Source organism: Podarcis raffonei, chromosome Z, assembly GCF_027172205.1.
Source record: "Podarcis raffonei isolate rPodRaf1 chromosome Z, rPodRaf1.pri, whole genome shotgun sequence".
Taxonomy (NCBI): domain Eukaryota; kingdom Metazoa; phylum Chordata; class Lepidosauria; order Squamata; family Lacertidae; genus Podarcis; species Podarcis raffonei.
In genome coordinates, this window is record NC_070621.1 from 31309905 (window position 1) to 31598262 (window position 288358).

Sequence of the window (288358 nt, forward strand, 5' to 3'; positions counted from 1 at the left end):
GTGCCTCTTTGGTGGAACTGATCAGGAGTGTGACCCTGAGGTGACAGGAGTGGTGGGGCATTTGATTTAAACCCATAAAAGCAAGAGCATAAATCTCTGTTTTGCTGATAAATATCCTGGCTGTAGCTTCAGTCGCCTGATATCCAGAGTACTGAGGTTAAATTTTTCATTTCCATAGGAGAATTGTAAATTACAAACACACACACACACCCTTTACGGTCTGCTGATTTTTTTCATTTGACTTCAAATGTATGAGTTCCTACTTTAATATTGTATTAAATTAATAAATTAATAGTGGCCCAGATGTTTGAGCTGCTGGCTGAGATAGCACTTTGTGGGACCTGGGAGTACAAGCTGTGCAGTCAGCACAGGCAGTGCAAAATGGGCTTTCTTTCCCTCCATGATCTGCTGAATAGTTGTAACATACCAAAAAAACACACACCAAAAAAACCCAGCCACCCAATGCATAGTGGTGAGATGGGCTTAGCATAGCCTTTACCTCTTAGATTCCAGAGTGTGAGCCACTAATGAGTTTTTAGTTGAGGGTAGCAATAGTAAAGAGAGACTTATGACAAGAGAAACAGGGCAGGAAACTCCATAGGAAATCCATTTCCCGCTCTTGCACTGATTGGATGTACAATCCAACACTGGGTGAGAGCCATCCCACTGCAGCATCAGCAACAGGATAATTAACTGGAGGTGCCCCCTGCCATCTGCCAATGTAATGTGTAATAAAGAATACAGACAACTTTGCTGTCATGAACTATTTTATGTCATCTTTTAAATTTCAGCAGCACAAACCATAAGCATTTGGAAGAACTGTTACAGGCTCTTTCCAGCCAATTCAGGGATTCAAAACACACCAATTTTACATTCAATGCTTTTTGAAAAAGTGTAAAGGCTAATAAGTAAGTACACTGTTTTCTTTTAAATCAAGGCTTAAATACTGCAGGCACTGCATTTTAACCTCAACATCCAGAATCAAGTCACCTCCTACAAGGCAGGGAACGACCAATGTGGAGTAGGTGCAGAAGCAGAACTGGAGCTATCCACTCTTTGGCATCTTTTCACTTTGGCAAGTACCAAGAGCCATACAATGCAAGCTTCAGATAATTAAAACAAGTTTTTAAAAAGAAACATCCTTGTTTCTGAGAATACCTAAATTGTCTCTGGCATTTTTTTTAAAAAAAATACTTCCTTGCATGTAAGTCCAGTGTGCAAGTACACAACCTCCTTCAAAAGGCAGCTCAACCAAGGAAGCCACTTCACATTACTGTTGGAAATATAAAAGATGGATCTGAAGCACAACATTAGGAGATGGTGGTGGTGGTGGTGATGAAGTCAATAGAGAAGGACATGGGCATAAAAAATGTGAGGGATATCTCACAAAGCTAGTGAGATCTGGGCTGCTGCTGATCCCTTCCAGAACAAGCACCACGGAGGTCAAACTCAGGCAACAAAACCATGATGAGATTAAAAAACAAAACAAAAACCGCACACACAAGATGCCGAGCATCTCAGTAGAGGCTGGTCTTCTTCATGATTCGTAAGAACTCTTGCTCATTGACTTCTCCATCTCCATCCCGATCAGCTTCATCAATCATTTCCTGAAACATGACAAAGAATCAAAGGGCAAACCCAGTGAGTTAAATGATGGTTGTGGAAGTGAAGGAAGAGGCATCTTCTTCTTGCAATAGGTTTCCAAAGGGGACTGAAAATACACTTTTGCCTTTGGTACTCATTCTGCCTCAAAATACATCAGTTTGTACACCAGCAGCTTTTCATCTAATTTTATTTATATATATATATTTATTTATTTATTTACGGCTATTAGCCCATAAAGCTTTTCATCTAACATACTGTTACCTAAGCATCCTAGTCATTCAGTTTGGGGAGATCCCTTTAGAACACTTGACAGTTTGCCTGGGAGTGTAGCATCCTGAATAAATTGTTAGACAAACTTCACTACATTAATCATAATCAACTTCGGTTCATTTACAAATAAGCTGAACTTCACCAATACCAGTAGCTGAAGAACACTATAGTTTCTTTCTCTTAAAAGCAAAAACACCCATTTATTCCTGTTGATAATAATAATAACAGATAGTTTCTCCTGATGTGGTGATAGCGGGAAAATATTCATCAGTTATTTTCAGCGTGTCAGTATTGGGTCAGTACAAAAAGTGACATCCTTATCAGATTTTTATGCCAACCTTCTTTCAAGGACATATCCCACACACCCCTCAAAAAATCTTCATATGCTTTAGTTTTCAAGACAATGACTGGATGAAAATCACACTGTAAGCTTTGTGAATGAGTGGGTTTCCCCAGTCAAAGTCCAACACTAACTAACTGCTATACCACAAAGGCTCTCAATAAAAAGGACATGTCCTTTTTCCTTTTAGGTAGACAAGGTGTTGAATACTCTACTTAGGTGAATCAGTCATGCCAGGGGAATTCCTCAGACTGCTTGTTGCAGGTAACTGTAACAATTCTCTTGAAAAAAAGGAAACAAAATCAATGGAGTCCCCAAAGTATTGCAAGAGCTGATGGGGAAAGCAGCACCCCACCTCTTTCAAATATTAAGAACATAAGAAGAGCACTCCTGGATCAGAACAAGGTCCATCCAGTTCAATTTCCCCAAAGCAGCAAATCAGGTGTTCCCATGAAACCTACAAAAAGGACATGAACGTGATAGCCCTTCCCCTACTGTTGCCTGCCTGCAAGTTTTAAGAATCGTACTACCATTGAAAGTGAAGGTTCCATTTAGCTCCAACTTAAGTACAAATTTGTGATGCTTGACAGGCTACAGAATTTGAATGCAGGTGATTCAAAGCACTATTAGTAAATGCAAGCTTGCTAAATCACTACATTGAGTGGCTTAAGCATGCATGCAAACAGACACACAGTCCAAACCTGTAGCTCCTCGTCTGTAAGATTCTCCCCCAGTTCTTTGGCCACACGTTTGAGGTTTTTGAAAGAGATTTTGCCAGTTTCGTCATCATCAAACAGCTTGAAGGCTTTCAGAATCTCTTCTTTTGAATCTTTTTCAGCCTTATTTTTTTGATAAAGATAAGTAAAATAGTAACATTTCAGACATTTGGTTGTTACACATGAAAACAACCAGCTATTGAAATAGCAAACTACGGTAACGTTCCTACCCGTGTAAGAAATGTAAATATAACAAAAAGTATATTAAAGAACTGCCACCAAAATTCTGGCTATAATTATATAGCCACATTACTGCAGATGCAAAGTTTAACAAACAAAAGGAAGAGTACTACATCCTTTTAGGGCACGCTCTATCCTAATTTGGTTGTGGTGAATGAATAGACCTCTGTAGGAGGACTTTTATTTATTTCAAAGAATCCACCCACTGCTACCCAATCAATAAAGGCCAGAGACTGACATCTATGTGGCTTTCCCAATCACCTTAAAAGCAATTGATGTAAGCAAATGTGGATCTCCCACATACCCCATAATTGGTGCCTTACAACAGGACAGAGTCCCACTTCTATCACATCTTTAGCACACACAGATGCAAATATCATAACAAGGTCCCTTTAGCCCTCCCTCACAGACTTCAGAAAAAGGCCAGATTTTGTGGCAGGTGTTTAGATCAACCTACCATTTTCTGGGTCATCACTCCTAAGAAGTCATGGTAAGTAATCTTTCCAGTTCCTTCCTTGTCAATGTCTAAGATCATTTTCTTGATCTCATCTTTCTTAGGTTCAAACCCGAGTGCTCTCATGGCAACCTGCAAACAATGAAAACAGACTGGCATCTCAGCAGGAAAAGGAATAGTAAATACCTCAACTGTACACTATAGAAGCAGAACTTCTGCATCTGAGACAAAGACTATATATTTGCATTCTTGTCAGCAGATGTACTGGTGTCAAGACTATGGGTAGGAAAGGAAAGTACATTTGTCTTAATGGTGTAACTTTGACAGAGCTCCCTTGCTGTTAACATACTTAGTGGTCAATTCTGAGAATATCCACTGCTACATAAGGTAGGAATGGAACTGGGAATGGAGCATACTGGGTCATCTGAACTGGCATTATAACAATGTACTCCTCCAAAAGTCTGGAGAGAAGGCAAATCAGATCATGCAACTCTTCATCAGATAAGCAAACAACCCAATACCACTCAAAAACTAGAACAAAATTATTTGCTGTTTTTTACCTCCAGATGAGATAATCTTTCTCAATGGCAACAACACTAACAATTCAAATAGATTCCAGGCCAGGAAACCCAAAGCCTCACACAAAGAATCTTCATTTTCCAAGATAACAATCAAGTCTAGAAAATCTAGAAACCTGTGTTCTTTTTTAACATCTCTGCTTTGTTAAAAGCTGAAATCCTCCTATGAGAAATGAGATTATGAATGGTAGTGATGGCCAAGGAGCCCTGTGCTTGCCCCAGAAACCTGATTCTCTCTGCTTCCTGATATTCCATCCCAGTCTCTCAAGGGGAAAATAACCTCATATTGGAGACAGGGATGAGGTCACACAAAGTGGAAGTGGAAGTCTCAATAATAGGAGAGACTCCTGGATTGAGTAAAGACAATGCCAGCACAGTGACACTAGCAGTATCTTCTGCCATCAGGAATCACAGATATTACAATACTTCCATGTATTCTATTTTGTACTGCTGAAAGGTTGAAGATGGAAGTATTCTCCTGTAGCTCCTAACAAGAAGTAACCCTTTCTATACCCATGGTATAAAGATAGAATGAAAACTTTGTAAAGGCACATGGCTGTAACAAAGAGACTTGACTCCATTAAATGAAATCTGAACAACAAGACTGTTCTAAGATAAATCTGGATGCCACTGAGTTTTTCAGACTGTATTTACTTTAGCTGCTGAATTTGTCATTCAGGGGGAAAGGTTAACCTTATACTCTTTATCTCCTGTTTATTCTAGTCCTTTTAGATTCCCTCACTGAAATATCAGTGAGGAGGAAAAATGTTAACCACATGTAACAACAAAAGCATGATTTGCACAGCTGAGTCTGCATCAATCACAAAGCCCTCTCAGAGAACTGTCATCAACATATGATCATATAAATATGCAACGTGTGTGAAAACAACCAAAACAAGACTATCTGATGAGGGAGGGAGGGATGAACAGGAACAGCCCCAAGACCTATACATTGATCATTAAAGAAGTGGGATGGGGGTGGAGGATAATTGCCCCAAAGGAGAAATGCTTATGTTTTCAGGTATGCCTGTAACCACCCTTTATGTCCTTGTTGCCTCCTCTATTCTATTCCAAGCAATAGATGCAAGATAACCTTCAATACCTCTTGGGTATTTTCCCAATACAAATAAAGCCACAGACAAAAGTAGGATAGAGTAGACAAAAGTAGTATAATGAAGAACAATGGAGTAGAATGACACTACCCTTCTCCAGTAGCCACCCTATCACTTTAGTTCAGACTTCAACAACCTGGTACCTTCCAGATGTTTTGGACTACAGCTCTCATTGGCCAAAGTCAGCTCCACAAAGTATAATCCTCTATATGTTTACTTAGAAGTAACCCCGCTGGCTCAATGGGCCATATGATTACAATCTTAAGACACATTTCAGTCATGTTTTTCTGCTTGCCTTCAACTCTTTCACATCAATGTTCCCAGTGCCATCAGTATCAAACAGATCAAAAGCCTCCCGGATCTCCTGTTTCTGCTCTTCAGTGAGCTCAGTCTTGGGAGCTGCCTTCTTCCTCTGAGGTGGAGCCCCCACTGGTGTTTTCTTGTAGCTGGAGGCCTTAAACATATATCAAAGACCAAAAAAAGATAACATTAAAACACAAGTACATGGTTTTAATCTTCCTGAACATTTAGGAGACATTAGTCAACCAAATGAATGAATGAATATTTCAGAATTCCAAACAAATGATCACATTTGTGTACTGTCTTCCCTTGAAAGGAGCTCAAAGCATGGAATTCTTGTTCTACCCCGTTTGAGGTAAGGTGAGTTTGAGGTAGTCAAATGCCAAGTAGTGTCTCTCATTCCTCAACAGGAAATTAAAGATGGATTTCCTACATTTAAGGACAACGCTTTAAAACCTGGCTATTTACAGCACAGAAGAATTACAAAGATTATGATTTCCAAGAGTACATGAATGACTAAGGGTGAACTAGAAACTCCTGGTCAAATCTTGGTTCTTCCATAAACAGCCTAAGTAAACTGTTATGTTTGGTTGTTGTAAGGATCATCAAGGTGAGTGTTGCTTCTCCTGAACATTATAAATCACTATTTACTTATTAAGTGTCAGGAATGCAAAATTGTTCAGGAGAAGCCATAACGGTTAAATAGGTTTTCACAGTACAATTCCATGCAAGCTTGCTCAAAATTAAGTCTCACTGGACTCAAAGTGTATTTAGGACAGCAGTCCAAAGGGGCAGTGTTTATTTAAAGTATTTTAACCTGCCTTTCAAGGCACCTGGCCTTCACAAGGCAGCTTACATGACTCTAAAACACATTAAAATATACTTCGCCCATCCATCCACGCAAAAAGAGAGAGAAACCAGAAGAACCTGAAGATTTATACAAGCACAGCAGAATTCAGTTAAATGCAGGCTTTAAAAGAACAACAGCTCTGAAGACCATTTACTTAAGACCAGCAAAGAGGGGGCTGCCAAAGAAAACATCAGGGCCTTTCCGGTTGAATACCCTACCCCATTTATTTTAAAATTGTAAACAGCCCTGGGTGCCTTGGCAGAAATGCAACAAACACACTTTGATGCCATACATATTTCCCTGGACAGGTAGTTCCAAAGTGTGGGGCTACCACTGAAAAAAACTGTATCCTTAGCACCCATCAGCCTGCCAGCTTTTGCTGGCAGGCCAGAGGGCAGAACCTCTGGTGCTGATAATAAAGCTTGGACAGCCTCACACAAGTTTAGGTGACCCTTCAGATAACATGGATGCAGTCCTATGCTGACTGTGGGTAGTTTGGCTGTCATCCACAGGCTGGGGGATTACCCACCACCCAGTACATCAATCCTGTTTCTAACTGAAATGGTCAAACTGTTTCAACTGTCCTGCTACCAAGTGCCTATACTGGATTATAGGGGTGTAGAAGCCTTTGGCCCTCCAGCTGTTGCTGAGCTACAACTCCCACCCACCCACCCCCCGACCGTTGAGCATGCTTGCTGGGGCTGATGGCAGTTGTAGCTCAGCATTATCTGCCCCCAAGGCTTCTCACATCTGGATTACAGAGACAAATGCTGTTTCATGCCAAAACTAAAGCAAACCCCCCCCCCCCGACCGCCATCAACACCTCACTCCACTTAGGAAGTTTGCTTATGAGAGAGCAGGTAGGCTTCTCCCTTACATCATACATTTCTATGCACAGGGATTTAAATTTTATTTATAGACAGAAAACCATTATAATCATGAATTTGAAGGCCAGCAGGAGCTGTCCCTACTGGAGCAGCGGCCCAGACGGATTTACCACCTTTGGGAGAGGCTGACCCTCAGCACAGCCCCCGAAAAAACAAGCACCTCGAGATGTCCCCCCCCCCTACATCAACAAACAAAAAAGGAGGGGACAACCCTCGAGTCCATCACAAGGACCTAGACCAGACATCTTTGGACTATAACTCTCAGCATCCCTAGCGAGAAGGGACAATGGTCAGGGATTGGGAGTTGTAGTCCAGCTACTCCTGGGGATTCCAAAGTTGAGAAAAGCTGACATAAACTATGACGCCAACCTGGGCTTTCACTTGCATAAATTAACATAGGAATAAACAAATCTGCATGACGGTTGCCTTCCCTGCGAGGGAGGCGGGGTTTAACGGCCCTTCTCCACTAAGCCGCGCCGGCCTCTCCCTTCACGTCCTCCTCCCCACCCGCTTAAGTCATAACCCCACTGACCATCCCAAGCCGGGACCGTCGGAAGCCGAGCCGGTCCTGAGGCGGCAGGAGGCGTGGGAAGAACAACCAAAAAAAAAAAAAACCGCGGCGAGCTCAACTGTCACCACAACAGCGGTCCCTCTCAATATCGCGGCTCCCTATTGGCTCCTCTCCTCACGCGGTGGTGTGGGAGCAACCGCTCTCGCGATTGGCCGGCGAGCCGGGCGCGCGCGGGGGCTGTTATCCAACCCCACTTGGCTGAACTGCAAGCCGAAGAGCCCTGCAAGGCGGGGCTTCGGTTGGCAGAGCCCGATTGGGTCGAAATGGGAGAGACGCAGAGCCAATGGGAGAACGGTCCAGCTCTCGGCCGATTATCGGCTTAGGGGCGGGGAGCGTGGTGCCGCGCGGGAAGGAGGAGCTAAACGAGAGAGCGAGTAGTGATTGGAGGGATGCAGAGGTGGGCGTGGTCCAGCAGCAGCAACAACAACAGCGTAAGTGGGAGTAAGCACTGCATCTTCGTGACGTGAGGCAGGTTCGGTCTGTTGGGGGGCGCCTGCAGGTAAGAGCAAGCTGTTGTCCCCGTGGGAAGTGGAAGCTGCGTGGCCTGAAAGCCTAGGTTTTAAATTGTGTTTGCATTTGTTAAGCTGATTTTTATTAGTTCTTGTTTTTTTTTTAATATCGCGTGCGTTTAATGCTTGCATTTTTATTTTTATTTTGCTTTGTGATCTGGGGAGTTCCTCTTATTAAATCAATATAATAATGAATATATAAGCAAGCGGGCAGTGTTGCTTTCTAATAGTGGAGGCTACCTTTCAACTTCATTGTTCTATTTAGCCATCTTGTGGCAGTGAGTTGCAAAAGCTGTGTTGTGTAAAGGAGTACACTCTTGCAAAATCATCTTATGGTGGGACTAACTGGTGGGACTTTGCTGTCCTAAATGTGGCGGTTGTGGCTAATTTAGATGGCTTTTAAAAATAGACTTATGACAGATTTGGACAGCCAAGTGGGTTGTATTGATGTTGACTAGTCAAATAATAATAATAATAATAATAATAATAATAATAATTTTTTATTTATACCCTGCCCTCCCCAGCCAAGGCCGGGCTCAGAGCGGCTTACAAGCAATAATAAAAACAAGAAGAATGATTACAACTTAAAAACAAAAATAAAATACAACATTAAAATAATGGAACATTAAAATATTAAAATGTAGCCTCATTGCAGGAGGAGAAGGAAAAGAAAAAAGAGAGGGAGGGAGGGAGGGAATCAAATTGGCTCCAAGCCAAAGGCCAGGTGGAACAACTCTGTCTTACAGGCCCTGCGGAAAGAAATCAGATCCTTCAGGGCCCTGGTCTCATGAGGCAGAGCGTTCCACCAGGCCGGAGCCAGAGTTGAAAAGGCCCTGGCTCTGGTTGAAGCCAATCTAACTTCCTTAGGGCCTGGGACCACTAGGGTGTTGTTATTTATGGACCTTGAGGCTCTCCGTGGGGCATACCGGGAGAGGCGGTCCCGTAGGTACGAGGGTCCTAGGCCGTGAAGGGCTTTAAAGGTCAAAACCAGCACCTTAAATCTGACCCTGTACTCCACCGGAAGCCAGTGCAGCTTGAAAAGCACTGGGTGAATATGCTCCCATGGCAAAGACCCCGTGAGGAGCCTCGCTGCAGCATTCTGTACCCGCTGGAGTTTCTGGGACAGCTTCAAGGGCAGCCCCGCGTAGAGCGAATTACAGTAGTCAAGCCTTGAGATGACCGTCGCATGGATCACTGTGGCCAGGTCGGGGCGGGAAAGGTAAGGGACCAACTGCTTGATGCGGCAAAGGTGGAAAAATGTCGCCTTGGCTGTTGCTGTAACTTGCGCCTCCGTGGAAAGGGAGGCGTCAAGGATTACATTTCCCTCCCTAGTGCCACCCTCTGTCCCTGACCAGAGATAAAAGAGCACAACCAGTTACGGGCTATGCCCTGTATCCCCACGTCTGCGAGGCGGTGGTCCAGAAGATCATGATCGACCATGTCAAAGGCTGCTGACAAATCTAAAAGGATCAGCAGTCCTGACCCGCCTCGATCCAGTTGTCTACAGATATCATCTGTTAGGGCAACCAGAGCCGTCTCCGTCCCAAAACCAGGACGGAAACCGGACTGAAATGGATCTAATGCCGATGTTTCCTCCAGAAACCTACCAAGCTGTTCAGCAACCGCTCTCTCAATTACCTTACCCAGGTATGGAAGATTTGAAACTGGGCAGTAATTGGATAGGTCTAAGTGATCTAATGAAGTTTTCTTTAAGAGTGGACACACCACTGCTTCCTTCAGTTCCCCTGGGAATGTCCCCGTGTCAAGGGACAAATTGATAATTTCAACCAGGGGGGTCCGCGCAACATCTGGACACTCCCTAATCAGCCAAGACGGGCACGGATCAAGGAGGCAGGTGGTGGGCCTACCAACTTGGAGGAATCTATCCACATCAGTAGGGAGTATCCGATCAAAATGGTCCAACACTGGACCTGAAGTCAGTCGAGGGGCCTCCAGTTCAGTCACTGTATCTAAATTGGCAGGGAGGTCACGGCGGAGCAACAGGACTTTCTCCGCAAAAAAGCTCACGAATGCCTCACAGCTGTCTGAGATCCCGCTTCATTTTCCGGAGCTCCTCAGTAAACCAAGGGGCCCGGTTTCGACGGGGTCGCAAAGGGCGCTTAGGCGCGATCTCATCAATGGCTGCCATGAGCCGGTTATTCCAGTCCTCAACAAGGTCATCTAACGAGTCGCCAGGAGGAGCAGGGTTCCGCAAGGCTTGTCGGAATCTATCAGGATCCATCAGTTTTCGCGGACGAGCCCAAATAGGTTCGCCACCCGAGCTGGGGAGGAGCGGGAAGTCAATCTTGGCTTTCAAAGCGTAGTGATCAGACCATGGCACTTCCACAGCGGGGAGCATGATCACATCTATGCCAGCCCCAAAGATCAGATCCAGCGTGTGGCCTGCTTGATGAGTGGGGCCCAAAACAAACTGGGAGAGCCCTAGTGTCGCCATGGAAGTCACTAGGTCCAGAGCCTGTGAGGAGGGAGCGGCATCGGCACGGACGTTGAAGTCTCCCAAAACCAGTAGGTTTGGGAACTCCAAGGCCCAGCCCGCCACCACCTCCAGCAGGTCTGACAGGGTGGCTGTAGGTGTGCTGGGTGGTCGGTACACCAGCCAGACAGCCAAGCTCTCCTTGGTGCCCCACACGAGACCAACACATTCAATGCCGGAGATCGCCGGTGATGGCAGAGCTCTGAAAGAGCAATGCTCCCGGAATAACAACGCTACTCCTCCCCCCCCCCGACCCACAGTCCACGATTGGTGGAGGACAGAGAAACCTGGGGGTGTTATCTCATGTAGGGAGACTACTTCGCCTTCCCGTACCCAGGTCTCCGTCACGCAAGCCAGGTCAATACCCTGCGAGACAAAAAAGTCACGCATGGTGGCGGTTGTGTGATACATGCTGACAAAACCTTACTTCTGTTAAAGAGAGTAGAGCAGGCTTGGATTTTTTATCTTAGTCAGTTGGCAATCCTACTTATGTGAACTGAAAATGGTATGCCTCTTGTTTGATTCACATATGTATTTCAACAGGAAAGAATGTTTTGAAGTCGCCGTGTTCATTGGGTGCTCCTTTAGAGTTTGCTACAAAGTCATCCATAGCTCCCAAATATGGCTACTCGACTAAGACAGGTAAGCTGGTTTGTGTTCTTTTTTATTGATAACTTGATTTTTCAAGGGAAAGTATTCTCACAAAATAGCTTACAATATAGCTACTGTAAATGCATTTCTTTTTCTTTTTTCAAAAAGCATCTCTTAAGATGTTTCACCATATTTGTTTTCTATGCATCTTCTGTAAAGTAGCGCTCTTTTTCATTGCTTGGTTTTCTCATTGCTTGTGGCTGTTGTTCAGTAAATTATTTCATGATGCTCTTTGCTCATTCCCAAGAACCATGCATGCAAACTCACATGTATTCAGCAATGCAGTGGTCTCTGCTGATGTGCCCTACCCTTTGTTTCTCTTTACAGTCCAGAAGGAAATGCACTGTGATTGGTGGCTCAGGGTTCCTGGGTCAGCACATGGTACAAAGTCTGCTAGAGAAAGGCTACACAGTTAATGTGTTCGATGTCCGTGAGGGCTTTAAGAACAGCAAGGTGCAGTTCTTCCTAGGTGATCTCTGCAACAAAAAGGTATGAGCCAAAACTACAGCTGTGCACACAGAAGCAAAGAGATGTCGGCACGCTGCTGCATCTTGTTCATGCTACAGATTTGGAGTTCTTTGGTCTGCTTGGCACTGCTTAAGGTGACCAGTGTTCTTTTTGGAAGCCATATACATAAGGATGCAAGTGTGTTTAAAACTGGTGGGATGAAGAAGTATGATTCACCCTATTAATGCCTGTTACTGACCAATTACTGCACCTGTGTGATTGAGCTATTGGATAGCTCAAGCCCATAGCCAAATGATAAAACTACCCTTGGAGTTCTGTTTGACCATTTTTTGAAATGCATGCAAGTGGGAACAATTTGAAGGGAAGTGCACACACATTTCCACCACTCTGGGTGATCCCAAAGATCAGGCATAGGCAAACTCGCCCTCCAGATGTTTTTGAGACTACAATTCCCATCATCCCTGACTACTGGTCCTGTTAGCTAGGGATGATGGGAGTTGTAGTCCCAAAACATCTGGAGGGCCAAGTTTCCCTATGCCTGCCAAAGATTATTCTGTCCCTAATCTAGTGAAGACAGCTAGCCCCTGCCTGCCTGCTTTCTTACAACCAGACATGAGGGTGACCTGGCTGCCAGCTTCTTCAGTTTCAGTGTTGCCATTGTAGAGCTCAGCATGGAGAAGAAGGATGTAAGCAAACCTAGAAATAGTAGGCTCTACCTATCATTGGTTCTGGCTCCACCTATTGTTAGCCTCCTGCCCGATGGGTCCCAATGGGCAGCAGAGCAGACCACTGCCCTAATCTGTGAGGTGTCATGGTATTTGAGTCTCTGCACTAAAGCTTCCTTTTTTAAACTCTCCTCATGGAGCTGTGATTGAAAGTCTGCCCTTAGACTATGGATGTGGAACACTCCTCCCAATGTTATAGGTCTGTAGCTCCCATTATTCCTGACCACTGGCCAGGTTGGTGTAGGTTGAAACCCAACAACATCTCTGCCTTAGACCCAGTTGTGGCTGTTGTGATTCTCCAGGTAGATTGATTCTAACCTCCTCTTCTGTGCCTCCAGGATCTGCTTCCAGCTTTACAGGGGGTGACTGTCGTGTTTCACTGTGCCTCACCGTCACCTTCCAGCCACAACAGAGATCTTTTCTACAAAGTCAATTATTTGGGGACCAAAGCAGTCATCGAGGCTTGTAAGGAAGCTGGTGTCGAAGTAAGTGCAGAGCTGGAACTTAAAGCAACTTGAATGAACCTGGTCAGGTTTTGTGGCTGTGTGCACATATAACACTAAATCCTTCAGCATTATTGCCCTTCAGCAAAAGTTAGTGTTAGTGGTTAGCTCACAGTTGAGCAAGCAATCTATGGTTTGTTTCTCCAAAGTTTTCTTTTTGCAGTTCTTGTTTTGTGCCTTTGTACCTTGGTGAGCACCTGGGATTGGGATGCCCCAACAAACCATGGTTAAACAGGGCTGTTGGTTTGGACATAATGAGCTATGGTTAAAACAAGCCATGGTTCACAAGCCAGCAACAAACCCTGGCTTCATGTTGTGGTTTGCTAAGCAGAAAAGACAGCACGGTTAGTATGCTGTGCTGGTCTGGGCTCACACATTCAAGCAAATCATTGGTAGGCTAAACAAACCATGATGCAGTGTTATGTGTGTACCATGGTTGTGAGTACCGTTACTGAAAATGTGCAGGCAGACAGTAATCAGGGTTGGTTTTGATCAGTGATGTGGACTTTCTGGAAAATGTTTGAACTGGAATTTTGCCATCCAGAGCCTACTTACTTACAGTATCTATTTAGCACCCAACAACAGCTAGACACTTGTATCAAAGAGGGCAATAAAGTATAAGAGTAAGATAAAGCTCGGTTGTAGCATTCAAAATAGAGCTAAACCAACAGAACAAATATTTCAAAACGGTACAAATTATTTTCTGCCAATCAAAAATAGTTGAACTGAAATAATTTGATGGGGTGGGGAATAAATTTCTGCTAGTGTGATTTAAAGAGCTAAATCAAAGTGTTACTTAATATCACAAGACATGATAACTTATTAGCATTTTTCTTACATTATTTAGATTTTAAAGGGGTGGGGAGACAGCTCTAAAAATAATCATTCTGCCTCAAGAGCTGCATGCAAATATATGTGGGATAGTCTCCTGAAGAAATGAATTGCTACTTTGATTATAAATGTGAGGGATATTATAAACATTTTTTAATCTGCCCAATTCATTTTGTGTGTGGTAAGGGAGGAATTTACCAACGCTGATCTCAGTGGGCTATAGTGCATATAGGAGGTATTTTGTTCTCCCTTGGGTGGTTTCTTTCAAGTTGCAGGGGATGTCAACAAATCCTTGTGCATCCTGGTAGCCAGCCAGAGGAAGAGAACAGGGTCCCTTTGACATTACCCTGATCTCAAGACCCGGCAGAACAGAGAGGGAGGGATGAGCCCTGGCTTTCCTCTGTAACTGAGGAAAGTGATGGGAGCTTGTTCCCGTTGTGATAAGCAAACACTTGGAAAGGCCAGGAAGTCTTTACACCTCACTCTAATGTTTCCAAATCTCAGTGCAGCTTCTAAGAGAGTCCCATATCTCTGAAGTCAGCCTGGCAGCACAGAAACTCCTTGTGGTTCCATGTCAGGATTCTCCTTGATTCTGTACTCTCCACAGAGGAAAAATGCACTTGCCAGTGGCAAGCTGGTGGGTGCATTTGTGGCTCCTTGCTTTCTCAGTGTGTCCATGAAACCCATGGCAGAAAAGGGCTGTTTTCTTCATGGCTCACTGCTATGCTCCCTGGAAGCCCCTGATTGGCCACTGTGGGAAACGAAATGCTGGACAAGATGGGCATTTGGCCAGATCCAGTAGGAGTATTACATTTTTGCAGTTCTTGCCAAAGCATTCTGTGTATAACGCCATGTATTGTGCTCCCCCCCTTTCTGTTGCAGAAACTGGTGTTGACTAGCAGTGCCAGTGTGGTCTTCGAGGGCACAGATATTAAGCATGGAACTGAAGATCTCCCCTACGCAAAGAAACCCATTGACTACTATACAGAAACCAAGATTCTGCAGGAGAAGGTCTGGATGTCCTCTGTTTCGCTGCTGCTACTAGGCTAACAGATCCTATATGTGCTAAACAACATAGGGAGCCGTATCCAATGTAGGCTCTATCCAAGTGACTCAATGGTATACATGTTCCATTGGTGAACTGTTTTGTGCTGGTGGGATGTTGCTACACAAGAGAATGTGCAAGCAGGTCGCTGCTAACTTCCTTGCACTATAGACTGCACAATCTGGTGTGCAACGAGTTTCTGCTAATGCAACTGTCGTGTTGGATTCCTGTGCAATGTTACAATTCACCCATCTGCTAGTGCAAGAGCCCTTGTACTAGCAGAAAGAGAATGTTGGCTACAGCCAACAATCTCCTGTCTATTTTAAAAGAAAAACAGAACGACCACGAAGTATGAAATTGTTCTGTTTGGAGTTCCAGGCATTCCATTCCTCCTCCCACCATGTTGTCATTCTTTTACCTCTCTGTCCATCTTTGTGGGGCTGTTTTTACCATATCTGCAAAACTTAAGGATACCTCAAGTCTATTGAAACCTCCCTCTTGGGTAAGGTGACACTGACTACCCCATTTTAGATGTCCAGTGTATTTAGAAGGCTCTGTGTGGGGCAGGGGTGAAGCATTGTTACACCGGGAGCATTGATAGATAGCGCAGGCTTTTCTCTTGTAGGAGGTGCTGAGCGCCAACGACCCAGAGAGGAATTTCTTCACCACTGCTATTCGTCCCCATGGCATCTTTGGCCCACAAGACCCTCACCTGGTTCCTGTCATTATCCAAGCAGCCAAGAGTGGCAAGATGAAGTTCATGATTGGGTAAGGAAAGTTCAGCCCCTTGAAAGTTTTAACTGCTCTGAATTTTGCATCCTGCTTTTATGACTGGTCCAGCTGAAACATGTAAGTAGCCTGCATCACCGTCATCTGTTTGAATGCTGCCTTCTTATTTATTTCTTTTCAGCAGCTTTTTACCTCTTTTTGGGCGGCTCTCACAAAGATTGTTGCAACAAGCGTAGATTTTTTTTTTAAAAAAAATTAATTTATTTTTTTAAAAAGTTACAATAAAATGAACTTAGAAAAAATGTGGTTATTTCATCCTATCCCCACCCCTGGGGACAAGATGGTCCTTCACACGCCCTTGTGATGGCAGCTGAGAGACGGAGCATAGTTAAAGCCATATATGTGTGTGTGTGTTTGTGTAAATTTTATTCATAGTTTACACGTTTCCCACATTCACCAAATCACAGACACAAACATTACATTTGGCATCAACTTCCCTCCCCCGCCCACCTCCATGGTTCGTTTTAGTTATCCTTTGCTGCTGCTTATTCAAATTATTCCGTATTCGTTCTTTTTCAATTTTAGCTCAGCTTACTTTATACTGCTGAATTTACTCAAATCCTGCAAATGTTTTAATACGTTTACAGTGATTTTTCAAATATTCTACAAATCTTTTCCAGTCTTCCTTCAGGACTCTTTCTTCCTAATCTTTCTTATTCTACTAGTTAAGCTAGCTATTTCTGCACACTTAACCCACACTTAAGCCAGCCTGCAGCATCAAAAGATTTACATAATTACAAAAATGTAAGTAATCATGAACCGTAAATGTAAGCTTGTCAATGAGTATAGAATAGCGTCAAACAATCCCCACATAATTCATAATGTCTAATGATAAAGATGTAAAAACATAAAGCCAATAACAGCAGAAATGAAGCATCTCAAAAATTAAATCTTGACCCCAACATAAACTCCTGAAAAGGACTCCGCCGCGGCATCCTGAGCAGCAAGGTCTTGCAGGGCTCACAGGTAAGATGGTCTCTGGCCTCTTCAGCAGTAAGAGCAGCTTTCATTGCTGGAGTCAGTCATTGCCCTGCCCTCCCAGACCAGGGGGAAATAGGTCAGCAAAGCAGGGAGCAGGTCTTGCAGGAATCAAAGTAAAGGCGACTGAGCTTCTGGACCCAGTTAGACGTGATGCTGTGTTGAGCTTTATTGGATGTGAAATGCCTATGAAAGGAACCGTCCTGCTACTATACAGTGGTACCTTGGGTTACATACGCTTCAGGTTACATACGCTTCAGGTTACAGACTCCACTAGTACCTCGGGTTAAGAACTTTGCTTCAGGATGAGAACAGAAATCGTGCTCCGGCGGCGCAGCAGCAGCAGGAGGCCCCATTTGCTAAAGTGGTGCTTCAGGTTAAGAAGAGTTTCAGGTTAAGAACGGACCTCCAGAACGAATTAAGTACTTAACCCGAGGTACCACTGTACTTTATTTAAGCTGATTTTGAAGATTTAGACAATAATTTTCAGTGTGACGTTTCCCAACGCGGGTTATGTCCAAGTCAGTAATACACAAAATCCCACAAATTGGACATTATGTGGGTGTGCACATAACCCAGCAGTTCTTTAGCTGGTGGATGGAGGCCAGTAGATTCTTCCCTTCAGCTCTGCAGTCCCAGCACAACCATCATTTGGAGCCAAGTGATGTTTCTCACATGGAAGAGAAAGGGATGCTCCCTTCAGCTCCTCCTCCTCTGGCTGGTGGGTGGTGCCAAGCTGGCCTTTCCCTTGACATGATGCTGTTCCTGGACTGCAGTAAACCCTATAGTAAACAGGGGGTTAAGTGGGGACTGCAGTATTTTTGACAGGACCACATCAGGGGAGGTTAGACTCTCCACACTCAAGTTGCTGCTTGGTCTCACTGCAACTCCAATGTACTTCCGAAGCAAAACAAAACAAACTTGCATGTTAATTGCATCCTAACAGCTAGTACCCCATCTAGGTTGGCTCTCTGTTTCCAAGAGTTTTTTCCTTGCATGTTGGTGTTAACCTTCAACTTCTTCCTTTTCTCTGCGCAGAGATGGACAGAACTTGGTGGATTTTACCTTTGTGGAAAATGTGGTCCATGGGCACATGCTGGCTGCAGAGCAACTTGAGAGAGACTCTCCCCTGTGTGGAAAGGTGGGTCCTCCTTTTTCTCTGTGAAGGAATGCGACTGCTACACCATTTTATGTTCTGTCGTTTCTTGTAAAATGGTTTTCTTTCCTGACCTGGATGTTCTGAAGTTCACAGCAGAGTCAAAAGTTAAGCCCAGGTACCTAATATAGTTAAGAGGAAATGAAACCTAAAAAGCTAAGACGGAAAAGAAAAGCTCAACAGGTATTCATAATGGAGGGTTAAATGGGACTCTGCTAGCCTTTGGATTGGCTAATAGTTTGGAAAGGGAAATAGAACTTTTGTGGCTAAGAGAAGCTGGTAAACAGAGATAAGTTGGGTGATCTGAAATGTAACATTAGGAGCTGGAACACTGGAGTGTTTTACAAGATAGTTGGAGCTCTATAGAGAAAGAAGCCAGGAGAATGCTGCAAATAAGCTGATCTGAAGGACAGAAATTGGTAAGTATTGGCTTGGCAAGCAATCTCGTCTAGGATCAGCAGGATGTGATTTCCTGGTTTTTATTTTCTTGGATAACTGTCCATTAAAGGCTCTTTTTTGTAACTGTTGTTTTTTTTTACAAAGAGAAACCTTAACTATGAACCAAATTTGTTTTGGTTTTGGCCCATATTAGTCATGCCTCACCTTGCTACCTTGCCACTATTTGAAGTTGGCTAGGCCAGTTAGCTTCAAAAGGTTAAAGCACCATTGAATGGAGACAGCCAGGACTAGAAAATACCTACTTTGTGGCAGCACTAAGGCAGACAAGAAGGTGGAGCTAGTATTGTTTGTTTGTTTGCTTGCTTGTTTGTTTGTATACTGCCCTATACCTGTAGATGTCAGGGTGGTTCACAACATAAAATAACAATCTGAAAAACAGAAAATGCATAATAAGAACCAAAACAGCGACAACCCCATAATCCCCCTGATTGGCTTGCCTCCCTTCTCTTTCACGTCACTGGCTACATAGCCTGATATTTCACACTTAAGGGATGAGAGAGGCAGCTTTCTCATAATGCTGGTTGTTGTTTTTTTGCACTAGTCTTATTTGAAATTCCCCAACTGTGATATGCACAGAAGCCGCCCAGAGTGACTGGGACAACCCAGTCAGATGGGCGGGGTACAAATAATAAAATTATTATTACTATGCCCTCACTTGCCAATGTTTTTCCAGAAGCAAACTGATCAGTTCATGATCTCTTACTTTTAGAGCATTGTCTCTCCACTCCTTTAGCTCAGGTGTGGAGAACTTTAAGCCTCCCAAGCGTTGCTGAGCTACAGCTCCCATCAGCCCCAGAAAGCATCGCCAATGGTAGGAGATGATAGGTGCTCCTGAACACCTGTAGAGCAAAAGGTTCCCCATACCTGCTTTAGCTGGAAAGGATCCCAAGGATAGTGTACAAAAACCAGAAGTAGCACAACTGCCGACTTCAGGATTGCAGCTTTAAAGGGGTGACAGGGAAAGGATGATTCTTTACTCTTTGTTTCTTATCTGTTTCTGTTAACTCGCAGGCATTTAACATCACGAACGACGAACCAATCCTCTTTTGGGAGTTTATGTCGCGCATCCTGATGGGCCTGGACTACGAGGCTCCCAAATACCACATTCCCTATTGGCTGGCCTATTACTTGGCCTTCCTCCTGTCACTGGTGGTTACGCTGCTGAGCCCCTTCGTCACCGTCCATCCCACCTTCACCCCCATGCGGGTGGCGCTTGCTGGAACGTTCCACTATTACAGCTGTGAGCGGGCCAAAAAGCACATGGGCTACAAGCCACTGGTTAGCCTGGATGAAGCCATGGCAAAGACTCTCAAGAGCTTCCCTCACCTCCACCGTGCTGCGTAGCTGCCTGGGGCCCATGATAACACCTCCACAATCTCTACAGACTCTGCTTTGGCTGCTCCTGTCTCTCAGTCTGGTTTCCCTAGAACACTTCTTGCAGGAACCCCAGTCTGAATTGATTCTGTTGCCTCAGCTGAGTTTCTGTGACCCAACATCTCTGAAGTGGTGGCTGCACAGGGTGAAACAAAACCTGATCAGTTCGTTAATTCTGCTTGATCAGGCACAGTTTCCCAAGCCTTTACTCGCCTTAACCTTATTCAGAGGGAAGTAAACTGTGAAATACAAGGCTGGGGAGCTTGTGGACTTTCACAGTGGACTCCCCAACTCCTATCAGACCTAGCCAGCATGACCCAATGGTCAGGGATGATGGGAGTTGTAGTCCAGGTGAGCCATAATTTTCCGTACTCTTTTTTCAGGACAGTCACTTTTATGTGTTGGGGAGATCTGTGTGCAAATTCCAGAGCTGGGTAACCCATCTGTATATCTTTAGGTGATAGGAGAAAGCATTTCTTTTTAACCAGGCCTTTGGCTGCTTAACATTCCATGGCCTTTTAAATGTCCTTGTGGGAGGGTGTGTGTGATGGGTTTGTTCTTGTTTTATTATGTATTTCATGTTCTCATTTTGAATTTTTATGCTGTGAGCAGCCCTGTGATCTTTGGGTGAAGGGCGGTATACAAATTTAATAAATAATAACAATAATATATCGGTCATTGTTAAGGTAAAGGTGGGAAATCTTGAGCTGATATTGCATTACAACTCACATCAGCACCAGCCGGGGGCTCGTAGTCCCAATAACATCAGGACAACATCAGCATAACCACCCCATGCTGTAACAAGATTATGTGGGAAATCTGTAAAGATGAGGCATTTGCACTTGCGTACTTAAACTGTGGCCCAAACTTTCTGCAATGTGACTGCACAGGTTCTTTTTCTTAAGACAGCCACTGTACATTTGTCCAGCAGATGGGAAGAGTTTGCTTACATACTAAAAGGTAAAATGTATTTCAGTGCAATTTCCAATAAAGTACACTGGGATATTCTGTTCTGGAAGTATCTAAATCTTGAGACAGTTTCTGCCTTCCTGAAATATGTAAAATGCATGTTGGGGTGTGTGAATCTATGTTCATTGATCAATTGAAAAAGGGTATATGTAATGTGAGTGAGCATTGTGGCCAGTTTCTGTCCTGCCTTCACGTTCCACAGTGAGAATCGCTTATAATCTTCCCATTAGAAAATGATTTCGGTAATGAGAACCTTTGGATGCAACATCAACTTCTGCCTGTAGGTGGTGCACGCTTGCCATAATTGCTCTGCAGGTTCCATTGATAAAACTCAGTACGATACAGTAGATTCTGATTGTTTCTGAAGTAAAGGCCTCTTGCCAAGTCACATACAATACTGCAGTTAAGCAGGACATTCCTACATTTTATTAATAGGGGTTGCAGTCACAGGTTTATCTAGTTTGCTGGCACATTAATGGAGGTGTGAAATCCCACTACTTTATGCTGTCTTCACAGGGCAAGCCTGTACACCCCTTTGCAAATCAATGTAGTCCTAAGTTCTTAGATGAAAAAGTATCCCTTCAGATGCTTGCGGACCACAGCTGCTCTTATCCTGATCCTGCCCATTAACTATGCTGACTGTGGCTGATGAGAACTGGAATCTCACATAGGTGCATTCCTGGCCTTTAGCGCATGGAGTGTAGGAATGAGCAAGGTGTGGCTCTCCAGATGTTGCTGGACTCCACCTCCCATCACCTCCCAACCTTCGGCATCATTGGCTGGTGCTCATGGGAGTTGGAGTCCCATATCAGCTGCAGGGCCAATGGTGGTTGTTGTTGTTTAGTTGTTTAGTCGTGTCCGACTCTTCGTGACCCCATGGACCAGAGCACGCCAGGCACTCCTGTCTTCCACTGCCTCCCGCAGTTTGGTCAAACTCATGCTGGTAGCTTCGAGAACATTATCCAACCATCTCATCCTCTGTCGTCCCCTTCTCCTTGTGCCCTCCATCTTTCCCAACATCAGGGTCTTTTCCAGGGAGTCTTCTCTTCTCATGAGGTGGTCAAAGTATTGGAGCCTCAGCTTCAGGATCTGTCCTTCCAGTGAACACTCAGGGCTGATTTTCTTCAGAATGGATCGGTTTAATCTTCTTGCAGTCCATGGGACTCTCAAGAGTTTCCTCCATGTTACCCATTCCTATTGCAGGGAATGGTGAACCTGGCTTGGTACCGAAGCATCAGTGATAAGATACGTTTCCTTATTAGAGCAGCCTCAATCTATTTCACCCAAAGCCTTTTGGCTTTAAGCCAGAATAAGCTCTTGTATCCAGAGTGCCCTCTTGTAGCCATAAGTGTATCTGAAGCACTCCTTTCTTTTTAACCAGGTTCGTACCCTGAAGTCACACTTGCTGCAGCATACATTTCAAAGCACGTTGCTTCTCCTGAATAATCTAGGGGACTGCATTTTGTTAAAGTTTTGTAGGGACTGTAAATAAACAGTTTTTTAAAAAAAGAATTTGAGTGTTTAGGTTCAGAGAAGGGAGGGGGGGAATTTGAATTCAGTTTGCATTTAAAAGACAAACCTACCACATTCTCCAAAGCAGTACGTGAACTGAAACACAGCAATCCTTTCAAAGTTCACCATATAGTTTCCCAGGCCAAGTAACGTGTACAAAACCACATAAACTGGTGAAAATAACATTTTAAAAAGCATTCTATTAGGGGAAATGGTTTTGGGGGAAAAAAGTGTATATTAGGCAAACTTGTGTATACAATACCTATTTGGAGAAACTTGCACTAAAACAGTGTTGAATTTGCATGAGGACTTAAAAAAGAATTCAAACTAATGTGGAGAATTGAACTTCAGGTTGGAAAAATGAGAAATGAAAAGAATCTGAAACTGATAGATCTGCTCATCCTTAATTATAGCACGCCCGAGCAAGGAACTACAGAAGGGAGTAACTTCCCATTAGGGAAGCCAGAAAGGAGCATAAGAAGTCCCCTTTGTACACTGATCCAGTTCTCTGGGGTCTAACAACACAGAAGACAAAATATTTGCCAACCTTATTTAGCCCTATAACAACAATTTAGCCTTGTGTTTCATCGAAGTTATGGGCGATACCTGCTCTGCTTAGGAGTTTGCCAGCCTTTGCCTGTGAAGGATTCATGCCACCAGGAAGCTTCTGCCGTGTCATAGGTATAGTTGTGAGGTGTGTGGAGAGCCCAGAAGCAAGAAAAGCACCAGTTATGCCTATGGGGGGGGGGGTGGGACAGAATAAGCATTCTTGTAATGCAGATCTCAGAGATCAATGATGGTGTGTCACATTTGGAAGTGGTTGTGCTAACACTGCAGTGGGAGTGCCTAAAATTGTTGCAACGCATCAGCAGTTATTGTTTTTTAAGGTGCTTTCCTGGGTAAAGGAATGGAAGAAGCATCTGGATTGCCAAAAACAAATGAGTGTGTGGATGGTGTCAATGCATAAGGAAAAAAAGATAATGTGGAGGTTGCAGTTCCTGTGAACACTTGTCCCCAAGTACTCTCAAAGGGCAAAGTAGCTAATCACAGTAAACCTTGAGGTTTTGTGCTTGGGTGATACTGAAGAATGAGAGAAGGGGGATTGCAGGACTTTATATTTAAGGAATTCCATTCAGTCTTTCCCCATGAGTCAGAGTTACAGCAAAGCTCTGATGTGGCCACACCTGGGTGCAGAAAGGGCAGAGATGGGGCTTGGCCTTTGTTGTGGAAGAATGTGTTGTATCTTTCTCTGCAGGTGGAAATTGGCACAAAACCAACATAATTGCTGCATCCTCCACGCCTTGACCTGTTGAGTCCTAGATCAGCACAGCAGTTGCTTGTTTCAGTGTGTTTGTGTTGCCACCCAATACCCATTGTTTTATTTATTTGTTTATTTCATAAAATCTATATACCTCTTGATTGTTAGAAAACAAAAACAAATACCTCAACTGTTTACAAAAAGAATAAAGCAACAAAGTATTGGTAAAAACAATTAAAATGTTCAGAACAATTAAAACCAGCAATAAACTAAAAACACATCATCATTCCAAATATCTGGGTAGGCTTGCCTTTAAAAAAGAAAGAAAAAAGTTTTAGCAGCATCAAAAGAGTGCAATGAAGGCACCTGCCTGATATCAATAGGCAAGGAGTTCCACAGTGTAGGTGCTACCACACTAAAATATCACTTTCTTACTAGTGTGGAATGGGTATTGTGATAGCTATGTTACCTTCAGTGTTACTGGGAATCACAGGTGGGGACAGTGCTGTTGAGTTCATGTCCTGCTTGTGAGCTTCACAAAGGTAATCTGGTTAGAGGGATGTGGATGGCACTGTGGTCTAGACCACTGAGCCTCTTGGGCTTGCCAATCAGAAGGATGGTGGTTTGAATCCCCGCGACAGGGTGAGCTCCCGTTGCTCGGTCCCAGCTCCTGCCAACCTAGCAGTTTGAAAGTACGCCAGTGCAAGTAGATGGCATTTTTCCATCTCCGTCGTATCAAGCAGTTGGTCCCTTACCTTTCTCGCCCTGATCTGGCCACAGTGATCCATGAGACAGTCACCTCCAGGCTTGATTGTAACTCGCTCCATGCAGGGCTGCCCTTGGAGCTGACCCAGAAACTCCATCGGGTGCAGAATGCCGCGGCTAGGCTCCTTACTGGGTCCTTGCCGCAGGATCACATTCATCCAGTGCTTTACCAGCTGCATTGGCTCCTGGTGGAGTACAGGTTTAAGGTGCTGGTTTTGACCTTTAAAGCCCTACAAGGCCTAGGACCCTCGTACCTATGGGACCGCCTCTCCTGGTATGCCCTGCGGAGGACCTTAAGGTCCACAAATGACAACACTTTGGAGGTCCCAAGTCGCAAGGTGGTTAGATTGGTCTCAAGTAGGGCCAGGGCCTTTTCAGTACTGGTCCTGACTTGGCTGAACGCTCTGTCACAAGAGACTAGGGCCCTGCGGGACTTGACATCTTTCCACAGGGCCTGCAAGACAGAGCTGTTCCGCCTGGCCTTTGGTTTGGACTCAGTCTGACCCTTATGTTTCCCTACCCTTATGGTTTTATTTATGGGCTACTATTAAAATGAGGCTGCATTTTAAATTGTATTTTAACCTGTATTTTAATAAACTGATTTTTGGGGGGGTTTTTTGTTTGTCGCCCCCTCCCCCCGCCATATTTTTTATTGTAATTTTATTGGTGTTAGCCGCCCTGAGCCTGGCTCTGGCTGGGGAGGGTGGGGTATAAATAAAAAAAATATTATTATTATATTATTATTAGATAAATAGGTACCACTGTGGTGGGAAGGTAAATGCCGTTTCCGTGTGCTCTGGCACTTGTCAGGGTGTCCTATTGCGCCAGAAGTGGTTTAGTCATGCTGGCCACATGATCCAGAAAGCTGTCTGTGGACAAATGCCAGCTCCCTTGGCCTGAAAGAGTGATGAACACTGCAAGCCCATAGTCACCTTTGACTGGACTTAACCGTCCAGAAGTCATTTTTTTAATCTGGTTGGACACTGAGAGCAAGATAATTGGGTCATTGGCCTGATTCAGCAGGGCTCTTATGTTCTCTGGGCAGCTTAAAAGTACATTTAAAAACAATATATGGTATCAAGGGAGTGGGAAGCAGCATAAAAATGATTCCGTCTAGTATAAGAAGAAAAACCATTAATAGATCTACAACTCACCAATGGAAGTAGTAGGGGATAGAGTAATAGATGGCAAACCCACACAAAACGTTTAAAAATAGTGTTTGTCCACACAATGCACTTCAGCACATCCACAAATAGGTGACATGCAATTTTATGTTTGATTCCCCCCCTCCTTCTGCATTTTTGCCGATTGGAAAAAAATCCAATTTAAATGGGGCGGATGAACACATGGTGCCATTTTGTTGACGACGTCCTGTGGTTGACGGACCTTTCCGATTTATGAGCATCACTGCTATTATTACCAGCAGGTTCCAGGGTGGGTTGCAACAATTCAAAACTCAGTATTAAAAACCATTAAAATGAATAGCAGTCACAGGAATAAATTGGATCATGAAAACACAAATCTTAGGTGTTGGGCCAGTACTTTTGTGAAATCTGGGGCAATGCTAATAAATAGCAGACATTTCCTGTGCTTTCTTTGGATCGATGGATATGTTGGTTTTGCTTTGCTTTGCCCATTGGCCATAACAACATCAAAATAACCGCTTACAATACTGCTGAAGACTATTTGCAGAATTAAAAGCATGCAACTTTTCAAGCAGTAACAAGTTTAATATACAATCCAAATGAGACATTTAAACTATTTGCACAATCCTAACCATTTGCACAATCCTAACAAGGCACATGCTAAAGCTGTCAAAGAGATTATTGCACAACGGTGTTAGAAGGCAGATGAAAGTTGAAGATTCAAGATAGTGAAATGGACCTGGGTCATTTTAATGGCTTTGTAGCTTGCAGGACATTTGTTGAACCAACCTTTGTAGCTGCTGGAGTCAAGAAGCTTGTTCTAGAACAACTGCATTTGTGTCAAAAAGAAACCATTCTGTTGTGTCCCATTTCTGGATATTTCATGGTGGCGTTAGAAGCTCCAGAATGCTATCTCCAAATTAGTTGGCTGTGCAATGGAATGGCAGGTGGAATTCAGTTACGATGTACAAAGTGACACACAACCCCAAGGCTTTGTAGGAATGGTGAAAGCCGCTCCAGTTTCCCACAAGCATCTCTACAGTAAAGAGTAAATAGACACAAATTTGACATCAGAAATTGCACCTGTGTGTGTGTGAGAGAGAGCGTGAGCGTGAACATGTGTCAGTGTCATGTCTGTGGGGGGCATTTTAACTTCCCAGGAGACTAACTCTTCTTACAAGTGGCCACTCTGGAACCAAAGCGATTTCAGATGAAGACTGTAACATCAACCCAGACAAAGGATTGTTTATCACACTTACAAGCATTATTTGGCTTAATGATGCCAGGTTGTCTGTATTATTAACATTTTTGTGAAGTGCCACTGTTGATAATAGTGTAATTCTCGTCACCTGTCCTTTTTTGTATCTCACTTCCTTCTGACTTCACTGTTTAAAATCACCCCTATACTAGGATAATGCTTTGTGCATTTGATGCATGGAACTGTAGCTGACAAACGTGTATGCCAAAATACATGTTAGTCTTTAAGGTTCCACGAGACTCTTCTTGATTTTGCTAAAATTGAATGCATTTTGGATTGATTGTCAGCCTTAGGAAGAGGGCTGCCTGCTACCTGCCACTCACACTTAAGGAGGATAGAAGCTCTGTGCAGCAAGACTCGTGAAAAACCTGTTTGATTTCCTTTCATCAAATGGGTGGTTTGACTTCCACACCCTTCTTCTTGACTTTCAGCATCGTTCACCCTGTTTGGGGAAAGAGGAGGGAGAAGGAAAGCAGCCTCTTCCCTTCTGCCTGGTGGGAGATTGACGGTTACTGAAAACAGCGGGGAATCCAATTAAGTTCTGAGGCTCTTAAATATAGAGCTGTTGGAAAGAGATTAGGCTTTTGCCTGATGTTATACTTAGCCTCTGAAATTTGCCACCATAGTGGTTCACTGAGAGGTCAAATAATCATAATTGTGCTCATCAGTCTCATTTAGAGAGCTTGAAGATTTATAACCAAAGCACAAGTGTTAGCAAATCAAAACACAAGAATGAACTCCCCCCCCCCCGAACACACACACTTGAACATGCAGAGCAAACTGCACAAATCAGGAAAGGATATGGATCTCTACATTTTGCAAATCATGTCTACAAAACTTTTGGCTCCTTAGGTCACATGGGGCCCAGTACCCATGTCATTGCCAATGGCCAGATGATGGACAGCTCACCTGCTTTGTCCAGTTCCAGGAAGGCAGCCAAATGAAAAGTGGATTGTCTCTAGTAGGCTTCTATGCATGTCTAATGAACTAGGCTTTACTTGGCATGCCATAAACTGGCACTTGGATTTGTGGAGGGGGGAGTCAAGAGGTTGCTTTGGTTTTTCTTGTTATACGTGAGCTTCAAGCTTTCTCAAACCTTTAATGACATCATGCTTTATTTATGAAAGTGTTTATATCCCGCCCTCTCACAAAACATCAGGGCAGGGTATAGCAACCTAAATATAAAAACCTTGAAAAGCAGTACAGAAGGATCTATTGGCATAAAAAGTCTTCGAGATACGCCTGAAAATTAAAAGTGAGGATGACTGCCCAATCATTGCTGGAAGAGTGTTTGAGCATGGGACCAGCAACACTTTTAGTAGTAGCAGTTGGTGCAGCTGTTGCTGTAGTTGTTACTTGATTTATGAACTGTTTCCAATGATCTCAAAAAAATTTAAAATACAATTAAAACATGTATAAAATAATTACATAGATAGGAACAAAACAGCTGCAGGTATATATTTTTAAAAATGCAGGTACATGGAAAACCATTTAAAAATGGCAGCAATTGCACATTTTAAATCAACTTTCTGGATCTTCCTTGTGAACAGAAAAATGAAGCAGGGAGACAAAATGAACATTAAGAATCAGCTGTTAATGTTTTCCTTAGTTTCCCATTTTTACATTCTTTGGAAAACCACATTTTTTTCGCACCTCTTTGTGGACTTTTAAAATCCAACATAAAAATCCATACTTACACTTTGTGTGCGCACTTTATCCTAATAAATGCTTTTCTTTTCTTTTCTTTTCTTTTCTTTTCTTGTGTGCACATTTTGGTTTGGAGAACAGCATCACAAAATTTGTAGAAGTGCAAATTTCAAAGGCTAGCCATGTTTCAGTTTGCATATTGGTCCGGGAAGTGCGAATTAGGTTTGCATTAAAATCTGTAGCTCAGTGGTTAAGCACCTGTTTTGCATGCAGAAGGTTCCAAGTTCTAATCCTGGCATCTCTAGGTAGGACTGAGAGAGAACCCTGCCTGAAATCCTGAGGAGCTGCTACCAGTCAGTGTGGACAATATTGAGCTAAATGGGCTAATGGTCTGAGTTGGTATAAGACAGCTTTCTATGTTCATATGTCTTTCATATGTCTTTCATAGCTCAGTGGCAGAGCATCTACTTTGCTGGCAGAAGGTCTTAAGTTCAATCTCCTGTATCTTTACGGGAGGAGAGAGATCCTGCCTGAAACCCTGGAGAGTTGTTGCCAGTCTGTGTAGACAATAATGGGCTAGATGTACCAAATGGTCCGAACTCAGCAGGAGGTAGCTTCCTATGTTCCCAAGTTCCTACAGAAATAAGTTCCCAGAAGTATTCAAATGCAGCAAAAAAATAGCAAAATAAGACAGCTAATTTCTCAATAGCCCTGTCTATGAAGGTTTTATTAACTTTTTGGTATGGAGATTCTCGTGAGAGCTATGTGTCCGTCCCTTGATGGGCACTTTAGGTTTGTAGGCCTTTGTTAACAGCAGCTGAATAATTGTACAAAACAGGAAGGGGGAATTGATTCTCAAGATGGCTGTTTGTGAACCCTCCTTGAGCGCCAAGCCTTACTCCCCATACAGAATTTGGCAAAAGCAAAAAAAAACCTGCTACCCGTGACTTGGTTTCCAATTCTCCTTGTCAGCCTTGGGTGTCTCTAGCGACAGAGGGCAGAGAATGTAAGGAATGTACTAGGGAGAGGCACCTCTTTGCTGAAGTGCAGGGGGGAGAGAGAGAGAGAGAGAGAGAGAGAGAAGGAGGGGGAGACTTTCTGCTGTGGAAAGAGAAACCTGTTTGATCCCCTGAAGGGCAAAAAAAAAACACACCCACATTGTCATCTCCCTCCCATAACAAGGTTGGGCCTCTTTTTTTGGCAAGGGCAGCCTTAGCTGTCTGGGACGCATTCTGGCTTGCCCACACCTCCGCAGCTGAGCGCATAAGGACTAGCAGGGAGAGCACTGCTCCAGCCACAGCTGTGAGGGCAGGAGTCCTGTTAAATGCTCGAGGACACCTTTGGAGAAGGGACCCACTGCCGCTGAGGTTACGAGTAAGTACCACCTTTTTGGTTTCAAAGATGAGAGGGTTTCCTCTCTTGCCCTTCTTCCTCTGCTCTTTCCCTCCCTTCCCTTGATTATCCTTTCTCTGAGGTGGGAGGACAGTTTGCCACCACAGATCAACAGCTTGTGGAAAGCGACTTCCCCAACGCGCCACCTGTTGGGCTCAATGACCCTCGTGGTCCCTTCCAAATTTACGATTCTGTGAGCTGGCCTGGCTTTGAACAGTTATTTGGGCTGGCATACTACATATTTAAAGCACATCATTTTCCTTCAAAGAACCCAGGGAACTGTAGTTTGTTAAGGGTCCGGTGAATTGTAGCCATGAGAAGGGTAAACCATAGTTGCCAGGATTCTTTGGGGAGAAACAATGTGCCAGCCCACAGCTGAAAAAGGTTGCTGACCCCTGCTCTAACCACTATGCCACACTATGCTATCTATAGATCCAGCTTGGCAGCTGCTAGCATAGTCCATTGCTTTGTGTTAACAATCACCACTTCCTCCCCTTCCACCACCCCAGCAGATTTCCTGAAATGTTAGCTTTATATTTTCCTCCAGTATGCAGATGCAATGATGTGAAATGTTGCTGTGGTTCTTATTTCTTATGCAAATCTCTTCCTTGGTGCTCACTGCTATTTCTACTAATCTTTACAACAGCCCTGTAAGGTAGGCAAGTCCTGGAGAGGAGGTGGCATTTGAGCCAAAAACACTGCAGCACTTTCTCTTAATTACAAGACTTGCTGTGTTATATATACAGTACTGTGAACGTCTGTCTGTCATACAGCTGTTAGCATCATTGGTACAAAAGGTTGCTTAACTGGGGAAGTGGGAGAAGGATTTGGCATCATTTTGCTGAGTGGTCCTCTGCCCTCCACCTTGCTGGAAGCACACAACAGGGTCAAAAAAAGATAGAATTATGGAGCTGGAAGTAGGAGTGTCTGCTTGGCCCCCAACTGTGGGTGCCCAGGGCTGTGAGCGCCATGCAGCTTGCATGACCCTGGCGCCAGAATTTGTGGGTGCCCAGCCCCTCATAGGAAATTTTGTGGGTGCTAGGGCACCCAGGGCCCCAGGGAGTTGGCGCCTATGGCTCCAAGGCACCTTGGCAGATGCTCTATGAATATATTTGGGTGGGGGCGCTCCCAAATAGACACTGGACATTATCATCAGTAACCCCATGAAGAGAATGCCGATTTTAAGAGATCTGCAATAATGTAGATGTCAGGTGTTTTCTGCTTTTTAGAGACATCCCTCAATTGGTAATGTCCAACATTCATTTTTCATTATTTCTTTGCAGGCCTCCAGTGCCTTTTAAGAGATGCAAAGCAGGCAGAAATTCAACTGGTGAAGTTCACTCAACATTTATCTGTGATATTTTTTAACCCTGCTGCAAGGTGCTTAGGGTAGCGTACGTGGTTCTCTCAAACCTATTCTATGTTCACAACATTCCTGTGTGGTTGGAGAAACACAGTGTGACTACTCCATGGTAATTCAGTGAGCTTTATGGCGGAGTAGCGATTTGCGTCTGCAACTCCCATTATGCAATACTGCCTTCTCAGTATGTGGGTGAGGTGATGAGGAACTTCCTCTGTGGGATTTCTGTCTGCTGTGCCACCGTTAAATCCTTGCCAGAAAAAAAATATGGTGACAAGCCTGGTTCTCCAGCTCGGAGTTTTCACTTGTGTATTTAAACATCTTTTAAGTTGCTTTTCAAGGTAAATATCTTTCTATGGCAGCTTACAATGCACAATTCTAATAATACAATTCATAACTTACAATGTTGTAGAAATCAGGTGAACAGGCACCAGTGGGCTGCAGTTTAAGAAGTGCATCTGCCTTCCTGGTGGTGGTTCTTCCATCTAATTTTTGTTGAGAATCTGTCACAATAAGAAAGAAGGAAATGTCTGAGTAAGGGAGGAGATGATAGAATGGGCAGTGCTGAAGAGTCCCTCCCTCAGCCTCAATTTTCCACCTGATCACAAATCCTGTTATCTTCCCGTCCTCACACCCAGGCCTCTAACTGTCATAATGGCAAACAGCACAGATGCTGTTGTGATAGCATCATAACAGGCCTTGTCCACATCCACGATTACCTTGCGTTTGCAGCTGTTTGTGTTCCCAATTTAATTTGCAGCATCCGCATTACCTTCCAACAATACCAATCTCAGTGTTTTCCTTTTGTATCCTACTTGGTTCACAGATTATTTGTTTCAATGCTTTTGGGTTGGTGAGCAATAAATGTCCACTTTCTGCTACTGCCTTTTCCATTCCCACTACTTCCTCAATAATTCCATTTCCTTACCAGCTGTACTCAAGGAATCTCCACCCCCTTTCGATCCCTCAGATAATAATAATAATAATAATAATAATAATAATAATAATAATAATAATAATAATTTATTTATACCCTGCCCTCCCCAGCCAAGACCGGGCTCAGGGCGGCTAACAACTAATAATAAAAACAAGCTGATTAAAATACAATTTAAAAGATTAAGATATAACATTAAAACATTAGGATGCAGCCTCTTCACAGGAGGAGAAAGGAAAAAGAAAGAGGGGGAGGGAATCAAACTGATTCTAAGCCAAAGGCCAGATTGAACAACTCTGTCTTACAGGCCCTGCGGAAAGAAATCAGATCCTGCAGGGCCCTGGTCTCATGAGGCAGAGCGTTCCACCAGGCCGGAGCCAGAGTTGAAAAGGCCCTGGCTCTGGCTGAGGCTAATCTAACTTCCTTAGGGCCCGGACCCTCTAGGATGTTGCTATTTACGGACCTTAAGGTCCTCCGTGATGCATACCGGGAGAGGCAGTCCCGTAGGTACGAGGGTACTAGGCATATGCATGATATGCATGAAACTGGAAAAATTGCATGCACAAGCAATATTACAATTGCATATCTGTGTGCTTTGGACACTTCTCATGCAGGAATTGTTTTAAAAAAAAATATGCACAACTATCGGCACACATGCCCTGTTGATGCTTAATTGACATCATGAAATCAACAAATAAGAATGTTGGGAACAAACACAAAAGGGAATGCCTGCTCATATAAACAGGAATGACTGAAGTGGCTCCTTATATACAAATTCAAATGCACACAGGTGTGGACTACTCCAGTCTACTTCGCATGGGAAAAAGTGGGCTAATAGCTAAATAATAATCAAATGTAGACAAACCCATAGTTGCACCAAGGAGTGAGGAAGTGGCTTCTTTTATAGCACCCTCTGCATTCCATCAGAAAACCCCCACTTTTCTCGCTCCAAAAATTAAAAAGCCACAGATTCCCTAGCCCTGATCTACTCCACTATCATTTGTGCTCCCTAAAGTAAAACTTGCTTATATAGATGGTGTCCCCAAGCCAGGGCTCTCTATGTTCTCTGTCTGACTGCCTCATTTGGTACTGAATACCAAATTCAATATAATTAAGAATCCATCAGCTTCCTCTATCATCTATCTATCTATCTATATCTATCTATCTATCTATCATCTATCTATCTATCATCTCTATCTATTATCTCACCACCTTTCTTCCATCATAGTAAACATAGCTGTGGTCTGAACCACAGAGCATCAGGCTTGCCAATAAGAAGGTCTGCGGTTTGAATCCGTGTGACGGGGTGAGCTCCCATTGTTCGGTCCCAGCTCCTGCCCACCTAGCAGCTCAAAAGCACGTCAAGTGCAAGTAGATAAATAGGTACCGCTCTGGCGGGAAGGTAAACGGCGTTTCCGTGCACAGCTCTGCTTCACCAGAAGCGGCTTAGTCATGCTGGCCACATGACCCGGAAGCTGTCTGTGGACAAACGCCAGCTCCTTCGGCCTATAGAGCGAGATGAGCACCGCAACCCCAGAGTCGTCCGCGACTGGACCTAACGGTCAGGGGTACCTTTACCTTTAAACACAGAGTAAACATATAAGTAAACATAGAGGCAGTAAACATAGAGGTGCCCAAGTAGCTTCTCCTCCACACACCAACCAAGTCCAGACATGCTTAGCTTCAATGAGGGCATTGTGTCATGTGTCCAAATGTAGGGCAATCTTGGAAGTGTGTGAGTGTGTGTACCTTGGCATTTCTGAAATCAGGGTCAGGGAGGAGCAGAATATGATTTCCAGTCATTTGCAAGTAGACTCTCGGTGCCTTGTGCCACCCTCCTTAGCTCTTTCTCCTAATTGTAGGTGGAGAATAATCTCATGCACAAGAAACAGAAATATGCAAAGATAGTTAATCTGTACAATATATGCAGGTTAAAGAAGTGGGTTACCTTATCAAAATTAATGAATTGATAAGTGTATGGCAGGAGCTGGAGCAGCTCTGGCAAATAAAACTTTCAGATCTGTGATGCTGCTTTATGCTTCATCATACCCAATGCTCCATTTTAGTCCAAGGGCTCATCAGCCCCAGTTAGCATAGATAATGGCCAGGGATGGTGGTGGGAACTGGAGTCCAACATCTGGAGATCCACAGGTTCTCAACCTCTTATGTAGATCAATATCAGACATGCTCTGAATGCTGTTGATTCTGTAGAGGCTCAGGCAGAGGGAAGTCTTTCCCAGTTCTCTGCTGAGATGCTTTTCATCCCTGGGGACTGAACCTTCTGCATGCAAAGTTGTGTGATATATTCCACCACTCAGCTATAATTTTCCCCATTTGCTGCAACCCACTCTCTCATGGGCTTGTATGAAACAGTCTTATATTATGAAACAGTCTTATATTAAGACTTATTATATGAAACAGTCTTATAGTAACTCTGGCTCTGGGAACTCTGGTACCTCTTTTGACACTGTCTGTAGGGTGTGTGTGACTTTCTCAGCCATGGGACATCCTTTTCTGGAGATGCCAAGGATGGCACATGGGGCTCCTCCAGCATGCAAAGTTACACAATGCCACAAAAGAGGATAATACTGATTTGCAACACTCCCCTCCAAAATGTCCTAATGTATACATATGGATACAGATTTAGAAATACAGTAACTTCTTTAATATGAGTAGAACTAAAATGCATCTCATCATAGTGGGAGACATGAATGTGACTATATGAACTTCTGAGAACATAAGGAAAGTCCTGCTGGATCAGGCCAGTGGTCCATCTATTGCAGCAACTTGTTCCTGCAGTGGCCAACCAGAGGCCTGTGGGAAACCTGCAAGAACTCTCTGGTAACTGGTATTCAAAGATATTAGCCTAGAACATAGGAAGTGGTCATATATGGAGCCAGATCATTGGTCCATCTCACTCAGTATTGTCTGTACTCTCTTTGGTTTCAAATGCTGGTCTCTAGCAGTCCTACCTGGAGATGCCAGAGATTAAATTTAGGACCTTCTGTAGGCAAAGCATGTGCTCTCCCCTTGAGCTGTGGCACTTTCCTTGTGGCCTTTGTGTGCCTTCTTAGTCTGCTCTTTGGCTACCAACTATGGATGGGCAACTACAAGGCCTCTGCAGGTTTTCCTTCTTGCAGCTCTTGGACTGCAGAGCCCTTAGTTAGAGGATGCTTTCAAACCAAGGACTATCATCTGCGCAGCAGGACACTTGGCTGCCTTAATGCAAAGCAGATGCTCAACCACTGAGTTAATGGGCCCTCGTCTAGTTGTGCATGGGGGGGGGGAGGGATTGCTTTTCATTGAGCAGTGACTTCTCTGAAGTGAATGTAATAAGCTGCCTTCTGCTCTGTTTATTACAAAACAAAAACAAAAACTGATTGGCAGCAGAACTCCAGGATTTCAGGCATGAGACTTCCCCTGGAGATGCTGGGGACTGGACCTAATCTCCATTGCTCTATGCAAGCTCTTTTCCAGTGACACAGACACACACACACCTCCCAACGCTTCTTCTATTTCTGTAATTGGGATGGAAGGCTGAGTCTAGCGTGGGTAGCACTCCTCTTCTAATTGCTGTTCCTGCTAATGCTGAACAGAGTTTATGCCTTATTGATTTGATCAGATATGTGCATAAAATTGTAGGGTATGAATCATTTGTTTTGCTACCAGAAAACTTTGATTTATTAATCAGTTGGCTTATTATTATTCCACTTTCCTTATGGCCCAAACCCATCAACTGTCAGGGCAAGGCTGCATGCACATTGCTGCTTACACTAGCTCCAGCGCACGCCCACCACTGGTGATTGAAGCGGAGTACACATGACAATAGCCACATTCATAAGTATCCTGTAGCTTTCCTTCAAACCATCTTCCGTCTGATTTGAGAACAGAAGCCATGGTGCATAAGTTTCAGGCAGCTGTTGTGCATAGAAAAACAATTCAGATAATGCACATTAGATGAAGACATCCCTGCTGCCTCTCTGATCTGCACAGCAGTGTAAGAATATGAACCACAATGCAAGGGATTTGTGTGTGTTGACCTTACTGTGGTTCAAGCCACTGATGTGTGCATAACCCACGCTTGCCGTTCTGTCATATACGAAGACACGACTACCATTGGCCCAGATGGCTTTTAATGAGGAGATTATTAGACACATTTGTTTTGTTTGGACCTGTACTGTATATTACCTGCTTTTCTGGAATGTAGTCTACAACAACAGCAGGGGTGACTGACCTGTGGAAGTAACCTGCCTGGCAAACATCTCAAATACTCACACACTTGCATGAGACCCATCTGGGATACCACTTAAGGGAGGCAGACTTACTCCCTAGCCCATCAATATTACAGACCAGGGGTGAGGATCTTTGTTCAGAGTGAGGGCCGCATTCCTTTATGGGCAGCCTTCTGGGGGCCACAGGCCATTGTTGGGTGGGACCACAGGCAAACCTGGGCCAAGCAACACACATAAATTTTACTGTTGTACAGTAGGCTACTTTTGAGAAACGCCCCTCCATATTCTCCAACCAGACAAGTGAAAGTTAAGATCAGAGTTCAAGGAACATTCCAGCCAGGCAAATGCACTCAGGATGTGAAGCAAGGCCAGCGAGGGGTGTCGCCTTAGGAGAGTTTTAAGGGCCAGAAAGGTTGGCCTCAAGGGCCCCCCCTGCAGACCACCTGTGACTATTCCTATGGAGTAACATTCCAAGACCAGTTCATTGAGATTTTCCCTATTGATCTCCTGCAATGATTTTGCAAAGTTTTTTGCAGATAAAGTCGCTCAGATTCGGGAAGAGGTAGACGCCACCGTGGGAGCAGGGCCGAGGCGAGAGAGTGCCAGAGTCCTGTCTAGTCAAATTGCGTGGGATCAGTTCCAATCTGTTACCTCCGAGGATGTGGACAGGCTGCTTGGACGAGTGAAACCAACCACCTGTCTCCTTGATCCTTGCCCATCCTGGCTCATAAAAGCTAGCTGGGAAGGGCTGGGCGATGGGCTTCGTGGAGTGGTGAATGCTTCCCTCCGTGAGGGAGCCTTCCCAGACCCGCTGAAAGAGGCGGTTATTAAACCGCTTCTTAAAAATACATCTTTAGACCCAGCCAATATGGCCAACTATCGCCCAGTCTCAAATCTTCCATTCTTGGGCAAGGTGATTGAGCGAGTGGTTGCTGAACAACTCCAGGCACGCCTGGAAGAAGCGGACCATTTGGATCCCTTCCAGTCAGGATTCAGGCCTCATCATGGGACTGAAACTGCCTTGGTCGCACTGGTTGATGATCTCCTGTGGGCTAGGGACAAAGGTGAGAGCTGTTTCCTAGTTCTGCTGGATCTCTCAGCGGCATTTGATACCATCGACCATAACATCCTTCTGGACCGTCTTGAGGGGCTGGGAGCTGAGGGCACTGTCATACAGTGGTTCCGCTCCTTTCTCCTGAGCCGTGTTCAGAAAGTGGTGGTGGGGGATGAGTGTTCAGACCCCTGGGCTCTCACTTGTTCTGTCCTCTCCCCCATGCTTTTCAACATCTATATGCAGCCGCTGGGAGAGATCATCAGGGGGGTTGGGCTGGGTGTTCATCAGTATGCGGATGATACCCAGCTCTACCTCTCTTTCAAATCAGAACCAGTGAAGGCGGTGAAGGTCCTGTGTGAGTGCCTGGAGGCGGTTGGAGGTTGGATGGCGGCTAACAGATTTAGGTTGAATCCTGACAAGACAGAAGTACTGTTCTTGGGGGACAGGAGGCGGGCAGGTGTGGAGGATTCCCTAGTCCTGAATGGGGTAACTGTGCCCCTGAAGGACCAGGTGCGCAGCCTGGGAGTCATTTTGGACTCGCAGCTGTCCATGGAGGCACAGGTTAAATCTGTGTCCAGGGCAGCTGTTTACCAGCTCCATCTGGTACGCAGGCTGAGACCCTATCTGCCTGCGGACTGTCTTGCCAGAGTGGTGCATGCTCTGGTTATCTCCCGCTTGGACTACTGCAATGCGCTCTACGTGGGGCTACCTTTGAAGGTGACCCGGAAACTACAACTAATCCAGAACGCGGCAGCTAGACTGGTGACTGGGAGCGGCCGCCGAGACCACATAACACCGGTCTTAAAAAACCTACATTGGCTCCCAGTACGTTTCCGAGCACAATTCAAAGTGTTGGTGCTGACCTTTAAAGCCCTAAATGGCCTCGGCCCAGAATACCTAAAGGAGCGTCTCCACCCCCATCGTTCTGCCCGGACACTGAGATCCAGCGCTGAGGGCCTTCTGGCGGTTCCCTCACTGCGAGAAGCCAAGTTACAGGGAACCAGGCAGAGGGCCTTCTCGGTAGTGGCGCCCTCCCTGTGGAACGCCCTCCCACCAGATGTCAAAGAGAACAACAACTATCAGACTTTTAGAAGACATCTGAAGGCAGCCCTATTTAGGGAAGCTTTTAATGTTTGATGTATTAGAGGATTTTAATATTTTTTGGAAGCCGCCCGGAGTGGCTGGGGAAGCCCAGCCAGATGGGCGGGGTACAAATAATAAATTATTATTATTATCATTGTCTTCCAAGCTCTCTTTTCTGCTTCCTAACGTAACTTCATAGGGACGCGGGTGGCACTGTGGGTTAAACCACAGAGCCTAGGGCTTGCCGATCAGAAGGTTCGCCAGAAGCGGCTTAATAATGCTGGCCACATGACCTGGAAGCTGTATGCCAGCGAGATGAGCGCTGCAACCCCAGAGTCATCCGCAACTGGACCTAATGGTCAGGGGTCCCTTTACCTTTAAAGTAATTTCAAAGCTTCCAGAACTGCTAGTCTTCCCACTAGAATCTCCCTTGGATGTTATCCTGGAGTGTATATTTTGAATACTTTGAATGATATTTATATATATAATTGGCAGGTGGAGAATCTGATGCCCTTCTAATTCCTTTTTCTTATCTCTCCTTTTATTTTCATTTTCTGTGACTTCTAATTTTTGCTTTCTTCTGCTAACTCTATCTGTATTTATGTTGTTTTGATGTTTCCTACTTTGTGTTAATGAAGATACACACAGGAAGGTGATGGATGGAAGATGAAGGGACTGGGTAGGGAGGAACTCCCAGGGTAGGAAGGTGGGGGAAGAGGGGGGGGAAGCTCCCAGGTGAGAGCTGGGAGGGCTCAACTTCCTTTGTGTGGAATAAAGGTTAAGAATACAGCCTTGATAGAGGGCTTTTTATTATTTCCTTCCTTCCCTTCTTCTTTTTCTCTATCTTTTCTCTCTATTTTATTTTTATTTAGATTTGTTTGGCTTTTATTGTGTTCTGTGTTGAAAACTTTCAACTGATTATAAAAAGGATTCTAGATGGAAAGGGGCACCTCTGTATACTTGTAATATCCCTATTTAAAATGCTGGTGGTATTGACCTTTAAAGATTATTTTAAGGACTCCTTAAGCTATACAAAGTTGCCCAGGTCCTGAGGTCTGCTTCAGACACTCTGTCTGCGAGCCTACATGTAAGATCAATCAGATTGGTGAGCATAAAAGATAGGGCCTTCTTGGTAGGGGCTCCATGGTTACAGGACACCACCCCAAGTGGTATGTGTGTGTGGCTCCATTAGCAGAATAAACATGTATTCAATAGGCACTAAGATCCCAAAAGGGTCAGTACCTGTCTGATAACCACAGGAAAGGAGTTCCAAAACACTGGGGCCATTGTACGAAAAGCTCTGCTTGGGTTCCCATGGAGCAGGACCCCTGAGGCATGAGTCATTACAAGAGTATGACCTGGTGACCTCAGTGATTGCACTTGTATACCTTTCCCAAAGGTAAAGGTAAAGGGACCCCTGACCATTAGGTCCATTCGTGACCGACTCTGGGGTTGCGGCGCTCATCTCGCTTTACTGGCTGAGGGGGCCGGCGTACAGCTTCCGGGTCATATGGCCAGCATGACTAAGCCACTTCTGGCGAGCCAGAGCAGTGCACGGAAATGCTGTTTACCTTCCCGCCGGAGCGGTACCTGTTTATCTACTTGTACTTTGACGTGCTTTTGAACTGCTAGGTTGGCAGGAGCAGGGACCAAGCAACAGGAGCTCACCCCATCATGGGGATCCGAACCGCTAACCTTTTGATCGGCAAGTCCTAGGCTCTGTGGTTTAACCCACAGTGCCACCTGCGTCCCTTTTCCAAAGCTATTCAGGGCTTTTTAGGCTGAAAGAATTTAACCTGGCCCAGTAGTAAGGATTTACATTTAAAGGTGAGCCTACCTAATTCTCACTTTCCGAAACTGTACATGAACCAGAACGGAGCTGTCTGTCAAAATTTGCACTTTGCTGAATTTTGCAACGCAGCTCTCCAACCAAGTAATGTGTACAAAAATGCAAATGGCAGAGTATAGTGTGCATTAAAATAAAATGTGTAAAAAAAATGTATTGCAAAAATCAGGAGGAATTTGCCCTAAAATGCTGATGAATTTGTTATGACTTTAAAATTATTATGCGCTGGTGTGGAAATGTGGAGGATTGAATTTAAGACTGGGAAAATGAAAAACTGGGAGGAACTGAAGTTGACAGATTCATTCATCCATAGGGTAGCTTATTGGCAGCCAATGCAGATCCCTCTGCATGGATGTTACATAATAGTGATACAGGTCTCTCCATTCTCTGCATTCTGCACCAGCTGCAGCTTGTGGACCAAGCTTAAGGCAACTCCATGTTCGGTGCATTACAGTAATAAAGCATCGAAGTTACTAATGCATGAACTGAACCCTAGAACACCAGGAATGTTTCAGCTGTTTTACTAGCCAAAGCTGGTTGAAGTTATTCCTATGTATTGAATGGAACACGGGTGGCGCTGTGGTTTAAACCACAGAGCCTAGGACTTGCCGATCAGAAGGTCGGCGGTTTGAATACCCGCGACAGAGTGAGCTCCTATTGTTCGGTCCCTGCTCCTGCCAACCTAGCAGTTCGAAAGCACATCAAAGTGCAAGTAGATAAATAGGTACTGCTCCGGCGGGAAGGTAAATGGTGTTTCCGTGCGCTGCTCTGGTTCGCCAGAAGCAGCTTAGTCATGCTGGCCACATGACCCGGAAGCTGTATGCCGGCTCCCTCGGCCAATAAAGCGAGATGAGCGCCGCAACCCCAGAGTCGGCCACGACTGGACCTAAAGGTCAGGGGTCCCTTTACTTTTACCTTATGTATTGAGTATACCTGAGCCTCCATCAACAAGGCTGGAATTTCCCTAGACTACAGAGTAAATGCAACACTGTCAGGAGCTGGTAACTGGCCTGTTTTCTGGACATGGGAACTGCTAATCCAGGGGCAAAACTAGGCTTTATTTCACCTGGATCAAAGACCCAGTTTGGCACCCCACCAGCCCATGACTGTGTCCAGACACACATCCAATGCTTGCACAGCCTTTCCTAACTAAATTGTTATGGGGGGGGGGTTCTGTTAATGGTTGTTTTGCTGGTCTCTGTATTGTTTTCAGCTTCTCCTTAAAGCTATTTAAATGATATATGAGCTTGCTTCTTGCGGTTGTTTTTACAGTAGGTGAGCCAACTTGTGTGGGCTTTTCCTTAAAAGGCAGCGTAAAAAGAAAAGATTTGCACACCAAACACCGCAACTAGGGATGCACAAAGCTGCCAGTTTCAGTTTATCTCTATTTCATTTTTTTATTTCAGTTCTCCAAATTTCCACATCAATTTTCAAAATTTATTTTAAAAGGTACTAATTAAAATTCCTCCGCATTTTAGCATAAAATTTCTCCTAATGTACACGTTTTTCTATGCAATTTTGTCTAATACACACATTTTTGGATATATAATGCATTTTGATATGCTATTTTTACTAATATATGCATTTTTAAATGCACACTTTACCTTAGTCTACACATTTTTGTAGACACTACTTGGCTGGAGAGCTACATTGCAATATTCAGAGAAGTGTGAATTTTGAAGGATGGCCATGTTTCAGATTGCATATTGTTGTGAATTAGGCAGGATCACCTTTAAAGGCAAACTGTATTTTCTCCATGATCCTTAAATTTACAACAGAGCAAGCTGCCTTCACCCAGGACAGATGGCCTGTCCATCTAGCTTCGTAAGCGGTGGCAGTAGCTCGCCAAAGTCTCAACTTGGAGGTCTTTCACATCACCTGCTATCAGATCCTTAAAAAAGAAGGATGCCAGGGATTGAACCTGAGACCTCTAGTGTTCAAAGAATGTGCCCTAACTACTGAACTACACACACACACGCGCGCGCGCGCGCGCACACACACACACAGAGACAGAGAGACAGAGACACACACAGAGAGAAATCACAAACAAGGAAAGCCCCTCCCCCCCCCCCAGTTAAGAGCAATTGAAGTTTTTAAAATCCCAGAACAGACTATTTGTCTGGCTAGCCCAACACTACTATTTGGACCAAAAGGGATGCGGGGGGTGCTGTGGTCTAAACCACTGAGCTTTTTGGGCTTGCTGATCAGAAGGTCGGTGGTTCGAATCCCTGCGACAGGGTGAGCTCCTGTTGCTCTGTCCTAGCTCCTGCTAACCTAGCAGTTCGAAAGCACACCAGTTCAAGTAGATAAATAGGCACCACTGAGGCAGGAAGGTAAATGGTATTTCTGTGCACTCTGGTTTCCATTGCAGTGTTCTGTTGCGCCAGAAGCAGTTTAGTCATGCTGGCCACATGACCCGGAAAGCTGTCTGTGGACAAACACTGGCTCCCTTGGCCTGAAAGCGAGACGAGCGTCGCAACCTCCTAGTCGCCTTTGACTGGACTTAACCATCCGGGGTCCTTTACTCTTTACCTTTTACTATTTGGACCTTCAGCGTAGGTAGGGGTTGCTAGCATGGCACCCATGGGTACACCCATACTCCCACAAAGACCCTCCCTCACACTGTTACAGTAGCCTCAAACTCTTTTCCCAAATGGGTAATTTTAGACTCTAGAGTTAATGGGCTTCCAGGCAGTAATGTGTATGACTTCCACTTGTTTCAAATTGCATTATAGCCTGCCTGTTTAGAAGGCAGATGTGTATTATTTCAAAAAGCTTCAAAATGTGGCAAAGCATATTTTTCAAGTGTTGTGAGGGGGCTCTTGTACAGTGGGGCCCTAGACTTCTGCCCCAAAGCCCTACCCTGTTGTACCCAGAAAACAGGGTCAGTGATTTACCATTGGAGCACATGGGTGGTGGCTGTTGTTATTATTGCTGTTACATTTCACTTCCATAGTACAGGCATATGAAAATAGATCTATGCAGTATGCAGAATCGCAATTAGAACCAAAAAGGCACCTTCCATGAAACCAAGCATTATGTAATTTAATTATCACATCAGAGGCTAGGAAGCTGAAATCAAAGCAGAAATCCAAGTGCACCTCCTTAGGACAATTTCTAGAGTGTTGCTGATGCTCCAATGTTGGGGGAGCTTCCTGAAACTGGCTGTGCAGGCTTGTAGCAGCCACAGGGCCTCCATCCTCTTTAGGTAGATGAATCTGTTGAATAATCATTAGGAATTAATTATAGGTAACAACAATAATTACTGACAGCTGAAGTGGGGCGAGGCACTTCAGAAATGCCAATAACTGGAATTTCTGCCTGTCAGAAAGCTGTTAGAGGCAACAAATCTCTATCAGGTATTGGTGGTAGCAGTCAAGAGTGGGAGGCAATAGCAGTCCCACATTTAGAGTCCTCCCTTTATCCTGTCTTTCAGAACTGCAGAAATCTAACTCCACCTCCTTTTTAAATACTTCATTCAAATGATGATATTGTAACCATGTTGTTAACACCTCTGATAAATACTTAAATTCTTTTAATTTAAATTTTCCACCTTCTTCTCTTAATAAATTTCTATAAGTTGCCCAATTTTCCATCATATTTTTCTTCTTTACTGCTATGGCTTCCAAAGGTGAAAGCCATAGTGGTGCTTTGGTCTCCAACAAGTTTTTATACTTATCCCTTACTCTATACAATTTTTTCCTGATTGTATGGTTTGTAAAACCTTTATGTACTTTCGCCTTTTCATACCACAAGTAAGTATGCCAACCAAAAATATTATCATGACCTTCCAAATCTAAAATATGTGTATTCTTCAATCCTTCAAACAGCACTGAGAAGATGCTTTATAATATAATCTCATATCCAACAGGGAAAAACCTCCTCTCTCTTTCATATCTATCAGTATTTTATATTTTATTCTTGGTTTTTCCAAAGCCTTAAACATAAAGTCCCAGAAGTCATTGTCAAATGCTTTCTCAGCATTTAAAAACATTAAAGCTGCTTGTTTTTTATTTCTTATTTCTAAATATTATATTACATCAATTATGTTTCTAATATTATCTTTCATTTGTCTTTCTGACAAAATCTGGCCTGATCTTCATGGATTACCTCTTTTAATACAGTTTTCAACCTATTAGCTAATATGTCTCCAAACAGTTAATAATTTATAACAGTTTATAATTGTTATTCAACAACAAAATAGGTTGATAGAGATACAGATAGAGATACTATCTTGCTTATGAAATAAAGTTATGTATGCACTCTTCCAAGAATCTGGTAACTCTCCTGTATTCAAAGTTATATTCCTAATATATTTTAAAGGTTGTATTAGGTATTCTTGTAATTTACTTTGTAATATATTGCTGTCCTTCAGGTCCCGGTGTCTTCCCTAATTTTGCTGTAAAATTGCTTGCTGTAATTCCATCATTGTGACAGGTACATTCAGAAATGTCATTTTATTTTTTGGTATCATAGGTAGTTTGTTGTCTTGTAAATATTTACCCATTTCATCTAAATTACTTGGTTTGGCTCAATATTGTTCTGTATAAAAACTCACAAACTGATCTCTTATTTCTTTTCGGATTTTCCACAACTCTACCTGCTACATTTAGTCTATTAATACAGTTTTGTTTTTTCTTCTTCTTTATTTGCCAAGCTAATAGTTTCCCTGGCTTGTTAGCTTGTTCAAATTGTTTCCGTTTTAAATATCTAAAGGTATTTTGATTAAATTAATATAATTAAGTTGTGCTTGATAAGCAAAATGTGTGTAAAATTGCACAGAAATAATTAAAAATATTAAATGATTGCTAAGTACTTGCAGTTATATCATCGTCGTCATCATTTGGCATTACCTGTCATTTTCAGAAGGTAACATTTAAATTATTTGCTTTTCTGAAAACAGGCTTACGAACCTAAATGTTGCCCAGCCATAAAAATAATAGCAGATTTGAATTCCTCACATCCAAAAACATATTTTCAAGACCTCCCACTGAATAAATTTGCAAAAATCAAGTTTCACCCCTATAATGACACACCCTAACATCCATTACGGTCTGTCCTGGCTCCCTAAAGTGGAAAGGCACACCCTGAGATTAAAATCTATAATTAGAGAGGCTGACATCTCTATCACTTGGGTTTGTAGGTTTTTTTTTAATACGCCCATATAAATTGATTAGGCAGTCACTATATATCTAGATGCCTACATTTTACTGACAGCAGACTACCCCGCTGCACTCACTGAGAGATCTGATGTGGTCTAGTGGTTAGTGTGTCAGACTAAGTCCTGGGAGGTAGGTAAGGTAAAGGGACCCCTGACCATTAGGTCCAGTCGTGACTGACTCTGGCATTGCAGCGCTCATCTCGCTTTATTGGCCGAGGGAGCCAGCGTACAGCTTCCAGGTCATATGGCCAGCATGATTATGCCGCTTCTGGTGAACCAGAGCAGCGCACGGAAACGCCGTCTACCTTCCCGCCGGAGCCATACCTATTAATCTACTTGCACTTTTGACGTGCTTTCGAACTGCTAGGTTGGCAGGAGCAGGGACCGAGCAACGGGAGCTCACCCCGTTGTGGGGATTCGAACTGCCGATCTTCTGAGTCCTTGGCTCTATGGTTTAACCCACACCGCCACCCGCGTCCCTTAAGTCCTGGGAGACTAGGGTTCAAATCCCCACTCAGCCCTGAAGCTGGGTGACCTTGAGCCAGACAATTACTCTCAACCAAACCTACCTTGCAAAGGATAGAATGAGGGAAGAGGAAGAATGTATGCCACCTTGATCTCCTTAGAAGAAAGGTGGAATAGGAATCTCATAAATAAATAAAGTAATAAAATAAATTTATGAGTGTGTGGCCCTACAAGCATCTCTGTCTGGCCCCAGGCTGCAGCCCCTCAACAGCTCTGCTTTGTAGCCCAAATATATTTGCTTGGATAATGCCACTGAGTTCAGATAATGCCAGGAGGATCGGGATATGTGCATGTAAGTAAGTAAAAACTAGCCTACTCTGCTGAGCACTCACTATTCCCTCCACTGGCAAATGGCACTTGGAAGATTGCTCAGAAGTGAATGTGGCTCTCAGACTGAAAAAGATTTCCCAGCCGTGATATATAAGATGATATATAAGATTGTTCCATGGGCTAGCAGAATAGGTTTATGCAGTGCTTTTTTTCTAAAGAAAAAATATGTTTAGGGGTACTCTCATTTTCCTACTCATATTGAAATACTGTCCCTCAACGAGGCCAAACTTAGAGTCAAAAAATATTTAGGGGTATGCATCCCCCTGCGTCCCCCTAGATAAAACGCACTGGGTTTATGGTCTTTGTCCAAGGGGAAGCTATGCCACCCTCTTGGTCTTACTATACCTGATCCAACCACCCCTATTTCATACTCTCCAAGTGTCCTGATTTTCCAAGGACAGTCCTGGAATTACAGAAGCCATCCCAGTTTCTGATTTGATCCTGGAGTGTTGCGGATTTCCTTTTTCCTCCTCTCCTCGTCTTGATTAAAAGTGGTGGAAAGATCAGACCCCCCCCCCCCGCTCCTGTTCTTTTTGGAAATAGGAGCTGTTGTTCTCTCTCTCTTTCTCTCTGTTTGTGTGTGTTTGTGTATAGGTGCAAAAACAGAGTCCTGTTTATACTGAAAATACCTGCATCAAATGAAGAAAACAATGAAGCTGGCATGCAAAGCCCTTCCTATAATTTTGAAGGAAAATGTAGCCATTCCACGTTCAATTCTTTAATTGCAAGGCTCCAGTCATTTTTAAGGAAACATACATGCATTCTGTAGGCGTGCTAGTGGTACCAACAAGCCACAACTTAGGGACGATGCTTGGTGGAGGTGAAATTCTTCAGAAGCCAGTTTCTGAAGATGCAGATTCATATTGTTATATTGCCATTTATTGTAAATGGAGCCTTATACTGTCTGCTCAGAAGCTAAGTCTCACTATATTCAGTGGAGCTTATTCCCAGGTAACTGGGCAAAGACTGTGCAGTGTTAACATCGCGATCCTAAGGATTTTTACTCAGAACTAAGTCCCACTGAGTTTAATAGGATTTACTCTTTGGTATGGATGCAGGTGGTGCAGTGGGTTAAACCACAGAGCCTAGGAATTGCCGATCAAGGCTCCCTCGGCCTATAGAGCGAGATGAGCACCGCAACCCCAGAGTCGGCCACGACTAGACCTAATGGTCAGGGGTCCCTTTACCTTTTTACTTTCTGGTACATCCCTCCTCCTCCTCCTCCTCCTCCTCCTCCTCCTCCTCCTCCTTCTTCCCTGAGAGGGACTCAAGGCAGCATGTAGCTAAAATTTTATTTCATTCCATTTATCCATGGAACGTGTTCTATACAATCCCTTCCCTCTCACATTTTTTCTTGACAACAATCCCGTGAGACAGGTGAGGCAGAGAGGTTGTAATTGGCTCAAGGTGACAGATATATATAGGTATATGACATCTACATGTGCGGTGAGATCGAATGTGGGAGAAGCTTCCTGATGTAGAATAGATTGTTCCTATTTTCATCTGAGAGATGTTGGAGGCTCAGTCCACAACATCTCTAGGTAGCACAGGGAAAGACCCCTGCCTGAGTCCCTGGAGAGTCAGTGTAGAGGCTATACTGAACTGCCAGTCAGCTAATGGATTAATTCAGCATAAGGCAGCTTCTGACTCCACGTGAGATGAGCGCCGCACCCCATAGTCGCCTTTGACTGGACTTAACCATCCAGGGGTCCTTTACTTTTTTACCTTTGGTAAACTACTCAGGGTTGTATCCAGCTTAGCTCACTGAAATTAATGCACCTCAGCTAGTTATTCCTATTGATTTCAATGGGGCTACTTTGAGTACGAGCAACATTGAAAACAACCTTCTGTCTTTATTTTTGGGTTTCAGGGATGCCTTGTTAAAATTTTATTTGTGTGAGTAGCTAGCATCGTTGCCTTGGTTCAGCTTCTTCCTCAGCATATCCAGAAGTTACATTTTTATTTGTTGTGTTTATAAGTATCTATAAACTGCTTAATAATAGTAATACAATTCCAAGGTGATGCACGTAAAAACAATATACAACAAATATCAATGATATACAAATAAAGCCAGCAAGGTTATATGTCAACTTATGTCTGAAGGTGGATTGGCTACTTGGGATTGATGAGTTTTTGGAGGAGAGAACATTGGAGATTTATGACATTTCTATGATGCTTGAGTTCACTTACAAATATTCAAGTTCAGCAAAGGTTGAAGAAGACAGCTTGACACTCTTACGAAGAACAGATCCACTCATTGCCCCCTGTGTCAGAACTCCAGAGATAACCTCCTACCCTTAGAAACTTTGAGCTTCACAGAGCTCAAAGCCCACTCTCTAGCAGGGTGCTGCAAAATGAGAAGGCCAGAGCTGACACTGGACTTCAAAAATGGAATGCTGATGGGGATCAAGGGGGGAACCTGAAAATTAGGTGGAGCATCTGGAATCCTCAATGGGGAACAATCCATGCTGCAACAATTTGTTGTAGGTCACACTTATAAGAATAACGTCACACGCAACCCTGAACTCTGATTCCAGGGATTCCAGGCCCAGTGTTTGGTTTACTTAGAATGCGGGACTGCGGAGACTATGGTGTGCTAGGATATATGATTTATTTACCCATATATACAACCTGAACATACAATGGAGGGGCTCACAGCATTAACCCATCGGAAATTCTTGCTTCTTCCATAGCCACCCATTATTATTTTTTAAAAGGTTTTTATAAAAGGTTTTTCTTGGGTTACAAAAGTACACACATCATCTCTGTTTTCAGATCATAAAGCCCTTTCTACAGGTCAGTTATATTTGATGTGAGACATTAATGTTGTATACAGTATAAAATTGGGGGAGAAGAGAGGAGGGGAGAGAGGGGGTAGTAAACTTTCTTTCTTTTATAATACAGTGGTACCTTGGTTTACGAACATAATCTGTTCCGGAAGTCCGTACTTAAACCAAAGCGTTCTTAAACCAAGGCATGATTTCCCATAGAAACCAAGGACTCACTTTACAAATGGAACACACTCAATATATCCTGCTTCCAAGGCAAAGTTCACAAACCAAAACACCTACTTCCGGGTTTGCAGCGTTCTTAATCCAAGTTGTTTACCAACTACCAGTAAGCTGTTCTTAAACCAAGGTACCACTGTAGTGTATGTGCAAGGTTTTTGTATCAGCCTCATGTGGGTAGGTTCTCTTTCTATTCAATTATTAGTTTTGATTGGCATTGAGAGAGCTTGGGGGGCCCAGGGCATGGATGATTGTCTTCAGCTGACAGCAGTGAGTTGCAGAAATCAACCATGGCGCTCACTCTGTGGCTTCTGCCTGCCCAGTTCACACACACTAACTCCAGCTATTGTCTTTTTCACTGCCAGCCCACTCATTTGCCCTATGGCACAGAGCAGCTGTCTTTGTTATGCTAACGCTACTTAGGTGGTAATGATAGTCCTTGCCTGGCTAATTCAATCCATTAGATTTTAACCCCATGCAGACTAAGCCCCCATACTCACAACAATACTAACTGCAGGTCTTCAGGGGTGTCTCTTGCTCCAGATGACTCACCAGCACTGGGAACTGGGTGTACACATTGCTAAAAAGCAGGAAGCACATAGCCAAAAAAGAGAGTGGGTAAGAATTGCATATGTTAATTTATTACTATAGATGCACAATTATAAATGGGAGAGATTCAATATCATGCTCTTCTGATCGTTCTGTCAGTATAAACATTTCTGCCTCTTTCTCCCCCTGCACACTGTTCTGGGTGTTCTCCTGACCCCCTCCAGAGCCAATTTGTGGGCGGATTGGGGGCACAGAGTGGAAAAGAGGAAACCCCATTATGCTAGTGGGAGCCCTTGCACACTGGTTTACTTGAATCTGGCCCATTGAGCTGTATCCAATGTTAGTCATAGAGTAGACCCCTTGAAATTAAAGGACATGACTTAATTCCAATAATTTCACTGAGTGCATTCTGAGTAAAAAGTTAGTTGGATACAATCCTGTTATTGTAATTTAAAGAACAGTACAATGCAGTTCACTTGAACAGGAAAGCCTGTGACCAGGCCACTGTTGATGGGGCATATTCAAGAAAACTGTTCTCCCTTCTTATGGGTATTGTTAAACTAGGCTTAAACTGCACAGCCTTTCAGAAATAGGACTCCTTCAACTAGAATTGGGATGGGGAACCTGTAGCCTTCCAGATGTTGGACTCCAACTTCCATTGGCCATAGCCAGCACAACCAGTGGTAAGGGATGATGGGGGGAGTTCTAGTTTATGGAAGACAATCTTACTTGGCTACGAGTGATCACCAAAGAAGAAGAAGGAGGAGCAGAAGTATGATAAAACTTCAGTGGATGGGGGAAATCCTAAAGGGGCAACAGCTAAACAAATCCCAATGTACCATACCTATGTTCAGTGGACATAGAATGCTAAGTGTCTCTGGGGTGGAACAGGAAAGATTCCTGTAAAGAGTGCTTGTACCTGTAACATGCTGGGAGGAAACTGTCAAGAAAGGGCAGGGCTTGCTACTATTTCATGATTCATGGTTTGGGGAGGGGAATGAGCACCGGCAAGGGCTGTTTGTTGTTCCCCAAAGCCATACCTGGCAAGTGCTTCCAACCTGCCTAGTTCTGCATGAATCTGCAAAGCCAGAAATTCCAGTGCAACCTGAGTGTCTGGGATGAGCTATTCCAAGTTTAATTGAGAAAAAGAGGCAGTCTAGACCTGTTGATGAGAGAGCCTTGGCGTAGCTAGTACATACATTGTCAAGTCTCTGAAAAATTAGACGGCTGCTTTAGTGTGGGTCTGTCTGAGAGACAGGACAGGATGAAAGTTGTGTGGCCTCTTAGTGGTTTTATAACATAGCAGCTCAGGTAGGATGCCCCGCTTTGCAGAGGACAGCCTTCCAGTTTAGGGGTAGGGAGCCTGTGGACACCAGCATTGCGCTTTCCATTTTTAAGTTCAGAATAGAGTAGTTGCTTTGGAAGACGATCATCAGGCATCCACACAACTTGACCAGTCCAATGAAGTTGATGTTGAGGAATCATTGCTTCAACACTGGTGATCTTTGCTTCTTCCAGTACACCGATATTAGTTTGCCTGTCTTCCCAAGTGATGTGTAAATTTTTTCGGAGACACCATTGATGGAATCTTTCAAGGAGTTGGAGATGGCATTTATAAGTGGTCCATGTTTCATGCAAACCTTACAGATCTCTTTGTAGATTGACACTCCCCCCTTCCTGCTTTGTCACTGCATTTTAAAATTTTTTAAATGTTATTGATTTGTTAACCAAAAAAAAAATGTGCAGGTATAAAGAAAGAAAACAAAGGATCAAAAAATGTAGACCATAAAGCATCACAGCCTGGGGGGGGGGGGACAAGAGTATATAAATATATAATAAAGCATTAGCTCATACAAATATTCCCTTTACAAATAACAAAATATATGTAAAAATAAAAGTTTTCGCCACCTGTGGGTTCCATCATTACTGAGGTTCTATAAAGTCAAGATGAGCCAGATATTTGCATAGGTAAAGGTAAAGGGACCACTGATCGTTAGGTCCAGTCGCAGACAACTCTGGGGTTGCAGTGCTCATCTCGCTTTACTGGCTGAGGGAGCCGGCGTTTGTCCACAGACAGCTTCTGGGTCATGTGGCCACCATGACTAAACTGCTTCTGGTGAAACAGAGCAGCACACGGAAACACTATTTACCTTCCCACCAGAGCAGTACCTATTTATCTACTTGCACTTTGACGTGCTTTCGAACTGCTAGGTTGGCAGGAGCAGGGACCGAGCAACGGGAGCTCACCCCGTCGCGGGGATTCGAACCTCCGACCTTCTGATCGGCAAGCCCTAGGCTGTGTGGTTTAACCCACAGCGCCACCCGCGTCCCTGATATTTGCATAGACACCCCATTTGTTGGTGGCAGGGCTTTTATTTCAGCCAGAACTCACCAGAACTCAGTTCTAGCACATCTCAGGTGGATGCCTTTGCCATTCTAAGAGAACAAGGGAGAAGTTCATGGTGAGCTGCAGCACCTATTTTTCTAGAAAAATGGCACTGGCTGGTGACAGAATTTGCTTTGCATGAGTGGGCTTTGTAGTACATTTCATAGAATATTCTCTACAGAGTGCTCCAACTTCTCCAGCAGTTTGGGGATGAACCCCAGTGCATGAATGTAGCTTTCAATCATCCTTGGTATGATGGTTGCTGGGGTGTCAACATGCATTTCTCTCTTCTCATCCGTGACATGTTGGAGAGTGTGCCTGTAGTCTCAGTACCTCTGATACTTCAGTTCTTTGCTGTTATGGAAACTAGCATATTTGAGGGATCTGGGTGGGGATCCAAACCTGGTGCCCTGGCTAAAACAAACACCTTGGAATCAAGGCAAGTTTCTAGTACTGGGGAAATAAGTTTTATTTCCTGCTTTTAGTGCTGTTGACACCAGTTCTTGACAGCTGGGCTGACACATTTACTGTTTAGGATTGCATTGTGATAAGGAAACAAACTAGTGCACAAATATGCATGACAGGACCGGGATGCCAAGCGGTGGCTAGGCAGGGGGCGGAAGTAGCAGTGCTTACTTCATCCTAAAGCAACGGGAGTGGCTCACTGTCCCTTCCATCTTATAGACTAACAGTGAACTCATTCTCTGAGGGCGGATCCTTACGTACATAAAAAAGGGTGGTAACAACAGGTTTGGGTGGCAGCCAAGGTTTGCAAAAGTGCGAGAAAACAGCCTAGGGCCAAAAACAGTGTGCTCAGTAGGCATGGAATGCTGAATGACTGTTGTGTGTGGGGCAGAGGGTTGGAGCTAGAAGCTAGTAGAGTATCTTTGGAAGGGTATGGCTGGCTGGCTGGAGTCCTGAACAAGAGCACTCCAGGGTAACAAGGTCTTGTGCGTCCAACTTGTAACTGGTCAACACTATGATGATCAAACCTCTCCTCTTCCTCCTTTCTCCTACTTCCCACAGCTGTGTCCAGGATGTCACTGAATCTACATCCCCTTAGAATGTCTGAGTTCAAAATGTCAAGGGTTGTGCTGGCCGTATGTTTTGCCTTCAGGGCTCCCTTCCTCCTTGAGTAGGCACCCTCCTCCTCACCGACACTGGCAAACAGAGTTAGCGGTTGAATAAAACATGGAAGATCACAGACTCCCCATCCTGCTTGTTATATGAGGAACGCTGAACATTTCCAAAGCAGTTCCCTACAGCTGTCTTCTCCTCCCTCTTCCTTCCCTGACCTGCCTATTTGTGATTCTTAATTTCTCTCTCTGCAATCAGGATAAGCTTTAGCTCATCGCTAAAGTCATATCACAGACACCACACATTATAAACCATTGCTTCCTCTCTCCGCTTCTATTAAGGTTTTTGAGTGGAATACTGGAACACACTTGCCAAATCCTCCCCCCCCCCCAAGCTGCTGAATCAGGAGCCCAGAGGACTCCCCCCACTCTGCATTTTGGAATACAAGCAGCTCAGCTGCAGGGAGAACGCATGCTGATCTCAGCAACCCACCTAGATATTCTCTCTCCTTAGAGACACTCTTCTAGGCAGCTCTACAAACTGTTGATCTATCAAGACAAGAGACCTGCACAGCCAGCAGTAGAACTCGATATTGTAGAATAATGCTGACAGCTCATAAACCTTAGGAACACACACACACACACACACACACACACACACACACTGCAATCAATTGAGACAGTGGTTTCCATATGTCGACTGCCAGTGGATGTGTTCATTCAGGGTGGTCTACAACGTGGATTTGTTGTTAATTGCATTTTTATTGCTTCTTTTATTTCTCATACATTGTTGTTTTTTTGTACTGCAATGTTGATGTAATTGATTTCTGTAGAACCCAAGCAACAACTTCCTTAGTTTATGGTACATTTCCTGACATTTATATGTTTCCTGTCTTGTACCTTGAGATAAGAATGCTTAAGAAGAAACATTCATCTAGTTCAGCATCCTGTTTCCCTACAGTGGCCAAAGAGGTACTTCTGAAAAGACTGTAACACAAGAAGCTGCCTGATAGCAAATGGGCCTATCTGTTCATCTGTCTAGCTCAGTATTATCTACTGTGATTGGTTGTAGTTCTCTAGGGTCTTTGCTACCTATGTGAGCCTTTTAACTAGTGATGCCAGGGACTGAAGTTGAGAAATTCTTCGTGCAAAGTCTGTACAGTACTCTGTTACAGAGCTGTATATCACCCAACCCCTTAAGCAGGCTAGGAATAAAATTGCTTCTCCAGCCATTGTTCTCCAACAACTGGTATCCAGTGAAACATTGTCATTGGTTGCTTCTAAATGGCCTGTTTACTTATTTTGAAGCAGGTTTACTGAACATAAGGACCAAAACCACATTCATTGTGCAACCAGAACTTGCTGGTATGCAACTGGACTCCACTTGCAAGATAACAACAATCAGGAAGGGGCCACTGGACATTGAGGTTTCTTTAACCATTAGGGCTAATCATTTCTTTAAACACAAGAGCTCCAAGTTCTTTTTCTCTGTGCCCATATTTCTGTAAATTCAAGGTGGATTTACAAAACAACATTTGGATTTACAAAACAACATTTGGATTTACAAAACAACATTTATTGGGTGGGGGGTTGGATCCCTCAGGATGTTGGACTACACGAAAAGCCTAAAGGTGCCCACGTGTTTTAAAATTTAAGTCTGTTTACAAAAAGCTCACATGAGCTCACATGCAAAGATAACATTTGCATTCATTGCCTCACCCCCTTATGCATCTGGCCCTGTCCACCAGCAGCGAGTGGCCCCTGGAATGTTTTCCAGGATGGAATGTGGCCCTCTGGCTGAAAAAATGTTCCTCACCCCTGCAGTAAGTAATGCAACTGTTGGAAGAATCATAAAAAATAGAGTCCATTTTGTAGAAAGTTCAGCAATGCATGTAGTACTTCCACTTGTTCAGTCTCATTAATAACCTGGATTTCATTCTTCCCTTCCCAGTTATACCTGCTAGCACAAAACTCTGAATATTGAGGAAGGAGGAAACACAAACCATGCTGTCCCTCGGCGTTGTGAAAGGTAATGAACTGCTGAGCAATTCTTACTCATTCCCAAGGGTTTCGAAGTTTGCAGCTCATTCTGCAGGGCTCTACTTTTAAGCTGCATAGTAAAGGTATGCTGGTCCAGTCGTGACTGACTCTGGGGTTGCGGTGCTCATCTCGCTTTATTGGCCGAGGGAGCCGGTGTACAGCTTCCGGGTCATGTGGCCAGCATGACAGCCACTTCTGGTGAACCAGAGCAGCACACGGAAACGCCATTTACCTTCCCGCCAGAGCGGTACCTATTTATCTACTTGCACTTTGACGTGCTTTTGAACTGCTAGGTTGGCAGGAGCAGGGACCGAGCAACAGGAACTCACCCTGTCGCGGGTATTCAAACCGCCGACCTTCTGATCGGCAAGTCCTAGGCTCTGTGGTTTAAACCACACCACCACCCGTGTCTCTTTTTTAAGCTGCACACCCTCCAACATTCTTCAGATGAAAATAGGGACATTTCTCACTGCCCCCCCCTGCATTTTTTGTCCCCTGCAACAGAGCATTTCCAATCAGTAGAAGGGCAAGTGTCTGCATTATGCAAGTGACTTAGCTAACACTTTGTGCATTCATTAGATGGCGTCATTCTACCTAGCGATGAGGATCGAAAGAGGATCATCACCCAGATGAAAGTGCGGACAACACTGAAAGGGGATAAGAGCTGGATTCAGCAGAGATCGGACCCTGAGGAAGAGCAGAACCACAGCCCATTGTGAGTAGAGGCATTCACCTGCCTTGCCTGCAAGATTGCTGCTCCATCTGCCCAGTCCTCTTTCCAATGCTGCCAAAAGATAATATCTCAATCATCACCCAACTTCTCAGAGAAAAGTTCACAAGGGATCAGACTTCAGATTTTGCTTTGTGTGCAGTGCTATTGAATATGAAGAGCCTTGTATTTTTTAAAAAAGGCAGTTGACGAGCAGCTGGTGTCTGCCTGAGCACTGAGAGACATTGGCATGCAATTGAAGATCCAGAGCACCAAAGATCCATTTATTCACTTTCCTCTGAAGGTGCAGCCTGTAAAGAGGGAACAACTAGGATTTTAGATTCTTTGTCAGCTATCTCATATGTAAGCAAGTGTATGTCTGAGGTTTTTTGTTGGTCCTAGCCCAGGAGAGGGTGGAACCTTCAGCCCCTGGGCCAATCGCCCAGCCAGGTTACAAGTTGTCCTGCAAGGCCATTTCTCCCAAATCACATCTGCCTGTCTATCAGCTGGTGTCCCTGCAGGGAATACACTGTCAAAACAGACCCCTGCAGCCAAAAGGATTGAATCCCCACTTCACCAGCTGGTGAACACAGTTTTCAATCCTGAAGGGTGCTGCTTTGCCAGTGCATTCTCTGTGGGGAATATACTGACAAGGCAGAACCCCTTCATCCTTGTAAGTCAGTTTTGCCAGGTGGGCAGAACTGCCCATCTATCAATTGTCTAGGGCTGGAAGAATCTGTTCTCTCATATTCTCAGTTTTCCATTTTCCAAATTTTGCAACAATTTATAATCTTTTTAATTAGAAAAAAAAAATCATGAAAATTCTTCAACATTTTAGTGTAAATTTCTCCAGATAAGCACATTTTTGTACAAGCAGTTTTGACCAATATACGTACACATTTTGCAGAAGACTTCCTGTAACATGGTGAATTTTTGTATATTATGATTCTCCTGCTTGGAAAATAGCATCTCAACATTCAGACAAGTGCAAATTTCAAATGATGGTTGTGTTTTGGTTCTCTAGATTTTATGGCGAAGGGTGTGTAATGAATAAATATTGATATAATTATATCAATATTGATATATTGATTTAAATATTGATAATAATAACTGAAAGAGCCTGAAAGCCTCTTTTACCAGGGCTGCTTCCACCACACTGATTTCTCACTTTTGCCTCTCTTTTCCCCTCTCCCGTCCAACAGGCATTCACCATTGAGGACCAGGGGCACCACTGGGAAATCTCCTGCCTCACCGAAGAGTTTGTCACCAACTCGCAGGTGCCTTTGATGAACCGCCTTCACACATCTTGCTTCCTTTGGGATCTATCCACTGGCGATTCTGTGTGGGCTTTGTAGGGTTTGAGATGGGATGCAGCAGTGCTGGGAGGATGCCTCTGCATGATATTCTGGGAAGCTGTTACCAGTCTGAGAATATAATATTTGGTTAGATGGGTCAAGAATCTGACTCAATATGGTATATGACAGTTTTCTTAATTTATATACTTCTTATCATGGCAGTTGACTCAACTGCTCAGCTACCTTCGAAGGTTACTAGGCAAACATCGGTCTACATAAAAGTCAAGTGACAGTAAGCTCTCCCTTAGCCAAATGCAATAGGACTCAAATTCCATCATGAATTTGTGATGTTTTATCCTGCCATGATGTTGTCTTTTGTTATCTGGTAACATTTCTCTTCTATTCTTCCAGATTAGCCTTTGCTGAACCACCTTCCCAAGCAGAACCACAGTCTCCAAAAAGTTATTCCAAAAAGTTAGTGACTCCCTTTTACTGCAAAAAGTAGGGCACTTAATGGGGGAGAGGGGTGTGGTTACCTTAGATAAAATTTGGCATTGCAGGTTGTAGTCTGTGAATTTCAATTTGTGTATGTGTTTACTGTAATTCTGTGTAAAAACTAGATATCAAAGTTCCCCTGAACCAAGCTAGGAAATGAACATCGAGCAGTTGTAAATCCCACCTTACAACATAGCTGTCAACCTTCCATTCCCTTATTCCAGCACCATTTCCTGCTGCTTTCTGCTGCTATCCCAGATTGTTAGATATCCCGTAGACTGTCCCCAGGACAGGTGAGGCTGTTAATCCCTTATTTTCGAGGCTGCTGATCCCTTATTTTCAAATCTGAAAGTTGACAGCTATGCCTTACTTTGAGAGAGGAACTTTGAAAACCCTGCAATTCTTCTCTGGCTTAGATTAAAACTGAGCTGGATAAGAATTTGCAGCTTCTCCCCAGCCAATATCTACCATCCTGTTTTGGGGGGACAGGAGACAGGCTGGTGTGGAGGACTCCCTGGTCCTGAATGGGGTAACTGTGCCCCTGAAGGACCAGGTGTGCAGCCTGGGAGTCATTCTGGACTCACAGCTGTCCATGCAGGCGCAGGTCAATTCTGTGTCCAGGGCAGCTGTTTATCAGCTCCATCTGGTACGCAGGCTGAGACCCTACCTGCCCGTGGACTGTCTCACTAGAGTGGTGCATGCTCTAGTTATCTTTCTTGGGTTACTGCAATGCGCTCTATGTGGGGCAACATTTGAAGGTGACCCGGAAACTACAACTAATCCAGAATGTGGCAGCTAGACTGGTGACTGGGAGCGGCTGCCGAGACCATATAACACCGATCTTGCAAGACCTACACTGGCTCCCAGTACATTTCCGAGCACAATTCAAAGTGTTGGTGCTGACCTTTAAAGCCCTAAACGGCCTCGGTCCAGTATACCTGAAGGAGCATCTCCACCCCCATTGTTCTGCCCAGACACTGAGGTCCAGTGCTGAGGGCCTTCTGGTGGTTCCCTCACTGCGAGAAGCCAAGTTACAGGGAACCAGGCAGAGGGCCTTCTCGGTCATGGCACCCGCCTTGTGGAACGCCCTCCCACCAGATGTCAAAGAGAAAAATAGCTACCAAACCTTTAGAAGACATCTGAAGGCAGCCCTGTTTAGGGAAGCTTTTAATGTTTAATAGGTTATTGTATTTTAGTGTTTTGTTGGAAGCCGCCCAGAGTGCCTGGGGAAACCAGATGGGCGGGGTATAAATAATAATAATAATAATAATAATAATAATAATAATAATAATCCTTCTGTATCCTCCCCAGCCCCAAACTCAGCAGTTCCTTCCTTTCTCAGGTAAAAAATAAATTGCACAGGATGGATGTAGTTCTTACAATGATGCTTTCAATGGTTTTTAAAAACAAAACACACATTTCCCCAACAACTTATTGACCACTGGGGCAAATGTAGTTTTCCCACAACAGCAGTGCTTCTCCATGGAAATGTCTTTGTTTGTTCAATCTTTCCAAAGCCAATAGTCTGGATAAAACCTTAAGTGTTATGCCTCTGCATATTTTTCTGCTTTTGCCAATAATGTATTTCTGTTCTCTACCTAGATCTCCCAGTGCCACATCACCTTCTGGGTACCTCATCAGGTGAGAGAGATGGGACCAGAAAGAAGGAAAGCATTTTGCTTTTGATATAGAATCATAGAATGAAGGAGAGTCCACCACCTTCCAAAAAAGTCACCTTCCACTCATAAACAGCTCTTAATGTCAGAAAGTTCTTCCTGATATTTAATCAGAAATTCCTTTCTTGTAACTTGAATCCATTGGTATAGGTCCTACCCTTCAGAGCAGCAGAAAACAAACTTGTTCCATCTTCTGTAGGACAGTCCTTTAGCTATTTAAATATGGCTATCATATCTCTCCTCAGTCTCCTCTTATCCAGGCTAAATATACTCAACTCCTTCAACCATTCCTCTTAAGGTTTGCTTTCCAGACCCTTGACCAAGGCAGAATACAACGGTACTATTATGTCTCTTAATAAGGACACTAGACTTCTGTTGATGCAGTCTAGAATAGCATTAGCTGTTTTTTTGCTGCCCTATAACACTGTTGACTCATATGAAGCTTGTGGTCTGCTAAGACCCCTAAATCCTTTTCACATGTACTACTGGCAAGCCAAGTGTCCCCCATCTTATAATTCTGCAACTGGTTATTCCTGCTTAAGTGTGTCCTCCTAGCGGTGCAGCAATAAAATTGCCAGCCCATTTGCAAAGCTAGGGAGGGTCTGGTATAGTTTCAAACTGGTACAAATCCACCTAACAGAAACCTTGACCGGCCCACATTTTACCAGCTTTTCTGCAAGAATATCATGGGGGACTTTGAAATCAAGATACACTATGTCCTCATGGAGATCAAGATGCACAAAGTCCACAGTATTCCCACATCCACCAAGCTTGTAATGTGCTGCGTGATCTTGGAAGTTACTTACATCTTTTCTCTCTCTGTCTCTCTTTTAGAGGGGTTTTCACCAAGACCATTGATAAGACTACTCCTTTGAACACAGCATCCAATGGCTCACAAAAGAGGTGTGTTTGATTAATCTCTGATCTTGGGACAGACACATGGCTTTGTCAATGAAGTCAAATCCATACGATCCAAGCACACCCCTTGCCAGAAATAATGGGGGCGGTTTAAGGATGGGCAATCATTGCAGAACCATCAAAATATAAATACAGGTAGCCCACATTTGTCTAAAAAACAGTGCCTATTCAGAAGTAGTTATGATAGAATGGTAGAATCATAGAGTTGGAAGGGATTCCATGGACCTTCTAGTCCCATGGTTCCCAACGTGGGGCACCGCCCCACACAGGAGGACAATTTGATTTTTGGGGGGGGGCAATTCGAGAATGAGTAAGACCAAGTTAATGGCCTTTTAGGCTTCCTCCACATCAGGGGACGTGGGTAGCGCTGTGGGTTAAACCGCAGAGCCTATGACTTGCCGATCAGAAGGTCGGCGGTTCAAATTCCTATGACAGGGTGAGCTCCCATTGCTCCGTCCCTGCTCCTGCCAACCTAGCAGTTTGAAAGCACGTCAAAGTGCAAGTAGATAAATAGGTACCGCTCCGGCAGGAAGGTAAACGGCATTTCCGTGTGCTGCTCTGGTTCGCCAGAAGCGGCTTAGTCATGCTGGCCACATGACCCGGAAGCTGTACGCCGCTCCCTCAGCCAATAAAGCGAGATGAGCGCCGCAACCTCAGAGTCGGTGACGACTGGACCTAATGGTCAGGTGTCCCTTTACCTTTACCACGTGAATAGGAGTTCACTTTTTGAATAATAATAACTTTGTTATTTATACCCTGCCCATCTGGCTGAATTTCCACAGCCACTCTGGGTGGCTTCCAACAAAATATTGAAAATACAACAAAATAATAAGAATTATACGTCCGGGGGGCGGGTCCAGGATTTTAGAGATGATTAGGTGAGGCATGGCCAAAAAAAGCTTGGGAACTACTGATCTAGTCCAACTTCCTGCAATGCAGGAATGTTCAATGGGCTTACTCCCTGGTAAGTGTGAATAATCCCAAAATTATTAAATTGAACTATGTCTAAAAGTGTAATTGGATAGTCTTGCTGCACACTTTGTCCTGTATCAAGTAAAAATCTAGAAGCTTACTTAAAAGAAAGAAAGCTGGACATTTAGAAAAGTGGGGTGGCTAAGAGGCTGGGACATCCGTAGATACAAAACCTCAGACCTTTGAAACTGCACACTCACCGTTATATTATGAGGATATAACCCTGCAGACATATCACTTCTGTTTGTTCAAACCACTGATTATCTCTGGGCGTGTTCTGCTTTCAGTGCCAAGAGTGCCAGCCTGCCCCGCTTCAGTCAAGGCCACAAGATGAGTACTGAGGAGTACAAGAAACTGTGAGTATACCCAGAGGGGATTTGCTCCCCTCCTCTAAAGAAACCCCATCTTGGTCAGGGCAGGCACATCATATGTAATGCTCAACAGAACTCAATCACAGGCAAAGAAGACCCATTTTGATTGATGCTGGGTTTTGTGTGTGTTATTTTTACAAAAAAAAAAAAGCCTCAAAGTGAATTGCCCCACATTTTAAAACATCAAACTATTTATCCAGTGTTTAAAACTAGGTACGCAGCAACATGAATAAAAAGGATGCATCCAGCCCAAACTTGCTAAAAGAACAATGTTCATTTATTATAATTTAGATTCATATACCACCCTTCATTACAAGATCTCAGAGCAGTTCACAAGATAAAACACTGCATATTTGCTTGAACATTATCACTTTCCACAATAAAACAGCACAATCTGACAATTAACAAATAAAAACAACAAGAAGGAAAAAACTTGGATTCTTTTTTGTTTTGTTATTCTTTTTGTGTCAGGGGAGATTTCTCATAGTAATATAGGAAATGGTCTCATACAGAGTCATACCATTGGTTCCTCTGGCTCAGTATTGTCTACACCGACTGGTAGCAGCTCTCCAGGTTTCAGGCCTACCTGGAGGTGCCAGGAATTGAACCTGGGACCTTCTGTGTGCAAAGCAGATGCTCTGCAACTGAGCTACATCCTTTTCATCTCCCTCCTACACCTGCAGCCCATCTGCCCCATGTCCCATGCCATTCTCAAGGAGCTTCTAAGCCGCAGGATCACATTTTCAGGAGGAGCAGGGTGATGCAGATGGAAGGATGAGGCAGGGAGGTCTAATTCTGGGAACAGGAGCTATGCTCCATTCACTGAATGGAAGCTAAAATCCAAGCCAAAGGCAACAAATGAACTAAATTCCCCCCACTCCCGTTACTTTACATAACAATGATGGCAGTTATCTGTCAGAATTGGACAGCAGTCAGACACTCTGTGACACAAAGCGCCTTTTAGTTTCAGTCGCTCTCTCTCCATCTTTCATCTTCTTCCCAATGTTCAGTTTTGTTGCTTTGCTCCTTTCTCTTCTCTCTCCGGTTGTTCTTCAGCTCTCACTAACCACAATCACCCTCCTTGCCTTTCCCGCAAGCTCTATGCTCCTTTTTTCACTTTATTGGTTCAGGAGAAAAAGTAGGTATAGAAAGTACTCTTTGTTGAGAAAATCCCGGCAGAGATTTAAAATCATAAAATATGCAATAAAGCAAAGGGTGGAAATATAGGCCATTTAGACCTTTAAAATATGTCTTTCCAAGTGAGTTCCAAAACAGTCCCCTCTTTCCCCAGTATAGGAGAAGACCACATGTTCAGTAAGTTACAAATGGTTTACTTACAAACTCTCCAAAGGTCTGGTTCATGTGCTTTCCCACACATTGGTCATGAAAGTTGCACAGGCAGCAAGGCCTGCCCACCCGTGAAGCAAGGTGGCAGGATCCACAGATCAGGAGATCTCAGTGTAGGTCTTTATGCCACCCTTGTTCCTGATGTAGAACATCCCTGGTGGGGAGGAAGGTACCATGTCTTGGCCTGGCCTTTCATGCATTAATTAAACTTAAGCATGTCAGTTATATGAGGCTGGTTATCTCACACGCTGTCCCCACATCCTATGATCTCACAGTCCAGATCATTCCCTCCCATTCCCAAAGATCAGAGGGGCATGTGCATCCTTATGCAGCCACAAGAGGGAGGTATTGGCAGGCTTCAGAGAATCCAAAGTGTACTTTGCCGCCTTTCACTGTGGTTGGGGTTGTTGTAGAGAGGTAAGGCTGATGAGCAAGCTTCCTCCTGTGACTGTTTGCTGAAAATAATAACAATCCACCTCTTCTTTCTTATACATGATCCAGGGCTCCTTATAACATCAAACGAGAGCTATCCGAACCAGGTGACGTGGAGCCTTCCGTTTCCCCAGATGAGCAACAAAAGAGGTACCTCACCACAACTGCAGCAGACTGCACATTGAGGGTTATGTTTGAAAGCAACAGATTTCAGTCCCTGGAGCTGAGAGAGCACCATCAACAATGAGCTCTTGTACAGCTGTGCATGGGGGATTTACGGTGCAATCCAAATGCCACTCACCAGAATGGGGAGCTTTGGATCCAGCGGGTTTTGGGCTGCCCCTCCTGAGCCAGGGCTACACTGGCATAAATCTCCCACCCAGGCTGAGCCGCTGCAATGCCAGGGTAGCTTAAGTAGGCATAGCCCCCACCCATGAAAGGGGCGTTCCAAGGGGGTGGCAGGAGAGAGGGAGATAGTTGCACTAATTCCAAACATCTTTCAGCTCAGTCACATGAACCAGCAACCTATCAACAATTCATATAGATTGGATTGCTCTGTTAGACCAGGTTCTCGTTCTCGCGTGTCTGACTGCACTTCTTCCAACTGCAGTTGTGGGCTCACATGATTAAATGCTACTTCATATGAAAAGTTCCATCTGCACAGAAAACCAGCAAGTTTTCTGTGCTCAAGGATTTGTTGATTTGTGTGGAGCTTTCAGTCAAGAGAGCCTTCATCTGCTTCATCTGAAGCAAACAGTACAAGGTGGCCATATGAGGCCACAGAGGACAGTCCTCTCTTTTGAGGGCTGCTCTGCTTGAAAGACTGTCCAGTCCAAGTCTGATTTAGAGGTAAGGGACCCTAAGAAGGGAGAGAAGGGGCTTTGAAGTTGCCCAACAACAGGGAGCAGCTGTTGCCCACCAACAAGGCAGCAGAGAGAGTAAGCATACAAGTCACCTAGTCAGTCTTGCCCACAGTGATTATTTCCAAATATGTATCTATAAATATAAATCAGTATATGCAAATTTCATACAGGCTTGTGTCATCTTTCTTTAGTGCTACTGTTGTGGTGATGTATTTTGTCTCTTTTGGCAATGTGTAAGATGCCAAACCTAATGAGAGTAGTCTATACAGTTCTGTATATTCTGTGATTAAACTTCACAGATGTAGAAACTGGCATGTCCTGTTTCTATCCTACTTCCTTTCTCTCTTCCCCTCACAGGACTGAAGCTGCGAGCAGTGTGCTTAGGAGAACAGCCAGCAGGGAGCGCTCCTATGTCCTTTCAGCTGCTAAGAAAAGCAATGGGTGAGTTTGAGCGGAGGGAAGGGGATTTATTAACAAGAGAAACAAAATAACAGTTCTTAGCGACATTTGAAGGTGTAACTACCTAAAACACGCCAGCAGAATTATGACTGGGTTTTTCAAATTAACTCATTTGAAATTGGCATGGATTGGAGATAGACCAGTCTCTCCACCCCTACCAAACACATACATACACATTTTGCCAGGTTGTACTCTTCATAGTGGGACGCAGGTGGCACTGTGGGTTAAACCACAGAGCCTAGGACTTGCCGATCAGAAGGTCGGCAGTTTGAATCCCCATGAGGGGGTGAGCTCCCGTTGCTCGGTCCCAGCTCCTGCCAACTGCTCCTAGCAGTTCAAAAGCACGTCAAAGTGCAAGTAGATAAATAGGTACCGCTCCAGCAGGAAGGTAAACGGCATTTCCGTGCGCTGCTCTGGTTTGCCAGAAGCGGCTTAGTCATGCTGGCCACATGACCCGGAAGCTGTACGGCGGCTCCCTCAGCCAATAAAGCGAGATGAACGCCGCAACCCCAGAGTCGTCCACGACTGGACCTAATGGTCAGGGGTCCCTTTACCTTTTACTCTTCATAGCACTATTTTTAACAGTGACATTAATGGCTCTCCAGCTGTAGTCATTGTAGTACAACCCCCACCACCCCGATCATTGGCTTGGCTTGGCAGGAGCTGGTATTCCACAACAAACTGGAGGGCTATAGGTTCCCCCACCCATGCTTTAGATTTTACACAGGAGTTATGGGAGGAAAACAACAAACAAGGTTTCAAGGATTCCTTTGAGGGGGTTGGGCAGAAGAAGAGGAAAGGGTGACTGAAGGTTGTGTACTAACAGCATGGGATGAGGGAGCAGGCAGAGGTGTGTTTTTGTAAGGAAAGTGGTGGTGGCATTGCCACCTATCACTTTTATTCACAAAACAATGAATAAAAACACATGAGCAGTTGATCTTTTGAAAGTTATGGTGACCTCAACTCACCCTGCTGATGGGTTTTAATACTTGTGTGTTTTTAGAAGTCCAATGCAAGAGCCACCATCCTTTGTGGCCAAGAAGTGAGTTAAGGCCCTTCGTTGTCTCTCTACTGGTTCAATGGTCCAGTTGAGGATGGACAACAAAGAGTCTTACAGCACCTTATTGACTATCCAATATATTATATGGCACAAGCTTCCACTTTCTCAGATGCCAGCCCAGAAAAACTTATGCTATAATAAATTGAGTAGTCTCCAAGGCCAGGTGGAATTGTGCCTTTGTGCTCCCTTGCTCCATTTTTTTAGTGTCCCCAATGAAATTGCTTTTCAAAAACAAACACACCAAATTGGGATGGATGGTAGGAGAACATGAGAGCTCTGTCAAATACGTGGCACACCTCACAACCTAAAAATGAAGTGTGTGCAAAGAGAGGGACAACACAACTTATACTTGGGGCTTTTTGTCTTCCTGATAGGATTGATCTAGAGGATGACACAGGCCCACGCTCCAGAAGTCAGACAGTACCTGCTTCAGGATGGTTCAGCCGCCGTGGGAAGAGGTAAGACCCTTTGGTCAATATGAAAGTGATTCTCACTTTAGATGTCTCTGCATGCCCACCAATTGGTGTGGGAGAAAATTGCCTCTCTGGATAGTGGCCCATATTGCCTTATGGCTAGACTCTTATACCATGACTAGGGGATGGGCAAATCTGTAAATCTCGGCTTCTTTCAGTTTCAGTTTTCTAATCTTCAGTTCCCTTTTCCACATCAGAAAGCCACCATGAAAATCCATCAGCATTTTAGTGTGAGCTTCTCCTAATGCACAAATATTTGAATGCAATCTTGCGTAATATACACAATTTTGTAAAGCAATTTCTCCATAAATAATACATTGCTTATGTTATTTGCACTAATATATGCATTTTTAAGGACACTTTACCCTAGCATATGGATTGTTGCACACATTTCCATAGCAGGAGAGCTGCATGGAGAAGTGCAAGTTTCGAAAGATGGCTGCGTTTTGGTTCATGTACTATTTTGGCATATGTGAATTAAACAAGTTCACATTTAAATGAGAATTTAATCAAATATCTCTCCTGTCCCTAATCAGGACATCTGTATCTGGCGGCCACCTTCCTTCCTTCCTTACCTGCTGTCCTGACCCTTCACCAATTCTTCCCTGCCTGCCTGCCTGCAACTCCCCCGCCTTTCTTTTTTCCTTTCCTTTTCATAGAGTTTATGTGCTGCAGTGCTAGGCCTGTATTTTAAACAATAAAAAAATAGTTTAGGAAATGATGGCATAGTTTTCTGAGGAAGCAAGTGTCTTTGTTGCAGCTTCCGAAACAGAGAAAGAAACAAAAGACCTGCATTTGTTAGAGCAAAATGTGGAAAATGTCCAGCTTGAATTGTACACTGTTGCCCGATTTTGGATTTTTGCAAATACCTGCTGCTGAGCTGGATTTTATTATTTAAACCAGGGGTGGGGAACCTCAAGCCATGAAAACTAAATGAAACCCTAAGGTGTTGCAATCTAGCCCATGGAACTCTTGGTAGGCCACACCTCCTCTCAGAGGCCACGCCCTCCTTGAATACTTTTACCTGACTGACATGGATCCTTGAATTGTCATAAGGCTCCTAACCTCCACAGAAGGAAGGTGGAGAGATGCATGTGTTGTTTAGTAATTTCTGCCTTTTACATGTCAGAAATGTACTGTAGAAAGGTAAGCGTCACATCCATTGTTCTTTCCACTTCTGCATCTGGCCCCCTGCCTACCAATGGCACGTGGCCCCCAGAAGATTACCCATGAAGGGATGCGGCCCTTGGGCTGATTAGCCATCCCTGATTTGCACCCTGATATTAATGGTAGGAACCATTCCAAAGACAAAATGCAATTGGCTACTATAGAATTGGCTACTTTGAGCATCTACCATACCCTCCAATATTTCTCCGATGAAAATAGGGACGTCCCATTCCATAAGGATAATTTTACTATTTATACCCCACACATCTTACTGGGTTGCCCCAGCCATCTGAGCAGCTTCCAACATATATAAAAACATAATGAAACTTTAAGCATTTTTTAAAAAAACTTCCCTATATAGGATTGCCTTCAGACAGCTCAGGGGTCGGAAAACTCCATACCCTCCAACATTTCTCCAATGAAAATAGGGATATCATAAGGAAAAATGGGACATTCCAGGATCAAATCAGAAACTGGGATGGCTTCTCTAAATTAGGGATGTCCCTGGAAAATAGGGAGACTTGGAGGGTTTGGTGTACTGAAGACAATAATGCCATGGACTAACCACTAGGCCTTCTCTGTTTTGCCAGCAGCACCAATGGGGAAAGAATAAGCACTTCAGGGTCCCCACGAAGTGAGACAAGGATGGTGAATGCTTCTTCTAGCACAAGGTTAGTGTAATCTGCATTTTCCTTTAGCGTTCCATACTATAGCAAGCAATGTTCAAAATTAGCCAGGCACCAGGTGCATTTTGCACCTGGCTATCAGCCACTTGTGACCAAGTGAAGGTGTCTAGATGCCAGGATGGTACCTGACGTCTCCACTACCTGGAGGTGCATGCCTGGGGATCCTGGGATCTTGACTGTTTTCACACACTAAAACCACATCCTGTAGAATTCTATCAGTTATATTTTATCTGCACAATCAGAATGAATTCCAGGAACCTAAATGCTTTTTCTGGGCAGCCTGACCAAGAGCAGTGAACAATGTTATATTTAATGATTGTCGCTTGTCTTCACTTACCCCACCCCACTGCCCTGCTCACAGTTGTGAAGAATATCCCTACATTATGAATAGTCTGTGTCACCATTGAGAAAAAGAGGTCGGAATAGGCCAATATATATGTCCCTGGATAAAGTGACTTTTCTTCTTTAAGTTGTCAGTGTTCTTAACCTAGTTCAAGGTTGTCATCTGAACTAACCAAATGTTTAACTGATATCAATCACAACCAGTCCATCATTTGAAAAATAAGACTTTAGAGCTGTCTTGCCTCAAAATGGCAACTACACATTCCGATATGGCAACTGTAACCTTGGTTTAAGGAGCCACTTGGCATCTAGGTTGTACAGGGGTACCTCTGGATGCGAACGGGATCCGTTCCAGAGCCCCATTTGCATCCTGAAGCGAACGCAACCCGCGTCTGCAGGTCACGATTCGCCACTTCTGCGCATGCGCATGACATCATTTTGAGCATCTGTGCATGCGTGAGCAGCAAAACCCGGAAGTAACGTGCTCCGTTACTTCCTGGTCGCCGTGGAGCGCAACCCGAAAATGCTTAACCTGATGCTACTTCAACCCGAAGTATGACTGTATATCTGTTTCTAACACAGATAGCAAGTGGTGAAAACCAAAACAGCCTAAGAAATAAGCAAGTGTGTCCTTAACTCAATTGCCCCAGAGGATGGCCCATTAGCTGTCAGTTTCCTCATTGCCCCTTGTAGAACCACCAGGGAGAAGGAGGCCCATCACTCACAAATACCTGTAACTCAAGAAACATCTCCCTGGAGTCTGGGATCTTGACATGCGGGTTTGTTGTGAAATGCGTGAAACAAGCTCACTAAACTGCTTATACCAAGCTCTCCATTAAAGCAGGGGTGGCTAACCTGTGGCACTCCACATGTTGCTGGAATACAACTCCCATCAGCCCCATCCAGCATGGTCAAGGATAATGGTTACTGTAGTTCAGTAACCATCCCCTTTCCATATTAGAAAGACAGGTACTGAGCCAAATCAGGGCTGGGACATGCAAGGTATAGGACACATAGCACATGATGCCAAATCATGAGAGCTCTGCTGGATCAAACCAAAGGTTCATCTACTTCACATTGCCCATAGTTGCTACTCAGATGCCTCTGCAAAGCTCACAAGCAGAACCAGATAATCTGTCAATCGTGCTTTTTCTCAGTTTTTAATTTTTCTAATTCTTTGCTTTTTAATGTCTTCACATAACATTTTCATGCCTCTTCCTCCTAACACACAGAATTTAGAGCACAATTTTGCATAATATACATATTTTGCTAGCCATTTCAGCAACATAATGCATTAAATGAAGGGAGTTTCCTAATGATTCTCAGTTCCCTTAAAAGCTACAGTTCCCAGGCAGTTCCCAAACAGCCATGACTGTTTAAAGTGGTATACATTTTAAATGTATAGTGCAGAGGGGGCTAGAACGATCCTTTGAAATTTGCACACCTCCCGTATTTTGTGATACTGCTCTCCAAAAATAAAAATAAAAATCAGCTCCAAAATGAAAAAAGAAAAAAAGAAAATGCATTTTCCTTCTCCATCCTTATTCAAAAACAAGGTATGAAAGTGGGATCCTGGTCTATTGTCGCTCCACAGCAACTTAATATTTAGTGGCAGGCTGCCTCTAAACCTGGATCAGGCCCATTTTATCTACAAGAGGAAAGTGGTGTTGGAGGGAGAAGAGCTGGGTGGAGGAACTCTGGGTTTCAAAAGGAGAAAACCTTAATGTAATTTCCCTGTGCTGCATTATTCTCTTTTCATAGCTTCGATTCAGGGAACAGCGGAAAACAAGCCTCCAGTTCCTATTCTGAATCCTTGTTCAAACAATTCAGTTCTTTGGAAAACAGGTAAACGAAGCTCCTCTCTACATTGACTCAGACTGGGCAGAAATCAAACAGCTATCCTAGTTAAGAACAGTACTTGGCCAATCTGGTTTGTGGAAATGATGTCTCTTTCTCCAGCATAGATGCCCAGGCCTCAGTTTCACTTATATAAATTGCAACAAACTGACCATGTTTTATTCATACTCAGTGTTTTCCTGTATATTCAGGGTTGCAGTGAATGTTATACATTTGTGCTGTGGGTGCAAAATAGGGGTTAGTGTTCTGCAGAACCTTTGAGATTTCTTCCACACGCAGAGTTCAAATCCCTTCTTCTTACTCCAGTTTACTGTGCCCAGATATGCACCCAAGGACATAATTATTCTAATTTCTTCTTCCAGTAACAAGCAGGATCAAGAGAGTAATCAGATGACTTCCTGGAACAACTCTGCTCCAAAATCTCCTGAATCTCCTTCACGTAGAAGGTAATAATCTGTGCAATCCTAATTTACTCATAAAATACAGGCAGCTAAGTAGAGAACTGCTATTTCTGGTGGAACTGGTATGCTTGGTTGGTTGGAAGGAGTAAGAAAGAAATGAATTGTAATTAATTTCCAACTGCTTATGCTTTGATTTCCACAGTGAGAAGAATGAACGAAAATCCGAGGCCACACGAAGTGCTGAAACACCTCGTGCCGTTATTTCTGAGGACAGGTAATCCTCCTCATGTTGTTCTATCCTAAACACCTGTAATTCACTTCCACATTTACTGTGGAGGTAAAGTGTTCAGCTTATGTACACTGTTTGCACAGCAGTGTCAGAGGGTAATTTCCACTTGCGTTCTTTTACACTGGCTAATCCTATGCATGTTTACTTGCTCCTCTACTAAGTGTTTTTACGATTAATGTGGCTGCTTTTTTAAAACAGCACTTTCAATGGGTGTGAGGAGCTTTTTCAAGCCATGGGCTGCATTCCCTCGTGGGGAACCTTACAAGAGCCACATGGCACTGATGGGCAGGATCAGAGGCAAAAGTGGGCAGATAATATAACATAAGAAGAGCCCCGCTGGATCAGGCCAAAGGCTCATCTAGTCCAGCAGCCAGGTGCCAATGGGGAGCCCTCAAACAGGACCCAAATGCAACATCACTCTCCCCAGCCACACAAAAGCCAGGTGTGCATGCACTTTCCCATCGAGGCAAGAAAGAGCCATTATTACAGTTCCAGCCAGGTAAAAGCACTTGAGGAAAGCACAGAGCAGTGGGCAGTGAGGGGCATGACCTGGAGAGAGTCCAGGGGGCCACGTGTGACCCACAGGCCAGAGGTGCCACCCATATGCCCAACAAAAGTGCATAGTGGTCAGAGTGCTGGATTGAGAATTAGGTTTAATGCCCCGTCCCTCCACAAAGCTCACCATTCCCCAGCAGAATCTACCTGTCAAGGTAGGATAAAGTTGGGATTCATATTTAGCCAAACTGTAGAGTGAAACTGTAATTAATAACTGGAATACTTGCATTTTATATTTCCAACCATGAGGGTCATGGTTATATTCATAATTAAAGCAGAAATGCAATATCAGAAAGGATCAGAAGCACTAAAGATAGCATGTATAAAATTTGGAGAATTAAAATCAATATACGTTCCTCTCAAAGTTTTAAAAAATAAACTAGAAGTTTATCAAGCTGCTCTCAATGAACCTTCCCTAAGTTTTTGAGGCAGCTAATGCATATCTAGGTATTTACTAATTTACAGTGCTGTTTCATTCTGGGGGTACTCAAGGGCACACAGTACTGGCACCTCTTTTTCCCTAGAAAAAAACTTGTGTTAAAACTGTGGCACTCACAGTAACAGCTTCATGGTGAGTACCGACACCATTTTTTTCCTAGAAGAAAAAGCACTGCTTATTTGATATTTAGATTAATGCCCTACTCCTCAGTCTGCTAAAAATTTATCTCAGGGAGATAGTATTAATATGATTTGATGGTTGGCATTGGATCTATTTTTTTATTCAGCAGAGAGTAAATTTCTTCCTTGGTTCAGAATATAAGAAAAACAACAACAATACAGTCAGTATATCTTTTCCTATGTGATCACCAAAAATGCAAAATTAGCAATGCAATTCCATACATGTCTGCTCAGAAGTAAATCCCAGTAGTACAGTGAGGCTTACTTCCTGGAAAGTTGTACAGGGTCACGCCCACAGCATACATTCAACACGCATTTAATGCAACGTGGCTTCCCCCAAAGGATCATGGGAATTGTAGTTTATTACTAACACAGCTACAGTTTCCAGCACCATCGACAAACTACAGTTCCCGTGATTTTAAGGCAGATGCCATGTGCTTTGAATGCATAGGGTGGAGTGTATCTTTAACCATATTGAGCATCCACTTGATAAATTTTATACTTTTATACTGGCTTTTTTTATCACCCCCTATATTGGGAACGTTTTTCACTCTTAGGGTGCACATTCCCACATCCCAGGAATAGCATGGCAGTGGTAGGTGGAGCCAGAGTAAACAAGAGGGTGGAGCAACGGATGTGTTCATTCAGTAAGCTGTAATCCGGGCACACAAATGTTGGAGTTTTCTGAATATACACAGCCCAACATTCCTGCATAGATACCTGGACTAACAGAAAACTGGTTGAGAATGGAACAGTGGTTGTAGGCCTCTTATTAACCAGATGCCCTCTTGCCATCCACAGCTGGGAAACAATAAAGCCCAAAAGTACAACTGTGAGTCAAACACCTCCGCACATCGTCATCTCCCCAGAGGCGAGCCCAAAGAGGTAAGAACCTCCTAATTCTTTTTTGCTGGCGCTCAATCAGAAATCTGTCCCGTTTTGTGTGGATTCTTTGAGAGATTGCATGAAAAGTTCACATTAAAATTGTACATGCTGTTAAATGCGTCACTGTATGTGTTATTATTGCATGTATTTTTGTATGCATTTCCACAAAACTGTTTCAATGAGCATTTTTTTAGCGTCTTAATTGCAGCAAAAACTGGGCCAAATACATCCCTACTTCCAAGTATGGAAATCACCATTAGTCACATTTGACAGTCTGTCTGGCCAAATGTCCTCACAAAGGTTCATTGGACTTTCCTTAGCAGGCCCACCTCTCATTATCGAACCAGAGATGCTTTCTCTACACCTGAGACTTATCTTCAGTCCATGTCTGGAGAACACCTGCGTGACATAGATGTTGGCTCCCCAAGGTAAAAGGGCATGGCTAAAACTTTGGAGGTCTAAAGATAATGTAAAAGAGTGGCTTCTTTTTAGATGATAATGATTAATTTGCTTGTTGCATTTTTATCACACCACCCTCCAAGATGGTTAGGGGATTCTGTGTGGTATGTCTCTCCCTTCCACCAGCTTGTGATATCTAGACTTTATTTATTTATTTATTTGCAGTATTTATGGCCTGCTCCTCAATAAATATTTTCAATCTAAGAGCAGGGAGCAAAGTTAATGAAATAAAGAGAGGAAAAACCAAGTAGACCAAAAAATTAAAAAAAAATTACAGGTCCAAATGAACAATTTTGTCATAAGGTGAACAAGCTTTAAAACTACAATAACAAAAATTAAAATTCCCAATTTAACCAAATACTTAGGTAAAAGCAAATACAAGGCATTCAAGCAGATTTAAATAAATAACCTGTGGGTTTAGCAACAGTTCCCACTCTGTTGTTCACTTACAGCAGCCCACTCAGTCCTGCTCTCTCTCACACACAAAGACACTCTCACATTCTGTGCCAACAGACTCTGTGGCTTTTAAGTAACTTAATCCCTTTTCTTCCCCCACTCCAATCCATCCAGGCTCTCACCCTGAGTGGTATGAATTGGTGCCCACAACCATCCACAGCAAGAAACCCCACTACCAACAGAGAAAACACACATGCACAAAAAGAAAGCAGGTGGCAATGTGCCATAGCTGTTTCTCTGCCAGCTTTCCCAGTCCTGGGGAGACTCATGGGCTCAAGGGCAGTAGCGCGGCCAGCGGGTGATGTGCAGGTACATTGGCTGGTGTCCACACTCCGCCCCCCTCATTCCTTTCCTGTCCAGCTGGCACAAAGAGTGTTCAGGGACTTCCAGGCCACCCCCTTCCCTTCTCACATTTGCCATTCCAAATATGTATGGGCCATCTCTTCATTTTAGTGGGATATGGGTGAAATTATTTGAATATTTTGATTACTGAACATATGAATATTTTTGACACATGAGTATCCTGTGGGGGAATATCCTACCTCCTGCAATTTTTTAATTTTAATTTTAAAAGCTTCTAGCATTTGTAGAATGAGACAAAAGGTAAAGGCAGTATTTTTCACATTTTTGCTGAAATGCTAGCCTGCTCCCTCCTTTCACTTTTTGACTACATCCGCCCTGAAAAATGCCCAAGGAAACCCAAAAGAGGGTGGCATTTACAGTGGTGGAAAGGTGGGTAGTGGGGACAGCTTCCTTGGACAGGGGGATAGTTTTGTCGTTGCCTGCGGGAATGAAGCAGGAATGAAGCTCTGGCTGCTGTGCTGTCATTTTTTCTATGCACAAAGCTCCTGAACAGACTCCAAAGGTGGTGGAAAGACTTCTCCCTAAAAGTGGGGCGGGCATGGATTCTGCCACCACTCACCTCATTGCCACAGCATTTCAGTTCAGTTTAATTAGAACCTTAGCATGGTAGTGACCTCCCATGGACAAGAATATTCACATAATTTCATTGTTAAAGGTAAAAGTAAAGGGACCCCTGACCATTAGGTCCAGTTGTGGCCGACTCTGGGGTTGTGGCGCTCATCTCGCTTTATTGGCCGAGGGAGCCGGTGTACAGCTTCTGGGTCATGTGGCCAGCATGACTAAGCCGCTGCTGGTGAACCAGAGCAGCACACAGAAACGCTGTTTACCTTCCTGCCGGGGCGGTACCTATTTATCTACTTGCACTTGACGTGCTTTCGAACTGCTAGGTTGACAAAGCAGGGACCGAGCAACGGGAGCTCACCCTGCCGCAGGGATTCAAACCGCCGACCTTCTGATCGGCAAGTCCTAGGCTCTGTGGTTTAACCCACAGCGCCACCCACGTCCCACTGAAATCCCCACCTTGCTCTGTTCCAAGGGCCTAAAATTAGCCTGCACCTGAAAAAAGGCACCATAATTGCAATTTCAGCAGCTGCCAATTCACCCCTAAGAATGTACATTGGAGCACCTCACAGTATTCCTGTAGTTCATCGAGCTCAATCTTGTCTGCACTGATTGGCAGTGGCTCTCCAGGGTCCCTCCCAGACCTACCTGGTGGCGCCAGGAATTGAACCTGCGATCTTCTCAGATGCCCTACCACTCAGCTATACCCCTTCCCTACTCTCCTAGGTAGGTTAAAGCTGAATCTGGCCCAATTTCACTTACTGGATTTCAAATGCATCAATGGACCTGGGTCTTCTAAGTCTAGCCCTCTAGGTTTGACACTCTAACCCCTACAACACGCTATATCTATGCCCAGGGTCACCAAATGAGCTTCCTAAGCTTAGTGAAGATTTAAACTGGGTCCTCCCTGTTCCCTTTTTTCCCTGGGAAGTTAACACTGGGAAATGATATGCATGAACACACACAAAAATCCTGCTGGATCAGACCAAAAGCCCGTCTAGTCCAACATCCTGCTCTCAAAGTGGCCACTCAGATGCTTGTGGGAAGCCCTGCAGCATGAGACAAGTGCAATAGCAATCTCTCCCCCACTTGTGTTCCCCAGCAACCGGCATTCAGTGGCAGCATTCCGCCTTTGATACTGGAGGCAGAATATACTGTTGTCATGCTCAGCAGCCATTGACAATCCGTGTTGCTTCATGCGTAACAAAAATTCACTGGATGTTTTCTTGGCAGATCTGCCCAGGCTCACAAAGAGGGATGCTCCACCAGGGAGCCCAAGTTCACGAGTCACAGAATTCACACAGATTTGGGCAGCTTACAGCACATATAAAAACATAATAAAATATCAGTCATTTAAAACTTCCCAATACAACTTCAGTAGGGCCCCCAATTGCATGTAAGCAGCACCTAAAGTGCTTCTGAAAAGACTTTAGAACAGCAACATGCTCCCTGCGCATGGGCTTACAGTTTAATAGTCACAATACAAATGAAAAAGGGGATGGAAGAGGAAAACCAGCAAATCCAGGCACTGAATATTAATCTAACACTGAACTGTATTTCTGTCTCTGATAGGGCTGGCTCTTTCAATAGGGACAGCACCGATACTCCTTCTGGAGCAGCATACAGTGTTCCCACCCACTTTGACAGCGATGGGGATGCTGGCTCAAAAAGGTACATAGGAAAAAGCAAAATTGGCATTTTAGCTATATTGTCATCAGCCTTCTTCCCAGCAGGTCAGAACCAGGTTTCAGCTATCCTAGGTAAAGAGTTCAATTTTAGGGAAATAGTCCATATTCCCCCCTTGGTGGGGGGGGGGAAACCACATCACCTTGGAGGAATTGGCTATCATAATTAGGAATGGAGTTGGGAATTCAATGCAGTATGCTTTAAAAAGCAAGCCAACCTAATCTGAACTTCCCAAACCAGGGCTGCATCTTCCTGATAATTTCTGCATTTTATATGATCTTTCACGTGACATAAAAGCCACTTGTGGAAATGTAGCAGAATCCACGGGAAAATTTAGTGCTCATATCTGTGTTAATTTCCTACAGGAAAAGAAATATGTTTGCTACCTGCTAACCTGGAAAATTACAGGGGTTTTGATCTATAATTTCCCCATGATTGTCATGGATTGTGTCGCCATCTGACAAAATTTGGGGTGGTATTCTAGCATACAGTTATTTACTGCCATTTTCATGGGTAAAATAATGGAGGAACAAAATGGTCTGCTATTGTGTCTTACCATGCCCGGTGGTGTGAATGAAATTTAGCAAGATATGGTAGTATATCAATCAAACAGCTGCTTCTTGTCTATGGATTGTTATCTACAGGGAGGCCTGCCCAGCAATTCTTCCCTCCCACCCTGTGCATTTGGGCAGCACCAACGTTTGGATGTTTTTACTCTGGCTGTGTCTTGAATATGCTTATGTATTTTTATCACTGCATTTTATTATTGTTGCAAATTGCTTTTGGGAGTTTTTTTTAGGGGAAGGGGTTATTTATAAATTCAAGAAGCCTAACCTCAGCTGAAGCAATACTCAAGGATGATGGGAATTGTAGTCCACCAGCATTTGGAGGGCTACTGGTTCCCCATCACTGCACTGAAGGGTCCCTACACACAGCTACTCAGACTTCCAGAAAATTAATCAGAGATATGTTGTCCTAAAGCTTTGTAAGCCATGCTAAGAATTAGTGTCATTGGTCCTGCAGTAATTCATTGTGTTCATGTGGGTTAATTTAGGGTTGCCATATGTCCGGATTTTCTCGGACATATCCAGAATACTGCAGTCGGCAGCAGTGTCCGGGCAGAAATCAGCCAATGCCTGGGAAAATCCAGACATATGGCAGCTCATACGTTCTACATTTAATTCACATGATGCTCCCCCTAAAGAGACCTAGGGACCATACTTTACTCTTCATTGTGCTACAATTCCCAGCACCCTTAACTAACTACAGTTCCCTGGATTCTTTGCAAGAGCCATGTAGTTTAAATGTATGGTGTGAATGTAGCCTTTGTCTAATAGGAGCAAGGAGCACCTTCTGGCAATTTCATGGATGGCAATAGTTTTAGGATGGACTGGAATTGGCAGCTTACCCAGTCCCAGGATGGGCGGTGGTTGCGGCCTGTTGCGGAGGGCCTCGAGTCCCAGGGAGCAATGCTGGGCGAGGTGGCCAGCAGTTGGGGAATCCCAAGGCTGGCTGCTAGGAGTGACGGGTGTTCCTGCCATCTGGTTATTTGAATTCTGGCCCATCTGGCCAGGCTGAGTGGGCGGGGCTTGTAAGAGGACCAGAGTGGAGCAAGCTTCTCTCCCATCTGCCCCTATCCTACAGAAATGCTGGCTGTGCCCACACTTGGGACTGCAGTCAGGTTAAGAACAACCCTCCCTCTCTCCACCCCATTTAGTGATGCTGTGGGTTTTGTATGCCAAATTCCCTTCCTTCCTTCCCAGGGCACTGCGCTTACTGGCTTTCCTGTGGTTCAGTAATGGTTGCCATTTTCAGAGCTAGGAAGGAATTTGCCTGCAAACAGATTGGCCCCGTTTGCAGGTTTTGCCTTCCCCATAGTAATAGTTGCAACTTGGCTTGATAAGGCATTAGGTGGAATCCTTTTAGTCTAACATCAGGCCAGGGGAGAAGTGGTGCATCACTCCCTACCTCAAAACTGTGCGATCACAAAGTACCCCGCTAACGGGAGCTAGGTGGAAGTTTCTATCCAAAAGCCAAGGCATGGGGCAGATGGGCCCTAGAGCTTCCTTCAGCACCCTGGGATGGCCATCCATGTACACCTGCGTCTTGTGGAGAACTCATTAATCGCAGACTCAACCCTGTCATGTGTCAGCCCTCTACCTGGAGGCTGAGATAATATACATCCAGTATCTAAGCCAAATCCTACCTACACCTGGAATCAATAAAGCCGTGGCCAATTTTAAATCCGAGAACATTGTCTTGTCCAGTTTGTTCACCTTCTAAGGCTAGGCCTTGCTCCCTGGGGAGGTGTCACTGCAAGTGGGTCTGCAACCGTCTCCTTTCTTCTTGCAGATCTTTCTCTGACTTTGAGAAGAAGGCTATGCAAGAGATGGCATATGAGAGTCCAAGTGACACAGAATACAAAAAGGTGGAAGCTCATCTGGCAAAGTAAGGAGGCAGACAACAGAAGGTTCCACCTTCACTGCTTGATATGGTCGGGGCAAAAGTCAGATGAGCTGCTTTCTTTAAAACTTTTCACAGAAGCAGTGAGAGGAGGACCCTGTCGAACCTTCCCTTTGTTGAAGATATTTTGCAGCTCCACTGTCTCTAGGATACCAATGTCATTTTTCACCTGTGCCTTTGTTCCTTAAAAGTAACTCTTGCTTCTGTAATCTATATATAAGTGGGTCCCTGCAGCACTATGTTGCGGTGTGGAGTATTTGTCTCTAGAGTTCAAACCACAACATTCCATTCCCTTTCCCACTTTGTTTTCCAGTTTTTCTCCAAAAATGTCAATCACTATTCCATGCTTACCGAGCATGCTCAGTTTCCATTATTTATTTATACATAGGCTACAGCCCTAATCCCTGGCAAACAATAGCAGGGCTTGATGGAGTGGTAGAGCCACAGCCCTGCCACACACTAGGCAGAGCAGAAGGTGTGGTGGAGGGAGAGAGGAAGGAAGCCCCTTTGCTGCATGAGAACCCATGATTGAAAAGCAAACCAAACCCAGATCAGGTGATGGCAAGGCTCATGGCAGTTCAGGGGGCTGGATTGCTCTCCCATTTATTTCAGATATTCCTTTTCCAGTCTTCATTGCCAGATTTACGTTAAAATCAAATACACATTAAAACAAAGCAGGCAGGAAAATATACAAACTGTCACACAACCGGCAGAGATAAACTAGTGTGGCAGTCCTATGGGAAGCTTGCAAACAAGGCCAGAGCTCACCCCACCTGTGATTCCCAACAACTGGTATGAGAGGTATATTGCGTCTGTATTCTTTTTTTAATGGACAAGATTTGCAAATGTTACTGTCTTTCGTCGGTCAGATCTGGTTCATGGTCCAGTGAAAGCAGCCTTAGTACCGGCATCCAAGGCAAACTCCCAAGAGCTGCCAAAAGGGATGAGTCAGAGCTGGAAAGTGCAAGGTGAGTGCAGGGTTCAAGAGCTGTTCTTGCTGCGATGGAGTATCACTATGTGAAAAGGACATGCCTTGCTCACAGAATGCTCTCGGAGGGTCCTCTCCCTGATGGAACTCAAGCAAGTAGCATCAGTTTCTTCTCAGGAGCAAACTTCACTGGGTCTTTCTGGAGTCTCCACCACTGCTGGCATATTTCTTCTGTTGCAGGGGAAATAAATGGATCTTTTGGGCAGGGAAAGGAAGGAGGAATAATGGAGATCCTTCCCCCCTTTGTAATTAAATGTGAACTTGCAAAATTCACACTTCCCAAATCAATACACAAACCAAAGCCAAACTATCCTTCAAAACTTTGCACTTCTCTGAATTGTGTGATGCAGTTATCCCACCAAAGAACCCGTACACAAAAGTGTATATGAATAAAAAGTGCATGGGGGGATGCATATGCTTGTGAAAACAGTGTACATAGATGCATTCTGTTTGGGGGAAATTGCTTGCAAAAATGCATATACTAGGCAAAATCCCATACCAAAATTGTGCATATTAGAGGAGGTGCGCATGACAATTATGAATTTTCATGCAAACTGTAGAAATAAATAAATGCACAAATGTTTGCAGAAATGTGCCAAACTGAATTTAATATTTTGAAAAAACAGAAAAGGAGAGAAATGGACATGGACATATTTATCCTGTCTTAGAAGGGAGAAAGCTGTGGCAGTGCTTGCAGTTTTGAAGTGAACAGGCTTCTCTCTATGTTTTCCACAGTACAGTGGCACCTTGGTTCTCAAACTTAATCAGTTCTGGAAGTCCGTTCCAAAACCAAGGCGTGCTTTCCCATAGAAAGTAATGCAAAACGGATTAATCCATTCCAGACTTTTAAAAACAACCCCTAAAACAGCAATTTAACATGAATTTTACTATCTAACAAGACCATTGATCCATAAAATGAAAACAATAAACAATGTACTGCAGTCACACAATCAATCCATCAGTAGCTGAACTGGGTTCCACACAGTTACAAAAACAAAACAAAAAGAGCCACAAAAACAAAAACACAAAATAAATAGCAAAAATAGACAGACCTCAGCGTAACACTCAAATCGGAAGTGTGGCACTCAAATCGGAAGTGTGGCACTTAAAACAAGAAGTGTGGCACTCAAAACGGAGCATGTTTGGCTTCCAAAAAAGTTTGCAAACTGGAACACTTAGTTCCAGGTTTGCAGTGTTGGGTTCCAAGTTGTTTGAGTTCAAGGCGTTTGAGAACTAAGGTACCACTGTATTCTATATGCAAGGTCCCACTTCTCTCCAACTTGCTCACAAGGATTTGAGCAGGGATTGTTTTTCTGGCCATCTCTGCCGAAATGCTCACAGCAATGGAAAGTTGGAAAGCATGGTTTGCGCACACATACGTATGTTTATATCCCCTCTTATTTCCCTGGCAGGTCCAGTTCTCTCTCTACAGAGAGTGGCGTTGCCACTCCGGAAAGCCAACAAGGAGAGCATGGGACAGATTCGGACACATCAGGGTAAGGAAACATGGAAGGCTGCAGTGTCTGCAGAGTTGCCATTCCTCACTGATCTCATAGTTTCATGCTTGAGCTGTGGCCTGGGAAGATGCTGCATTACCAGAGAGCCTGTAGCTCTCCAGATGTCAATGGACTCCAGCTCCCAACAGAAACATAGAGAGTCCCAGGTTGAAATCTTGTGTCTACCATAAACTGACTTAGGTGGCCTTCAGCAAGCTACTCTCTTTCTCTTTCAACCTTGGCATCCACATCTGCAACATAGGGAATAAGCATGCAAGGTGAGCCCTGTTAGATCAGGCCAAAGGCCCATCTAGTCTAGTTCTTACAGTGGCCAACCAGATGCCTGTGGGAATTCTGCAAGTGGGATATGAGTGCAACAGCTCTCTGCCCACCTGAGCTTCCCAGCAACTGCTATTCAGAGGAACAGTGGAGGGAGAACATCACCATTGTGGCCAGCAGGTACAGATAATCTTAACCTCTTTTAAAACCATTGAGTATTATTTATATATCTACTACAGCAGGACTTACAGCAGGGAACCTATGACCCTCTAGTTGTTGTTAGATTACAGTTCTCATCACCCCTGGTCATTGGCCATGCTGACTGGGGCTGATGGAAGTTGGAATCCAGCAACACTTGGAGAGCCACAGATTCCCCATCCCTGTTGTAAAAATATCATTTCCCCACCCCCACCCCACCAGTGCACTGTAGGGTTGCCATTTCCACCTCCCTGCCTCTTATCCTGTTCTTTAAGAGCATCCTGCCATGAGAAAACAAAGCAAACAAAACTCTTTCTCCATTGTTTTATTGTTCCACATGCACCTACTTGATTTCTGTGTCTGAGGCTGCTGTGAAATGGACAGGAGTAGGGCAGGGGCCAAGCAATGGCAGGTAATGTGAGAGTCTCAGTTAGTTAGTAAATGTACATAATGGGTTACTGCTGCTGCTGCTGCTGCAAGCTTCTGATAGATTTTATCTCTCCACTTAAGAGGATGAATACATTTTATAACTTAGCCCACAACACTTCCCTAGCTGCGCGTCCACAGAAGACAGCAAGCAGGAATTGCGTGCTCAGTGCACACCCTCTCACGAGTTACGTCAGCATGCAAAATTGTGGTTTATGCTGACGGCATGTTAAATTTGATGGGTTATTTCACCACAAACAGGGAAATGCCACATGCTGAGTATAAGCAACAGGAAGAGGTAGTAGAGTATCTGCTTTGCATGCAGAAGGTTCCACCGCTCTAGCAGTGAAGAGAGATGTTTTCAGGGCCTTCTTGAAAGCCTGTGCCAAAGGGGGGCATGCATAAGTCATTCAGAAGGGAGTTCCGTGACTCTCTGTTGCACACATCAGCCTAATCAGCCATTCCAGTAGGCACAGAAATAGGGCCTTCAATGCAGATCTTAGTGTACGGGCAAGGTCATGATACCAACCTATGTTATGATGGTTAGGACAGTGAAACAAATATTCACCTGCTATGACTTCGGTTCAGTTGCCTCTTGTCTTTTCCATGTCTGGCAAGAGAGAAAGCAGTTGCTTCACTTTTTTTCCTTGTTATATGAAAGTTGCAAATCATTAATCTTCGTCTTTCTAGATTCAGCATCTTGAGTTCTTGAGTCCCTTCCCAAACATTCTGGCAGTTGATCTCATTTGTTCCTGTCTTGTGAATCCATTTAAATTTGTTTGTGTTATGAATTTTACACCTTTCTTAAAGCAGCAATCAAAACTGGGTGTAGTATTCGTATTTTTCAACTTGCTTGTCCTGTGGAATTGTGCTATCTGCACTCTAGTGCTTCCTGAGATGAAGTTTCTCTTGTTGCGTTATTTTCTTCTGGCATATTTACATAGTTGGGTCTTCTCATTTTATATTACTGCTTTGCTGCCAATCGTTTTAAAACCTAATCCTATTCTTCTTATTGTTTACAGTCCTTCTCAGTTTTGTGGCACTAGCTAATTTGAAAAACACGCTGACAGAAGAGGTTAATGAGAAATCGGAACATCACTTAATCTCAGACCGGCAATAAGCATATTGTGACCTATTGTGTGTTTTGTTAATCTGTTAGAAACCAAAACACAGGTCAGATTTTCAGTCAGAATGAGAGGAGGATATTAACTTCTTCATATGTTGTGTAGGACTGTGCCAAGGCCTTTATTTAGAATGTGAAATATCATGTTCATGGTGCATTATTTACCTTTCTACGGTCTTTTCATCCATCTTCCACTGAGTTCTCCAAATAGATGCTGGTAACTCTGAAAGTTCCTCATCTAGTTCTTTCAGCATCCATGGGTATACCTTTGCATCCTGCTGATCTGAATTTATTTCAAATAGCCAAATATTCCAGAATGGCAATCTGGTTTAGAAAAAAACCAAAACATGTCTACTGAACAAACTTCATTAGATTTGATATTTTGGCTATTTATTTTTATTCTCATTAAGCTTTCATCATTCTTTAGCTCCAAATCCAGCTAAAGTTAGTCCCAACAGTTCCATTAAAAGCAAGGGGGATCCGTTGGAACTAACTTGTTCTATTTTTTTCTATAGGATTTAGCTGATCTGGTGGCTTTAAAAAAATGGTGGTGCAGTTTATCTTTCTGGCACTTTCCCTTATTTTTCAGACTGGTTAAAACTTCCTTCTTTATCACTTGGATGTGAGATCTATTGATTTCTGCTTTGGATTGCTGCCTTCTTTGTCCCTGACTCTTCCTCCTCCTCCTCAGCAATAAAATAGTTTGCAATTTTGCAAACTATTTCACATTGTTAGCACCACCAGATGTTGTGGGCTTCCTTTTCCTCCAGCTGCTTTCCATCTGGATAAATTTATCCACCGTTACCTGCCAGGTCTTGCAAACCATCTTGCTGTCCCCTCAGCTTTGGACAGAGGAGACAACATTCTTTCTTGTAAATCAAACATGGTGCTGAGATTCTCCATGTTTTATGGATTAACAACTCCAATAGTTAATCATGGCAGATAGGCAACAGAGTCATCCTCTGAGAGATCTTGCTATGATGACAATTAGGATTTCTTTCAGTCTCTCCAGGGGGGTTACTTTGGGCATGTCAGAGACAAGTCATAGGATGCCAACCTATATGGACAACCCCAGTGTGTTGGAGAGAGGTCACAGGAGATCGTCATATCTGGATTGCCAACCCAACAATACCATCAGATCAGAAACTAGGCATGGAATGTCATCATATCTGAGCAACCAGCCATCCAATGCCAGAAAGTTGGAGATCAGTCATGAGATAACATCATACCTGAACAACCAAGCATTCAACAGTGGAAGGTAAAGAGGCTTTGAACAGTCCAAAAGACCTAAGTAAGAAATCCACAGAGAACAGTAGAGTGAAAGCTGTGTGGGAATTGGACCTGAGAATCTTATAACCTGGCTTAGATCAGTTGGATTCTGGTCTGTATAGTAAAAAGGGTCTTCAGAAGTCAGTGGAAGCACTAACTTACGAATCATCACAACCAGATAACATGATAGCAAAAAGACAGGATATGCAAGAATACCAGTGATGGCTTGAGAATAGTAGGGAGGAAAAATTAGCTCAGTTACCATGGATAGCATTATTGCAATAGGCATCACCATTATCCTAACCTTGCTGATCCCATGCTTGTGTGCAATCCTGTTCAACCCTCTGCGAGCAAAACAGTGGTTTAGCTGAACTTCTTCTTATCCCTGCAGTGTGCTTGTCCTGCAGAACATTTTGAAATATGTGGCTGACGTAGTTGCTTCTCATGCCAGAATTCTATGCACCAATAGCAAACTCATTCTTCAAGTATCCATATTTGTCCATCCAAAATGGTACAGTCTGTGTACAAGACGGAGAACGTGAGAATAGCTCAGCTGGTGAAGCCAATGGCCCATCTAGTACACTCTGGTCTCACATTGGCGCATCAGATGTCTGTGGCAAGCCCACAAGCAAGGCCTGAGGGCAGTAGCCCTTTCTTCTCCTGCGGTTTCCAGAAACGGGAATTCAGAAACACACTGCCTTTTGACAGTGGAAGCAGATAATAGCCATCATAGTTAGTTCTAGGCTTGAGGGAACATTGAGGTTTATAGAAGTACAATAAATCCTCTAATGTAGGGGTGGGGTAATCCAAAATAGGCAAATGGGGATTTAGCATGTTCAGTGATCATGGAATACCGGCTGGTTTGTTAGGGGAAAATAATAGGAAATGGTGGGAATGGGAAGCGTGGACATGGCTGGCTTCCAGGAGCGTTATGCAGTGCCATATTTTGTTGGTGGCGACTATTATCAGAGAAACATGTTCAAGAACTGAGCTTAATGCACTTTAGAAGCACAAAGCAAAAGGCAAAGTATATTTTACTGGAACAACTAAAGGTTAATCCAAAAGGAACAGGGGCATCTGCATAATGAATAAAAATGTATACGTATGGACCAAAACAAGGGCCTTAATTTCTTTAAAATGTAAGAATGGGTGTTTTTAATAATGCACATGTGCTCTGAAAGCTCTCTTTGGTTATTTAGAGACAACCCATAAAAGGCATCATCTCATTTGTTCTTACATTTCTTGCTGTTTTGCTAACAATGATATATCTGTTTCTTCCCAGTATGTCCTACTACCCCTTCAGAGATGGCCCAATAATTGGCTCCCCAAGGAGCCATAGGGTGCCTTTCTATAAGGACATCTGTGACACAGATATCAGAAGGTAAAGATGAGGTGGTTAAATTGGTTTGGGTGGGATTGTTATTCACCCATAACAACCTGCCAAAGCTTTAAATTTACAGTTGCTGGTACAGATATTTGGCTCTAGTTTGTTCATAGTGCTGGGAACTGTATCTCCATGAGGTTCCCTGTATCTACAGTTCCCATGATTCTTTGTGGGAAGCCATGTGCTTTAAATGTATGTTGTGGAGGACTCTCTACACCTGGCCCTTGTACCAGAACATTCATTGATTGCTACTCAGGCAATGAGGGGATACAGCAGGGATGCCACTCTGAATGTCTACCCTTCTCTAACACATGCCCCTGAGCTGACATCTAATTAGATGTGCTGCTTATCTAATTTCCTTTCCCTTGACAGGAATTCAGATGAGAGGGCTGCGGCAGCTTCCTCTCGGCTTAAGAATCCTTCGGCCTCTGGTTATGACTCAGACCCCACCACATCAAGGTAAAAAGTTGAGGTCAAGAGGAAGCTAGTTTTCATGGCTACTCACTCCCACAAGTCATTGTCCACTGCCTGTGACATTAATAGTGACAGAACTGCTTAGTGGTTCCCAGAATGTGGCCTTCATTTCTGCACTTCCAGAATCTCGCCTTCATCTCTATGTTCTAAGGAGATCAGGATATTATACAAGTTCCCCTTTCTCCTACGTTGATTCAGCACTACAACTCTGTCAGGTAGATTAGACTGAGGACTCAGCTACTTTGGTAAAGAGAAAGCGCTGTGAAGTCCCGTTTTTCACCAACGGGATTTCCCTGTATGAAGTCTACAACGTGTTTAACTGAATCGCTTTTTTGATGTGTCTAGATCCAGCCCGAGAGAGGTCATGGCTAGCCCAGAGTCACCTGAGAAGGGCTCATGAGGAGGTTGCACTGGCTAGCTTCACCCTTCAAACAGCCCTCTACCAGCCATAATAGGGCACTGTGGAGGAGTCCAGTGTGCATGAGTCTATGTGGTGCAGAGGTTAGAGTACTGGACTGAGATCTGAGAGATAGGGGTTCAAATCCCTGCTCACCCTTGAAACTCACTGGGTAGACTTCAGCCAGCCACATCCTCGCAACCTAACCTACCTCACAGGGTTGTTGTGCAGATAAAATGGGGAGAAACATGTATGCCACCTTGAGTTCCTTGGAGGAGAGGCAGGCTATAGGTTTAACAACAGCAATAGTAATAGCAATAGTAATAATAATAATAATAGTATTCATCAGTAGCCATATATGGCCCCTATGCACTGCCACCAAACACACAGCAAGGCTGCTGCATGCATCATCAGCAAGGGCGGGCAAGGGTTATTCATTGCAACCTCATGTACCCTTCACACATGCATTCAAACCATGAGGGGATTCACTGGAACACCCCTCTAGTCACCTTCATGGCTTAGCTAGGGATCTGAATGTGGCAGTTCCTGCTCCTTGTCTGGCACTCTCTAAACCAGTGGTGTCCAAACTTTTTTCAAAGAGGGCCAGATTTGATGAAGTGAAGGGCTTTTTTTAGAATTTTACCGCAAGAAATAAACTGCCACAGGGGTCGGATTAAACCAACGGGCAGGCTATATTAGGCCCCCAAAATGGACTTTGGACTTGCCTGCTCTAAACACTATATATCACAGACCCTTAGACTGTCTTATCTGAAGAAAAATTTGTTATTCTACTTCTACAAATATTTATACTCCACTTCCACCTTGAGGTGGCTTACAGATGGAACCCGCCCCCCTGCTAAAACATAGACAAAATTATCATTAAAAACAATTAAAAATGGATAGAAATAATATGATATAGACAGATGATAGATAGACAGATGATAGATAGATAGATATAGATAGATAGATAGATAGATAGATAGATAGATAGATAGATAGATAGATAGATAGATAGATGATAGATAGATAGATATAGATATTGATAGATGATAGCTAGATGATATAGATAGATGATAGATATTGTTGTTTAGTCGTTTAGTCGTGTCCGACTCTTCGTGACCCCATGGACCAGAGCATGCTAGGCATGCGTAGATAGACAGATGTATAAAACAACCTGTTCAAAATCTGTTTCTTGCCATTTTTAGCAAAGGCCTTCTCTTTGTGAAGCAATCAGTCAACAGCACGGAGTTGTCATCCTCACCACGTTACAATAGGTAAGGGAATGAAATATGGAGTGGATGGGTGCATCTATGATTGCCTCTGCAGCATGTAAACCTATACCATTTTTATGTATGGCTAAATCTATGTGTAAAACGTTTTGTTAGTTTGCCTTTGGCTACTTTGGCTCTGATGACCCAAAAAATGGTCCCACACATGCAGAAGATGCCTCAGATAGCTCCCCCAAATTTGATGATGTAGTAGATGAGAAAAGGCATGGATGAAGTAAAGAGTTGCTTTGGAGAGCTAGCATCTATGTGGGAAATCAGAAATATCTCTGACCTCCCCTGGATGTTTCCAAATTAGAGCCTGCCTTGGAATTACCATCCTTTGTTCACTCACTTTTAGCAGAGCATCTAGACAATATCAGTGTTAGGCCATTGCAGACCAGTGCTTTCTGTATTGTTCACCAGTGCTTTTTCAGTTCTGATTTATGACATTTTATGTTTGGGTGCAATAAGATGCAAGTACAGCACTAACCCAGGCAGTGTCAACAGGAAAAGTTCCTATTTATCCTATTGATCCTGGCTGGGAGACTAGAAATGAATTGCCCTTGAAAAGCTTGTCTTAATTGGCTCAGTGTCCTGTCCTACAGGGGGACAGCTTTAAATAATGATTTCCACTCTTGTTCCCTTTTCTTTTCTATTTAGTAAAATAGTAGGACACTGAAGAATTAAGAAAGGCTATTGCACGAGACAGTTAGTAATCTTTCTGCTGTGGTCAACAGAGAGTTTCCAACAGGAAACCTTTTTATTAATGTTAGAGGACCTTTCACTGAAGGTGGCTATATTTGTGAGTAAACATTATAGAATAGCATTGTAATAAAGGTTGTGTGGCATATCCATTTTAATTCAAAATGGAAAAGCCTCCAGGACATTGGGTACTCCAGCATAAAAGCCACCTCTCTCAGTCTGCCATAATCTCTCAGTGTTGCTCCTTGCAATCTATAAATATTTGTGTATTTAAATGATCCTCCTCGTATGCAATATTTGATTGCAAAGTCACTTGAATAACACAGATAGGGTCCAGAGAGAGAGAAAATCCTGATCACACTTTAATCAGGAAAAGTGAATGAAAACAGGCTATACTTTAAGGAGAAAAGAACAGAGAGGTTTGTACATAGCAGGGAGACATTCAACCAAGCCTATAGAGGAAAAGCTCCCTCAGAACTACACAGCCAATCATGGCATGTGCTACCTCAGCAAATATCATGCAATTCTGCCTACTTGCTAAGTAACACCTCCACCTGTCCCCTTCTTGGCTAGATGACTTTAACACTAAAATAATTAACCCTTAAGTTGTACATGTAATGTTGTACATGTAATGATCTATTCTTACCTTTATCCCCCAGTCGCAGCCTGGCTGATTTGTCTGAACTGGAGAGGACAAGTTATAGCAGTGCCAGCTTTCTGAATAGCAGCCCCCCGAAAAGGTAGGGCCGTTTGTCAACCTGGAAAGCTTCATTATAACAAATAATTACAATGTTCAAGTGATAATTCCTACAAAGGGACAACATTACATACTTTGGAACTAAGGGGCAATTTTTTAAAAAAGGTTTTTATATAAGGAGCCTATTGGGTTGCTCACACAAAATTATTTTCCTCTTTTTTTCTCATGCATTCTTTTCTTCTTTCTTGCACTAGATTTAGATTTTAAAAAAACTTTTGCACAAAATTGGAAAAGCAGGAAATCTGGGGAAATGCAAGATGTCGTTTAGATGTAGAGGCTATGAGTTCCATGGCGTTGTGTAGGGAAGGCAAGAAAAATACAGCATTGTGGACAACTGAGGATCAGATCTCCTGATGTTTGTTTTTGGTCACTTAAACCAGTCAAGAGGAAGGCTTCAGTCAAGAGCAGTGAAACTTGATGGGCTAGTTGGTGGTAGTTAACCCATTTCCCTTATATGCATTCCTGAGTCCTCCTCCTCCTCCTCCTCCTTTACTTTAGGCCAACTGAAGACATCTGCACTTATTGTGGCCGTGAGATCCGCAACTGTGCTAAGATAACCATTGAGAACCTCAGAATCTGCTGCCATGAGTACTGCTTCCGGGTAGGTCCCTCTTTTTGCCACAAGTCATGCGTATGGATCTATATGGGAAGGGGAAAATGGGGAGGTTATATCATTTGGGAACCACCTCACACTTATTAATCGGAAACCTTTGAAAACAATAGTATGCAAGTATCAAGATGTCTTATTTCACCACACCAAGACCAGGCACAAAAGTAGGGTATTGGTTACACAATTTATTATCTGCTATGAGTCCCTGGGCTCTGTCAGTATCTGGTACAGTTTGGCAGCCCCAGACAGAAGAGAAGGACGAGGAAGGAGAAAGAGCAGCTGAAAGCTCGGCAACCGGGGTGGAGGAGAGAGAAGGGAGGACCTTCCTGTGTAAGATGGGGAAGCAGGTCTTCCAGCTGTCTCCACCATCCCTCCTGCAGATGGTAATTCAAGGAAATTTAGCATTTGGTGTGTTTCAGAATCTTCACAAGCACCTGTTCTTTGTGTGGCTGTATAACTGATGTGCAATATTTGAAAATATTAATAAGCTTGCTGCCTGTCCAACCAAGATGTGTGAATAAATATCTTCTTTTGTATGCTGCCACCCTACCAGTGTGGGATTCTTCTGTATAGATCCTTCCTTTTTTTAGCATATTTCAATTGCAGCTATTTCTTCTTTCTCTCTCCACAGTGTGGGATTTGTCACAAGCCAATGGGAGATCTCCTGGATAAAATCTTCATTCACCGGGACATTGTCCACTGTGATAAGTGCTACGAGAGGCTCTTCTAAGTGAGTGGGGCCTTTTCTCTGAAGCATTAAAATGGGATGGAGAGGTAGAGGACAGGAGGAGGGAAATACAGTAGTATAGTATACAGCATTGATCTTCAACCTTGGTTCCCTTGACAATGTTGGACTATAACTCCCATCATCCCTTTCCATTGGCTAATCTGGCTGGGGCCGATAGGAGTTGCAGCATCTGGAATGAGACCCATGGTTGAAAAAACACTGAGGCAGAGGCTAAATACCAAAACAGAAATATTGCTGATTATATCTACCTATCTATAACTTTTTTTAGGGACGCGGGTGGCGCTGTGGGTAAAACCGCAGCGCCTAGGACTTGCCGATCGCATGGTCGGCGGTTCGAATCCCCGCGGTGGGGTGCGCTCCCATTGCTCGGTCCCAGCGCCTGCCAACCTAGCAGTTCGAAAGCACCCCCGGGTGCAAGTAGATAAATAGGGACCGCTTACTAGTGGGAAGGTAAACGGTGTTTCCGTGTGCTGCGCTGGCCCGCCAGAGCAGCTTCGTCATGCTGGCCACGTGACCCGGAAGTGTCTGCGGACAGTGCTGGCTCCCGGCCTATAGAGTGAGATGAGCGCACAACCCTAGAGTCTGTCAAGACTGGCCCGTACGGGCAGGGGTACCTTTACCTTTATCTATAACTTTTAACTAGTGCTGTACACACATGGTCTATATAGGAATTTTCCACCCTATCTATAGGCTGAGTATTTTAGGGGACATTTCATTGAATTTCATTAGGGGAAGGAAAAATTGTCCAATGGTTTCTTTCCCTTCTCCTTTTTATTCAAAGTTTTTTGAAATTTGCAGGGAGGATACATCCCACCCTGCAAAAAAACCCCAACATAAACAAAACAAAAACCAATCACCCCCCAGGATACAGTAAATCCTCCAACAGTTTCTTACAGAGCAGACCTCACTGTAAGTGGTAGCAATAGCACAGCTTCTCCCTCCTGCAAACACACATCCATGGCTTAGCAGCGGCAGGATCAACTGTATTGGCAGTCAGGTCACCATTTTGCGCCCTTCACAGTGCCCTGGCCTTAGCTGCATTTTGAAGCATTGTGGGAGTTAAATGGCAGCCAAAACACACACACACACACTTTAAAAAATGGAGTAAAAATGGCGGAATATTATTTTTTGTGTGAGGTGGATGTGGGAATGGGAATTTTCTTTTCTTTTCTTCTTTCTTTTCGCCTCAGCTTAACTTTAAATTCAGTGGGTTGTTTTACTTGGGAATGGCTTTGTGAAGTTAATGGGCCTAAGTCAGTCATGGCCATTCATTTCAATGGGCCTACTCTTAGTATGATTAACATTGGATACATTCCCTGTCCCTGACATCAGCAACATAGGGATAATAATGTCCTGCATTGTCGGATGTTACAGGTAAAGAATGTGGGATACTTTCAACACTGTTAAGGCATCCTAGGAATGCTAATGATATGTTTTGTTGTTGTCATTGTAACTGCTGTAATTATATACTAATAATATGCTGGGCACCGATGATGCAGGCACAGTGTGGCTGCGATGCATAATGTAGCTGGATCTGGATCACGTAAACTACTTATTACTAGTCCCTTTCCTCCAGGGAAATCAGGATAGTATACGTGATCCTTTTCTCTCTTGCCCATTTTATCCTCAGGGAGGTGAATTAGGCTGAGTGTGTGTAACTGGCCCATAGTCACCCAGTAAGCTCCATGGCTGAGTCAAAGGATTTGAACCCTGGTCTTGACAGTCTTTGACTGCCCTTCTAATATCTCCTCCCTCCAAGAGGTAGAGCCACAGCTCACTGGTAGCTCACTTTGCAGTTAGAAGGTCCAGGTTCAATCCTCAGCATCTCTAGGTAGGGCTGGGAATGTCTCCCTGCCTAAAACCTTGGAGAGCCATTGCTAGCCAAGGGGGACAATACTGAGAGCTCAGCCATGCTTCCCACTTCTTACATGCCTGAAAAAGCATTGCCCTACTCCTTCCCCAGGGAAAACTCACTCTGTAGTGCTGAATCAGAGTAAACGTCAATGTGGAGGAAACATGAATTTGATCCAGCTAAATGCTAAAGAGCTGTTTTCCCTGGGGGAAAGCAGTGGGAGAAGAGGAAGTGTGGATGAGGCCTGAGTTAGATGGACTAATTGTCTAACTCAGGATAAGGCAGCTTCCTACATTCCTATGGCTGCTCTGCTGTAGCAGCCAATCTGGTTGTCAGCCTCCCCCCATCTTTGGCTATTGACTGGCAGCAGTGGCAGCAGCTCAATTTTGCAGTAGTTGCCTGTATGCGGTGGTATATTGCCACTGTGCTGTTTTGCACCACTTGCTGCTGCTTCTGCTCCTCCTCCTCCTCCTCCTTCTTCTACAGAGTGCCACTGCTTTGCTGTGTTCATTGCCTAACCAGTTCATTATCGTCCATTCATTCTCCAATTTTCTCTTAGATTTCCATCGGCCAGAAGACCCTAACCCAAGAGAAGACCTTGGGGTCCAAGAGTAGTCCTTGGGGGCCAAGATGATTTGACTGCCTTCTGACCAGTGAACATCTGTTCTTCCTCTGCTCTTATGTTACTCTTCTTTAGCCACCTTTTCCTAGGGAAAGCAATTCACACTCACTCATTTAACTTTACTACCCAGTAACAGGCAGGCAGGCAGGTCCAAAATAGGAACAAAAAGCCAGTGTCACCAGTCAGAGAAAAGAGTGTTGGGAAATTATAAACTGCTGAGCACCTCCAGATCATTTGTCTTTGAGAAGATTTGTTGGGACACATTTCATTCTGATAAACTCGTCCAAGTGCTAAACTGAATGAGATGCAGAGGGGGAGACATTGTCCCTATCTTCCAGAGACAGCTCTTATTTTCTGGTATTAATCTCTAAAAAAATCCTGTCTCTGGTGGCTTAGTTATACAATGTTACACCAGGCAATTGTCATTCTGCATGTTCCAATGCATTTTCCCATCAGTACGGGGGGGGGGGGGAGGACCAGGTTATTTTTTGGGGGGTGGAGGGTAGGAAGCAGGTTTGTTGCACGAGAGAGCTGAATCATATTTACCGTATTTTTCGCTCTACAAGACGCACCTAGTTTTTGGAGGAGGAAAACAAGAAAAAAAATATTCTGAATCTCAGAAGCCAGAATAGCAAGAGGGATCGCTGTGCAGTGAAAGCAGCAATCCCTCTTGCTGTTCTGGCTTCTGGGATAGCTGCGCAGCCTGCATTCGCTCCATAAGACGCACACACATTTCCCCTTACTTTTTAGGAATGAAAAAGTGAGTCTTATAGAGCAAAAAATATGGTAATTGTGCCACCTGAATTTGTGATTGAATTCCACCTGAAAATAGTGACAGTCTGAAAACATCCTCTGTTTTGATTTTGGGGTGCTTTTAAACAAAATCAACATGGAGACGTGCACACCTGGGAGGGTGGCCATATGTCCTAGAATGCAACTTTCTGTTTGAAGGACTGTCTGATCCAAGCTTAAAGGAAAAGTACTATAAGAAGGCAGATGTGCAGAAACCTTGAAGCAGCCCATCAACAGCACCTTGACAGCAGAGCTGAGCAGGCACAGGTCACACCGTCTACCCTAATAGGCTATAATATTTCTATTATATTAATTCTTTCTAAATTTGTAGCTAGACATACAAATGAGCATGTGAAAATTGTATGCAAATCTATGACATGTTCTTTTTGTGCACATATGATGCATTTCCTCTTTTGGAGCTATGTGGAACTGGCCACTCTTGACACATACGGAATGGGCGTAGCTCAGTTCAAACATGCCTTATACTGTATGCATAACGTTGAACTCTGCCATTTCCAGGTGTTTTGTTTTTAAAGGATCATGGACAGCAGGTGCTTGATAACATATCCCAAGATCCTGGACAAATATACTGCCATGCAACACAGATATTTACTGAGCTAAGAGGACCCATGTCCCCATTCATTATAAGACAGCTTCATATATCCAGTAGCTTTCCTTCCATTCCACCAAAATTGCTTATCCGGAAATGAAATGTTGCTGAATGTGTTTGAGTTGCATTGTAAATGCCCTCAGTTCTGTTGTGGGTTTGAATATTCTTAAGCTTTTTCTTCTTTTTTAAATGCAAACTGCTCAACAGGTTATTCACAGGGTAAATGCATACAGATATACAGCTGGCAGGCCTACACAATAGTGCATAATAGTGACTGCATGAAAGGCGTTCCCTTGTGTCATCATTCTTGGTGTGAGAATAGGGTTGTGTCCACATGAGTGTCCTCATTTGACTTGTGAAATATTGGGAGATGCAGTGGTATAGTTAGGTAATTTTAGGCCAGGGTCACCAAAGTGTCGTCTTTGGATGTGAAAGTGCCTTTGATTCACCTGGGCCCACAAAGACTCTTAAGGTCCCCCACTCGCTGCCTCCATCATCATGAAGTAGTGCGGGTGGTTGGCTTTCTCTCTCTCTGAAAGTATGTAGAGTTGAAGGAAGAAGTGAGAAGAGTGTTGATATTTGGGGATAAACTGACCAGAATGGGTGTCATTCATGGCAGTTACTAAAAAAAATCCATATAGTAATGTGGATTTTTTTTTTTTTTTTACAAGAGACATTGGGGTAGGAATTTAGAGATGATCACTGGAGAATAGTGTGAGGGGTGTGTGCCTGCCTGGTTGAGAGGCCTCCAGGAGAATATTAGTGTTTGTTGTGGCTGCTAATTAATAAGACCACCATCTTAACTCAAGGTATTAAACAGCACCTAAAAATAGTGGTGACTGTTTTAGACTCTAGACTTAATAGTCTTCTCATGGGGGGCTTTTTAGATGGTAATGTCTATTCCTTCACTTCAGAGAGGGGTTGGTCATTTTCCCTGCTGAGTGAGACCCTCTACCTCTGCCCAAAAGTACTGTCAAGCACCAGGGTGTTTTGGCTGGCTCATTACAACATTACGAAGCAAATATGCTGGGGCTCCCTTTTGTGCCTCATTTCTAGGCACAGGTCTGGTCGGTCCAGGTGATTTATTCCCTCCCAGCACTTTCCCCAGAAAAACCTGCATTTTACTGCTGAATTGGAGCAAATGGCAATCAGATTTTCCAGACTGCTGTTTGCTTTGATTCAGTAGTAAAACACACGTTTTCCCGGGGAAAGCATTGGCACAAAACAAAAACATAACTGCTTTGACACAGACCTGGAAAACTCAGACCTGTGTCCAGAAAGCATGGAGCAAACGGAAATGTTTATGACCTTTTCTCCTAAACCTTTTTCTCTGATTTTGAGCCTCAGGCTATAGCTACTTAACTCTTGCAGAAATTTAAGGCAAAACTCTTGCAGAGTTTTCAGTAAACCTTTGCATGGTGAATTGTTGTATTCATCAAATCTTTTATGTTCAAGTTTCGAGACATCAGATTTTTCCTTTACATGCCCCTCATATGTTTTAAAGATATGCCTCCAGTTAAAATACCTGCTGCTCCTGAAAATTACCAATTCTTAGTACACAAGCATGCAATAAAACCTTGTGACTTGGGCAAGATCTTTTGTTAGAAGTCCATGGTCAATATTTAACTTCTAGGCTGACTACTTTTTCTGCAGGCTTTAGAGCACACATTTTTATCAAGCAACAAGTAAGATTTCAGAAGCTGTTTAACTGATTGCTTTATTTCCTCAATGACACGTACCGCTGCAAGCTGCTTTGGGAAGGGAGATATAGGTCATATAGATGTTTTGCTTCATTGTCCTTGCCAACCTATTTTCTTTGAACCAAAAGTTTAATCTCTACATAACAGTTCTTCTAATAAATATTATGTGCAGAAAGCTGACTTGAGTTCTTAATTGTCTGTGTGATGTATTTCCTGGTGTTCCAGAGCCAAAAAGCTCCTACACAGCATTTTGTTGGTCTATAACTCCCACCACCCATTACTTTTGGCTAAGCTGGCTGAGACTGATAGGAGTTACAACATCTGGACTGTGACCCAAGATTGAAGTGCACTGATCTAAAAAGTTCACATTGTGGCACAGAGGAGACTATTGGTTTCCAGAGGAAAAGCACATTTCTCATTCTTGTGGCTCCTGAGAACTGTGGCAATGTGTTATTTTAAAGATGTGGCAGCTAAGGGAAATTTGCAAAACTGCACAAAATGGAGAAAGTGGGTAGATTTATGTCTCACACCATTGTCTCTATCTGTCTCCCTTTGCCATTAAATTGATTAGTACTAGATTTAGGAATGGGGGGAATCCTTTGCACAATACATGATTCACTTAGGCAACAAGATGGGGAACAGGGCACAGTTCAGTGGTACAGCACCTGGCTTGCATGCAAGAAGTCCCAGGTTTAGTCTCTGGCATCTCTAAGCAGGGCTGGGAGAGACTCATGCCTGGAACCCCGCAGAGCATAATAACACAAAGCCTGCTGGATCAGACCAAAGACCCATCTAGTCTAGCAACCTGTTCTCACAGCAGTCAACACCAGATACCTTTGAAAAGCCCACAAGCAGGACACGAGTGCAACAGCTCTCTACCCTCCTGCAGTTTCTACTGCCAGTAAATCTAGACTAGGAGGAGCCAAGATGGTGCCCTCCAGATGTTTTAGACTACAACCTGCAACATGCCTGACCACTGGCTAAACTGGCTGGGGCTTACTTGCCCAGCAGCAACACAACAGCCCTGCAATACTGTCAGTTGAATCTTACTCTGGTAGATGTTGCCACCCGCTTTTTCTTTTGGTCGCCTACAGCCCCAGAACCAAAGGGGGAAAACTGGGGATGCACCAAATCAATTAATTTAACAAATTGCTGAGGAGTTCACCCTGTACACTTTGGTTTAACCCACACACAAATTGCTTGGGGGCAGGCAGGGGTAGTTTCCAGCTGTTTTATCCCACTTGGAGATCAAAGCAGCTTGCATTCTTCCAAACATCTGAAAACCCAGGGATTGAGAGCAACACATCCTGTTTTTCCCAGATGGTTCTCTTATAAATTGAGTAAAGGCAGCAGCCCACACACCTCAAGTCTCTTCCCAGATCTCAGAAGGATGTGCTGGTCTCTTAAAAAGTAGGGGGAAAGCAAGCAAAAGGGCAAAATAGAATACAGTACGCAATAAATCAGAGCACTGGGGATTTAAAACTGGGCAGCTTAACCTATTAACTACGATACTTTTTTTAAAAAAATAATATTTATTAAAATTTCTGAGGAAATACAAAAATATAAAAAAGAGAAAGAAGAAAAAAAAGGAAGAAAAAAGACAAAAAGATACAAAATACAGAAAAATAAAAATAAAGATAGTTAAAAACAAATCAGTCATTCCATATCCTATCTTTCATCTGCCTATTTCCCTGACTTCCTCGCACCTCCCTTTTTTTGTATCCTGATTCAGTCATTGTTTCAGCAAATCCTTTCTATATTTTAGCTTATAACCAATTAATTAACTCTATACATCCTATCCATCTTTCACCAAATTCTGATGTTCAATTTACCTTACTTTATTTAACCTTATCTTACCATAAAATACCTTAACCTTATCTTAGCATAAAATACCGTGAAATACCTTAAAGCTTAAAAACTTAATACTTATTTATCCTTATATCATTTCTGCTAAACCCAGACAATTTCATTCCAACATTCTCCCTAATATTCATTAATTTTACACTAATTAAAATAAAAATTTTTCTTTATAGAATCTTCCAGTTTTCATCCAACGTCTCTTCTTCCTGGTCTCGGGTTGTGTCAGTCCTTATTATCCAATTCCATCTAGTCCATCAACCTGGTAGTCTGATATCCAAGGCTCTTAAGTCTCTTCCATGCCCCTTCTGCAGATCTTTTTCTTCTTGTTTATGCTTGCGCTTTTCCTTGTCTTTTGTTGGTCTCTTTCTTAGTTTCTTTCCTTTCTCCTTAGGGAGTAGGTCTCCGGGGAATTTCCATCCATACTCATGTCCATCTCCCCACGTCAAACCAGCCCATTCCCCACAGTCCCACTCCCCACAGTCATCAATATAATCCGAAAGATCTTTAGCAGCATATTTCAAAATCTCTCCAAAGTTGAGATCCTCCTCAGCTCCAGATTCCTTCAGGCCTAATTCAAGTTCATTCTTCCAAAACAGCGGCTTATACTCCTGCAGGGCCTCGGGTCTCACCATTTGTGTTGCTTGAGGTAGCACCGTAGCACCTCCATTATTATCTGCCCTTGCATTTGCCCAGTCGAATCAGTTTCCTGGATTGGTCCCTGTATAATTTCTATGTCAATATTCCCTATTTGTCCACATTCACTAGTTGCAACAGTCATCAAATCCAACTTCTCGTTCATCAAATCCACCTTCTCATGCAACTGCTCCAGCAAAGCACTTGTCTTGCAAAAAGCAAGCACCAGGACTTCTTCCAAACACATTTTTATTCAAGGTCACAGTCTGGTCCCACGATGTTAATCTCGCAGCTGTGAAGTCTCCAAGTAAACTGCAGCAACAATTTGACAAGCTCCCTCTAGTGGATACAATTTCTATTTGTGTCCATCTTTTTAAATCATGTCCAACAAAAGAAAGTTACTTTCAGTTTTCAAATATTTTGTTTCTTTAGAATGCAACAGGCAGCAGTGGAATCAATTTGTTTCTCATTTTTCTTGCTATCTGTCAAAATGTTCCCTTCACAGTCAATGAACGTCTCCGATAATTTCTGTCTCTGGCACCCCGTTCCCAGGTTTGAGACGGTGGAAACTTATTTTCCTTTACTCCCTCTCCAGCAGGCTTGAACAGTTTAATTTCCCCCCCTTTTCTCCTGCTTCCAAGGGGGTTTTAATGGTTATAAATGAAGGAAATTTCGACCTTTGTAAAGCGACTTTCCAGGCTATTAGCTTACAAGATTTTTGCTTCAGTCTATTTACAGAAAGCGGAAGGCGGACTTCCTGTTTTGAACCTTCCTGCTTCGGTGCCAAATTAAAATATTTCTTGATCCAATTTTCCGTTTCTACTCACGGGTACTTGTTTAGAATCCAATTGTCGACAGAAAAAAGTCAGCGCTCTCCGGCAATGGCAATGTGGCTTCCCTCCGTGAAAATAGCAGTCAGTTCGCAGCACCGCGCCGCTCACCCTCCTTCACTCCGGAGCCCCAAAATGGGGTTCCCCGCGAATAGGGGAGGCGCTCCTGGTGCTCTGCCGAACCCCACGTTCCCAGGCTTCTTCCACCTGGGATTTCTAGCGGGTCCCCACCTTCGCCGCGGCAGGTAGACCCAGTGTCCACGGAGACAGTTCCTCTGGTTGGAGGAACTCCGCCATTTCGCCGATGGCGCTAACCCGGAAGTCCTTAACTACGATACTTTTAGTCTACTTATGAATAGATTGCAAGGATGGCCAGCTTCCTGGTATGAAAATCCTGGTCTGGACTCTAATGGTAGGAGAGAAACAGCTGCAGTAGCCTTCTCCTGTTTGTGACCTCCAGCAACTTAGAAGTATCATATATCTGTCACGGCTAGTAACCACTGATAACTTTATTCTCCAGGATTTTGCCTTATCACCTTTTAAAGCCGGCACTCAAAAGGCTGGCCAGCATAGGAACACAGGAAACTGTCTTATACTGAGTCAATATTATACTGCTTTATACTGAGCAGTCTTCAAATATCTTAAGGGCTGTCACACGGAAAATGGACCAAGCTTGTTTTTTGCTGCGGTGGAGGTTAGGACTCAAACCGATGGCTTCAATTTACAAGAAAGGAGATTCCAACTAAATATCAGGAAGAACTTTCTGACAGTAACAGCTGTTTAGACAGTGGAACGGTCTCCCTTGGGAGGTAGTGGACTCTCTTTCATGGATGTAGCTGGGGGGGCAAGGGTCAGCTGCCCCCCATCAAGTAAAACAATAGAAATACTTAACTAACTGACCAATCACATTGGTTCTACCCCCCTAACGAAAGTCCTGCCCCCCCAACTGGCTGTGCCCATGCTCTCTTTCCTTACAGGTCTTTAAGCAAAGGGGGAATGGTCATCTGTCAGGGACACTTTAGTTGAGATGCCTGCATTGCAGGGGGGGGGGTTTGGACTAGATTACCCTCGGGGTAATCTTCCAACTCAATGATTCTATGTGCTCTTTTAGGGAAAGATTGTGTCACCTCTTTTTCAGTGCAGACTAGCTCATCTGTGAGTCTTCTCCTTTCCAACCCACCCTGCTATGTCACGCAAAAGAGCAACCGATTCAAGTGGCATGCATCTTGATGGCAAAAGGAATAAGACTTTGGAATAATGAAAACAATTAGCACAGGCAGAACTGCATCTAGCTCAGTATTGTCCGCTATGACTGCCAGTCACTCCGCAGGATTTCAGATGGGTCTCTTTGAGCCCTCCCTAGAGATGCTGGGGTTTGAACCTGGAGTCTTCTACATGCAAAGCAGATGCTCTACCGTGGAGCAGGCCTAACCACCTGGCGTCCTTGGTTAGTTACCATGGGCGTAGCTGCCCCCCCAGATCAAATAAAACAATAGAAATACTTAACTGACCAATCATGTTGGTTCTGCCCCCCAAACCAAGTCCTGCCCCCCACAACAAAAATCCTGGCTATGTCCATGGTAGCGACAAGTGTCCTGGTAGAGCAAACTGCTGATGCCTGCCACGGGCCACAAGAAGGCTGAATCCAGCCACCATTTAAATTTCTCAGAGCATCCCTAATGTAGTGCCACTTTGAGCATTGTGGGATACCTTGGCTCCCTTGCACACCTGGCAAAGAGATGTATTAGCGCCTCCAAAGCCAGGAGGAGAGACTATGGACCAGAAACTCCAAAAAGTTTGTTTTTCAACACCTTTTGCGCAACTCCGCTTCCTCTCATCCTAATAAACAGTAGTAATAATAAAATAATTAAATGTGTAGCGCAGATGCGGCATGAGACTGCGAGGGCACACCGCTATTGGCAGGGCAGCTCCCCGTCGTCGTCCCCCGACCCCGCGTTCACCTCTAACGCATCAGCCACAATCTACCTAGCACCTCCCGCCCAGCAAAGCAAACTCCTTGCCTTGCCTCAACTAAGCCACCTTTATTTGCCCCTAGATCTCCTTGCAGCTATCAACGCGCAGGCGTAAAAGAAGATATACACCTTTCGGACACGCGCGCCGTCAGGAGGCTTCGAAAAGCCGGAGGTGGGCGGGACTTTCTCTGAGCGCTGTCCCTTGTCTCTATCTCTCTCTCACACACACAACGCTTCCATCCCGCCCCTAACTCCGCTTCCCTCCATCCTGATTCGCTTTCGCCCGGCCGGCCGTGCCGCAGATATGCAAATGAGGCTGCGAACGTAGCCAATCAGCCACAAGAGGACGAAACGAGAAAAAAAAAGAAAGAAAAAAAACATAAAGCAGTAGCAGCGGCGGCAAACGGTCGCCGCTGGAAGGAGAGAGAAGAGGCGCGCGTGCGCGTGGTGTGTGTGTGTGTCAGGTAATGAGCGCGCCCTCGGGGATGTGGCGGGTGGTAGAGGAGGAGGCGGCGGCGATGATAATGGTCTGGCAACGGTTGGTCGGCAGAAACCCCCCCGCCGCCGCCTTCATTTCCCGTGAAGCGATGGGCAGCGGAGCCGGGCCTCTCTCGCTCTCTTATTCTCTGCCTCCTCGCTCCCTTCCTGCAACCTTCGTGGCTCAGTTCGGGTCCCCGGCGCCTCCTCCATCCCTCCGTCCCTTCCCTCCCACCTACCACATCTCCCTTGAGCGGACGATCCCCTCGGATCCCCCTCCCTTGAGCGGACGATCCGGTGAGGAGCAGGTATCGGAGGGTCTTCTCCGCTGAGGAGCAGGTATGGAAGGGGCGGGGGGAGACCTGACTCAGTTGCCTGCGGAAATGTGTGGGGAGGAGTGTTTAAGTCCCATAGCAGGTTCCCTCCCTCCCTCTCTCCTCTTCATCTTTGGTTAAATTTCCGTGTGTGAAGGATGTGCATATTGTGTGTGGTGTTGCTGCTGCTGCTGCTGCTGCTGCTAATACAAAACCTTCCCTGCCTGCTCAGCAACTGCTGCTCTTCCCACCCACCCTTCCCGGTCATCCTTTAAATAAATGAAGAAATAATAATAATAATAATAATAATAATAATAATAATAATTTTATTTTAAAAACTGGAGGGGGAAGGCACCCGCCTATCTGTCTCTTCTGGCGGTGGCTGCCTTCATGGCGTTATGGGAAAAGGGGGGAACTCCCCCCCCCCCACAGCTTTTTTGCCCCAATTCTTTCTCCTGAGGAGAGTCACACCTTTCTTTTTTTAAGGGCTTGGAGAAAGGGAGATTATGTTTTTGTTCATCTATCTGCCCCTCCTGTTCTCTTAGAAAGGAACCCCATTTTTAGGGCAGGGGGCACCAGCCTCCATTCACAAGTGGAGAGGCCCTCCTTAGACATTAAGTGCTTCTGTTGTTTGACCCAGATCCTGCTTCTTCTGGCAATTGATTTGTTCTTTCTTTTCCTGGTTGTGTGTATCTTTCACTCCTCAGGGCTTCATGCAACGCCTCTGTCAGTCTGTAAGATCATCTATCCCGACCAGGGTGATGCTTTTGCTCTGCTTTGCTCTGACACTTACGCTGGTAACAACTTGACTGTTCTCCTGGAAAAAAGAGAGAGAGGGAGATGGATGCTTGGAGCTTCAGTTGATCTCATGGGTAGTTTAGAGATAATGGTTGCCACTTTCTGCTTAATTGCAGCAGCCTGCTTGAAATAGGGCTAAAAATAGTGGCTGGGAAACATTGATAATTATACTTTAACAGAACTCTCTTTTAAAAAAGAAAATGTAACATCACTACATGTGGCTTTCCTTCAGTTTTGTATGATATACAGTAGGCTCATTTCTGGTCTAAGACTGGACACAAACATAAGAGGGAAAGATGATTTGAATGAGAAAATAAAGAAAGTCAGGTCTCCCCAGAATGCTTGGGAGTTATTCAAAACCACAGTAATAGAAACATGAGAAGAATATATACTGCAGATTAGGGAAGGTAGGACTGAAGCCAAAAGGATTCCAGTGTGGTTAAAGAGCAAAATCAAGGAATATATTACGGGTAAAAAGGCTTTCTTTAGAAAATGGAACTGTCCATAGAAGACAATAAAAATGAACACAAGCTTTGGGAAAAGAAACACAAGCAGATGACAAGGGATGATAAAAAAGAATTCGAAATGCTCATTGCAGAATACACAAAGATTAAAAGCAAATCTTTAAATACATTAGTAAAAGCAAGCTGACTGGAGAGGCAGTTGGAGTCGCAAGTATGCTAAACAAAGAAAGATTGCACAGAAGCTGAATGAATTATTTCCACCTGCCTTCACTGTGGATTGTAGAAGATGTAGGGCAGATCCCTATATCTGAACTAAGTTTCACAGGAAAAAATTGAGGAACTGAAGCAAATGGTGGATACAAGAGACAAAATTCTAGGTCTTATTGACAAAACAAAAACTGACTTGAGTTCAGATTTCATCCACCTCAGGCTTCTTAAAGAACTCAAATGTGAAATTGCTGATATTCTATCAAATATATGTAGTATGTCCCCAAGATCAGCTTCCATACCTGAGGACTGGAAAGTGATTAGTATAATATTATTTTTAAAAAAGGGATTCGGGAGGAATTCAGAAAATGATAGGCCAGTTAGCTGGCTTTATAGTAAATTCAATTTTATGAGAGGGTGTTTTAGGCTCAGAATTGGGGCAGATATTTCTCCCCTACAGATAAAGTATTTAATTGGAAATTACACAGTTTTTATATGATGGTTCCTTTAGGGCATGGGTAGGCAAACTAAGGCCCGGGGGCCAGATTTGGCCCAATCGCCTTCTAAATCTGGCCTGCGGATGATCCAGGAATCAGCATGTTTTTACATAAGTAGAATGTGTCTTTTTAAATTAAAGTGCATCTCTGGGTTATTTGTGGGGCATAGGAAATTGTTCATTTTTTCCCTTCAAAATATAGTCTGGCCTCCCACAAGGTCTGAGGGACAGTGGACCGGCCCCCTGCTGAAAAAGTTTGCTGACCCCTGCTTTAGGGGCTTTGACATCTGTTTTGCTTCCCAAGAGTTGTAAATGTGAGCAGAGAAACCTGTTCACTTTAAGACTTGATAGGTTTCTATAACACCCTTACTAATGTCCCATGTACCACATTAATAATAGAGCCCAGAGAGTCTTGAGCTGTCACCTTGAGTTTTTTCATTGCTTCCTTTTTTGTGCTCATCTGTAATTGGGTATGACTTAAATGAAAGACTTAGTGCATACTTATTGGTATCACTCTGTACTTTTATGTGTGTCTCGTGCACTTTAAAGTTAATTGACAAAGGTGGTTCTGTACACACCCTTCCCTGTGTCAACATAACCACTCAGTTTGAAGTAAAGTACTGAGCCAAAAAAGGTGTATGTGTGTATAATTGTTTTTCCAAAAACATACATACCATATAAACAGAAGCCCAAGTTCACTGGCTTTTGTCAGGCCAAATTGCTGGAGTGGGGAAAGTATAGTAAAAAGTCACTTATGGGCAGTGCCATGCATCTAGTTTTAAGTAAACTGCTGGTGTCCTTCATTCTCTTTCACTGTATGATCACTTGTTACCAAAACCTGCAGAAATAAGTTTATGGTTTACTGTTCCAATGTAAACAATTGGGAAAGAAGCAATTTCCTCCTGCATTTTCATGATCCGATATTAGCTACTGGCTTGCTTTGTTTCTTGCCTTCAATAAGTAATTTTCCTATGTTTGTGCATGCACAATGTATGTAACCAAGCTGTCAGTTAATTGCAGAATTTATCTACTGAACATGGTAATGCAGCTTCACAATATAGAAACTTCCCTCTAATATCAGTGTTTCAGATATTTAACAAGACTTTCCATATCATTCAGTCTTTTTTCTCCCCATTGAAAAAACTGGGTTACAAAAATCCTAAACACTTGAAATTTAATGCTGGCTGGCAGTAATTCAAGTTATACTTGAAATATCAATTCCATGGTAGTTTGTCTCCGAATCTATCATTTGGCACAGACTTAGGTAAATGTTGTATGTGGTTCTTTTTTGCTAGCTCAGAAGAATTTTGCAAGTTTGAGTTGGTCATGTCCTTTCCAAATTGACCTCACAGATCTAAAGCTGTCTTCCTGAAACCACATTTGCCTTGGCAGCTCCATGTGAAGTTGGGAAGATTATAGAGCACTCTACTTATTTTGTACGTGTTCATTATGGATATCTGCTTACACCATGAACAACAATGAGTTGCCTTTCCTATGGTAGTGATTATGGTTGCTGCTGGGCAAATTTAGTTCATGTCAACATGTCCATTGTAAGTAACATGCACTACCCTTGCGGATAACTGCCTTCAGATTTTATTAAGGCTTGGTTCTGCACCATTACCCTGAAGACATTCAATTGTTAAAAGAACTGGTATGTTTACTTTATTTTTTTAACAGGTATCTTCTATAGTATCTTTTTCTAGCAAATCTCCTCAGGGGTTCCATGAAGATGGTTGTCCCTGGGAGTGCCCCTATAATTCAGCCAGACCATAGTCTTGGAACTGAACTCAGCCGGGGCTCAGCAGAGAACTCTGTGATGGGTCCCGATACTGAACCAGTGGATGATCAAGTGGGCCCTGAGCTAGAAGAGGTGCGGAAATTGCAAGAACTTGTGAGGAGACTTGAGCTCCAGAATGAGCAGTTGAGAACTAGAAGCCTTCAAAGTGTGCCAGAGGCAAAACTGCTGAGCCAAGCTGGCGCTAGAGTGGATAATTGCAATTCCAGGCTCAATGGGATGGAAATGAATAATAGCATCAACACTCTGATGGATAAACAGGAATTGCAGATAGTGGCAGACTTACACTCTGCACTGAGTAAAATGAGTTCAGAAGCTGAGGAGACTGATGACATCTTGCAAAAGGATGTAGAGGCCACAGAACAGAACAACTGTACCAGTGGTTGTGGGGAACAGCCTCCTAACGCAAAGTTTGTGAGCAATACAGAAATGCAGAACAGTGATGCTAATACCAATGACTTGTCTAGTTGGAATGGTGGCAGCACAGTGCTAGTAGAAGACTTCATCACAGGTATTGAGCCAGCACTGAGAAAGAGCGAAGGGGATGCAGAAGTAGAACACCTCTTTAATGAGACAACTCTGGATGAAGTGGAGCTGTTAGAACTTGAGAATGCTGACGATGAAGAGGACACCTGGTAAGTCACTCAAAATTATGCCTATCAAGGGAGGAGGGAACGACCAAATTTCTGGAGCAGTTTCTATTTTGTTTTGTTGTTTTGAATTGAGATAAAAGAAATGAGGCCTTCATCTGTGTTCAGAGGAATTAAACCAGGACTCCTTGGTTTTGTCAGCAACTTTTCCTAAATGTAAAGTCAAAGAAAAAAAATGGACATTTGGGCAGTCACTATCCACACATACTCTGGAAGTGGACAGGTTCTAAGGGAAGCAGCCCAAAAAAGTCCACAAAAAGTGTAACTGCTACTGGCCCCTAGAGCTATTATTTAACACAGCAGTGTAAAACGTTGCATTACAGGTGCATCACTCCTCAAATTGTAGTTGTGAGTGAGGCGGGTGGTTGTTTATTTTGGGCCCTGCCCTGATCAGTTCAAGAGACAGCCATAAACTGAGCTGGAAGATACTAAGGAGTGTTTGCCTCCGTAGTGTAGGATGCATTCCCACTACTACTCACATTTGATTTTGCTGAATGTGGTGGGGTGTTATTGCCAGTTCTTGTTCCTCATACAACACGTGTTTGGTACATAAATTATATATAGACATAATAAAACATGTGGAGTGGCCCTGAGCCACTACTGCTTGTGACAGTTATTTACTTACTTTAAAAACCTGTATCCTGCTTTTCACCATCTAGGTCTCAAAGCAGCTTACAAAAATAGAAATATACAACATACAACAATTAAAATATCAACCTCATTTTTTTTCATGAATCCAGCTATTCATTAGAAAGTAATTATGTATAGTCATTTTTTTCCTGGCTGGAATATGCTTGCTGTGGAGGCTTGTGCATTTATAATTTTTGTGGAAAGGTATGTGGGAATTGAATGTTAGTTGTATACACCTTGAATTTTTGTGAGAATAGAGAACTTCATTTATCTAAAGCTGTATGTGACTACTTCTCAGGAAGTGAGTCATGATACTGGTTGTAGTTATTGCTCATATGTCAATATCATAGATAGTTACCTAATAATTTGTGGCAGGACTTATATTTCATAGAGCCATGGGTCTTGCTAATTCTCTGAAGGAATGTCACACCTGCTGCATACCAATAAATGCCTGTTTTAAAGATAAGTGCTAGGAAGTTCCATCTTAATTGTTCATTCTGTTTTTCACTAACAAGCCTTTGTGAGTGAAGTGTGGCAGACTTACCAATGAGAAACGGAGGTAGAGGCATCATTTCTGCATTTCTGCACTTGAAGCTGGTATCTAGAGATTACTTAAAGCACTGTGGCATACCTGCTTTCTGCGGTGTACCCATATGTTGTGGATATCCTAACATAATATAGCTTTTTGATAGAAAATGGATTGGAATACAGAAATAAAAGTGCATTATGTGTTTATACTGTAGTACTCTGCTTCAGAACAAGATCTTATAAAATGTAAGAAAAATATTAGTATTTTTTTTCTATTTGGAATAAAATGGAAGACTTCCTCAGCTCTTAAAGTAGGGGCTTGTCTTTGTTTTGTGCTAGGACTTTTCCCTTTTAGTTAGCCATGGTTTTTTCCTTTCTTTGGCTAAAGAACCAGTCTTGTTTAGAAGTTAAACAATGAAATTTGTAAATTCCCAACACTTTCTTTTCCCATCCTTCTTGATGTAGTGTCAGTTTTTTTTCACTTAAGCTGTATGAATGAGTAACTCAAAATCTTCCCAGTTTGGAACTCTCTTTTAAAACTATTAAAAGAGGTCTCTTTGAGTACTTTACTAAAAATGTATTCGGTAAAAATTATCTGCTCTAACCACAAGCAGTTCAAGTTAGTAAAAGCTGCTGCTGGATAGCTTCTTTTGCTGTAGCACCAATTGCTTGTTGGACTCCACCGGAACCACCTAATTCACAAAGTATCATTAGAAAAAATAAAATACAAAAATTACTAACTGACCTTGAAAGCAGACTGACTCCCTATTTGCAGTGTAATAAATGTAGTTATCTATTTGGGGTGGGCATGCATACTGTATATAGTTCATGTTGCTTATTTCAGCAGCTTACCCTGGCTGTAAAGGTGGACAAACTGATATAATTATTTACTGAATCAGCATATCAAACTCTCTCCTTCTGCTTAAGGCTGTATGTGTCTTCAAGAAAAATACCAGCAGATGAAAAGGAGTCTCCCCTGAAGTGGTGTAGGCATGTGTTAGACAATCCTAGTCCTGAGACGGAGGCAGCCTGCCGTACCCTAATTAGCAGACTTGACCAAGGTAGGTGAGCTGAATGTGTTTGAAAGGGTGTTTTAATATTTTGTGTTGTATGGCTGCTGAGAAAAAAAAACAGAAGGGTCAAAATTATTATTGTCAGTGTGATCTTGTCCATGTCTACCCAAAAGAAAGTGCAATTGAGTTCAATATGACTTATTCCCTGGAAGGTGAGTGTAGGATTGAGGCCTTGGTTGTCACAAGAATTACCAAGCAGATAAACCATGAAGGTTCTCAAAGCACCTGCAAAGTTAAATTTGATTGGACAATTCTTCTCCTTCCATAGGTAGTATTTGGAATTTCGCAATTGAATTTAGTTCAAAGAGCTTTGGTACCTTGATCTCTTGTTTTGCTCTTTAGCATTTTCTTACCAGAGCTTAAACCACATTGCATTAGCACTAATGGCTGGGCAGGGTGCCATGGAGATAATCTTTCTAAGCTTGCCAGAGGCAAGGTGGTGTACATGATACTTGGGCTGAGGTGGCTTCATCAGTGGATGATAATACTTAGTAAACAGCTTTGGTAACTTTATGTCAAATAGAGAATCACTTTTAACCATAAATAAACATTTTCTTGAATTTTTGATACTGTATTTGCTTCAAACAGTTTTTCAGAATAAAGATAATTAATCATAACGTAATCACTGTGTGATGTATTAATTGTTTAAAAGTATACATGTCTGTTATAATAACTGTTCTAGATGTGACCAGTGTCCTGTACTGAAAGCTCCTGTACCCCAATTAATCTTTGTTTATTTTTTTCAACGTAGGGGAATAATATGCAAAATTTATACTTATTATCATATCTGACTCAGTTAGCCCAGGGCTGCTAACAATCGTTAATGTTTAAGCCATCAATATTGTAGTAAACAAAAGTAAGGCTTTATGATCTATACTTAAAATCATCATGCAAACCTCATAATTCTTATTCACAAACAGGTGAGTGGTTTTTTAGAGAGCTCTGAAAAATGAAACTCCTGTGGATTCTAATTCTATCCATGCCTACTCAAAAGTAAATTCTTTTAGTCCATTAGATTTCGTGTGTCTACACACCATATAATAATATTGAAGACTTCAATTTCCTATCATTCATAGCAAGTAATAGTAGATGGATGATTAGCCTCCTTATGAGAAGTATAAACTTTATATGTCAACTTTCTGTTAAAACTTGTAGGCATCATGGAACAAAATAATAATAAATACGTCAATATAAAAACTGCAGGTGCAAAAGTTTTTTTAAGTTACAAGTTTAAAAGAATTACATTCTTGATTAAATGATGCTATTTTAAAATATATATTTTTGGGATGGGGTAGAATGCAAATAAAAATCTGTCCTTTTACTCGGAACCAGTATCTGAAAGATTTGTAGTTACTTATTCTGGAAGATCTGCATGTATTTTAACAAGCATCTCAACACTTTTCACACATTTCAGTTTGTTCATTGGTGTGTGAAAATGTTCAAACATTGATCATTTGCTTCATAATGCAGAAAATAGAGGTCTGAGGCAAGTGAGAAGCAAGAAGATTCAGAGGATGTGTTCTACATAGATAACTGTATGTTGCAGTGGCGATCTGCTTGGCAGAATCCTTCTCTTGATTGCATTTCTGCTTCAAATACTGAAAATATGTTTTGTATGTACTCTGCAATACTCTTAGGATTGCTTGTTCAGCAATTAAGTCAAGTTGGTAGCCATGTTATAATTGCTAATTTTACTAGCTTTGATCTTGAATATAAAAGTTGCATCCATATGTATTAACTGTGGTAGCAATATGTTTTAAAAATGCTTTCAGAAGGGTTGTGCTTACTGTGAAAAAAAGTCATAAAAGTCCCATTTGCTCCATTTTAGGCCTTGGTTATAGGGGAGTAAAGAATTCCCATCCTCTTTTTTAAATGAGCCCTTCAGACTTCTGTTTTCCACAGATCTCCTCTTGCACCAAGGCACCAGGATTTTGTTCTACATACAGCCAGCAACAGAAAACTGACAAGGCTCTGATGACTGGTAGAGTGGAGAGAGACACATCCCTCCAAAGCCCAGTTTTGTCACTTGGCATCTATCAGCCTGCTCAGGGAGGCAGAAACACAGTATAATTGCCTGCTACTGGGTGGCCAAATATTAATCTTACTATTTTCAAAATGGCTCTTAATACGCGTAAGGTGAACACTGTAATCATTTTGTCTTGGAACTATTAAACAAGCCTGTATTCAGACCCTGGAAATATGTTCAGACCACCTGGAAATGTGTTATATTGTTCAGGCTTCTACCCATTTCCATTTTATGGCTGAGTTGGTCTCTCTAGAAGGCATTCAGTTAGCTTTCAAAGAATCTAAATGTCCATTGTATCATGAGGTACCATTCTGAGTTGAGGGATTTCAAGGACAAGATGGCTCAGAATAAGGCTTGATTGTTCTCTGCACTAATAACACCACTCCTTTTTGAACTCTCAACATTAACTTGTTTTAGATCTTAGCTGCAACTAATGATGGGAAATCTGTCTTTGTTTTTAAATGTCTGTATGCCAAGTACCTGTGGACTATTCATGCAAGGTTTTTATAGCTGTTATTTGCAGCATGTCTTTCAAAACTTCTTAATACACTTTAAATGAAAGTGCTTTAAGAGAGCCTTGAGAAGAGAAGGACAACATTATTTTCCCTCATTCCCGTAAGTCCACAGATGGCTGCTTCATGGGACTACTCTGCCTGTATCTGGATCAGCAGGATAGCTGATTTACACTGATTACTCTTGGATGTTTGATTTCTAGAATGCACGATGTATATTGTAAATTATTATCCTGTACCACATGGGTGATGTGAAACAAAGCTCCCTGCCCCTGCTTGGGGTAGGCCAGCTACTTTACCAGCATAAATGTTAATTGCACTAGACTGAGGCTAGCTTTGCTCCTCAGGACTGGCACAAAACGATATTTGTGAATAATTTAAATCCTCACTTTCAGGATGACGTAGAGGTCAAAATTATCTTGTCTTCCCACATAGGGGAGCTATCCCATCTACCCTGTCTATATATTATCTGGGAAGCATGGAAAGAGGAAGCACTATTAGTATTTCAGTATAATGCATGAAGCACTCTCCTTCTGTCTGATATTTTTGATGCTGTCTCAGGTATATATGGGGAGGGCACTATAAGCTGAGGCAGAAGCAATTGTATTGTTTGTCTTTACATGTGCAGGCATGCAGTATTAAGCCAAGGAGAGAACCCTGCATGCAGAACTGAGAACTGTCTTAATTTTTTTCTATATTCCAGACACTTTAAACTGTTGGTAATCAAATGATTTGTTTGTATTGTGTTCAGGGTGAGTGTGTCTGGCATGTAATGCATGCAAATGTAGTCTGTCACTCCTTCTGCCCATATCTTTATTTAACTTGGTAAAGTTACATGGCTTTCTTGTATTTTCCTTTAGCCAGTAGGTGGAAATCCATGTATTGCGGTCCACTGGCATCTTCAAGTGTGCATAACTTGAATACAGACACAGGGTCCTGTAGCAATGCACTAAACATACCCGGGTACTGCAAATCAACTAACAAACCGCTACTAACTTGTGGCAGCTCAGGTACGGCATGGCATTGGGGACAGTTTCAGAGAACTGAAGGTGGGAGATGCATGAGGGAGTGGGGGAGGAAGAGGTGAGACTGGCTTGGTATCTTCAGGCTTAACGTGATTGCCTAGTTCTTTTTCTTGCCTTTGCCTAATGCTGATTGTTTAGACCTCTTTGCTTGTTTGTGCTAATTCTGGGGAATTTAAAAAGTTTTATTTCTTGAGAGAAAAGTCCACCTCCCAGCACAACTGAGCATTTCATTTCTGGGGCATTTGATTGGTCTTTAAGATAAAGCCCTGATGAAGCCTCCTGTTACAGGACTTCCCTCTGCTGCTTTGACACTTCATGGTTTGTATGAAGACTTCTTGTTTAACTTGCATGTGTAAAATTCCTTCTGTATTGGGGGAGGATTAGCTTGACCTTTGAAGTCAAAGGACTTTATAGAAATGGCACATGAGTTTCTTTGCTTAGACTTGGGAAAAACTTCAATTGGTCCAAGTGTTTTCCAAAGAGTAGTGTGACCAGTATGCACAGGTGACAACAGCATAACCAGACCACATAACTAGAGGCTAATCAGATGCCTATGGAAAGCCCACAAGCAAGGCATGATAGCAATAGCCCTTTCCTGCTGTTGGTACTCAGCAACAGACAAATTCATGCCTCTGAATACAGTGGTACCTTGGGTTACGAACTTAATTTGATCCGGAGGTCCGTTCTTAACCCGAAACTGTTCTTATCCTGAGGCACTCTTTTGCTAATGGGGCCTCCCGCTGCCGCCATGCCACCACCGCACGATTTCGTTCTTATCCTGGGGCAAAGTTCGCAACCCGGAGCAACTACTTCCTGGTTAGCGGAGTTTGTAACCTGAAACATTTGTAACCCGAAGCGTTTGTAAACCAAGGTGCCACTGTACCTGATCATAGCTGTCATCATGTCTGAGGGAATTAAGATTGCTGAGGTTAGACTTGAATGCACATCCTGCCTAAATACATATGAACCATGTAATATAATTAGCTTAGGTTCTTGGTCTGTGAGTAAGCCTGTATTTTCCTTAAGGTGTCCTAGGGCTTGGTTAGTAGCCATTTACCTGGTTATCTATGATGAGTAAGAATATCTTTCGGCAATCAACCAAAGAAACTTGACAAATATTGGACTGTAGGTTGTTTTCTTTTAGGTCACAAATGAACTAGAAGATGGGTTAGAAAAAAACATGATAAATGAAAGCTGCCTTATATTGAGGTGGTACATCTAGCTCAATATTATCTACACTGACAATGGCTTTCCAGGGTTTCAGAGACTAGGAGGCTTTCTCTGTCCTACCTGAAGATGCCAGGGTTTGAACTCAAGACCTTCTGCATGCAAAGCAAATATTTGACAGCCCTTCTCCACAAACAAGCAAACCTTTGTGGGGACTCGCAGTGGGTTTGGACAGAAAAGGGGCTGTTCTTCTCTCTTGCCCAGTTTTTGTATTGGGCTTTTAATTTTTTAAATTGTCAATTATTTATGATGTTTTCAGGCAAAAAGTGTTCCCCTCTCTGAAAGTGTCTTATAGAAAACTTAGGACTCAGCCTAAATCCACAGTGTCTGAATCGAGGAGGAAGGGATAATATGGAGGACTCCTAAACCTACCTCCAGCAAGAGGACAAGAAAGGTTTTGATTGTTGCAATCTAGGAGGCTTTGACACATGAAGATTTGGTGATCTGATTTGGTTTATTTGTTTTCGCCATAGCCAGAAGAAGGGGTACCTTTTATTTTAAAAAGAACATGTCTACAAATATTGTATGAACACATTTCATTCTAAAAGACATCTCCCTTTGACTTACAGTGCCTGTTTTCTTATTTGGGAAATGGGGAATGATGGCAGTTAAGAGAGTCACTAGGTCATCATAGGCCTAGCTGTAGCTCCACCAAAATTCTTTCAAGGGCCCTAGACTGTTCCCTGCTCCCCTACTCCCCTGCTTAGATACTATATGCCATTGGGCCATTAAATTATTATGACCTTCCTCAAGTGAAGGGCAGGATGTTAACAATAATAGGTAAAAAGGTAAAGGTAAATGACCCCTGGATGGTTAAGTCCGGTCAAAGGGGACCATGGGGTGTGGTGCTCATTTCGCTTCAGGCCGAGGGAGCTGGCCAGTATGACTAAACCGCTCTAGTGTGATAGGACACCGTGACGAGTGCCAGAGTGCATGGAAACACTGTTTACCTTCCCGCTGCAGCAGTAACTATTTATCTACTCACACTGGCATGCTTTCAAACTGCTAGGTTGGCAGGAGCTTGGACAGAGCAATGGGAGCTCATCCTGTCATGGGGATTCGAACCACCAACCATCTGATCAGCAAGCCCAAGAAGTTTGGTGGTTTAGACCACAGCACCACCCGTGTCCCTAGATGAAAACTATGTTAAATGCAAACTCTGTATTTGTGGCCCTTCTCTGTAATTTAGTTACATAAGGAAGTTCTCTTTCTCAGAAGTAATTGCTAATTAATCTTAATGGTAAACATGAATGCTTTATAAGGAAGTGTCACTGTACTCATTACTAGACTCAAACAAGGCTGTGTACCTAGTATGCTGCTACTAGTGAGTTTTAAAGAATACTTTCTAGTCCTCATTTTGACTTTTCTCTCTCCTCCACCACTTCTGAAAGGTTATGTGGGCATGCATTCAGCATTGAGCTCTCAGTCTTCCGTTGACAGTGAACTCAGTACCTCAGATGACTCTATCACGATGGGATACAAACTGCAAGACTTGACAGATGTGCTGGTTATGGCCCGTCTACAGGAAGAAAGTATGTGAAAGCAATTTATTTTCCTCTACATTAGGACAGTATTGCCTACAACAAGAGGTTTTAAAAAACTGCCCAAATAGAGGCTAAATAACATTTTACTTTTGTGTTTTCTCCCTATATGTAACATTTTAATTTTGTTTTCTCGCATTATATGTAACACAGTAACATAAATTCTCCACTTAGATTGGGTAATTGAGTAGCCCTGCTGAATAAATTATATTGATACTAGTAAATGTTGTGAACAGTATATGTGTAAGGACTACTGTTGCTCTGATGAATGTAAAACCTTTCAGACTCATTGCAGTTGCTTCTGGATCAAGAGCACCTTTTCAGTTTAGGTGATGGTCAGGTGTACAGGCTGATTTGGGGGAAGAAAATAAGTTTGACAGCAAACTTAGCATTTGCTGAACAGGAGAACAGGTTGGAATAGCATATCTAGTCCTGGGGCCTTGGTCTGGAAACAGTATCTTTGTGAAAAGTGCAGCAAAATTCTGCCAGCTTCTTTAAACTAAATAAGTCTTTTACTATCTGCAGTGTATGAAACACATATGGAGCATTTGGTTTCTCATACATATATGCACTTCACAGCTAAAAAACTCGTTGAAATCTCCATGGATTTTGTTACTCCCTGAATGTGGGTGTCATGACCTGTAAGCAGCTGCTTTGCAGGGTGTCTAGCTTTCACAACTGCAATTTCAATGTTCTGAAGTTACTGAGAAGACATGAGGTTAGAGGCATCAAAAGCTGTGGCATAAATTAGTGTTTTTTGGTGCAAAAATGTGTCCATCTTATATATTGGGATCTTCAGTTGAGCTGTTGTGTTAGCTGTTGTGTTAGTCTGAAGATGTTTTTGCTTAGGTGGGATTTAAAATGGAAACAAAGTAACTTGAATTATCCTATTAAGAAAACTTAAACAGGAGCAAATGGGCTGGGTGGCTGCTTGTTAACAGTATTATCCCACTGGAAGGCAATCCAGTCAAATAGTGGGGAAGCAAAGATCCATAACAAAAGAATGGATGCAGTGTGTGTGTGTGTAAATGCTTTTTGTTGTTGTTTCAACAAATGTCTTGTTAACCGTCCTGCAATTTAAAATTCAAGCGATTCATTTTAAATAACCACACACATCGCAGTAAAACTATATGTGTAGTCAGGGCTTTTCCCCCAGCCGGAATACATAGCAACGCAGTTCTGGCACCTCTCAGGTGGGTGTCATTGCCATTATAAGAGAACATGGTAGGCATTCATGGTGAGTTCTGGCACCAATCTAGAAATATAGCATTGTGTACACAGTGCTAGTACTGTTTCTACAGTTTGTAACTAGGTTTTAAAAGTAGCATAAAATGTGAGCACCTGATGGGAATATATCTTGCTGAATGATTATCTTCCATCTCTAGAGTTTGGAACAATATTTCTGATTGTGACAAACAGTGTATTATGTCTTTGCTTTCTGTCTGGTTTAGTAGTTCAGTGGTGGGTCATATCGTAGAAACTTCAGCAAAGATATGTCAGGCAAGAACTCTGGGAAAAAACAATGAGCAATAACTGTATCCTTTGTTGTTGGCCATACTTTAGGTCTTCGCCAGGATTATGCCTCCAGCTCAGCCTCTGTTTCCCGTCGTAGTTCCAGTGCTTCTTTGCATTCATTGCGCAAAGGCACCTACAGTGACCAAGACTTTGACACATACAGTCTGGAGGATGAGGATGATGGCTGTTCCTTTTCCTATCATAGTAGCCACAGATACTCACCATCCCCACTGAACTCACCACGGTGCCAGTCCCCATCCACAAACACAGACTTTGGCAGGGCAACAGGCACCCGGATTCACACCTCCCGGAGAGCAGTGCAGAATTCCATTCCGGAAAGGCTGAAATATTCTGGGAATGAAGGTATGTGATTCTCTTGTTGAATCTAATCATGTTTGAGAAGATCACGTGCCTGCAGTGGTTGTGTAAGTGAATACATTAAAGCAGTTGGATTTCTCATTGTCTTTGCATTTCCTTTATAGAAGAACTAAGGCACAGCATGCCTAACCTGGCCAGAACAGGTCGGCGTTCCTTGGAGTCTATAAAGAACAGTCGCAGCTTGGAGTCAGATCTGCAGGTTCCCGGTAGTCGACTCTCCAGAATCAATCAGCCATCGGCTGGTAAGTTAGCTTTTCTTTCTGTGAATGTTGGTTACTTATCTTAAAAACAGATAAGACAGAGGTACTGGTGGGTTGGGGGTTATGATAATCTTGCAATAGACATGCAGCCTGTTCTGGATGGGGTTACACTTTCTGAGAAGTAGCTGGTTCACAGCTTGGAGATGCTCTTGGATCCATCTCTGCAAACTAGTTGTACATTTTCCCGAGGGTGTTGGACCGAAGTTCATTCATGGCATTGTCATCTCCTGGTTTGATTATTGTAATGTGCTCTATATGCAGCTGCAGAATACAGCTGCTGTCCAGAATACAGCTGCTATGGTTTTGTCTAGAGCCAGGAGGTGGAACATGCCATCCTAATTTTTACCAACTTGTTTGGCTACCAATTTTGTGTCTAGGATCAATTCATGCTTGGGTCCTAAACAGCCTGGAACAGGTTATCTCAACAATCGCCTTCTTCCATAAAGCATTTTTTGAGAATTCTGCTTCACTTCTGAAGTACTTCTTTCTGTTGCTGCATTGATAATTAGGAATGAAAACAGGGCCTTTTTTGTTGTGTCACTCAGTCTGTGGAACTACCTCCCAAGAGAGGTGCATCTGACTCCCTCGTGGTCTGCTTTTAGGATGGCATTGAAGATTCTCTTCCAATGGGAAGTCTTCAGGAATGAACTCTAATGGCTATTCTTGGGGTTGTTTGGGGAAGGGGGTGTCCTGGTTTTTTTTGTTTTGTTAGTGTTTTATTTTAAATTTTGTAATCCTGAGAAGACAGGCTATAAACTTTGTAAATCTTTTTGTGGTCTCACTTGTGCCTTTTCTCCCACCCTACTTCAAGGTCTGCCTCCAAGTAAGCTCCGCTATTCCTCGGGTGCTGGGAAGCCACCCTTAATAGTCCGACAGCCAATGAAAGCAGGTTCTTGTGCCAGTAGTCCCATAACACCACAGCAGTCCGTTAGAGCTGCTGGTTTTGCCAGTACTGTTGGCAGAGTTCGAAAGCTACAGTCTTCCACACAGCATCCAAATTCTGCTGGTGGTGGTAGTTTGGTGGCTAGAAGCAATAGTATGGCCACAGGAGCAAAACACGCCCTTCCAAAAAGTAGAACGTCCATTGGGGGAACATCCTCCCTGAAGAGCAAGCTGGCACAGCCAGCCAAGAGGTAAGAGCTAAAAGCTTTAAGTGCAAAGTAAAAAAAGGATGTTCTGGGCTTGTGCCCTGAGAATTAAGAAGTATCTGTGCTGTTGGCTTGGTTGGGATAGCAATATTGGCTTCTAATATTATTTGCATTGGAGTCAGGACTCCACAGTTTTGCTCACCACAACAAACGCCCATCACCCTTGGGCAAGAGTCCAAAGGCATTCTCCTAGTTCTGGAGATGCAGTGTTGGGCAGAATGATCCCTACCTCCTCAGCTGAAAAATTGGTAAGAAAACTGCAACTTTTTTGTTGTTGCTACATGGCCAGGTGCTTGGAGCATCTGGCAAGCACAGGCGCAAAGCAAGCTTCTGCCTGCCGTCCACTTTCAAGGTGGAAGTTTGTTTCCAACTTCATGACATCTCAGGGACACAGTGCAAAATCAGAGGCAATGCTTGATTTGTGGTTATATGATCCTGGCATCCACAATTTTTTTGGCTCACCAAGGCCAACCCAAATTTGTCAACCAATTGTGATAATTTCCTTCAACTTTAGAGGAAAACACAGAAGCTCTATCAGAATTCAGTGGAACTTCCTTCTGAGTGGTCAGGTTTAGGGGCAGTGTGTTAAGTTTCTTTGCTTCAACCATGAAATGTAAAAAGGCAGACATGATGTGGGATTGAGGATTGATCATTCTATGATATTATGGCAGTGGACAAAGCTGTATTGTAACTTTTGAATAAATGCTTTTGTTTTTTCAAAAAGGCCAAATATAAGCATGGAGGTGGATGTGAGGGCAGGTGCTTGCAGCAAGAGATTAGGGAGTCATTATAGTCGCGAGTTGCTGTTACTTTTGCTAATTCTGAACTGACTTATTGGGTGAAGTGCTGTCTGCATAATTCTGTCCTCAACAAGCAGTAAGTGGCTGTAGTAAAGGAAGATTGCTTGGTATATGTGAAATATATGGTGCTTAAACCATATATTTTGAGGTTGGCCTTGTGTTTGGTATAGAATTGATGCTAGTGCACAGGGAAGAATCCTGGTTCTTGGGTAGCTACAGGGATGTTGAGAAGCATGCATGTTTTAAAAGCCAACCAATGTACTTTTGCTTTGATGACATTTATTTCAGCTGTAGAGCTCTCTGATACGGTAACCACTGTATCACCTTGGATTTCCTATGTGACAATCAAGGTTCCATGTTTGTGCAACATGCCCAGAAAAAAATCACCCCCTATGAAAAGACTGCATTTTTAATTGAACAAATAAGAGTACTGCTCAATACCTAATGTTTCTCTTTGGTGGATAGAAGAGAAGCAATATACATTGTAGTAGGGAAAGTTGTGTTACATCTATTTTGCTGCATATCAGTTTTCTGGAACCATCTTTTCATTATAACTTCCCAACACATGCACATGCAGTAAAACACATTAACACCTGTTTTTCTTGCAGATGTGTAGAAAACAGACGCCCTGAGCACATTTGGGGAGAAAGCTAGTTTTCTTTGTGCTTGGAGTTTTTTAATACAGCAGAGCATTCAAACATTAAAATTCTTGCTGTACTTTAGCAACAGATACAGCACATAAGTGCTAATCATGTATGTTGGCTCTTACTCTATTACAGTAGCATGTGGCTACTCCTCTAAAGTACTTAATTTTTTGTATCCCAACAGATTTCCGAAGGCCAGTGTTTCTGCTGATGACTCTTGGAAAGAAGGGTGCTTCTGAGCCAATGTGAAGTTACAGTGGTACCTCAGGTTACATACGTTTCAGGTTACAGACACCGCTAACCCAGAAATAGTACCTCGGGTTAAGAACTTTGCTTCAGGATGAGAACAGAAATTGTGCTGTGGTGGCAGCGGGAGGCCCCATTAGCTAAAGTGGTACCTCAGGTTAAGAACAGTTTCAGGTTAAGAACAGACCTCCAGAATGAATTAATTTCTTAACCCGAGGTACGACTATACTGCTAAACAGTGACTGGTTGGTTTGGGAAATACTGCAGTTGGACCAAGAGCCCAGCTGGCTGGGCAGGAGGAGGTTCTTAAAAGTCTACTCATCTTTAGCATCAGTGCACCTGAGCAACAGGGATATTTTTCTGAATTCATGCCACCTCTTTGCCTTTGTTTTATTTCAGTGGTAGAAATTGACTGCCTTTATTTTGCTTTAGCTGTTATATTCTTATTGCTTTGTACTTGGGAATATAGAAAGCTTCCTGATTACACTTGAACATTTGTTTGAACATTCCCCCCCAAGGGGGGGGAGACGAGCACAGGATAGTGCCCCTATGGCTATAAAAGCATTTGATTTTTTGGGGGGGTGGGGGTTTCCCTCCCAAAAAGCATCTAGAGAAGTAGAAATAATTACAAATTACAGTGTCATATGGGGTATCTTAACTTTTCTAGGAACTTTTCAGAGGTTTTCTAATTATCCCAAGTATGGGTATCTCAGTTACTTTGATTATAGTAGTGGTTGAAGCTGGTTTTTGATCATTGATAGTACACACTCCCAAATAAATATATCAAAACACCAAGACTCTTATGTGGTTTCTTGAAGGGCTGCTGTGTACCCTGCAGTGAATTCATGTGTACCTATTTGCTCTTTTCCTTGTATTTACCTGAGTAATGACGGTCTTTGGTGTATTATTATAATTTTATTATTTATGAAATTTGTATGCCACCCTTCATCTGAAGGTCACAGGGAGAAGTACAAAATGAGAACACAAAATACATAAAAACAAACCAATAACCCCCAAACCCATTTAAAAGGCCACAGAATATTTACTCAGCCTAAGTCCTGGTTCTAGAAAAGGGGTTTTGCGTGGCACCTAAAGATATGTAATGAAGGTGCTAGATAGGACTCTGTGGAGAAAGCATTCCACAAGTGGGAAACCACTGCAGAAAACGCCTGTTTTCATGTTGCCACCCTCTGGAACTCTTGTGGAGGGAACACACAAAGAAGGACCTCTGACGATGATTGCAGAGTCTGGGTTGGAATATATGGGAAGAGGTGGTCCAAAACTTCCTAGGACAAACCCAGCAGTTTGAAATGAACATGGAAACTAATTGGCAGCCAGTGCAGTCGGGCCAGGATTGGTGTAATATGCTCAAGCCACCTTGCCACCGAATTCTGCACCAGCTGAAGTTTCTTAACTCTCTTCAGAGGCAGTCCCACATAATGTGCTGCAGTAATCTAGTGTAGGTAGTACTGCATCTGAAAGCAGAACAAGTGCTTGATGTTTCTCAACTGGTAATCTCAGATACTAAAATTCTCCTTTTCTGCTTTTTGTACAACTCGTTATATTTTACTGTTTTTAATGAAGGAAATTGAATTTTCAGCTAAATCAGTGCCTGCTGGTGCTTGCTATAAATACAACACAATCATACCTGGGAATGCAAACTGGCCTGCCACTCCTAGTTCCTGCCACCAATGTGACTTGATATTGTAGTTAATACCTACCTTCTATTTAATACTAAAGTTCTGTCTTTAGGGAAGCTTTTAATGTTTAATAGGTTATTGTATTTTAGTGTTTCGTTGGAAGCCACCCAGAGTGGCTGGGGAAACCCAGCCAGATGTGCGGGGTATAAATAATAAATTATTATTATATTATTATTTCAAAGGGGTATGTGCACAGAGTGGGGCTGTATGGTTTCTTTTGTAAAAGCAAAAAACCCCTTCCCTATGGCACTGTCTTGCCTTGAGGATAATGTGAATTCCCATGAAAAGACCTGCATTTGGTGTAAGTCTCTGGGAAAGTTAATTATATGTAAGTATTCTGCGGGAGGAATATTGCCCTCAAATAATGAAAGCTTTTACTTCAGTACTTGTATATTAATGGTGTCACTGAAAGGCAGCAGCTGAACTCACTATTTAAATTTAGCATTTAAGTGGGATGGGCTTGTTGGTAATAAACCTGAACTAGTAATTAACAGTCACTTGCAGCTAAGAGTTAACTAATAATAAGCAGAAGAGTGGAGTGGACAGTCATGCTTGTGACTAAAGCTGGACTTAACCTAACATAACAAAAATAACAAAAGAGGATGTATTCATACTAAACAATGCTCAAAGGTAGAAGAGCATGCCAACTCAAGTACTAGTGACTGCCCATTTACAAAAATAAAGCTGTTTTCAGCTATTGCATTGCCAAAAAGCAAGATCTAGACTAAGCTTAATATACCCTCAATCCAGACATCTGAGGGTGAGGTGTAACATCACAGGTGCACATTCCAATTGCAAAAGTGGGTCTACAATATAGTTCTACAACACTACCAGCTTGCGCAGTATGTTATTTATATTCTGCCTTTCATGAAGTCTCAAGCCAGAGAGATACAGAATACAGTGAAAGTTCCTCAGAAGCGTTTTAACATACTGTGTGACTTCCACATATATCTACCATACACATTCCCTTTCTCAATGCACTACCTACAGCTGAGATGATCCCATATTACGCTTCTAAGATTTTTAATGTCATTCAAGAAAAACAGTAAGCTCCCCCGCAAAGGTTCACATCAATTATTTGTACAACAGTTTTATTCAAACAGATTAACTTTATTTTACAATGCATCAGTGTAATTTTAAAACAGGAAGAAGCTGTTTCTCTTAAAGGTTTTACATAAAGGCAACAAAAATAAGAAAATTAACTGCTACCAACTAATTCTGAAACATGCACAATTAAGTGAACATTGACATGTGCCTGGAAAAAATATTAGGGGAGCCCTTCTCAGATAGCAGGCCCTGGCAAGTGAGGACATGCCCAGGATAGCCCAACTTCTGCAGCACAGTGGATAGGGCATAAAGCAACACTCACCTATGTTGCTGTTGAAAATTACCTCATTACAGAAAAAAAGCATTAGTAAAAGAACAGCACAGAGGGAGTGGCAAAGTGCCACCCTACTTTAGGGAGTTGCCTCAGTTCTTCAGTAGCATATAAACCTGGGGAGGAGGAACGTTTAAATGTCCTATGGCTGCTGTAACCAGCACAAATCAGTGTTCATTTCCTATATAATTTGTTCTTGTCCTATACTCCCAACACACAAGGATGAAGACAGCCAAAGTATCTTGTCAGTTTGAGGTCTTGGGGCAGCATATGCAGAGTATCCCATTGGGACTGCAATCTTGCCTTGCCCACCAACATTTCAAACAGCAGCCCTTTATTTTTAGTGCAAGATCCCATAGAAGCTTTAGCTCCCGGGTAGATTCTGCCACAAAAATCACTCCAAAGTGTCCAGGAGTGCACTCAGCATGCATACAAGCTTTGAAATGGCATCCAATTGCATTTGCGCAATCTATCAGCAGCTGACAATGATGTGAAACTCCTGTATGCAATTAGGGCAATGCATGACAGGAGTGGGGGGGGGCGAGGGGGGGAGAGAAAGTACTTGATGGGTCGATTCCATGGGAATTTTGAGTAAGCCTTAAGCAGTTCTTTTCAGCCTTCCCCCTGCCCCTCCCCCAGATCAGCAGATGAAGATCTCTGTGTTGTTTTCTGGCCTGTCATCTGACTTTACTCATTGCCTGTTAAGAACCCTCCCCTCCCCACCCCACCCCATTCAGAATCAAGTTGACTAATAACCTATGTTGTGCATTGTGCAAGTGCTCTGTTACAGGGCTTTGTTCACTGGAGCAATATTTTAGCCCCTTCTCACTGACCCTGCAGGTGGAGCCTGAGCCGAGCACTTTTTCCAGACTGAAAACATTCCAAAACATTCCAGGCAGGAGAAAAAACACTTAACACTACAGAGCAGATACATTACAGCAACATCGAAACATTACACACTTGGCAATCACCCAAGTCACAAAGCAGAGCCCACCAGTGTGCACATCAGGTGGCCACAGGAGGCTCCTCCAAGGACAAGTCACAGCCTGACATGAGTTTAGGAAAGGCACCACTGGGAAAGCAATTGTGGGAGGAGCTGATCACATGCATCTGGGCTACGGTATGTAAACAGGAACCCATTGGCTTCGGTGGTCCCACCCACATTGCCCCCTCAAGGGCCAAAGGATGAACAGGACAAATGACCATCAGCTCTCCCCTCCTCCCAGGAATCAGGACAGTAAAGTGCAAAGCATGGTAATACAGAAGTATGTTTAGACCCTCCCAATGTCAACCACTTTCCTTACCTCTTGGGAAGCCTTGCAATTAAAAGACAAAACTCCCTTCAAGTAGGTAGGTTTAAAAGAAAGATGCCTCCCTCTGGCTTGGGGTCCCACACAGGCCCTTTTGGGGTGATAAGGCAAAAAGACCTGAGTGTCCTGGAAGGATGAAGAACAAGGAGGTCCATGTTTGTTTTATGAGGGTCGTTCCTTCAGAAATTCTTGCTCACGTGTGCTCTCATGTAGACGTGTTCCAACAGCTACTTGTGGACACAATTTGGCCACGAGAGCCCACCACAAGCAGCTGACACAATGATGTAAATTATGACCTGTGGAGAAGATACAGTCACTTTAGTGTGCATGACAAAATGTGCACACTGCCCAATAGTTGTAAAGAGAGCCACTCTACATTTCAACCAAGGTTGCCTTAAGTTTCCCTCTTGCTTGCGGGGTGGCTGTTCAAAGGCCATATTTGTCACTTCTGGTCAAAAAGTAAAATACTGGAATCCAGGAGTTTAAGGGTACCAAAGGCATTCAGAATTATACAGACCTATTGCTTAATTCATCCTAGCTATAATGTTCCTTCCAAAAGGCCTGGAAAGAATGGGGGCATAGGAGAGAGATAAAGGGCACCAGCCACAAGGAGGGAAAAGTACTGTAAAGGACTACACAGAATACCCCAAGAATTCACCTTTGCAGTGCAGGACAGAGGTAAACATCAGTTTATTTCATTTTACACTGAGATCTAGACTCAAGTGTAACCCCCCAAAAAAATGTCTGATGTGAACAACAACTTACAATGGATACTATGATGATTATGATGGTGAGCTTGAGGTTCTTCATGCACATCGCTCTAGCCAGGTTTCTGCTGGTTGTTTTGAAAGTGACGGACTATGGGAAAAGCACAGACGAGATGCATGCTATCAGACATCCAACACCATCTTAGCCTTTTGTAAAAGTCCATGCCAGTTTCTCCCTAGCCATCCCCCCCATGTTAGAAACTGAGATATGAAAGCTAGGAGCTAAATGGCACCTTAATCCTAGGTTATGGGTGCAACAACGGAATGTCTAGGCATGCTTCTTTATAACAAGAATACAAAGCTAAACTGAATAAACTACGTACAGCTAAAATATTATGTTCATTGTTCCCATGGTCTAGTCCTTCCCCTGCCCACCCCCCTAATATTCTCAAGAGGGTCTCTTCTCCAGTCTTCAGAGAGTAGCTGGAAGTGGGGAGACAGAAAAAGCTCCTCCTTTCCTTCCACTCTGCAGTTTTAATCGGAAATCTTAGGTGCAGTACTGCACCCAGAGCTCAGAAACTGCTAGTGCTAATGAAATTCAGCCGCTAAATGTGCCTATAACAGTGTGAGTTTTGAACACTGCATCCCCTGCAAAGCTTGCCCAGCTATTACTTGGTTTTGCAATTCAGCCTCAACATATAAGAATAGGCAAGTTTTAATTTGCTTCCAATACACTCAAATAAACATTTAAGCGGGTCTAGTTGTCATTACTCTCCCCTAGAATAAGCAACCCTTCTGCAAGGATCACTCCCCCCAGAAAGATGCCTCAACCATTAGAAGCACCTGGTCTCAGGGTCAGAACCATTGATTGGGCCCTGTTTTGCACACTGGAGAATTTGAACTCCACTTGGGAATCTATAATCCATTCACAAATTACAGCAAAAAGTGATCCTGTTCATTAGTCTGGTTCTTCTTTTCTGATCCTTGTGATAATTTCCTATGCCCTGAACAGATAATGTTCTCAATCTCTTCCTACTGTGCACCATGCAATGGCTTTCTCACCCTCAACTTGCTTTTCACATAGGACAAAAAAACAGCCTAGCACCAGGATAAATTCTGGCATGAGGAGGGTCATTACACTGTCTTGGTCTGGAAGCTTCTCTAGACTGGGCTTTAGAGAAATCCTCAAAATGCACCCACTCTTCACTTCTCTTAGTTTTATTTCCGAACACACATTTCTAATTTACACTTGGACTATGGAGGGTCTAGCTATCCAATGACAGCAGCTGGCAACTCCACTCTGCTGTTTTGGTCTGCCAAGCTGAAGTTCTGCTAGGTTAAACAGCATCCTATCAAACATTAACTAATTTTGTTCTGAACACCTATGTTAGAAGGTCTTGTGTGACCTGAGAACATGCAACGTATGTTCTAAGGAGTGGCTGCTCTGAGAAAAAGCATCACCCGATTTGCTCACCTCCCAGCTCCACATCTGTATGCTACTTCTTTCAAAGCATTTTCTTAAGATGGAAACACAGCAAAAGCCTGAGAGCTGGGAAGTCTTCCCTTTTAATCCTGCCTTTTTTTTTTTTTTTGCATGCGTGTTATACGTACCCTAAAAACCCAACCAATTCCCCCGCCAATTCCAGAACTTACCGAATCCACAAGATTTTCAGTTTTGTCTATCAGCAACTCCAGCTTTTCTCCCCTTTGGGCCACCAGATCTGGGATGAAGAAAGGCTACAGTGAGAATCCAATGGGGAGGAAACGCCTCCTTTCCTGCTGTTAGCTAAACAGGCGGCTTACCCTCAAGACCGCAAACAGAGGCCGACTGCATGGGCATTGTACTCTTGATCTCTGGGGCAGGTATGTGGTGGGTTTTACCCTACCTCAGAGCAAGATCTGCAACAGCAGAGCACAAGGCAAAGGGGCTAGCAGCATAAGGGTCAGCTCCATGCCAGGTTCAGGGCGATGGCAGACTGCAAGTAGAACAAGCAGCTTGTATTTTGTCCTATGCAACCTTTTTGCCAGGTGAGGCAGCTGTACAAGAGCTGTGCAAGAGTGTGACAGCCAACACAGAGAGCCATCCCTCCTTTCCCATACTGATCTTTCCCACAACAAAGCAAGGTCCAGGCAGAAGCACAGCTATGCTACTGCAAGAAAGGGACTCTCATCACACCCAAGCCGTCTCATCCTCAGTACACATGCAGGACCTTGCACCATCTTTATGCCAATGAGCGCTACAATACCTATGTTGCGGACCATGATCCCTTTCAGCTCGTCCACCTGGGCCTGTGTCTCTGCCACCTGGTCAGGGCCCTTGTTCTCTGAGTGGTACTTCTGCATGAAAGGAAGAGCAGATGTAACGAATTTCTGGTTCTTGCTTAATTTGATGAAGCAAGAGAAAGTAAAGTCTCTGTAGAGCAATCTGAAAAGTCCAGCAAGATCCTCTCATAAAAGGAACTATCCTCAGCATTAAGAGCTGGGCAGGGTGACCCTCAGCTCCACTTTAGTTGCTTCTTCACTTTAGTTGCTTCTTCAGCCCTCAGAACAATTCATTTCTGTGCTTCCCGGTACTGTAACTTAAAGAAGGTTTCCCTCTACTGGCTGATCTGAGATTTATCTGCTCAGCATTTAGCCCCAAAATTCCTAAGCTATGTTTCAGGGCAGACCAGCACCGTAAGTCCGGAATACCAGCCAACAGAAGAATCTGCTTAAAGCATTGCTGCACAAGTTACTGCAATCAGGACAAAGTAGAAATGCTCTCCATCAGAGGTCCAACCAACCCAGTGACAGGGCGACTGCCTGTTTTGGATTGGATTTCCACTGAAATATCAGGTTGGGAGTGCTCCTGATGTCCAAGCAATGACAGTAGCCAGAATACTTTTGCTCAGGTTTGAATGTTGTGCCAGCTGTGCCTAACCCTGAAGATCATGGAGCTTGTGAAAGTCATCATGCCTTTGTTACAGCTGGGCTGATCTAATGTTAACATACCCTTTATGGGGCTGCCTACAAAGATCATCAACTAGTCCAAAATGCTCTGCAAGTGTTCTGACTGTTGTCAGGTTTGGGGAGCATGCTATTCCCAAACTGTACTAATCACACTACCTACTTGTTCATTTATAGGTGCAATTCAATGAGTCAGTCATTGTCCTTAATAGCTTAAGCTACCACACTTAAATAACTACACAAACAATGAAACCATATGAGCTCCAAGATAATTTCATGAGGTTCCTACTTCAGAGTTCTGCCATCGCCTTGAATGGCTTCTTTTGCTGCATGCTTTCAATTTGTCTGCTGCATAGGATTCTCCTTGTTTTCGTCTCAGTTCTTTTCAGTGTTAACTTTAGGTCAGTTACTGCTTTTTCACTTTTAATGGGTTTGCCTGCAATTCTTGATCTAAAAGACTGTTGTATTGTTTTTATTAATTCATTATGTTAAGCTACCTTGAGCACCTCAGTTCTGGAGGTGGAAAGGCAGAATCCAAGACTCTTCCTCAGAAACACAACGATGCAGGTTCTTCTAAGAGCAGAGTTTACCCCCTTTTACTATAATGCATGCAAAGAAGCTATCTTTTGTGGTTGAATAAAAATTCACTGCCAATTTTAAATAAAAGAAGTGTGTCACCAGTATTAGAAGCCTGGGGAGGCCCTGATCTTGCTACAGGATAATTAGCCAAGCACAGACCTATTCCCCAACATCAGGTGCTCTATAGTTGAATGCTGTGTCCAGCAGAAGGACATCAATGAACCTCACCAGCTGTGCAGCCAGAACACTGGAAAACTCGCTGTTCATGGCATATGGCAGAGCTGTTTGTGCACGGGAGCCATAGGTGGTCTGAAACCGCTTCTTGATTTCATTCAGGAACGTGAAAGCTCTGGAACGCTCAAAGTCCTAAAAGCAGAACAAATTCATCAGAGCAACAATGCACTTAGGATAGGTGCATTAACAGCTATGAACTGTGACTGCAAAACAGAAACTCAGTGTACTTGGGCAGTACAGTGGTACCTTTAAGAACAGTTTAACAGTTTAAGAACAGCTTTATGAACAACTTGGATTAAGAGCGCTGCAAACCCGGAAGTAGGTATTTTGGTTTGTGAACTCTGCCTTGGAAGCAGAACATGTTTTGTTTCTTGTTGAGTGTGTTCCATTTGTAAATTGAGTCCCCCGCTGCTATGGGAAAGTGCAACTTGGTTTAAGAATGCTTTGGTTTAAGAAGGGACTTCTGGAATGGATTAAGTTCATAAACCAAGGTATATCTAAACAGGAGGTGCTGGGGACAAACCACAGGGGCACCTGGTTGGGCACTGCTGGAAGATGGGGCCCACAACAACTTTTGTTCTCCAAACAAAATATCCTCAGAACACTGTCCCAGCAAAAATTGCCAGAAAGCTATTTAAAGCAGAAAGATGGGGGTACAAAGCAAAAGCAAATTCTCTCACTAGCCACACTAGAGACTTCGATGCAAACAAGACACAAACAAGTAAGCCTGCAAAGACCTAGACAGAGATGAGAGCTGGAGGGGAGTAAGCTGCAGGTGGAAAAAGGGCCAATATTTTTTCATGCAGCCAAGTATGCACACTTCTTAAACCTTAACTACAAGGCCTGGATTGCACTGTGGGGGCGGTGTTGCTACATATATTCAGTGTGTAAAATAAGATCCAGCCCAGGGGTGACTAACCTGTGGCTTTCCAGATGCTGATGGACTTCATTTCCCACCAGCCATGGCTAAGAGTCAGCGATGCCGAGAGTTGTAGTCCAACAACAGGTGGAAGGCCATAGGATAGCCACTGCTGGTCTAGACCTTGCTCTACATAATGAAGATATGTAGCAACTCTACAGTATTTGGGCCCCAGTGGGCATTTCCAGCAATCACCTTCAAAGAGCACAGAAATACATGTTTTGTCCTACATACTTACATCATCAGTGATGCAGAGGTATATAATCCGGTCCTGGCAGATGTAGTGAAACAGATAGCTAGAGGAAGACAAGATGCCAGAACCATGTTTAAAGAAGTAGGTGGGTATAGATTTTGACATAACAGCTACTAGGCCATATGTTGCCATACACTCAATGGAATTTCAAGCACACAGGTCTAAGTTTGCACTAAATTCGTACATTAAATAATTTCTTCTGCTGGCAACCAGACCCCATTAATTCAATGTCTCAAAGACAAGACAGCCAACCAATTCCTCAAAACATGGAGAAAACTTGAAAACAAAATTACCTGAAAACAAAGCTATATTCACATGGTGCAAAAGCCATTACTGAATAGCACAAAACAAAGCAGAAACGTCAAACATAGCCACCTTCCTACATGGATCCAAGCAGGCAAAGCTATTGCTAGCACATTTTCATTTCACACCGAAGTTAGAACTCCCATCCTGAGGTGGGGCACACCTTCTTGGCATCAATCATGGAACAGTGTTATTTTACCCCAAAGCATTCCCTGGACTCAATCAGTAAACTGGTAGTTGGGAAGCTAGGAGATCATGAGAAGACTTCAACAGAATGAGAAGCCCAACCATTTATAGTTCTCTGTAAGAACTGTGGATAGTGCAACTTCCCTCATGCGTTTGAATTAAATCACATGAATACAAACTCTTCTACAATAATGCAGGGATGGGAATGAATAATAATAATAAGTTGCCCATCTGACTGACTCTAGGCAGCTCCCAACAAAAATTAAAAACACAATAAAGCATTAAACATTAAAAAACTTCCCTATACAGGGCTGCCTAAAGTTGTGCAGTTCTTTATCTCCTTGACATCTGATGGGAGGGCATTCCACAGGGTAGGCGCCACTGCCGAGTTTGCTCTCTGCTTGGTTCCCTGTAAGTTTACTTCTCACAGTAAGGGAAGCACCAGAAGACCCTCGGAGAAGGACCTTAGTGCAGAGGCTGAATGATGGGGGTGGAGAGGGCTTTAAAGGTCAGCACCAACATTTTTATTTGTGCCCGGAAACTGTTTTCTGCCTAAGGGCCATATTTTCTCCCAAGCCACCTTCCAGGATTGCATGCTATTGGTGCGTGCAGCCAGAGGCAAACATGTGGGGAGCAATATATGTAAATTTTACATTTATACAGTAGGTTTCTACACACACTACTCTCCCTCCTCCATTCAGGTAGGCAAGAGATATTATCAGAGTTGAAGGACCTGTTCCAGCCAGGCAAAAACTCTCAAGAAGAGTGTGAAGCAGGGCTTGTGAGAGGCATGGCCTGGGAACAGCCCTTAGGGCTATATTTGGCCCCCAGGCCTGATATTCCCCACCCCTGCAATAATGTATTATTATTATTAGTAGTAGTAGTAGTAGTAGTAGTAGTAGTAATAGTAGTAGAAGGCCACTTTTCATCTGTAGATTTCAAGGTGGTTCACAACATAAAATTATAATATAAAAGAACACAAAATGCACATTAAAAACAAGAACCATTTTTTTTAGCAAGCCCTCCTCCCACAACACAACTAAAATGGTATTGGATGTTACTTAGCCAAAGGCCTGGCTAAAGGGAACATTTCTGCCTGGCGCCTAAACATTTATTACGGAGGCACCAGTCAAATCTCTCTGGGAAGAGTATTCCACAAACATGGAGCTACTGCAGAAAAGGTCCCTTCTCGTATTGCCATCCTCTGGACGTCTCATGGAGGAGGCACATGAAAAAGGGCCTCAGAGGATGATCTCAAGGTCCAGGTAGGTTCATATGGAGAGAGGTGGTCCTTGAGATATTGATAGCATCAATTCGATTTGATTAAATAACATTTATGTTTACAAAAAGTAAGCAGATTCAAAACTCCAGGAGACAGAACTGAGAACAGTAGTTCATGAAAGGAGTCTCCTCTTTATGTGATTTGTTCCAGTGCTGCTAGATAAACACATGGTCATATACTGATCAAGGCAGGCCTGCCCCTAACCACTGCTCTAGTTGGAGAACATAACAGAATGGATCTGGGAAGCATTCCTAGATCAGCTGCATATCACCTGGGACTATCACACCAACCTTTTCATGAGCAACCACCACCATCCCATCCCACTTTATTTCCTCATCTGCAACAGATCCATTTATCCCACCCTGCCACTTCCTTTCTCCCCAGAGTAGTACTCACTTTCCATGGGAGTAGGTGAGTTTGTTGTTCTCAGAGGGTATTTTGGCCAGAATCTGCTCCGTCACCTCCAGGAAGTTTCCTCCACACCAAGCATGTTTGGCCAGGATCGTGGAGCCCCTGGCTACAACTGCAAACAGGATAGCCATGGCTGTAGGCTGGCTAAAAAGAAAGAAAAAAAATGCATAAGAAAACTTTTGCCCATCAGAGCAAAGCACACACACACCTCAGCTGCTGCCCCATCTTCTTAGTGTGCAGCCAAGAGCAAAAGAAACACACAGCAACAGAGCATTGGTGGTTCCGGACTTTTCAGACATCTTGCAAACCACAGCCAGTTTTAACTATCATCGGCAGAAATCCACATTTTAGATAAGCAACATCACAAGAGCTGCTTGCAACAATTATTTTTTTCCCTTTCCCCTCACCCAAAGTCTGCATCACTTGCATTCACTCCTAAGAGCTTTGCATTCTGAAATTAATAGTTCTTGCAGGACACAAGGAGTGGGGGACCAAAATGAGAACATCATTGTTGCTGCAGGTGGTAGGAGGGGGAAGAAGATGCTCAGACCTGCAGACACCTCTACTGAAGAGAGCTGGTGCTAGGCACCATGCAAGTAAAACGAAAGGAAACGAAAGGCAACAGCCCCACAGAGCATCATTCTATTTGATAATCCTTGCCTATGTGGCAATCCAAGTAGAGTTTGACTAAGGACTTTCTGAGTTCTCTGCAAGAACTCGTCTAAGTATTTGAGGGAATCTGAAAGTGATTGGCATACTGCCCTTTTTAGAATTGTTTTGAGTATCATAAATGCATATGGCATATTGCCTTAAATGAGAGTCACGTGTTGTCATTCCATTGCAGGTTGTATAGCTAAACAAAGTCCTCTCCAGGTCTTTTAAGAGGTTTGTTCACGTGTTACTGGTGCTATGTGGAGGTCATGTTTCACACAGTAGTGGGTTATTAGTAGGTTCCTCTACACACACCAAGAACTCCTTTTTTTTTTTTAATAATTTTTTATTGATTTTCCAACATAAATTATAACACATTACAACTTACAATACAAAGACAAACAAACATATAAACATGTATAATTTCATAACCTTTTTTCTTAAACCCAATTTCAGCGACTTCCCCATGCCTCCCTTTTCTGCATCCTCATTTTAAAATTTTTTAGCAACTCCTAATCTCAATTACTTATGATTCACTTTCTTTAACCTTTTTCTCTTACCCAATCATTTATCGCTGCAAATCTGCTTTACCTTTACCCAAGACATTTTAGCAGTCAATAATTTTACAACAGTTCTTGAGGTAAAGTTTAAATTTCTTCCAATCTTCTTCCACCGTCTCTTTTCCTTGGTCACGGATTCTGCCCGTCATCTCAGCCAGTCCCATATAGTCAATCACCTTCGTCTGCCACTCTTCCAGCGTGGGTAGTTCTTGTGTCTTCCAATACTTTGCTAAAAGAACTCTTGCTGCTGTTGTAGCATACATTAAAAACGTCCTATCTTTCTTTGACACCAATTGGCCTACCATGCCCAGGAGAAAAGCCTCTGGTTTCTTATGAAAGGTACACTTAAGAACCTTCTTAATTTCATTATAGATCATTTCCCAGAAGGCCTTAATCCTTGGGCACGTCCACCAAAGGTGATAGAAAGTACCTTCAGTTTCATTACATTTCCAGCATTTATTATTGGGCAAATGATAGATTTTTGCAAGCTTGACTGGGGTTAGGTACCACCTATAAATCATTTTCATAATATTCTCTCTTAAGGCATTACATGCCGTAAACTTTATACCGGTGGTCCATAACTGTTCCCAGTCAGCAAACATAATGTCATGACCAATGTCTTGTGCCCATTTAATCATTGCTGATTTAACCGTTTCATCCTGTGTATTCCATTTCAACAGCAAGTTGTACATTCTTGACAAGTTCTTAGTATTGGGTTCTAACAGTTCTGTTTCTAATTTTGATCTTTCCACCTGGAAGCCAATTTTCCTGTCCTGTTTGAATACTTCATTTATCTGGTAGTAGTGAAGCCAATCTCTTACTTTAGACTTCAATTTCTCATAACTCTGTAATTTCACTTTCCCCCCCTCTTGTTCTATAATTTCCCAATATTTTGGCCATTTGGATTCCATATTAAGTTTTTTCACTTCCTTAGCTTCCATTGGTGACAGCCACCTGGGGGTTTTATTTTCCAACAAGTCTTTATACCGAATCCAGACATTGTATAGTGCTTTCCTAACAATATGGTTTTTGAAACCTTTATGAGTCTTTACCTTGTCATACCATATATATGCATGCCAACCAAACCTGTTATTAAACCCTTCCAAGTCCAAAATGTCTGTGTTCTCAAGAAGTAGCCAGTCTTTCAGCCAGCAAAAAGCCGCTGACACACACCAAGAACTCCTGCCTGGGGGAGGTGAACAAGAAAGGGGTCTGTCCAACTAGCTCAGTATTGTTCATCCTTTTCTGCAACTTTCATGGTACAGATGCTCAATTATGTATATTTACAGGCAAGTGCAAGGTCCAACTCAGTGTACAGTAAATACCATATCATCGTACATACAGTGGTACCTCAGGTTAAGTACTTAATTCGTTCCGGAGGTCCGTTCTTAACCTGAAACTGTTCTTAATCTGAAGCACCACTTTAGATAATGGGGCCTCCTGCTGCCGCCGCGCCGCCAGAGCATGATTTCTGTTCTCATCCTGAAGCAAAGTTCTTAACCTGAAGCACTATTTCTGGGTTAGCGGAGTCTGTAACCTGAAGCGTATGTAACCCGAGGTACCACTGTATTAACTAGTCAGGAGGACACAAATTTACATGTTATGCCTTAATCTGCTCAAACTCATATTTCTTGACCTAGCAACTTCCCCACAAAGTCTACTTTTTAAGGATTAAATTAATACTGGCTGTTGTCCACAAAGTATTGACTCTAAAGCTCCCTATGAAAAATGTGAATATATGTGACACTTCAACTGGCCTACAAAGGAATTTATAGCCTGCAACTAATGTCAATTACATGCCTACCAGTGGCAAATATGAAGCAGTGCTATTCCAGCTTCAACAACAGTTATCAGTCTCCCCATGCCATGAACAAAACACCAGGTCATCCCCAGTGATTTTGTGTGTGTGTGTGTGTGTGTGTTGGTAAGCAAAGGAGCACATGATTCAATCCAACTAGCCACCTGACCACCTCAAGATGCTTATGGAACCACAGAAAGGAAAACTCAAACAAAGAAGCAGTCATAGGAGCAGTGAGCTGTGGGTCCCTAGATAGTGAATAAATTTCAGTTTCGTATAGATACTGCATACATTAAAATTTCCACATGGAACAATCACAGCATTCCTCTTTCCAAAGGTTTTGCAACTCCAACCACTGAAAGCTAGAGCAAACCTAAAGTGACATTCCAGCGCTGCTCAGAGATTCCCATTATTTGTTTCCATTGGAATTCAGTTCCTTTATGAAGGGGGGAGAGGAGGAGAGCCACTGAGTACCTCTATACCTGGACCAACCTAACTTAGTTTGCAACTACAGATCACATTACATCCATCCTTAAAACCATGGACATTTCTCTGTGCCACCTACACTCACATTCCACACTCTGTGAGTATTCAGCATACATTTTCCTCTCACTCATCTTCAAACTGGTGAGACTAAACTGTCTACTTTAACTGTTCTCCTCAAGCATGTTGTTTCCAAATTCACACCATCATCCTGTTCTTTAGAACACTGTTAGAAGAATTTCTTATTTTTCTCATATTTTTGAGTGTTGGACAGGAGCACTTCACCTTCAAAGTGAATGTACCTTTGCAATTAATGCAATAAATGTATACAGAACAACAAGTTAAATGCTGGATTGGTGAGTAAGCTAACCTTGTTATTGTTAAGTCTTGTCAGTCTTAATTAACTGCACAGTTTAAAAACAATAATAATACAGATTGCTCCAGGTGGAATGAGATGCCAACTAGAAACCATGCTGGAAATCTGCAGAGCTGCTTTCAGAGCTTGCCTCCAGGACAGAAAAAGCAAGCATTTTTGAATACAGCAAAGAAACAATCAAACTGCCTTCACTACTCTTTAAGTGATGTATTAATTTTTGCCCTCTGCCAAAGCTTTAAGGAGAGGAGCTCTGGTATTCAATAATGCTCAGAAGTCCCGGGCATAGCGAAAAGGCACACAATCTGATCCAGAAGACCCTCCTCACCTCCTAGATGCAACAGGCAAAAGCCACACTTGCTCAGTGTAAGCTTTGCCTTTTTTATTACTATCCATTTCCCATGCTGTTGACCTTGTGTTGAAAAGGTTCAAAAAATCCCAGGTTTTATTCAGCCCTGCTTCTTGCACAAAACCGCACAAATATAAGACAGTTTAATGTGGTATCTCCCAACCACTTCCTAGCTCCCTATCTTGCTAAAGGCAGCAGCTGTTGCTCAACTTGATCCAGCCAAGAAGGGTCTTTCTTGCATGCCTCCCTCAACAGTTTAAATGCCTTCTCTTTGCCTGGCCAACATCACTTGTTTTCTTTTGTTTGTGTTCTAGACCCATATTAAAGTCCAAAGTTCCTTCCAGTCCTTTTCCCTTATTCAGCACAACTGAAAGTCCCCACTCATTGCTTGCACTGGGTGCAGATGTTACCTTCTCAATTAAGTTTTTCAGTTTGGAGGATGTTGCATGATTATTTAAGCAGACTGCAACATACTGTTGCTGAGAAAATGCAATTCTTTCTGTCCGCTTAGCAGGTGCCATTTGATGTGCTGCATGGTTGTGCAAGCCAGACATCTATGGGAAAGTCCCCATGACAACACTGAAAATAAGCTACATATTTCCACCACCCACCCCATTCTGCAATTACAGTCTCCGCTTCACATATCTGCAAAGAGAAGTTTCACAGAAAAGTGGACACTGACAAGTCTCAAAGCAGAAATGTAGAGAAGTGTCAGTTTTTCTGCTGCTCAGAATCTTCAGACTTTGCCTTGAAAGTTCAGCTGGACTTGCTGCCCACTTTGAATGTCAGTCACACATCACACCTAATTGTTATCAACTTCTCCTCCACATTTCCCATTCCTGCCTGGCAGGTGCAATGACTGGACAAGGACTGGGGGCTGTACCCAGACTCAAATTCTACTCAGACATGAAGCTCACAGAATGACTTTGGACTAGTCATTCTCTCACAGGCAAACCTATCACATAGGGATTTTTTGATTATATAACAGCAAGGATAAAGGCCACATATACCACCTTGAGTTCATTGGAGAAAAGGTGAGATATAAATATAATTTAAAAATTAACAGGTTTGTGACTGGCAGAAATTTGGTAGCTGATACATCCACTAGCAATAATTCAGGCTCATGAATGCATTGTTCAGCACAAATAGGCTTACTACCTATCTGGGATCCAGATAAATTATTACAATAGCCTCTCAAGGAAGTGCTTGTTTCGGTGATGTTGCCTCAGAGTATTTCCAAATCCTTCCTCAAAATCTTTTCAATGAAAGCTTCAGTTGAACCCCACCACTAAAACTAAGCTTAGGTAGATATAGCTAGACTGAACACTCATTCTTCCTATTTACCCTCAGCTCAATCTCACTTCTTTTCCTATATTCATTAATTGTGCAATATGTAAATTGCAAACTCCTTGGAACAAGAACTTGTCTTTTTTGTACTTCATAAGAGGTGCCATGTTCACCAAGAAGGAAAAAAAACTTGCTGGTTTGTAACACTTGAAAGTTATGAATAAATTTCCTGAAAACATAGTCTGATCTTCTTTACCACTGCCTCCATCTTCCTACAAGATGCTGTCTTCTTTGCTGTCTTCTTTCTCCCTATCTTTCCTTTTTGAGAAATTTTGTCACTGCAGGGGCCTATCCTTTTATGCTCTGTCAAATAAGATGTGCATTGAGAAGGGCCCTATCTACACTTGCCTCAAAAGTGAGGGATGTGAGATGGGAAGCATTTCTTTCTGCTTATCATTATAATAATTTCCAGAAATGTACCTGTATTAGTCTCATACAAAAAACACTAACAACGAAAACAGTTACTCTGTGGCACTATAGAGACCAATGCATTTAGTATTGCATATGCTTTCACAGTCCATAACCCACTTTACTATTTCAGATATTTCTAAGCTGCCTTTTGTGACTATTGCCTTTCCAAAGCAGCTTGGCATTAATAACAAACACACAACTTTGCATATAATGCAAATCACAATAATAATAAAAAACATTCAATAACACCAACTAAAAACCCCAGCAGTCATGATAATGATCATTATCTGATGGATGATGATCCAGGAAGCTTCTGTCACAATGTCAAGACACACGAAACACTTCACTGCATCTGTTCATCATACTGTTGTAACAACAAATAACATTCGCTTTCATAAAACTAACTCCACCTTTAGCTAAACACATTTCCACTAGCTATTGCATTGCAACTAGCGGCCAGCACTTAATAAGACAAAAAGCACTTCCTTTTTTCTTTTAGGCTGTGCACACAATGTATATATTTAAAGCATATTACTCGCCCCTCCAAAAAAAAAATCCTAGTGAAGGATAGCAACTGTAGTGTGTTAAGGATGCTGGGAACCATAGCTCCCTGAGGTATAACTTACAATCCCAAGGATTCGTGGGGGTAGGGGAAGATATGACAACTCTTGCAACATACGAACGGGCTGCTTTTAGATAAGATTCTGTGGATAAATAGAACGACAATTTGGAATGCATTTACAAAAATTATAACGACTTGTTAATAATTTTACATTTGCTGGGATAATGGTACTACCTTATATACCCATATATCGTATTGTATCATAATTTCAAGTGCGTTATTGCTGTTTTATTTCTTACTGCAATTTCCACAATAAAATATACATATGTTTAAACACACACACGCAGAGAGAGGAAAAAAACAGTGAATTGTATCCCAATCTCAAGCTACGGTGGACGTGATGAGAAGCAACGACCCCCTCCCTTTATTCCCATAGAGAGAAAGCAGGGGGTGCAAGCGCCCCTCAACACACACACAAAGGGAGGGGGCAGACCGACCCTTCCTTGAGGGGGCGTTGTCATAGCGACAGCTGGGGTGGGGGCGTTTCTACCCTGAAGGGAACTCACTGCTCCCTTTCCTCTCGGCAGCCACAGCCAGGCCTCGTAGCAGGGAGGGGGTGAGGAAACGAAGGTGACTCCCCACCCTCCGCAATCCCCACAACAACAACAGCAACAACAACAACAACAACCAGGCAACAACCGAGCGCCCGCCCGCCCGTTCCCTACCTGCTTGGGAGCCCACCCGGAACCCCGCTTCTCTTCCCCGTACCCGCGTCGCGTCTCTCGGAGGACAAGCAAACACAGCACGTGAGCTTCCGCTTCTGACCGCCGCGCGGGATTCTGGGAAATGGAGTTCTACTGCCACCGACAACAGCCAAAGCAAACACGGAGGGAGGGCGGAAACATTTATAAACGCACATCCCGCCCCCGTGTTCTTGTTGCCTTCCGTTGGAACGCATATCGGAAGTACGGCAGCAGAGCCGGCTCCGGATTGGTTCAGCGGATGGCAGTTCCCACCTTCTGAAATCTATTAACCCCTTCGCTGCCGCCGAGCTTAAGAATCGGGTTCCTTCCTCAGTTTTTCTGTGGAGGCGGCGAAGTTATTGCGGTTTGTGAACATTCGACTCTCCCACATCACACTTTTTTTTTTTAGCTCGAATTCCCGCTCTCTTAGGGAATTGGTGCCTGTGCGGGTCTCCCTCCCTAAGGAACTACGATTCCCAGTAGCCCTTTGAGCGCGGGCTCCTGTACTTGGACTTTCTGCCGCAGTGGCTGCCGGGAGCTGATGCCTGGTAGGTTGGGCTTCTGCGTGCGTGAGGGGGTGTGTGAGCGTTACGTGCGTGACCGCGACTCCCGTCTTCCTCTGCGCTTGGCGGCCTCGCGTGGAAGAGGATGGGGGACGAGGAGGACGGGAAGAAGCCGCGAGTGCTGCAGATGGTGAGACCGAAGCGCGTGGCGGGTGGGGGGCGGGGGCGACCGGGCAGGCTAAGGCTGCCCCTCCACAGGGGGTGCGACAGGCTGACATCCAACAGGTGAAGCTTTCCTCTGTCCGGGGCTGTGGACGGGGAAGGTGGCCATCCGAACCGGGTTGTTTTTATTCGGCGAGAACCACCGCGGACAACAGATATTTATTTGTTTTATTTACTTCCTAAAATTTCTAGGCCGCTTGATGGTAAATAGGGAGTGGGGGAAACCTCAAAAGCGGTTTACAAAGAGATTGAAACAACTTTAAAACACAAAAAAGTAAAAATGCTAAAACAGATTAATATTAACTCGGCTTTCAGATCCCCTGGGCACAAGGGAAAGGCACCTGCTCAGCCCATGCAGAGTTGAAAAACACCACAATGTTGTTATTTCTACTATTGCATTTATACTAGCTTTGTTATGGTAACAGAGTAACACGTTATCCCCACAGCATGGCCAGCTGAAAAACACCATTATTATTATTATTATTATTATTATTATTATTATTATCATTAGCAGTAGTAGCAGCAGCAATGCCGCCATTATTTACTTTTATATTCCTCATATGTGACCCAGTGTGGCCTGCCTAGTTCTTATCTTCTATCCTGCCTGCTTTTATCCTCTCAGCAACCCTGTGGAGTAGGTCAGGTGGATGGTCTGACACAGGAGCCCTCTTGGCCGAAACGTGTTTTAAAAAATGTTTTTTAAAACTATTGCTTGTCCAAAATCCATCCACAACTGGCAACAGGAAAAAGTGCCCTCCTTAACCAGATAATTGTCTCGCTTTTAGCACATGGAGACATACTGCAAGCGTGAAATCAGTATATCACCAATACCATTTTGGTGGAAAGGTGGTATTAAAAGAAATGATGGAAGGGCCATAGCTCAGTGGTAAAGCACATGCTTTGCATGCAGAACGTCCCATGTTCAATTCCTGGCATCTCCAAGTAGAACTGGAGTCTCACCTGAAAGAGCCTGGAAAGCCCCTACCAAACAGTGTAAAGTAGACAGTACTGTGCTAGATGGACCAATGGTCTGACTTGGTATATAGCCACTTCTTATGTTGTCCTCAGGGACCTTATTTTCTTTATCTTCACTACTTCTCTTTTAGGTACGGGCAGATGGGACAGATAAGAACTGTTTTACATTTGTGCTCCACAATGAGGACCACACCCTTGGCAACTCCCTTCGATACATGATCATGAAAAAGTAAGAAAGAGTCCTATTGCCTATCGGGGTGCCAAAGGTGACGCCAACACATAGGCTGCCTGGGCTAGCCATTGATTGCCTTATGAGGAGCACCTATGTGTGTTCAGATGTAGCTGGGACTGCTAAAGGAGTCAGCTATGTCAGGTTAATTTTGCCCATTCTGAACCTGTGGGATCTGGCTGGTTCAGAAAATTTTGGTTCATTTCAGTATATAATTAGATGGGACATAGGAAATTTGAGATTAGGAACTGGAGCTAAGCAGAATGACCCTTCCCTAGTCATGGCCATATTCACTATGAAATGTGGGGGTGGGAGGGTGGGGTGTTATAATTCCAACAATTTATGAGGAGGAAACAAAAACTCACTGTAGCTCTTCAAATCTCTGCTAAGTTCCCCACTGCCATTTTAGGTTTCCCAGAATGTCCTGGGATGTATGTCATTGTGTGTGTGTGTGTGTAAGGTAACTACTGCAAAGAATAGTGTATTTTTCTTAACCTGAAATGCCCCTAAGAGCAGCAATCTTAACACTGTGGCTGTTGAATTGTGAAGAGTTGTGCTGAGTTTCCTGCCCCTGAAAGCCACACATGCCCAACCAATCCACATGTGCAAGAGACGGGGCAGTTTCTCCCTTTGCCAAATCGCCTTGGGTTCAAGTGCACTACCAGTTTACTTTAAGACTGCCTTTATCTTCACTTACTTCCAATAAGCACACATTGCGGATAGTGTTCTTTTTCTGTTATATTTGGACACTGTGATCAACTATGATTTATTGTGAGGGGACTGAACCTAGGCTCCCTCTTGGCACTCCCGCTCCCTTTTCATCCAGAAGCAGAAGATTGTTGCTTCTGTTTTTGATTAACTAGAATTTGTCATGTTGTCAAAATGTGACAGTCTTGGTTAACCTTAACTATGTTTTGTCTGAAGCAAGTCAAATTCATAGTTTATGAAGTTGACTTGCTTCAACAAATTGTAATTAAGATCAAGTTCTGCATAGGGTTCAGATTGATATAAGAATTGGAGACCCTAGGTGTATATTATTTTAATAATGTTTCAATGTTTCACTTTTATTGTATTTAACCTTTTAGAATGTACAGTGGTACCTCAGGTTACATACGCTTCAGGTTACATATGCTTCAGGTTACGGACTCCACTAACCCAGAAATAGTGCTTCAGGTTAAGAACTTTGCTTCAGGATGAGAACAGAAATTGTGCTCCAGCGGGAGGCCCCATTAGCTAAAGTGGTGCTTCAGGTTAAGAACAGTTTCAGGTTATTGCTGAAATGGATAATTGACTTAGAATACAAAAAAGGGAGGTGTGAGGAGGTCAGGGAAATAAGCTAATGAAAGATCAGTAATGGGAAGATGTGCTGTATTTTTTATTGATTTTTCTTTTTTGCTTAATAGATTTTAATTTTCTGTTTTTTCTTTTTGATTTTTCTTTTTTGTATTTTATCTTTTCTTGTTTAAAATGATTTTTTTTATTCTTCTTGTTGTATTTCCAAAAACTTTAATAAATATCTTATTAAAAAAAAGAGAACAGTTTCAGTTTAAGAATGGACCTCCGGAACGAATTAAGTACTTAACCCGAGGTACCACTGTATTAGGCTTGATTTTTGTGTGTTCTGCACTTGTGAGTCTGCCCCCTCCTATGTGGCATTCCATCTCCTTATCTGCCTCTGAAATTGGTACAAATGGCATGATGTTTTAGCACCAGCATGTAAATCTGCTATCCTTGAAGCTATCTGAGACCCAGGAAGAGGATTTTATGATGCTCTTCCCTCACTGAAGGCTAGATTGCCAGGGTAATGTCAGACAGCCCGAGACCTAAAATGGTCAAATGTTCTGGGCACATCGGGGCCACTCGAAGGTGATGCGGGGGTGAAGATACCAGTTTGGAGCCACGTGTGCTTTACTTCTCATGATCTGTAACCTTTCCTGATGCATATGAAGATGTTTTATGATGTTTACTGTGTTTGAACTACTATATGAGTGTTTGCTCTGAATGCCTCAGGGCAGACCTTCTCAATTACCATGTTGAATTGAGTGAGCTCTTTCCTATTGCAATAGCTATAATAAATGCTGGATCCCTAAATTTGGATCCTGGACTTTGAAATAGTTTCCTTGGTTCTGTGGTTTATTCAAAAGGTGGTTGTTCCTCAGCTGGGTAATGAACAAGGTGGTGTAGAGGTGAATTCTTAACACAAGATTTAATACTACACTGTGGTTAATTGAAATGAAAAGCCACAACCAAGTCAGAGGAAGCATGCAAGCCTGGGGGGTAGGGTAGACTTTGTTCCCATCACTATAAACCACAGCTTATTGTGATATCCAAGCACAACTACTCTCTATCATGAGTAACAACCTCTTCATTTCTCCATAGCCCTGAAGTGGAGTTCTGTGGATATAGCATCACCCATCCTTCTGAAAGAAAAATAAACCTCCGCATCCAGACCAAAGGTGAAATGTGCAGGCCTGCTTCTTGGAGGTCTATTTTGCTAAAGGACAGTTATTCTTTGTGATTCATAGACAATATACAAACGTTTGGGTGAAAACTACACATTTTACTCACGCATAGCAAGAATCAACATGCAGTACATGTAGCCTACCTGATTCTGAGCAGAACTAGCCTGCAAATTGCATATTAAAGCACAAATGGTCCCTTACAGCCACAGTTCAGCATCTCTCTCAGCTCTGGGTCTTTCCTTACAGTACCTGATCAAGGTGCCATGATCTGAGCTAGGTGGAGATGTCCTTCCCTTCCTTACATTGTCTAGCTCCCTCTTACATAGTGCTGCACTATTTTGACAAGGCTGATTGGTGTATTCCTCACATCCACCTGGGTTATATATGTCATTAGCTGCATCATTTCATATGCATCCGTGGCGAACAGGGAGGCCTATTGTGGTGAGCTCTGTTGCCTTCGGGAAGCTTGCCAGTTAACTGTTCTTTATATCCCACCATCAGGCTTGGGCAATCCTGCAGAATTTAGTTGTGGGTTTTATGAGAATTGGTGCTTGCACATAGCACAACTTAGTGAATAAGAGGCTGAGTTACAAATGCTGTTCCGAATCTTGTCCCTGCCTTATGCAGTCACTCTCACTCTCTGCACCGTCCTATTCCCAGCTTCAACATAAGGGATAATATTACTATCTTGTGTAACAGAAACCAGTGGTCTTCTGGTTGTTGGACCACAATTCTCATAATCACTGACCATTGGCTATGTTATGTTGTGCTCAGTGTTTGAAACCAGGAAAGAAAAGCAAGGCCCTACATAGTGCCTGGAACCTGGGTTGTGGGGCACTGAAACACAGTTTCTGGTTGCATTTGTGCTGCAGTGCTCGGCAGATCCCCCGGCTCATGCAGCACCCAAAGAGGCACATCTAGGGCTGCTCCTGGCAGCGGCAGGGAACAGTGGGGTGCTTGGCTTCAAATGCGGAGCTGCTTGTTCTGCTGCTTCAACTTCTTAAACAGCTCCTGCAGCTTTGGCACTTCAGTGGCAGTATGGGTGCAAAACCACCCCGCAACTCTCTTGCTTCCCAAGGCAGCAGCAGGAGCGATCCTGCTTCCACAAACGTCTCCTATTCTCCCTCTGTCAGGCAAAGCCTCCCGTTCTTCCCCTTCCCCAACACTGCTGCTGCCTTGTGAAGTGAGAGGGTTGTTTGGAGCTACAAGCAGCTTCGCAATTGCAGCATTGATGGGGCTCCAGGCAACAGCACCTCTGCAGCATCCACAGCGGCACAGGGTCTGGCAGGGCTTTCTGAAGCCCCACAGCTCTCCCCATCCCACCCCCGGGCAGGCAGGTTACGGATCTCTTCGAATTCCCATTTCAGCAGTCTCTTTAACATAGGGCTGGTGGAGAGGGACTTCTCCTCCAGCGCCCTCAGAGGCAATTTAAATTGAAATCTTAGGCACAGTGTACTGCGACAAGAGTTCAGGAAATGCTTGCAATAATAAAATTCTCTATCAGAGAATGCGTCCATTACTACTGGAGTTTCAAACACTGCTTGTGCTTCAAAGTACATTTCCCTCCAGGGTGCTATTCAGATGTTTTTATTATTGTTGTTGTTGTTGCTGTTAATGAATGACATATGGGAGGAGGAGACTAATGTCTCGCAGCAAATTAAACTGATCTGTAGAAAGCACAGCTTGAAAAAATGGGCAATGCACTTTTTTTGTAAACTAAGAAATCTTTAATAAAAATATACAGTCATACCTCAGGTTGAAGTAGCTTCAGGATAAGTATTTTCGGGTTGCGCGCTGCAGCAACCCGGAAGTAACAGAGAGCGTTACCTCTGGGTTTCACTGCATGCACAGACGGTCAAAATGACATCACGCGCAGAAGCGGCGAATTGCAACCCGCGGATGTGGGTTGCGTTCGATTCTGGATGTGAACGGGGCTCTGGAACGGATCCTGTTCACATCCAGAGGTACCACTGTATAGGAGGCAATTATTATGGTCTTTTGCCTGCAGGCAGTTTTGTTTCACAAGTTCATGGCTCACCTGAAAATGGAGGAACCTATTAATGCAGAGGAAGGATCTGGACCCTCTTTAAGTCTTGCCTGACTCTGAATGCTTCCCTTTCTTCATAGCAGGCCTACCGGCTGTTGATGTGTTCCAGAAGGGGCTGGAGGATCTCAGGGGTGTCTGCCAGCATGTACTCAGCAAATTTGAGGTGGGTCTTGTCCTTTCCAACCCTCTTGAAATGTATTTATTTTAATTTAAGGATTGAGGTCCTTCTGCCAGAAACAGAGCACCATTTTGTTGTTCTTGGGGTACCACAGCTGCAGTCCTTGGCTGCATCATCATTTCTGTTCTGAGCAGGGCAGGAACCAATTATCAGTTGTTTTTCTAGGTCACCCAAGAGTACTCAGCAAGGTGCAACATGTTATCAAAAGCAACTAAGAACTTGTAATATACATTATAGAGTAGGACCTGTTACAGTGTGAAGTGCATGGGTGCAGGATTCAGTTACATTTTCTCTCCATCCCTCCCAACCCTCCATTCTATTGACACTGAGCATGTTTGGTACTCAATGGTTTTTGAACCTCTCCCCTTTGTTTTTCTCTTCTTCTGAACTTGGAACATATTTCAGGGTTCCCCCCAATGCTGCTATTACCATCCTCTTGTCCATGGGTGGTGCCATTTGACTACATAAGCAATGACACTCACAGCTTGAATATCAGAATTAGAAGGATGGATGAAGAGGCACACAGCCTGAGCCCAAAAGTTCTATTTACCTATTACAGCTAACAGAGGGGACTGTAACAGAATGTTGTGGTGCAGCTCCTTTGGTCCACCCACCCCCTAGCAGCTGCATCTCAAATGTGGACCACAAATCCCTTAACCACGGCCTTTGTTTGTTCCCCCTTGCAGGCAAGTGTGGAAGAGTACAATGCCCAGAAGGATGTGACTATGGAGGAAGTGTAGTCTTGAGTTCCAATCTGTTGTTCAGACCTGGCCACAGAACTTTGGTTGCTTTGGTTGTTCTGATGAATGGCCTTTGCAGAGCTCCTGCTTTTTGTTAGCTCATTGGCATTTGATGCTGTTAACCATGGTATCCTCCTGGACAGGCTCCAGCAAATGTGATTTGGGGGCAGCGGTTCCAACCCTATCTTCAGGACCGAGTCTGACATTGGGAGGGTGCCTTTTGAACTGGAAGCTGCAGTTATTGCAGAATGCTGCAGCATCATAATCAAGCGGTCTATAAATTTCATTAAATAAGTAAATAATGGCACCACTGTGACTTAAATTGGATTGTCTTGTTGTGGGAAGGGGGTGGGGTTGAGAAAGAAAGGGTCTTGTTTTTTATGGAGTAAAGTTTCCCCCCCTAATAAACCTTGGATGATGGAATCCATTCCAACTTACTGTGTGTGTGGCTTTTTGTTTTTAAGTGCTTTTGCTCCCTGTTTAGAATTCTCTTAAAAATTACTGTTTCGTATCTGGTAGCAAGAAAGCATCAGGTCAGTGATCAGGTCAATGACACAGGGAAGTTGAGCCAACTTGTCTGCGTTACTAGGAGCACCCAAAAAGGAGATTTTGTTCACATCACTACCAATGGCCAGGCACCTGCTGATAGCCTGACAGGGGCCCCTGGCCAAGCCTCAACTTCACCATTGGAACCTGCTGGTTGTTCACCTGCCTTTTACTTTGGCCCAGATGGTGGTGAGAGAGAGGATCAGCAGATGTCACTGCCTGCTTGCTCTCTGCATGGCAAGCAAGCAGATGGGAGCAGTGATGAGGGAGAGTTGCTGCAGCTCCTGGCAGTGAAGCTGACTCATCCTCCATGGTGCCCCCTCCCTCAGTATCCACAACCTGGAACCAGAACAGTTCACCAGTAATTGTTAACAAAGGGCTGTATCCAGTGCTCTTTGTCGGCTAGCACAATGGCTGTTGTGCTAGCAAGCGAGTGTCAGTGTTGCACAGAAGAGGAATCCAATCAGCTGTGATAGTGAAAGCTTACTGCACAACAGGGTGCACATGCAGTCTGTTGTGCAACAAAATTAACCCACAATCTGTTTACGATTTTTCTCATGAGACAATGTTCTGGACCTTGTATGGGAGCTTAAAACATGTTCAGATAAGCCCAGCAATTACATGGTACGTGCTGAGCATACTCTCTCCTTCCCATGTCAGCCACTGGGGCTCATGGGATTGTCTGCACTATGTTTGCATTCTCCAGAGGCATATACGAGAGGGATGAATTAGATAGCAGTATGAAGTATTTAGTAGATTCCCAGGCCCATGTAACCATTAATAAGAATCCCTCTAAATCTTTCATATAGGGAAATATTTTATTCACACTGAGCTTGGAGAATGACAGGGGTATGAATGTCACCATTTGCCGTACAATTGTTCCTTCACCTACAAATTGACCAACATGGCCCTGGAGGTGGCTTGATGGTGTGCTTTGCTTATGCAGATGTTAGGTCAGGAAGCAAGCTAGACCCAGGTATTTCTGAATATCGCTCCTTCCTAGTTCTTCAAGTTAGTATTTCACATTCACTTCTGCTGAGGAAGTGACTTCTTGGAAGACTGCGACAAAGTTAACGACTTGGCAGAACTGCAGCATGGTGACTTCCTCCCTGCAAGGGTTTTCTTTTTTGTGCAAAACAGATGCAGGATAATGACTTCAGGCTGAGTGCACAACTGCTGGGAAGGGATGCGAAATCGCCCAGCTAGTGGTGGCTGTTGCTCATTGCATCTGGTTGGGTGGAAAGGAAGGAGCCCAACAGCAGGTGGAGCCAGAACCAACAGCAGGCAGATTTGACAGTTTCTAGTTTCCTCCCCAACCTGCTGAACTTTGCAAGGGGTACACCAAGGCTAAGAAGGAGGAAGCACACAGCCAGAGCCACCCTCTGAACTGGCTGCAAATAAGAAAGCAGGTTGAGTTTGTGAGGCAGTGATCTATTTTCCCTAATGGACCAGCCTCCACTCCCCACCTTCCCCCTCTTTGGGAGAGATGTTTCTGAGGCAGTGCAACCCAGCACCCAGTTCTCTGACCCAGCCAGCCAGCATTCCATGGCCACTTTGTATACTATTTGTGTTGAGCACTCTGTTCTTTGGGTGCTCCTGCCTCAGGTCCCCCAACCTCACATGCTGTACTTTTGTAAAGCTTGGAGTTTCCGACATCGGTGGGCACCTCCTTGCAGAATGGGTGGTGCTATTTTCAGCTAGTTATGCAAAAGCCCTTGCACCCAGCCATCACAAACAGACAAATAGAATAAATTATATCGAGGCAACTAGGAAGTGGTTGGCTTATAGTATGGATGGGGATGGCTAAAGCCTTTTGCCATTACTACTAATGCTTGCAACTGCCAGTCAGCATATTAGCCAGAAAAAAGTTTGAGGCACAGTCAATGAACTTTTAATTGAAATTCAGCATAATATAGATCACGGCTACATAAACTACAGAATAAAGTCACAACCCAAAATTATGATGCGTTCATTCTGTTGCAAAGAAATCCTTTTCAAAATACTTGGAAAAGGAGGCCCAGGTGCGGTGCTGATCACCAGTGCATGAGTTGATCACATTCACAAATGTAACAGGTTCAAATCTCATTGGTACCCTTGAACATCTGCCTGATGCGAATGGAAACAGTCATATTGTAGCAAATTACAGCTGCTTGTCATTCTTAAATCACAGCACTATCTTTTCTAGCAGAAGCTTAGGAATGTATCCAACGAAATCCTACTCGGAGTAGGCCAGCTGAAATTACTGGAGCTAAATTAGCCGTGTCCATTAATTTCTGTGGGTCAGCTTCACTGGATACAGCCCTTAAGAGTTTACTTGTGCTGTGATTACATGAACTCATTATATATAACTCAGAAGCAGATCCCACTGAGTTAAATGCTAAGTGGGCATAGGACTGAAGACTTAATATCGAATAGATTCTGTAACTGTTTCACAGTTACCTTATTGAAGTCCAAAAGCTTACATAGTTTTCTGTACAATATATAATATATACATGCATGAGAGATAAGCTACTGTCTACACAAACACACTCACATAGGTAAGCACTGAAACACCAGCAGGCTAGCAAAATCCAAAATAAAGAAGACTGAGCTATCTTCAGAGCCAAGTAGTCCAGGAGAAGAGGTGAAAAGAAGCTGATGAAACAAAATGACTATGGTGGATCACAAAAGCATTACAGTGGGAGAGGCATTCTCATTCCAATCTCATATTTTGCTTTCTTGGTGGCTTCAGCTCACAAGAAGTGATGTCACATATGCAGAGCAGCATTCAACTATGTTTTACTCAGAGTAGATCCATTGAAATGAATGGACATAATTAAATTACATCTGTTAATTTCAATAGAGCCACTCTGAGTAAAATATACAGTGGTACCTTTGAAGTTGAACAGAATCTGTTCCGGAAGTCTGTTTGACTTCCAAAACAATCAGAGACCAAAGTGCAGCTTCTGATTGGCTGCAGGAAGCTCCTGCAGCCAATTGGAAGCCCCGCCGGATGTTCAGCTTCCAAAAATAGTTCTCAAACCAGAACAGTCACTGGTTTGCGGTACTCGGGAGCCAAAATGTTTGAGAACTAAGCTGTTCGAAAACCAAGGTACGACTGTATTTGAATACCACCCATATTCTGGAAGTGATGACACAGTAGGTAGAGTGTTGGTATTGTCCATGTGTATATGATCAACTCCTGCCCGGAAACCTATGCCCCCACTGTGGAAGGACATGTGGATCCAGAATTGGCCTCCACAGTCACTTACAGACTCACTGTTAAAACCTTGTTTATGGAAGACAATTCTACTTGGCTACAAGTGATTGCCAAAGAAGAAAAAGAATGTGAGGAACTTTTTTCAGCCTTAGGACCACATTCCGTCTTGGCCAACCTTCCAAGGCCTACATGCCAGGAGTGGGTGGGGCCAGAGACAAAAGTGGGTGGAGCAACAGATAATGATTGCAGCCAGCTATATTGGAATCAGAGGTTTTCTATACATACATGCAACTCTGTCTTCCATTGAAAAGGCAGTGCAATAGTCCAAGGACACATTTTCTAACCTCAAGTTCAGTTCTCCCTATTTACATATCAGTTAGCATTAAAAAAAAAAAATCTGCATGAAAATTCATCTGCATTTCATTGTGAATTTCTGCTCATATACACATATTTGTAAGCAATCTTACTTGATACACACATTTTTTTGCAAACATGTAACACATGTTTGTATGCTATTAGCATGTTTATGGGTGTGTGTTAAATTAAGTGTGGGTGAAAAACTGCTGCGAAATTTAGAGACTTGTCAATATTGTGAAGGAGGGCTGAGTTTCAGTTCACCTACTGTTTCAGAAGGTACGAATCAAGTAAGTTTGCCTCTAAATGCGAACAAAATCAAATTTCTCCATCATCCCTACCTGCACATGTGCAAGATAGAAACCTGGGAGTGTAGGAATGACTAGGGGTGAAAGGGGGAAGTAGGAGAGGCACGGGCCATAGCAGGAAATCTACCACCACTTCATCCTAATCCATAGCCACACAGTCTGCTCCGCTACGGAAAGGGATGGAAATAACTCTCAGTTTTAGTTCTTTCACTTTCTCGTTTTCCCCATCTTAAGTTCAGTTTCCCACATTTATGCAGCAATTTGCAAAAATCTTTTCCAAAATAATGAATTTCCTTCAGTGTATTAGTGCCTAATAAACACATTTTTGCCTTCAGTTTTGACTAAAACATGCATTTTTTAGGTTATCTTCACTAATATATTCAATTTTTATGCACACTGCCCCCCCCAATACATGCATTTTTTGTAAACATTGTTTGGCTGCAGAACTGACTGGAGAATCTGGACACATGCAAATTCACAAGGACAGCTGTGTTTTGGTTCTCATACTGCTTCAGATGTTGTGAATTTGATAGATTTGGCTTTAAACATGAATTGAATAAGATTTCTCTCCCTCCCATCCCTAGCTACAGATCTACTCACCCGGCTTTAGGCAAGAGGGAGAAGGGAATCTGCTATATTGTCCAGTTCCTTTCCAGCCTTCTGTCCCTTCCAGAACCACATCCCTTCTGCTTTCCTGTTCTCCATGTCCTCCCTCTCTCCAACTGTGCCCTTATTTGATATCCAGGGAAAATTGGAACCTAATACATCAACTGCATCTTTGGGTGCAGAATCTTTTTCAGCTCAAGGGCCACATTTGCCAGTAGGCAACCTTACAGGGGCCACATGCAAATGGGCAGCAAAAGTGGGCAGAACAATGAATTTGACTCTTACCTTTGTACAGTAGGCTACTTTCCAGCTATGCATGTTTAAAAGGTTTCACACACGCACCCCTACTCATCTCTCTCTCCATCCAGGCAGGTAAGGAGCGCAATCACAGTACATTCAGGGACTCATTCTCATCAGGCAAAAGCTGCCAAGGATGGTGCAAAGCAAGGCTGTTGGGATGTGTAACATGGGAGAGCATCAGCAACCAGCCAGAGAGGCCCAAATTTCCCCACCTCTAGACTACAAGCGCCTTTGGTCTGCTCCAACCTGCCATTTATTTTTATGAGGGATTCTGCTGTTTAGAAAGAGAGAAAGATTCATTAATTGGGTGAGGGAGGTTAAGGAAGCAATAAGGGGCTATGGATCATCAGGTGAGCAAGACCTTTTCAAAGGGCTGGGTGGTGAAACTGCCAGTTCCTTCCAGAATAAAGCAGAGAAGTTGAAGAGGAACCACAAGGAAAATCAGGCTGGCCATCTCCATAGTCCTGGTGGACCCTCCTCTTCTTTATCTCCTCGTCTACGAAGAGCTGTACTTCAGGTGGGAGCTGCTCCGATCGAGGCCCAATTCTTGCCCGTTGGCTTTCCACTTCCCAACAGAGCCCTTGTCATCTGTTGGTGCAATGCCAAGAGCTGGTCTCTGGCACCAGCAACAAAGGCATGACTATGAGAAAGAAACCAGAGATGTTTAGGGCTTCTGAAGAACCACCCTACACCACAGCCCTAGGAAGATGACAAACCTGGAGGGAATGATGGCTAGAGTGTTGGACCAGGATCAGCCATGAAGTTCAGTGGGTGATCTTGGGCCTGTCACTGTCTCCTTAGTCTAGCTTACCTCACAAGGTTGTTGTGAGGATAAAATGAGGAGTGGGAGAACCATAGATGCCAGCATGAGCTCTTTGGGAGGAGAAAGGTTGGGCTGAAAAGGTAATGAATAAATAAAGGCTCTGCCAAGGTCCCCATCCCAGAGAGAGGCTGGGACATCACTACCAAGGGCAGGCCAAGAAGGAGACAATATTGCATTCTGTGCTGTCCTTGAGATATTTTTTCAGGATGTTGGAAAAAATTGCAAATCTGGCTTTTTGACCTTTGGACTCAATTAACATTGTGATAAGAAAACTGTGTGCCAGTTTCAGTCCTTTGGGTTCCTCTCACTCACTGCCTCTACTGCAACAGCACTTTAATATATTTCATCTGATTAATTGTGGTGCTTATTTGTTAAAAGGGTTATATATTATTTTATTGCGGATTTTATTGTTGATCATTGCCTTAGACATTTTTTAATGGAAAGGCAGGTAATAAATGCAACAAACAAATAAAAATCCCAAGAGGTAACTTTAAATGTCTTTGGGTAGTGTTTACTTCTGATGATACTTGTTCTGCATGTGCAAATGTATTGAAGAACAAGAATATATTGAGATGGCAGGTGTGGGAACTCTTTTGCCCTCCAGATGTAACTCCTACCAGTCCTACCAAGGATGGTCAATGCCCATGGACAATGGTCAATGACAGTGGTACAATGGGTCAGTGCATCTGGCTGTTCATCAGAATTTTAGTGGTTTGAGCTCACCCAGGCATGGTTAATGGGCAGGATTCCTGCATTGTAGGGGGTTGGAAAAGATGGCAGTTGTAGTTCAGCAACATCTGTTCATAATATTGTGCAGTATTTTGTTTTAATATTATTGTGTTTGGATCACAACCTGCCCTAGGGTGAAGGCTCAGTAAGAAAATATAACAATAACAGCAACATCTGCACCAGAGAGAGAGAATTAGCCCCAATAAAGTTTTCTCCTCCTCGTCCCAGTAACAACTTGGCTGGGGCACTTGGGACTTTCCCCTGTACCTCCATAACCACAATCCTGATCCTACCTGAAAGCAATTCTTAAACTTCCGGCTGACAAAATAGAGAGCCACGGGGTTGATGCAGGAGTTGAGCGAAGCCATATTGATGCCAAAGTAATCCATGACCAGAAGGAAGCTGGAGTGGAGAAGAGAATGGAGAGTCAGTGCTGTCAGAAGGGAGCATGATGGCAGCTGCATGTTTCAATCCTTTGACAATTCTTATGGTCACCGTCATACAAACTTTGTAGAAAGGGCTGTGGCTGACAGCACACGCCTCATATGTCAATGGTGTGAGGTTCAACCCCCTGTTGTATCCTCTTAAGATCATCAGATAGTGGGTCATTGTAAAGAACTCTGTTTGGTACTCGGTAGAGCTGCTGCCTGCCAGAGTTGGCAGTGCTGGATTAAATGGGCAAATAGTATGACTTGGTATAAAGGCAACTTCCTGTGCCCTGGGAGTCTCCAGTTTGGCAGTGGGTTCCCAGCAGAGGTCTGGGCCAGCATAAGGTACCCTGCAATGCCAATGTTTGGCACTGGTCTTGCCTGGAAATCTCAGTGATCAAAATGCATTATCAACAGCTCATGAGTAAGTCTGAAAGCCCTATATGTTGGAGGATCCCCTTATACCTCTTGCATTCCTTCACCCCTTACACCATATCACCGTATGGACCACCCATACATCTTGCTTTTGGTTAAGAGTAATGTGGACAATACTGAGTTAGATGAACCAGTGGTCCAAATCAGTATGAAGTGGCTCCCTGTATTTCTAACACTGGAAATGGCCTCTTTAATTTTAGGGAGGGTAGAGATCTCTTCCACCACCAAGAAGAAAATAAGGAGCTTCTGATATTGAGCTTACCTAAGCAGTTCACACCTATCAGCGTCTTGTTGACTATAAATGGTCTTCTTAAGGATCCTGCTGAGATGGAGAGGTAGCCAGCAGAGGGCGAATATCACCACAAGGCAGAACACTGTCTTGGCCACTTCCCGGCGCTGGAATACCAGCAGTCCAGTCATTGAAGTTAATGAACGAAGGAGCAACAAAAGGCAAAGATGACATGAGCATGTGTATAATATGGTAAAGACATCAATCAATACCATCAACCCCATTCTTCACACCCAAGCCCTGTCTTTTCCTGTCTTTCTGCTCCCCATTGCTGTTTCATGCCCTGGTTTCTCTGTTGTTCATCCTGCACTATTATGAGCTGAAAGTTCAGTTATTTGCTGAGTGATATACAGAGGCAGAGACCAAGGAGTTGCTTTACTATGTTACTGTGCCCACAAATGCAGGACTTCGGACAGTTCCAGTGATTAATAGTAATAATAGTTATAATAATAATAGTCCAGCCTGAAGTCTGAACTGACTCTTCCAGAAGACAAGAAGCTGTGATGGAATCTCTTTCTGGAATTATTTTTTTTAATTGCATTTGTGGACCACATTTTTCTCCAAGAAGCTCAAGGTGGCATGCACAGATCCCCACCTCCTCTCTTAGTCTCCACAACAACCTCATGAAAGCTAAGGAACTCTCTAACCACTGCACGATGTTAGCTCTTCAGATGACTGCCGTATTCTGGTATTAGGGAATATCCAGAACATCCCCAGAGTCCTGCATGCCAGGAATGGAAGCAAGGGAAGGATGTTCATATTTCACCAGTTGCATGAGGGAGACAGGCTGTCCAACCAGAAAGGCCACCTCTGTATCAGAGCCTACTTCTAAAATTCAGAGGACAGGCCACTATTTATTCAGATGTTCATTCCCTGGCATCTCCAGCTGTGGCTCTCCAGATATTGTTAAACTCCCTCCACCCCAGATACAGGCAATGAGCACAGACAATGGGCAGTGGAGCCCAAACATGCCCATAGAGTCACAGGCTCCCTATTGCAATGAAAGAGATTTCAGTTAGCAGGCCATCTTCTGCGCACCTTGCACTCAGTTCCTGCTTGTGAGCTTCCCATAGGCACCTGGTTGACCCATGTAGCAACACCAGATTGGCCTTTGGCCTGATCTAGCACAGCTCTTCTTATTTTCTTATGAAAGCCACTGCCAAACAGAGCAGACAAAGCCTGGCCATGTGAGCTGGTGGTCTGATGTCATTCCTTGTATCTGAGCCAAGGAACAGGGTTTGTTCCCTTGAGCCTTGGTTGGGGGACCTCACCCGTTTCATGTGGTCGTTGAGTGCTATCCTCATGCCATTCCTCTTGCTCAGCATCTCACACGACATGAGGGAATAGAAGACGCCAGTGCAGGCCAGAGGCAGGCAGAAGTAGAAGCCAAAAAGCCACCAATCTTTCACATCCTTGTAGAACTGCAGATGGAAGGGAAGGAAGGAATGAAAGCAGCTGCCTCTCCAAGGGAGTTATTAGCTGTTGTGTGGAGGGTGGGATTGCCTTGGGGACTTTTGTCCCTATGCCACCTGTGGAACACATGAAGACCAGAGATGGACTGAGCCTTTGATTCCACCATGTTCTGGTTTCACTGGCATTCAGTTGTTGAGCTGTTCCACCCCCTTCCCTCCCATGATGATGTGCCATTGCATCCCATTGGCTATCAATGAGTAGTAGCTATGATGACTATACTCTGCCTCCAATGTCAGAGGCAGTAATGCTTCTGAATACTAGTTGCTAGGAGTTGCAGGAGGGGAGGGTGCTGTTGTGCTCAGGTTCTGCTTTCGGGCATCTTGTGCACATTCGGCTGGCCACTGTGAGAAAAGGAGGCTGGACCAAATGGGGCTCCTTTGGCCTGATTTCTCCAAGAAATCAAGTGCTATTCTTATGTTCTTATGTTACGTTAACTGCATGCTATTCTGCCCTGCTCCACCTCATTGTATGCATTGTATGCATTCCCTTGGATCCGGCTCCAAGAGGCCACAGCTCTCTATACCAGCCCAGGAAAAAGCAAATGGAATCATCTCATTGCATGCATTTGAGGCACACTTTTAACATAAGAATGCACACTTTGATTCAGTTTGCATTTATTGGCAAATTTACACAAGTCACATTTTCCGAAGCAATATGCAAACCAAAACGCAGCCATTGTTCAAATTTCCCTATTGTCCAAATTTTAGGAATGCGGTTCTCCATCCAAATAATGCGTAAAATAATAAATAAATGCATAAACTAAAGTGTGCATGTAAATGTACACATTTGTGAAAATAGCATACAAAAATGCAGCTCGGTACCTGCCATGACCAGCCCAGGGGAAAAACAAACCAGAATCATGGAACTCTACATAGGGTTGTAGAGTTGGGAGGGCCCACAAGGGTAATCCAACCTCAACCCCCACCCACGATTTGCAACAATATTTGTATTAGGGAAAATTGCATATAAAAATGTGTAAACAAGGGGGAAATTGCACCAAAAAAAGCTGTCTATGAGAGCTGTTTTACAAAATAAGAATTCACAAGCTGATGCGGAAATGTGGGGAGCTGAATTTAAAATAGGGGAAATGAGAAGCTGTAGTTGACAGACTGGCCCATCCCTTCCCTTGGTTGTTCAAATCATCTGGCTGAACAAGAGAGAACATACCGTCATGAAGCTGGATTTCTGTTCAGCGGCCAGCATGCAGACCCAGTGCGTCTGTTCACGGTAATTCAGTTCCACCAAGTCAAAAGCAATGGCTTCAGGGACAGCTAGGATGATCGCCACTGCCCAGATTAGCGTCACCTCAACAGCCTTCCACATGGGGATGCCAATCCCTTGAATCCGGCTCCAAGAGGCCACAGCTCTATACCTGCCATGAGCAGCCCAGGAAAAAGCAAATGGAATCATGGAATCATAGAACTGTAGAGTTGGGAGGGACCACAAGAGTCATCTAATCCAACCTCCCTGCTGCACAGGAATCTTTTGCTCACATCTGAAAACTCTCACACAATGCATGGAGAAAATACAGCAGGGGAGTTGAAGGTGGAAGTTTCAGCCCGGCAACATCTGCAGGACCACATTCCTCCTCTAAAGACAGTGTAGCTCCACTGGGCTGAAAAGATTATCCACCAGGGAAGACTGAACAGGGTCAATGAATCGTATAGGTAGGGTTGGCTAAGTGAATGGCTGAATGGACCTAATTAACCAGGCTTGACAGGAGGCATCAAAGGTGGTCTGTTACCTGTCTATGCTGAGAGCACAGAGGCTGAGGACTGTGATGCCAACGGAGGCCTTCTGAATGAAAGGCACCAATTTGCACACCTGCACACCAAAAGGCCAGTCTTCTGCAAGCAGCTGAAAGAGAGGAAGGACATCATCAGCATGCCATCTCAGCGGAGAACTGGATTCTTATAACTTTGTACTCATTTCTTTGCATGTGTAGGGCATCAGGCAAACCCATACACCAGCCTTTGACAATTTGGTGCCCACCCCCAGCTTTCTGGTTGCCAGGAGTACTTTTTAATGTTCAAAAATGTTCCTTGGTTGTAGTCCACAGTCCCATTCTGCACTTTCACCATTGTATCACCTCTTTCTGTTGTGTAGGTGTTCTAGGCTGAATTGATGCCCATCCATTCAAAGCTAGCCAACAACAAAATGCTACACAAAAATGCTAAACATCCCCTCACCCTAGTAGCAAACATGGAGGGACTCAGTGGTGTAGCAACTGCTCTGTACAAGATCACTTTAATGAACATATAAAAATGCCTCATATAGAATCAGACAATTGGTTTATCTAGTTTATAGACAGGGAATCTGTGGCCCTCCAGATATTTCTTCATTGCAGCTTCTAGTGCTGCAGTAGCTCTGGCTGATGGGAGTCAGAACCCAATCACATCTGAAGTGCCACAGACAGTAGTGAATGGTGGGAGGGGCTGTGGAGGACCAGTCACAATGGGCATCAGTCACTACTGAGTCCAACTAATAAGGCAAAGGTAAACGGTAAAGGACCCCTGGATGGTTAAGTCCAGGCAAAGGTGACTATGGGGTTTGGCGTTCATCTCACTTTCAGGCCGAGGGAGCCGGCGTTTGTTCACAGACAGCTTTCTGGGTCATGTGGCCAGCATGACTATACCACTTCTGGTGCAACGGGACACCTTGATGCACCTAAAATTAGTGCATGGACATGCCATTTACCTTCCCACCGGAACGGTACCTATTTATCTACTTGCACTTTGATGTGCTTTCGAACTTCTAGGTTGGCAGGAGCAGGGACCGAGCAACGGGAGCTCACTCCGCTGTGGCGATTCAAACTGCTGACCTTCCAATCAGCAAGCCCAAGAGGTTCAGTGGTTTAGACCACAGTGCCACCTGCATCCCTATGAGTCCCTATGAGTCCAACAATACAATTCTGGCTATGTGTAGCCTCTTCCCTAGAAAAAATAAATCTGCAAGTTCTTGTATGAAATGCAAGTGTTCTGCTCATGGAACAAATATGTAAAATATCAGTCAGCTGTATTTTGAAGAATGTCAGCTGAAAAGCAGAAAATAATTTCTGATCATTAGATGAATGAACTTTGGAAACAAAATAGTTATAAAGGTAAAACATCTCAGTTTTGAAAACTGTTAGAAGAATTTATGAAAGCTCTCCTTACATGTTCAGAAATGATTCGCTGGCTGAGGAAGTTCCTCTTTCCTTTTTTAAAAAGCTCTTAAATCAGTGAATCAGCTGTCTTGGAAATCTGATTACCAGACTGGTTTACTTTGAATTAGACTGGAAAGTTTTGTTTCAGTTCACGCTAAATATTGGATTACACGGATACGGCAAATAATAAAATATGGATTAATGAAATAAATTGCGTAACAGTTAGGATATTCCATTCAATAAGCAGAATGAGATTTCCTCTTTGTGTTAGGTCCTGAACAACTTGTCCAGTTTATAGAACAGTTGTCATACACAGCCTATTAAGACTTTGAGCTTGGTGCAGGAATGAACTTCCATGAGTATCTCACTTGGAGTTCTAAGCCATGGGAAACAGCTAAAATTAGCCATTCTCGGACGATAGGTGATAGCCAACATTAGTCATAGAGTAGACCCCCTGAAATAAAAGGTCCTCAGTCCATTTCAATGGGTCTAATGGGTATGACAGGCTCCATCTGCACCATACATTTAAAGGGCTAAGATACTATTTCAGCAGTCATCGTCCCCCCCCCCAAAAAAAAAACATCCTGGGAATTGTAGTTTATTAAGGGCAAAGAGAGCTGTTACAGGACCCCCTGTTCCCCTCCCAGAACCACAATTCACAGTGGTTTAACAATCAATCCTGTTCTCTAGGGCACTCTGGGAACTGCAGGCTTCTGCGGAGAATGGGTTCTCCCAACAGCTCTCAGCACTACACTTCCCAGGATGCTTTGGAGGGAAGCTATGGCTGTTTAAAGTTGCATGATGCTGCTTTATATGTTTAGTGCAGATGGGACCAGAATAATAATAATAATAATAATAATAATAATAATAATAAACCTGTTAAGTTGTGGGTGAACATATCAGACAACACAGTGATTCTTCAAACAGCTCTTGTTTATTCACAGGCCCAGAGCAGAACTGGACTGAAGGGTTCAGCCAACCTGATTATATAGAGCTCCACTACAAAGCAACAGTAACAACTTGCTGTAACTATCCAATCACTGAACATCACTTTCAATTCCTTATTTGCATATGTGGATCTGAGTGAAAACTATCTATATGAAGCCGCTGGGAGAGATCATCAGGGGGTTTGGACTGGGTGTTCATCAGTATGCAGATGACACCCAGCTCTACCTCTCCTTTAAATCAGAACCAGTGAAGGTGGTGAAGGTCCTGTGTGAGTGCCTGGAGGCGTTTGGAGGATGGATGGCGGCTAACAGATTGAGGTTGAATCCTGACAAGACAGAAGTACTGTTTTGGGGGGACAGGGGGCGGGCGGGTGTGGGGGATTCCCTGGTCCTGAATGGGGTAACTGTGTCCCTGAAGGACCAGGTGCGCAGCCTGGGAGTCATTTTGGACTCACAGCTGTCCATGGAGGCACAGGTTAATTCTGTGTCCAGGGCAGCTGTCTACCAGCTCCATCTGGTACGCAGGCTAAGACCCTACCTGCCCGCGGACTGTCTTGCCAGAGTACTGCATGCTCTAGTTATCTCCCGCTTGGACTACTGCAACGCGCTCTACGTGGGGCTACCTTTGAAGGTGACCCGGAAACTGCAATTAATCCAGAATGCGGCAGCTAGACTGGTGACTGGGAGTGGCCGCCGGGACCACATAACACCAGTTCTGAGAGATCTGCATTGGCTCCCAGTATGTTTCCGAGCACAATTCAAAGTGTTGGTGCTGACCTTTAAAGCCTTAAACGGCCTCGGTCCTGTATACCTCAAGGAGCGTCTCCACCCCCCATCGTTCAGCCCGGACACTGAGATCCAGCGCTGAGGGCCTTCTGGCAGTTCCCTCATTGTGAGAAGTAAGGTTACAGGGAACCAGGCAGAGGGCCTTCTCGGTAGTGGCGCCTGCCCTGTGGAACGCCCTCCCAGCAGATGTCAAAGCAATAAACAACTATTTTACTTTTAAAAGACAACTGAAGGCAGCCCTTTTTAGGGAAGTTTTTAATGTTTGATGCTGTACTTTTTTTAATATTCAGTTGGAAGCCACCCAGAGTGGCTGGGGAAACCCAGCCAGATGGGCGGGGTATAAATAATAAATTATTATTATTATATATCTACAGTATCCCCCTGCTGGCCCAGGGTGAGAACTTCAGTACATAACAAAACCCTTCCTGCATATGGAAAGCTAATATGTCAAGGCAGGGAAAGGGATCTGCTGATCTTTATCCTTGAGATGTTAGTTTTTGGTGTGCATGGCACTTCGGAAAGCTTTCAAACATTCATTCCCACCAATTCACCCCTTATTTCACCCCTTAGAGATAGAAATGGTAGCAGTCATGAATTGCTTTAGCCCTTAGCCCAACCTCCAGAAAAAAATTGCATGAGGGCTAGAAAAACAAACAATTCATTTGCTTATCTTCTGAGTACAGGGAGGAGGTGTCAGCATTTTCATCCCTCCCATTGCAAGGATCACCAGATCATGTTTGTTTTACTTTCTGTCTAAAGGAGGGGGAGGAAGCTACTCTTCCAGACTTCCATCCCTAGCACTGTGTGTCTTTTTCTTTGACCTGTCTAGAGACGAGTTGGCAGTATGAGAGAGCTGTTTCTCTCGTACATGTTTGTTATGTTCTTTTGTTTGTTTAATTAGAAGAAATAAATTAGGTATGCAACAAAACCTCCACAGCTTTGCTTCCGTTACTCTGCTGTGTTTCAGGTGCTCACGTGATCAAATGTGAGTCCACTGCACCAGGACCTATTCCTCGGGAATGCTGTGTTGATGTTTCTAAGTTCCTGTGATCGGAAGGTCGGAGAAGGTGCTCCCAACACCCAGCCCATGCAGGCACTGAAGACGTGGGCTGTACATGGGTGTACAGAAAGGAGGCAGACTCTGGTTGCTTGCAAGACAGGGGCTTTGAGTAGCAGCAGGAGCTCAGGGGCAGGGTGCATGCTTTGCACGAAGAAGGCATTAACTTCAGTCTCCATTATCCCCTAGCAAAGCTGGAAAAGACTCCCAACTAAAACAGAGTAAGCTGCCTTATACCAAGTCAGGCAGTTAGCCCATCCAGTTTAGTATTGTCTACACTGACTGTCAGTACTCCAGGGTTTCGGGCAGGAGTATCTCCAAGCACTATGTGCAGAGGCTGAGGATTGTACCTGGAGACTTCTGCATGCAGAGCAGATGCTCTGCTACTGAAATATGTCCATTTCCCATCTGAAACCATGGAGAGTGTTATGTACTGAGTTGAATAGGATCCAAAATGCAGCAGTCTGATTGGTCCTAGAGCAATAGGGTTCAGAACGCAGCAGTCTGATTGGTCCTAGAACAATAGGATCCAGAATGCAGCAGTCTGATTGGTCCACAGGAGCCACCCAATCCAGCTCCAGGTGGAAGTGAATCCACAACCTGATTGGCCTACAGGAGAATCCCGGAATTAGCCAATCACGTGGGGTCCACTGTGTAAATAATGTACATAAAGCAGACATTCTGGGGGAACTTCCATTCCTCCTCACCACTATGAGCTGAATAAAGAGCATGAAATCCACTCTCGACTCTTGAGTATATTTCAGATAGCTAATGCTCATCTTGGAGGGGTCACATAGCACACTTGGCACCACTGAATCTCAGCAGTGGATCTATGGGAGTGGTCAGTGGTTAGTAAAATTATGACCATGACCATCACCACTATTTTCAAATGGAGAAAAATTAGGGCTGGCTTGAGGGCACGAAGACCTTGTGTCATCACAGCGGGCTACTTCTCAGAGTGGGCAGTAAATGCATATTTAAAAAAAATAATTAATTAAAAATAATTTTGAATTTTTAAAATTGCTATTTTTTTATTTTAAAAATGGACACATGCCACAAAACCCCTCTGGCAGCACAGTATCACAGCAGGGGGCCTATGGAAGCAGCCTCTAAAAAACGTTATTTTAAAAAATAATAAATAAATAAATAAAATGGGGCCAGGCCTGGGGGGCATAAAAAACTTTTGGCATCATGGCATCACAACAGTGATCCATAAAAACAATAGAATTAATTGTTAGTGAAAATAGCATACAAAAATGCATTATGGGGTTTTTTTTTGGAGGGAGTGTATTTTAGGAGAAATGCTGATGAATTTCCTTGAAGATTGTTCTTTTAAAAATAAATAAATTGCAGACTGATGAAGAAATGCATCTGAACTGAATTTAAGATTGGAAAACTGAAAAAGTAAGAAACAGAGAGAAAGTGAAAAAGATTTACTTACCTCTAGGCTGCATAAAAAATGCAGAACTAAGTCAGAACTCTTACTTCCTGTGATTTGGACACTACGCTTCAGTTAATTCAATCTACAATTGCATTCATGATTGCTGCTTCTATTTTGTATACAGTGGTACCTCGGGTTACAGACGCTTCAGGTTACAGACTCTGTTAACCCAGAAATAGTACCTCAGGTTAAGAACTTTGCTTCAGGATGAGAACAGAAATCGCGCAGCGGCAGCGGGAGGCCCCATTAGCTAAAGTGGTACCTCAGGTTAAGAACAGTTTCAGGTTAAGAACGGACCTCTGGAATGAATTAAGTTCTTAACCCGAGGTACCACTGTATTGTGAACTGCTTCCATCTCCTTCATGGGAAATTGGCAGAGAAATTAAAGATCTAACTTAATCTCATCTTTTCTCTTTCATAAAACCACTCCTTTCTTCTTTAACGTAGGGAAGATTTTGTTCAACTTTCTATTCCTTCTCTCTGTCAGTCAAGGGATGTACAAAGATCTCTGCATCTAGAAATAGAGAGGAGGGCAGTTCTTGGGAAGGCCCATAGCTTAGTGGTTAGAGCATCCGCCTTGCGTGCAGAAGGTCGCAGGTTCAATCCCTGACATCTTCAGGTAGGGTTGGGAGAGACTCCTGATTGAACCCCTGGAAAGATCCTGCCAGTCATTGTAGACAATACTAAGCAAGATGAACCAAAGGTCAGATTGTATAGACTGTTGCTGCTGTACCAATTTCAGAGAAGGCAAGCAGGAGTAGCAGCCCTTTCAAAACAAAGTCCCCCTGAAGGAGACCCTACACTCACATGCCATGTGTCCACAACTGTTTTGGCTCCTCACCAAGGCACCTCCTGATTAATTGTAATCAGGAGGTGCCTTGGCTAACATCCAAAACAACTTGAAATATCCAAGTCAGCCTGCACAAACAGTTACATCTCACAGAAATATTTTGCACTGGAGGCTTCCCAGCTGAGTACATGCGAAAGTCGAGTTTTGCTGCTTCTCTGACATCTGACCAACTTCTGGCTCTCAGATGCAAAACAGTAGCTTGATTGTGTCCTCAGCTGCAGGGCTAAGAAGGGAGTTCAAAGAGGGATGCTTCTGCTTGGAAGTAAACACCAAGCTTTCCTAAATGCTTCTGAACCGCCCATCTCTGCACCATGGTGCAGTAGGGAATTTTAGATTCTGGACTGGGGTTTCCTAAACTTGTGTCTCCAGCTGTTTGTGGACTACAATTCCCACCATCCCTAGTCAGCAGGATGAGTAGCCAGGGATGATGGGAATTGTAGTCCAAAAACAGCTGGAGACCCAAGTTTGGGAAGCCCTGCTCTGGACTTATGGGTCATATTAGGGGGTCGGGCAAGGAAAGTCCTCTTTAAATGGCAATGTGTACATGACTTCACTTATCTGTTAATGGTCACTCTATACCATTTCAGAGAAAAGGGGAGTTATCCAGTGTCTAAATGTTCCCCCAAATAAATTACTCTCAAAACAGGGAAAAACTGCTGTGCTTGCGTCTTCCCCAACATGCGGCAAGCACTTATAGCTCATAAGAAAAGAAGACACAAATTTACATAATATGGGGGTACAGATGGGCATATCTTCCAATTTTGGTTTCTCTCAGTTTATTTTTCCAATCATAACTGCAGTTCTCCAAATTTCAACATCAGTTTGTTGAAATTTCATCAGCATTTCAGTGCAAATTTCTGCTCATATATACACAGTTTTGATTAGCATACACATTTTTTACAATGTCCTCAAATATAATTTTTTAAAAAATGTTATTTTCCACAACATGCACTTTTTCATGCATGCTTTATTCTAGTATATGCATTCTTAGACACACTGTTGGACTGGAGAACTGCACTGCTAAATTTGGAGCATTCCTAAGGATCCCTATGTTACAGTTTCAGAAAGTGTTAATTAGGTAGGTTCACCTTAAAAAGTGAGCCAAATCAGATTTCTTCCCTATCCCTCATGTTACCCAAAAGAGAAGCATCTTTTGAGTGTTGCATGCTACCCCTAATATGGTGTTCTAATAACCCTCACAATTAGGTCACGTAGAGTGGGAATGAGTGTGCTTGCTCTGAAGCTTGCACCAACTGTGATTCATGATCAGGGAGGCAAACATATGTAGCAGCCAACCTGTTCTGCTCATGGAGGATTTCCTTGTGCAACCTAGAACACTATGAGATCCAGGTTTTCAAATCTGCATGGGGACCCTTAGGAACAGAAAAGTCTTCCTGTATCAGAAGTTATCCTCTCTACATGGGGCTGCCGAGACCATATTACACCAGTCCTGAAAGACCTACATTGACTCCCAGTACATTTCCGAGCACAATTCAAAGTGTTGGTGTTGACCTTTAAAGCTCTAAATGGCCTCGGCCCAGTATACCTGAAGGAGCGTCTGCACCCCCATTGTTCAGCCCGGACACTGAGATCCAGCACCGAGGGCCTTCTGGCGGTTCCCTCACTGTGAGAAGTGACTTTACAGGGAACCAGGCAGAGGGCCTTCTCAGCAGTGGTGCCCGCCCTGTGGAACGCTCTCCCAGGAAATAAACAACTATCTGACTTTTAGAAGACATCTGAAAGCAGCCCTATTTAGGGAAGTTTTTAATGTTTGATGTTTTATCATGTTTTTAATATCCACCCAGAGTGGCTGGGGAGGCCTAGCCTGATGGGTGGGGTATAAGTAATGAATTATTATTATTATTATTATTATTATTATTATTATTATTATTATTCCAAGTTGTGGAGGCTAACAAGAATGGGAATGATGGGCCTCATCTCCCACTCACCCTCCTTGCACAAGGGATTGGTCCCATCTGCCTGGATAGGTCCCATCTTCAACCTAGTATATATGGCAGTCACCTAACTTGTGGTCACTGTTTATTGCTGAAGAGTCTTGATTCCTCAGGCACTGCATTGCAGTGATGTAATAAACTCATCCAAACTTGGGTGTTTTCTTCCTCTTTCCCAACCCTGGCCAAGAGGGGCCTTACCTTATATACATTGATGGGCAAGGCAATGAGAATGTAGAGCAGATCCCCAAGAGCCAGGCTAGCAATGAGGACATTAGGCCCATTCCTCATGCATTTGTTCTTGTAGATGATCCTCAGGAGGGTGGAATTCCCAATGATGCCCACAATGAAGATAGTGCAAGACACAAACGTGTTAATGTACTTGAAGGCCTGCCGGATTTCTGTCGGCTTAGCACACATGACTGACAGCTGTGGGCCCTCTGTGATGGCATCTCCAATAAGGTTGCCTGAATGGTTGGTGGTGGCTCTGGAGTTTGTAAATATTCCAGGCTGAATGAGACTGTAAGCTTTATCTTGATCCAGAACCTCAAAGGGGATGGGGGTATTCCTGAAGCTCACTGCTGTCTGGCTGGAGACTCTCAGGATGAGGCAGGCCAGGCAATAGGCCAGAACAGGTAAAGTAGAAAACTTGCCCATTGCGATGGAAAGCTTAAAGCTCAGCCAAAGTTTTGAGTCTGTTGGTGGGACCCGGAGCTAAAGATCTTCCCTGATCTTGCCTGTGGAAGGAAGATAAGGATGAGTTCTCTGAGTTACAGGAGAGGAGAGAAACAGTGATATTGAACAGTTACTCTGCATGAATTTCCCTGGGACTGATTATTGTTCATATAGGACTGGGATAGAGATCATATTATTGTTCATACAGGGCTGTGTCCTTCCAGATGTTCATAAAATAATAGAATTGTAGAGCTGGAAGGAACCAAGAGGTTCAACTAGTCCAACCCCTTGCAATGCAGGAATCTTCCACCCAATGTGGCATTCAAACCCATGACTCTAAGATTAAGAGTCTCATGCTCTATCATCTGAGCTATTTATTCATCACCGTTTGACTCCAAGTGCCATCAGCCCCAGTCAGTATGGCTGATGGTCAGGAGTGATGGGAGTTGTAGCCCAACCAAACCTCAGAGAGTCATATGTTCCCCATCCCTGCTTTAGGGTGTGAAAAAGACTTAGAGAACTGGAAGAGACAAAAATTCTGTCTCCTTTTTTTAGCAACCATGAAAATGAGGGACACAACCAGAAAAAGCGAAAAAGAAAAAGAGGTCTGTCTGTCTGTCTATCTATCTATCTATCTATCTATCTATCTATCTGTGACTTAACTGAAGTTTCAGGTGTCTTTGGCACAGAAGAGACTGTGCATCTGCATAAATCTACAAGGGTAATTTTCAGTTCACTGAAACTGCCTGTAATTTATTTATTTAAATATTTTATAAACCACTTAATTGCAATCATCTCTAAGTGCTGTTTAAGAAGCTCATTGGAAAGAAAAGTGTGCTAAAACTATGAAATCAAAGTTCAGTTAAAATGTCTGTTGGACAACCAGTGACCAGCTTTTTATTTATTTATTAATATTCAGTCCATCTAGCCAGGGGTTGGCAAACTTTTTCAGTGGGGCCGGTCCACTGTCCCATAGACCTTGTGGGGGGCCAGATTATATTTTGGAGGGAAAAAAATATTAACGATTTCCTATGCCCCACAAATAACCCAGAGATGCATTTTAAATAAAAGGACACATTCTACTCATGTAAAAACATGCTGAATCCCAGACCGTCCGTGGGCCGGATTTAGAAGGCAATTGGGCTAGATCCAGCCCCCGGGCCTTAGTTTGCCTACCCATGATCTAGCCATTGCCCATACAGGCTGGCAGCATCTCTCCATGGTTCCAAGCTGAGAACATTCCCAGCCCTACTTAAAGACACTGGGGACCTTCTGCATGCAAAGCAGATGCTCTGCTACTGAACTATGGTCCTCCCTGTTGACAGGATCACTGATGCTTGGGACTGAACCTGCGGTGCTGCTCATACTGTGAGTTACTGCTCCTTGCCATGTATGTATGTATGTATGTATGTATGTATGTTTGTATATATACATTAAACAGGGATGCATACCATATTTTTCCTACAAAAGTGCTGCTAGGAATGTACAAATCTGCCAATTTTTGTTTCTCTTAGTCTTTTAATTTTCTAATATTCAGCACAGTACGATTTGCTGCATTTCCACAACATACATACATACATATATCAAATATAATATGGTTTTGAATTTCTCTCTCTCCCTCATCCCCTCTCCCTCACACACTCCCCCAATATAGGTTTTCTTGCACACATTTTCTTTTGTGAGATAACTGCATCACAAAAATTGGAGGAGTATATATTTTGAAGGATAGCTATGCTGCGGTTTGCATTTTATATTGGAAAGTGAAAAATTGGAAATCTTTCATTAAAATGAGAACTGAACTGATTTCTCCACCATTCCCAATTCACACAGAACCCCCATTCATTTTTTAAGCATATTGGCAGTAGGCCTTCATTTCGAAAAGCTCTTTTTTTAACCCTGCCCCCAATTACAGATGGTTTCATTCAGCCACCAGAAAAGACACACTGTCAAACTCCATCCATAATTAGGACTGGAGAATGTATCAATTTCAGTTTCCCATCCCACATTTTTTTCTTCTCCACATTGCCGTATCAGTTTGTGAATTTGTTCATACAAGTCCTCATGAAAATTCATCAGCATTTTGGTGCAAATTTCTCCTCATATACACATTTTTGTATGCAATTTAACCTAATATTGTTATTATTGCAAAGTAGTTTCCCTAATTTGAGTACTTTCATGACTATATACATTTTAATGAAAACTTTACCATCTTGGTACACATTACTTGGATGGATAACTGCTCTGCAAAATTCAGAGAAGTGTAAATTTTGAAGGATGGTAGTGTTTCGGTTCATGTATTATTTGGGAAAGATTCACTTTTAATTGCAAATTGAATCATATTTCTCCTCCATCCCAAGCCACAATATTAGATATTTTTAAAGGATAGGACACTTAAAATATACACAGCCTGTTAAAAAAGAATATCCTGCAGGCATAACAACCCTAAGATAATTATCTGCCCTAAAAATATTCAGTTACCTTCCAGTCCTTTTGAAGGAGGAAGCCCTCTGTGTTGGTTGCATTCACACCAAGGATCCCTTTCACCAAGGAGAGTTATCCAAAAAAGTGAGCTGGGTGGTTTTGGAAATCAGAGGAGTTTGGATGCAGCCATTTCCCAAAACTGATGCAATGAAGATGCTGCTCAGCTGTGATGTATGCCCTCCTAAGAGTTTGATGAAAAGTTTCAAAAAAGGAATGGGCCATAATTATAGAGGACCTAAGGCCTGTCCCTCCTCTGTGTTCAGCCACGGCAGCCAATAGGCATTAGACCAGAAGGGGTGAAGGAAATGGGGCTGACATGGAAAAGCTGTCATGTGGGAGAGCAAAATCATAAACCAGTGTGTGTGCTTCAGGCAGAGGGGAGGTGGAGGAGGGAGATAGCTAAAGGAGGAAGAGAATGATGACAGGAATTGAATCCCAAAGAGCAACCTCTGTCATATGGTCAATCGCCTGACCGTCTTGTTATACCAGGCACACTTTTACCAGTACTGAGACACAGTACTGGTAGGAATTTGTTCCCTGAGAATTTAGTAATTACTAAGGCATTATTTGTGCTACACTATCAATGTAGGGCATTTTACAAAGTTTTATAAAAGGAGGCAGGTCTCTGCCTTCAAGCAGCTTACAAATCTGGGAGAAAAGTCAGACAAGAAGAGTGTGGACATACATCAATGCTTTTGTAAAAGAAAGAAAATATAATCATATATTAATATAATTAGTAATTAGTTAACGTTTTTAGATTAATTATCACTAACTTCAAACTGGGTGTAATTTAGAAAAGAGTAGAATTGATATTGCTCTCCTAGACCCCCCCCAACTCTTTTTTGTGAATATTGTAGAAGCTTCTGTCAGCTTCTGCCCAGATGTTTCAAGGAGGCAGGTCCATCCTGACTGGCTCTCCCTAGCTAGGCTTAACAGGTGGGCCCATCTAAAAATTGTCCCAGGAGCTGAAGTTCTCTTGCCTTGCCTCACAAAACATTACAACCTGGTTTAACAGGGGTGGGGAACCTTTTACGCTCCACAGGCTAGATCATTATCAGCATAAGCTTTGTGGGCCAAATTTGAAAAGCCAGTGGGGCTGCCCATCTACCAATTGTGTGACATCATTTTGATGTCATATAACTGGCAGATGGGTTGCTTCTGCCCACCTGTCAAAATTCCTTGCACTGTTCCTGTAGAAATGGCAAGAAAGACATGTAGCCTGTAAAATGTAGCATTTCCTCTCCTTCACACAGCAGCAGTGGCAATAGGGAAGCGGGGAATGAGGCAGGAAATAAGCTTATTTGTCCCATTCATTCTCACACTTCACACTGCTGCTTTCACTGAAGAAAGGGAGAGGAGGAAATATGGAGTCTCTTTTCCCTACAGCAACAGAAGTGACAGTGGTGAGGTGAGGGTGGGGAATGAAAGACAGTTAGAAGCTGCTTTGGCCCATTCATCCCTCCTGCCGGCAGAAACAGAGGGAGTGCAGGAAGGCTTGCAAAGCCTGCTCTGTGCTGATCCTCTCAACCTTGGACATAAGGTCCTTTGTCTCACCCTTACTTCGTCCCACCTCCAACAACATGTAAGGTATCAGGTGTAGGGCAGCTGGGCATGGCTTCCCTCAAATAGTCTTGCGGGCCAAATGAGGCCATATCAGGCAAAGTTTGGCCTGTGGAAAGGAGGTTCCTCACCCCTGCTGTAAAAGGTTTAAGGTAGTCTTTAACACAAAATATAAACGATTTCGCATAATTTGAGATAAACACCAGAAACAGAGGTAATCGTGCCCCCGAAGGAAAGCAATTACCTTGAAAGAAAGCACATAAGCAGAAACAGCCTATTGAAGTACTGGCTGGTAATATTTGTTATTGTTGATTGTTGATTTTAAGACAGGGAAATTGAAAAGGAAATTTGTTGACCAGGTGATGCATTATCATATCAATTAACATGAAATCCTCTTCTTAAAAAAGGACTTCCATGACATTTATCTTTTCTGCAAATTAAATGCTGAGCTGAAAATACATAAATCATTAGGTTGCCAACTGTAGTTTCCTGTGGGCATTACAACTTTCCACATGGACGTCATACTAACTTGCAATTCCTTAATGCATAGTAAGAATTCATATGTACAGAGTGTTGCACTGGAAGTATTTATTTGTGGGGGCCTGTCAACAAATTGTGACACATTATGCTTCTTAGAAAAACACTGGGGCCTAATTTGAACAGTAGAATGTCTGGCATCTGGTGGGTGGGGCTTTTGTGTTGTGCTCCAGAATCAGCCCCTCCCTTCAGTTGTTCAGTTAGGTTCAGATAGTGACACCAACTGTCATACTTGCTTGATGTTGTTTTAGTTTCTCTCAGATAGTATGCTATTGCATTACAATTTTCTTTATTATTAAAGTTTTGTTGGCATATACGTGAGCCGCTGACTTTGCTGAAAGAAAAGAAACTCTCAAGAAAAGAAATGGTGGAATATCCTAAATTTCATGACTGAGGGGATATTCTCAATCTGACAGGAGAATTGATTGTTTTTAATCACCCCATTCTTCACAACAATGCTGGCCACAGGTAATATGCCCGGAAAGGTTTTTCCCACTGTTTCACATGGACACTTACATAAGCTTGACACTTGTCCATAATATTATAGCTTTTGTGAAAAGTGAAAAAATATTGATTTTTCTCCTTGCTGAATAATGACTATAAACTATTTACATTGATATTGGTGGAAAGATTTGAAAAGATTCTACAGGACCTTATTCACTATGATCAATGTTTATTTTTGTCTAAAAGACAGCTAAGAGACAATATAAGAAATGCATTAGGCATTTTGGAATATTTGAATTATCATAATGAAAAGCAAGTTGCTTGATTTTTTTGGGTGCAGAAAAGGCCTTTGTCAATCTGAATTGGGTGTTTTTTTTGAAGTTTTGCAAGAAATGAACTTTGGAAATAATTTTATTAAATGGGTAAAATCAATTTATACACAACAGACAGCACAGATACTGGTTAATGGAGATTTGACTAAACCTTGTGATATGCAGAAGGGGACAAGGCAAGGATGCCCATTATCCCCATTAACTTTTCATCTTGGTCTTAGATGTCTTGCTTAGAAACATTTGACAAAATGAGAGAGTTATGGGAATAAAGATTTAAACAGAAATGTATAAATCAAGAGCATTTGCTGATTATTTGATGTTAACTTTAGAGAACCCGCTGCAGGGACTAGGAGTTCTTATGGATAAATTAAAAGAGTTTGGTTTATTAGCAGCTTTTAAGATTAACCATCAGAAAATGAAAATGTTAACAAAGAAGACCAGAAGGCTTTGATGGAGAAAACAGGGTTTCAAACTGGAAAAAAGTACTGGGTATAACTATTACAAATATGAATTGTGTATCATTTCAAAATAATTAGGTCAAAACATGGGCTGAAGTTAAAAAAGATATGTCAAATGGGTGAAGTTAAAACTGTCATTGCTTGGCAGAATTTCAGTGATAAAAATGAATGTTTTGCATAGAACGATGTTTCTTTTTCAAAGAATACCTATTGTGAATAATGATCTACCATTTAAAGAATGGCAAAGAGATTTTTCAAAGAGATTTAAACACAAGTTAAAATGAAAGTACTGCAAGATGTGGAAGACAGAGGAGGACTGGGACTGCCTGATTTGAAATTGTACTTTGCCGCTTGTTGTTTAGGCTGGATGACTCTAAAAAACAGGAGAATTTTGAAAGTAGCGGGTCAAGATTTAAAGTTTGCATGTTATGGATATATGTGGTGTGACAGAGTTGAAGTTAATGTGGACTTCAAAAATCATTTTGTTAGACGTTCTATATTGAGAGTCTGGAATAGATCTTAACCTGAGGTACCACTGTATACAGTTAGAAAAGGATTATGGAATTTTGTTACAATATATAATTACAGTGGTACCTCAGGTTAAGTACTTAATTCGTTCTGGAGGTCCGTCCTTAACCTGAAACTGTTCTTAACCTGAAGCACCACTTTAGCTAATGGGGCCTCCTGCTGCTGCCTCACCGCCATCGGAGCACAATTTCTGTTCTCATCCTGAAGCAAAGTTCTTAACCCGAGGTACTATTTCTGGGTCTGTAACCTGAAGCGTATGTAACCTGAAGCATATGTAACCCGAGGTACCACTGTATGGCTGCAAGACTTTCATATGCACCAAGATGGAAGGACCCACTTTTATCAACAATGGAAGAACGGCTGTCAAAACTAATGCACTTAGCTGAGATAGTGAAATTGACATGTTTAATCAGAGAAAAGTCATTGTTAACATTTGTTAAAGATTGGAAACCTCTCACAGCCTCTTTGTGTGAAAGAAACAGAAATAATGATATTTGGATTTGAGGATTGAATATATTGTTTGTTTGTTGCTTTGTGGGGTGTTATATTGGATTCGATGAAGTGAATATTGTTTTTATATAGTGGACAGATGAAGAATCAGATTTTTTATTTTCTTTTTTTAAAAAAATATTATTTTATTTATGATTTTCAGTTTTATACATTTCAATAATTTTACAATCATTTTAACATTTCAGAAGTCAACTTCCTTCTCCCTCTTTCTGTGGTTCCTTAATATATATTTTTTAATATTTTCTGCATATTCCAAATTAACTTAATTTACTCATTTATTCATCTACTTTAAATTTATACTCTTATAAGACTGCAGGTTATTAAAATAATCCTGCCAATGTTCTTATCTGTTTACAGTTTATTTATAATATTCAATAAATCATTTCCATTCTTTTATAAAAAGTTCTTATTTTTTTGGTAAGTTTCTCCATCTCTGCATATTCCATAGGTTTTTGTATCCATTCTTCTTTTGTTGGGACTTCTTTCCATTTTTTGGTCAAGTAACATTCTTGCTGCTGTAGTCACATACATGAATTATTTTCTATACACTATGGGTAGTTCTGTCCCTATAATTCCCAAAAGGAAAGCTTCTGGGTTGTTGTTTTTTACAAACTTCATTTTAAACATCTTTTCCCATTCATTATATATCACTTCCCAGTAAGCTTTAATTATACTCCAAGGCCACCACATGTGATAAAAAGAACCTTCTTTCTCTTTACATTTCCAACACATACTTGATTTTGTTTTATATATTTTTGCCGATTTACTTGGTGGTAGGTATGATCAATATAGTATAGGGACGTGGGTGGCACTGTGGTCTAAACCACAGAGCCTAGGGCTTGCCGATCTGAAGGTTGGCGGTTCAAATCCCCACGATGGGGTGAGCTCCCGTTGCTCAGTCCCTGTTCCTGCCAACCTAGCAGTTTGAAAGCACGTCAAAGTGCAAGTAGATAAATAGGTACCACTCCGGTGGGAAGGTAAACAGCATTTCCGTGTGCTGCTGTGGTTCGCCAGAATCGGCTTACTCATGCTGGCCACATGACCCGGAAGCTGTACGCCGGCTCCCTCAGCCAATAAAGCGAGATGAGCGCCGCAACCCCAGAGTCGTCCACGACTGGACCTAATGGTCAGGGGTCCCTTTACCTTTACCATCAATATAACATTTTCGTTTAATTTTCTCTTAAACTACAGTATGCTCTAAATTTTATATCCATATTCCACAATAGTTTCCACGCTTCTGTTGTCCAATGTATCATTGAGGATTTTACTTGCTCATCCTTTGTCTTCCATTCCAATAATATCTTATACATTTTAGACAGAACGTTTACATTACATTCCAACAGATCTCTCTCCAGTTGTGATATTTGTTCCCCTATTTGACAGTTATCAGAAGTTTTTATTTTCCGAATCTTGTTTTTCTATGTTTCTCTTTTAACCTCTTTTCTACTCTTTTTTCTTTCTTTTTCTTTTTCCTCCTCTATTTCTTTCTCCCCCCCCCCCCTTTTGGGTTTTTATTGCATCTAGATAAAAGTATTGGTTTGGTTTTTTTAAAAAGGAAAAGTTTTGTATTTTTCTCTATAAACCTTAACTTTTTTAAAAAAGGAAAGACTATTGTTGCAGATCTGAATTGCTCCATGACGGATTCTGGAAGAAACAAACCAGTCAAAACCAGAGCTTAACAAATGAGGCAATGAATAAGAATTTGGATCTAAAATAGAAGCATAAAGAGCTATGCAAAAGCTGAAAGAAAGGAGTATAAACACCCATACAGAAGTTCAAAGCACGGAGATGTTATCTGAGACCAATGGCATTAGTGGTCACTTTTGAATAAAATGTTTGTTACTGATGAAGCATGAAGGCAGAAAGTAAACATTTAGGAGTGAAAAAGGAGATGTGTGACTGTTAGATCAGTTGTCAAATGCAGTCTGAGAACTGGGTTTGGAGAAATATAATACATACCCCTTGCCCAGCTGCAGCTAACCATTACTGCTTCAGAACAGCAGCAGATGTGGATATCTTTTGGGAAAGTTATTATCCACTGGCTTTAGTTGGTCAACATGTAAATTGGCCACCAGCTGCAATACATGGTCTACACAAAACAAACGATGGATGTGTGTCCCTCAGCTCAGTTCATAATTGGTTCCACATTTATGAGGTTTTTCTTGGAGAGTTCAGAAAAAGTTCACCTGCTTTCCAACATTTTCTCCCATCTCATAATTTTGTGTATGCATGACGATGGTCGTATGCACACGCACATTGTCAGATTGATCCCCTGGGTGCCGGGATGAATGGATCAGTCTATTTCTATTCCATATCCACTTTTGCACATGTGCTTAAATCCATTCTCCCCCGTTTCTGCACCCACCCACCCACCCTTGTTTGTTTGTTTGCAAAACTACATGAAAACTTGTATTCTTTTTGTATGCATTTCCCCCCTCACAATATACCTTTTAAATGCATTTGGTCCTAAAATGCATATTTTTGCACACACCTTATCCTAAAGTATGTACTTTTGTATTCATACAGTTGCTGAGCCCAGAACTGCATTGCAAAATTGGGATAAGTGCAAAAAACAAAGGACAATCTGTGTATTTTAATGCAATCCAAATCCTCTTCCTGCTAAATTGTGGAGATTTGAATTGGATGAAGGAACAGCTTGGTTGCCTACTACCTGCAGAATGACACCAGAGTCATTTCAGCAGCACAGAGCTCTTGCCTGCTGAATGGGTGTGTGGAAGTCGCATTGAAGAGTTCTCTGCTGGCAGCACCCAGGAGAAAGCTCCCAACTTCCATTTATTTTGAAAGCTAGATGTCAGGGAGAGGAATTCTGACCTAGTCTGCTTCCATAGATGCTCATGTAATATTTAAGGGCATTTTTCCCCTTAGAGGGAGAATTCAGACTTGTGACTTCACCCTCTTGCAGTCTAATGTGGTATGTTCCAAGGTGATACGATGATGAGTTGATTGTCTAGTGCCATCATAGTGCCATTCCCTCCTGGGTTTGAGGCTAAGGGAAACGTCTCTTCTAAGATGGCATTTGCCACCTACATTTTTAAATTACATTTAAAATAATGGCAAATTATGTAAAAATCCATAAATGAAAATGTTTGAAATTGATTAACCAAACCAACTGATTAACCAAACCAAATCTTGACTAAATCAGGAATGGGGAACTTGTGGTCCATCAAACATTGCTGAATAGATTGCAAATGATATCAACTCTTACCAATGACCATGCCAGCAGGGAGTTATATTCCAGAACCATCTGCAGAGTCATAGCCCCCCCCACTCTGCCCTCACATCATTTGACTAAATGGTGCAGACACTGCTGTTCTCTCTTTTTTCCCGCAGTGTCCTAAAATCTTGATTAAATGATTATATTAAGGCTTTGCCCTTGCTTCAAGGGATTCCCAGGCTGTGAGTTATTGGGACATCAATGTCCATGCCAAGGTGACAGGCTCTGGGGTTGCTCTGGACATCATGGCTGCCACAATGACCATAGGGCTGTCCCAACATGTGGGAGACCAAACTCTGGACCTTCTATTCTCAACTAGGCAGGAAGAAGGTGATCTGAAAGTGGGGGATATTGACATTGCTTCCTTGTCATGGTCAGATCACTTCCTGATGAGATTTAGGTTTTCAGCACTCCCCCCCCACCTGCAGAGACAGGACACCTATTAGGATAGTCATCCTTCAAAATTTGCACTTCTCCAAATTGCAGAATTGGATGTATTTGGCAAAATTGAATAGAAAATGGGGGAAATATTGGGAGAAATTTGTTCAAAATATCAAACGGATACACACCCACACCCACACCAAACTGACATAGACATGTGGAGAACTGAACTTAAGACTAGAAAAATGATAAAGTGAATATAACTGAAACTGACAGATTCATTGATACTGACAGATTCATTGATACCCACCACTGAGGCATTCTGGGCATGTTCCATTTGGGGTTCATTGATTTTGTACGGCAACTAGCCTCTTTTGAGAGGTCAGTGTTTGCTTTTAAAAAACAGGAAGAAGCCAACACCTTGGCTTGTGGTTAGTCAAATGATAAAGCCTCACTTTGCAGTCTCCAATAAATACATTAAAAAAAAATAATCATGCAAACCGTAGCTGGAAGAATGTAAAAGATCATTTAAAGGGAAATAAATCACAAATGGTTTGCAGGCAAATGCTGGTCATGCCCATTAAGGGTGACTGGTTTTATGTGATGCTGGTGAATGTAACCCTTATCCCCAGAGGACAGAAAGTTCTCTGTGGATTCAAGATTTGCACAATGCTGGCTGGTGAGTCACAAGCAGAGCATGTGACTGCGGAACGGTGGAGCCTCAATGAGGCCTCCTATTCAGAGAGCTCTGGTCAGAAATCCGGATAGTAGTGGAGCTCAGAGCAGGTTCTGCAGGAAACATCCTGTTAGGAATTTCCCCAATGGGAGAGATGTTATTGGAGGAGCTGTAAATCATGTCGTGGGAGATTAGGGTGCTTTGGGATCTCTTAGATTTGAGGGTCAGTATCACAATCATCATGAGCAATGGCCTGCTCACAGCGGAATGTTTTCTAATTAAAGCAGCTTTGAAAAAAGGATTATTTAAGCAATGGACTGCAATATTTAATGGATTGATCCATGGATGAGGAACGTCAAGCCCTAGGGGCCAAATGTGGCCCTCCAAGCATCTCTATAAGGCCCTCAGGTTACATCCCTTACTGGTCCTTCTTTTCACCCTCCACATTTTTGTCTGACTAGAACAAAAATTTGATACTGCCTTTTGCATGCCTGGATGGAGAATAAAGAGGGATATGTGGATAAATTAGCATTTGTTGCCCTACCCACTTTTGCTCCTGGCCCTACCCTCCACTGTCAGGTGACCCTAGGGAGGCTGCCTAGAATGGAACATGGTTCTTGGTCTTAAAATGCCCAAGATTAATCCTGGATTAATCAGATTGGCTGATTTTAAGAAGAGAGGTGTTCTGTTTTCTCTCAAAGGCAGGGGAGAAAGCCTCTTCTAAGGTGGTGCCTCTTAGACCTTGTGTGTGCAAGAATTTAAAACAAAGAAAACATGCTTCTTGCTTCAGAAATATTGTGGTTTTTTACCCACATGCCTAGGTAATTTATCCAGTAATTGAATAAGTTCATAAGATCAGTGATGCACTTAGTTAAATCTAGACTCTGGAATTAATGCGGGGGAAATGTCTTTTAGAAGACTATGGGCAGTTCTTAAGTTTTGAAGCATAACATTACTCTTCTCCACTGTTCCATGATTTACAGCTATTACTACATTCCTGATATATTAAGAGTGAGCAACCAACCAACCAACCAACCATAGATTACCAATCCTGATTTTTTAAAAGCAAAGAAACAAACCTTAAACTCTGAGAATGTGCAGCTTCCTAGTTGAAAAAATTCACTGAAATCACAGCACCAACAAGAGCGCAGGAATAAAACGAAGTTTGCTTCTACCGCTGTTCCACTGTTTTGGATGCTATTCCTGATTAAAACCCATTAACTTGGGAATGAGCACAATTTTGTTGTACGAAAGGACAATGCATTTTTTAAGTTAAAATAATAATAAAATAATAAAATAATAAAATGAGGGTGAATAATTATGTCTGTGCCTCAACTTGTTGTTGTTTAGTCGTTGAGTCGTGTCCGACTCTTCGTGACCCCATGGACCAGAGCACGCCAGGCACTCCTGTCTTCCACTGCCTCCCACACTCCTGCCTCAACTACCCTGACTTTAAAATGCTTTTTAAAATGAGGAGTGCGCTCAGCATAAGTCCTAGCAGCCCCATGCTGGTTGGGTACTGACTCCAGGTGCTGCTGGCCACTGCCTCCTTGCTGTTGTTAATTTGTCTACAACCAATATTCTGAAAATGTCTGTAATCCATTTTAATCTTATGCTTTCATGGTAATTTATTCTTTATGTGGCAAATTTCTTCCCAGAACCCACAGGGATAGTGGAAGTGAATGCCATAGATTCTTCAAGCTCAAGTCAAGAAGACAGTAGTGAGCAGTAGAGTGGGTTGGAGATGCTTATTGTGACCTCCTGGCAGCTGGGTCACTGCTTCCTGCCAGGTGGAGGTGGAAGGGTGTTGTGATGCAAACACACTGGCAGGAGCCTTAGCACCACTGGGGCCTTTGCACTACACTGACCTGGATCCTCCCACCCCTCCCCTCATCTGCTGGGAGGTCAGGTAAATGCATCCAGCTCACTATGCTGTCTGCTACTGGAAAAAAGAGTCCTGTTTGATCAGACCAAAGGCCTATCTAATCCAACATTCCATTTCTCACAGTCACCTACCAGATGTCTATTAGGAGCCCATAAACAGGATATGATCGCAATAGCTCTCTCCTGCTTTTACACCCCAGTAACTGGTATTTGGAAGTCTGCTGCCTCTGATCCTGGAGGCAGTACAGTATATCAGTATATAGCCATTTTGAAGGGCCTTGTTTGCCAAGCCTTCTTGCTAATTAGCAAACTTGGAGAGGCACTGGGAAACCTTTCTCAAGGGGGTTTGCGCATCCTGAAAACATGGAGAGGTTAATTGAAGGCATGGGGCAAACAAGCTCTAACCATCTTAGCTTGCCCTTGTTATGCTAACTTCATTGTGCAGACAGATTTAATGACTCCTTATTACCTGGCTTCCTAATTAACCTCCTGCCCCCAAATGGTGAGAGTTTAAAGAAGGCACTCCCAGCACAGGGACTTCCAGCTTCTCCAGGCCTCAGGGTGAATGGAGATGTTTCTTTTTCAGCCAGGTTCACAGTCTCTTGGTGCTCCAAATAATTTATATTTAATAGCATGGGCACAGGACTGGCGGCTTGGGAATTTTGCTGTGTTCGTGCTTACTGATGCCCAACACTGCCCTATAAAGTTCATGCAATGGAAAGTGGTCTCTGCCCTGTGTTATTTTTGTCACTGCTGACGCTTTGCTGGGAGAGCTGCAGGCCTACATTTTTACTAAAAAGTAGGGCTGATCCCTAAAGCCCCCAACTTAACCACCTCACTCATCACCTGCAAATAACTCCCTACTTACTTTACAGTGGTTCTAGTTATGACTAGAGGCATGCTGGGAAATAAACTGATGATGGTGGCAATCATGTCCAATGCCACTGCTTAGAGACTTTCCCACTTTCTTCTGTGCCAGAGTCAGGGCAGGAAACATAGCTTTGCCTTTTATTTGGTTTCATGATGATGCCACATAACTAATCAGATTTAGCTGTGTCATCAAATCATGATGTCTCCTCAGTGGCTGCTCCCAGACTCTCGAACTCCTTCCCTGGAGAAAGCTAGATTGGCTCCCTCATTCTTGTCTTTCCATCTGCAGTTGGAGACTTTCTTGTTTCAACATGCTTTTGGGAACTGACTGCTGGTGCCATGTTGTTTTTACTGTAATTATTTGTATGTTTTAAGCAGCTTTTATATATGCATATAATTTTAATTCTATCAATTATAAATGATCTTTAATGTTCTATCAATGTTTATTTGTCTTTAATGATTGTATTTTCTATATTTTTAGCAGTTTTAAAAAATCTGTGAGTCTCCTTGACTCCCATAATGATGATGATGTCAGCTCAGAGTTAGTGGAATTAGCAGAAATGATTGCCCTCACTCGGATTTGGTTTTGTGGTGTCATACCGTCAATTAGATTTGGCAATGTGATGACAGATAGGGTTTGGTAACATGATGGCATCATATGCAGACAAATAAATATTAGAGCCCCTTTGATCATGCTTGGTTGTGGGTATGGCTAGTTAGGGTGAACTTCACAAGTGATCAGTCATATCCAGGAACTGCTTCCTATAGAAGTTTAGCCCAAACTGCTCCATGTTAGTGAGCATTTTCTGCATTTCTTGGGAACATTTTGCTTATCCATTTACATTGACCTCACATACCCTCAGCGACATCATTTAATAGTCAAAGGTGCTTCCCTAAATTTATTTCCCATCTTTTTCATCCATAAAGGTGTAAAGTTGTCATTACATACACACTATTTCACATAAGACTTTTTTCATCAGTTCTATATTGTTTTCACCATGATGCAAAGAGTGCCTAGTTCTGTTGAAATATCTGAGTTGATTGAATTTTCCCGTCCTGTAATTGATTCTAGTGATTTTATTCATCACTAGGATGTACCATATTTTTCTCAAATCACTGGCCATTTGTTGGTACCGCCTCAAACTTGCATGTCTTAGTTGATACAATCTGGGTTGCTCAGTGGAAGTTGGTCCATAAGGGCAAATGTGGCACTGCCCCAGGAACCTCAGCCTGCCCTTATTTAGTCCTTGCCTGCCTGTCTTCATATTTATAATTCATCCAAAAGGGTGGCCATGGACGTCAGCTTCCTCTTCCTTAGTTTCAGCATTGTCTTTGTAGAACTCAGTAGGAAGAAGGATGGGGACAAAACTAGAATTAGTTGGCTCTGCCTGTCATTGGTTCTTGCTCCACCCACAGTTGACCTCCATGCCTTCTGTCCTACTAATCCCAATGGGAACCAGATGAAACAAAAAAAATTTAATCTTCCATTATTGGGTATCTTGCATATCCCTAAAGCATAGTGACAGGAATCATTCATAATTCAGGTGCCATAATATTTCCAATTGATTGAGTAACCACTTTCCAATAGATGTTTATTAAACTACAATCCCACCACACATGGAGAAAAGTGCCTTGAACTTGTTTACATCTTCAGACTTCCAACATTGTTATGCTTACATCACCAGCAGACATCCAATATTGTTGGGAATATTTTGCATTATTCACACAAACAACACCAACTGGATACATAGCACTGTGGTGTCATCCTGTTAATTGTATGATGGGCAAGCTAGCATCACCTATGTGACTTATCCAGGAAAACAGAAGGCATCTCTGTGTGTTGAGAGGGGAAATTGCTAATTTCTCCCTCAAAGTTGGCACTGGAGAATACATGTTCTTGATTTATTCAACCAATATCAATTTATAATGCCCAGTAAACACTGTAAGCACTCTACAGAACCTAATACAGGGTAACCAAATTCCTGATGGCATCTTATGCTGAAAGTAAGCTATATTTTCATTAGGTTTCCACAATGCTTTTCTGGCATTTTAAACATAGCAATTAACATGGTGGAACCATTCTGTAAGTATCCCACAATGCTTTGAATAAAAATTCATACCTATCATTTTTTGTCTTTTTTTAAAAAAGATAAGAGACCCTATGATATGATGATGATGATGATGATGATGATGATGCAAATACATCTGCAAACTGCAAACTTCTAACACTTCCAGAGTTGGGGGCACTTGGCTGCAGGGCTTAGGTTTGGTCCTCTCTCTGTTGTGAACCTCTTCATCTCTCCTGCCAATGTTTGTTACGTGCTCAGAGTCAAAGCAAGAGGTTTTCTGGGCTTGCTGTAGGCCATGTTGCTTTAATCACCGGTGAAAGGAATGTTGAAACCCACCTCCTGCTGTGCTGCAGTGTTAATAAAACATCTGTGCTGGTGTGTGTGTTCCCATCTCTCCCTGCCCCCCAAGCCATTCATCTCTGTTTTTCTACTATTTCCTTAGACAATTTTATGTTTCCCAGTTTGAACTGATCACAGGAGACATTCCAAATGAAGGCTCTAAGACCAAGGGGAGTGAAGTAGTCCGCTCTCTACATTTCCCTGCAATCTTTCCTGTGTTTGAAGCCAGGATTTGACTAACAACCAAGGATTAATTAAGTACCTATCCATGAATTTCACATGCTTTATAGGAGTCCAGTTTTGCAGACATAAACATGCCCAAGAAGAGCCCTGTTGGGTCAAGTCAAGGGCACATCTAGTGAAGAACTCTCACAGTGGTCAACTAGATGCCTATGGGAACCCTAAGTGAAGCATTACTCCCCACCTGTGATTCCCAACAACTGGTAGCCAGAGGCATACTGCAGATTTGGGTGCCTTTGGTGCCATCCCCCATCACCCTCCGTCACTTGGATCTCACTGGGGCAGCTGCACTGCTGAAATTGCCACCTCCCTCTATGTTTGCTCTTTCTCGCACAGCCATGAATGCATGGGCTCACTTGGTGCTAGATAAACCTGCTCACATACTGGGGAGGCTGGTGGCTTCAGCGGCATCACCACCAGAAACCAGGGCAAAGCTTCAGGTCTGGTGGGTCCTGCTGGGGTTCCTGGACCTCAGAACCACCCCCCTCATCCACATGTTGGCCAGCAAGCAAACCATATTAGTATTTGACAATGTTAGGAGCTGTGCCAGAAATCCAGGCGAGAAGGCCATAGCTCAGTGGCAGAGCACCTGCTTTGCATGCTGAATGTCCCAGGTTCAATCCCTGGCATCTCCCATCCGAGAAAATAAAATTACAGCCGCTCCAAAATCAACTTTGGACTCAGCTAGACTGGCAAAGAAAAAAGCAATTTATGTGTGTTGTATGTGCAATGTGCCACCAGATGGTGATGTGGAGTCCTGTTTTTCTCTACCTGTTTTCACTGTTTATCACAAGGCTTTAAACTGAAACGCTTCTTTGATGTGTCTAGATCCAGCCTTTGTCCGCTGTCAGTGTCTCTGGAAAAAAGACAAATCTCTCACAGCTCCAAATGGAGAGATGGAGGAATAATTTGTTTAGTCTGCTTTGGACTGACTCAGTTTGACAGTCCCCAACCTACTTGTGGTTTGGAATGCAACTTGTGATCAGATCATACACTTTGAATTTTGCAGTGGTATTTTAGTGTGCAAAAAAAGTGCACGTGAAAACCATATTTTATTATTAAAATGTGCACAAAGTGCACAGGGAAATACACCAGAAAAAAATCCCTATTTTGGTGAAAATATTGTTATAGGCCACCCCAATCTCTGCTGAGCTGTGCATGGGATTCCAGGGGGCTTCACTACGGAGAACTGAAGGTAGGGCAGAGGCTATTATGTATCCACATATTTACACCTGAATTTATATGGAGCGAGTCCAGATATTACAGCATGGTCATCTCAACAGGGGTTTGTTCCCCATAGCAGTGCAGCACTGAAATCTAAGGCATCTCTCCCTGCCTACCTTCAGCCAGCCAGCCCAAAATCATTCTGTTCTCTCTCAGCTATTCCAAGCCTCATGCCAAAGGCCCCAAACCCTTATTGTGACATCACACCCAGTTACCCTGGCAACCTTCCAAATCCCCATTCTCTGTTCACACCTCAAGGCGTATGTGTGTGCGTGTGTGTGCGTGCGTGTGGTCAGTTCTCTTGCATTGCCAAGGGCTCTCAATGGCCCTGCATTGTTTCTTAATACCCCTAGCTTGGCCAGGTCATTTTGCACAGGGTAGACCAGGATTTTGTATTTCTCCCTTCATACCCCAAATCACCTAAATCCTACCATCCTAGGGTTTAGCCCCCTCCCCCACCTATAACAATATACACAAATATTCATACAGGAATGTGCATAATAAAATTACAGTTTTTACAGTACATTCTTCAGCTAGATGCTCCTTCAGCAGCTTTTGCATGCTGCATGTGCATGTAGAATATTGCAGTGAAATATGCAGCAATTTTAGCCACTCCAGGGAATGTTTCCAGTTTATTAACCTGCTGTTACAGTTTACACTGGCCGCTTTTGACCCTCAGTAAATAATAAATAACAGCCAATTGTGTTTTTAGATAGGGCAAGGATGGAGTACATCTGGCTTTGATCTGGAAAGCAGAAAGCCAATTTTAAGTAGGGTGGGATGCTAATCAGTCTCCCCTTGCTCTGTGTTTCTGACTATGTACCATTAGTCTTTAAGGACAGCTCATTGGTTCTAGACATTTGCAGCACACCCCAGTGAACATCTATTCAGAAGTAGGAATAGAGGGATCTGTCAGTTTCAGTTTTCCCAGTTTCTCGGTTTTCCTTATCTTAAATTTTGACTCCACATCTCTGCAGCAATGTGAAAAAATAAGACTCTCATGAAAATTCATTAGGATTTTTGTGTGAATTTCTCCTAATGAATACATTTTTGTATGCAGATTTGAGTAATGTGCACATTTTTTGCAAGCAAACTTCCTTAATATAATACATTTTTGTGCATTATTTTTGTGGGATAAATCAGCCTTGTATAACCAACATGCTTAGCTCTAATTAATGCATGAAGGGGTTAAGACCATAGAGTAAGCTGTCCTGCCAGGCTTAGCTAGGTCACACTCCCTCACTTTGGGAAGAAGGTTTACCAAACTCTTTGCTCTCTCACTTCCATCATGTAAAAAGAAAAGAAAAGAAAAGAAAAAGAATGTCTAAGATGGATGCTCCAAGCTTTGATTGTGTGGCTTTAGCAAGCCATCTTTGTGTTTCTATACAAATAATTTAGAAAAGCACATGAATCTGATCTTTGAAGAGCTTGTAAGTATACCATTTTTAACTTACTAAATGTGCGGTCTCTTTCTATGCTAAAGGAAATGGGGAGCTTTAGAAATGACTTAGAAGGGGATGTTTTAAAGGTGTAACAGCCTATATTTCCATTCTTTAATTTGCTTTAGTGATTTTAAATCGCTGGTGGGGCTCTCTCACCAAAGCGTACTTGTCCTAAATCTGGATCTAAGCACTCAGGGTATGTCTCCTTTTACTTTCACATATACAGTATTTTCCACACAAGTGATAACTTGCTTGATTAATCAACTAAGGCTATACTATGCTCACTTACCTGGAAGTAAACACTCATTCCACAGGGCTTCCTTCTGAGCAGATAAGTTGTGCTGTAACAATAAGTGCCTCTGAGTTCAATGGATCTGACTCCAGCTGAGTGTGCATTGCAGATTTTGGGGAAATGTGGCCATCTAGATGTCGTTAGACTACAGCTCCCACCATCCCTAACTACTGGTCATGCTGGCGACTGAACTGATGGGAGCTAACATCTAGGGAGTCTAACATCATTTACAGGACTGGAGGTTCCTCATCCCTGATACAAAGGACTGTAGCTTTGCATCTCAATCCTATACATGTCTATGTAGAAGTAAGCCCCATTAGGTTCAATGACACTCTCCAGTAAGTGGGTATAGGATTACAGCCTAAAATAATTTGTATGCTTAATTGATTCAAGTTTGTTTAATTGGGGTGCAGCTACTATCACTATTAATATTTGCACCTTCTTGGAGGCTAAAGCACTTCTCTTGCACAGAAGGTAAGAGGAGTGGAACTGTATGTGGCCAGCTTGTGGTTAAATGGTTCTCTAGCCTAGCGAATCGTTACTGTGGCTGCTGCTGCTGTCTAGGTTCTTTGCCCATCCAGTGCTGGTTTGCTGAGCTGCACTACTTTGAGGCAGGCATTTTTCTTTTGGCCTGGGTTGTGTACACTTCATACATTTTAAGCACTCTTAAAGCACACAACTTCCCCGAATTGATCCTGGGAACTATAGTCTACCCCTCACAGAGCTGGAATTCCCAGCACCCTTAACAGACAACAGTTCCCAGGATTCCTTTGAGGGGTGGAATGTGCTTTAAATGTGTACGTATAGCATGCACACAGCCGCAGACAGGTGACAATTAGTGAGGCTAATAGACTAGATACAAATGTGCAATAAAATAAAACAAATGCAAGGGCTGGAGGATGGAATCACTTGTTGTGCTGCAGGAGAGCTGTTTAATCCTAGGCATGATGTCAGGTGAACATAAGAAGAACCCTGCTGCACAAGATCAAAGGCCCATCTAGCCTCACATCCAGCTCCCCACAGTGGTGAGCTAGATGCCTCTGGAAAGCCCAGAAGCAAGGTAGGAGCACAGTGGCAGCCGTCTCCCACTGTTGCTCCCTAGCAACTGGTATTAAAAGACTCATCACCTCTGATCCTGGTAGCAGCACACAAAAGCACCTTTTGCCTGCCTTTTCTTCCATGCATCTGCCGCAAACACAGTCCAAACAGGCTTAAGAACAGTTAAAAGCACCACAGAAAATAACGGCAAACGACATGAAAGACAATAAAAGGGGACACCTGTGGCAGAGACCTACTCATCATCAGAGGGGGTTGTTCTGCAGGGTGATGTCTTTTTTACACCCGATCCTGTCCAAGTCTACCTGTGGCTGTTTCACTTCCCTCCCTCTGGAGGAAAAGGCCCGGGCCCTGACCCTGGATTATTTCACCAGGGAAGACCAGAAGAAACTGACATACAGAAAGAGACATACAGAGTTTACATAAGCCCAGAGCTACATAAAATCTGCATGTGCTAATCTTTAAAGCTATAAACAGCCTCAGCCCATTATACCTGAAGGAGCGTCTCCACCCCCATCGTTCAGCCTGGACACTGAGCTCCAGCTCCGAGGGCCTTCTGGCAGTTCCCTCTCTGCAAGAAGTGAGGTTACAAGGAACCAGGCAGAGGGCTTCTTGGTAGTGGCGCCTGCCCTGTGGAACGCCCTCCCATCAGATGTCCAAGAAATAAACTTTTAGAAGACACCTGAAGGCAGCCCTGTTCAGGGAAGTTTTTAATGCTGCTGTTTTATCGTGTTTTTAATATTATGTTGGGAGCAGCCCAGAGTGGCTGGGGAGACCTGGCCAGATGGGCGGGGTATAAGCATTATTATTATTATTAGTAGTAGTAGTAGTCAGTGCTTTTTTTCTAAAAAAATGTTTAGGGATACTCTCATTTTCCTACTCATATTGAAATACTACCCCTCAATGAGGCCAAACTTAGATTCAGAAAATGTTTAGGGGTATGCGTCCCCCCAGAAAAAAAGCACTGGTAGTAGCAGTAAAAGTAATAGTAGTAGCATAGATACAAATGTAGAAATGATTTCAGTAGCAATACGTCCTGCCACTGTGAGGGAGATTGTGTGCCTGCCTGAACCTGCTGACCTGAAGCTCACTGCTAGTGAAGGGCAGGCAATACATTTAAGGATGATGTTAGTGTCAAGGTTCCTCCTGCTCAGTCTTCAGACATGTACTGGACAGACCTTCAAATAGGATAGGCCTTCTCTGCAGTGGCTCTCCATCTGTGGAATGCCCTCCCCAGGGAGGCTCACCTGGCACATATCTTTAGGCGTCCGGAAAAAACATTCCTCTTCCCTCAGGTTATGAACCTACCCAGGTCCTGAGATCATCATCTGAGGCCCTTCTTCGTGTGCCTCCTCCACAAGAGGTCCACAGGGCAGCAGCATGAAAATGGCCTCGATCCAGTATACCTGAAGGAGCATCTCCACCCCCATCATTCTGCCCGGACACTGAGGTCCAGCTGCCAGGGCCTTCTGGTGGTTCCCTCGCTACGAGAAGCCAAGTTACGGGGAACCAGGCAGAGGGCCTTCCCGGTGGTGGCACCTGCCCTGTGGAACGCCCTCCCACCAGATGTCAACGAGAAAAATAACTACCAGAAGACATCTGAAGGCAGCCCTGTTTAGGGAAGGTTTTAATGTTTAATAGGTTATTGTATTTTAGTGATCTGTTGGAAGCCGCCCAGAGTGGCTGGGGAAACCCAGCCAGATGGGTGGGATATAAATAAATAATTATTATTATTATTATTATTATTATTATTATTATTATTATTACTGCAAAGGCTCCCTGTTTGTCAAATGCTCTTCCCAGGGAAGTTTGGCTGGCACCATTGTACACCTTTAGGGGCCAGGTGAAAACATTCATCTTCTGCCATTCATCTTATACGGAGGAAGCGGGTTATTCATCTGTGGGGGTTTTTTGGTTTTTGTTTTTATCATATAATTTGTGATTTTATATTGTGTTTTTATGTTGTCAACTGCCCTGATCTGCAAATGAAGGGTGGTATACAAATTTAAATCATCATCATCATCATCATCATACCCCAGGTCTTTGGCTAATAAAACTATTTATGGCCATTTAAACTGGGGGGTATTGGTTTTGTTTGCTACTGTGTTATGTATTTTTGTGTTTTTATATTGTAAACCACCCTATGATACTAAGATGAAGTGTGGCATAGAAATTTAATAACAAAGAAACAAAGGGTTGTCTGTGAAACAGGTCACATAGCCACCCCAGACTGTTGTTCATGCAGCATTTCATCCCCACAATTACCTTGCTGCCCAGCTCTCAAGACCATCTGCAACACGTGGAAAAACTTCTGCATATCTTCACCAGCTCTCCATGAGTTACTTTGTGCTGCCTGCGCTTTCCCTGCACTGGCTGAGTTTGCATGAAGGTGGGATGAGGAGGTTGGAGAAGAAGCTGCAAGGAAGAAAAGCTGCCACACTTCCCTTTGTGCCCAGTAGATGGTGCTGGCAGGAAAGTCATCGCGGAGCCACTGGCTTCCCTGAGAATTTGCGCTGGCCATGAGTCCGTCCCCCCCGCCTCTCTACGAAGAAATCCCCCCTCCCCTGAGCCCCTTTCCTATCAGCAATGCTGTAAAAATAACCCCGCATGGCTAAATTCACTTTGTGGGACATAAGGAGTTATTTATGACATCCAGAAGATTACCGAAAGAGCAAAGATACGCTGCAGCAGTTCAAAAGCCGCAAGGCAAAGCTGCCTTTAAGGCAGTGTCTCTCTCTCAGTGTGTGTGTGTCTGTGGAGGGCAGGGAGGTTCTCCAGGTAGCTAATGGAAAATAGCCCTGATTAATGACCAAGTTCAGGCTGTTCAGCTTTCCCCGGATACTACTTGCTCAAGAGCAGCCAGGCATCCCTTGCTTGGGGGTTGGAGAGGGATTCCCTCAGGCCCTGAAATGGAAGCCACTGGAAGAGAAGGTGAGCTACTTTTGCGAAGGAGCAAGCCTTGGGTGTTTTTCAGCTGAGAGCCCCACTGACTTCTGGGCAGGCTTCTGTGGACCACATGCCAGTGGTAGGCACATGGTAAGCAGCACTCAAAGCTAACATGGGCAGAGCCATGAACATGAATTTTACCTTGATGGCAGTCTAATTCTACACACGCTTCAGCACCCCTCTCTACCCTGCAGGCTAATTCAAGAATTCAATGGCACATTCCAGCCAGGCAAAAACACTCAAGGAGGGTACAAGAAAGCAGGGCAAGTAAGGGATGTGGCCCGAGGCTAGGGTGTGTGGCCTGGAGAGGCCTGAGGGCTAGCCAGAGGGCATGGAGGGTCGGAGCAGGTGGATTGTGCTGCCATCAGGGACAGATCACACATGTACGATTATCCTTTCGTAGAAGTGGTACAGATAGGTAATTTTTGGCTGTGGCCTTAATGGTCTTACCAGGCTCCCCCACTCCTTTAAATAGTAATGTGTGCTATGTCACTTACGTCAAGATGTGGTGAGCCAGCCTTGTTTTGTTTGGGGGCCCTTTCGCTCAAACTCTGAATGGGGTCCTGGATATCTGCCCCAAAGGCTAAACCTAATGGTACCATTGAAGTCAAGTGATGTGCATGTGTGAAGCAACAACAAAAAATTGAATCATCCTGGACTACAGTAAACATTTTTAAAGGGGTTGGAGCATTTTCTGCAGGGGAAAACATTGCCTGTCCATGGCAAGTGATTTCCTCCCCTTGCTGTAATCTTTGGATGTATTCACCGCTTGGATCAGGTCCATCACATTGTGGGAAACATGAATGGCGATTCTCAGTGTGATCATCCCAGTCTATTTTATGATTAGGTCAGCTTCCAGCATATAGTTGGACTTGGGAACTTGCTCCCACAGGGGGCAGTAATGGCCACCATCTTGGATGGCTTTAGAAGAGAACTGGGCAAATTCATGGGGAAGAGGGCTATCAGTGGCTATGAACCATGGTGGTTATGCATTGCCTCCACTGTTGAAGGTAATGATGCTTCTCAACACCAGTTGCTGGAAACCATAGAATAGAAGAGCACTCTCGTGTTCAGGTCCTGCTTGCATGTTTCCTATAGGCAGGATGGACCACTGGCCCGATCCAACAGGCTGCTCCTACGTTCTTATGTCTGTGAGGAAGAGAGAAAAACAATTTATTTACACCATGCACAATCGATTCATGGAACTGGCAAGCCAGATGATATCCCAATACATCTTGATGATCACTAGTTAAGGTGCATAGCTCATCTGGTGGGTGGTGTCTCAAAAGTGATTGGCCAAGTTTGCCAATCAAAGTGTAGTCCAGGGATGAGGGACGTATGGCCCTCCAGGTATAGTTAAACTACAGTTTCCATCGACTTTGGCCACTGACCATGCTGTCTGGGGAGTTGCAGCCCAACAACATCTGGTGACGCAAGGTTGGGAAGGACTTCACTAGAGAATTGGCCTAAGAGACAATCTCACAGAGGGTCCTGCAGGAGATATTGTGCGCTACTGGAAGGAACAAAACAGGCAAGCAAGATCTGTATAACTACATCAGGGACAAGGCCCGTCAAATGTAGTTGGACTCCAACTCCCATCAGACCCAAACAGCCTGATTATTTGTCAAGGGTGATGGAAGTTGTAATCCAGCTACATCTGGAGGGTTAAACATTCCCTATCCCTGGACTACACTATGAATCTTTGGGTGTGAAGCCAGAGAGACCTGCAGTAGTTGTTGTGAAATTCACATCTGGATTTGGAGCAGCAACCCCCATTGCTTTCAAATTAAGAGTGTTCCTTGTAATGTAGGGTTGTCATTCTTCCGTTTATGAGCTGGACTGGAGAGGTTGGTAACGTGTTTGGAGATGCAAAAAAACCCCGAGGGTTTAGGATGAGTTTTCTGGTCAAGCAGGTGGAGGGTGCTAGCTCTGGACAGCCTTCTGACTGAACCAGACCTCCAGTGGGGATTCCAGCACCGATTAGGAACTGATTAAATATTAAAACAATTCATTTTGTACTTAAACTGTTTCAATGGCTCCTGCTGACAGCAGCTTTGAAGTCAGCAGTGAGAGACAGGCACTCTTTTGTTTCTGACTCACTCATGTTGCGTGTGTGTGTTTTCCATGGTGGAAACAGCCAACCTGGGAGTTTTCATCATAAGCACTCAGTTGACTGATGCAAAATGTGTTCAGAGCTGTCAGAAGGCAGCCTTGGTACGTGAAGGTGGTACTTGCATTTGTGGAACTCATAGAGAAAAGGTCCAAGACTTGGGGTGGAGAAAGCCCATGAGATAGCTAGGTGCAAGGAGGCCTGTAGGTGCTGGAGCAGTCGATTACACATTGCCTGGTGGGTGGGGTTGCTTATGCATCACCCAAAAAGAGGGCAAAAGAGGGTGCTGATTTGCATAAGATTTGCATATGCTGATCCAGGGGAAGGAGAACTTCATGTAGCTTCTCAGGCCTCCAGACCCTTGGAACTTTCTTCAGACCACACCTACTTCACTCGTCCTACTTCACACCAAGCATGTTTTTGCCTGCCCTGAATGTTTCCTGAAGATGCCTGTAGCTTGTCTGGCTGCAGGATAGATATGGTGTGCATGTGTGTGCAGAAACGGGTCTCCTGTAGAAAGGTAAAAACATCACATTCATTGGTCTGTCCACTTTTGCCTCTGGTCCCACTCACCATAGACATGTGCCCCCTGGAAGGTACAGCAAAAGGGAATGTGGCCCTGAGGCTGAAAAGGGCTCTCTACTCCTGTACTAAACCACAGGTATAGGTGCAAATTTAGAAATAATAACTGTAATTTTAATGGAAATGGCACATCTCACCATAGTATGGAAGAGTGTGACCAGGGGGCCAGAGTGCATGCACCTTCTGCTGCCAGGTGCTAACTGTGGATGGGCAGCTGTGCTCTCATTTCTTAGGGTACTTTAACTTTAAGCTAGATTTGGACAGGACACTGACCCTCAAACATGTGTAAAATAAGACACCCTATGCCGGTGGTCTCTATTTGGGCTGTGCATGGGACCAGCCCAATTCAGAGATGCATCCAATGCATTGGAACACCCCCAATCTGACCCAGGATAACACAGGGCTTACCCAACCTAGATCTCCTCTCTCCTTGCACCAGGCTGCCCCTCTTTTGACAGCCCTAGATTGCTTCTGGTGGACTCAATCTGATCTGGGATGATCCCTAGCTGCGTCATCCCTACCCATCCACATCCTGGATTGACTCAGGCTGCATGTACATGGTAGTTTATTTTATTTTCACGATGTAGGGAAAACTGTCAAGTTCCACATTATATTTGAGCTTTCGCATGATGTAAAGGCAATTTCTGGGAGTATAGTGGAATATAGTGCAAGTTTAGGTCTCATTTCTGTGTTATCTGCTGCCAGGAAGAAACGAAAACTGTTTGCAAGTAACATGGAAATGAGTGGTAAACTTGCACTGTATTCCTCTATAGTTCCCAAAGTGGATTTCACATCACACGAAAGCTCACATGAAATGTGGACGTTAAGGGTTAGGGAAATGTCTTGAAAATGGAATAAACTGCCATGTGAATGCCGCCTTGTTCAGTTTGGAATCCAGGACTGAATCAGGTCCAGTTCATAGCATCAATCTCTATGTGGGTTGGATCTGAAGGAGGGACAGGGTTGCTGTTCACATGAGGCCAGGAGTGGGAGTGAAGGACAGAATTTGCAGCCACTTGTTTCTGTGCACCAGTGAGCAAACATACAACTGTGGCCTGTGCTTCTCTCTCTCTCTCTCTCTCTCTCTCTCTCTCTCTCTCTCTCTCTCTCTCTCTCCCCCCCCCTCTCTCTAGCAAATGGAGCATGCAGAACAGGGATGTCAAACTGAGTTCCCTGTGCATGCATAGCTGTCAACCTTTCCTTTTTTTGTGGGAAATTCCCTTATTTCAGCGCTGTTTCCCGCTGCTATCCCGGATTGTTAGATATCCCATAGACTGTCTCTGGGACAGGTGATGAAAGCAAAGCACTTTGCACTCCCATTCTCTATTGATGGTGTTATCCAGTGCCCTTATTATGTTAGCACAAGAAATTACAAATGCACAGAAGAAGTTTCCCCTCCTGCCTCCCCCCCCCATTGTGATCCCCTTACGCTCCCTAAATCTTCTCCAGGGGGCCGAGGGTGACAGAAGAGCTTTGTGGGGTGTGGGGACAGGAGGGGTGGTTTCAATTGTGCAGATGTAAATCTTTGCACTAATGGACCAAGAGGCTTAGCACTGCTTCGGACACAAGCCTGAGGCTGTAGTCCACTGAGTCTGGTCCTGCCTCCACTCGGGGAGGATCACAGGGTCCTCTGAGATGCAGAGGATGCAGGGAGTAGCTTGGGATGCGACAGCGTGTGCATGGATCAGGTGGCAGCACAGCCCTTGCCCCCATGTCCTCCTCATGAGCTTCCCAGTGGCATCTGCTTGGCTGCAGCGGGAAAGAGGATGCTGCACGAAATGGACCTCTGGTCCGATCCGGCAGGGCTCTCCTTATTATAGTTGTGTCCTGCAGAATGCAAAGGAGAGTATACGGTGCACCAATCTGCAAGAGAATCTTCAGGCCCCCCAGCCCCCTTTTGTGGTCCTGCTCAGTCTGTTACAGGATGTGGAAGGTTACTCACTTCAAACAGACACCAGCTCCCTGTTCAGCTAGGTGGGGAAGGAAGAAAGAGGAGATGCTCCCCCTCCCTTTCCCCACATAATCAGAAAGAGCAAAATTCGTTCCCTTCCCTCTGTTCTTCCTCCCCCCCTCCTATATCCCCCCCACTAGTGGTGTGGAAGATCGGAGCAAAATCTCTACAGAGCTCATTATCCCGCAGCCCCAGCGCTCTGGCAAGGGCGGAGAGGTCCTGCGTGGAATGATTTGGAGATGATTTGTATTTAAGACATTCAGTTTTTCACATCGCTGGGGGAAGCACCACCAAAAAAAAAAAAAAAAAAAGGGAAGAAAGAAGAAAGAAAGAAAGAGAAAGAAAAAAAATTAAATAATTGAAATAGCAAGGTGGAGGTGGTAAGGAGGGAAAAAACTGAAGGAAAAGGAAAGGGGAGGAGGAAGAGAAGGAAGGTAAAGGGGAGCACTTCCACATTCAGAAATGACTATATATCCTGAACAGATTTGGCAGATGAGAAAGCCCCAGGAGCTAACTAAAGGCTTAAAAAAAGAAAAACCTCTTGGGGAAGAGCCATAGCTCAGTGGAAGAATGCAGAAGGTCCCAAGTTCAATCCCTAGCATCTCTGGGTAGAACTGGCAAAAGCTGGAGAGTCACTGCCAATCAGTGTTGGCAATACTGAGATGATACATAGACCAATGCTCTGAAGCAGTATAAGGCAGCTTCCTATGTTCCTGTGTTTGTTTTAGAGGTGGAGGTGCTTAATTCAGCATGTCAAAAGCTAGAACATTCCTGAACAGAGGTGCCAGCTTGTGCATGTGACATCAGGATGTTGGGTGGCGCCAGGGATGGAGCTGAACATGGCAGCCACATGGCTTCAATGGCTGGTGGCTCCTCCTTTTAAAATGCCAAGTGAACGCATGGTTGGAAAAGGGGCAGGGAGAAGGAGACACCGTGTCTTCTTCCCTTCTCCTTCTGCACTGTGAGCAGAAGGGTCCAATCCTGCTGGGTGCTGCTCTGCAAGCTTTTAGAGGAACATGCATCAAGACTGAATCCTCTGCTCACTAGCGAGCGGACAGAGAATTTAGTCTTGCTGGGGTCTGCTTCCCTAGTGCATGCCCTGCAGTGAACACCCTGGCAAAGTAGCGCCCTACAGTCGTAGTTTCTGCTTTGCATACAGAAATTCCCAGATTGTGTTCCAGGCACAGCTGAGAGAGAATGATGCCTGAAACCTTGGAGAGCCATTGCCAGTCCCTGTAGACAACACAGAGCTAGATGGACCCATGCTCTGATGCAGTTCCTTATGTCCTTGTTCTCCATCAAGACTCAAGACAAGCAAGGTATATTATCAGAGTGCAAGGATACACTCCAGCCAAGCAGAAACACTGTGTGTGTGTGTGTGTGTGTGTGTGTGTGTGTATGAGAGAGAGAGAGAGAGAGAGAGAGAGAGAGAGAGAGAGAGAGAAGCAGGGCAGTGACCCAAAGCAAGGACATATGCCCAGCTAGAGAGGCTTGGAGGGCCATACTTGGTTCCTGGGCTCAATGCTCCCCACTTTTAGCCTGTATCGTTCCTAAATTATGGCACCCAGGCCAAAACCAGACACGGAATTAACTTGCCTCTCTGTGTGATGGACATCTTTCCTAAGTTGTCCAATGGAGCAACCAAAGCAGCAGAACACATGGAATCCTAAGGCTGATCCAGACACTTGATGTGCAAGAGTACACTTGCATGGGTGTTAGTGGTGCTGCAGCATGGGAGCAGTGGATTCCACACTTACATGTGTTCACTAAACCAAGTGCATACAGTCCCTTTGCATATACAAATTGTATTCATGTACAGAGCATATGCATGGACAGGGGTTGTAGTACACACGCACATGGGGATGGTACACAGAATCTAGTCAAAAGCATGTAGTCGCCGACTCCAGCCCATGGAAACTTTGCTCTGTTGCACCTTTTAGCCTTTTAGGTGCCACAAGACTCTTTTGTTGTTAATGTAAACTGAGCGTACCTGCTTTATTCTGTTAAATGGGGGCGGGGGGAGGAGGCATGTGCATGCATATGCATGAGGCAGAGCCAGCAGCTAGGACGATTCTCTGGTGGTGAGTCCAGCTCAGGCAGCCCCAAACAATCTTTATCTTTGATTGCTCATATACTGTAACTCTACAGGAATCCACTGGTAGCAATTTGCACACAGAGGGTCTGGACCAAGCTATTGATTTTGTATGTTTCTGACAGTAAACTGGATGCAGGGCTGTAACCCTTGGGAAAGGGAGCTGACTTTCTAAGGGAGATTTCTAAGCCTTTTCTCTAAATTATTGGCTTTGATTTTTTTTTAAGCAAGCAGAAAGGATCCTTTTACTTAAAAAGAACAGCATATAAGTGTCTTAACTGTGCTTTAACAGTTTTCCATTGTAGTAACTTGTCCTGGGACCAGATGGTGAAGGGCAGGTAATAAATTGAAATGACAATAGTAATACTAATATTTACTCCATTCAGCAAGAAGTAAAACCTACTCCTCCTAGACTTCTTTTTTTTTTTCCAGGGGAGGGGGATAATGAATACTAAGCTACCATAATGATTGATAAACAAATGAACATTTTTGCTAACTGAAATATGTTTTTGAGCTGTGAAAATGCCTCATGCTTGCTTGGAGGCTGCAGATATGTGATTTGTGGGTAGGGAATGTCAAATTGTTCACTTTCAGTTTCTCTCATTTTTCTCATGAAAATATTCTAGTGAAAATTCATCATAACTTTTTGCACATTTTCATATGCAATTTTGCATAACTTACACACTTTTGCAAGGCAATTTCCCCCACTTTTGCATGTTATCTTCATAAGCTAATCTGTGCAAGTACATAAGCCAGCATGTACATTTTTGTACATACTACTTGACTGAAGAACTGCACTGCAAAATTCGGTTAAGTGCAAATTTCAAAGGATGGCTGCGTTTTGGTCCACATATTATTTTGGAAAATGTGAAATAGGTAGGTTTGCCTTTAAATGCAAGCATAATCAAATTTCTCCTCCCTCCCTAGTGGTGGGTGTAGAAATCTCACTTTTGCATAGCTGGGATGTAGCCTTTTGTACAGAAATAAGAGTCATCTCTGTTGCTCTGATCCCCTTTTGCCTCTGGCCCTGTCCACCCTAAATGGGTGGCTCACAGAAGGTTGCCCATGAGACCATGTGACCCTCAGGCTGGAAAAGATTGCCGTTTTTTGTGTTAGATATGTCTTAAGGGGCTATTGATTTCAGTCTCTCTTAAGTTTCTCATTTGCCCAAACTTCTTTTTTAAATACTGTTTTTGTTTATTTTCATGGTACGGAAGATAAATTTTGAGAAATCAATTGTTACAACAGTAAACAACAAGTAACTTGTCATGATGAAATTACAGACTTTCATCATGCCCTGTGTTAAAGTTTCATTTGATTACTCTAAGAGATCATGCCACATTTGCCCAGTATTGAATCCAGTTATTCACATTTCTGCAGCAATTTGAAACTAAAAATAAAATAAAATACAACCCTCAAGAAAACCATTCAGATTGTTAGTGCAAATTTCTCCAAATTAAAAAACATATTTTTGCAAGCAATTTCCCTAATATATTCATTTACTATTCCCACCCACCCCCTATTTATTAAGTCCCTTAACAGGAAATCCCAGGGCAGGTTACAACAATTTAAGATGCAATGCTAAAAACAGTTTAAAACAAAGGACAAGAGGAGGGTGGGTCTTAATATATGTAGTTGCAAAGGCCAGAGTAAAAAGGCGTGTCTTCAGCATATAAAAGAAATTCCGTAAAGAATGTGTCAGATACACCTCTGTGAGGATGAAATTTCACAACTTAGAGCTGCAATAGAGAACTCCCTTTCCTGGGCAACTCTGAATATCTGAGGGAGCTGAAACTACCAAGATAGCCCCCTCTGCTGATCTTGAGGGTATGTACAGAAGGAGGCCATCTTTCAGATATTTGGGGCCCAAGTCAATTGTGGTTTTAAACACTAATGTGATCACCTTAAATTTGGCCTAGAAATGAACTGGCAACTAGTGCTTTAACACAGGGGTTCTATATGTTCTACATGGAACCCTAGTCAGTAACCTGTAGGCTGCAATTTGGACCAGCTGCAGTTTCTGAGTCGCCTTCCAGTGCAGTGCAAAGCAGAGTACGCTGCAGTAATCCAATCTAGAATGCAATTTTGCATGTTATTTTCAGCCATATATGCATTTCCATGTATACTTTCTCCTAACACATGCAGGTTTGCACACGGCATTTGGCTGGAGAACTGCATCATGATATGTGGGTTAGTTTCTCATTAACACGCAAACAAAATCACATTTCTCCCCCACCTCTCTGAGCCTACCATGCTTCATGGGGGGGGGGTTTGGCTATCCTGCTCCTTCTGGGGGCGCAGCCCTGGACCTCTGCCCCCCACAATCCTGCCCTGCTAAAGTACAGGAACTGCCCCCCCTCCAAAAGAAATCAGGCTTCCTTGTAATTCAAGTCCTGAGTGAAGGTCCTTCTTAAAACGAAGATCTTCAGCTGCAAAAAGTCTTTCTCAGCTTTAAAGCTCTGTGCATTTTTCTTTGAAGAATAAAAAAATTAAACATTACCCTTACCATAATGCAGAAATGTAGACGGTTCCTGCTAATACAGCCCACCTCTCCCTCCTCCTCAGTCCCTGTTCCCTGGAGTCATGCAGATGACCCATTAAGCAGTGCATTAAGACTGGAGAGAGCAGAGGCTTTATTTAAATGTGTCCATCTCTGATCTAAAATCAAGTCAGATTAGCTTGTACTTTAGCCTTTATCCAGAGCTAACGAGTCAGAAGAGGCAGGGAAGCTAAAGCCCCAAAATCAATAGCTTAGGATCATCATCAGTCTTGTATTCATTGCTTTGCCTCCCTTCAGTGCCCAAGAAAAAGCTTCCAGACACTCCAGCGCAGACACTCTTCAATTGGTTTAGAGTACAGCTGGGGGAGAGATACGGTTCAGTTCGCACTCTAATGCAAAACTCACTAATTTGCACTTCACAAAGCAATGTACAATTTGGAATGCAACTATCCTATGAAGTCTACACTTCTCCAGATTGTCCCCAGATTCCTTTGGGGAAGGGCAATAACTCAGCAGTAGAGCATTTGCTGTGAATCCAAAAGATCCCAGGTTCAATCCCCAGCTGGGAGATGCTCCTACCTGAACCCTTGCTCAGCTGCTGCCAGTCAGTATAGACAATATTGAGCTGGTTGGACCAATGGTCCAACTCATAATAACACAGCTTCCTATGTTCCTCATGCACTTCTCCAACCAGATGATGTTTACAAAAATGTGTATATCAGGGGAAAGTGTACATACAAATGCATGCATTATAGAAAATAATATCAAAAAAAGCCATATATAGCAAGGGAAATTGCTTGCAAAAATGCAAACATGAGGGGAAATTGCTTACAAGAACTTGCATTAGGAGAAATGCTGATTAGGTTGCAATATTATTTTTGAAAAAGAATTGCAAACTGGTACAGAAATGTGGAGGATCGAATTTAGGATGCAAGAAACAGAGAAAATGAAATGGACAGATCCATCCAAACCTAGCTTAAGTAAGTTTTTGCGCAATGCCACCTTTGCACAACTATAAGTTCTTGTACGCAAATGGTGGAAGCAGCCAGAACATAGGAAACCGCTTTACACCAGATTGGATTATTTATCCATCTAGGCAATATTGTCTACTCTGCTGGACAGTGCCTTTCTGGGGTTTTAGATGGAGGTAGCTGCTAGCTTTAGCTGGAGATGTCAGAAATTGAACCCAGAATCCTATGCATGCAAAGCAGGCATTCTACCACTGAGACTGGACTAGAGCCCATGGAGCTGCAGTCACTCCACCTCCACAGTCAGATAGGACCATGGCTCACTGGTAGAGCATTTTGCAAGCAGAAGGTCTCAGGTTCAATCCCTGGCATCTCCAGGTAGGGCTAGCAATGTTTCTGGTCTGAACTGAGAAGAGCCGCTTCCATTCACTGTAGATCAGGCATCCCCAAACTCGGCCTTCCAGATGTTTTGGAACTATAATTCCCATCATCCCTGATCACTTGTCCTGTTAGCTAGGGATGATGGGAGTTGTAGTCCCAAAAGAGCTGGAGGGCTGAGTTTGGGGAGGCCTGCTGTACACAATAGATAGACTTATGGTCCAGTTCAATACATATGGCAAGTCCCTGTGTTTCTCTGAATGCCAGTTGCTTCCCGTAGACATCTGGTTGGTGGCAGTTACAAGAAGATACTGGACTACAGGAGCCATTGGCCTGATCCAGCAGGTGGTTCTTATATTTTTATTTTCCTACAGTACTGGATTGAACAATGATGCCAACAATTATATATACGTGTACACCTGTGTTTTTATTTAAAAGTAAAATAATAGTTCATCATCATCATCATCATCATCCTTTATTAAATTTATATATTTATAAATTATTGAATTTTCTATATAATTAAACTGTAAGACTGCTGAGACCTCCAGCTATCTTCAAGTGATCCATGAAAAAAAGAAGTTTGAGAACTTCTGTGGAGCTAGGCAAGTGCTTACTCCTTCAACTGAAATAAACAGAACTTACAACACATCTTATGTGGAACCAAGTACCACTCTGTTCAATGGCTCTTACATTCCACGTAAAGTTTCCCTATGATTCCATCCCCAAAGTGCTGAAGTTGGCAGATTCATATACCCTAAACTTCAAAACTTCCTATTTGAATGCATTGCTTACACTCTTTGGGCAACTGCAGCTTATCATCGTCATCATTCAATATCTTATTGATGTTTCACAATTTCATATTAGTACAGTCTGCATTTGAAAGTCCTAAACAATTATGCGTTTAGGAATCCAGAAAATCATCCAGAAAACGGGTTTCACCTCCTTGGGGCAATGCAAGGGAAATGCTGTTTGGAACAATGCTTTTCTGCTAGTTAAATGGAGAAATGGCTCTTTCCCAAGATTCTGTACAGCCTGGTTGCTGGTGGCAGACAACTGGGAACTAATGGGCCATTTGGCTGCTCCTGTCTAAAGTGATTTTGGAATGCAGATCTACCCACCTGCCGGGTTAGAGGTGGAAAGAATTTTTTCTAGCCAGCTAAGAGGTTTATAGAGATAGGTGTGGCCAGTTCACAAATTTAAAAGATTGACAGAATGCAAATACAACAAAACCTAATAAAATACTAAGTATAAAAACCTGTGCCAGCACAATGTGAAACCAGCATAAAACCATCACAAAGAAGCATAAGTTCAACAACTTGATGGAAAATGGCATTAAAAATTAGCAGAGGGAGGCTAGTTCTAATATGCCCTAAAAACCTTAGTTATGTAAAGGGCTGGGATAATAATAAAAAGAGGTCTTCATGTGGCACTGAAACACAGGCACAGGTGAGACTTTCTGGGCAAAGCATTCCATAGTTGGGGTATTGCCACTGAAAAGGCCCTTACATTGTAACCACCTGCCCCACCTCATTCATCAGGGGGAATGGGAGGACAGTTAAGAGGGGTGCACAACAGCAGGGGGGGTACCTTGGGATTGGCGAAATTGGCCCCTGCTGGGGGCGCAAGCTCAGGTAACCCCCTCCCTGCAAAATCACCCACATTGCTCCAACAGAGGAAAGATAGTTGGTTGTGTGGAACGCAGAGGTGCCAGCTTGAATAAAATACTGGGGGTGGCCCAGGTAAGCCCCGCCCTGCATAATCAATCACATGATGCTGTGCACACACACCATCTGAATGGCAATGCCCATCAACTTGGGGGGAGCTGGTTATCTTATTGGGGGGCTGATGACCCCTCGGCCCCTAGGAGTTGGCTCCTATGGCGGGGCGAGAGGGACAGAAGACAGATTGCCTGGATGACAGTGGCCTCAGAAGGAATTGAGATTGGGGTGAGTGGGAGGATGCTATGGGATGGTTGGGGTCACTGCTGCCACCTTCTTCACACCCTCTATCAACAGGGGCTTTTAACTTCTCCCAACTTTTTTTGTATGTTTGTGTGTGTGTGGCCCTCAAAGTCCCCCCTCCCCAGGCAACCTGACTAGACTCTGTCTGCCTATCTACCTCCTTGCTTGCTGCTGGGTGAGAGTGCAGGCTAAGAAGCCACACTGCTTCTATGTGTTCCCAGCTTGACCCTGGAGGTGGTGGCAGCCCCAGCGGCTTCTTGGACCTTTTGTGGGCCTTGCTCGGCTGGTAGCTATCATGGTAAAGTGAATTGGCTAGGGCGCTGATACTGCTCCTTGCTGGGGGCATTGATACAGCTCTTTGCTAAGGGCACAAGGGACCCAAGGTTCGCCTCTGCACAACATTGTCAGAGAGAAGTGTAGTCTGGAAAGGGAGCATAGCTTGGGAAGAATCTCAGGGGCTGGACAGAGAGTCCTGGGCAGGCACAGGTTCCTCACCTCTATATAGATATAATAGCATGTGTATAACTTCAGAATGTTGAAATTATCTCAGATTTGCTGCTGCATATGTGTGCAATTGACTCCTGCTGCATCCCCACAGTGTCTTTTCAACCTAAATTCTAAGAGCAGTATCAACATTCCTGTGAATCCTCATGTTCCTTCTGTGCTTAATTCTTTTCCCTTGGAATACCAGCCTGTACATTTGTAAACAAACAGATTATGACCAACAACACCATACATACAGACGTCCCAGTGCTCTTGCTTCTGAATGCAGCCAGCCCTATAAAAGCATCTCTGAACTAACAAGTCATGCTATGCTGAACCCTATTAATCTTTCTTGAATTTTGAACCATTGTGTCAAGGACTGCCCCACAGAGACTCTAACCATCCAAGGAAGGGGAGAAGGAAGGAAGGAAGGAAGGGGTGAGGGAACCTCCAAATATATCATCAATAGAAGTGTTTTCTTGGCAATCAGCATCAATAGTAAACATTTTACAGCATAGCCACCCAAGAGCATCCAAACCGAAGTCTTATAATATGTATTATTAATGGAGAGCTATTTATTTTTAACATATTAAATAGGTCACAGAGGCTTGCTGCCCATGGCTGATTCTCTTGCAGGCTGGCGGTGGGAGCTTTGCTATAGATGTTTCAGAGAAGGAACGCACTTGAAAGCTTTTATTATGATGCATTCCACATGTTGTATTACTCAGAAGTGGCCAAATCTATGAGCAGGTTTTGCACAGACCCTCCCAAGTGAGCCAAATAGAATACTTGTTCCAGCCCATGAGTGTCTAAACTCAGCAGGAACCTTGAATACTGAAAAGGTATTCATGAGCAACTATTTCAAAATGCTTTAGAGAAAAATTATTCCCACTCACTTCCAAATCAACTGAGTAATGCTTTACACTATTCCCAGTGTGTGGACATGTGGGGTGGGGGTGGGGGTGGGGGTGGGATCTGTTGCTCTTGGGCCATCAGCTTTCCCCGTGAATGTGCTGCCTATGATAGATGATGGACCGGGGCTAGCTCTATCAATAAGCATAGTTAGGCAGCCACTAGGGATGGGGGAGAAATTCAGTTCAGTTTGCTTTTAAAGGTGAACCAGCCTAATTTGCACTTTCTAAAACAATATGCAAACTGAAACACAGCCATCCTTTTTTAAAATCTGCACTGCTCTGAGTTTTGCAATTTGGTTTTCCAGCCAAGAAATGTGTACAAAAGTGTATATAATATACTAGGGCAAAGCGTGCATTAAGATCCATATACAGAAGTGAAAATAATACACAAAAATGCATTATATATTAGGGAAAACGTGTACTGCAAAAAAATGTGTATATCTGGCAAAATGGCACACAAAAATGTGTATATATTTGTAGAAATGTTCACTAAAATTCTGGTGAATTTTCATGAGGATACACACACAGACACCACACCCCCACAAAACAATGTAGAAATATGGAAAACTGGATTTAAAGCTGAAAAAATCATGAACAGAGAGAAATTGAAATCGACAGATTCACCCATGTCTAAAGACCACTTCAGATAGTAGATGCTCCAGGAGCTGAGCAGGAATGCAGAGGTGCTAGGGAATAGAGTGCGATATACCTAGGGTTTTCACCTTTGTTCTGATAAAATACAGGGTGGGCGAGTCGGGGCAGTTGAGGGGCGATTCCCCCCCCCCCCCCATCTGGTGCTAAAGTGACTTCAAAGCAATCCGTTACAATCTATTGCAGCCTAACTGGATGCCCCCTCTGGAATTTGTCATACAGGCATGTGTAAATACACATACACACAAAGTCAAATTTGTAAATCTGTCTGTACTTGATTGCCCAGAGCTGAAATGCATTTCAAACACATGCATTTGGAGAGGATCCCTAACTTGGTACAGAGAGAAAGAAAAAGAGAGAGAGAGAGAGAGAGAGAGAGAGAGAGAGAGAGAAGATTTGAAAAACAGGACAAAACTGTATCAATACAGGATATAGAATTTTACGTTTAAGTATAGGACAAGTGGCAACCCTACACATAACTTATGTCCTTGCAGCCGATAAGCTAGACTATGCTAGGTATGGTGGAGGGTGTATTCTTGTTGCTAGTGAACTAAGGTGCAGCTACCAGTCTGGCTGGCTTGGATATATGGAAGTGGTTTTGTTATTTGACTCTGGCATAAAATGTCTTGTATCAGCCCTGAAGATGGCATCCTGGTCCTGACCAGCTGCCAGTAGCGCGATCTAAACCAGAAGTTCCCAAGCTGTGGTCCATGGACCACCAGTAGCTTCATGCAGGTGGCCCAACATTCTTTCACATCTTTTATCTCATAAAGTTAACGGTAGGCTAAAAATAAGAAGGGTAGTCTTGATAATATTGCTTTTAAAGGTGGGAACATGTTGAGACCAAGAAGAAGCAAAGCTCTCTACCCTTTAACATACTTTTTAATGCATTTATAAGCCTTGAAAGGAGTGGAGAGGATTGGCAGCAAAGTCAATGGAAGGTTGCAATCAAGAACTTTAACACAACTGTCACATCAATAATGTCAAATATTCATACTGATTTCTATTTCTTTTGTCTCTAATTGTTGTAAGAATTTGGTTTCTACACCACCTGTTCATTATCCAGGTGAGTGAACACCTTTTAAATAAATCAGGGGACCAAGAGAATTGCAGCAAGTGTCAGCAGAACCAGTTAGGGACCCGGTTTATTAACTATCACCAACCAGTTGCTCAGCAGAACCAGTTAGAAGGCTGTGCAGAGACAAATCAAAATGAGGCTTATATAGTAGTTTAAACACAGCAAACAAAGAGTCATAAAACATCAAACATTCTACATACACCAAGAAAGGTACAGATATTAAAAGAGAAAGCTCCTTTAAAGATAAAGGTAAAGGTAAAGGGACCTTTAGGTCCAGTCATGACCGACTCTGGGTTTGCGGCGCTCATCTCACTTTATTGGCCAAGGGAGCTGGCGTACAGCTTCCGGGTCATGTGGCCAGCAGGACTTAAGTCACTCCTGGAGAAGTCAGAGCAGCGCAGGGAAACACCGTTTACCTTCCTGCTGGAGCGGTGCCTATTTATCTACTTGCACTTTGACGTGCTTTCAAACTGCTAGGTTGGCAGGAGCAGGGACCGAGCAACGGGAGCTCACCCCAATGCGGGGATTCAAACCGCCGACCTTCTGATTGGCAAGTCCTAGGCTCAGTAGTTTAACCCACAGCAACAACCCTTAAAAATGGCATTTCTTATTCTTCCTAGGGATGCATCAAAAATTCTTGGACAGATTTCACCTGAGATTCTGTCTGGACTTCCATATTGCCTGGTCTCATTTCCAAAGAGAGAAGGGAAGGGAGTAATTAATAGGAGTAATTTCCCCTTCTATACTGCCATAGCTTTGGCGCTGATCTCTAGATTGATAACCACAAAAATGTAATGGTAAAAGGGGACATTTTCTGCATGATGATCAGAAGTTTTTTTTGCTCTGTTTTTCCTACTTCCTAATTACAGCTACTTTCCCTAGTTCTATGCAAGTCAGTTGGCAAGTGAAATTGACTAGACCAGGTAGCAAACAACTTCTGGGCTAGTTAATTACACTCCTAAGATGAACATTTTTAAAAGGTTTCCTGCACTTTAAGATCATGGAGCAAGGGAGAGGTAATTTTCCTTCCCCTAAAGTTATTTTAAAACAAAACAGGGGAACACATATTTGAAAGCAAATTCACGTCAAAAGAATTTGCTTCAGAATGCTTTCTCACATATTCATTTCAGATAGAATGGAAACAAATATTTGTCACAGAAAAATCAAAGTAAATAACAATTAGTCAAAATGTTCATTCACATTTAATGCAGAGTGTTGAATTTGAAATTAAAATTCACATCTTAAATCTACGGTTTTTTACTCACGTTTTTAAAAGCTTAACCTTTTTGGCATTGTCCGATTTTTTTTTATAAAAAAAGTCTGGCTGGTATCTAATGCGAACTCTAACAAGCTCTCAAATACAAAATATCATAGACCTTAGCCAACTAAAGTCATACTCAGAGCCATTTAAATTAATAGGCTTCTGTTAGCTAAGTTCATTTACTTCAGTGGGTCTGTTCTGACTTAGTTGGATGCCCCCCCCCCGTTGCTTGCCATCTCCCAAATACAGTCAGAAACAAAGTACATGCCATTTCAGCAAGTAAATAGTGTCAAGCATCTAATCTTGAACGTCAAAGTTATATATAAAGTATCAGGAGCCTCTTTTGTGGATATGTGCACAGAGTTTCTGCAAATTTTTCAGTAAGCAAAGTTTGCAGAGGAATTTTTCAGGGGACTAATTGCTGCTCTGTGGCAGGTCAAGACCTTCAGATTTGTAATTGCTTCCATTGCAAGGATGTCCAGATCCTGGTTCTAATGTCAGCTATGTGTGGGACAGCAGAGGGAGAGGGGTTAGGGAGACTTCCAGCCTGCAGGGCAGGGCCTAAACGAACCTCCTTTCAATTGCTTAGTGCTCATCCATTCACCTCTCAATATAATACCAAAGAATGCAAGGAGGGAAGTGTCTCTGATTTTGGGTTTCTCCTATGGCAGAGATGGAGAACATTTGGCCAGATGTTGTTGGGCTCCAACTCCCATCATGCCTGATCACTGGCCATGTTGGCTGGGGCTGATGGGAATTGGAGGGGCACACGTTCTGGAGGCCCAAACGTTCCCATACCTGTCCAATTGATCCAGCAGCAAAGGATCGCTCTGTGGTGTGTGTGCTTTAATGCATCAGGCAAAAGAATATTCACCGAGTCTGTTAACATGCTGCCCTGATGGAACATTAACATTGATAATGAAACAGTTTGCCCCACCAAGAGCATTGCTCTGAGGACTGCTAGTGTGCTGGAAACAGCATGTAAGTAATTTGTTCAACACTGGTGATAATAAGCTACATAGAGCAATAAGAACATAAATGCAGGCTGGGCTTTGTGTGAGTGTGTGTAGCACTTTTCTTCCCTCTATCCTCCTTTTTTCTTCTACTCTTTCTTTTTTTTAAAGGAACCTCGAGGGGGGGAGTAAAAGGCATGAATGATTCATAGATGCAAGGAGAAAGAAAAAAAAGAGGGGGTGAGAAAGGGAGAGAGAAAAAGAGAGAGATTAAGAGTGAGGGGAGCTTCAAAGTGACTGGAGCCAATTTGATGTCCTGAGTGTTCCAGTGCTGGGCTAGGCCAACAATTCACTAGGGACCTCCTGTCAAGCCGCTATCCCTTCCTTGCCATTCCTCTTCCCTCCTTCTCTCTGCTTCTCTCCAGCGAAACAGAGGCTCCAAATCAGGAGTTCAAAGTTCACCATCATCTAATGATGGGAAGGCCTCCCAGAACCTGTGTGAGTGGCATCTGTTTATAAGTCTGGAGTTTCCCAGGTGAATTAGCCCAGGTTTTCTTCGTCTTCTTTTTTAAAAAGGAAGACACAGGGTTAAGCAGGAATGAGATGCAGGGTTTGGAGGGGGGATGTATTTCTTTAAAAATCTACTGCTAGCAAAGCTTATTTAATTCTAAATATTAAGAAAAAAGATTTAAATGCAATGGAACTAGTGAAGTAACTTCCTCAGTTTGCTTTTCCATGCTTATAGCAGATCTGCTTTTATTGCACAGAGCACAAAAACACACATAAAATAGTTGCATATCACAAAAAAATTCAAGGCCTCAAAGAAGTGCAAGGTAATTCAAACTTAAAAATGAAACATAGTGAACTGTTGTTCAAAGATGGAGAAAACGGTTTCGATATTTTATTATTCCTTCTATCTTGCAACAACACAACAGAACCAAAATAGCCTCTGAAAACATTTTCCCTGACAAATAGATATATCTATCTAAGGCACAGAAATAATGTCTGCTAGCATCATTTCACCAGAGCACCTTCTCATTGGAGACTTCATTTCATTTCAGTCATGTGATTTTTGCCCAGCATAGCACCAGCTCAACGAAAAAGCAGTATTGGCAGGTGCGGGGAACTTCAGGCCCAGGGCCTGAATGCAGCCCTGCACACCTCTCTGTCTGGTATTAAGAACTTGCCCCAGATGGTACCTCTCACCTGCCCTGGTTCTCTCCCTCCTTGAACTCTGATAATGTTTCTTGCTTGTCTGGCTGGAGGTTAGAGAGGGTGTGTGTAGAAACTAGTCTAGTGTACAAAGGTAAAAATCACATTTGTTGCTCCATCTACTCCCCCCCCCCCGGCCACACCCACTAATAGCATGTGGCTCCTAGGCCACTAAAATTGAGAGTCTATGCAACAATTTGAAGCCAACTCCTGCAGAGGTGAAGTTTGTAAGCTGCAGTCTCTCTCTCTCTCTCTCTTAAGGCAATTTTACCCATCTGGAGATTCAACCCACTTGGTACTCGGAGCAGGCCAGGCAAACTTGGAGACTTCAGGTCAGCCCTGGAGGTCTGGCAGTCCTCTTTTCTCAGCTCATGCAGTTGGGAACAAGATAAAGATAATAAAGAACAAGAGATATTGCACGTTTTTCATGGAGAAAGAACTTGCGTTCCTCTCATTTTTTCTTCTTTAGATAACCTTGTACTATTCCACCCAAACTCTTATTTGACACCGAAAGTCCATATCCAAAGCTACCCCAACAGAACTTTATCAAGCCTCTTATGGACAATTCAGCCATGTGCCCATGCTTCTACTGGGCACATAAGGAGATGGCATCTAGAACACAAATAGCCCAGCCTTTTAGCCCACTATATAAAATCGACCCTGAGTGTTGCCAACCCATTAATACACTGTGCACTTTTAATTCATGCAATGTTTATGAAAATGTGCAATAAATAAACCCAACCAGCACACAGCCTAGTTGAGACATGGGTGACAACCCTTCTGAATTTTTAATAATGCAAAGAGAGGAAATGAGAGCCTTGAGTTAATAAGACTAGTTATTGTGTTTGATATTTTAAAGCGACACGGCTTTTACTGAGTATCTCAACAACAACATCAGCAACAAATGTTTCAAACCCCTCAAGAAATATTATTCTGCTGTAAGAAATGGGGGCAGATTTGTAGCTCTGTGCTAACTTGAGCAGTTGGGAGTTTCGGGGGCTGTTGTTTATAGGTAGTTTTCTTGGATGCATGTGGAATGGTTGTGATACAATTTATTTACAAGAACACAAACTGGACATGAGTTGGAAGACAAACATCTGAGCAAAGAAGACTAGTATTTGTTTATATACAGTAATCTATATCTATATCTATATCATCTATATCTATATCATCTATATCTATATCATCTATATCATCTATATATATCTATATAACAACCGTTGGAGGTGGATTTATACCAGGAGTATGGTTGAAATAAAAGAACATATAGAATGAAAACTGAAATGTGTGAGAGAAGGGTTGAATAAATGAAGGCTGAAGCTTCTGCAAAAGGGTTGCCAGACCTCCAGGTCTGACCTGAGATCTCTAGGTTTACCTGGCCCCTCCAAGTTGTAGGAGGAGAGCTTGAATCTCCTGTGGGGTGAGAGTGACAACAACAACAACAACAACAACAACAACAACAACAACAACAAATTAATAACAACAACTGTTGCATTCAGCTTGCAAGCTTCAGTCTGGCAGGAGCCAGCTGCAATTTATAGTATTCTAGAGGTCTGTCCTCCTCTGCTCCACTCTCCCAATTAACCTCTCTCCAGGACCTGCCCCCATGTCATCACTGGGGTGCTGCCCCAAGGCCTCAGGTTCAAGTCCTGAAACCTCAGGGCCTGGGATTGCTCCTTATCTGGCCAGCCTTTTCCCACCCTGGGTTAAACATGACTCCCCAAATGCTGTGATCCTGATTCAATTGGGGTGTGTGGGTTTGGGTGTGTGCTTTTGTGTGTGATAGAGATGGGATATTTGATTGTGGGTCTCAAATGTTTTGCTTAGCTCCTCCCCATGACAAGAGCTATGTGAAAGGCAACTCCTCAGATGTAGAACTGTTACACTTCCCCACCCACCCGTTAAATCTTGACCTGAGCTCCATTTGCTTCATTTTTTTGCTTAGTTTCTTCTGGCCTGCTGTTGCAAAAAGCCCTGCCTTGTGTACATTTAGTCCTCCGCTTTGCTTTGCAAAATGAGTGCTTGTAGCAGCTAGCCCATTCTGGTTGGCTGTGCTGCACCTTGAGAAAATGGGGTCGCTCCACTTGCACACAGCTGTGTGCTCATTGCTTGGTGTCACTGCAAGAGCAAAGCAAGCCATGAAGACCTTTGGGCCAAGAGGCTCCTACAGCACCCTGTCAGCACTTCTGCCCTGTTCTTGCTTGTGCATTATGCAACAAGGAACTTGTTGACTTGGTGCTCGCATCCTTTCCCTGTCAAGTGGGGCACCTTGTTTCCATTTGCTACCTCTTCCTCCTTCCACAGCCACAGCCTAGCCAGGGAGGATGCTGGCAGCCAGCAATGTCATTGCCCTCAAGGAGAGAGCTGGGTGGCAAAGCTGAGAGCCTGTGGGGAAGGGAGATAGGAGGAGGAGAACGAGGAGGGGTGTTCCAGAAGGAGGAAAGTGGGTGAAATGCCGTTGGAAGCGAGTAGTGTTAATGAAAAATTCAACAGTGGTGGGCCCAGACGCATTGGCAAAATTGCAGAAGCAGGGATGATTAATATTTAAAAGGGTGAACTGCTGCTTGGCCGCATTTTACGCATAGATTCTACACACCCCATGCATGCACACACACACCCCTTTCAAGCCTTCCCTCCTTCCTGCCCATTTTTTTAAAAAATGTAATGGCTTGATCTGCTGAATATGGGCTGGGGTCAACGTCTCCACTCAGGTGCCTGCTCTCTAGAGATCAGGCACCCTGCTTTGATCTCCTGTGGGGCTGTCTCCCTGAATGGGGGGAGGGTTTAAGGCCATCCCATCGTGGCGAGTGCATGGGGTGGAGAGGAAGCCGAGCTGAGAAAATGAATAAAGCACATCATTTATTTTTCATGGGGATGGGAGAGCAGGTTGTCCTATTTAGTCACATTAGATGCTCTGTTAACACAACAGATATATATATATATATATATATATATATATATATATATATATGGCATAAACCAGCATTAAATGCTTCTGGGGAGGCTGCTGAGGTCATATTTTGAGAGAGGAAGGCCCTTGCCTGCTTATGGATGTTAAACACTTAGGATTCATCAGGTGTATTCCATGCAGATATTCTCTGCATGAAAGTGATGCCTTGCCTTAGTTAAGGTGGGCTAGCTAAAGTCACGGAAGTAAAGGGTGCATGAATATGAGTGCAACCAATTTCAGAATCTGCCTTTAAATCAAAGGCTATTCCATGCCGTAAGCTTCTAGTCCTCAATATTCCAAGTGAAAAAATTCTTTTTACAAAAAACCAACTGGTCCAACCGATACCTGCTTCAAAAGAATGTGAAACTAGAATTCTGTTAAGTGTTGTTATTTATTATTCTTACACTAGCACCCTGGTTTTCTGCTTACTAGAAGCCCTTAAACTGGCTAAGAATCATAAAAGGTCCATAGAATATAAATATTAAACACAGCACAATATGTTAAAAGTTGGGACGGCTTAAAAAATTCTTGAAGCAAAGGGACTTGTGCCTTTGCTATGCGTACCTTCCTCACAAGCCCATTTCAGCTACATTTCATTTAACAAAATTTGGCAGCTACTTCTCTGCAAATCAGCATTAGCAGGAAACAATGGTGATTAACATGTGCGCACATGTATGTATGCACATGTATGCAAATTCACCCCAAAGCTGCAACAAAAACAGGAGCTGGAATTGCTGCTGGAGATAAAGTAGATGGGGAGGATGTGTAATGTGTAGTTCTTGCCTTGTTTGTAGCCACTTGGGGCACAGAGATAGTGAAGGGACCAGAAATATTAGTGTTCTTCAGGGATATTCACATGTGGTCTGAAGAACGTGCTACTATGCCATACCTTGCCCTGTCCAATTTCCCCACAAATATTTCTCAGCACTTCAGTAATCCACCATTCTCAGGGTGCCTTGGAGGTAGCCATGGCAGCTAACGTGGTTATAAATTTATGGTGAAGGGCCATTTTTTCTCATCACATGAACCTACCCAATAAAAAAGATGATCATTTGAGGTCCAGGTGCATTCATCTGCTGAAGTTGGATGCATGCCTATATACCAAGGATAGGACATTCTCCACTGTGGCTTTCCAGCTGTGGAATATCCTCTTGATCTGACATATGTTCACTTGATGTCTCCTTATGATATCTCAGGCATCCACTTCAAATTGTTCTTTTTGTTTCTTTTTTAACCAAAACATTTGGTAGATCTATATTATTTCTGATTTTGTTTATCTGTTTATCCAACCCTGGTTGGCATCCATCTGTCTTGGGAGACAATGAAGGCATGCGCCTTTGGCTGTGTAGTCAAACTGTCAGAAGATTGTAGCACCTACTGTGACTGTAGAGACCAATATGGGAGAAGCATGTTTCATTGCAGCTGGGGCAGATGAAGGTATCTGGTTGTGCTGCTGCAGATGTACCATGGCATTTCTTCTCTCTTGCGCTCCTCCCAGCAGTCATTCTTCTTCTGGTCACTGCTATGGGTGCACAACCTGTTGTCAGCCTTTATTCCATGTTTGTCAATATATTTGTATGCAGAGTTGGTCTGCCATTGGTGCCTGAAGCCAGCTCCCTATAGGCTATGTCCTTGGGAATCCAGCTATCTTCCATTTTATTGACAGCGTATATGTTGCTGAGACAGAAATGCAAACATATAGGGCATGTGAGCTTGGGAGAGCACATATTTGTTTAAGACTCTGTCCTGTCATATGATGCCCAAAATCTTCCTTACGTAGCACATGTGGAAGTCACTAAGGCGTCGCTCCTGATGTTTGTAAGTTGCCCATGACTCACTTCCAAGCTTGATATTGGGTGTTAGCATCACATTCTCCTATACCCTTTTGGAGAAGAGAGCCATTGCCATAGCTGCCTTGCCAATATGCTTGTCCAGCTCAGCATCAATGGAGAAGTTGCTGGTTATGGTAGAACCCAGGTGGACAAAATCGTCTACTACCACAAGCCTGTGGTCATCAGTACTGATGTGTGGAGTGCTTCAGTAGTGATGACCACATGCTTGAGGTGGTAGGTGAAATACTGGGGGGTGGGCAGTGAAGAGAGACAAGAGCGAAGTGTAGCAATGAGCAAGCAGCAGCAGGATGCTGAAGGCTACAGTGGTATGCAGCTACATTGAAAACAATAGTCTATTACCAGTGTTGAAGCAAGATTCAACTGCTAGTCTTGTCAACTACTGTATGGGGAGAAATTCAGTTTGGTTTGTGTTTTAATGTGAACTTGCATGGTACAGGTAAGCACTAAGATATCACAGTCATGGATTCCCCCAAAGAATTCTGGGAACTGTAGTTAGTTAATTATTTAGATATTTAAGGGTGCTGACAGTTGCTAGGAGACCTCAATTCCCTTCACAAAGTCACCTGGGAAGAGGGGGTGATTGCCAAATCACTCTGCAGGTTGTAGTTCCATGAGGGGAATAAAGGTGTCCTAATAATCTCATAGCACCCACTTCCCATGATTCTTATGGCGGTGGTGGGGAGATACAACCTTTTCAAATGGTATCATGGTACTTTAAATGTTTAGGTCCTGATTCACACTTCTCCAGGCAATTTGTAAACTGAAATTCAGCTGGCCTTCAGAATCTGCACTTCTTTTAATTTAACAATACAGTTCTCCAAACAGATAATGCGTACAAAAAAATGTTTATAACTGCATACATTTATAAAAACAGCATGCAAAAATGCATTAGATATGGGAAATCTGTTTGCAAAAATGTGTACACTGCATTCAAAAATGTGTTTATCAGGAAAAATGTACACTAAAATACTGACATGTGTGTGTGTGTGTGTGTGTGTGTGTGTGTGTGTGTGTGAGAGAGAGAGAGAGAGAGAGAGAGAGAGAGAGAGAGAGAGGACTCTATTTTATTGGGGGTTTTTTAATTTAAAAAATACAAAAATCAGAACCATTAAAAACAAATCCACTAATACATCTAATGGTGCTTGTTCTATCCATTGACTTTAAACATAAGTTTACGCATTCAGTGTTCAAACATATTGCTTATCATACATTGCAAACTGATGCAGAAATGTGGAGAACTAAACTTAGGACTGGAGAAAAATAGGACCATGAACGGAACTGAATTTGTCAGATTCACCCATCCCTAATGTGGAGCTGAAGTGGATGAACATCATCTTGTCTTTCATCCCAGGCAGGACCAGCTCAAGACACTTTGCTTCCTGAAGCAAAAGAGAAGATGCCCCCTCCACTCCTATGGCTGATGGAACTGACAACTGAATTGTCTTTTCAACACTCATGATGTGAACAGCATCCTTTACTGCAATGGTTCCCAATTAGCTAAGTATTGCATACCACCTGCTTTTCAAAAACCAAGCTCTCACGCGACAGAGCACGCCCTCAAAAAACGGGATGTCCCAGACAGTTGGCAAATATGTGCCACGCACACCCTAGTTGGGTTGCATGGACCTCCTAGGGTCCGTGGACCCCCAGCTGGGACCCACTGCTTTCCTGTACGAGAGGGCAGCAGGATAGATCAGGAGCTTCAGGGCAGGCCACATGACACACACAGTTTTGAAACTTTGCCAACACTCCCTGCCCCTTCTACATCTGCCACCCAAGGCAGCTGCCTCACTTTACCTAATGGTGGGGCTGACCAGGCAACAAACATGTATTGGGATGGTCCTGTATAACTGATGGTGATCTAAGAGGTCTTCTTCATTCTTTGGAGAAATTGTTTTTTAAAATGAATATTATGTAAGCCACTTCGGATATATAATTTAATAGAAAAGCAGAGGTGTCTATATTTAAAAATACATAATGTAAAATAAAGCCACAAAATTATCACTGTGCTAACAAGGGCCAGCAAGTCACTCAAAACTGCCCCCCAAAGCAGGATGTGGGGAGCATGCTGTAGAAACTGCGTTCATGTAATACACTTTGAAAGGTGATAAATTCATCTTTCCTCCAGAGATATGTCTGCAAAAGGGCAAGACAGCACAGAATGGCTATGCTTCCTTAGAATTGCATGAAGAGGGGACTTGTGTAGGATGGTGGAACTAACAGATAGAATTAGGGAGACAAAGAATGAATTTCACCGTCATCCCAAATGAGCTTCTGCCAGGGCAAAGGTCAAGTGTATCGCATGGCAATGTTTGGGTTTGAAATTGAATGAGCAATGAGAGTAAAAGACCAGCTGGTCACAGTGGGACCGACTCAAGAGTCCATACTTGATATCAGAAAGGGTTCTCTCTCTAAATCCCCCCTTTCTCATGCAGTGGGTTATTAACAAGACCAAGAATGACCTTGTGACATATTAACATGCTCTGGTAATCTGAGAGTAGCAAGGGTCTGGTATATGGATGTGCAGAACCGGAACAGGAGAAATAGGGTACCCATCAAATCTGTTTTAGCCAGAAATCTTGCAGCAAAAGTGATCAAAGAGGGTTTGTAATAAGTGCAAAATGGCCAAAACATAAATATGGGTAGTTTCTATGGTTGGAGGAGAAATACAATTCCTTTCTCATTTAAAGGCGAATCTACCTAATTTGCACTTTCCAAAACAATATTTGAACTGAAACACAGCCATCCTTTGAAATTTGCAATGTGAAATATGCAGTGCAATTCTTCTGGTAAGTAATGTGTAGAAACACGAATATACTAAAATAAAGTGTGCTTTCAATGCAAGAGGGAAAATAATATGCAAAGTTCATTATATTAGGTAATTATTGTTTTGCAAAAATGTGTATATCAAGCAAACTTGCCCATAAGCATGTGTATATCAGGAGAAATTTGCACCAAAATGCTAGTGAATTTCCATGAGGAACTTTTTTTTTTTAAAAAAAGAAAAGGTAAAATGATGTGGAAATGTTAAGAACTGAACTTAAGATTGGAATATTGAGAAACTCAGAGAATCCGGAATTGCTAGGTTGGTACATCCGTAGTAGTCTATGACAGAAATGACTGAACTGTCCTTTAATACTGAGCAGTCTTTTAAATGTCTAGTGTGAGTTTTACTCATGCTTGCTCTCTCATTGGCCAGATTGCTGGAAGCTGAAAGCAAGTTTATTGTTTAGTTAGCAACTGAAAGAAGATCTGTATGCTTTTCCTTATAGGTTTCCAAGTAAAGGGATGGTGAGCCTATGGCCCTCCTGTTACTGCTGGACTAAAACTCCATCAGCCTGCCATCTGCAAGACGACCGGAATCAGGGATTATGGGAGTTGGAATCTGGAGGGCCACAGGATCCCATCCCTGAACCAGACTTACAAATCAGGGTCTGCATCATGGGTGAGCTTCTGCCATGCCAACATGTCACACATACTACTTTAAACAATCATGGCTGCCCTCATCCAAGAATTCCTGAGAACTATAATTTATTAAGGTTTCTGAGAGCAGGACAACCCTATTCTGAACCTCACAGAGCTACATTTCCCAGGGTGGTTTGGCAATCGGTCCCTTTTTGGGCACCTATTAAAAAAAAATGTGTTTAGGCAAGCCTATCAACACATGTAGAAGTTACCATGCATTTAAAACTGGTTTTAGTTTATTGTTGAGTTTAATTATTTCAAAAAGTTTTATATACAACCCTGATAATTTTTTTGTTTTTGTTTTTTTCTGTAAACTGCTTTAAGGCTTTATTACAATCAAGCAGTATATACATGTTGTAAAATAAGACAGATAACTAAATATACAGTACATCAGCCTTGGCCAACACAGCATCCTTCCAGATGTTTTGGTCTACAGCTCTCATCAACCCAAGCCAGAATGTGCTGAATGGGCTAATGGGAGTTGTAGTTCAAAGCACCAGGTTAGTGAAGACTGCATGGCACTATGGGAACAGGGCTCTTGTTTTCTATACTGAGGCATTATTCTTCAGTATGGAGGAACATTGAGACCAGAGAGCCTCCACCTACTGTCTGAAGTGATACTGCTCAGATACAAGTCTGCCACCTCAGAGAGAACCAGGCCTTAGTCAGGCATTAATAATGGATTACCAAAATCAACCAACTGCAAAAACACTGCTTCTGTTGTCTTAGATTAATCTCACGCCCATGAAGAGCAGGTATTGATTTTGTGTGTGATTCCTTCCTCCTCAGTTAAAAAGGGCACCTACAAGCCAGCGCAGCAGAATAGCGTGGCAGAGGTTGCCTTCAGATTCCCAGTTTGATCCATTGAGATCTGTTGAATTAGCCTGTTCAACCAATGGTTTCTGCTGTGTAATACTGTCGGGGGAAAAAACCTATGGACTAAGAAAGTGAGCTCTGTCCTGAAGCCATCAAACTATAAAACATCAGACACTTCAAGATACCCATTTTGGCTGCGAGTCCTGGAAGACCTGCTCCGTGCCTTGCAGACCTTTTCTACCTGGCCTGGGAGAAACAGGGCCCAGACTGACTCCAACTACAAAAGCCGATGCAGCTTGAATAGACTCTTAGGTTGAGTTTTGTTGGAGGGGTGTGTGTGTTGCTGTTACTGATATTAATTTGTTGTATCTGTATTTTAGATCTTATGATTTATATAGAAATTGTTCAGTTTGGTGGGGTATTTTCTGATGTTTTTATTTATTGCTTACAACCACATTTGTTACGTTGCAGTTATGTGTTTTCTTCATGTTGTAAGCTGCCTTGAGCATGATTTGAACCATGTGGAAAGGTGGCATACAAATAAAATTAGGTCGGTAGGTAGGTACCTTATATTGGATTATTATTATTATTTTTTTAAAAAAATGCATACTGATGTGGAGAAGAGGTGAACTGAACTTTCAGTTGGGAAAATGAAAGAAAATGAAAATTGACAGAATCATCCATATCCAGTTAGGAGTGAATAAACCCTGCTTGCTGCCACTTAGGCTTGCATATTTGTAAATAAATATATTTTAACAAAATGGCAGACGTCTCCACTGATCTCTCCTGCCAAATGAGCCAAACCTTGGAACTACAGTGGTACCTCTGGTTGCGAACAGGATCCATTCCGGAGCCCCGTTCGTGACCTGAAAGGAATGCAACCCGCGTCTATGTGTCTGTGCACGCATAGGTCGCGATTTGCCGCTTCTGCGCATGTGCATGATGTCATTTTGCGCGTCCGCGCATGCACGAGCAGCAAAACCCGGAAGTAACCCTTTCCGGTACTTCTGGGTTGCTGTGGGACGCAACCTGAAAAGACGTAACCTGAACCAAACATAACAAGAGGTCTGACTGTACTGACTATGGAATTCCTTGCCATTTGGAAAGTGCAAGGTGTATGACGATATATTGGTCATTCTTTGTTGTGTGGTCAATTACGTCCAGGGGTCCGGCACACTTCTCTTGCGCAGCTCTGGTCTTCCCCCCTGGGACCTTTGACTCAGCAGAGCATAAAACACAGCGGAAGCAGAAGCAGGAACGTTCTGTCGTGTGGTAATAACTCAGGCTGAAACGCAGCAGTCTCCTTATCTTAAAGTCTTTATTCCTTGGCAAAACACAACAGCTATAAATCTCCTGGAGAGAGTTCGCCCATGTTGCTCCTTTCTCCACGGAGCTGACACGCACACTGTGAGAACACAGAGAAACCACTCCCCTTCCGTGTTCTAAACCCGCCCTCAGAATGTGAGGCGTCATCACTCAGAACTCTTAACCCTGTAAGTTCTGAGCCTCTCCTAACACCCCCTCTCGAATCACGTTCTGAGAGGACTTCTGAGTGTTCAACACCTTCCCCATTGCCTTCCGCCCCTTCCTGGCATCGTTGTTAGGCACCTGTTGAACCTCACAAACCTCAGGTTCGCACTGTGCGAAACCAACCCACGCATTTGTGACCTGAAACCTCTCAGGTGGAATTCCCTTTGTAGCCCGCGATGACCGCCTGGGCACAAACTGGGGTGCTCCTCCCGACCCACTGGGGCCAGCATGTGCGTCTTCCTCATCAGAAGACTCCCCCTCTGACTTGACACGTCTGTGAGCTTTCTCCATTATGCGCACAGGAGATGAGGGCTCACTCTTGGACACTCCCTTAACAACCTGTGGAGACGCCCTACTCTGTTCAGGGACTTGGTCTCCACCAGCAGGTTCAGGCTCTGGCTCTCTTTCCTCCTCAGAGTCAGACAGACAATCTGAGTGAACGTCAGAGCGCGCTTTGCGCCTTGCCCAACCATCCTGCTCAAAGAACTCAGCCTGTTTACTGACCAGAAGCTTGGTCTGATCACCTTCTGGGTATGCGAATCTCCACCCTTTTGTCGCAGGCTCATATCCACAGAAGATCATTTCCTGGTACCTTGGGCCACCCTCCTGCTGCAGAAACTTTGGTACAGGCACCATGGCTCTGCTACCAAAAGTGCGAAAGAAATGCACAAGCGGCTTCTGCCGATGAAGCAGGAAATACGGGGTGTCACCTACCACTGCATTGTAGCACCTGTTCATCGTGAAATTGGCCGTTTTTACCGCCTCCCCCCAAAAACTGTGAGGCAAACCAGAGTCATCCAGTAGAATTTCTGATGCTTGAACCAGAGCTTTACTCCTAAGCTCTGCCACGCCACTCTCCTGAGGAGAAGTCACCTTGTGACGTATCCCCCTCTGGCGAAAGAAACCCTTTAGAGCAGACCCAGTGACCTCTGAACCTCGGTCACATTTGAACCCTTGCACCTTGGTGGAGAACCTTAGTTCCACCTCTGCAACCCAATCTTTGATCAGTTGCGTTGCCTCCTTCGTTTTCAGCGTGTACACCCATGCGTTCTGCGTATAATCATCTGTCAGCACCATCAGCCACTTGGCCTTGCCCAGACTTGGCTGTGGCATACCAAAAAGGTCTGCATGCACAAGCTCAAAAGGCTTTGTGGTTACTCTCTGCACCCTGGGATTATTAAATCCCTTGTTTCTGGCTTTTCTGCAAGCCTTGCAATTCAAAGGTTTACCACATTCTTTTACTTTGCAACCTTTGGTGCACTCTGATAACATCTGGACGTCCTCACAGGACCCATGTGACATTCTCTTGTGCCACACGCAAGCACACGAAACATGAGTGTTCCCCACTCCCTTTTCCTCCAGTGGAGTTTCCAGAACAAAGAGGTTGTTCTGATTTTTCTCAACACTTACGAGCTCCTTCCCATCTCTGGAAATTGTACAAACATCTTTTTCAAAACTCACAGAATATCCCTCCTGTAAAAGGCATGGTACAGATAGCAGGCAATGTTTTATCTCAGGGAGAACATAAACCTTCAATTCAGCCTGCAAGAAAGAGACAAACATGTTAGAAACATGGGTTACACGTCCCTGTGAACCTGTAGCAAATTTAACTGTTTTCTCAGTTGAAACAGCCTTGCAGTTCCACATTTGTCCATCAGGTGGCGCTGTTACCAAATGGGCATTCGCAGCCGAGTCCACAACCCAACGTAGGACTCTCCCCCCTCCGGAGTTGTCCTTCTTTGTTGCCTTAGCAACTGACTTCCTGCTGCCCCCGACCTTGGGGTTCTCGCTGCAGGTGTTCTCCAGAACCGCCATCGACGCAGTCAGCTGATAAGCTTTCTCACGCCTGCCTGCGCTGTTGCCATGGAAACCCGGCTGGTTCCCATGGGAAACGACCTTGGAACCATCCTGCCCTGGCTCCCTTGCTCTCTGTGGGCAGCTGCGACGCAGATGTTCAGTCGAAGCACAAACAAAACATCGCCTAGTGGAAAACTTTGCAGAATTGCCTTTGGTCTTCTCTGCCCCCCCAACCTTTCCAGCAGCACTCCTCCTTGAGGCTTTTCTGCCGTTCGGAAAATGGCTTTTGGCTTCTGCTGTGGTTTCTCTGCAAACCCCCTCCAGCTCCTGCCAAACAGCCTGGGCACTCTCAAGACCCTTGGAATGGCCTGCAACCCCATTCTCTGGTGCAAAGCTCCTCTCTTCTCCCAGCCGCTCTGCAGCATGCAGCTCACGTGTAGGGGCATTCCGGCAGCCCTCCAACACAGTCCCAGCCCCCTCTGGGCCTTCTGGGCGTCCCACAGCCCCTCCTGGGCATGGTGCTTCCTCAGAGCAATTCTCAGCCCCCTCTGGCCTGGCTCCCACTGCTTTCTTCAGTGCCTGCCTTCTCCCGGCCCAGGGCTTGCTCCCGTCCACCTTATCAACAGGGATTGACGACTTCTGGCTGTCTGCCATCTCTCCCCGGGGGCCCAGCTTACTTACAGGTAACGGTAGTGCCTCCCGGTCCGGCAGATCAGATCCTCCCAGCGAACTCCTGGCTGGCACCAGCTACTCCTTAGCTGGCCTTTGGCTGCTCCTCAGCCTCTTTGCCTGCAGTTTCACTTCCCAGCGTCTCATCGGCTGGCCTCTGGCTGCAGCCTCCTCACACGCACGAACGTTGCTTATCTTTATTGCTGACCTCCATAACCTGTTGTGTGGTCAATTACGTCCAGGGGTCCGGCACACTTCTCTTGCGCAGCTCTGGTCTTCCCCCCTGGGACCTTTGACTCAGCAGAGCGTAAAACACAGCGGAAGCAGAAGCAGGAACGTTCTGTCGTGTGGTAATAACTCAGGCTGAAACGCAGCAGTCTCCTTATCTTAAAGTCTTTATTCCTTGGCAAAACACAACAGCTATAAATCTCCTGGCGAGAGTTCGCCCATGTTGCTCCTTTCTCCACGGAGCTGACACGCACACTGTGACAACACAGAGAAACCACTCCCCTTCCGTGTTCTAAACCCGCCCTCAGAATGTGAGGCGTCATCACTCAGAACTCTTAACCCTGTAAGTTCTGAGCCTCTCCTAACATTCTTGGCATAAACTATTAGTGCTGTCAGTCTGATGACCCCGTCATTTGCAAGTACACAAGGTTTTCCCCTCCTAAAATGCTGAGACAACAGTTCATTAGTTCATTATAAAGTTCAACCAACAGGAAGTTGTTCCATTTTCATGCAAAGGATTATTTCTAAGGAGCAATGCTTGCACATGAAGTCAGAATTAAGTGAGGTTAAGCCAAAAATCCCCCCTTCTTTTCCTGAAAATAATTTGTCACTTTTGGGGAGAGGAGGAAAAAATTATCCAACATTTGGGGGGAGGGGGAGGCAGAATATCACCTACCCTGTTGGGTATCACCAGAAAGTGCAGAAGGCGGGAAAACTGAAGAAAGCTTCACAACACTTGTAGGCCACACTCCCTGAAGCCAATGGATATGGCATTGCTCCCAAGGTATTCCAGGAAATAAATAAAAGTTTGGAAAATAAGGGGGGAAAGGGAAAGCCTGTGGTGACTCGTAAGTTTATGTAAAGTACATGGTAAACCCATCCCAGATGTTGAGGTATATCTTTTAAGGTGAAGTGTCATAGCTCAGTGGTAGAGAATTTGCTTTGCATGCAGCATGTCCCAGACTCAATCCCTGGCATCTCCCAGAGAGACCCCTGTCTGAAACCCCAGAAAACTCCTGCCAGTTAGGTAGATAATACTGAGCTAAATGGACCAGTACTACCTCAGAGACATCACCTTGCCAACAAAGGTCCGTATAGTTAAAGTTATGGTTTTCCCAGTAGTGATGTATGGAAGTGAGAGCTGGACGATAAAGAAGGCTGATCACCAAAGAACTGATGTTTTTGAATTATGATGTTGGAGGAAACTCTTGAGAGTCCCATGGACTGCAAGAAGATCAAACCTATCCATTCTGAAGGAAATCAGCCCTGAGTGCTCACTGGGACAGATCCTGAAGCTGAAGCTCCAATACTTTGGCCACCTCATGAGAAGAGAAGACTCCTTGGAAAAGACCCTGATGTTGGGAAAGATGGAGGGCACAAGGAGAAGGGGACGACAGAGGACGAGATGGTTGGACAGTGTTCTTGCAGCTACAAACATGAGTTTGACCAAACTGCGGGAGGCAGTGGAAGACAGGAGTGCCTGGCATGCTCTGGTCCATGGGGTCATGAAGAGTCAGACATGACTAAACGACTAAACAACAACAACTACCTCAGTGTCAGGCAGCTCCTTATGTCCCTATGTTAGTGAGCTAGATGGATGAATGCAACTTTCTGTGCTCCTCATAGATTTTATCCAGAGAGTTTCGTTTTACCCCACTCACCCAACAAACAGCTGAAAAACACAGTTTTGAAATTTTTGGACTCTTCCCTTAAAATTCTTTTTTCACCTCTCACTGGTAAAGGTGGCTGTCGGCAGAGATCTTTTAGCTCAATGTGTGAGTTGCATGCAGAAAGTCCCATGTTCCATCCACAGAATTTGTGGTTAAATGGATCAGGTAACACAGGCAGAGGGGTGCTGCTTCCAGTCAGCAGGGCTGACCCAATCTATTTTACTGCATGAGCCAAGTTGAATGTTCATTGCTGTATAACCTCCCACAAACACATCTGAATGTATGCTCAATAAGTCCTAGTCATAATTTAACCTTAGCATAACCTCCTACTAAAGACTCGTCTATTTAAGCAGGCATTCCCAGGCTCATTGATTCATCACATTCTGTTTGATTATTTATTGATTGATACTTAACTCAATATTTTATTGATGGCTTCTCTGTTTTTACTGATTTTTTCTCTGCATTTTTGGTTTCAGCTGTTGTATATACATTTTTTATTTTTTTCTAATTATCTTACTTTGTTTTATGTAAACTAATTAGGGATTTAGCATATTAAGTAGTATATGCTGTTGTTGTTAATGATAAACAAGTCACCTGGTGTTTCCCTCTTCTTAAATTCAGGTGGGGGGAGGCTTAGTCCCAATTTTAGATCTTAGCTTGGCTTAATCTTTACCCCTCTGTCTGAGATGGAAACCCTCTCATAAGGTTGTGGGTACTCACTCCACAAGGTCCATTTTGATCCTGCCTGAGAATGTACAGCCCCAGGCATTCGCACTATTTGTAAGGGGTGGAAGATTCCACTCTACCTTCAGAGACATAAGGAATTGGTTTTGTTCTCTCTCTCTCTCTCTCTCTCTCTCTCTCTCTCTCTCACACACACACACACACACACACACCAATTACTTGGGTACAAACACTTGGGGAGAGAAAGAGAAAGAACGCAGACTTTCACTCTCCTCTTTTCTCTCCCACCTTGACTTTGGTGATCAGCTCCCCACTGCTGCCTCTTTCAGACAAAGATGTGTTGGTCCTTTTCATCTGCCTGGCAGCCCCCTCTAGGGAATTGGCTTGGAGGTTAATTACTTGCTTGCCATCTCCAGCTGTGGCAAGAAGACTACAGGATGGAGAGAAAGCTGCTCTGTCCCCCCTCTCCTCCTTTTCTTTCCTTCCCACCCCTCCCCAGCTGCACACTTCAAGGGGACAGGTGGCCCCGGAAGGTGCTGCTGAAACGCCTTTTTGATATGACAAATGGTGTCCTCGCAGTCGCTCTGGTTCCTATTTTGTTTGTATAACTGGGCTGTGAAATATGGATGAGCTCCTGGTCCTGTGGGTTTGTGTACTGCTTTTCACCATGTTATTGCTTCTTCTTCCCTCCCCCCCATCCCCATTTTTTTTCTGCCACGGTGATGGAACAAGTTTTGTCATGTTTCACTCCTGCTTGCTTATCTTCCCACCGATTCACTCTGCTGATATTGACTCATGCATTTGTCTGTTTAAGGCGTTTATGCCAGGGTGTGTGAACTTTTCTTGAATCCTGAGGGCTGCATTCTCAGATATTGAACATTCTGGGGATGTGGTGCATGCCAGTGGTGGGCGGGGCTAGAGGCAAAAGTGTGTGAAGCAATTTTGAGACTCTTCATTTTGTACAATTGCCTATGTTCCAGGCATCCAAGGGTTTACATTGGGGCTGCCACATGTCTGGAATTTCAAAGGTGGAATTGACATCTGGGAGGAATTTCTGAAAGGTGTCACTTTATCCTGGATCGTAGGGAAGTCAATCAAAAAATCATGGTTCAACAACTTTAAAAAAACTCAACAAACAACTTTCGGGGTGTCCTGCTTTTTACTTTTTGAAATATTGCAACCCTAGTTTACATACATAGACATCTAAACTAGCAACGAGGCAATATCAGGCCCAGATTAAGACCTTCAGAGGCCCTAGGCATTGAAAAGCTATTACGCACCCACACCCATGTAATTCTAAATAAAACAGCACTAAACCGTAAAAAAACCCTAATGAAACAAAACAGATGTATTGCAACACAAGACAGGAACTGTTTTCCTCTCATTATTTCAGTCTACATTAGTAAGATGCCCCCTGGTTTAGGTGGGGATAAGTAATAAGAAAAGAATAGATAAGTGGGGAAAGAACAGGGTTTTGCTCAAGGCATTTTTGCTGCCAGACGTGAACCAGAAAATGGTGCCCCCTGGGAACTGTAACTTGTTATGGGTGCTAGGTTAGAGCATGGATAGACAATAACAATCTCAGGGACCTTATGCAGCCCTACAGGCCTCTCTGTCAGGGTTCAGGGCACCCAGTCTCCAGGCCTGCTTTGCACCCTCCTGGAGTGTTTCTGACTGACGGAAATACGTCTTTAGATTGAGAAAAGGTACTGCGGTGATGGAAGAGTCCACATCTCACTCCCCCTTCCTCACACCCTCAATGTCAAATTCTTTTTTAAAAAAAAGAAAGAAAGAAAATCCCACTTGCCTGGTGTGCATGTGCTTAGTCTTCCTATTGGGTAATCCAGCAGGGGAACACCATTATAGTTCAAGGACACATTCCAGGTAAGTGAAATCACTCATAAAGTGTATGAAGCAGAGCCACAGAAGCAGACCTTCCAACAACTGATTCCCAGGGTAGCTCAACCCAAAGAGGATAAACCAAATACAAGACCAAAATCAGAACCACAACTTCCTCTCTTTTAATTGACAGTTTTCAAATCAGCAGGACAAAAAAACTCAGGAGTTTTACAGTCCAGTTCCACACTTGTATACATTGAAGAACTCAGCTCAATGGGACTTACTCCCAGGTAAGCTTTTGTCGTAGGGATCATCAGTCTTTATGGGCCCCTGGAGACATTTGCGAACTAGAGGCATAGTTGTGGGCAACACACACACACACACACACCACCACCACCACTACCACAACAACAGAATCCATCTTTCAAGGCGAATTCCACTGGGACTCCTGGGGTATAAGGTTGCATCTGATCAACCCTAATCCCCAGTTCCACTGGTTAGGATGGGGTTGAGGTGCCTTTCCACCGGTGGTGGTGATGTTGTTGTTGTTGCTGCTATTATTAGTATTAGTATTATTTTATTTATTCTTTGCAGGACACGGGTGGCGCTGTGGGTTAAAGCCTCAGCGCCTAGGACTTGCCGATCGAAAGGTCGGCGGTTCGAATCCCCGCGGCGGGGTGCGCTCCCGTCATTCGGTCCCAGCGCCTGCCAACCTAGCAGTTCGAAAGCACCTTCGGGTGCAAGTAGATAAATAGGGACCGCTTACCAGCGGGAAGGTAAACGGCGTTCCGTGTGCTGTGCTGGCTCGCCAGATGCAGCTTTGTCACGCTGGCCACGTGACCCGGAAGTGTCTGCGGACAGCGCTGGCTCCCGGCCTATAGAGTGAGATGAGCGCACAACCCTAGAGTCTGGCAAGACTGGCCCGTATGGGCAGGGGTACCTTTACCGTTTATTTATTCTTTATTATTAAATTTGTATGCCACCCTCCATCCATAGATCTTAGGGCATAAAAATACAAGATAAAATAGAAAAAAATACATAATAAGAACAAGAACAAACCAATAACCTCAGCTCTCTCTACTTCACTGGTAGAGAGACATACCTGCTGCAGAGACCCTTCACTACCACTGCACATAGTTCCATGGGTGCAGAGCTATCACTGGGGGTCTTTCAAAAGCAATAACCAGAATTAGGCACTGAAATATAGCATTCTGGGACCAGAAGTGGGGAGGAGGTGGCCCTGGATCTGCTGGATCTCTTTGTTAATCTGAGAGACTTCAGGAGTTTGTGTTACTAATCTTCTCTACCTACCTGAAACCAATGGGGAAAACATTAAAAAAAGACCCACATGGGGGGGAAGTAGGTAAATCTTCTTTGCTCTGGCCTGCTCTGGCCTGGAAAGACTTTGGAAGCTGTGGCTGATCAACAATATTGCACTCCCCATCTCTCTTAGGATTGCAGTACAAACTGTTTCATGCTCAGCCCTCTCTGATACGTGTAAAACAGTAAAAAAGGGGGCGCTGCATTCTAAACCACTCAGCCTCATGGGCATGCTGATCAGAAGGTCAGCGGTTCGAATCTGCATGATAGGGGGAGCTCCCATTGCTGTCCCAGCTTCTGCCAACCTAGCAGTTTGAAAGCATACCAGTGCAAGTAGATAAATGGCGGGAAGCTATATGGCGTTTCTGTGCACTCTGGCTTATGTCACGGTGTAGTGTTGCTCCAGAAGTGGTTTAGTCATGCTGGCCACAAGACCTGGAAAGCTGTCTGCAGACAAACGCTGGCTCCCTCGGCCTGAAAGTGAGATGAGCGCCGCAACCCTATAATTGGCTTTGACTGAACTTAACCGTCAGGGGTCCTTTACCTTTACCTACTGAGATGTAAGCTCCATTGAATTTAATGGGTCTTAGGTAAAGGTAAAGGGACCCCTGACCATTAGGTCCAGTTGTGACCGACTCTGGGGTTGCCGCGCTCATCTCACTTTATTGGTCATGTGGCTAGCATGACTAAGCCGCTTCTGGTGAACCAGGTCAGTGCACGGAAATGCCATTTAGCTTCCCACCGGAGCGGTACCTATTTATCTACTTGCACTTTGATGTGCTTTCGAACTGCTAGGTTGGCAGGAGCAGGGACTGAGCAATGGGAGCTCACCCCGTTGTGGGGATTCGAACTGCCGACCTTCTGATCGGCAAGACCTAGGCTCTGTGGTTTAACCCACAGGTCCACTTGCGTCCCTTTAATGGGACTTACTCGCTGGTATTTATAAGAGTGCAGCTTAGAAGGCATGAAAGAGAACAACAGAACTGGTATTTGCCTGGTACTGAAAAGAGAACAAAGTAGATTCTATCTATCTATCATCTATCTATCTATCTATCATCTATCTATATCTATCTATCATCTATCTATCTATCTATCTATCTATCATCTATCTATCTATCTATCATCTATCTATCTATCATCTATCTATCTATCATCTATCATCTATCTATCTATCTATCATCTATCTATCTATCATCTATCTATCTATCTATCTATCTATCTATCTATCTATCTATATCTATCATCTATCTATCTATCTATCATCTATCTATCTATCATCTATCTATCTATCTATCTATCTATCTATCTATCTATCATCTATCTATCTATCTATCTATCTATCTATCATCTATCTATCTATCTATCATCTATCTATCTATCATCTATCTATCTATCTATCATCTATCTATCTATATCTATCTATCATCTATCTATCTATCATATCTATCTATCATCTATTCTATCAATGATTCAGAGTTTTTACTTACAGAAAGGTAGCCGTGTTGGTCTGTCATAGTCAAAACAAAAAATTTTTTTCCTTCCAGTAGCACCTTAAAGACCAACTAAGTTAGTTCTTGGTATGAGCTTTCGTGTGCATGCACACTTCTTCAGGTATCTTCAGGTATCTTCACGTATCTTCAGGTATCTGAAGAAGTGTGCATGCACACGAAAGCTCATACCAAGAACTAACTTAGTTGGTCTTTAAGGTGCTACTGGAAGGAAAATTTTTTTTTGTTTTGATCATAGTTTTTAATTATAGTTTTTCTCTATGTTTTAAGCAGTTATTATTTTTATCTGTAAACCACCTTAAGTCTCTGGAAGGAAAAAAGGAGGGGTATAAATGAAACAACAACAACAACATGTAATGATGATGTTTAATAATAATAAGGCTGGGTATACAAGTACTTCCTTTTTTCTGTCCCAAATCTCCCACCATTCAACCTCTTTGGATAACTCCATTGAGTTCTAGTAATATGTGAGGGGGGGGGGGGGAGAGACATTGCGATTCACTTTCTCAATGCATAATTTGTATGATCCTTATTACATCATCATCCTGCCTTAGATCTTTCTAGATTTTAAAGGGAATTAAGTGGTGTTAAACTCACCCATTTACCACCATTTAAAGAAGATGAGGCCTCATCGGCACTATATAGTTAAAGAATCAGAGACCCAGGGTATACATTTTGATTATTAAATATGTTTTAATGTTTCAAATATGAATAGCAATTTTACCTTTAGAAAGATATTTTGTGTGTGGTTCCTGTGTGCCTACATTTTATAACCCCTATGCTCTCTAGGCCATAAACTAGAAACCCTGTCTAACATGGAAAGTGGTACAAATGGTAATTCTAGTTAACATTGGAGTGCACACCCAAACATATCCTTGAAGCTTCCTGAGAGATAGGAGAGACAGGGAGGTGAGACAGGGACAGAAATATCATCAACCCTGTGAAGTGCCTGGTTGCTAAGGAAACAGTGATAAAGTAGGACATTTGAGACCCAAATGGCATGAGCACTATGGGGCACCCCCCCCCAAGAAAGTTGCAGGGGTGAGGGTACTGGAATGGAGCCATGCGTGTTTTACTTCTCGTGAAGCAACCTTTCTTGACGTATGTACTGTAGAATGATGTTTAAGAATTTTTATGCTCACTTTATCTCAGTATATACTTGGCTGGAGAACTGCAGCAAGGAATTCAGAGAAGTTTGAATGCAGAAGGATGATTCATGTATAATTTTGGAAAGTGCAGATTAGGAAAGTTTGCCTTTAAGTTGAATTCCTCCCCCCGCACCCCTGAAGCATGAAAGTGTCCACCAAAGCACAAGGAGCTCAAGCACTTCAACAATTTCCCCCCAACACCAGATCCGCCCCCAACATCCTCACCCCACGGCGATATCCAGCAGCACTTTCCTTGTGTTCCCAAGAACTGGGAAGGGACGAGCGTAGCCAAGTTATCTCCCTTTTGCCAATGAATTCTGGTGCACTCGTTTCTCCTCCCCCCACCCCGCCACCCCGAGGAGCTCAACCACTTCTAAGTGGGGGGAAAGAAAGCAGTCTCCCTCTTTAAAAGTCACTTTGCATCCCCTCCTGAGTGGGAGAAAGGAGCGCGGGTCACAGCGATGCCCTCCGCCCGCTGGTACACTAATGACACTGGTAATATGCTAAGAAGCTGGCAGACGGGAGGGGGGGCTTCTCTAATGCGGTCACTTCCTGGGACCTCAAAGCAGCTTTAATTGCAGGGCTTCAGAGACAGCAGGTGTGCCTGTCATCTCTAATAACCGGAGCCGGGTGCACTTGGCGGCCCGCTGGAAGAAAGCAGGTTTGCGGCACTCCCCGCTTGAACACTCGCCCTCGCACCCCCAACTCTGCAAACGGTTGCACACCTGTCAAATTGATTATGGGAATGAATTTCTGCCGTGGCGATAAAGCGCAGATTGGGAGGAAATCCTCTTTTCATTCTGGCTTTCGCTTTTTGTTCTTTGGCTCCTGTTCTCCCAGCTCACGGGAGGATTAAAAGGCAGAGGGAGAAAGAAAGGACCCATCGTTGGCAAATGAGCCCTAAATATGCACTGCGCAGGGTTAGTGTATGCATGGCACCGAGTGGGGTTAGGACAGATATCCAACAATGGGAGACTCTAGAGGAAGCCTGGAATCGTGGCTGCCCGTCTAAATGCAAGGCATTTCAAATATCTGCAGCCAGATGTCCCTGCTTCAAAAGACTGTCACTCTCGAAGGTCAGGGCCCCAGAAAATACAGTAGGCATCCCATATGTCAGAGTGTTGCTGCCCCACAGAATGGATTCCAAAGGAACAGCAGGCTCCTGAGGCCAGTTTGCTTGCTTTTTTTTTTTAAAGGGTATTTCTAGCCTGTCATTCAAATAGTTGCTGCTGCTGCTTACTACTTCAACATGTATGCTGCTTTTGCATATAAATACGGATTTCCTTGCCATAAAAATGAGGGTGAGGGGGCCAACCTGGAATGTATTATCAAAACCTGGGAAGGCTGAGCATTGTGGGGTTGCTCTGAACCCACCCAGGATATTCAGTGCAATGCCAGCCCAGACTGGAAGGTTGGGAGTGAGTCACCGTCATTGCTTTATTTTCATAATCTATAAATTGCTTAATAACAAAGGGCTGTCTCTTTTAGCAAAGTTGCTCAAATAACACAGATGCACTCTGGAGTGAAAAAAAATCCTGGTGATACTTTACTGAAGGAAAATGAACAAAAGGAGTGTATAATTTGAGCAGAAAGAAACTTGGGGGCTTGTCCACAATTCCTCTTATCCCGCTGCTTTCCCTCAGGGAAATCCGCTCTTTAGTGCTTAATTGGAGCAAACGGCAATTCAGCTTTTCTCCGGATTGACGTTTGCTCCAGTTTAGCACTAAAGAATGGGTTTTCCCTAGGAATGGAACAGGGCAAGGGGAAAACTGCTCAGACCCACTCAGAAAACTGTTTGGACTTGTGTTTTTTAGGCACAGGCAATAGGAAGTGTGGATGAGCCCAGAGACATTTCATCTGGCCTTGTACGTAGCAGGGCCAGTACTGGGTACAACCTGTAGTTTCTAATGGGGTATACAATAGGAATAGAATATTCATTTTTTAAAAAATGGTTAAAAGTAACTATAATATCAGAAAAACACACCTAAAATGCCTGTTGAAATTAAAAAGTCATGCCTGATGAAAACTTTATTATTATTTCAGCAAGTCTACCCACACATAAAATTTAGTTTATGCTTGTTTTAAAAGATTTCCAGAGGTGAATATGCTCTTGTCTTGAATATTGTATTGAAAACAGCACAGCAAAAATGGATTCTACACACCCCGATGATGGCCCAGAGATTGATACTGATTAATTGGTAGAATAGAGATATGATTCCCCTTATGACGACATGACAACATTTGCAACATATGACTGAACAGCTTATAGATGCAGACTTTCTTTAGATAAAACACAATGATATTTGGAATGAGTTTACACAGAGTATATTAGGCTATTGACAATTGTATGTGAATTAGGATAATAAGAATATACACACCTGTACTTAATGTAGGGTAATATAACAGTATTTCCCCCCTTTTTTCATTCTCACTCTGTTTTTTTCCTTGCTCTTTTTATAAATGAAATTCTTCTAATAAAATGTTAATTTAAAAGTTTTACTAATTTCATCACTGTTTTGTTACCAGTTGTCAGCGCTGCCCAAGGTCCCAGCTCACACAAGACCAACGCTGCTTCTTCCTCAAGTAAAAAAGTCTTTATTGAAGTTCAGTTTCATTTCCAGACGCGCAGCGCGCAATGCTACGTCTATACCTTAGACCGTAGAAGTCCCATCTGAATCTCCTCCCCCCTGACACCAGCTTAAGATTCTAGCCTTACTCCACCTCTTCCTCTGTTCCTTCTTTCTCTGGGTCCTCCTGCTAGTCGGAGTTTCAGCTCTCCTAGATTCTTCTGACGCTGAGTCCCCTGACTCTTCTCCCCCCCTCCTTCGGGCTTTAGGACCTGGCTCCCAATCCGGGTTTTCTGCTGTCCCGCGCTCCTCCACATTTGAACTTGGCGCACGCGCGCAGCCTCCCACTTTCCTTCTGACCGTTACACTTGTGTCACTGCTCCCTCTTTCGGGGAGGCTAGCTGGACCTGGCCTTCCCTCCGTTTCCCCACTCCCCGATGGGGGCGTGGTTACCCCTGACTCATCTTCTCTCCCCGCTGGAGGAGAAGCTGGTCCTGACTCATGTGACTCTTCCCCCCCACTGTGCTCTGGTGGGGGAACTGGTCCTGATCCTCCGCTACTCCCTTGGGAGTCCCCTCTGGTTCCTTGTTTATGGAGCGTCCCCCCTGGGACTCCCCTCACCCTTACCATAGGCGCCCCCTCCTGGGAATCTTCTGATTCGCTGGAGAAGCTCATGGAATCTCTCGGGCCACTGTCATATTCCCCTACGCTCCCCTCTGATTCCTCTCCTCCGCTCTCTATTTGCTCTCTCCCCTGCTCTTCTGCTCCTGAGCCTCTGACACCAGTGTATTTGGTTTTTTTAAAAAAATGACTGGCTGGATTTTAGCTATGTTTTATTCACAATGTTACACAATGTTATTGTGTTCACAGAGAGTCTCATGAAAAAGTAGTTTACAATCTATCACCCACAGGGATCCCATTTCTCTCTCCAAGAAACCCTTCCACTCTGCTATAGGACTTGAGGGGTCTCATCTAATTTTGGGCCAGTGAGACAGGGCATGTGTAAGAGAGACCTGTTAAGGGACTCTCCATGTGCTGGCAGAAGCAGGTCTTGGGTGTGATGTTGGACAACCCCAGGGCAATTTTCCTTGGGGGCTTCAACATTCACACTAAGGGCTCCTTGACAGAGGTGGTTTGGGGCTTCAGGGCCACCACGATGACCATGAGGCCAGTGCTCCCCCCCGCCCTAAAAAAATAGGTGCCAGTACTCAACATGAAGTAGTTCCAGTAAGTGCCACACTTTTTAACCAAAAAAAGAGAGATGCCGGTACTCACCATGTAGTTTTTACAGTAAGTGTTACACTTTTTCACAAGAACAACAACAAAAAGAAGTGCTGTTACTGCATACCTTTGTATAACCCCTTAAAAAAACCCCATGAGGCTCTTTTTATAGATCACTGGCCCAATGTCTAGAGTTGAGTTGAGTTCAGCTGGGTTTCTTCACCAGACCATGGACAGGTTGGACTGGAATGGGGGGCAAGGAATGTATGCAGTAGGGAAAATTCTGCCAAAAGCACAAATGGGGAGCAGAAACCATCCAAAGTTCACTTATTTGTCCCATGCCTGGAATGGAAATCAACCCAGCAAATACAACAGGTACTCATTGTTGTTGCTGCTTTCAGTTCACAAGTGGCACATAACCAGTTGTGGTTTCCCCATTTTTGCATTGTACGTCTTTTGCATTGACACAAATGGGGTAGAATAACATATGGATAATGTCCCGCATTATCCGTAAGTTATTCTATCCCATTCATTTCAACTTTCATCCTGGGAAAAGTTATGGAAAGGAATAAAATTTACAGCATGCTGTGCACTGAAAGAAAATTATATGAAAATGATGTATCATTGGTACCTAACACCAAGTAAGATTGCAAAAATGTATAAAACTAAATCAAATATGTGTTGGAAATGTAAAGAGAAAGAAGGTACTTTTTTCCATATGTGGTGGTCATGTTGTAAGGTAAAAGACTTCTGGGAAATGATTTATAATGAATTAAAGAAAATGTTTAAAAATACATTTGTTAAAAAACCAGAAGCCTTTTTTTAAGGTTTAATAGGGGAAGAAGATCCAAGAGAAGACAAAAGAGTTTTTATGTATGCAACGGCAGTGGTGAGAATGTTCCTAGCCCAAAGATGGAAAGAAGAAGCATTACCAACAAAGGAAGAATGGCAGACAAAATTGTTGGACTATGCAGAAATGTCGAAACTGACAGGGAAGATCAGAAACCAAGAAGACCAAGTATTTGCTAGAGAGTGGAGTAAATTTGTAGTTTATTTAAAAAACCACTGTAAACAGTTAAAATTATTGGCAGCGTTGTAATGGCATTTGTAACGTGAAACTGATTGTGATAAATTAGGGATACATTATAGTTGGGAAAAGTATAAGATGCAAAAAAAAAAAAAATTCCCCTTTTAAATTTAAGAACCCATGGAAGGGAGGGGAGGAAGTCGGAAGGTTCAGAGAACCTTGTAATTGGATATATGTGACAGAGAGAATATGTATAAAAATCTGGAAATGAATAACAAATTATTTAAAAAGAAAGAAAAAGAATAACATACGGATAATGTAATTTTCATAAATTATTATGTAAATTATATAAGTTATGTAATTACACCACATTGGATAGTGAGATTAATAATGTAGAGGATTTTTTTTGCACTTTTACATGGGAGTAAACTCCATTAAACTTATTTCTGCATAGCCACAGAAGATTGCAATGTTAATGCTTCTGATTCTGAACACCAGAGTGGCCTTCATCTTTTCCCCAACATTCATAAAAGGAAAGAAAATGAAGCATTCTGTTGAGCCCTATTTCCTGCCTGGTAAAACTGGTTTATTGCAGGGAAATAAATTCCTCTTTGCTGTGAAATTGTAACAGACCGCTGGGAGGGAGGGGCAGGTGTCTTCCCTGGATTGGAATTTGTTTCTATTATTTTTATTATTTAATTCTTGTTTATCATGATTATTTAATGGTTTCCCTACAACAGCTCCTGGATTAGGTTACGGAGATGAAGGGGCCTTTTTGTATCTTGTTAAATAAATTAATAGAATCAGGGAGCTACTGGGTAGGACAATTCATCTGCCATGTGGCACAGCAGCTACAGAGGGGGTTGCACCATATATATATTTTATGAAACATGGAAAGTGACTTTTAAAGACTCTCAAGTGGTCTAGACCTGGAAATATTTAGCATCTCATTCATAGATGAAACAAGATTTAAACATTGGCACCAGAGTCTGACCTTCCCCTCTCTGAACCCCTTCTTTCCCCTGTCCATTTCAGTCCCCACCTTTGCCCTTTTGGGAAAAGATTGTTTTCCGCGTATTTGGAAATGTTAGAAAAGCTAGTTATGCAATATAATGATAGTTAGATGTTCCTTTAAAAACTGCATAAAGAAGAAGGAAACATAGGAAGATGGTGGTTAGGATTCGGCTTCAGTATTTATTTTGGCAAGACCCAAAGGACAGTACCCACAAGGGACAGAGAGGAAGAGGAAGAGAGTGCGAAGGAATCACCCCCTCCCCACACCCCAAGACAGCACCACTTTGCTAGAAACCTCCATCCCAAAACAACCCCAAGAGTAAGTCCTACTACCATCAAAGGGGTGAACATGAACTAGGATTACTTCCCTTCTGGACACAGAATCATAGATTATGCTGAACTTGAACTAGAAATAGTTACTTTTTAAAATGAACTTTCCAAGTTATCTGGACAACACAATGCCCAGTTGGAGCAAAACAGATCCCTCTGCTTTTGTGCCAGGTTTACTACTGTCCAAATCTACTTTGCACTTCCATTTGGTGCCAACTGAGCACAACACAAGTCTATAGCTGTTCTTTTCATTCTTCAGAGCTTCCTAGTCCCTGCATGAATCATTTTGAAAACTGGGTGGTTATTGTCTTAAGGACTATGCTGGCATTTGTCTGTCCCAGGAGATAATGGAGGAATGTGCCTTTGGGAGTGAGGTCAAGCTCTTGGAAGGATACAGCACCTGCTGTGGCTGTAGAGACCGATACAGGATAGGCATGTTTTGTTGCAGCTGGGCCAGATGAAGGCATCTGGCTGCGCTACTGCAGGTGCATCATAGTGTTTCTTCTCTCTGTGCTTATCCCAGTGCTCATTTCTCCTCTGGTCACTGCTATGGATACATGACTTGACTGCCTGCCTTCAGGCACTGTGGTTGTCTGCAACGGATTCCCACATGGCAGGGCTGATGTTGCCAGGATGCTGGCATCACATTCTCCCGCACCCTTTTGGAGAGGTGAGACATTGTTGTAGCAGCCTTGTCCAGCTCAGCATCAGTGGAAAGATTGCTGGTTATGGTGAAACCTAGGAAGCAAAATTGTCTACCACCTCCAGCGTGTGTTTACCAATGCTGATGCATGGAGTGCTGACGACGTCCTGACTCAGGATGTTGGCCTTCGTCAGGCTGATGGTAAGGGCAAACTCCACGCAGGCGTGGGCAAAACAGTTGATGAGTCTCTTGGTGCAGCTTCCCCAGAGTGTGCTGCCAAGGCTGTATCATCTGCAAACAACATCTCTCAGATAAGGATCACCTCCACAGCATACCATTTTCATAATAAAACCATTGCTCACAAGACCACAAGTAGGGAAGCAAATCCCATTACATTCAAAACCCACTCCCACCCCAAGAAAACCATTAATGGTGCAGAGTACCTTTGGACCTGTTTCTCTGTCATTTAGCAGGTTTCTTACCTAGGGTTACTTCTGCAATGTATGATATTTTCATACCATTTGCCCACATAACATATGGGGAAATTAAATCCTTATTTTTGCCACATCAGACTTGTACAGCTTGCTCTTCTGGAACAAGTACTGCAGCTATCTTTCTGAAAATTGCCTGGATGCATCCCCTCAGAAGGGACTTCAGTACCTGCAGAGCTATCTAATTCTGTGACGAAGAAGAGGAGGAGGAGGAGGAGGAGGAGCATGGGGGATCAACATCTAAAGGTGTTAAGTGCAAAGACAACACCAACCCTGGACTTATTGTCTATAACTTGACATGCCCTTATTGACATGCTTTATTAAGCCAGGAGTGAGTATTATGCCTGCAAATTTAACCCACTTCTGTCAAAAAGAAAAAAAGTTATAGCCAATTTTCTATTACTGAAATGTAAACAAGAGAGGCACAAAGCTTCATTTCTCTGAATTAGAATTTACATTAGGACCCTGAGCTGAGCTGAATTGAACAGCTTCCAAAGCATGACCAAATCGTGCTCTTTTCCAAAGCACTGAATCAGGGTCCAAACTGAATTTGTGGCTTGTGCATGCACTAAATGTCCACCCTGAATAGTGCCCAGCTTCCCTCACAGCTGGCCATGGACTTACTTCCTGCTTGAACTCTTGCTTTGCTTCACAGCATGGAAAGCAGCTTCAGGAAGCTGCAACTCTGAGCACTGGAAGAGTAGTGAAGGCGGTGGCTTAACCATTTCCCCTCTTAGAAATTGTTCCACTCAGTATTCTCTTCCCTCCACCTGCATTTCCCCCATGAGGAGAAAAGCAGGGAGGGAGAATTCTGAGTAGAAAAATAGCCAGAGGGGAAAAGGCTTAAGTTGCCTCATCCTTTAATACAGTGGTGCCTTCTGGGAAAACAAATATAAATCCATACTGCTACATTGACACATTACTCTAAGTCGGGGTGGGAAATGTGGCCCTCCAGATATTGTGGGATGCCAGCTCACATCAATCCTGGCCAGCATGGCCTTTACTCACGGTTCTGGGCTTCCAGATGGGGTCTCTCCCAGCCCCACCTGGAGATGCCAGGGGTTGAATCTGGGACCTCTTGCATGCAGCTCCACCACTGAGCTCAAGTCCCTTCCCCATAAGTTGGTGGTAGGAATCAACAGTGTGCAGACTGCACCTGTTGGCAGGAATAACATCCTGCCCACATTCCACGAGAATGCCTAAGAGAAAAGGGTGTGTGAGGAGGAGCAGCTGGGCTCATTTTGTGTATTGAAAAGATTCTCTTTAATGAAAAATTTAAGCAAGTTTAGCCTCTGAGATGGGTTGCTCCCCTTCTGAATGAACCTAGTCCCGCTATTCCTTGTCTCTGCATAGCTTCTTGCTAGTAATCAATCAGTCATTTGTTTTTGATTTCCCCATGTGGTGGCCCCCACCAGAGACACAGTGCTTCCATTCCCTTTGAAGTGAGCTCCTTTTCAAGCCAGAGGGCAAGGAGTGCATGCACAGAGGAGTCTGAGTTGTGTTTCCACCCCCACCAAATGGTAAATAAATTCATGAACAAATAATAACCAGGGAAAACAAACATCCCTATTCAAACCTTGACTTTTTGAGCGTGCTCTCTCTCTCTGTGTAAAGAGATGCTAGAAAAGACTTGCAGCATAAGGAAAGCTCTAGTACAGTTCGTTCCAGAGGTCCGTTCTTAACCTGAAACTGTTCTTAACCTGAGGTACCACTTTAGCTAATGGGGCCTCCTGCTGCTGCCGCACTGCCGGAGCATAATTTCTGTTCTCATCCTGAAGCAAAGTTCTTAAACTGAGGTAGTATTTCTGGGTTAGCGGAGTCTGTAATCTGAAGTGTCTGTAACCTGAAGCATCTGTAACCTGAGGTACCACTGTATATATGGTACCTCGTGAGCCCTGTACAGTGGTACCTTGATTTAAAAACAGCTTAGTTTAGGAACAACTTGGATTAAGAATGCTGCAAACCTGGAAGTAGGTGTTTTGGTTCGTGAACTTTGTCTTGGAAGCAGAACATGTTCTGCTTCCTGTTTGTCTTGGAAGCAGAACATGTTCCGCTTCCTGTTGAGTGTGTTCCATTTGTAAATTGAGTCCCCTGCTGTTATGGGAAAACACACCTTGGTTTAAGAATGCTTTGGTTTAAGAACAGACTTTTGGAATGGATTAAGTTCATAAACCAAGGTACCACTGTATTCCAGTAGTGATCTGGACCCTCCAGAAACAGAAATTGTCTTGAGTTCTGTGCAGTAGAGGTCTGCAGCAAGGCATGGACACTTTCCTGACTTCCTATCACCAGCATCACTGTGGCTTGCTGGGAGGGTTGAGGTGGTGAGTGCAATGTGACTACAACAGCAGGCATTGGCTCCACTGGGGGGTTGGCTCCATCAGTGCCTTTGCACCATGGCAGTCTTGCTATTGCCTCACCTTCTTCCTCTCAGTAAGCTGCAGCAATGCTGCTGATGGGAGGTCAGGTAAGGGATGTCCACTAGGCCACCTAGCACAAGGCAGTTTTTACATGTCTTACAGTTATGTTTTAAAACTGTTTTTTAAAACCCCATCAAATTACAGGGTGAGGAGGAAACTCAGTGTAGAGAATGCTGAGCTAGAATTCATTCTTCTTCTTAATAATTGTTGTTGTTGGGAGGTGATGGGTACATAAGTGTATCTCCTATATATTTAGGAAAATGTGGGTTTGTGGTTGTTTTTTTTGTCTGTTTGCAAGGCATTTGGATACTTCTTATGTGCATGACACTTCCTGAGATGAAGGAGCAGGTTTTTGGCTACGTTTAGATATAACTGGGTGTCATTTTGGATCAAGATGGTGGACTCAACCTTTCAAAAACTGGACTTATTTTAACCACTAATTTCAAAACTGCAGAGGTTTTTGTGTTTCTTCTAGAATACCCAAGCAATGCTAGGTACGAGGCTGCCAGTGCATTAAAAATGAATATGTGTCACTAAAAGAAAGAAAAGGGGTATGTGGCTAGTATAAAGAGGTGGTTTGGCAAGGCTGTCAATTAATCCCTTTGACATGGGAAAATACCTACTGCCCATCTTACATACTACTTTAACAGAAGTCACTAAGCTTGCACAACAGGTGAATAATCTATTCTGGGCACCCTTAAGATGTTGCATATTAGACATAAGAAACTGCCAAATATCAAATCTGACTATTGAAGGTGAAAGAGGAGAGCGCAAAATATGGTCTGAAGCTCAACATCGAAAAAACTAAGATCATGGCCACTGGGCCCATCACCTCCTGGCAAACATAAGGGGAAGAAATGGAGGCAGTGAGATTTTACTTTCTTGGGCTCCATAATCACTGCAGATGGTGACAGCAGTCACAAATCAAAAGACGCCTGCTTCTTGGGAGAAAAGTGATGACAAACCTAGACAGCATCTTAAAAAGCAGAGACATCACCTTGCCAACAAAGGTCCGTATAGTTAAAGCTATGGTTTTCCAAGTATTGATGTATGGAAGTGAGAGCTGGACCATAAAGAAGGCTGATCACCAAAGAATTGATGCTTTTGAATTATGGTGTAGGAGGAGACTCTTGAGATTCCCACGGACAGCAAGAAGATCAAACCTATCTGTCAGGGAACTGACATCGGAGCCAGAGGTGGAGGCAAGGCTCCCAAGCGATGCTGGAGAAGGGCCCAGCAGGGAGAGAGGGAGCTCATCGGCTGGGGAAGGAAATCAGCGTAACACCAGGGATAAAGGGGGGCAGATGGGGGAATCGGCGAGGGGGCTCCAGGACTCCTCGCCGGAGACCAGCGGGGAGAGCACGGGTCCTCCGCTACCCACACCCACCCTGCGCAGAAGACTTCCGCGCAGGGAAAGTAGGCGTAGACTTGGCGTCAAAGAACTTCTTTGCTGGAAGAAGTTCAAGAAACGCCCACTGACGGATTCTGCTAGTGACTGAAACAGCCATGAAGTGAAGGGCTGTCCAGCCAGAAAAAGGTTTAACAAGGCAACCTAGCCAGGAGTGGCAGCAACTTACGCACGAGCAACCCCATATAACCATTACACTATCCATTCTGAAGGAAATCAGCCCTGAGTGCTCACTGGAAGGACAGATCATGAAGCTGAGGCTCCAATACTTTGGCCACCTCATGAGAAGAGAAGACTCCCTGGAAAAGACCCTGATGTTGGGAAAGATGGAGGGCACAAGGAGAAGGGGACGACAGAGGACGAGATGGTTGGACAGTGTTCTCGAAGCTACCAGCATGAGTTTGACCAAACTGCAGGAGGCAGTGGAAGACAAGAGTGCCTGGCGTGCTCTGGTCCATGGGGTCATGAAGAGTCAGTCACGACTAAACGAATAAACAACAACAACAAAAATTGGTCCATTTAGCTCAATTTTGTCTGCTTGACACTGGCTGGCAGCCTGCCTGCTGCAGAGGTCATCCTCATCACCTGCTTTCCAACCCTCATGCCTGGGTTGAAATATGGCCCTCAATGCCCTTGGAAAAATCCTTGGGCCACAGCACTGGTTTATACCCTGGTTTTTGCCTTGCTGGAATCTCTGCTTGCCTGGATGGAGGACAGAGGAGGGATGGGTGCGAGTGTCTAAACTGGCCTGCTGTGTCTTCATTGCTCCACCCACTTCTGCCTCTGGCCCCCCCTCTCTCTTTTTTAAAAAGATGTTTATTAGGATTTTACAAAAAGCAAAAATTAACAGAATAAAAAGAAGACAAGAAAGAAAAAGAAAAAATACAAAAAAACAAAAATACATAGAAAAAGAAAATACAAAATACAAAAAAGAAATAGGTAGAAAAAGTTAAAAAACAAATCCATTTTTTTTTCATATCTTTAAGCTCGTTTGCTTGTTTCCTTGACCTCCTCACACCTCCCTTTTTTGTATTCCTGTTCACATAGTCAGCTCAGCAAATCCTTACCCTCTTTCGTTTAACTTAACTCTATATCTTAACATATTATAACTGTATATCTTCATCCATTATCAGTCCATTTTTACATATTCTTATTGGCCTTGTTGCTAATGCCACTTAATTTCGATCCAACATCATTTTAACATTCATTAATTTTACAATATTTCTGCAGATAGTCTTTAAATTTCTTCCAATCTTCTTCCACCGACTCTTCTCCCTGGTCTCGGATTCTGCCAGTCATTTCTGCCAGTTCCATATAGTCCATCACCTTCATCTGCCACTCTTCCAGGGTGGGTAAATCTTGTGTCTTCCAATACTTTGCAATAAGTATTCTTGCTGCTGTTGTAGCATACATAAAGAAAGTTCTATCCTTCTTTGGCACCAATTGGCCAACTATGCCCAGGAGAAAGGCCTCTGGTTTCTTCAGGAAGGTATATTTAAATACCTTTTTCATTTCATTATAGATCATCTTCCAGAAAGCCTTAATCTTTGGGCACGTCCACCAAAGGTGAAAGAATGTACCTTCATTTTCTTTACATTTCCAACATTTATTATCGGGCAGATGATAGATTTTTGCAAGCTTGACTGGTGTCATGTACCACCTATATATCATTTTCATAATATTCTCTCTTAGGGCATTACATGCCGTAAATTTCATACCTGTGGTCCACAACTGTTCCCAGTCAGCAAACATAATGTTATGTCCAACATCTTGTGCCCATTTAATCATAGCAGATTTAACCGTTTCATCCTGAGTATTCCATTTCAACAGCAAGTTATACATTCTTGAAAGTATCTTAGTTTTGGGATCTAGCAGTTCTGTTTCCAATTTTGATTTTCCCACCTGGAAGCCAATTTTTTTGTCCAAATTGTAAGCCTCCCTTATTTGATAATAATGAAGCCAGTCTCGCACTTTATCTTTTAATTTCTCAAAACTCAGGCTGAAAAATGTTCCCACCCCTCTTTTAACTTGAGACTCTGACTGCATGACAATTATTTATGTGCTGAGCTATTATGGTCCTTCTCTTCATCAGCTCCCAAAGCCACTAAGCCAGGTCACAATGGGGATATGGAAGCTGCAGGGTTCAAAGAACCAACTGCCCATAGGCCAGAGGGGAAGAACAGACTGCAAGGGCAGCAACTTCCTTTTTTTTTTTGCAGGTTTGGTTCCATTGCCCAGAGGCCTCAGTAGCAGTGCATTGGCACAGCACATCGGCAGCATAGCTAACCAGGAGAGGCACAGGCCATGCTAATTCATGCATGCCAGGGGAAGGGGAGGGCTGGGAGAAAGGAGGAGGAGGGAATGTAGGATGCCCAAACATGAAAATGTTGGCTTTCTCTGTGCCTTTTTCTTCCTCTCTCTCCCCATTTTCAAAGCAGGAATACAAATGATCCCAACAAAGACCCGGCCATCCTGAAACCCTGTAGCCAATTAGAGACTATCAATATTTAATCAGCTCTCTGCCATTGTGCAGCCTACGATGAGCTTTTCCGGCCTTGCCACGCGAGCGCTCCCCCCGCCCCCCCCCGCCCCCAATCGCAGACACACTGTTATGACACATAATGATATTGGCAATGAATAATTTACAGCAGTTTTTATTCTCTTCTCCCTTCCCCCACCCCCACCCCACCTTGCACATTGCACATCACTCTCGCCATGCCCTTATTAATGGAAAATGTGCAATGAGATAGCAAGTCATGTACATTGGGGAGGGGAGGGGTGGACGGATGGATGGACGGGCAGGAGGAACCATTGGCCCATTCATAGGCCTCTCTACCAGCCATGTGGCTTCCCTCTTGCTTTGCTGAAATCCAGTGAATTCAGGCTAGGCTGTCTCTACCCCCTCTACACTCCCTACCCCCAAGCAAATCCAAGCAGTTCCCTAAGGTAGGGTAATAATAGACTCAAAGAGGTTATTTATGTTCAAAAATCTTTTGCGGGGTATGTTGTGGTCAAGACTATCCAACGAGAGACACTGGGAAATGCCACTGATGGACCACGTATGGTATTTCTGCCTCCAAAGAGCATCCCAGCCCTCTTCAGTATAAAATGGGAGTCTATTTCCAAGCAACATGGCATGATGAAAAGGTCTGTTAAAATGTCAAAAATGTTTCCTAGGTGACAGTCAGACATGTGTTGGGAAAGTTAAAAGCACTTTTGCCCAATTTTGATGGGGTCACAGCCTGGTTAAAGAAGACCTGTTAAAGGTCAAGCTAAACATAATAATTTTGATAAGCTTTGGTCCTTATATCTCCCCTATGTCAACAGAAGCAACATTAATATAAGAACCCAGCCACTCATGCTTACGTATGGAGATGCTATCCATAAAGTCAGGATGTCTTCATGATGCATTCAATGACTCACTTACTTGACACTGCTCTTGCTCAAATTTTATTTTTATAGGTGATCCAAATAAACATGTAACACTCTACAGTTTTTGTTGGAATTGATTGATGTTATTTTACTACAAATTAATAAAATACTGTATAAAAAATTATTGGAGGGAGGGGATTAATCAATTGATCAATGCAATAACAGACTCTGAGTTATAATTAAACCCTGCAACAATGCTCTTGGGGTGTGTTAAAAATCAGATGGGGTGGGCTTTTACTGTTTGGGCACCAAAAATATTGATTGCAGCACAGAGTTTACTAGCAACAACCTGGGCTGAGGGATACTGATAGTTGACCATTGGAAGAGGAAGATTTGCAATTTAATTCACAATTAAAGCGGAACATACGAACTAGCGGAGCTGGATATGCACTGGAGACAAACCGTTGTATGAGTTTATAATTTGTTCTTAACTGGAATCCAAACAGTGTGCAGACTAGTGATGTTGATTATACTAAATATGTGATAGTATTGTAAGCTAGATGGCAATCCTGAATAACACAGCATAGAATGGGCTCTGCGGACCCAGAAGGCAAGGTGCTACTGCTTGATTACTGGGTCCCCAGTTCAACAAGCAAGCTATACCTGCTAAAGTCTCTTCTCTGCACAAGTATTCAGCTGAGAGAAATCCCTGCATGCACTCCACATCCTTCCTCTGGTCATTCTAGAAGAGGGTGCAGCCCATGGCTATTGGTGGAAGATAAGTTGGATCCAACTACATTGTCTATTTGAAGGTGTCAAAGCTCTGCCCTCTCAAACAGCAGCAATACAGATGAGCTTAAAAACAAATAATGTGGTAATGTGTGCTTTGCTTCCTTAGAGACTAGCAAGAACTAATAGTGAGCAAATGGCTCCTCCTGTGTGGATAGAAACAACATCCAAGGTTGCAAAGGATCCATTTGGGATTTCAGACTGAGACACTGACTCATCAAGAATTTAAACCTACAGCTAACAATAAATATCCAGAACTCATGTTAAACTGCCACCACCGCTACCACTGAGTGTTCATTTAAGGCCAACAGTGAGATTTACATGCACGCTGCAACTTAAAGCACACAATAAAAGGTAGACTTTTTGTCACATACACTATTGGGTATCAATTCTGTTTCGCAACCCGTCTTTTATAAGCAGGTGAATTTGCTGTCCTGTGTTCCAATGGAGTCAGTTCCAGTGCTCAGAAATAGCACGCGGTATGGTTTGCTTGGGAGTGTATTATTTGAGAACTTAGGGGGAAAGGCTTCAAGCATGAAAAATTAGGATGAGAGGGGAAAGTGGGCTATTCAGTGGACTGTTCAGTGGAGTCCCCTCAACATGCACTGCCAATGTGTGGAGGAAGCAGCAGAGCTAAATTTGCCATTTATGCATCACCCAAAGTATAAGGCAGAATAGATTTACATACAGTTTGCATGTCTGCTTTATATTTAAAGATGAAAGTTTAGAAATTACTTAAATAGAAATATATTTTTGCATTATTATTATTATTATTATTATTATTATTATTATTATTATTAAATATTTATTCTCCTCCCTTTACCAATAGGTCCCAGAGAAGGTTACAACAATTTAAAATTAAGTATTGAAACATGTGCAAAACAAATTACAATCACAGGAATAGGGTGGGCCGTGAAAGCATAAATTTTGGATGTTGAAGGCCAGGGTAAAGACGTGCATGTTTAACATGGTGGAGAGAATATAATGGACACACCTCTGTTGAGGAAATCTAGGAATCGCCACAGAGAATGCCTTCTCCAGGGCCAAACAAACAACTCTTAAGTGGATATGTAGGGAAGGAGGTGTTTTCTCAGACAGTTGGGGCCTAAGTTTGACCATACTGGAATGATTGCAGCCAGATGTGTGTTTGCTTAGTCTACTGTCCAGATGTTAACTGCTGATGGGAAACTTCAAGGCCTCTGCTTACTCTTCCTTCTTTGGGGTTTTTATCTTTAAACTGGGCTTAGACCACACAGTCCTTCAAATAGAACAGGGATGAGGAACTCAGGGCTTACCAGATGTTGGTGAACTCCAACTCCCATTACACACTACCAACAAGTCCTGTGGCCACAGATGGTGGGAGTTGTAGTCCATCCACATGTGGAAGGCCACAAGTTTTCTATCCCTGAAACAGAGGACAACAAATAAAAACTGTCTCCCAACAAAAATGAGAGCTGCCCTGTGTCACTATGGCCACTCTAAGCTGACCATCCCTACTAGCCCTGGCCCTGATGGACACACATCTCCCAGCCTTGTCTTTTGATACTGGCAAGTTCATAACAATTAATTGTATCCAATTAAGTTCTGCTCCATTAAAATTAATGGAGCCAAGTTAGTCATGCTCATAAAATTCAGTGGGGCTGTGTGTGACATGTTGGATGTAAACTAATATCAGAAAGGGGAGCTTATGTGCAAATGCAATTGCTGGTGCATAGGCTCTCACTCTCCCCGCATAATCGGCATATGTAGACACTTTCCTTTTTAGGGGTCAGGAGGTGTGCAAATGGGAGGGATGAGGCAAGCATGCAGGGCCCCACTCCCCACTCTAGGCATTGGCTGCATATATAGAGGGGTCTCAAGGAGAGTGCCGCATCAGTTTGCTAACTTTTGAAATAAGTCCTCATGGACATTCATAAGCAATTTCCCCAAATATAGCATATTTTTGTATGCTGTTTTCACTAGCATATGCATGCAACCCCCCCCCCAATATATGCATACAGTGGTACCTCGGGTTAAGAACTTAATTCGTTCTGGAGGTCCGTTCTTAACCTGAAACTGTTCTTAACCTGAAGCACCACTTTAGCTAATGGGGACTCCCGCTGCTGCCGCGCCACCGGAGCATGATTTCTGTTCTCATCCTGAAGCAAAGTTCTTAATCCAAGGCACTATTTCTGGGTTAGCGGAATCTGTAACCTGAAGCATCTGTAACCTGAAGCGTCTGTAACCCAAGGTACCACTGTATTTTTATTACCCATTATCTGGTTGGGGAACTGCACTGTAAAATTTGGAGACTATATTAATTTTGAAAGCTCGCTGAATTTCAGATCACATCTTGTTCCAGTGGCTTTTATCCATGATAGCTAAGCTCTGCCTCAAAGATCATAGGATGCCTTAGCGTAGTCTCTAATTGATGCTGTTAATTTTGCCATCTCCGCGAATTCAAGAAATTTGATAAAGAGTGGGAATGCGTTAAGGAATACATGAAAAAAAGTTGGTGCTGGAGCTTAAAAATTAATATGCAAAAGTTTAAAAGGCGCAAGGAGATAGGATAATAATATATTAAGGATGGAATAACAAATAAAGTGAATAACGCAACAATAGCAAAAAATAGTAGGTAAAGAAGATCACTCACAGATGGATGGAAGTACTGGGCTGTGGGGGAGGGAGGTGAAGGGATTAATTGAAACTGTTAAAGATTGGTATAGGATTTAAGAGATTTAAATTTTCATAAAGATTCTATAAGGAAAGCAGAAAGCAGCAAGTAATATCAAGTAAAGGCATCAGAGAGGAGATCAGTGCAAATGAAAACATGAGACTTATAGTTTTGTTACACATGATTTTATTTTGGAGTTGTCTGTTTATTTTGGAGTTGTTTGTTGTAAAGAATGTATTTTATGTGAATAAAATAATAAAGGATGTGAATTTCCAGGAAAGAAAGAAAGAAAGAAAAAAACCAGAGGATGCAATGCTTAGACTTGATGGGCCATTCACCTGATCCAGCAGGCCCTTCTTATGTTCTTGTGGACACATCACATCCCACTGGCCGGGCAATGTCAGTGTGGAAGCTTTGGTTTAGGAACATACATCAGAAGAGCCTTTAAACTTTAAACCATTTAAAATTGTTTGGCTGTTTCTGTTTTGGGCAGAGGCCACTAGAAGAGATCACACAACTAGGTGTTGTCCTGCACTCAAGGCCGATGAGAGAACCACTTTTCTCACTGGCCTCTCAAAAGCTCACAAATAAGTGCTCTTAAAATCTCTGGCATTTTTTAGATGGTATAAGCTGTTTTTCCCACTTCCTCCCAAAAGAGCTTCTCGGATTCTTCTGGTGAATAATTTATCTGACACATTTTGCTGTTTATTTCTGTTTGTAAATTAGCCACAAGCTGGTGCTGAATTTACACATGTGTTTGTTATCCTCGACTGTTCAAGGGGTGGTTGCGAGCCAGACTGTCATTTTGTAAACCATGCATTTGTGCCTACTTTCAAAGTTCTTGAAATTTGCATCTATGTAATATTTGCTTTTCTACTATTTGCCTCAATAGAAGCTAGTCACTTGATAGACACTGATGAGGGGAGTAAAGAGCTGGGTTCAAGTTTTAACTCTGCAGCATAGTATATAGCACTTTGAGGATTTCCTGTTTCCCGAGTTTATATATGCCAAAACATTCCCGGGGGTAGTATCAAGTCAGAAAATGAATGGTTCAGTTCATCTTTCCTTGCAGTCTGGATTGGAGAATGGCCATGGAGTTAAGTTTTGCTTTACAAACTTGATCAGCTATTCATACAGTATTGCCTACATAATTAGGAAATGTGACTAATGTATTGGTCCATTCCAGGTTTAGCCAACATGATGCCCTCCAGATATTGCTGAACTACAACTCCCATCATCCCTGAGCATTGACCACACTGGCTGCAGCTGATGGGAGCAATTAAGTCCAGCAATAATTGGAGGGCACTGTTGTAAGAATTTTAAGGTCTCAAATATAGGATAAATTCATATTCATAAATGCACACATATCTAAATATATAACCCATGTGTCTGAAATAGTATGGGAGAGCAATCCTGAAGCCATTTTGACTCTCCTAATGACATCAAATATTCCTCTGCAGTAAGGGAAATGGGGAAAGCCTTCCCATGGTCCTTTCGCTTACAAATTCTGTCTTAAGGACACATTTGTGTATGAATAGGGTGAGCCTGTGACCTGGATTCAGGAACTAAAGTATTAACCATCACACAAGAATGGCTAGGCTGCCCAGGTAATGCAATCAGCAACCATTATCAGGTATCCTGACAGACAGGATTTCTGCTATAGACTGCCTCCTATGAGGTATGTATGATGATTTTGGGGTGGTCTTTGGCTTAGGGGGTTGGGCAATGTCAAAAGTCTTTAAAGGTTCCTGCACACTTTTGTTCAGGGTCTCTCCCTCCTTGGAAGGGGGCAGGGGACTCTGTTGCAACAGAAAAATAAATATCTGCCTCTATCCATTCTTCTTTGACTGATCTTGGACTTAGGGGACTCAGAGTCCCATGGGGAGTTCGGTAGCAAAAGCCAAACCCCAATTTTTACATCAGCAGCTGTCAGGGAACTGCCATCGGAACTAGCGGAGGAGGCGAGGCTCCACAGCGATGCTGGAGAGGGGCCAAGCAGGGAGAGAGGCAGGTCTCCGGCTGGGGAAGAAAATCAGCGCAACACCAGGGATAGAGGGGGGCCGATGGGGGAAGCAGAGAGGGGGCTCTAGGACTCTTCGCAGGAGACCAGCGAGGAGAGCACAGGTCCTCCGCTGCCCACACCCACCCTGCACAGAAGACTTCCACGCAGGGAAAGTAGGCGGCGACTTGGCGTCAAAGAGCTTCTTTGCTGGAAGAGGTTTAAGAAACGCCCACTGATGGATTCTGCCAGCGACTGAACAGCCACGGAGTGGATGGCTGTCCAGCGAGAAACGGTTTAACCAGCCAACCTAGCCCAGAGTGGCGGTAACTTATGCACAAGCAACCCCTAAAGCCATTACAGCAGCATATTGGCTATCCTTGGTCCAGCCTCACTCCAGGTGACATGATGCAATGAGCGGTGAAGATATCCTGAAGTGATGGCCCTGTTACTTCCAGTATCAGCTGAAGTGTGCCTCTGAATGACTGGAATTCACAAGTGGAGAGACTGCTGTTGTACTCAGGTCCTGCCTGTGGGTTTCCCACATGCATATGTCAGAACTGTCAGAACAGAATGCTGGACTAGATAGACTGTTGCTCTAACCCAACAGGGGTCTTCTTATGCTCTTAAGCAGACCAATGGTCAATAAATACATTCCTATTCAATCAGAGCTGCTGCACAGTTGCTGCCTGCCAAACTCAAGATTAGGGGTGAGTGGATGTGACCATTTCGGTTTTTCTCACTTTTCTTATGATCAGTACTGTCGACTTGCATCTTGCACGTATTTAACTTCCGTGGTTTCAAATTTTTTGCAATTGACGGCTGGCCAGTTTAAATCACACAAATGCACAGAAAACAAAGAGCTTAAAAGCTCTTTTTGTGCAGGGTTTTCCGGTGTAAAAGAGCTTTTAAGCTCTCCATCTTGCTTACCAGGGTCTGAGAGGCTCTCACACACTCATGACCCTAAGAGATTGCCTTTTCCCATATATACTGGTACCTTAAGACCCTCTTTTGGGGCTTTGCTGCCTTTGTCCCTGCTAGAAGAAGGGAAGTAGGTTTCTTCCCAAAGCAATTAGTATGGCAACTTGTTTTTTAAAAAAATGCTTTCAGGCTTTTAAAATCTTGAAACCTTCATTGTAGATTGTGTGTGTTTTGTTATTCTGTGAACTTGGTTTTTGGGTTTCCTCTTTGTCCTCAGGATTTTTTAAATGCTGTGATAGTGCTTATGATTAGTTTTAATATTGCGTTTTAACTTTGCAAGCTGTTCAGGGAACTGTGTTGTTTGGCATCCAATATAAATGCTGCAAATAAATAAATGAACCAGCCAATGAAGCAAATTATCTGGCATCATCAACGGTCGACGATACCACACTTTGTTTTATTTGCATCTGTTCTTGGTCCCCGCTGTAGTCAACATGAACCATCAAAGTTCCCCTATCCTGGTCCAAAATCATTATTATTGGCAAAGTAATTGCAAGAACAAAACTGCCAAAAGATTTGTTTGCACCTTCTTTTATCTCAACTCATCCAAGATCTAACCAGGCCTCATAATATGCATTTTAAAGTTAGGGTAAGCAAAAACAGAGAAACGCACGCACGCATAATATCGACAACTGGATATTCTTCTTCTATGAAGTGTGGATGCCTTTGAATCTAGCTTTGTGTCTGCATTTCTGAAGCAATAGGTGTCAAAGCAGATTATTGATTCAAAGCAGAGATTTGAAAAGCCATATGAGAAGCACCAACTGAGCACGCTGGTCCCTCTTCTTCTTCCTCCTAGGGGTTTAGGTTTGGGGTTTTGTTTTTCTTCTTCACCAGGACTGGATTGATCATTTCCAGTTTTCTTACGCTGCCTCCCTGCTCGCTTTATTTTCTTTCCCCTTCTGGGGATTCCCGACTAAACTATGGCAGGCAGGACTCAATTGATCCTACTCCGAAAAATTCACTCACTTCTTATGAGGAAGAAAAACTGCAGCACTGCATAATTCAAAAAGCAAACACAGATTGGAGAGGGAGGCAAAAAAAAAAAAAAAAAGAGAAGAAGAAAATCAATATCGCTACAACAGGGCCTGCAGATAAATGAGCTGGAGAACAGAGGTCCTCAGAATGGTGGGGCATAGATGGCTAAGTGATGATGGGATGGAACCAGAGCAGGGGCAACTGTTTGTAAACATCTGGAGCAGCTCCAGATGTTGGGGTGTTTAAAAGCACATAAATCATCCCTGCCGCAGAGCCAGTCTTGTAGCTTGTAACTGCAAAGGGTATTGTGCCCTAAGAATTCTGCTTTCCAACCCAAAAGCTCCACTACTGATCTATACCTCAAACCAAATGGAGCACACTAGTTCTCTGTTCTAAAGCTTGTTTGCTCAGAAATTAGACCTGCTCTGATTTCTTGCTTCCAATTATTATCTATGTTTCGTTGGAATCCTGGAGGCCAAGACTCACAACTACTCTGTGGTGAGAGAACCTCAGCAGAGATTTAACATGGCAAAACATGCAGCAAAGGAAAGTGTGGAAATATAGGCCGTAAAACCTTTAAATCGTACATTTCAGTGAATCTCAGATTATCCCACTTCCCTAGCACACAGATAGCCCACACATTTAGTAAGTTATAAATAGTTTGCTAACAAAACTCTAAGGTCAGATTCATATGCTTTTCCAAACAGCAATCAGAAAAAGCTCCACAGGCAGTAAAGCATTGCTTGGTTACAAAATGGTAAAAGTTCCTAAACTATTGGTATACCAAAATGCTAGTTTCAAACTCCTTTCTTGTCTGAAACAAAAGAGCCATGTGGCTGAGCCGGAGCAACCTGGTCAGACCTCCTCACACATTAAGGTTACCGATTGGTTACCCATTTCCTCTAAATGTGAGGGGAACTGACACAGACTAAGGCTGGCAGGACAGCTTACTCTATGGCATTAACCCCTTCATGCATTAATTAGACTCAAGCATGCTCATTATATAAGGCTGGTTATCATACATGTTTATGAGTGCAGCATAAGGTGAAGTCATGCAGTGCCAGAGGATTACTGACTTTAATGCTCACCTCTTCAGGACACGGGCAGCACTTCAGAGGGGTGTTCAAGCCTAGAGATGATATAAGGCTTGTATAGGGAACGTGTGACCCTCCAGATATTTTTAGACAACAACTTGCATCAGGTCAAACCACCATGGCCAGTGATCAAGGATGATGGAGCTGCAAATGTTGCTAGACTCCAGTGCCCATCAACCCTAGCTAGCATGGCCAATGCTCAAGGATTTTGGGAGTTGTATTCCAAAAACGGGACGCGGGTGGCGCTGTGGGTAAAAGCCTCAGCGCCTAGGGCTTGCCAATCGAAAGGTCGGCGGTTCGAATCCCCGCGGCGGGGTGCGCTCCCGTTGCTCGGTCCCAGCGCCTGCCAACCTAGCAGTTCGAAAGCACCTCCGGGTGCAAGTAGATAAATAGGGACCGCTTACTGGCGGGAAGGTAAACGGCGTTTCCGTGTGCTGCGCTGGCTCGCCAGATGCAGCTTTGTCACGCTGGCCACGTGACCTGGAAGTGTCTCTGGACAGCGCTGGCCCCCAGCCTCTTGAGTGAGATGGGCGCACAACCCCAGAGTCTGTCAAGACTGGCCCGTACGGGCAGGGGTACCTTTACCTTTACCTTTTATTCCAAAAACATCTGGAGAGTCACAGAATCCCTATATCTGGGATACAATCACCATTGCACAATCAGGCTCAAGCCAAGGCCTAGATCTCAAGTTATGAATATATGGGGATTTCAAACAACCTGATCCTGTGTGTGTGGGGGGGGATTGGTTGACAAGGAGTGAGGAAGATGCAATAGTGCACCTGGGAAAGCTAAGGGGGTTTCCTACTTAAAGGCAGACAATTTTCAGTTCTTGCTAGTCCACATAATACTGTGATGCATTTGGGAACAGCTGCTGAGGCAGGCTGAAGTTGTACATGTCTGGGACAAGGGGAGAAAAGGCTTTTAGGATTTTGCCATCACTGCTGCTTCAATATCCTTTAGCATGATTTAATAGGCATCTAAAGAGCAGCCCTGCACGGTCTTTGTTAGCTTGGAGAACAAGCTGTTCTTTTAAAAGGTTCTAATTGCTGAGTTAGAGGGGACGGAAAATGTATCCAGCGGCACCAGTTAAAAGCTCTTGGACCACTGTGCCACTTTTACCTCCCAATATCCATCATTGCCTCTTGATTTAATTGCGACTAACAGACACAGCTCGCTCATGCTCTCCTCAGCCAGAGTCTTCAGGAGGATTGCAGAAATTCTTTAGACATTGATAGCCCAAGAAAGTTCAAGGCTGCAATCCAAGACGCAGTGGGATGAATCAAATTTATTTTTAAGCAGTCAAAGCAGGAACAGGTGGTTTTATCTTCAAAGGTGGGGGGGGGGGTTGTGTGCATTTGATAAGGGCACTCAAAAATGTGACCACCCCTGTTGGGATTTCCATGGAATTTCTACTTGCAAAACAAGCAGTACACACACACAGTTACATAAAATGGTATAATAGTCACTTGCCTGGGTATACTTCCTTAAAGAAAAAGTAATTGGCAGACTTCAAAAATTATGAAACTATGAAATAGGCAGGCAGTTCCACAGGTTAGGTTCTGCCACACTGAATAACTGACTTCTTGCAAGTGCAGAATGAGAGTAAGGTAAAAGGTAAAGGTACCCCTGCCCGTACGGGCCAGTCTTGACAGACTCTAGGGTTGTGCGCTCATCTCACTCTATAGGCCGGGAGCCAGCGCTGTCCGCAGACACTTCCGGGTCACGTGGCCAGCGTGACAAGCTGCATCTGGCGAGCCAGCGCAGCACACGGAACGCCGTTTACCTTCCTGCTAGTAAGCGGTCCCTATTTATCTACTTGCACCTGGGGGTGCTTTCGAACTGCTAGGTTGGCAGGCACTGGGACCGAATGACGGGAGCGCACCCCGCTGTGGGGATTCGAACCGCCGACCATGCGATTGGCAAGTCCTAGGCGCTGAGGTTTTACCCACAGCGCCACCCGCGTCCCTGCAGAATGAGAGTAACATGGCACTTATAAAAGTGCCAGTTCCACAGATCAAAGCAATCGACTGGGCATGTGTGGGGTAAGGCAATCTTTCAGCTAAATATATCCCAGGTTCTCAAGGATACGATTTGTTAGTATACAAATAGTAACACCTTGAATTTGAGCACCCACCACCTTTATTTCATGGTTTGTTTCATAAAATTTCTATACTGCTTGATTGTAAGGGGGAAAATGGGTTTACAAGAAGAATAAAACAATAAAATCTATAAAACAGCAATTTTAAGCATTCCAGAATAATTAAAATAAACCATGAGCTAAAAGCAGATTAAAGGACATGTTGACATTCCACATTTCTGGGTGGGTTTGCTTAAAATGAATCTGTTTCTAGTAGGCACCACAAAGAGTACAGTGACAGTGCCTGCCTGATGTTCAAACTCCCTTTGTCTCAGCCGCTTCCTTTCCTTGCCCCCTGAGAGTTGACAAACCTTACCTTGCGCAGGAGAAGGGACAGACAGTGGCAAAGGCAGAAGTGAGAACTCCAGCTCCCTGGCAAAGCACTTGTTCCCACTAAGGAGTGAACTGGGGCTACAGGTTACAGAATGTCCTCAGGGAGGTATTGTGCTATTTCTGAGCCCTTGGGGAGGGAGAGGCAATGGTGATGGGCAGCAGCAGGCACTTTAAGCACTCCAAAGTGTTTTACATGTGCTTGCATAGAGCATTGTGCAAGACATAATGTTCACACAGAGTACTGTACTTGCAAACACAGAAGACTGAGAATTCTGAAGGGAACAGGAAAACAAGAAATTGCTGCAGTTCTTGTCAGTGGTTGAGAATGTAAATCAGTCAAGATTCAGGTAGGCAGCCGCGTTGGTCTGACGCAGTCTAAATAAATAAATAAATAAATAAATAAATAAATAAATAAATAAATAAATAAATAAATAGAATTTTCCAGTAGCACTTTAGAGGCCAACTAAGTTTGTTCTGGGTGTAAGCTTTCATGTGCATGCACACTTCTTCAGTAAATCAGTCAAGTGATTATGATCCGTATTCATTCACAATGTCACTGCAGAAGATGCGTAATTAATGACATCGTTTTGACATTTTGTTTACGCTGAATGTAAATTATGCAAGTTATGTAAAGAGGTATGTAAAAAGCTACATTAAAGGTTACTTATGTAACATTAGTAGCTTAGGTTAAATGGCGGGCAATGAGACAGATAACACAGTATTTGGTGGAAACTGAATTTTTACCAGAAGAAAATAGTGCTGACTGCCATGAATACACGTTGGAACAGTAATGACTGCTTTCTTACATCCCTTTTGAGGTAAGCAAGAGGGTGATTCTGCTTCCCTTGCTGAAAGCAATACAATACAGACCTTTTTCTCCATTCTGTAAGCATTCATCCCACTTTTATTTCTCTTCACAAGTTTTTCAGGGATTTGTGGAGTTTCCAAAACCTGCACAACCTGTTTGAACTAACGCCATAAATAAAACAAAAACTATTTCTCCAGGAGTGTCCAGCAAATTGATGACACATTTTGGCCAAGCCACATGCTCCTCCTTGTGACAGGTGAAGACACGGCTGAGCCTAAAGCCCTTTGCAGAGCCCTGCGCATGATGCTTTGCAAACCTGAAAAGCAGCTGACCATCAGACAGCAAAGCGCTGTGCATTTGTCCACAATTTAGGGTTTCCCAAACTTGGGTCTCCAGCTGTTTTTGAACTACAATTCCCATCATCCTTGGCCACTGGTCCTGCTAGCTAGGGGTGATGGGAGTTGTAGTCCAGAAACTGGTGGAGACCCAAGTTTGGGGAACCCTGACCCATGTGGTTTGATGTGAAACCACGTGGGCAAAACCTGGTCATCTTACTCCAGGTGATTAAGAATCCAGCCCACAGTCTGATCCAGTTTTCCAACCTCTGATAGCATGACTCCCTTCATTTGGCTGCCTGTATGCAAAATACGAAGAGAAATCTACAATCATAGTATGACTGGATCAGAACTGAATAGAATACATATTTTTTTTCCTTATTGGACTAAATTAACAGATCATATCAATAGAAAACACAATAAAATACACCTTTAACATCGACATAAATATATACTTATGTTCATTTTTTATTAAGAAAAGCTAAAAATAACAGGAGAAATACAAGTCAGAATAGTATTATATGCTCAAAACTCAGAATCTTACAACTGGAATGGACTCTGAGTATGTTTGCCCCTGAGACTACTTTCCAAGTCACATATTGATTCACTCCATGTAATATTAGAAAAGTTGGTTTTTCTTTCACTTTCCGATACCTCATTTTCTTTAAAAAGGACTCTAAAAATAGTGTTATGCAATATCACGAGAAAGCTAGGCTTCGAGAATGTAGTGGGGATCAAATCCTCCAACGCTGCTTTCCACAAATACATAATCTGTCTTGGCATGCTGTAAAAGAGCTCACATCCCTCAGGTTTATAGAATGGTGGGAGGGAGCCTCCCAGCCTCATTAAGAATATAAGAACACGTGAAGAGCCTGCTGGATCAGACCAATGGAACAGACCATCCAGTCCAGCCTCCTGTTCTCAAAGTGGCCAACCAGATGCTGTGGGAAACCTGCAAGCAGAATTCAAGCACAAGAGCCCTCTCCCTTCCTGCTGTTCCCAGCAACTGTTATTCAGAAGCATTGCTGCCTTTAACTGTAGAGGCAGAGCACAGCTATTGTGCCTAGCAGCCGCTAATAGTCTTATCCTCCAATAATTTATCTAATTCTCTTTTAAAGTCATCCAAGTTGGTAGCCATCATTGCCTCCTATGAGTGGCACTGTGGTATAAAGCACTGAGCCTCTTGAGCTTGCCGATCGGAAGGTTGGCGGTTCAAACCCCCACAATGGAGTGGACTCCTGTTGCTCGGTCCCAGCTCCTGCCAACCTAGCAGTTCAGAAGCACACCAGTGCAAGTAGATAAATAGGTACCTCTGTGGTGGGAAGGTAGATGGTGTTTCCATGTGCTCTGGCTTCCGTCACAGTGTTCTGTTGCACCAGAAGCGGTTTAGTCATGCTGGTCACATGACCTGGAAAGCTGTCTGTGGAGAAACGCCGGCTCCCTAGGCCTGAAAGCGAGATGAGCGCTGCAACCCCATAGCTGCCTTTGACGGGACTTAATCGTCCAGGGGTCCTTTACCTTTTTACCTTTTACCTATGGGAATAAGTTTAACTATGTCTTGCATGAATAAGTATTTTCTTTTATCTATTGTATTTTAATATTATGTTGGAATTTATAAATAATAAATAAATTATTATTATTATTATTATTAGGCCTGAATATACCAACATTCAGCTTCATCCACACTCCTACAGTAACACTGCCTCCAGCCATGACATTAGTTGTAGACTGTATTATAGCCAAGCAACATTTTTTAAAGAAGACATTGTTCTGAGAAAACATCTGAATTTTGCTTCTTTGCAGAAGGCCACTTTGCAGAATTTTAGATGAATATTGTCCACCATATTTTTTTTAATAATATTTTATTAAGTTTTAACAATAAAGAAGTTAAGAAAAATACAAAAACACAAAAATACGAAATTACAAATTACAAAAATACAAACATTAAACATGAAAAAGAAAAAGATAAAAAGAAAGAAAAGAAACACATACAAAAGAAAACAAAATCCCTCTTTTTTAATTTCTCATCTTTGATTAACTTATTTTCCTGACTTCCTCACACCTCCCTTTTTTGTATCCCTTTTAAAATTTAATTCAGCAAATTCATCAATCCTGTTTAGCTTATCTATTATCTATTATCAATCCAATCTTAACCTTGTTGCTAGGACCCCTTCAATTCAATTCGATGCCATCAACATTCAAAAATTTTACAATGTTTCTGTAAATAAGTTTTAAATTTCCTCCAATCTTCTTCCACCAACTCTTCTCCCTGGTCTCGGATTCTGCCAGTCATTTCCGCCATTTCCATATAGTCTATTAATTGCATCTGCCATTCTTCCAGAGTGGGTAGGTCTTGTGTCTTCCAATGCTTTGCGATGAGGATTCTCGCTGCTGCTGTAGCATACATAAAAAAAGTTCTATCCTTCTTTGGCACCGTTTGGCCAACTATGCCCAGCAGAAAAGCCTCTGGTTTCTTCAAAAAAGTGTATTTAAATACTTTTTTCATTTCATTATAGATCATCTCCCAGAAAGTCTTAATCCTTGGGCACGTCCACCAAAGGTGAAAGAATGTACCTTCAGTTTCTTTACATTTCCAACATTTATTATCGGGCAAGTGATATAATTTTGCAAGCTTGACTGGGGTCATGTACCACCTGTACATCATTTTCATAATATTCTCTCTTAAGGCATTACATGCCATGAATTTAATCCCGGTGGTCCACAACTTCTCCCAGTCAGCAAACATAATGTTATATCCTATATCTTGTGCCCATTTTATCATTGCAGATTTAACCGTTTCTTCCTCCGTATTCCATTTCAACAGCAGATTGTACATTCTTGGTAATATCTTAGCATTGGGTTCTAACAGTTCTGTTTCTAACTTTGATTTTTCCACCTGGAAACCAATTTTTTTATCCAGGTTATAAACCTCTCTTATTTGAAAGTAGTGTAACCAGTCTCGCACCTTCTCTTTAAGCTTCTCATAACTCTGCAATTTCAATTTGTCGCCTTCCTGTTCTAAAATTTCCCAGTATTTTGGCCATTTGGCCTCCATATTAAGTTTTTTCAAAGCTTTCGCTTCCATAGGTGATAGCCACCTTGGGGTTTTACTCTCCAAAAAGTCTTTGTATTTTATCCAGACATTAAACAATACTTTCCTGACAATATGGTTTTTAAATCCCTTATGTGCTTTTACCTTGCCATACCACAAATATGCATGCCACCCGAATACATTGTCATAGCCTTCAAGATCTAAAACACCTGTATTTTCAAGAAGCAGCCATTCCTTCAACCAGCGAAAAGCTGCTGATTCATAATAGAGTTTAAAATCTGGCAGGGCAACCCCCCCTGTCTTTAACATCAGTAAGTATCTTAAATTTTATTCTGGGCTTTTTGCCCTGCCAGACAAATCTAGATATATCTCTTTGCCACTTCTTGAAACAATCCATCTTATCAATAATTTGCAGTGATTGAAATAAAAATAACATTCTCGGCAATACATTCATCTTAATAACAGCAATTCGGCCTAGCAAGGAAAGCTTCAAGTTTGACCAAGTTTCTAAATCTTTTTTCACTTCTGACCAACATTTCTCATAGTTATCTTTGAATAAATTCACATTCTTAGAAGTCATATTCATCCCTAGGTATTTTACCTTCTTTACTAATATTAAGTCTGTCTCTTTCTGAAACCTCTCCCTTTCTATCGGCATCAAATTTTTCTCCAACACCTTGGTTTTTAACTTATTCAGTTTAAAACCTGCCTCTTGACCAAATTCCTGGATTACTTCTAAAGCCCTCTTGGTACTAGATACTGGCTCCTGTAATGTCAAAACTAGGTCATCTGCAAAAGCCTTAAGTTTGTATTGTTTAACTCCGACCTGGATACCTTGGATCAAGTGGTCCCTTCTAATCATATTTAATAAAACCTCCAGAACCGAAATAAATAGCAATGGGGAAATTGGGCAGCCTTGTCGTGTCCCTTTCTCTATTTTAAATTCTTCTGTCACCACATTATTAACTATCAGTTTGGCCTTTTGTTCAGAATAAATCGCACCTATACTGTTTTCAAAATTTTGTCCAACCCCCATCCCCTGAAGATTTTTCTTCATAAAACTCCAAGAAATATTGTCAAAGGCTTTCTCCGCATCTACAAATATCAAAACTGCTTTTGTATTAATGTTCACCTGCAGCTTTTCTAAGATATTAATTATATTCCTCATATTGTCCGATAGATGTCTTCCAGGGAGAAAGCCAGCTTGGTCCTTATATATCACCTCTGCCAATACTTTTTTCAATCTTCTAGCCAAAATATCTGCAAAAATTTTGTAATCCACATTAAGTAGGGATATGGGGCGGTAATTCTTGAGTTGTGTCTTTTCAGACTCAGTTTTCGGTATAAGTGTGATATAAGCTTCTTTCCATGACTCAGGCGCTTTTTCTCCCCTCCATAATTTCATTGCATACCTCCTTTAGTGGTTGAATTAAATAGTCTTTCAAAGTTCTATAATATTTGGAGGTTAACCCATCAGGCCCTGGAGATTTGCCCAATTGCATATTCTGAATCGCACCTTCCACCTCTTGTTCAGTTATTTTATAATTCAATAGTAATTTATTTTCTTGAGAAATTTTTTGTAATCCATTAATTTTCAAAAATTGGTCGATTTTTGTCTCATTCTGTGGCCCTTGTGTATAGAGTTTTTTAAAATATCTCTGGAAGCAATTTCTGATCTCCTGTGGGTTCTGTATATTCTTTCCATCCACTTCAAGGTTTGTAATTGTATTTAATTTTTGCCTCTTCTTCAGCTGCCACGCTAACAGCTTCCCACATTTGTTAGCTGATTCAAAAGTCTTTTGTCTCATCTGTTTAATTTTCCATTCAATATCCTGATTTATCATTTTCATATATTGTACTTGATATAACTTAATTTCTCTCAAGATCTCTTGTGACTTTGGTTTGGCTCAAAGCTTCTTCTCTCCTTCTCTTATTTTCTCCAAAATCTTTTCTTTTTTCTCACCTTGAATTCTCCTTTTTATTGCATTTTGCTGAATCAGAAACCCTCTCATTACGGCTTTACTTGCGTCCCAGATTACTCTTTTTTCCACAGAGGTCTTCAAATTTATCTCAAAATAGTCTTTCATAATGTTTTGGGCCTTCTTGATAATTTTTGAATCTCTAAACAAGGTGTCATTCATCCTCCATCTGATAGTGAAGGCTCAGTATTTTATCCCTCTCTTCTTTAGATCTGAGTGTAATCAAACAGTCTCTTGCCTTGTTCTTTCTTCCCCCTTTGCCCCCTTTACCAAGTCTGAAGGCAGTCACAATCTTAAAGTCTTTTTCTGAATCAAGGCCCCAGAATTCTTCAAATTCCTGTGTAAGAAAATCACTCAAATTGCCTTCTTCCAAATCTGGAACCGCCCTGATCCTTAAATTGGTCTGTTTATCTTTAAGTTCAATTAAAGACAATTGTGCCTTATGGTCCTCTAGTTGTTTGTTAATTGGCTGTATTTTTTCTTCTACCGCCAACACCTTCTCTTTTGCTTCCTCAGCAATTTTTCTTGTCAATTTTTCTTGTCAATTTTGATTCCTGCAGCAACCGATCAATAGCCTGTGTGTTTGAGCTAATAGTTGTGGTATTCAAATCAATTTTAGCTGACAGTTTTTCCAAAGCTCCAAATATTTTATCTAATGATGCATTTAATGTCTCTTCAGAGCCCGCACCTTTTGCTCCAGACTGCCCAGTATCTTCTTTTTCTAGAACAGGGGGGGCTACTATTGATTGTCTCACTAACTCCCCTTGAATCAGGGGGATTACAACAACTACATTGTGCAGTCCCTCCTCAAGCACCGGCCCCACGCAGGCGTAAATGGAACAGCGAGCTGGAGCTTAAAATTAAACAACACCTGCACTCTCCAGATTTATTGGTTCTGAGAGACCAGTGTCTTTTATCTAACTCTGATCCTTTTTCACTATATCAGCGGGTCTCAGAGTCTCGGCATTAAGAGCTTTTGTTGGGAAAGCTATTCCCCAGATGTTATATGGGATAGAACTCTGGGGGTGGAACCAGAGGCTGTTGGAACGGCTTGAAATTTTGCAAAATTATTACCTCAAGAGGATTCTAGGCCTTCCTCAAGGAACACCAGCAGCTTTCTTGAGGGTGGAAGTTGGATTACCCTCTGTTAGATATCACAAAAATACAGAACCCAGGGTCCTCCCACTGGTTTCCCCGACTGAAAACAGTCAAAACCTGCGCCAATTATTTGGCGAATATCACCAATCCCACCCTTCGGAGAGCTTTCACCATGGCCCGTTTTCAAACCATTCCTACGGCCTATTTGTCAGGCAGATAAGCAAAAATCCCAGTAGAGCAGCGTATATGTCCTTGTCATATGAGAACCAAAGACGATCTCACACATTACATATTGTATTGTCCCATCTACTCGGCCTTCAGGGATGCGATGTTACAAACTATTCCCAAATCAATAGCCAACTCTGAGGACCAAGTAAAGTTTTTACTGGTGGACACTGATCCACGGATTTCTCACGTGGTAGCGGTCTTTGTGGTGAAGGCTATGAAAACTAGGGTATGGTTCCTGGAGGAAATGGTGAGGTCCCTCCCATTGCTCTCCTAACCTGTTGCTGTATCTTCTTTCCTGAATGGCGAGGTTTTTTGGGTAGTTTCCTTGCTGGGACAGCATGGCATGGATTTTAGCTTATTTTTATAATTTTATTGTTTATCTTTTAATAATGTTTTATGGTATTTTGTGTAAAGGCATGGACCTCACAAATCTAATAATAAACTTGAACTTGAAACTTGATTGTCTTCGTTGCTGCTGTCTGCTTTTTATCCTTGAGGATTTTTCCTGGGGTTGAAGCTGATCCATTACTTTATCTTTAAAACTCAAGGTCGCTCTCACAGTTAGAGTTTCTTTTGTAATGGGAAAATTTCCTAACCAGCTGTGATGGAAAATCCCCAGCTATATCTTAGCCCTCCTCTAGGGGAGCATCTTAGCAACAATGTTCTTTTCAGAAGCAACTTGTTTCTAAAAGCAGTAGTATCCTTTTTAACTTTCAATTTTCCAATAATTTTCCAATAACAAGCAACAGTTACAAGGAGGGTCCTTCAATATTTCCAGTTCAATTGCAGAGTAGTCACCTATAATTACAATGTCAATAAACGGTGCAACACTTTCCTGCTGTCTCTGGCAGACCAATATCAGGGATTGAGCGGTGGTCTTTCCCCCCCACCCTTTTCCTCAGTTAAAAGGTTTCTTCTCCTCCCCCCCGCTCTGAGAGGGAGTTCTTATATTTGGCATTGAAATTTAGCTCTTTTTAGTTCAACTTTTCCAATTCTTAGTTTCAGAAGTCTTTGCTTTAGTCCTGTTTACAAAACCGGAAGACGGACTTCCTTTTTGCACCTTCCCACTTCAGTGCCAAATTCAAGTTCGTTGCGTCGGTCAAAGGAAACAAATCCTTTGATCTCCCAAATTTTACGAAGTCTTACTCACGGGTTGTAATTTAGAAGCCGAAATTTCAAAGGAAAAAGGTCAGCGCTCTCCGGCATCAGCTGTGCAGCTTCACTCTGCAGAAGTAGCGATCAACTCTCAGCACCGCGCCACGCACCCCGTCTCGTTCCGGAGCTCTTTGCCGAGTTCCTTTACAAAACGGGGGGGGGGGAGCAAAAGGTGCCCGCCGAGTCCCATGGTCGCAGGCTTCACTTGCCTGCGGTTTTCGAAAGGGTCCCTGCTTCGCTGCAGCAGGTAAACCCGATTTCTGCGGAGCTTCTCCCTCTTATTCAGAGGGATTCCGCCGTTGCCGATGGCGCCGCCTCCGGAAGTCCCTTGTCCACCATATTTTTAAAGGATGCAAAATGCAAGAAAGCAGGCAGGCATGCACGAAGTATCCTGCTATTGCTAATAGTGAACCCCAACTATAGATGGGAGATAAATTCTATTTGGTTCACATTTTAAGACTAACCAAATAAATTTGCACTTTCTCAATGAAAATCTGCATCAAAACACAACAATATTTCAGAATTTGCACTTCATTGATTTGCAGTTCACCAACCAAAAAAACCATACAAAAATCTTGTTTCTTTTTCCCACACACTTCCATTCCCATATTTTCAGGTATCACATTTTAGATATTCTTCATATTTTATATCATATACATATTATAACCCACTCTAATGTACTTTATATGCTATGATATTTATTCTCGTACAGTTGTTGGTTTTATTTTTGTTTGGGTCTATGACCACGTAAATTGGAGATCGACAGTTTCAAACATGTGTATATGAGTGAATGCAACATGCAAAAATGAGCTATATAAGTGGAAATGGTTTGGCAAATTGTGTGTATAGGCAAAAATTTGTATATTATGATGAAATATGCGTGAAAATGTGCATTCATTTCCATATGTGGTTTTTTGTTTTTTTAAAAATCAAACTCATTACCAATTAATTACATCTTGCCGCAATTGCTTTGGAATTGCCCCTTGCTCCAGTTGCTGAGTCACAATAGTCCAGCACAGATTTCTTACATTTTGGCAATGGAGTTCTGGATGATTTGTCTGAAGTGCTGTGGGTCTGTTAAACCTGCAGACTAACTTTTGTGCAAGATGGGGTGGCTAAGTGTTGCTTATGAGCTAAACACTGAGCCGGAACAGCTGCTCTCCCAGTGCCAGTCCTCCAATTAAAATATATGCCTTTTAAGCCCACGTACAAGTAAAAGAGATAAAACAGATATGCTCCTTGCCTGTATGTTGCAATTAACACAAACTGTTGAACCAACTGACTTAAAAACCATTCAAAACAAAAACAAATAAAAACTAGAACAGACTGTACAGCTCAAAGACAAGCAGCCTTATTCAACGTCATCTTCACCTGGAAGTCCCAACTCACTTACCAGCTGATACTGAAATTGGATGAGCTGAACTCTAGACTGGAAAAATAAGAAATGGAAAAACCCAAAGTGGCAGATTCTTCCAACTGTTGGAGAATTTATCTTCCCCCTGGAGAATGTTGATGAAATGGAAACCCCCCACCCACCCATTTTTCTGCTTTCAAGTAGGTGGGGGCAAGAGGCAATTTGCACACAGCTCTAAACTGCATCTTGGAGCATTGCCTCTTAACTGAGCAAGCTAGTCTGACAAGCAATAGAGCGGTCTGCTTTGAAGTGATTGCCTGGATAAACAGAAAATAATACAAGCCACTGTCTGTGTTGTGACATTCAGCAGCATGCTTTAAAGAACAAAACTCCATGTGAATTTCCCTTTTGTTACACTCAACATGCTCCCACCTCATCCTCCCGGGATGGGGATTTTGCCTTTTGTTGATTGTGCTACATGTTTCAACTTTTGTCATCCTCTGGATTGCCTGAGGCAAAAAAGGTTCTTGAGCCTCTCTCTTTTTGGCGATTGGCTTTTGCACACAAATTCACATCCTTGTATGAAGGACTTATACTGTTCTGCTGTAAAATTCATTTGTTCTCTTTACCCACCCACCCCCCTCTCTCTCTCTCTCATCCTCAATATTCTTGTTACCCCAGGCAGCTTTAGCCATGATAGATTTTGAAGTGAGCTTTGCAGTCCACAACTGACATATGCACTTGCTTTCATGTGTCTTCCTACCTAAAAGAGGTGCATAACCAGATGGCTCTTGTATTGTTAGTGCTACCCATTCATCAAAAGGTCTGTCTCTCTTAGCCCAAGTCTCTCTTAGCCCATTATGTGGATGGCGATGAGGAAATAGCTAAAGATGTGTGTGAGGGGAGGTGTCATTTAGTTACTCCATTCATTCTCGTTGTTTAAAAATTCATTCACTCAATCATTTGCTGTCTATTTGTTTTCATAACTGTTTCAGAATTAATTTAAGCTACATACGGATTTTCTTGGGAAACCCAGTCAATATTATGGTATGCTGCCTGTAATTTTAGTGTTTTTCATCCAAATGGTTTGAAGTGTTCAGGGCTTCTGCTACTCCTTCAAAACATAGGACCTGCAAAATTTCAGAGAGATCCATTTTGGGAGATAATTCACGGTAATAAAGTACACATTCTATAAGCTTATCATTGTTTTCAGACCCATCTGCCCTTCTCCTGCTTATAATGTCTATGTTCTCCATTCAATTGGCACAACTTTCATGTTTATGTTTCCCCATGAGTGTTTTTGTTTTCTTCTTTTTGTTGTTGTTTATATTTGGCTAATTTTCAAGCAACAAAGACCCATCTGCACTATACATTCAGAGCCATATCATACCACTTTAAATAGCCTGTGCCCATAAAGGGCCTTTGCCTTGCTATGCAGCCATTGACTTGTATGGCATGTGAGGGACAGAGGCTGCCCTGGGAGTGAGTCCTCTGAATCTGAAGCATTTTGGAATGCCATGTCTTCTGCTCTGGAAGGAAATGGAGGTGGAGACTTATCGTCCATAAGCTCTGAGCTTTGAGTGGGATGGAAAACTCACTATGACACCAAACAAGAATTAAGCAGGATTAAGACCACAGATCAGACCTAGAAGGGGGCTTTGGATCCAAAGTTGCCCTCCTGCTCACTAAATGAGTCCTTCAGTGAGCAGGACACCTTCCATGGGTAGATTTTTTTCAATGATCAGAGGACTTCTTCTGTGAACAGAAGGGCATACCTGGATTGAAACCAATGTGAGTGCCCTTTTTTCTTCTTCCAAAAATGGGTACGTGTTTTCCGACACACTCAACAATGTACCAGGTGCATAATTTTGATACAGCCTTACATTTCACATTTTGTAGACACATTTAAAAAACCCAACCTGATAGGTGCTTTGTAAGCAGTTGGCACCATAACCTTTGCTTGTGTGCATTAAATACAGATGGAGCAGACTGAAACTGTTCCCTTGCACTCTAAATGAATGTGAATAGCTGGTCAGTTAATGGATCAACTCTTTTGGCTGAGGGCACTTTGAAGCAAAGACATGGTTCAATAATTATAGATGAGATCAGGTGGGGGGCAGAGTTCCAAAATGTTGACCTTCCTTCTTTCCATCTCTCTTTATGTGTCATGGGACTGTACCCAATATTCTCTGTTCTCTAGTGAAAATGCTCTTGTGCTTGCAGATGGGTAAGTGTTCATGCTGGCAACAAAGGAATCCAGTGCAGATGTTGCACAAGTTGGAACTTGCTGTGCAAGAGATTACATGATCTTTTGCGCAACCAAGTTACCAGCAACGTGCTAATGCATTCTCTTGCATAACAGGGTTTTGCTAGTGTAAAGCATTTCGCCAGCAGAACAAGTATACTGCTAAGTGACTTTAACTTAGAGCTGAATTTGGTACAATGTGTTCCCAGACAAAGTGTCCTCTGGGATAGGGTGCCAGCCCTGCCTACACCTGGAATCTGACATATCCTAAAGGGAAGGAAGACCTCTTCCTTTTTTTGCACCACCATTCACCCTAAGGTTATAACACAGTCTGGGACTGGAGGGCTCAATACCAGTCATGTGGTTTCCTGGCCAGCTCTTAGACCTCTGCCTTCATAATCCCATCATATGATGAACCATATAGGAGCTTCAGGTCAGTAGTGAAGTGCCCAGCTAGCTGCCAAGGATGGGGTGGAAATTCAAGAACTGAAACACAACCATTCCACAAAATTCTCCAAATTTTGCAGTTCAGTTCTCCAGCCAAAAACACGGATACTAGGCTGAAATGTGCACAATAATGCATATATCCATTAAAATAACATACAGAAATGCATTGTTAGGGAAAATTGCTTTGCAAAAATGTGTATATTTGGCAAAATGGCACACAAATGTGTATCTTAGGATAAATTCTTCCTATTTTTTTTTTTGTCAGTGTTGCCCTTTGTAAAACATAGCAGGGAGAAGGTTAGAGGCAAAAGAAGAATGATTTGGCTGTGCCTGACATTGCCTCTGGCTCTGCCTACTGTTGGTCCCCTTGCCTTCTGCTAAACCAATCTCAATGTACACCAGCCACTATAATTTATAATAATAATTTTATTATTTATATGCTGCCTAGCTGACTGGGCTGCCCCAGCCACTCTGGGTGGCTACCAACAAAATATTAAAAACAAAACTTCAAACATTAAAAATACTACCCTGTACAGGGCTGCATTCAGAGGTCTTCTAAAAGTCCAATAGTTGTTTATCTTCTTGACATCTGATGGGAGGCTGTTCCACAGGATGGGTGCCATTGCTGAGAAGACAGTCTCCCTGATTCCCTGTAACTTCTCTTCTCTCAGTGAGGGAATTGCCAGAAGGCCCTGAGAGCTGGACCTCAGTGTCCAGGCTGGATGATGGGGATGCAGATGCTCCTTCAGGTATAGAGAGCCAAGGCCACATTAAGCTTTAAAGGTTAGCACCAACAGTTTGGCTTGTGCTCAGAAATATACTAGGAGCCAATGTAGATTCTTTAGGACTGGTGTTATATGGTCCCAGCAGCTGTTCCCAATAACCAGTCTAGCTGCTGCATTCTGAATTAGTTGTAGTTACCAAGTCACCTTCAAAGGTAGTCCCACGTAGAGTGCATTGCAGTAGTGCAAGCGGGAGATAACCAGAGCATGCATCACTCTGGTGAGACAGTGCACAGTCTTGGCTATCACACCAGGTGGAGCTGGTAGACTTGGACACAGAATTGACTTGGGCTTCCATGGACAGCTGTGAGTCCAAAATAACCCCCAGACTGTGTACCTAGACCTTCAGGGGCACAGTTACCCCATTCAGGACCAGGGAGTCCCCTACACCTGCCCACCTCCTTTCCCCTAGAAACAGTACTTCTGTCTTTTCAGGATTCAAGCCACCCCTGCCCTTGCCCAGCAGTACCTTTTGTTAACTTTAGATTCTGGGGTTGATGGTGTTATGGGTTTCAGAAGGCAATGTGTTGAGCTTCATTTACTTCAGAATGTGGTGAGCGAACCCTGTCACATATGGGAGGGACCATCCCACTTGTTACATTGGATGGGACCCTGGGTTTCTGCCCCAAACTCCTTCCCTGATGGCAAAACTGCCCCACCTGCAGTTGCTATACATTGATGCTGGGCAGGCTGTCTGTGCAAGCTGGTGTTTCCAGGACTGGGCCTCGCTTTGGGGCTACGGAGTAAATGTACTATCAGTGAAAACAGCTGTTATCTGATTCATCCCAACAGCGCCTGATGCACCGTGAGCTTCGTGGACAGTAACATCTTAATATCCTGTGCTAAATGTTTAATGCTGTGTGTGATCAACCCAATCATCGTCAAACTATATCCAGTTGCTTCAGCGGGGCCCAAACACTCCTAGAGGGTGGAAGGCTTCGGAGAGAAAGAGAGAGTGCGCTTTGGAATGCCACTGACTTTGGTTTCGAAACTGACTTCAAGGGACAGCTCAGAAAGCCTTGATCTTCTCTTCAGAGTAAACAAACAAACAAAAACCCAGCCAGTAGTTGAGTAAAGCAACCGTTGTGGGCTGGCAGCCCCCTCAGAAAGTCTTCATCTGCTGAGAAAGCCCACACTTGCTGGGAACAAGCACACCCTCCCTTTCTCTCTTTCTTAATCTCCTCTTTCTCTTTCTCTGGACTAATGCCTTTAGATCCCCCCCTACCCATGCATGGAACACTACATAGCAGGACCAAACAGGACCTCCAAACCACAATCACTACCACCCCACTTCAAGCCTTCCAAAGCACAGTGACCATGCCAGCTGCATTTCTTAAACTTTGGGACCATGGCTAACATTTACTTATAAAGATTAAAGCAGGAAGACATGGCAACTGAGTGTTGTACTAATTCTCAAGTCTAAGCATGTTAACCATCAGAGTCCCCTTACCCATTCTATTCAGGTGAACCTATGAGGTGATTTTTTTATTACTATTGTTATTTTCTGCTTATAGGTGCCAGGTTATTATTATTGCATCATTCGCCTCTCCATGCTCATTGCATTATGTACCTGCGTTGGATATCAGTAACTTTCCTGTATACAGCATATGGAAAATAAATGAAAAGATGTGTTGTTGTTTTTTGTTGTTGTTCTAAAGTACATTTTGCATCTCATCATTTGGCTCTGAAGCCACCCAATCTCTTGCCCCCAAACTTTCTTTTAAACAAATATAAAGGAAAGGATGAACACTTCAAATGTGAGGACATTTTTGTGACAGCATCAACTTGGCAGGGGAGAGTGAGGGAGAAGGAGAGGGGGGGAGTGTTCAGATGTGATTGTTGGGCATGGACCGCTTCATATTATGTAGCTTCCAGACAAAGTCGACAGCAACTGTCAGAATCTGTGTTTCAAGTCCGACCTTCTGCTTTTATCTATATTTTAAACCCCACACAAGGTATACAAGGCGAATGTTGCTGTTACAGTCAGAGAGTCCTAAATAATGGATGAAGAACAGAGGCTCTAAAGGGGGGGGGGAGAGAGAGCTAGAGGAGGTTGGGAAAAAAAGAAAGGAAGGCAAAGGGGGGGGAATTCCTCCAAAATAAGAGTGAACATCTGAGTAGCTACTGGTGAGACTATTCCATAGCTTTCTGTCCTTTCCAACTGAATCCCACACAGTGCCATTTGAGTGCCATCATTGGTATAGAATATTCACAAACATTCACGCAATTGGAATGTTTGACAAACTGAATTGAGTTTGAAGTGAAAGGTAGAATTTTTTTAAAGAGAAATGAAAAGGTAATTGGGTGAGTTGTCAAGGAAGGGCATACTTTAAAGAGGATTCTCTTATAGCAGGGATAGGGAACTTTCCATTAGCCAATGGTCAGTGGTCAGGGGTTATGAGCAGGCATGATGAGCATTGTAGACAACAACATTTGGTGGGAAGGGGCCACAGGTTCCTCAGCCCAGCTTTACAACTTTAAAATCCACAAGTCCCCTCAGCCATGTTGCAGTGCTGTTTTGTGGTTGTGTTCTGATCAGTTCTTGCTGTACTGGTGGGAGGGAAAGCGCCAGAATACGGTATATGTATTTCCCCGCTTCTGTTAAATGTCTACAGTTCCCTGGAAACATTTGGTGAATTGTGGACAAGAAAGAAATGTATTAGCAAAAGTGCTGCATTTGCAGAAGTCCAGAAAAATGGAGCTACTGTCCTTTCACCCTGTAAAGAGATGACAAATGGAGACAGTGTTTTCTCCCTTCTAAGGGATTTAATCCTCCTCCCAGTGGAACTCCTGTTGATTTATTATTGTTGTGTGAAGCATATATAATTCTTAATGTACTGACATTCCTTACTGTGCAATCCTATATGTGCCTGATCAGGAGTAATTTCTTCTGAGAAATTTTATTTTCTTTCTGTTTTAATGAGAAACTACCTAATTCACACACCTCAACATGAACTGAAGCACAACTATGCGTCAAAATTCATACTTCTCCATATATTGTGATGTGGCTGTCCAGCAAAGCAATGTGGGCAATACCGCATATATTAGGAGAAAGTATGTTGACAAATGTCTACATTCATGACATAACATACAAAAATGTGTTATATTGGGGGGAAATGTTCACAAAATGTGCATATTAGTAAAAAGTTGTATATTAGGAGAAACCTGCACTAAAATGAATTAAAGTTTTCATGAGGGTTCCTTTATTATTTTTTAAAAATGGCAAAATCCTTCAGAAATGTGGAAAACCTAAGATTGGAAAAATAAGAAAAATTGTACAAATCAAGACTGACAGATTTCTCAGTTTCCCACGAGTGCTGCATAGCAGGCATGGCGAACCATTTTTCTATTGAATGCCTTGACCTGAGCATACTTCAAAAGGACAGATCTATCCAAACAAGCATGCATTGGACAGTGGTGTTGAGCAGAGGTGGAGAACCTTTGCCCCTCCAGAAGTTGCTAGGCTCCACCATGGCCCAAATCAGTATGTTCAGCAATTAGGAATGATGGGAGTTGTAGTCCAGCAACATCTGAAGGAACACAAATAATTATACCTGGCCTGGAGCATTCATCAGGGACAGGAAGGCTGAACACTTCACAACCAGATGTTGCTGCCATAGCCTCTTCAAGTAGCACATAACTGTTCGTCTTTCCTCCTCCAACTCTTTACAGAGTTTGGGAAAGGGGGTGCCACAGGTTGCGGTCATCCAGCCATTTCAGCTTGACTACCACTCTTCTCCAGCAGGGGGAGGAGAGATATGAGCCTGCCTGCCATTTACTGAATGGGTTTAGATAACAATCACTGAGGAAGACAGGGTGGGGGGGAATGCTGTTTTAGCTGATATGCCTTTCAGCAGTAGGAATGCATCCTAGCATATGGAAATGTATCCCATAGACTTATTGATTTCTTTGAAATGTTGATATATTGCCAAAGGTACTCAAGGAAAGCCCAACACTGTTGCCGTTGGCTGCTATCTGGGCCAGCCCTACCATAAGGCAAAATGGGCAATAGATCACTCTTGTCAGAGATCTGAAGTGATTGATTGTTGAGGGCTTTTGGAATTAGGCTGAGGTCTACAGGTTACCCACCCTGAGATGTGCCATAGTGTGGGCTGAACAGCTTCATTCTTGCTTATCTTTAATACTGCATCTTCCCAAAGTCTGGTGGCTTCAGGTGGATGGTGAGGGGGCACAGCCAGCTGTTTCCCACCCACAGATATTCCCATTCCCCTATGCTGGCCACCAGTAGTTCTCCAGTAGCTGTGACTTGATATTCATTTGCTACTGGCTTGCTACTGACATGGGCTAGAATCATAGAATTGTAGCATTGGAAGTGGGTCATCTGCAGTACAGGAATATCAACTGTAGTGCAGGAATATTCCACTACAGTGCAGGAATGTCAGCTACCTAACTAGCTCAATAACAAGTTCTTAAAGTTGCAGCTGATGTCAGAAGAAGTTCTGGTTGTCTCACCCTTGATAAAAAGAGTAGTAGTGTCTGCAGAAGCACTCTCCCCACAGATCTGATCCAGGAGCAGAACTATGGAAAAGTCGTCCAGGCCAAGAAGGCAGGGAAGATCTCCTGCAATGCAGTTTCCCCCTCATATAGCTGATAGCTATTCCTCACAGAAGTGGGCTCCTCCCTAAAAGATGTCACTGGTGGTTCTGGCTGATACTGTTCACTATTAAAATCTCTTGAGGATAACTTTGAAGAGAACTGGGGGCCAGTCTCACTCATGAATGCCCATCCTTTCTTGACAAGCAGGTCTATCTTCCACAAGCTTCAAAAATCCAGTGGAAGGCTATAAATAAAGCCATCAGTGATTTCTCATACAAAGAAATTGTGGGTTTCTGTGGAAAAAAACCACATTCATGGCCCCTGATGACATTCGACCAGTAAATAATAGTGCACTTAAACTTAAAATAACTTAAACTAGTCCAGATTCTGCCAGGAACTGCCAGCAAATAACCCTATCTTGAGAAGAACAATATTCACAGCAGAAGGTTAAATTAAAAAAACAAAAAAACCCCTCTATGTTAAAACAATGCATTTTAATTGGTACTCTTGAGGAAAGGTCAACTGATATTTGCTTTCAACAACTGTGCAATGCTGTTAGCTTATATTTCTCAAACAACTCTCTGTGCATGTGTTTGAATGGGTGCGTCTTTGAGGTTAAGTTTTGCTTTCATTTAGTGATTTATGGTGCTATTGGGAGTGGTAGGGTAGAAGGCAGGGAGACCAACAGGAAGTAGAGCCAGAGGCAAAGGCAGGCAGGGCCAGTTCATTCTAGTTTTGCCCCATTCTCCTCCAGTTCCCCAAGTAACACCTTTCCGACTAAGGAGGAGGAAGCTGACGGTCATAGCCACCCAACCCCCCAAGACTGGTTGTTGGCAAGCAGGCAGGCAGGCAGATGGGAGCTGGCCTATGACAGACTGAGGGTGGTGGGGTAGTGCCTCATTTGCCCTAATGCCTCCACTATATTCATTGCTATTTATAATATCAGTAGTGGGTTTGTATGGGCTGTGTGGGGTGCGTGGGGTGTTAGGGGATGGGTAGTACCCTTGGTGTGGAACATGTTGTGTTTCTAGAGTAGTTTGCCCACTTTTGGTCCCCACCCTGCACTCTGCACCTGTGGCTCCTAGAAGCTGTCAGCATGTGACAACGACCACACCCTGGGAATGGCTTTGACTTGCCGGATAAACCAGGTGAGGGTAGCCAATGTTGTCACAAACCCTTGGTGTGTGAGGGATGTCCCTTGCAAATGAATACAGGCTCCCTGGCAGATTGAGCGGACAAAACCAAGAGTGAGTCTGACAGTCAAGAAGGTTTCTGCATGTGCTGTAGAGGGAAATGAGGGGCAGATGGGGCTCTTCAACCTGGGAAGGTAGCCCGTCTAGGAGAAGGAAAACTCTTATCCTAAACCTCTGCCACCTGGCAAGATAGCTTAGGAAGAAGAAAGGTCTAAGGTAGGGATTGTCAACCTGGTCCGTACCATCCACTAGTGGGTGTTTCAGGATTATAGGTGGGCGGTAGGGGTTCTACGGCACAAGGTGAATCCACCTTCCATCGAGCACTGGTGGCTGGTATGGAAATTTTACCATCAAGAAAGATTCATTAGTGGGCGGTAGGTATAAAAAGGTTGACTACACCTGTCTAAGGAGTAAATCCTACACAAACCAGAGGGCAGTAGACAGTTGAATGGGGCCTTTTACGCCTCCTTCCGACAACTCCTGCTGCCAGGCTGGTGCCAAATGTATTGCTCTGCTTTTCTCTAGACTACATCGGTGAGGCTGAGAGAGGGATCTTGTTGTCTGGGCAGCCCAGGACCTCCATGCACACTGCCCAGGCTTTTGCCTTGGGAAGGTCACTTTGCTGCTGTTAACACAGCTATTTGACTTTAATCCTGGAGGTGCACTCTATTGACTCCCGAGACAGATGGATGACAACAATTGGGTTTGTGGGCTATGCAATTATATGGCTCTTGATGGGAGGGAATTTTTACTGCCTTTCTGTCAGCCTCTTCCCCACCATTCTATTTCTTGTGCAACCCAAGTGCTAAGGATATGCTATTGCATTATATCTGTCCTTAGTATGATTAAATATGTCTGTTTCAGTTTCTCATTTTTTAAAGTCTTAAATTCAATTTGCAAATTATTATTTTTTTAAAATTCCTCATGAAAACCCACCAGCATTTTATTGCAAATATCTCCTAATTGAATAGAACCATGTGTACCACCTTGAGCTCCTTGGAGGAAAGGTGAGATATAAATATAAATATAAATATATAAATAATAGCATTTGTATGAGATATATTTTTAAAAGCAATTTTTTCCTAATATCATGCATTATCATGTATGTTATTTTCACTAATATAAACATTTCAGCCCTGGTTTGTGCATTTTGTTATGCATTGCTTGGATGGAAAAACTGCATTGCAAAATTCAGAGCGGTGTGAATTTCAAAAGACAGCTGTTTCAGTTCTCATCTTTATTTGGAAAGTGTTAATTAAGTAAGTTCACCTTTAAATTGAACTGAATCAAATTTGTTCTCCATCTCTAACCTGTACCTACATTATGAAAAAACATAGCTATATTCAGCTTTTTTGAAACCCGCAGCTTCTCTATATAACCATGTGCTGATTAATCCCTTTGTATCCTTCCGTCAAAATGCCAAAAACCTTTGCAGTGCAAGTGGAGGTTATTAAAAACCATGAGATGCTTCACATAAAAGAGCACCTCTAGAGCCCTGGTGGGACTCTTCGCTTGTAAAAACAAACACTAGCAATGCTCCATGGGCTGCAGTAGACCATGGTTACCACCAGTGGAAACCATAGGTGGCATGCACTAAGGGGCAGCACTATTAAAGCATCTGATAGGCTGGCAGATGGCAGCAGAGTCATTCTCTTAGCAAATACATGCTCCCCCCCCCATTTATTTTGTTTTATTAAACAACATTTATGTACCACTTGATTGGTATATGAATCAATCTCTAAGTGGTTTATGGAAAAAAGAATAAAACAAGAAAGCTATTTACAAAAACAGTTTAAAACAGGTTTTTAAATCATTCAGTAAAGAAAACAATAAGCTCTGAATCATGCTGGGTGGGTGGGTGCAGAGCCCAGGAGATTCCAGAGGGCAGTCCCCACTATTTCCTTCCAAGGGGTGGAAGGAGACCAGCAGTGCAACCTATTGGCCTAGAGGGAGCTTTGGAGGAGCTGCTAAGGAGATAGCAGATCTGGCCTCCAAGGAGCATGCTGCAGGTATCGCAACCACTATGGTGGCAGCAACGGGTGGTACATTCCTCAGAGGTCAGATCTGCTGCCGCTGTGGACCCTGCCACATGAGGCAGCCACCTCGCCTTGCCTCGCGGGTGAGCCAGCCCTGAGAACACCATAAGGCCAAAGGTCCAGCTGACTCTGACTTTCATTCTGCTGCCAGCAGAAGCCAACCAAATGCACCTGAAGAAGATCACAAGTGTGGCCTTCCCCTTTTTGTCCTTAGCACCTGCCATTCAGAGGTATTCTGCTCCTGTACATGGAGGTTCCAATGAGGTGTTTATCAATGGCAATCCCTTTCACCATGAGATGTCTGTAGGGTGTTTGGTTTTTGCTTACAATACTGTAAATGACTTTTAGTCAAGGTGGCATCATCATCATCATCATCATAATACTGATTGTACCAAAAATGGAGTTTTCAAGGGCTCAGTAGCATCTGGAATCCTGAACTAGTCAACCCAAGAAGGACAGACACAGAATGCTTTCAAATGCTTTATTCACTCGATTCCATTAATATATTTAATTCCATTACACTTCAGATATGCATCTCCTTAGTCTAATAATAAAACTTCTTTGCAAATACTAAGTTACTAAATACTGTGTTGGAATTCTAAATATCCCAATGCAATATAAGACTTCACTAGACAAATGAAGCTGGTTAGTAGTTGAGTTCTTACTGAAGCCAAATGTTGTGGGCGGGAGGACAATCCCTGATGGTAGGAGAGCCCAGTGGTGGTAGGGGGGTGATGATGGTGATGATGATGATGATGATGATGATGACAATGATGATGACGATGATGATGATGAGAGTGAGTTTCCCCATAGAGTAGTGGAAGCCCTTTTATAGGATTTTTATCCTGGGATCCCTGCCAATAATGATCTATAGTATATCATACTATATCAGTCTTACCACATTATGCTCATACTTTCCCTATATCCTTCTCTCTCATACTAAAAACAGCTGATTTTATGAACTCTCTCATATATAATTTGTTGTTTCATGGTTATTTGGGAGCATGGGTGTGGCCAAGGGGGGCAGGTGCCCCTCCCCTAGATCTACAAACATTATTGAAAATCATTGAAAGTATTCAAATAGTTGAGGTTCTGCCCTTTCCCGAGCAGAAGCCTGTCCCAGGTAATGGGGTATTTTTCACAGGGTATTTTTCCTCATGATTTCCCAAATTTGATTTCCTAAAAAAATGCTCAACAACTTTGGCTCTCCGCCCCCCCCCCCATCAAAAATCCTGGCTATGCCCATATTGGGGAGGGGGTGCAATTTCAATCCATTACAGAATGGATTTTTATTTAGAAAAATGGAAGCTAAACATCTTGAAATGAGTAATCACATTACCCTTTCTGAGCCTACTGCCAATCATTTTCATTGGTTGAACTCAGCTCCCCATTTGTAGAGAGAGGGATCAAATATTTTCATGCTCTCTGCCTTCCATTCACGATTTTACAAGTATCTTTTATTTCTTTTTTGGTTGTCTTTTTTCCAAGCTAAAAGGCCCCAACTTCCTGTGGCTCAAAGTTTGTTTTTTGTTAACAGACTCGTAGGCTCCTGTGTTTAGATCTAAGTTAGCCTCTTGGCTGTCCTGCAGTCAAAGGAGAAATTTAGCAAAAAAAACTGCTAAATCAGGATGGTGAGATGAGGCTGTGGGATTCTCCCATAAAGCATAACTTGGCACAGCAGCTGGCTGTCTTGCCAGCAAGTTAGCTTGCCAGCAAAGCTAATGTGGTCACTGAGAGAGATTTTTGGCTATAATGTATTCATCCCAAGGTACCCCCATGTCTGTGTTTGACTGCTATAGAAGTCAGTGGGTGGATGCAGGCAGCCCCTCCATGGTGCAAATTGGTCAGTGACAATGACCTATCTATACGTCTTGTTCCATGTTGCTTTAAATGATACACTAAACACTGAAGTCCTAAACAATATAATACATTTGTGTACAAAGTCATTAGGTTGTATCCAACTATGTTAAATGTGTGAACCCAATGAAATTAATAGCCATGAGCTAGTTGTGTCCATTGGGACACGGGTGGCGCTGTGGGTTAAACCACAGAGCCTAGGACTTACTGATCAGAAGGTTTGAATCCCTGCGATGGTGTGAGCTCCCGTTGCTCGGTCCCAGCTCCTGCCAACCTAGCAGTTTGAAAGCACGTCAAAGTGCAAGTAGATAAATAGGCGTGAAGGTAAACGGTGTTTCCGTGCGCTGCTCTGGTTCCCCAGAAGTGGCTTAGTCAAGCTGGCCACATGACCCGGAAGCTGTACGCTGGCTCCCTTGGCCAGTAAAGCGAGATGAGCGGCGCAACCCCAGAGTCGGCCACGACTGGACCTAATGGTCAGGGGTCCCTTTACCCTTTACCTTTACTAGTTGTGTCCATTAATTTCAATGGAGCCACTCATGAGTATGAATAGCATTTGAGTACAGACCTACTGTCTTCTTTCCAGGTGGATCATACAACTACTGAAACTACCTGGAACACCCACTCACCCACATAACCCTACAGAACAGCATCCCAAGAAGTTCCTGAAAGGAGCACACTGCAGGGCGTTGAGCCTCCACCAATTACAGCTTCCCCACGGACTTCAATTACATCAGTCTTGCCTGGATTCACATCCATTTGGCTCACTTGCATGTAGCCCCCTATGATAGCCAGACACTGATTACTTAGTGAGACTTCACTATGACAGAATGCAAGTGAGATGCTAAGCAAAGAATGAGCTTCTTTCATACATAGTACTGAACTCTGGAGATGCTTTCTCATATATCCATAGGTGAAAAGTGGAAGGACAAGAAGGAGCCTGAGAGAAGTGAAAAGAAGGGACATGTGCCCTAGGAATTGTGACTTTGTAAAGGCAGAACAATAAAGGTATATCAGTGGTGCAGTCTTTTTCCCAGAAAAGAACATTAAAGGCATACCCTGGAAACCCCCGGTTCATATTTTTGCAAAAACCTCAGCACCACTTTGAGGACTAAAATGCAGGGTACACTGCTGGACATGTAATTTATGTCAAAAATTACATAAATGACATGTATGGGGCATTTGATAATTGATGTACAGTGATTTACTGTTTCACAGTATTTGATACTTGGCATGATAGCAGTTAATATGTTGCTTGTATGTTATTTGAGATGCAATGGCTATTAGTATTTGACAGTTGGTGGTTAATTACATGTTGCAGTTAATACCTGTCAAAATAAAAACAATCTAAAGATGGCAGTAGTTCTAACAAACTGATCTTGGCCTAAGTGCGTTTACTCAAGAGAAAGTACCACTTAGATTAGTGGGACTGACATTAGAATTCTATGCATTATCTACTCAGAAGTAAACCCCATTGAGTTCAATAGGACTTATAGGTACTGTATAGGATTGGTGTGTTACTGCTAAGTAAAAACTAGTAAGTATGATTAGGACTTCAGGCTGAAATGCTCAAATTTTGATGGGGGAAATTCACATCTTAACTTCTAATCTGAAATCTTCCATGCAGAATATCGAATGGCATGGTCAAAAAAATGAAAAGCACTTTTGAGCACCATTCAGATAAAATCAAGCACTTCTATGCTGCATTGATTTAAACAGTGGAGAGAGCTAAGCAGGTTTTTTTATTTTCCTATTGAAAACATGGGGCTTACAAATGCTTAATTATGCCTGGATTATGCCATTTATGTTTCTTTCAGCTGTACTGTCTATAAGCAAAACATGATGCAGGAAGCAAGCCTGTGTACTTTGAGATGGCGGAACAAGTAAACCCTTTCTGGATATTTCAGCATTGCAGCTATTAAACCAGATATAACCCAAGACATTTTGCTGGCTGGAACCACAAAGGACAAGATATTGCACCCTCAGTTCCATGTACAGAATCCAACTGGACTGACAGTTGAATCTTACTGCAAAGCTAGCAATGGGATAGCATCATTCACCATATCTGGCAGTAGCAGGTTAGCTTAAGCAATGCAGTGCAGATTGCATGGCACACACAACTCTGTCCTCCAACACCTTGCCATTACTCCCTGCCTTCCAGCATCTGCCACCCAAGGGAGCCACCTCACTCTGTCTAATGGTAGGGCTGGCCTTGCCATTCATATATAGCAAGAAGAACTGCCAAAAGATCCTTGACCATAATACTTAATCATTGTCTCTCACCCCTAAAACAAGACATTCTTTCCAGCATTGCCTGAGCTGTTCTGTAGGTAGCTAACTGGGAGCTTTTCCCACCCTGAAGTTTCCTGTTTATAGCCTGCTGTTCTTGTAGTGCAGGAGCCCATAATGACTGCTTGACTCCATTCTTCTTCTTCCTCCCCCCCTGCAGTGGAACAGAGCCAGCTACAAGCACACACTTTTTTCAAAAATGCATCTTCTCAGCACTGGAGCTAAAACACAGAGAATAATAAAATAAGACCTTTCAGATGGATCTTCATTGCTGGAATGCCTTTCTCTCTAAGAGAAGAATCTCTTACAAGCATTGGGATATTTTCTGCCTTCTATTGTTTCTACAAAAAGGTTTTAATGAGGGTTATCAGATGTCCCTTATTTCATGAACAGAGGCTATCAAATGCTGGTATTCCATTCTACAGACAATCTCTCCTGTGGCTAAGTATGTCACAGAATTCTGATGGAAACAGGAACGGAAATTGTTACTCTTCATTTATTTGTCCCATGTCTAGAACCGATAGCAATCCAGTGAATATGATTGTCACAATGTAATAATGACGCAATTAATTACTTATAAAATTCTACTATAGCGGACAGTGAGGCAAATAATATAGCTTTTGTTGGAAGCCAAACTGCAGTGGCATGGAAACAGTGCTGCATGCAAAAACATAGGGCAGAATGGAAACAGATGCCTTCTTACATTCGCTTTCCAGAAGCGAAGCTTCCTAAAACAAAAAAGGACACCTTTGGCCGGACTTACCTACAAGTATGGAAAGGTGGGGAAGCTGTTTACCATGTACCTGATATCTATTCTTTTTTAAACATTAAGTCTTTTAACTTTTAAAGAAATCTGCATGTAAAAAAATATTTCGAGAGGAAAAGAAAGGCTTTGTCTTAACAACGAAAGGCCAAGAGAAGACACAACGAAGTAATTTCTCCCTTGAGACTTTTTCAGATCAGGAAATGTGCACAGCCCAGGAGGCTGCAGAACACTGGAAAAATGTTTAATGGATGGAGGTGGAGAACACACAAACCACCCTTGGCCTCCTCTCAACAATAAGTTAAGCTCAACCCAGTGGCACTATAAAGACACTTTAAAGTCTCCTTTAAATTGCACAAAAGAACAGAAACCTATTTCACAGAGGGAAAAAAATTCTCAGGAAATGGGAGGACAGATTTTGGCACAGCGCAACTATCCAAGGGTTTTGTCAAGCCTTTTCAATGTGATCTGCTCCTTCTGCCAGCTGGGGCCTGTAGGTTTTTCATTTGCACTGTACATTTAAAGCACTATCAAAGCATGTTCAACAGTTTGGCTTCCCCCAAAGAGGCCTGGGAACTGTGGTATGTAAGGGTGCTGAGAATTGTTAGGATCCCTATTCCCCTCACAAAGCTATGATTCCCAGGTTCCTTGAGAAGAAGGATTGACAAACCACTTTGAAAATGTACAAGATTATAATTTGTGAATATGTGATTATAGCTTGTGTTCGGCTACTTTGCATTGCTGCAGTATACCTGTTTATTTTTTTCCTTACATGTATATTTCCATACTTTATTGCTTAGAGTCACATTCTATGACATTAAGAAGCCAACACTGAGTGTCAGAAGATCCTCAAAACTGGGGATTTGATAGTATGACAGTAGAAGAGTGTTATATTTCCTTCCTATTCAAAACATTGGTGAATATTCTGCAGAGTAGCAGTGGAGTCCACGGGGAGTGTCTTTGGCAGCAGGGGGAGCAATGGGTCTGTTTGATCAGGGTCTGGATTTCTAGGAGAACCTGGACTACTTAATACTTTTCTCACTGTCACTTCTAACATCACCTAACATAAATTGACACTTGCATGACTTGAATTTTTGAATTGCCCATTCCCCACCCTCAGTAACTGTTCATTTTGGATCTGGCTACCCATTTTTTAAAGCCCTGGATCACACTGTAAATTATGCAATATCTTGCCCAGGATCAAAGAAGTTGCTATTTGTGTTTCTGTTTCCAAACAGCACACAGATCCATTCTTTCTCGCAATGTCTGAGAAGTTGTGGTTGTTGTGGTTGATTGTTGTGTGTGTGTGTGTGTGTGTGTGTGTGTGCAAGCAAGGTGTGATTCCGAACTAGTAGACTATCTTAGAGATAGGGAGCATGCACCAAGAATAAGGAACAGGCTAGAGTCTGAAAAGCCTTTGGGATTTTCTTCCTTGCCTTTGTACTGAAGATTACCTGACCACAATGAAGCTCAGAAAGAATGCTCTGTTGATTTCTCCCAAGCCTATTATTTTTACTCAGCAGGAAAAAAATAAATGAACATGTAACTATCCTGTCTTATGATTGGTGTTGTAATTGTTTGCTTTTTACACTATTGCATAATCTTAATAATCACTTCCTGACATTAGTGGTTCTGGAATGTGGGAATCTTAGATGGTTTATTCCATTCTGACTCACCTGGATCTGTACCACATCATCAATTCCCCAAAAGAATCAGGAAAAAAGCAACGATGACATATTTCTTTACCTCTTTGGGTATTGTGTCAGACCGGATAGCTTTGTGAGAAGGTTGAGAAAGGCAGTACTGCTTCCTCCTTTCGTTGAGGTACTATTAAGCACATAAGATGACAGGCATTCCATATTCAACAGGCTAGAACTAACTAAATTCAGGCCCAATAATATCCACATTAGCACTGATGAAAATAGAACATAAAATATAAGAAGATCATATTTCCCTCAAGTGTAGCTTTTATTTACTCAGAATTGACTGGACTTTCCCCCTTCCTAGTTAGTAGGTAGGTAAGTAGACAGTGTTGCATGCTATCCCAATCTCTGAGTAGTGATAAACTCCAGGGGGAAAGGTCCTTCCTGAAACCCTAGAGAGCAAGGGCTGCATTCAGCTAAATCACTCCACTAGCAGAAGCCAGTGCAATGATGCCTGCTAGCACAATGGAACTTCCCTCTCCTCCCACTGCAAGTCCCCCATGCCTTCCCCACATCTGCTCCAGAGGGTCAGAATGGCACAAAGAGGCAGAGGAGGGGAGGCAGAACAATAAGCATTTCAAAAAATTCATATACTGCTTGGTTGTAAACAAGCCGAAAACTCAAATAAGTTTTCACAATGAAGAATAAAGAAAAATAAAACAACAAAATTATGAGTGAAAACAGTTGAAAACAGCTTCCTAAAGCTTTAAAAAAAATTAAAAAGAGCAATAAGCTCAAAACAAATCAAAACACATGTAAAAATACCCAAATGTCACTCTCCAGAATACATCCAGTATTCCCCTCCAGAATACATCGCCCTCCAAACTGTATTTGAGAATCCAATTTTGAGTGAGTCAGAAGCCGTACTGTGAGTTACGAAGGATTTTGATTTGGTTCAAGATGTCACTTCTTCCGTCCCCTTAAATTAGCCTTTATATTTCTGTTAAATCATAGCTCTTGTCGGCTTTACTTTTTGCTCATTTGCACCCATGCGAATGTTAAAATGTGACTAAAGGTAAGAAAAAACTACAAACCCTGATTATGAGACATACACTAGCCTCAAATCACGCACAGACCAGTTTTATGTCTCTTTTCCATACCTATACAGTAACATGCATGAGTTCAAACCCATTATGGAATAGAATGCTACAGAGATAAACAATTGCAGTAGTTAACAAAACTTCTTTCTGGCACCGCAATATATTTCTTTTGTTCTTATTTGTTTTCTCTTTTACAAGCCAACATTGTTTTAAATTTTACATATTATGGGGGGCGGCAAAATCCAGTGGTCCAACTAAACAAGTTGCTCCAGCACCTAAACAAGAAGTCAAGTAATCCAAGTCTACTCGTGTCACTTGTCCTACATACTTGGATGCAGCAGAACATTCACTCCTCCTCCTTTTTTAAATTTCTTTTTCTTTTTATCTCTGTCCCTGTCTCTTTCTTTCTCTCTCCCCCCATTCTTTGCCCTTAGCTGCCAGAATGTTCTTCCTAGGCTTTCCGTCATTCAGTGAAGTTATCTGACAGTTCAGCACAGACTTTTGAAAAGGAAGTAGGTCTTCACTACTTCTATAACTCACCACCACAATGTGACAATGGCCACAGAGTTAGATGACTCTTAAAAAAAGAGGAGAGGGTTGATAAAGTTGGTGACTATTAGCTGTTGTAATTAAATGGAACTTCCAGGTTCAGTAGCAAAATACTTCTGATAGCGTTAGAGACTGAGGATAGACAACTATTGAGGAATGTCTGTCTTCATGGCCTGTTCGGGAGCTTCCCAGAGGCATTTCTACTCCCACTGGTCCTATAGTAACAGTGGCTTTAAGAACTGATGCCTGAGCATGACCTTTTCCTTTTCTCTCTCCTCCCATTACTTTTTGTGTGTGTGCAGTGTCTTTTAGATCATACGCTGTTTATTTAAAGTGTGGGGTGGAAGTACTTTAACAGTGCATATCTACTCAAGTCCCATTGATTTCAATTACATTTACTCCAAAGGTGGTATATATAACTAACTAAATAAATTGATTTCTGGACTAAGGCTGCAATACTAACCACACATACTAGTCAGTATTGAACTGATTTGCTTCCAAGTAAATATGTATAGGAACACATTGTTAGATGGGACTTTTCATCCAGCAGAAAAGTTTGTCATACCTTTTTCCAAAGTGCAGTTTTCAAGAACTTCAGTGAATTCATCCTACCACAGATTCATAGTACCCACAACACCTTGTGAGTTCCTCCAACTATACTACTATTTTTTTAAAGAAAAGATAGTCTTGCACCAAAGTTTCTTTTCTCTCCCCCTCCCCTCTCGGCTCCTAGCAAGTCATTACATATTACCGCTGCCTAGATGGATAACTTGCAAGGATGATGCAGATCAAGAAGGAACCAAGGAAAGCATGTAGAGTTGACTCTGATGCTGATAATAACACTATACTAGGCGTGTGATGAGTTCGCTGGTTTTCTTAACAGTCCAGCGCAATCGCTGTTGGCTCACGTGCACAACGCATTTGATCTATTTTGATTAGGATTTTTTAAATGGTAAAAACTAAAACAAACACACCAGTCTTGTTTGTTTGTTTGCCCTGTTCTGACCGCAAGGCTTGCCTAATCGCGCAGCGTTCCCTTTAGGGAGGGGGTGGCGCGGCTCCATTTTAGCTCCCTCATTCTCTCCCCCATCAGCCGCCCCCTCCACGAAAGGCCTTCTCTGGCATTAAGGAAAACCG

At 43.2% G+C, this 288358-nt stretch overlaps 7 protein-coding genes across 18 annotated transcripts; 4 read left to right on the plus strand and 3 right to left on the minus strand.

Moving 5' to 3' along the window:
• Positions 1–749: 749 nt before the first annotated feature.
• On the minus strand, positions 750–8045 carry CETN2 (centrin 2). The gene is made up of 5 exons (XM_053373581.1): positions 7885–8045; positions 5611–5769; positions 3629–3757; positions 2917–3054; positions 750–1607 (listed from the first exon to the last, which is right to left on the minus strand). The coding sequence occupies exons 1-5, from the start codon at positions 7885–7887 to the stop codon at positions 1518–1520; spliced, it is 519 nt and encodes a 172-aa protein (XP_053229556.1). The 5' UTR covers positions 7888–8045; the 3' UTR covers positions 750–1517.
• Positions 8046–8321: 276 nt separating this feature from the next.
• On the plus strand, positions 8322–20913 carry NSDHL (NAD(P) dependent steroid dehydrogenase-like). The gene is made up of 8 exons (XM_053373583.1): positions 8322–8422; positions 11470–11568; positions 11905–12066; positions 13109–13255; positions 14987–15115; positions 15775–15917; positions 17955–18057; positions 19543–20913. The coding sequence occupies exons 2-8, from the start codon at positions 11548–11550 to the stop codon at positions 19873–19875; spliced, it is 1038 nt and encodes a 345-aa protein (XP_053229558.1). The 5' UTR covers positions 8322–8422; positions 11470–11547; the 3' UTR covers positions 19876–20913.
• Positions 20914–29491: 8578 nt separating this feature from the next.
• On the plus strand, positions 29492–93862 carry ZNF185 (zinc finger protein 185 with LIM domain). 6 transcript variants are annotated; one of them, XM_053373865.1, is made up of 29 exons: positions 29492–29833; positions 55347–55424; positions 56015–56150; positions 57347–57421; positions 57851–57913; positions 59537–59575; positions 60445–60513; positions 61788–61856; positions 63720–63800; positions 64871–64954; positions 66407–66490; positions 68263–68343; positions 70462–70545; positions 70920–71003; positions 71161–71232; positions 73222–73305; positions 73629–73733; positions 76717–76815; positions 79183–79278; positions 80163–80261; positions 81694–81777; positions 84807–85061; positions 86355–86453; positions 86829–86915; positions 88533–88601; positions 89957–90037; positions 90553–90655; positions 91296–91394; positions 93824–93862. In XM_053373865.1, the coding sequence occupies exons 2-28, from the start codon at positions 55400–55402 to the stop codon at positions 91392–91394; spliced, it is 2406 nt and encodes an 801-aa protein (XP_053229840.1). In that variant the 5' UTR covers positions 29492–29833; positions 55347–55399; the 3' UTR covers positions 93824–93862. The 6 variants fall into 6 exon arrangements, with proteins under 6 accessions (XP_053229840.1, XP_053229841.1, XP_053229838.1 ...); XM_053373863.1 differs by having other exon boundaries at positions 29495–29833; positions 73626–73733; XM_053373864.1 differs by having other exon boundaries at positions 29495–29833; positions 68266–68343; positions 73626–73733.
• Positions 93863–102628: 8766 nt separating this feature from the next.
• LOC128407009 (SLAIN motif-containing protein-like) lies at positions 102629–121833 on the plus strand. 5 transcript variants are annotated; one of them, XM_053374969.1, is made up of 10 exons: positions 102650–102748; positions 103783–103833; positions 106718–107470; positions 109571–109704; positions 113115–113264; positions 115898–116038; positions 117611–117925; positions 118045–118182; positions 119012–119333; positions 120977–121833. In XM_053374969.1, the coding sequence occupies exons 3-10, from the start codon at positions 106764–106766 to the stop codon at positions 121029–121031; spliced, it is 1962 nt and encodes a 653-aa protein (XP_053230944.1). In that variant the 5' UTR covers positions 102650–102748; positions 103783–103833; positions 106718–106763; the 3' UTR covers positions 121032–121833. The 5 variants fall into 5 exon arrangements, with proteins under 5 accessions (XP_053230946.1, XP_053230944.1, XP_053230948.1 ...); XM_053374970.1 differs by lacking the exon at positions 102650–102748 and adding an exon at positions 102839–103100; XM_053374971.1 differs by lacking the exon at positions 103783–103833 and having other exon boundaries at positions 102629–102748.
• Positions 121834–123812: 1979 nt separating this feature from the next.
• Positions 123813–140644, minus strand: VAMP7 (vesicle associated membrane protein 7). 2 transcript variants are annotated; one of them, XM_053374975.1, is made up of 8 exons: positions 140549–140644; positions 133232–133390; positions 131050–131107; positions 129887–130024; positions 128380–128470; positions 127787–127854; positions 126192–126284; positions 123813–125722 (listed from the first exon to the last, which is right to left on the minus strand). In XM_053374975.1, the coding sequence occupies exons 2-8, from the start codon at positions 133375–133377 to the stop codon at positions 125654–125656; spliced, it is 663 nt and encodes a 220-aa protein (XP_053230950.1). In that variant the 5' UTR covers positions 133378–133390; positions 140549–140644; the 3' UTR covers positions 123813–125653. The 2 variants fall into 2 exon arrangements, with proteins under 2 accessions (XP_053230950.1, XP_053230949.1); XM_053374974.1 differs by having other exon boundaries at positions 140506–140618.
• A 446-nt stretch (positions 140645–141090) lies between these two features.
• On the plus strand, positions 141091–147955 carry LOC128407012 (DNA-directed RNA polymerases I and III subunit RPAC2-like). 2 transcript variants are annotated; one of them, XM_053374976.1, is made up of 5 exons: positions 141091–141216; positions 142355–142452; positions 144832–144908; positions 147042–147124; positions 147826–147955. In XM_053374976.1, exons 1-5 carry the CDS (start codon positions 141172–141174, stop codon positions 147877–147879), a joined length of 357 nt encoding a protein of 118 aa, XP_053230951.1. In that variant the 5' UTR covers positions 141091–141171; the 3' UTR covers positions 147880–147955. The 2 variants fall into 2 exon arrangements, with proteins under 2 accessions (XP_053230951.1, XP_053230952.1); XM_053374977.1 differs by having other exon boundaries at positions 147045–147124.
• A 4755-nt stretch (positions 147956–152710) lies between these two features.
• On the minus strand, positions 152711–168278 carry LOC128406658 (endothelin receptor type B-like). The gene is made up of 7 exons (XM_053374205.1): positions 167749–168278; positions 159114–159226; positions 158537–158741; positions 157168–157317; positions 155870–156003; positions 155038–155146; positions 152711–153832 (listed from the first exon to the last, which is right to left on the minus strand). The coding sequence occupies exons 1-7, from the start codon at positions 168202–168204 to the stop codon at positions 153689–153691; spliced, it is 1311 nt and encodes a 436-aa protein (XP_053230180.1). The 5' UTR covers positions 168205–168278; the 3' UTR covers positions 152711–153688.
• Positions 168279–288358: the final 120080 nt, after the last annotated feature.

Bases quoted from the DNA above. Each gene is read 5' to 3' on its own strand.
- CETN2 (XM_053373581.1), bottom strand. The intron at 3,758-5,610 runs GCAAGCAGAAAA...CATTGTTTGCAG, and splicing joins TTGATGTGAAAGAGTTGAAG to GTTGCCATGAGAGCACTCGG. The intron at 1,608-2,916 runs GTTTGGACTGTG...GTCATGTTTCAG, and splicing joins TTACAGACGAGGAGCTACAG to GAAATGATTGATGAAGCTGA.
- NSDHL (XM_053373583.1), top strand. From the start codon at position 11,548: ATGGCTACTCGACTAAGACAG. The intron at 11,569-11,904 runs GTAAGCTGGTTT...TTCTCTTTACAG, and splicing joins TGGCTACTCGACTAAGACAG to TCCAGAAGGAAATGCACTGT. The intron at 15,116-15,774 runs GTCTGGATGTCC...TTTCTCTTGTAG, and splicing joins CCAAGATTCTGCAGGAGAAG to GAGGTGCTGAGCGCCAACGA.
- ZNF185 (XM_053373863.1), top strand. From the start codon at position 55,400: ATGCTGTCCCTCGGCGTTGTGAAAG. The intron at 63,801-64,870 runs GTACCTCACCAC...TTCCCCTCACAG, and splicing joins CCAGATGAGCAACAAAAGAG to GACTGAAGCTGCGAGCAGTG. The intron at 68,344-70,461 runs GTTAGTGTAATC...CTCTTTTCATAG, and splicing joins AATGCTTCTTCTAGCACAAG to CTTCGATTCAGGGAACAGCG.
- LOC128407009 (XM_053374971.1), top strand. From the start codon at position 106,764: ATGAAGATGGTTGTCCCTGGGAGTGCCCCTATAATTCAGCCAGACCAT. The intron at 116,039-117,610 runs GTATGTGAAAGC...GCCATACTTTAG, and splicing joins GGCCCGTCTACAGGAAGAAA to GTCTTCGCCAGGATTATGCC. The intron at 117,926-118,044 runs GTATGTGATTCT...TTTCCTTTATAG, and splicing joins GAAATATTCTGGGAATGAAG to AAGAACTAAGGCACAGCATG.
- VAMP7 (XM_053374975.1), bottom strand. From the start codon at position 133,377: ATGGCTATCCTGTTTGCAGTTGTAGCCAGGGGCTCCACGATCCTGGCC. The intron at 130,025-131,049 runs GTAAGTATGTAG...TTCTGCTTTTAG, and splicing joins ACCTCTGCATCACTGATGAT to GACTTTGAGCGTTCCAGAGC. The intron at 127,855-128,379 runs GTATTGTAGCGC...TCTTCATCCCAG, and splicing joins GATCATGGTCCGCAACATAG to ATCTGGTGGCCCAAAGGGGA.
- LOC128407012 (XM_053374976.1), top strand. From the start codon at position 141,172: ATGGGGGACGAGGAGGACGGGAAGAAGCCGCGAGTGCTGCAGATG. The intron at 142,453-144,831 runs GTAAGAAAGAGT...ATTTCTCCATAG, and splicing joins CGATACATGATCATGAAAAA to CCCTGAAGTGGAGTTCTGTG. The intron at 147,125-147,825 runs GTGGGTCTTGTC...TCCCCCTTGCAG, and splicing joins ATGTACTCAGCAAATTTGAG to GCAAGTGTGGAAGAGTACAA.
- LOC128406658 (XM_053374205.1), bottom strand. From the start codon at position 168,204: ATGGGCAAGTTTTCTACTTTACCTGTTCTGGCCTATTGCCTGGCCTGC. The intron at 158,742-159,113 runs GTAACAGACCAC...TGCTCATGGCAG, and splicing joins TGTGCTCTCAGCATAGACAG to GTATAGAGCTGTGGCCTCTT. The intron at 155,147-155,869 runs GTAAGCTCAATA...TCTCCACTCCAG, and splicing joins GATAGGTGTGAACTGCTTAG to CTTCCTTCTGGTCATGGATT.